General features: G+C 38.3%; 3 protein-coding genes across 6 annotated transcripts; all 3 read right to left on the reverse strand.

Annotated features, from left to right (window-relative positions):
* Nucleotides 1-24,271: 24,271 nt before the first annotated feature.
* Nucleotides 24,272-79,968, reverse strand: svild (supervillin d). Of its 2 annotated transcripts, XM_058793470.1 has the most exons (24): nt 78,997-79,968; nt 77,186-77,330; nt 75,274-75,704; nt 74,528-74,663; nt 63,104-63,251; nt 62,830-62,913; nt 62,629-62,709; nt 62,345-62,528; nt 56,878-57,050; nt 55,650-55,805; nt 55,424-55,560; nt 54,412-54,559; nt 54,016-54,161; nt 53,727-53,902; nt 52,849-52,984; nt 52,463-52,760; nt 40,836-41,093; nt 40,523-40,730; nt 40,302-40,435; nt 35,887-36,042; nt 34,085-34,228; nt 30,755-30,867; nt 29,204-29,359; nt 24,272-25,316 (listed from the first exon to the last, which is right to left on the reverse strand). In XM_058793470.1, the coding sequence occupies exons 3-24, from the start codon at nt 75,474-75,476 to the stop codon at nt 25,230-25,232; spliced, it is 3,462 nt and encodes a 1,153-aa protein (XP_058649453.1). In that variant the 5' UTR covers nt 75,477-75,704; nt 77,186-77,330; nt 78,997-79,968; the 3' UTR covers nt 24,272-25,229. The 2 variants fall into 2 exon arrangements, with proteins under 2 accessions (XP_058649453.1, XP_058649454.1); XM_058793471.1 differs by lacking the exons at nt 75,274-75,704; nt 77,186-77,330; nt 78,997-79,968 and adding an exon at nt 70,802-70,867 and having other exon boundaries at nt 74,528-74,641.
* Nucleotides 79,969-80,855: 887 nt separating this feature from the next.
* LOC131550944 (supervillin-like) lies at nt 80,856-168,348 on the reverse strand. Of its 2 annotated transcripts, XM_058793474.1 has the most exons (5): nt 167,552-168,039; nt 118,860-119,349; nt 93,864-93,898; nt 86,296-86,357; nt 80,856-81,331 (listed from the first exon to the last, which is right to left on the reverse strand). In XM_058793474.1, exons 2-5 carry the CDS (start codon nt 119,210-119,212, stop codon nt 81,215-81,217), a joined length of 567 nt encoding a protein of 188 aa, XP_058649457.1. In that variant the 5' UTR covers nt 119,213-119,349; nt 167,552-168,039; the 3' UTR covers nt 80,856-81,214. The 2 variants fall into 2 exon arrangements, with proteins under 2 accessions (XP_058649457.1, XP_058649458.1); XM_058793475.1 differs by lacking the exons at nt 80,856-81,331; nt 86,296-86,357 and adding an exon at nt 93,194-93,492 and having other exon boundaries at nt 167,552-168,348.
* Nucleotides 168,349-168,697: 349 nt separating this feature from the next.
* On the reverse strand, nt 168,698-218,397 carry nmt1b (N-myristoyltransferase 1b). Of its 2 annotated transcripts, XM_058793473.1 has the most exons (12): nt 218,271-218,397; nt 218,089-218,191; nt 217,857-218,001; nt 217,665-217,783; nt 183,058-183,149; nt 182,857-182,973; nt 182,608-182,778; nt 182,394-182,502; nt 169,662-169,832; nt 169,410-169,577; nt 169,101-169,238; nt 168,708-168,983 (listed from the first exon to the last, which is right to left on the reverse strand). In XM_058793473.1, exons 1-12 carry the CDS (start codon nt 218,288-218,290, stop codon nt 168,963-168,965), a joined length of 1,374 nt encoding a protein of 457 aa, XP_058649456.1. In that variant the 5' UTR covers nt 218,291-218,397; the 3' UTR covers nt 168,708-168,962. The 2 variants fall into 2 exon arrangements, with proteins under 2 accessions (XP_058649455.1, XP_058649456.1); XM_058793472.1 differs by having other exon boundaries at nt 168,698-169,238.
* Nucleotides 218,398-245,190: the final 26,793 nt, after the last annotated feature.

The raw sequence follows: 245,190 nt of genomic DNA on the forward strand, positions 1-245,190 counted from the left end.
TGTGAACGAATGGGACTTCAGTCAAAATAAAAAAATAAATTACACTTCTAATACAATATTCCGAAATATGGTTTTGGTCATTTAAGGTAGTTATCACGCTGATATATGTTCAATTGTTCGTTTTTGTGATATGTTTGATTTTAGCTAGTAATTTGATGCTATAAAAACGGGGCGTGTCGTTATGGTTGATTGGGTCTTCGGGAGTTTGGGTGGGAGTTGGATTCCGCGGCTCCACCTCACGACTCTACTGCGCAGACTCGGGCTCCAAATTACGTCATTTACTCAAGATGGCAGCGGCCATACTGAGATGTATTCGCTTCACTTTTCTATAGTGGAAGGAAGCGGAGACGCGTCGTCCATCTTTTTTACAGTCTATGGGTTAAACAGTCAAAATTCAGGTGAAATCAGTTCATTGTTGATTTAGTTCAGTTCAATAACTGTGTAAAGTCCATCAATTATGGAAAGAGTTTAATTCTTCTATAAAGCAGCTCTGGAGAAAACAGTAATGTCATCATCCAGATCAGCTCAGTTCAGTTCTCATCCAATAGTGTCTGTGTACATAATTAGCAACATAATTAGTAGCCATGGAAACCATGGCAATCATAAACCAAAGGCAATGGAAGGAGTGCAAACTAAAATTCTGAAAACTAAAACAGAACTGAAGCTTCAACTAATGCATCCTTGCTAAATGAAAGTACTAATTTCTTTAAAAAAATCATAATAAATAAATAAAAAGTATAATGTTTAAATGTAGTTTAATGTTTCCAACTAGTTTAATGTTTCCAACCAAATGTTTAAACTGTAGTTCATTTTTTTAAATGAAAAAAACAGCCATTCTAGTTTTAAAGGGCAGATTGTAATAGTTTTCTTTTCTTTTCTATTCACGTGTTTGAAAGGTCAGTTTTGTCCAAATTAATCCATATTAGGCTTCTCCTCTACCCAGACTTTAAACTGACGTTTTATTTAGTGAAATATGCCCCTAAGTAAAGAATCACCCACACACATATGGACCCACATACCCACAAACAGCAGCACACCCATACACATTAAGATGTACATACACACACACACATACACACACAATGCAGACTGGCATGTCTTCAGATGAGTGTATAAATGTATCATGATTAGCTTTTCAAACACGTACTGTACAGTACTTTTCACCCACATGGTTTGAGCAAAGCAGCTATTCTAACATACTTAACAAGTGGTTAGCTTATAGTTAATATAACAGCTAATGACTCAGTAAAATGAATCAGTTGACTTCCTCTGGAACACTACTTAATAACGGGGCAGGTTACAGGACATGCTGGGATGCTATAGCGCTCTAATGTCCTGAGACATGGATGAGACGTTAAACCGAGGTCCTGACTCTCTGTGGTCATTAAAAATCCCAGGATGCCAAATTTGCCCATTGGCTTCTGACCATCATGTACTCCTAATTATCCCCATACACTGATTGGCTTCATCACTCTGTCTCCTCTCCACCAATTAGCTGGTTTGTGATGTGCGTTCTGGCGCAATATGGCTGCCGTCGCATCATCCAGGTGGATGCTGCACATTGGTGGTGGTTGAGGAGATTCCCCCCTTCTATGTAAAGTCCTTTGAGTACCCAGAAAAGTGTTATATAAATGTAACAAATTATTATTATTATTATTATTACAATGATACAATACTGTGGAGTAAAAACAGTAGTCCAGCTTGATGGGATCAGTACACTGCTTGTCAGAATGAGTGGTCTATGCCTTTGTCTGTGGCTTGCTCCAACTCATGTACGTGTGTGAATATTTGGATTGAATACATCTATTTAATTAAATTAAAAGTTTGTAAGTTGTACACAACTGTATCTACATATAAAAGACATTACGGCAAGGTAATTTGCTCTTCAAGGGCACCTTTATAATGGTGGTCATTTGTCAAGTAGCAGAAAATTAATTTTTTAGTCACCAGTATCCCCCATAGTGCAATGCACCTGTTTAACCTGTGTGGTCCTGCTGAGCCCCTGAAACGTCAACCTCGATTTACAAATTAACCCGCTGAGTTGACCGGAGTAATACTGTGTTAGACAGAACAACATGCTTGTACTACTGATTGTCTGACTGTGTGCAGTTGTTTGTTTTGTCTGTGTCTAGGACTCTCAAACATGTGGCTCCGGAAGTCCCTCAATGCATATAACACTAATGAATATTTAAACACGCAGTCACTCACAGAGAATCACGGGATCAATAGAGCACAGTGCAAAAATTTTGGGGAAGCACAGCCCTTTACATTGCTATGGGTAGATTTCATGCTTTGAGGCATTTCTCTTTTTTTGTCTTTGTTTAATCCTCGTTGGAGCTCAAGGCTCACTCCTGATGTGCGAGTAATGCAATCTGACCTGTGCTTGATGAAAATTTAATTTGAGCATATGCTCAAAATGAACACCATAAAACATCTGTTCTTGTTTAAGCAAGAATCATTTGCACTACGCAGTGAATATTAAGGACTTGAAAGGTTCAGGGTTTTTTTTTTTTTTTTTAAGTTAATACAGAACACTCTAAAAAACACCATTTTGAAACCTTTTAAAACTATAGTTGTAACTGCTATGAAAAATTCACACAATTACTGTAGACTTAAAAGAACGGTTCAGTTGTAGGCCAAACTGAAAGGTTAACATGCCTTGGATTCCTTTGGAGAATTTATTTATTTTGTATTTATGAGTAAAATAAGATCTATCATTACATTTACTTGAAGAGACTTTCACGTTATTTTCAACAGCATAAATTACTCACAGTCAAATGTCAAACATGAATTCTGAAACCTTTATAGACCCCATAAAATTAAGGCTTTTAATCTCTGTGTTAAAGTAATCTATATGCTAGTGTACCTCTAGATGTTGACACAATTCACTTGTGGCAGACAAACACAAGGGTGTACAGGTGCTGGTCATATAATTAGAATATCATCAAAAAGTTGATTTATTTCACTAATTTCATTCAAAAAGTGAAACTTGTATATTATATTCATTCATTACACACAGGCTGATATATTTCAAATGTTTATTTCTTTTAATTTTGATCATTATAACTGACAACTAAGGAAAATGCCAAATTCAGTATCTCAGAAGATTAGAATATTGTGAAAAGGTTCAATATTGAAGACACCTGGTGCCACACTCTAATCAGCTAATTAACTCAAAACACCTGCAAAGGCCTTTAAATGGTCTCTCAGTTTAGTTCTGTAGGCTACACAATCATGGGGAAGACTGCTGACTTGACAGTTGTCCAAAAGACGACCATTGACACGTTGCACAAGGAGGGCAAGACACGAAAGGTCATTGCAAAAGAGGCTGGCTGTTCACAGAGCTCTGTGTCCAAGCACATTAATAGAGAGGCGAACGGAAGGAAAAGATGTGGTAGAAAAAAGTGTACAAGCAATAGGGATAACCGCACCCTGGAGAGGATTGTGAGACAAAACCCATTCAAAAATGTAGGGGAGATTCACAAAGAGTGGACTGCAGCTGGAGTCAGTGCTTCAAGAACCACTACGCACAGACGTATGCAAGACATGGGTTTCAGCTGTCGCATTCCTTGTGTCAAGCCACTCTTGAACAACAGACAGCGTTAGAAGCGTCTCGCCTGGGCTAAAGACAAAAAGGACTGGACTGCTGCTGAGTGGTCCAAAGTTATGTTCTCTGATGAAAGTAAATTTTGCATTTCCTTTGGAAATCAGGGTCCCAGAGTCTGGAGGAAGAGAGGAGAGGCACACAATCCACGTTGCTTGAGGTCCAGTGTAAAGTTTCCACAGTCAGTGATGGTTTGGGGTGCCATGTCATCTGCTGGTGTTGGTCCACTGTGTTTTCTGAGGTCCAAGGTCAATGCAGCCGTATACCAAGAAGTTTTAGAGCACTTCATGCGTCCTGCTGCTGACCAACTTTATGGAGATGCAGATATCATTTTCCAACAGGACTTGGCACCTGCACATAGTGCCAAAGCAACCAGTATCTGGTTTAAGGACCATGGTATCCCTGTTCTTATTTGGCCAGCAAACTCGTCTGACCTTAACACCATAGAAAATGACAGACTGATCGACTCCATGCCACGCCGCATTGCTGCAGTAATTTAGGCAAAAGGAGCCCCAAGTATTGAGTGCTGTACATGCTCATACTTTTCATGTTCATACTTTTCAGATTTCTAAAAATCCTTTCTTTGTATTGGTCTTAAGTAATATTCTAATTTTCTGAGATACTGAATTTGGGATTTTCCTTAGTTGTCAGTTATAATCATCAAAATGAAAAGAAATAAACATTTGAAATATATCAGTCTGTGTGTAATGAATGAATATAATACACAAGTTTCACTTTTTGAATGTAATTAGTGAAATAAATCAACTTTTTGATGATATTCTAATTATATGACCAGCACCTGTATATCTACTCAAAGATACAATTTATATATTTTAAATGTACTCAAAGCACATGATTCAGACTTTTTTTTTTTTTTAATTGTTTATTTTTCAAAATGCTAAATGTTAAAAATGCCATTTTCCAAAAACAAAAATATAAATAAATTATCCTCCTGGTTTTAGGACTAAAATTAAATAGCTCTATTAAAGATAATAACAGGAGTAAATAGCAACAGCCTCGTCTTTCCTACACCTATTACAAGCCCTCTTCTGTTCTATCATCCATCTGCTCTTTAGCTGTGGAGAGAGAGTGGGTGAGTGATGAGGGAGGAGAGGAGAGAAGAGACAGGTCAGAGGAGCTAGGTAAGGACCATAAACACTCACACTATCAGCAGGAGAGATGATCAACAACACTTTAGGAACCACTGAGAGCATTCTGGAAACTGTGTTCATTATTCCCATGGAGTAAACACAGCGACGTGCTCATGTGGTGCTTTTCACCCCACCTAACTAATTCTCCCCCTCCATCATTCATCTCTCTCTGTGATGGATCAAACTCATTGTGTTTTGGACACAGGTATTAAATTGCAGCCTCCACCTACGCATTGTACTTATTATTGAGCACTCACAACAGTCATCCACAGGCGTGTGCTACCAGCACCCGCAATGCTCCCGTCATCAGCCACAGGTTTCATTTACGTTTATGGATTCAGTGTAGGTCTGGAAGACAATGAGGTGTATGCCAACCACTAACTAATTATATTAAGCCCTGTTAAAAATAATTCAAGGTTTTTTATTTATTTATTTATTTGGAGGTTTTGAAGTTAATCATGATCAGATAACAGCTATTTTCTGTAGTATGAGAGCGATAAACAATGCCACCAAATTGTGTTTTTGTCTTAAGGGGAGGAAAATGGAACATTCCATTTAAATCATTTATATGTATGTGAGTGTCTGAATACACAGGAGAATTTATAATTAAGTGGACTGTTTGGCTGGTCCCGGAAGATTAGAGCAGTTGTTTAGCACTTCAGTGGGGAAACTCAATTAGCTATTATGTGCAAGACGTCTAAAACATGTATAACCACTGTGTAACCCATACAAGTTACAACACACACATTCAAAATGCTCAATGTTGTGCACTCTGTGACAAAACCTAGCGAGCTACATATGCAACTGCATTCTTAGGCAACACCAAAATGGCTTATATTGGTTTCTAATGGTTTCTACAATCTACTTAGGCTTATGATGCTTTTGGGAAATGCAGCCCTGGAATGCACTACATTGGTAGTAGTACATCAAGTGTCACTTTGTTCAGATTCAGCTGACAACAGATTTCAATATAGGTTGCTGTTAGCATGTTGCTATGCTAATGATCCTTCAGTGCATACCTGCACCACTTTATTACACCTCAGAATGTTGCGACTAAACAGTTAGATTCAAGTATTTTAGAGAGTTGTGTAATAAAATGTATTATCAACTGCCACCTTAGATTTTTACTAAGCTTACTCCCTGCTGAAAAAAACAATAGAACCCTGCCCAAAACACAATAGAAAATGTAATGGATTTAATGGTTATAACGGGAATTGTATTGGTTTTAATGGAAACTATAATGGTGTCTACTGGTATGTGATGGATTCTATTGGTGGGATGTTAAATCCTATTGGAAAATGCCCAAAACACACTACAAAAAGGAATTTTGTAATGGTTTTACTGGAAAAAGTTAGTGGTTCATAATGGTATTTTAATGAAAACCACTTGGATTTCTGTGATGGTGTCTATTGGGCTTCTGTTGTTGTTTTTTAGCAGGGATAGCAATGCATTCCAGGATTGTTCTCTCCCTTAAGGATACATGCCATGCTGCTTTAGAATGTAAACACAGTGATTTATCTTAGAAGGCAGCATATTTTAGGTGCCTGCCATTTGGAAAAACTAATGTCACTTTGAAATGAGCTATTGTGTGGAAATTTATCAGGAAACAAAAGGTTAAGATACTTGGCTACATACGTAGGCCTATGTCTTCAGTTGAAGCATTGATTAATAAATATTATCACCAGTTTCTTGTTCTCAGTCAGGGTGCAGAGAATTGATCAAATCTCTGGTTTGATCGGCTCAGCTCTGTTGAGTGTAAGTGGCTGTCAGTCAGGTCAATCTTTTAGTTACTGTATTTTCATCCTGTTGACAGTTTTTACTGTCACACTTCACCAGGCAGGCTTCTCAGCTCCCAGAGCGACCGTAACGACCACAGCCAATCTGACGCCTGAGCACCTTTTTATCTGAACACAATACCAGTGGAAACAACACAGTGGAACACACACACACATAAACTGAATCTATTACTGTAGCATTCAACTGATCTCCCAACAACACTTACATTTCTTTAATAGATGTGGGAGAAAGGGAAATATTTTCCAGCAGAGGGTGTGTATGTGCTGTAGAGTGGAGCAAAAATAAAGAATGAAGGAAATGGCTTTTATTCAGTTTATGAGTGTGAAGTATGAATTGTAAATATATTGGCCACAGTCCACAGAATGTTGAATTGGAACTTCAATTGAAATGACAGGGAGTGGAATTTACTAAATTATCATTATGAAAAAAGTAGGATATAGAAATTGTATTAGTCCAAAGCATAATGAAAATCAAAATTCAATTAAAAAAAATAAAAAATAAAATAAAATTTTTAACTTAATAAATTTTGTCTATGCCTACTTACTTCTGCATAGAATACATTTCTCAAATTGATTTATGTAAGTTTTGTAATGTAAGTATTGTGAAAATTATAAGCGCAAACATCAAAACATATTTTTTGTCACACTTTTAAATCCATGTAAGTTTGCTTTGAGGCCCCAACCCAGCTTTTTTGTGTCCTTCAGTCGGCCTTCTTTGAAGGCTGCATCAGTAGTTACTTTCGCCTCCTTCAAACACAATTAATCTTTTGCATACATTCAAATTCACAAAAAAATAATTAGCTGAAAAAGAAACGGCACTGAGATCGTCCAATTTCATGTAATGCAGGACAAAGACAAATAAAATAAAAAAGTTTTGTTGTAAATTAATCACATTATGTTAAACTGTTCATAGTGTAAACCATTAGGAGATCATAGATTATTATCATTATATACAGTGCTGGATTGATTACTTACAAATTATAGTCCGTTAGTTACAGATTTCTTGATGAAAATTGTAGTTAGTAACATAATCTAGGGTAATTAGGGTTTCCCTAACAGGGTTAATGTAAGAACTGCTTTGTAAGTTGATAAAAAGCTAATAATTAATTCAGTCATAAAGATGTAAAATAAACAAATTAATTATTTTAAAACAAAAACAATGAAAATAAAACACTTAAACACTAAAAATAGAAATACTTTAACCATTAACCAACATAGAACTGTGAACAAGCAAATGTCTTTTTAAATTATTGGAATATTAACTCAGGGGTATTTCAAGTAAATATTTTACAACCCGAATTCCGGAAATGTTGGGACGTTTTTTAAATTTGAATAAAATGAAAACCAAAAGACTTTCAAATCACATGAGCCAATATTTTATTCACAATAGAACATACACTGAACAAAATTATAAACGCAACACTTTTGTTTTTGCCCCCATTTTTCATGAGCTGAACTCAAAGATCTAAAACTTTTTCTATGTACAGTACACAAAAGGCCTAATTCTCTCAAATATTGTTCACAAATCTGTCTAAATCTGTGTTAGTGAGCACTTCTCCTTTGCCGAGATACTCCTTCCACCTCACAGGTGCTGATTAGACAGCATGATTATTGCACAGGTGTGCCTTAGGCTGGCCACAATAAAAGGCCACTCTAAAATGTGCAGTTTTACTGTATTGGGGGGGTCCGAAAACCAGTCAGTATCTGGTGTGACCACCATTTGCCTCATGCAGCGCAACACATCTCCTTCGCAAAGAGTTGATCAGGTTGTTGATTGTGGCCTGTGGAATGTTGGTCCACTCCTCTTCAATGGCTGTGCGAAGATGCTGGATATTGGCAGGAACTGGAACACGCTGTCGTATACACCGATCCAGAGCATCCCAAACATGCTCAATGGGTGACATGTCCGGTCAGTATGCTGGCCATGCAAGAACTGGGATGTTTTCAGCTTCCAGGAATTGTGTACAGATCCTTGCAACATGGGCCCGTGCATTATCATGCTGCAACATGAGGTGATGGTTGTGGATGAATGGCACAACAATGGGCCTCAGGATCTCGTCAAGGTATCTTTGTGCATACCATACCATAACCCCACCGCCACCATGGGCCACTCGATCCACAACGTTGACATCAGCAAACCGCTCACCCACATGACGCCATACACGCTGTCTGCCATCTTCCCCATACAGTGAAAAACGGAATTCATCCGTGAAGAGAACATCTCTCCAAAGTGCCAGATGCCATCGAATGTGAGCATTTGCCCACTCAAGTCGGTTACGATGACGAACTGCAGTCAGGTCGAGACCCCGATGAGGACGATGAGCATGCAGATGAGCTTCCCTAAGACGGTTTCTGACAGTTTGTGCAGAAATTCTTTGGTTATGCAAACCGATTGTTGCAGCAGCTGTCAAGGTGGCTGGTCTCAGACGATCTTGGAGGTGAAGATGCTGAATGTGGAGGTCCTGGGCTGGTGTGGTTACACGTGGTCTGTGTTTATGAGGCCGGTTGGATGTACTGCCAAATTCTCTGAAACGCCTTTGGAGACGGCTTATGGTAGAGAAATGAACATTCAATTCACGGGCAACAGCTCTGGTGGACATTCCTGCAGTCAGCATGCCAATTGCACGCTCCCTCAAAACTTGCAACATCTGTGGAATTGTGCTGTGTGATAAAACTGCACATTTTAGAGTGGCCTTTTATTGTGGCCAGCCTAAGGCTGTGCAATAATCATGCTGTCTAATCAGCATCTTGATATGCCACACCTGTGAGGTGGATGGATTATCTCGGCAAAGGAGAAGGGCTCACTAACACAGATTTAGACAGATTTGTGAACAATATTTGAGAGAAATAGGCCTTTTGTGTACATAGAAAAAATCTTAAAATCTTAGATCTTTGAGTTCAGCTCATGAAAAATGGGGGCAAAAACAAAAGTGTTGCTTTTATAATTTTGTTCAGTGTAGATAACATAACAAATGTTTAAACGGGGAAATGTTACTCTTTTATCCACTAAATGAGCTCATTTCAAATTTGATACCTACTACAGGTCTCAAAAAAGTTGGCATGGGGGCAACAAAGGGCTGAAAAAGCAAGAAAGTTTGAAAAGATTCAGCTGGAAGAACATTTAGCAAGTAATTAAGTTAACTGACATCAGGTCTGTAACATGATTAGCTATAAAAGGGATGTCTTAGAGAGGCAGAGTCTCTCAGAAGTAAAGATGGGCAGAGGCTCTCCAATCTGTGAAAGTGCGTAAAAAGATTGTGGAATACTTTAAAAACAACGTTCCTCAACGTCAAATTGCAACGGCTTTGCAAATCTCATCATCTACAATGCATAACATCATCAAAAGTTTCAGAGAAACTGGAGAAATCTCTGTGCGTAAGGGACAAGACCGAAGACCTTTGTTGGATGCCCGTGGTCTTCGAGCCCTCAGACGACACTGCATCACTCATCGGCATGATTCTTATATTGACATTACTAAATGGGCCCAGGAATACTTCCAGAAACCACTGTCGGTAAACAAAATCTGCCGTGCCATCTGCAGATGCCAACTAAAGCTCTATCATGCAAAAAGGAAACCATATGTGAACATGGTCCAGAAGCGCCGCCGTGCATACGGTATGGGCAGCTTGCATGTTTTGGAAGGCACTATGAATGCTGAAAGGTATATAAAGGTTTTAGAGCAATATATGCTCCCGTTCAAATGACGTCTATTTCAGGGAAGGCCTAACCCTAACAATGCAAACCACATACTGCAGCTATTACAACAGCATGGCTTCATAGTAGAAGAGTGCCTGCAGTCCAGATCTTTCACCTATAGAGAACATTTGGCGCATCATTAAACGGAAAATACATCAAAGACGACCACAAAGTCTTCAGCAGCTGGAAACCTATATCAGGCAAGAATGGGACCAAATTCCAACACCAAAACTCCAGTAACTCATAACCTCGATGCCCAGACGTCTTCAAACTGTTTTGAAAAGAAGAGGAGATGTTACACCATGGTAAACATGCCCCCATCCCAACTATTTTGAGACCTGTAGCAGGCATCAAATTTGAAATGACTCAGTTTAAACATTTGTTATGTTATCTATGTTCTATTGTGAATAAAAATATTAGCTCATGTGATTTTAAATTCTTTTAGTTTTCATTTTATTCAAATTTAAAAAAACGTCCCAACATTTTCGGAATTCGGGTTGTATGTCAAAGTGCTTTGGCTGACAAATATGTTTGGGAATCCCTGCATTACATGAACAAATACAATAAACATGAAAACAGCATTGACATTATTTTATTTATTACTATTTTTATTATTTAATTTTTGTCAAGACTTTCAGAACAAACAATTACTGAAGGTCACTAGTGCCATACACTAGATATATATATCTCAATAAATTAGAATGTCGTGAAAAAGTTCATTTTTTTCTTGTAAGTTATTTAAAAAAGTGAAACTTTCATATATTTTAGATTCATTGCATGTAAAGTAAAACATTTCAAAAGTTTTTTTTGTTTTAATTTTGATGATTAGAGCTTACAGCTCATGAAAGTCAAAAATCAGTATCTCAAAATATTACAATATTTACATTTGAGTTTCAATAAATGGCCATCCCTACAGTATAAATTCCGGGTATCTCTTGTTCTTTGAAACCACAATAATGGAGAAGACTGCTGACTTCGCAATGATCCAGAAGACGAACATTGACACCCTCCACAAAGACGGTAAGTCACAGAGGGTCATTACTGAAAGGTGTGGCTGTTTACAGAGTGCTGTATCAAAGCATATTAAATGCAAAGTTGACTGGAAGGAAGAATTTGGGTAGGAAAAGGTGCACAAGCAACAGGGATGACTGCAAGCTTGAGAATACTGTCAAGCAAAGCTGATTCAAACACTTGTGAGAGCTTCACAAGGAGTGAACTGAAGCTGGAGTCAGTGCATCGAGAGTCACCGCACTCAGACATCTTCAGGAAAAGGGCTACCAAGCCACTTCTGAAGCAGAGACAACATCAGAAGCATCTTACCTGGGCTGTGGAGAAAAAGAACTGGACTGTTGCTCAGTGGTCCAAAGTCCTCTTTTCAGATGAAAGTAAATTTTGCATTTCATTTGGAAATCAAGGTCCCAGAGTCTGGAGGAAGAGTGGAGAGGCACAGAATCGAATCCATGTTGCTTGAAGTCCAGTGTGAAGTTTCCACAGTTTGTGATGATTTGGGCTGCCATGTCATCTGCTGGTGTTGGTCCACTGTTTTCTGAAGTCCACAGTCAACGCAGCCATCTACCAGGAAATTTTAGAGTGCTGACATGCTTTATGGAGATGCTGAATTCATTTTCCAGCAGGACTTGGCACCTACCCACACTGCCAAAGGTACCAAAAGCTGGTTCAATGACCATGGTTGCTGGTGTGCTTGACTGGCCAGCAAACTCGCCCTGACCTGAACCCCACAGAGAATCTATGGGGTATTGCCAAGAGGAAGATGAGAGACACCAGACCCAACAATGCAGATGAGCTGAAGGCCGCTATCAAAGAAACCTGGGCTTCCATACCACCTCAGCAGTGCCACAAACTGATCACCTCCATGCCACGCCGAATTGAGGCAGTGATTAAAGCAAAATGAGCCCCTACTAAGTATTGAGTACATATACAGTAAATGAACATACTTTCCAGAAGGTCAACAATTCACTAAAAATGTTTTTTTTTTTTTATTGGTCTTATGAAGTATTCTAATTTGTTGAGATAGTGAATTGGTGGGTTTTTGTTAAATGTGAGCCTAAATCATCACAATTAAAAGAAACAAAGACTTAAACTACTTCAGTCTGTGTGCATCGAATTTATTTAATACACAAGTTTCACAATTTGAGTTAAATTACTGAAATAAATGAACTTTTCAACGACATTCTAATTAATTGAGATGCACCTGTATATCAACACAGTGAGCTGGAGCTGGTGATTTTAACATCTGATTTAAAAAGCAAGTGTTGTTGTTTTAGAATGTAATGCTAATATTTTAATCATTTTTGACATAATGTCTAGCCTGCACAAATACATTCACATTCATGTGTGTTTTCATAGTCTTCAGTTTGTACATTGTTTAGAAGACAACATTAGGCAGAATGTGGAATAACATTTTTTAAATAAATACAGAAAATAAAACTACTTTTAAAATGTATTTTATTAATCAAAGAAATAATCTACAGATTTTTTTTTCAGTTAACAAAATAATTAGTAGTTGCAGCCCTAGTTCAATTATTTGGTTTCAAAAGATCAGATGAGCAACAAAACCATTTAATTTTTACAGAATGCCATAAACAGGTTGCATCCAAAAGTGGAAGTAGCTTCAAATCTCATCCACCACAGCACCATAAACTGCAGTCAGTACCATTTCTAGGCATAGGCAAGCTAGGCGGTCGCCTAGAGTGCCACCAGCTGGAGGGGGCACCAATGAGCGCATGTACTGCCACTACATTTTAACAGGGTTGTGATCAAGAGTGGTACAGACACCCTGAAATATGATTGCCGCCCCCACTGGATCCCCCAACATCATTGGGCTAGAGTACTGTCATTCTGGTGATGCCTGTATGTCATTGGATCAGAGCGCTGTCAATTGCTGCTTCTGGTTGTTGCATCATGCAAAGTTTGCATTTGGATTTGGAGCGCTCAAAAATGCCATTAGATCAATGGGTTCTGTCAGTGTTTTGGCAAGGTAAGGCTTTTTTTTGCCGTGCAAGATCAAAGGCCAATTGAAAATATTGGTACATAAAAAGTGCACAAAATCAGTATTTTGTTTAGGCAGTATTTGTGGCAGTCGAGAAATCATGTTTCATGTGAAACTGGTCCAAAAGGTGTGCGTTTTTGCGCCAATGGATTGTTAAAGGTTCAGTGTGTCGTGTAATATTCCCAGTACCGCCATACGCAGAGTACGCAGTTTGCGTAGGGCACCAACTCCCAGGGGTCACCAGTTGCTCAAAAAAAAAAAATAAAACGTGACGCGCCATTCCCGCATCAGCGCCCGCGCCCGCTCGCACCTCATGTTTGCAGCTGAATGTATGATCATAATTGATAGACAACTATGTCCGTGAAAAGACATCAGCAATCGGCGCCAAGAAAAAATAAAAATAAAAAAGATGAAAACAAAGCCCGTGCGTCACTTCCAGGTAGGCTATTCATAATCCCGTGAAACTTTTTTGGGTGTTGAGGTTAATAACTTGTTTTAATGTCGGTAATAATTTCACCACCACCAACATGTCTAATATTCTCTCCGAGTTTCCATGTTCCCTTACGAAAATTGGATATGGTTTTAACACTAATAAAAAAAAAAAAATCATGGTTCTTGTAGCCATGGTAACCGCAAATTAACCATGGTTTTGTTACTTCAAATAATAATATACAAAGAGATAATATTTTTTTGTGGTTATAAAAACAAACCTAAGCCAACAACAGCCTTTAAAATGACTTAAAATGCATTATATAAAAACAATGAGGCAACGCTGCTGAAAAACATAGAACCATAACATAGAAAAATCCTAATACCATCACAAATGAATCACAAATAAATCACAAATACCATTACAAAAATTACAAACCGTCAACTTTTAACCATTAAAACGTGGTTAAAAATTAAAAAATGGTTTTCTGTAGTGTGTTTTGGGACATATTCCATTAGGATTTATTGGTTTTAACAAGCCAGCCACCAATAGAAGGTGACCAATTACCAGTAGAGACCCACAGGGTCCATTACAGTTTCCATTAAAACCAATACAAGTCCCATTATTACCAGTAAAACCAATACAAATTTTGTGATGGTGTCTATTGTTTTTTTTGTTTTGTTTTTTCAACATTACATGTTATTACAAATGCCTGCAAAGGGAGCCAAAGGCCTGGTAATTGCTGCTGTTACACTTACAGGATGATCATATCCTTGTTTAATAGGCTATTGACCAAACATTTAATTCAGATATCCACTTAATCTTTCATTTTTGGCCACCTTTTTGCTATAGATGACATAACCGCTATAATTTCAACAAAAAAAAACATGTGGACATCACAACCATTACAAAAATTTATCATGGTTTTCGTAGTAAAACTGCTTAATTTTCTTTTGCGTGATTTCTGAATGCTTGAGACTATAAATCAATCAGACAACTGCATTACTGCCATAGGTAACTGTCTAGAGCTACAATTGTAATTTGTAAATAATAGAATTTAATTACAATTTATTTATTTACTTTTATATTTTATTAAAGTTCTATTTTGACCCTATAGTACTTTTTTTTTTTTTTACTTCCATAATATTTGAGGGAGGAGGCACAACAATACAATCCTGCTTAGGGCACCCATTTGGCCAGCAGCGGCCCTGAATATTCCCATATAAAACTTTTTCAGCCAATTAAAAAATATTGGTGTAGTAAAATTCGCTAATTCACAAGATCAATACATACTTTATTAAACCGCTTTGTCAAATTTAATGCATCCTGACGGAAGTGTCGAAATGCTGAATCAAACTAATAATAATAATAATAATAATAATAAATTAATTCGCTTCCAACAGCGCTTAAAGGGAGCAGCATCATACTTATAGAGGGCAGAGCGTCACGTTATTTAAAGGGGAAGTTCACGCGTCAATGAGTAATAAAAGAACAAGTAGCCAATGGTATCACAGATAATAAACTGTGCAAAATGTTTTATCTTAGCAGTCAATTTACAAATAGGCCTAATGCGTTCAGATTTGTGGAACTGGCTCTGACTGCAGTACAAAGAGTATGTTAAACTTTGTATTGCTGCTGGAATCTTTGCAGTGCGAAAAGTCTTTTGCCCAGAAACAAATTGCTTTGCAAGCTTCATTTACCCATTGTGTGCTTTATGAAAAGACAACCAAACATTTAAGCCACTTAGTAGAAAGTACCATATAGTATCACAGTTAAGCCTAAAAACAGAGAGATATGATTTTTGGTGCAGCCATAGTTCATGGTTTGGTTCATAGCTTAGTTAGGGCTATGTGAACCATGAACCTATTTGGCAAATTCAAGGTGACTCTGCACTTTTAATCTCACAGACATAAATACACACCATTTCTAATCACAAACTATGTGAAATTATTGTCTGTGGTTGCCTTTGGATCATAATGACATTTTGGCTGGCAAGGCTGTTCAAAGAGACATAGATATCAAAAATGTAAATGTGATCTGTGATAGTCAGGTTTAACAATTCTCCTTATGCTTGCCGTATGTAATAAACTGAATGCAAACAACCTCATAAAAGACAGAGCCTCTGGCAGATGTCATCAAACTAATGAGGAGGTTCATTCATTAAACTGGGAACTCCTCTCGGTATGAGAGCTTCATGCCAACTGAGCTGTTTCTCTTTCTCCACCCTCTGTATGAGCAGGCTCTCTGTTGCTGAGTACTAGAGCCTGTTCACATACAAAAGCACATATATGATGCTCTACATCTGCTGCCAGTGTGAGAAAACAGCTCTGCACTTGAGGGACTTGAGGAGGCGCACAAGACATTTTTCCTGATTTGTAGGATGCTTAGTATTGTGAAAATATCTGCAGTTCAGGGGAAATAGGCAAGCACTAAAAAACTTTAAAAAAGAATGGCAGATTGTGGTTATGACTGGCAATCACCTAGGGTGTGGCAGAAAAGGCTAGGGTATGGCCACTGCCATATAGAAATGCCATCTCTGCGAGTACCACATACGGTATAACACACAATATTATGACAAGAGTGTAGTACAAAGCTTTGTTTAGAAAATAAACAATAGGTATAAGCAATTAAATGTTACATCACAACCACCTTGGAAACATTTGGATTCATGCCGAATGAGAGAGGTACACAAGCCCATAAATTTGTCAGCTTTGTATTCAGTTTTGCGATATTTTCCACAAATTTACCAAAATTCCATTAGTTATTCTGGACATGGAATCTCTTGTGTCTTTTCCCAAACCTTCACTCACATCTTCCCATTTTTGCAGATGATTATAAACGTTTCTTCCTTTTGTTCACTTTGAACAACTATGTTTGCATCCTTTACAGTGGTAAAGCAGAAAAATGCTGTAGGACCGATACCTTACTTGCACAACAAATTCTATTTAACATTTATTATCATTAAATGTTATCATTTAACATTCTATTTTTCTGCTTGTAAACTTGTTCAGCAAGTTTACTTGTATAGCACATTTAATTTTCTGTGGCAGTGAAATATATAGCCTTAATGGCGTATGCTGAATATAAAATTTGCTCTTGAGACCTTTTACGACAAGGGTCAGTTGATTTGGAACATCGGGAGAAGAAGACATTAAGATATTCAACAAAAGTCAAGTCAAGTCAAGTCACTTTTATTTATATAGCGCTTTTAACAATACAGATTGTGTCAAAGCACTTAACAGTATCAAATTGGAGGATAGAGTGTCAGTAATGTATAATGATAAGATTAAACACTCAATTTTCAGTTAAAGGCATTTCATTATTGAATTCAGAGATATCATTGTCTAGCTCAGTTTAGTTTAAATAGTATCTGTGCAATCAAATCAACAATAATTGCTAGAAATTAATTAAGTGTCCCCAACTGAGCAAGCCAGAGGCGACAGCGGAAAGGAACCAAAACTCCCTCTGTGACAGAATGGAGAAAAAAACCTTGGGAGAAACCAGGCTCAGTCGGAGGGCCAGTTCTTCTCTGGCCAGACGAAACCTGCAGTTCAATTCCAACCGCAGCCATGTCAGATTGTGTAAAGGGCTTAATAATTTATTATTTAAAAAATAATTTGATGAACAAAAGATGGTCTCCATCATGCTTGTGTGCCACAGCCCTCTGAAAGTGCAGAGCGGCAAATATAATATTCAATTAATAGTATGCAACTAGTTGATTAATGGCTTAAATGAATGACTAATAGTCCACTATAAAAAATGCAGTCAGGGGCAGAGCTAGCTGTATTAACATTTAAAAGTGTAATAAAACTTAGTTATCACAGGCATGCAGTGGTTCTAGGCATAGTCTGGGCCACAAAGGATAATCTGTTGCATCCTTCAGCAGAAATGAAAAAGCCTTCAACAGCTACAGTGGTGTTTTGTTTTTGAATGAATAAGTGTTATGCACAAAACAATCAAATGAACAATTCAGTGACTAAATCATAAACTCACTTCTCGCTACTTACTGTTGTAATGAAGTCGAAATGTTGAAAATCCAGATTAAGAGTCTAAGCATCTGAGCTTGACCAGAGCCTGGTCTACCTTGTAGAAAATACTCCCTTAAATTACAACACGAGAATATTCACTTTTTGAAGGTGCACTAGAAGCAGCAGTTTAAATTGCTTTACCCGGTGTGAGCACTACATGTCTAAATCCCATTTTATGTTCACCATCAAATACGGTCTGACAAAATGAAAATGAAAACTATAATAGAAAGACCAGTACATGCAATAGCAGCACACTGGCTAGGGCAGATTAACCCTCTCAGACCTCCTTGTGGTACAGTTAACTACTGTAACAAAAGCTTTTGTATCTTGCTCCGAGAGCCACCAATCCAATCAAGAATTTAACAGCTTGAGCAATGCATTAAAGTGCAGACTAAGAGCAGAAATGGACCCATTCACTACGACTTGGGTAATTTACTCCAAACAACACACAAGCAATATCAAACACTGAAGAGAGGAGAAGAGACTGCATCCTCAGCAACACTTGATGTGCCAGCAGGCTAATGAACCAGGCAGGAAAAACAACAGACGCATGCAAAAAATAGCACGGATGAAGGACAGCATATTCATCAGAATAAAATAAGGAACAACCTCTGATTTTTCATGATCAATGATCCATTATGCAGTATAAAAATAGCTTAATTTACATTCATTCAGTGCAGTTTGACTATACCAATACATTCAGTTAAAGCATAGGACAAAAATAAAAATAATAATCATAGGCATTATGGATCTAGAGTATATTTTAGTTCAGGGGTCACAAATAATGGTCCTTGATCCTTGATAGTTGATAGAATTTTAAAGTAAATCATCAGTAAATGGATGTTTTTTGTAGCAGAATTTTAAACATGTCTACAATAAAATTCAAGATGCATGACAGACAACTAACTAACTGACTAACTAAATAAATATTAATGAAACACCTAAAAAAAATCATAAAATAATTTACAAATTTGGGGGAAGATCAGCTGGGTTTAAATCAACATGAATCTGCTTCTGAAAGAAATGAGTTTGCAGTGTTTCCTCTTAAAGCTAATTCTTCTTGCACTATGTGATTATGAAACTTGGATAATGTCCTAATGACTGTCAAAGTAAATAGCTTTTCATCAGGCAGCACTTAAAGTACTGTTAATTGAGTTGTTTACAAAGCCATTTAGTGTGTTGCTAAATTGCCCAAAAGTGGAGAATATGGCTTAAAGATTCTCCAAAGAGGAAATGGCCTCTCCTTCAGCAAACCACCTGCTATATTAAACAAAGACGGCAGGAAATTCAGGGGTGCAGTCACAGCAGGTGTAAGACAGGTAAACACAACCAGACTGAGAGAGAAAAAGGACAAGAGAAAGGAGGGAAAATGTCCCCATCTGTGTGGCTTGTGAATCAATTCATCATTTGTTATTCCTGTCAAGATCAAGCCTAATGTCACCGTAAATGCAGCTGTTTTTCTTTTGCACCCTGACACCAGCTGAGCGAGTTTTTGAGAGCGTGAAAACACCTCCTTCTCACTTCTCATCTGCACATTATGTGCTTAATAGTCAAGATGAGGACTGAGTTTCAGGCTGTAGGTGGCTTTGACCTTCAACCCCATCTGAGGATTCTGAACTTTCTATATAAAAAATACTCTATTACTCTTCATATTAAAAAATATATATATAAAAATCTTCAGGTTTAGGTCTAACATTATCTTATGTTTGGTAGGAAAAAACATACACTGTCTACTCAGTACAAACTAATAATTTTAATAATTACATTTTAATAATTTATCTGTTAAGTGTAATGAAAATATTAAAAGCAGTTATTTAATTCAGCAAATTAAAAATGTCAATGGGTCTTTTTATACATGAAAGTATATAGCTGCCTTTAAATTTTAAGAAGGGGGTCTTTCGCAGGGGTGTAATCAAGTTCATTACCAGATTACGATTTTTGGTTCCCAGAACATTCTGGGTAGAAAATAAATAAACCTATATTGTTTAAAATTAAAAGCATTCAGAACCAATTTGTTGTTCAAGAGTTTTAATGATGGAGTTTGATCGCTTATGCATTAGACCATCCCAAAAGGGTTTAATTGAGTTTGTACAATGTCTGAGCTGCACATGGTCCTTGAAGAGCTCCAGTAGGCCTACTCATGGCTCATAATCAATAGTGGCTAAAAGTCTTGACTTTGGAGAAAATATTGATTAGTTGCTTGAAATGTTGAGCATTGTCTGACAAAGAATGTGGTTCATGACTTGTTTGGTATGGAACCTGAGATGTTTTCTCCCTGAGGTTTGTTTTGCTCTTGACATTACTTGCCAATAATTAGCACTTCAAGGACACAACTGCTTTCCCTTTCATGCTGTACAGAATATTTTCTTGTTTCTTTTACTGTTTGTCATATTCATTCACTCAAAGAAAGAAAGAATGGGAGATAAAATGTCTAGCCTTTTTGGAATTCAGAGAATCTGGCACAGATAGGCAAAGCAAGAGCTTTTGGTTTTGTTAGTGAAGCCTTGACACACATTATGAAGCCATAACATTGCTCTAACATTCAAGGAAATAAAACTGTACATCAGTTCGTCACAAAGACATGATCTGTGGCTCATGTCTTAAAGATCCTCTTGTAATTTTTATTGTAATGTGCTTCTATAACACTATGAATTACATAATAAAACTAAGACAGTAATCTTGCCTCATTGAGAGACAGACTGGGGCTTGACCATCTGTGTGGTCAGTTCACCTGTGTGTGTCATAATGTATGAAAGGCTGAGAAGCTAATCAAAGTGCTGTGGAGTGTAAAATCAGTGCTTTCACCTCACATGACACATATGGTGTGAGGCTGCATAGCAATGCTGTTCTCTCATTAGCTACTGCTATAGTTACATGATTTAATGATAATAAAATATTACATTCTCACTATGTTTGAATAGATCATTCATAATCATGTGGATTCTTACTGTCATATTATTTCAAATTAACATAAGCAGATGCATAGCAGAATGTTCAGCTTTGCCATCACAGGAATATATTACATTCTAAAATATATAAATAACATTTCACAATATAACTTTTTTATTATTATTATTTTTTTTTTACATCAAATAAATGCATCCGTGGTGAGCAGAATAGACTTGAGATTTGATTCTGTACTGTGTGTGTGTGTGTGTGTGTATATATAAGGTTACACTTTATTTTGATAGTCCACTTTAGACATTCTGCTAACTATAAGTAACTGTGCAACTACATGTCAACTAACTCTCATTAATTTGCAACTACATGTCTACTAACATTCAGAGTAGACTTTTAGGTTAGGTTTAGGGTCAGTAGAATAAATTGATAGTCAGTATGTTGTATGTTGTGGACCCATCAAAATAAAGTGTTAGACAGTCTACTAATGACTGCTAGTTGACATTTAGTTACAAAGTTACTTACTGTTAGTAGAATGCACACACAATCTGCACAAAAATTAAGGAAACATTTAAATCACACATTGTATCTTGATAGATTCAATATTTCTTATACTCATTGTGCAATTTGTTGAGAACAAAATTACGTGACAATGGTTAACAGAAACAAAAATCATCAACCAAGTGAGGGCTGATTTCAAAATCAAACCGAAAATCAAAGTAAAAAAATTTAAATTACAGGCTGAGGGAACTTTAATCAAAGCATACTGCAAGTCATTTGTATATACAGGTGCATCTCAATAAATCAGAATGTCGTGGAAAAGTTCATTTATTTCAGTAATTCAACTCAAATTGTGAAAGATTTATTTATTGTCAAGAGGAAAATGAGAAACAAGAGACCAAAAAATGCAGATGAGCTGAAGGCCACTGTCAAAGAAACCTGGGCTTCTATACCACCTCAGCAGTGCCACAAACTGATCACCTCCATGCACGCCGAATTGAGGCAGTAATGAAGCAAAAGGAGCCCCTACCAAGTATTGAGTACATATACAGTAAATGAACATACTTTCCAGAAGGCCAACAATTCACTAAAAATGTTTAAAAAAAATAAAATAATTTTATTGGTCTTATGAAGTATTCTAATTTGTTGAGATGGTGAATTGGTGGGTTTTTGTTAAATGTGAGCCAAAATCATCACAATTAAAAGAACCAAATACTTAAACTACTTCAGTCTGTGTGCATTGAATTTATTTAATACACGAGTTTCACAATTTGAGTTGAATTACTGAAATAAATGAACTTTTCCACGACATTCTAATTTATTGAGATGCACCTGTAATGACCCCCTACGTGCCTGTAGACAATGTGCACCTGATGAGATGGCGGATGGTGTCCTGGGGGTTCTCCTGCCAGAACCAGTGAGTTCCTGGACAGTCTGTGGTGTTATTTGGTGGCCTCAGATACTTTAATACATAACATTCAGAGGTTCTCAACTGGATTCAGGTCTGGGGAATATGAGGACCAGTCAATGGCATCAATTCTTTCATCCACACACTCTGTCTACACACTCTGGCCACATGCGGTTGTGCTTTGTTATGCACCAGGAGGAACCCAGGGCCCACTGCACCAACGTCAGGTCTGAAGTGGCTCTGAGGATTTCATCCCGGTATCTAACAGCAGTAAGGGTTCCACGTGTTAGCATGTAGACGTCTGTGAGACCCTCCAAAGATATTTTTCTCCAGACCCAACCCCAAAACGGTTATGCTGGATGATGTTTGCAGGCAGCATATCATTCCTTACATATGGCCAGTGTTAGTTACTCAAAGAATGTAATACATTACTCATTACTAGTTACTCCTTTCAAAAGTAATATTGTTACTTTACTTTTTACTTTCTAGCAACAGTAATTAGTCACACTACTAGTTACATTACTTTTTCTTCACGCCCCACAGAAGTTGTAACTGTGTATCTTCCAGATAAAATTCTTCTAGAATGTTACTAACAACATATTTCTGCCTCATCATTTGACCAAAATCCACATTGGATCGCAGTCAGAAGTTGTCAGAAGTCAGAAGTGTTGTATTCATCTCATTAATTGTCATATAGCTTGAAGTAATTTTTTACGTTACCCATATGCGATTAAATTTTGTTTAAATGCAATATTTCTATCTGCTGAATGTAAGCTTTTCCATATTCCAAGCTTGTCTGCTGCACTGGGGATATCACATGTGCGAGTCATGAAAATTATGAAAATAAATCTAGGAATTATTTGATAGATTTTAAATCAGCGGGGTTGAGGCATCAAAAGTAACTAAGTAACTAAGCTGTTTTGTGGAAAGTAACTGTAATATTATTACTGAAATCTTATTAGTAATTAGTTACACTACTAGTTACTGCAAAAAGTAATATTATTACAGTAACTAAATTACTAGTAACTAGTTACTGCCCAACACTGCATATGGCATCTCCGGACTCTTTTACACGTGCACAGTGTGAACCTGCTCTCATCCGTAAAGAGAACGGAACGCCAATGGTAGACCTGCCAATTCTGGAATTCTCTGGCAAATGCCAATCGAGCTGCATCGTGCTGGACTGTGAGCACAGGTCCCACTACAAGACATCTGGTCCTCATGCCACCCACATGGAGTCTGTTTCTGATAGTTTGGTCAGAAAAATGCACACCATTAGCCTGCTAGAGGTAATTTTGTAAGGTTCTGGCCCTGTCCAGCTCTCCTTGTGTAATGGCCCATCTCCCGGTATCTCCTCCATGCTTTTGAGACTGTACTGCGAGACACACCAGAACTACTTGCACACATAAATGTGCCATCCTGGAGGAGATGGACTATCTGCACAACCTGATGGGGTTACAGGTATTACCTCATGCCACAAATAGTGAGAAGGACCATAACAACACACAAAACTAGAGACAAATCAGTCAGGATAAGGAAAGAGCAATTGTCTGTGGCCACCACTTGCAAAACCATTCCTTTTTGGGAGTTGTCTTGCTGTTGCCTCTCCAGTGCACCTGTTGTCACTTTCAATTACACCAAAGGAGTCAAAACACATTGACAATCACTTATGTTTTCTAACCGGACAGATGTACTGTATATCCCTGAAGATTATTTGACTTGGTGTTACACTGTGATGATTAATTGTTCCCTTAATTATTATTATTATTATTATTATAATTTTTTGATCAGTGTATAGGGCACAGAAATGTCACAAAGAGAAAGATGCAAAGCATGGCTAGTCTTGCCCGGCACATCATCAGTCATCAGTTTGTTGTTACTTTTCACATTTTGTCTAAGTTCCAATGGTGATCAGGTATTCACACCACTGATGTGCTACTTTACTTGTTCCCCTTTCTCACTTCCTCCAACTCAACAAAGCTGTGTGTTTGTGTAAAAATAACACCCATATAACCTTATTTAAAGACACAGGGACACTTTTAAAGGGATTTTGCCAGTACAGATATTTAGGTTGTTTTAGAAATGTATATAAAATAAATAAATAATGAAGTATGTAAAATAAGAGCACTGCCTTTTGTATGATATCCTCAAGATGTATACAATATTGGAGTTACATATTGAAGTTAACTGGCAAATAGACTTTAATTTTATTATGAGAAAATGGACAAAAGAACATGACATCTAGTGGTATGACATTGAATAGCATTTATTATAAACCAAGAGCTGCTACAGTATGTTTTGGTGGCACATTTCTGGTACTGCACAATGACTACACACTCATACCTTAGAGCAGGGGTCACCAAGTTCGGTCCTGGAGGGCCGGTGTCCTGCAGAGTTTAGCTCCAACCCTAATCAAACACACCTGAAGCAGCTAATCAAGGTCTTACTAGGTATACTTGAAACTTCCAGGCAGGTGTGTTGAGGCAAGTTGGAGCTAAATTCTGCAGGACATCAGCCCTCCAGGAACAAGTTTGATGACCCCTGCCTTAGAGAATCCACATACACATATACACACACACATGTTAATTTGTTATCTGTAAAGTTGACTGTATCACCACATTAAAAAGATCAGTCACATAATGATGTATTTTAGTCATACTCATTACTGTGGCAGCAGTGCACTTATTTAAACAATATGGCTTAAAGAGCTACTCACTTTCCAATGTGAATCTTGCACAGAGCACAATGACTGAGTGAAAGGCCCTATTTGTTTTTGACTGATTACATGGATTGTCACCATTAGTGTTTAATGCATTTTAAGGTCACAGTTTGATAGCAACAAGGTTAAACAGGGTAAAATAAAATGATAAAATATGATACATTTTTCAAATTCAAGCTTGTGCATAGCGAAACAGATTTATATCCACATATTTCAAGCTATTCCTAAAACGTACACTTTTTGCATTAAATGTGTAGATGTGTTGATACTTAAATTGTGTAAAAAAGTCTTGTGACCAAAAGCTACTGATGTATGAAACTACTACAGCCATAGGTGGGTTCCTCTTTTTAAGATATTTAACTGTACATATTGGTAATGTACATTTAAAAAAAAAAAAAGCTTAAAAAGCACAAATAAAATCCACATAATTCCTTAGTAATTACGTAAATTGAGTATACAACAGATTGCAGCCACAAAGATTTCTTTAATTTAAAAGAAGCCTTTGCTCTTTTTCAGATTCAGCTGTTTCCAGTTCGGGAGGGCATTAAATTCATCCCGCGTCATCTCCAAAACACTCTGCAAAACAAATACAATCTGTCAACATCATCTTTTTAAAAATACTGACATAGACCCGTCCTAACATCATCAGTTTGCAGGAGGGGTGTAACGATTTACGTTTTCTCGATGCATCGATTGCAAAGCCTGACGATGTATATACCTCGATCTTGAAACATGGATTTTTGAATCGTTGATTTCGGCCAATAATCTATTTTAAACGCTAAGAATAGAATTTCTATGCTTTAAATGCTTCTTAAATGCTTTAAAATATATACACTTTAAATTTCTATAACCGCGAATCAATGGGAACCTTGAACAGCGTTGTTCGTGCCCTTACATCTCTTCCCGCGCTCCAGTATTTCCCGCCAGTCACAGGATTGCAAACAGACATCGGGCACGTTTTCTTTCAGAATCATCATTCGCTGACAGAAAGGAAAAGTTAAATGCTGTAGCCTTTAATTTTATGATAATATAAAGAAACTCACACCATGCAAAGGTGTGACATAATGTGTTACCCTATAGCCTACCCATATGAAAAAAATACTATATTACTTTATAGTAAATTATAGACTCAACCTTGCCAAGACAGAACTGCTTGTGGTTCCAGCAAACCCATTGTTTGATCACAATTTCACCATCCAGTTAGGCACATCAACCATATCTCCTTTAAAAACAGCCAGAAACCTTGGAGTTGTGATTGATGATCAGCTGACTTTCTCAGACCACATTGTTAAAACTGCCCAGTCCTGCAGATTTGCTTTATTCAACATCAAGAAGATCAGAAAGACCCTTTCTTTCGGAACATGCTTCACAGCTCCTTGTTCAAGCTCTTGTTCTGTCCAGGCTGGACTATTGCAATGCTTTCTTGGCAGGTCTTCCAGCCAGTTCCATCAAACCTCTACAATTAATCCAGAACGCGGTAGCAAGATTAATTTTTAATGAGCCGAAAAGAATGCACGTCAAACCTCTGTTTATCAGTTTGCACTGGTTACCAATAGCTGCTCGCATAAAATTCAAGGCATTGATATTTGCCTACAAAACCACCACTGGCTCTGCACCCCTTTACCTAAATTCATTACTTCAGACTTATGTGCCCTCTAGAAGCTTGCGTTCTGCAAGTGAATTTCGCTTTATTGTGCCATCCCAAAGAGGCACAAAATCACTTTCACTGACTTTTAAATTAAATGTTCCCTCCTGATGGAATGACCTGCCCAAGTCAATCCGAGCAGCTGAATCTTTAGCCATCTTCAAGAATCGGCCAAACACATCTCTCTCTTCCATCTTTATTTGACCCTCTAACTCAGGGGTGTCAAACTCTGCAGCCCTGCAGAGTTTTGTTCCAACCTTGCTCCAACACACAAACCATCTAGTTTTCAAATAAGCCTGAATGACTTAATTAGCTGGATCAGGTGTGTTTAATTAGGGTTGCATCTAAACTCTGCAGGGCTCCGGCCCTCCAGGTACTGAGTTTGACACCCCTGCTCTAACTCTAGCAATCTCTAATCTAATTCTATTCTTAAAAAAAATAAAAACTTGCCCCTTTTAGACTTGCACTCTATTCATTGACTAACTGCTTTCTTTTCTTAAAAAAAAAAAAAAAAATATTAACATTAGCTTCTCTAATGTAAATACTATAGTGTTTTGGAACCATACTATAGTAAAGTGTATTATACTGTATATATTATAGTATTTACAACACTTTGTTAATGAATGCTACAGCACACAGTAGTATTAACTATAGTGAACTGATAAACTGTAATAAATACTGTAATATACTTTAGTTTTTACTACAGTAAACTGTAGTGTATTGTAGTATAATATACCATATAGTTGAAGAAAACTTAGTACAGTATTGGGTGAAGTAATTTGTTTATATTACTATAATGTTGTTATATTGCCACTGCATCTATATAATTACCACAACAAATTAATTCAAGTACTTTACTAAAGTATGGTTCAAAAACACTATAGTATTTACTATAAATTACTATAGTATTTTTTTATGCTGCACACTGTGCACAGTAGTTAACACAAAATACTTTTAAAGCCTTTTTTTGGCTATACCCTAGTTAAAAAGAAATATGCTAAAATGTATTTGACAAATTTATTTCATGCTGAGTATACTGCAAACAATTTAATATTTATGTACTTTTTACATGTACAATTTAATATTTAAAATACCCTGCAATTGTACTTTTAGTAGCTTATACTAAACTGGTATAAAGTGTGCTAAATTGGAGGTAATGCTGAAGTCCAACTAAAGATGAACAGAAGTATATTTGATTATGCTGAAGTGGAACTATTGCACGTATACGGTGGTGGGCAAAATTATTAGAACACTAGTATTTTCACCAGCTCAAAAACGGTTTTAAGTCAGTTATTTCTATTGTTTGCTGTAGTGTGTCAGTAGGAAATATCCGTTTAAATTTCCAAACATTCATTTTGCCATTAATTGTAATAATCCAGTGAGATTTTTGTTTGCACAAGGAGTCTGACAACAGCCAGTGCTCCACACAGAGATCTGATCTCATCATCATCCAGTCTGTCTGGAATGACATGAAGAAACAGAACAAACTGAGACAGACTAAATCCAGAAGAACTGTGGCAGCGTTTCCAAGATGCTTCAAGAAACCTTGGTGTTGTCAGACTCCTTGTGCAAACAAAAATCTCACTGGATTATTACAATTAATGGCAAAATGAATGTTCGGAAATGTACTCAACTCAACTTTATTTATAGAGCACTTTCAACACCACAAGTGGAACCAAAGTGCTGAACAGAGGGTATAAAAGAGAAAATAAAAACAAAAAACATAAAAACAATGCAACATATGACATACACAACTTACAAAGCATTGTCAAATGCTAAAGAAAACAAATACGTTTTAAGAGCACTCTGAAAAACACCCAATGAATGACAAGTTTTTACTGACAAAGGAAGGTTATTCCAGAGCCTAGGAGCTGCAACAGAGAAAGCCCGATCACCTTTACATTTTAAGCGGGATCGCGGAACCATGAGATGCAATTGATCATTTGATCGCAGAGATCTACTGGAAACTGATATCTCCTAATGACACACTATAGCAAAAGATAGAAATAACAGACTTAAAACCACTTTTTAGCTGGTGAAAATACAAGTGTTCTAATAATTTTAGCCACCACTGTACTTCAGGTACACTTTAAATATCTTGCATTTAAAGACATTTATTATTCAAAGATCACACAATCCTCATCATTAGTGACATTAAAACACATTTTAAGCTTTATGCTTAAACACGCATTGTGCACAGGTAGTACTACAAATAAAGTTTAATTCGAATTTTTATATCAGTAAGACCTGATTGATGCAGTAAATATGGTAATAGATTAGTTCTACATTTGCCATATGTAAAATGCCATAGCATCATTAAACTAACATCTAACATCTAATGGATAAAAGTGTTTTTTGGTTTTTTTTGCCCTCACTCTCTTGACTCCATAAAGATTGCTGTGTAATTTGCCCTCTGACTAAGCATTTAAAGAATTTAGGGAAAGCATTTGAAAAATCCTGTGAATGCGAATCGTTAATTGAATTGCATTGAATTTAATTGTGAATCTTCTCGAATCGAATCGTTCTGATTTAGAAAAAATCGTTCTTGAATCGAATCGAAACCTTATGAATCGTGAACCGAATCGATTCGCTGTTTACCCAAAGATTCACAGCCCTAGTTTGCAGAAAATTATAGGTAAATTTGGCTGGCAGACAATAATAAGCCACACAGGAAAACTAATAAACCAAAGTGAGCATTTGTTGATCTTTATTGACGCTTTCCATGATGACCACTTTAGACTAAACTATTGATGCTTAGAGCAGGTTTTGGGATAGTTTTGCTTAGCATGTGTGAACATCTTTTAGGTGGGGTTGTTACCTGGAAATCTTTATCTGACAGGTAGTTCTCAATGTGCAGAGGGTCCACTCCCTCTGGCAGAGGTTTGGAGGTGAGTTCCTCAATGGTGTACTGCTGCCTGCTGAGTTTGGACAGAGCGTCTTTAACCAGGATCACTTTATTACGGGCTCCTTCAACCTGTGCAGATATTTAAACACACAGTTTTGTCATCCAAAGGCTTCCACATTAAAGATCTTTGGGCTGTACTGAAATCGACTACCATGTGAGAGAGTCCTTATATGAAAATGTGGAAGCTCTATCTGCAGTTTTAACAAAAGCCCTGAAGTTTTATTTATCAGCGTAAGTCCACTGGATGATGCAAAAATCATGTTGCATCATCTGACAAGACATTCGCTGACAGATAAATAGGGATAATCTGGGTGCCGGTAGCATGAAGTAGTACACATTGTTCATTTGCATAAATTATTGAAATTATTTGTAACTATATAAAGCTGGTTGAAAATATGCAAACCTATCCTTTAATAAACACTTTTAAAGGTTTAGTTTACCCCAAAATGAAAATTCTCTCTTTTATGTTGATACAATTCATTATTTACTCACCCTCATGTTGTTCCGAACCCGTAAGACCGTTGTTCATCTTCGGAACACAAATTATGATATTTTTGATGATATCTGAGAGCTCTCTGACCTTCCCATAGACAGCAACGCAACTGAAATGTTCCCAGGTCCAGAAACATAGTAAGGACATTGGTAAAACTGTCTACGTGACATCAGTGGCTCAACTTCACTTTTGCAAAGCTACAAAAATATATTTTTTGTGCGCAAAGAAAACAAAAATAACGACTTTCTTCAACAATTATTCTCCCACGAGTTACTGTCTTCCACCATTTTGGAGAGTATCACAACGCACACACGCATTTTCCTCTAAGCGTAAGCAACGCTGATTGCGCCGATTACGTTCATGAATCTTTCTTTGCGCACAAAAAGTATTCTCGTAGTTTCGCAAAAGTGAAGTTGAGCCACTGATGTCACATGGACTGTTTTACCGATGTCCTTACAACATTTCTTTACCTAGGAATATTTCCAGTGCATTGCTGTCTATGGGAGGGTCAAGGAGCTCTCAGATTTCATCAGAAATATCTTAATTTGTGTTCCAAAGATGAACGAAGGTCTTGTGGGTTTGGAACAACTTGAGGATGAGTAATTAATGACAGAATTTCCATTTTGGGATGAAACCCTTCAAAGGGTTAGCACTTTAAAGTTAATAATTTAAAAATGACAAGATACAAGAATTTGACTAAATCTCATATGTTGTAGAGCCTTGCAAAGTAAAGTCACTGAGTAATTCGAGATAACAGACTGTTTTACGAAAAAAGTACCTAGATTTCTGAAGTTGGCGTAAAACTTACTTTTAAATATATAGATACAATTTAAAGTAGACATTTTATAACAATTTGGCAAGATATTTTTTAACAGTACCCATATTTTAACATTATTATTATTTTAACACATTATTCCTCTGTACTCTTTACACCTACTGATATTCTGAAAGCTATGGATGAGGTACTGTACCTGCACTTTAATAGTTGGGTCTTTCTCCCAGTAAGGGAAGATGTTGGTAAAAGTGAGTGGTTCTGCACCAGCCAGGATCAGGTAGGCCTGAGGAGGCCGTCTAGAGTTCTTCTCTGAAAAACAAACATAAGAAGGTCATTATTACACAGAAAAGCAACTAAATATATAAGATTATGTCAGGCACAGTCGCCATTCACTTTCACTGCATCGTATGAAGCATGTGGGCACCTGAGGCTGAAGGGTGAATAAGTCAAACAATGAAGGTGAGTAAACAAGACAATTTTCTTTTTCAGGTGAACTATCCTATTAAGCTGGCAATATGTAAGGTCATTTAAAGGTAATTAAATGATTAAATTAAATACGTATACGTATTGTACGTTTATTTACGCTTTGATCTGAATGGAAACAGCGCATCCATGCGTTACTGATGACAGAGAATAGCGTACGCACTTTGCGTCCATCGGATGCTCTCCAAAATGACGCTACGCTGACACAGAGAGAAGACGAATTGTTGAATAAATTTTATTTTTATTTTCTTTGCGTATAAAAAGTGTTCTCGTCGCTTTATAAAATTCAGATTGAACCACTGATGGCAGATGGACTATTTTGACGATGTTTTTTTATACTTTTCTGTGCCTTGACCGTGTAATTTATTCGGCAGTCAATGGGACAGGGTAACACTTTAGAATAATGGTCCGTTGTTAACAAGTAACTATGCAGGAAGTAATAGGTAGTACTACATTAACACTCAACTTAATACTGTTAACTAATAGAGAAGCAAGATTAACTAAGCAGTAAGTAATAGCAAATTTAGGAGAAAGGTAGTTCCTTATTAGATATGTGATAATTATTAAATAAAAATCTCCTCATTGAGAACTACTTGTGAACTATGACCAATTAATAAAGAATAACCAATTAATTACTAATCACAACAGTAACATCTTAAAAGTGAACAATTGGATTCTTTGTGGAAATTAATTTATGAATATGATATCCCCCAAATAAGTCAGCTACAGTTTGAAATTGTGACTTCTACTCTTACCAAAGGATGGATGTTCTCTGTTTATTTCAATCAAAAACAGAGAATAATAATAAAACGATAATTCACTTAAAATGTTAATAATTAGGAAGTGATGCTGACAAGCTCATGATTGAATTAGTTCACAATTATGAATTCTGTTTTATGTCAGTTCAATATGTATCCCACTCCAAATGATCTACTGGTAGAATATCACTAGTGCCTCACACAAATGTATGACTGTATCATGTGTCATATATAAAACATTACATAACTTATTAATTTGTTTGTGAGTAATTACTGAGGGGTTAACATGTTTTTCACTTTAAAATAATGGTCCAGATCACTAGTAGTTCCTTAGTAGCACTTTAGCTTTGAAGTGAAAAATACATGAACCCCTCACTAATTACTCAAAGGTTAGCTTGTCAGCCTTCAGGAACTACTAGTGATCTGGACCATTATTTTAAAGTGAAAAACACCTTAACCACTCAGTAATTACTAAGTAATTTAATCCGTTATTTAACATATTTAGATCTGACAGATAGTGTACATTCATACCAGACACTGTAATCTGGAATATGCTGTTTTGTGCTTAACACAATATAAATGCAGTCGATGCCTTCATTAAGGATGTGAATTGCTTTTGTCAAGAGAACATCATTATTTATATTCAAGAAAAGTCCTCCCCAGCCTACTGTCACTAAAATACTGAACTGACACAAACTAGAGCTCATAATTGTTAACCAATTCAATCACATTTTTAAATTAATTATTTTTATTATTATTATTCTGTGTTTTTGATTGAAATAAGCAGAGAACATCCATCCTTTGGTAAGAGTAGAAGTCACGATTTCAAACTGTAGCTGACTTATTTGGGGGATATCATATTCATAAATTAGTTTCCACAAAGAACCCAATTGTTCACTTTTAAGACGTTACTGTTGTGATTAGTAATTAATTGGTTATTCTTTATTAATTGGTCATAGTTCACAAGTAGTTCTCAATGAGGAGATTTTTATTTAATAATTATCAAATATCTAATAAGGAACTACCTTTCTCCTAAATTTGCTATTACTTACTGCTTAGTTAATCTTGCTTCTCTATTAGTTAACAGTATTAAGTTGAGTGTTAATGTAGTACTACCTATTACTTCCTGCATAGTTACTTGTTAACAACGGACCATTATTCTAAAGTGTTACCTGGGACAGTCACAAGCCTCCCGGTTTTCATCCAAAATATCTTAAATTGTGCTCCGAGGACGAACGAAGCTTTTACGGGTTTGGAACGACATGGGGGTAAAGTGATTAATGACAAAATTTTCATTTTGGGGTGGAGTATCCCTTTAAATATATTTTACGTTTGTAATATTTTGCATCTAAGGGGTTCGGCTGACAAAAAGAACTCTTTGTTTGTAACATTAGTGTGAATTATGTGGCATTATTAAGTTAAGCATTACATGATTATATTTACTTCTAAAAAAGATAATGTTGCTGTTAGGGAACCTGCCAGCCAGAACATTAGATGAATTTTCATTTTTAAACCATTGGTAAGATAGATTAGGAAACACTGTTCACTATTAACTAGATGCTTATTAGGATGTATATTTCTAGGATACTGGCTGTTTATTAGTACTTATAAAACACATATTAATGCCTTATTCTGCATGACCATATTCTAAATCTTTTAACCCTACCCAATACCTAAACATAACTACTACACTAACTACCTTACTTACTAACAATAAGCAGCAAATTAGGAGTTTATTAACTATATGTGACCCTGGACCACAAAACCAGTCATAAGTATCACAGGTATATTTGTAGCAATAGCCAAAAATAAATTTTTTGGGGTCAAAATTATTGATTTTCTTTTATGCCAAAAATAATTAGGATATTAAGTAAAGATCATGTTCCATGAAGATATTTTGTAAATTTCCTACCGTGAATATATCAAAACTTAATTTTTGATTAGTAATATGCATTGCTAAAGACTTCATTTGGACAAATTTAAAGGTGATTTAGATTTAGATATTTAGATTTTTTGCACCCTCAGATTCCAGATATTCAAATAGTTGTATCTCCGCCATATATTGTCCTATTCTAACAAACTATACATCAATGGAAAGCTTATTTTATTCAGCTTTTAGATTATGTATAAATCTCAGTTTTAAAAAATTGACCCTTTTGACTGGTTTTCTGGCTCAGGGTCACATATAGTGAATGTGTTCCTATTTTAAAGTGTTACCAAACCATCCTAGAGGGCAGCACCGCATTTCCTGACTTCTGCCCTGAGTGAAGATCCTATCTCCTAACCTTGGCAGTACTGTAGTGTTGTCTCCATGGCACACTTCCTCTCATTGTCCCAGCGGATCTTAGCTGAGCCAGTGCATTCTGTATCTTCTGGCTGCTGTCCTTGCCACAGGTACACTTCCATCCTATTATCCACCAAGAACAGGGCTACAGAAAATAAGAAAGATAGACAAAGAATATAAACTATTGACACTGTACAATGTGCAACACACAGGGATGTAACGATTCACTCAACTCACGATTCGATTATTTATTTATTTTTTACAAAATGAGATTTAAGACAAATTATAACTTAAATGTGTCCTGTTATTATTGCTTGGACAAAATGCTGCACGTTTCTTTGTGAACACTATAATAATATACTAATATATCACTTGCATATCATTGCTCTTTTGTTGGTTTTGATTGCTTCTATTGTACTCATTTGTAAGTCGCTTTGGATAAAAGCGGCTGCTAAATAACAAAATTTAAATATAATGTAAATGTAAATAACAAAATTAAATTGAAATTTTAAAACAAGCCCCAAATCAAATAAATAAGTAACACAAATAAAATTAATCTCTTAAAGCATTTCCTTGGTTTCTTCTGTAAACAAAGCAGCGCTGCACTTATGAACTTTAATATTTACATTTAGTTATTTAGCAGATGCCAAAGCGACTTAGAAATGAGGACAATAGAATCAATCAAAACCAACACAAGAGCAACAATATGCAAGCGCTATGACAAGCCTCAGTTAGCCAAATGCAGTACACGTAGCAAGTTTTTTTTCTTTCTTTTTTTTTTTTTTTAAAGAAAACAAGTAGATAGAATAAAAAAAGAAAGCTAGTGTTGGAGGGTCCCTCTAATAAATAAAAAGAAGACTAATAAATACAAAGATGACAGATAAAACAGAATTAGAATAGAGAGTGCTAGAGTTAAAGATGGACGAGATGTGTTTTTAGCCGATTCTTGAAGATGGCTAAGGATTCAGCTGCTCGGATTGAGTTTGGCAGGTCATTCCACCAGGAGGGAACGGTTAATGAAAAAGTCAGTGAAAGTATTTTAGTGCATCTTTGGGATGGTACAATAATGCGTCTTTCACTTGCAGAACCCAAGCTTCTAGACTAGAGGGTAAATAGGTCTGAAGTAGTGAATTTAGGTAAAGGGGTGCAGAGGCAGTGGTGGTTTTGTAGGCAAACATTAATGCCTTGAATTTTATGCGAGCAGCTATTGGTAGCCAGTGCAAATTGATGAACAGAGGTGTGAAGTGCATTCTTTTCGGCTCATTAAAGACTAATCTTGCAGTGGCATTTTGGACTAATTGTAGAGGTTTGATGGAACTGGCTGGAAGACCTGCCAAGAGAGCATTGCAATAGTCCAGTCTGGACAGAACAAGAGCTTGAACAAGGAGTTGTGATGCATGTTCCGAAAGAAAGGACCTGATCTTCCTAATGTTGTATAAAGCAAATCTGCAGGATCTGCAGGGCAGTTTTAGCAATATGGTTTGAGAAATTCAGCTTATCATCAATTACAACTCCAAGGTTTCTGGCTTTTAATATGCATTATACAGAGGCAAGATGAAAAGAAAAAAATACCATCTAAACTTTTCTAAAGACAGTAAGTTTCCCTCAGACATACATTCATATAAACTCCTACACCTAATTGAATGTTTAGCATCTCAACCGATTTGAATCGTCACATATTTTAATCGATTTTTAACCAGCTCGCGGTTAATCGTTACACCCCTAGCAACACATAATACAATATCACTGTCAATTCACATTATAAGAATCCATGATTACAGTACATGTAATGACATTATATACCAGGCTGAGGGGCCGAATACAAGCTCTCCTGAAGGAATGGCATGGCCATTGCAGTTCCTATCACTTGGGCGGGCCCATACTGCTCCTCTGCCTGAAAAGTCCCACCGCTGGCACTCAGACGGAAAAGACGTGGTGTGAAATTATACTTACCTGGATCTGCAAGCACACAAAGACAATTATATTTGTAAATAGAGCTGAATCAGACCAAAATCATACAGTCTCATGGGCTCTGTTTCAAAACTTAGTGAGCCGCCAACACTGGCAGCATGTAATCTAACTAATTTGATCGTTCGCTTTTAAAATCGCGAGTGCAACACGCATGCAGCGCGTTAGCTTGTCACTCGCGGTTCCATTCGCATTTATATTCACGCCTACTATTGTTTTCTTTTCTTTTTTTTCCCCTCGCTCTTCGTTTTCATTTCTCTCTCGCTCCGTTTTTCACAAGTTCATCAAACAACAGTGGTAAGTGGTAAGTTAAGTTGGTATCATGCATCAATCACGGTGAGTAATGGCTTCTCCTGCAATTGCTGTTTGCACTGTTTGCCACATGTACAGTTCATCTGTCTCTGTCAGCAGCGAGGGATTCACGTGTGATAAATGCAGGGAAATAGTCAGGCTGACAGAGAAGGTTTTAGAACTAGAGGCACGCATCCAAACTTTAGTTGAGGATAGTAAGAATGTGAGGGCTGTAGATACTGCTTTGGATGCGACTAGCTCACGGAGTCCTGTACATTTTTCGGTTCCGGTTGAGCCCGTGCAGCAGGGCAACTGGGTGACTGTGAGGCGGCCTAGTCGCGGGTCAAAACACCAGATAAAGTCTTAATTGTTGGTGATTTTAATATCCATGTTGATAATGAAAAAGATTTGTTGGGATCAGCATTTATAGACATTCTAAACTCTATTGGTGTTAAACAACACGTGTCAGGACCTACTCATTGTCGAAATCATACACTAGATTTAATACTGTCACATGGAATTGATGTCAGTGGCATTGAAATTTTGCAGCAGAGCGATGATATCTCAGATCATTATCTAGTCTCCTGTATATTCCATATAGCTAAAGCTGTAAAGCCAACTCCTTGTTACAAATATGGTAGAACCATCACTTCTACCACAAAAAAAAACTGCTTTATAAATAATCTTCCTGACTTATCTCAGTTCCTCAGCATATCCAATAGCTCAGAACAACTTGATGATGTAACATAAACTATGGACTCTCTCTTCTATAGCACTTTAGATACGGTTGCTCCTTTATGCTTAAGGAAGATTAATACCGTGGTATAATGAGCACACTCGTGCCCTAAAGAGAGCAGCCCGGAAAATGAAGCGCAGCTGGAGGAAAACAAAACTAGAGGTATTGCGTATTGCTTGGCGGGAAAGTACCCTATCCTACAGAAAAGCATTAAAAACTGCTAGATCTGATTACTTTCCGTCTCTTCTAGAAGAAAACAAACAAAACCCCCTGTATTTATTCAATACAGTGACTAAATTAACGAAAAATAAAGCATCAACAAATGTTGGCATTTCCCAAGAGCACAGCAGTAATGACTTTATGAACTACTTTACTTCCAAGATCGATACCATCAGAGATAAAATTGTAACCATGCAGCCGTCAGCTACAGTATCACATCAGATAGTGCACTATAGATCTCCTGAGGAACAATTCCATTCATTCTCTACTGAAGGAGAGAAAGAATTGTATAAACTTGTAAAATCATCTAAACCAACAACATGTATGTTAGACCCTATTCCATCTAAACTACTAAAAGAGCTGCTTCCAGAAGTCATAGATCCTCTTTTGGCTATTATTAATTCATCATTGTCATTAGGATATGTCCCCAAAACCTTCAGATTGGCTGTTATTAAGCCTCTCATTAAAAAACCACAACTTGACCCCAAAGATCTAGTTAATTACAGACCGATCTCAAATCTCCCTTTTCTGTCAAAGATACTAGAAAAGGTAGTATCCTCACAATTATATTCCTTCTTAGAGAAAAATGGTATCTGTGAGGAATTCCAGTCAGGATTTAGATTGTATCATAGTACTGAGACTGCTCTCATTAGAGTTACAAATGACCTGCTTCTATCATCTGATCGTGGTTGTATCTCTTTATTAGTTCTACTGGATCTTAGCACTGCATTCAACACTACATTCACAACATTCTTTTGAACAGACTAGAAAACTTTGTTGGCATTAGTGGAAGTGCCTTATCATGGTTCAAATCGTACTTATCTGACCGCCATCAGTTCGTAGCAGTGAATGAAGAGGTATCATATCGATCACAAGTGTGGAGTGCCTCAAGGCTCAGTACTAGGGCCGTTACTTTTCACGCTTTACATGTTACCCTTGGGAGTTATTATCAGGAGACATGGTGTTAGCTTTCACTGTTATGCTGATGATACTCAGCTCTATATTTTTTCGCGGCCCGGTGAATCACACCAAATTGAGAAACTAACGGAATGCATAGTCGATATAAAAAACTGGAAGACGAGTAATTTCTTACTGCTAAACTCTAAAAAACAGAGGTGTTAATTATCGGACCTAAAAACCCCACATGTAATAACCTAGAACACTATCTAACACTTGACAGCTGCTCTGTCAATTCTTCTTCATCAGTTAGGAACCTAGGTGTGCTGTTTGATAGCAATCTTTCATTTGAAAGCCATGTTTCTAGCATCTGTAAAACTGTGTTTTTCCATCTCAAAAACATATCTAAATTGCGACCTATGCTTTCAACGTCAAATGCAGAAATGCTAATTCATGCGTTTATGACCTCAAGGTTAGACTACTGTAATGCTTTATTGGGTGGTTGTTCTGCACGCTTGATCCAATTTTGGATTGGTCCAAAATGCAACAGCTAGAGTCCTTACTAGAACCAGGAAGTATGACCATATTAGCCCGGTTCTGTCAACACTGCACTGGCTCCCTATCAAACATTGGATAGAATTTAAAATCTTGTTAATTACTTATAAAGCCCTGAATGGCTTAGCTCCTCAGTACTTGATAACTTGAGACTTGAGAAGTTCGCTGCGTTCTCAAAACTCTGGCCATTTGATAATACCTAGAATATCAAAATCGACTGCGGGCGGCAGATCCTTTTCCTATTTAGCAAACAAACTCTGGAACAATCTACCTAACACTATTCGGGAGGCAGACAAACTCTGGCAGTTTAAATCTAGATTAAAGACACATCTCTTTAACCTGGCTTACACATAACACACTAATACGCTTCTATTATTCAAATTCGTTAAAGGATTGTTAGGCTGCATTAATTAGATCAACCGGAACCGGGAACACTCCCCATAACACACAATGTACTCGTTACATCATAAGAAGAAGAAGGTGTCCCCGACTAAAGATTTTCATAGTCAAATCGGAATTTTCGAATCGACCGATAGTCGAATCATATGTTTGGGGGTGGGTCCAAAATACATTACTAAGAATCAAGTCAGACATTGTACAGTCATAATTATTGACGTTAACACACAGGGAAAATGTGTAACGGACACCTCACAGATAAAAAAAATAATGTTTTATGTTTTGATTAAAAGATAGTTAACATTAAACGTCAGCAAAACCCAAAGAATTCACAACATTTTTTACAATAGTGCTCTCATTATAACATTATGTACCTATATGACAGTAGTTATTAATGTTCTGTTAATGTTATCTGTCTATAAAAAAAATAAAATAAAATAAAAAATAAAATAAAATAAAATCAATCTTCATGTATTTTACAACACTTTAGCATGTTATTCTTATCACATTATAGCATTTCGCTGTCCGATGGTCATGGCTTAACTTTGCAAATTCTAGTATTGCATCACTATTTCATCCTTCTCATGGGCATTTAATCATTTTTGACATTTCAGTCTGAGGTTAATCCCTTTTTTGGCTTATTTTATCTGTAAAATAAAACCTGATTAATAATTATGCACATATAAGGAGTTTTTCACTTCCAGCCTTCATGGACAATTATATATCACTTATAAATGATTAAATACAAAATTAATAGTAGCTATTAAGATTAATGTGGTTTGGAATTGGTAAAATGTGCTTGGAAAAAAAATATGATCAGAATATCAACTTGCATAATAATTATGCACGCACTGTAAAAAGATGGCAGGCATTGTTGCACTCTATTGAAATCAGTGGTTAGTCAAGTATATCAATTAATATAAATTGTTAGGCACAAAGTTGCTGCCTAGATGGAGTGTTTAAAATCAGTCACTTAGATTTCATTTCAGATGCTGCCTTCCTCTGTTGGCAGTAGACAGCTCACTAGATTTGGAACAGAGCCATGGCATCATAAGGACATACAGTATTATGCATGTATATGTTATAATAAAATAATTTAACAACATAAAGAACAAAGAAACATAGGTTGTTTAGAAATAAACATTTTCTTTTGTACCTTGCAGCATGCAGTCATAGGATTTCCTGTCCTGCTTGCCAAGAGCATCCCAGAATTCCTTGGGCTCAGTTCCTTCCTCTATCTCATGCACTTTCAAACTGCTGTTGCTGTTCAAACCCAGCTCACAAGCACAACTGTAAAATGCATATATACACAAAAATCACCATATTGTTATCACATTTCTGTTCAGAAAGTGTGAATCAATGGATAAATCTGCTCACGTTTGAGTGAGGCGCTCCACGGTCCTCTTGCCCACTTTCCAGGCACCTGGATAAGACTTACAGCCATGCCACAAGTAGAGCTGTCCCTTCTGTACCCCCAGCAGAAGCAAACTAGCTCGAGAGCGCAGACTGGCACAACAGCACTCTACTTCAACCAGTGAGCCTTCCATCTCTGTCTCTCCACGCACACAGAATAAACGCCAGTCTCCTGACAGGAAAATTTTTTTTTATTAAAATCACACATACGATGCAATTACTGTATATTCTAAAAGAGGTCTGGTAAATATCGCTCATTGTTTTCTTTGTTTATTACCCGTGTTTTTGGAGCTATCGTCCCTGGAGCCCCGGTGGATGACTAGCCCTCCCTGGAAGAGTTGGAGGAAGCAGGGCGATTCTTTTCCCTGTGTGACAAGTACTTGCGCCCCCCTGTGGTTGCCCAGCTCTACCGTCATGAGGGCAGATGTGCCACGCCCACTGACACTAGAGTGACGTCCCTGCCAAAAGAAGCATGCTGTGCGTTCCCTGCCTGGGCCAGCTGCACTAATTTCACCAGGCTTTTGTCTCTTACCCACTGCGAACACATGCGATAAAATATTTAGCACCTTATTCAGCTTCTACTGAATTATGCAGTTTTCACAATTGATACAATTGCTTGAGTCCGAACTGAATGTGATGTTACCTTCTCCTTGCTGGTCTGTTTTCATCATAAACAATTAAAATTATATGCATATAGGAAAAAAAACAAAAAGTACTGCAAAAAATATGGAAACCATTTCAGAATTCTTTAATAAATAGAAAGATCAAAAGTACAGTATTTATTTGAATTAGTAACATTTTTAATGTCTTTAAGGTCACTTTTGATCAATTTAATGTGTCCCTGCTGAATAAAAATATAGATTTTTAATGATAATCTGTGGATACTCAGGCATGTGATCATCTAGAGACAAAAGAAAAGTACCTGCCAAAAGTTTGGAAACATTACAATTATTAATGATTCTGAAATAAATATCATCAAGGCTGAATTTATTTGATTAAAATAAAGTAAAAAAAGCACAAAAAAAAAGCAATATTGTGAAATATTATTACAAATTTAAAAAACAAAAAGTTTTCAATTTTAATATATTATAAAATGTAATGTTATTCCTGTGATGCAAAACAGGATTTTCTTCATCATTACTCCAGTTTTCAGTGTTGCATGATCTTTTAGAAATCATTACAATTTATTTGACTCTCAAGAAACATTTCTGATCATTATCAATGTTGAAAACAATTTTGCTGCTTCATATTTTGTGTGGAAATTGTAATAAACATTATTTTTCAGGATTTTTTGATAAACAAAGTTTAACAAACATCATTAATTTGCATTTATCAGATATATTAATGAAATTTGTTAATGCATTTATTAAATAGAAATCATTTTAAATGTCTTCATTCACTTTTTTATCACTTTCATGCATGATGAATAAAATTATTAATTTCTCTCTTTTTTTAAATCTTAAACAAGTGTTTAAGTGGTATCATTGTTTCCACAACAATATTAAGCAGCAAAACTGTTTTTAACATTGACAATAATGAGAAATGTTTCTTGAGCAGCAAATCAGCATTAGAATGATTTCTGAAGGATTATGTGACTCTGAAACTTCTCTTTGTAAACAACAACAGATTTATAAATGTTTCTAATGATGAATGTTGAGTTCCCAAATGCAAATTAAAGCAGCTCAAACCAAGCGCAGCGCAGCTAGTACTAACAGTGAATCGAAACTAAAACAGTACTGTAATAGAGTGGGGGAACTATGATGTCACTTTGTAGGCGAAAACCCGGAAGCGAGTTAGCAGTTTAGCACTTCCGGTTCCATCGTCCCAGAGTCAATGGGTTTTTTGTTTGGTTAAATCCCCTAAAATAAGGTCCGTGGTTCGCACAAGCTCAAGATACTTTCACGTTTTATTCTACGACATAAAACACACCAGTTACACCCCACTCGTGATTTTTTTAAGCAGTTACGTTGCTTAAAAAAGACCGTTGCTAACAAGTTGCTAAATGGGACTACAGGTGCTGTCGGAGACATTCAACGTCATCACTCTGAACAGTTTATCAATTTACAGTATTTTCCAGATGTAGCATAATTTGTAATACAATTAATTTTAGAATAACCAATGAGTTTCCCGCATTCTGTATTTTTGTTCGACAATGTTTTTTTTTGCTTTGCCCCGAAATGCGACAGGTCTTCGGATTTAAGAAGCTTGTTTTATCGCTTTTCTACTGATGCGGAGACTCTGGGTTCAGACCATAACGCAAACTCATATTACGATTATTACAGGTAAACACCACATTTACCGGATTTACTTGGTGAAAGTGAAACTTTAATGATGCATAGTGCTTAAAGCCACGTTAAAATTAAATGTTTACGGCAACATGAAGCTGTTAGAAAGCATATAGATTGAGGATTTCCTAGAAGCAAGGATAAAATAACATTTTGTGTATCCACCCTAACAAAATTATAGCTGAAATGTGGTACTTTGTTCACTACAATAAGTTTACATTTACATTTACATTTATGCATTTAGCAGACGCTTTTATCCAAAGCGACTTACATTGCATTCAAGTTACAGTTTTTACATTTTATCAGCTTAATCTTTTAAAAGTTTAATCTTACCATATCCAAAAACTCGCTCACTCTGCTGTTATTTAAAAGATGAAATACGCGGGGATACATTTTTAATTAAAATATTCATATTAATCAAGGATTTATTGACTTTTAATGCACCTTATTTTGAAATGTACAGAAATACGTGCTTTAAATGTCTTTAGTTAAGATTATTTGATTTATTCACTATACTTATTTATTACTAATGTCTCATTTCAGTTTTAGTTTGGCTCTAGTTTTCTATTTATTCCAGTTTATATGAAACGGTTCATGTAGTGTGGATTAAAATTCATATATAAATCCTTTTCACTGAACGTGTTAAAAATAAGTTTGAAACTGTTGTCAGGAGCGCGGTGGTGTTGACGCTGAAAGCGAGCGACCGTGGTGCTGTAGTTCGTTTATAGTAAGTTTAGCTTTTCAGTTCTGGCGCTTTTATTTAGGCTTCAAAATTTGTCAACGTTATATTATTTTGTGAAGATAATCTTGATGGACAAAACATGTATGTTTCATGAACTATGATTGAACACAGAGCTTATTTTTTGCGATAATCCAAAAGCCTATGGAAAAATCCCATTGGCTTTTTGTCGAGGGAACCAGTTTCATGCTAACAGCCAATCCGCCTACAAAATGACGTCATAGTTCCTCCACTCTATAGCAGACATGTAGCGCGTCAGACTACAGCCTATTATATAATTACATCACAACCATAGAGAATGGGAACCTACGTCACGCCGCGTTGGATTCCGCCATGTTTTAGGTCATGCTCAGGAGCACACAGCGTAAACAAATGCAAATCACCACAGAAAAAGCCGACCGTTTTATATTCATATTTTTTGAAAAACATATTACATATGCTTAGAATAAAACGGACTAATATGTAAATCTCTTTAAAAAAAAAAAAAAAAGTTTGTCTGAGAGGCTGCAAATATTCATTACTATTCAGTCTCCTTCACTACAGTGGTACTGAGGCTAACTGCTAAAACACTTACGACAATTAACCATGGTTTTACTATAGTAAACGTGTAGCGACCATAGACTGTAAAAAAAAATGGACGTAGTGTTTGTGACGTCACTCGTAGGTTTCTGAAGAGCATTTTTAAAGCCTAAAGTGGGCGGAGCTGACCGCTGCCATCTTGGCATAATCGAAAATGGGCAAAAAGGCGGGACGTGGGTGAAGCTTATGGAAGGCTGTTGGGGCCAAAACGTGTGGTACTAACGTGTTAACACGTATTTACACGTTAACATGCGATTTACGTGTTAACGCGGAAACTACGCATTAACACGTGATTACATGTTAACGCATACCTAAATTGTAGATGCGCCAGATGAGGTAGGCTCAACGTAATCATTAGGTAAGTGCTCATTCACAATCTTATGAATAATTAAAATAAAACGAAGATGCGCATCAGCACATTAATATTCATAAAAAGGATTACAAGCTGTTACGACAGGCAGTGTCAACGTGACATCACCCCTTCGTTTTATTTGAATTATACATGTTGTTGTGACCCAAGTACTACGCGGAGCATACGGTGAGTTTACTTAAAGCAACTATGACGTGCCAGGGACATCGACAGAAGGGCACATGGAAGAGCAAGGGGAAACACAACTGGAGGAGATCGCAGCAGAAGACAATGCGAAATAGGTTTGTTGGGAAAATGGCTTTGGGAATCATTCATTTTAACTGCGAACCACACTTTTAGACGAAACAACCAGGCTTGCCCAGATAGAGAAGATAACAAGGTAATATTTCTGGTACTATAAAAGGGATGTTTCAGTTGTAATTAATTTAAAAATATGAACGTTAATATAGCATAGTCTCATGTTCTGTATTTCAATATTAAAATATATTTAATTTCCTTGTTGATACTACCTTCAATCTATGATTTTACATTTTTGCTAATTATTATTATTATGTGTCAAATTATATTTCATCTGTCTGATTTCAGTTATTACTAATACAAGCCACTCTTGATTAATTTCTTTGCGTGTGTCCTTTGATTATTCACCATGTCTATGCACCATATAATGGAGGGCACATTCCTTGTCACATGTGGATCAAGGTAGGGGTTGGATGACTTGTTCAATTATTAAGTGAAGATACTTAATAGCTGTTAAATATCTCAGTTAGTTGGTAACAAAAACATAACCAAAATATTACTTTTCCTGGGGCACTGGGGTTTAGAAATTATTGATTTATTACATGAAATTAGTGTATCCAATGTTATCAAGTAATTTTAAGGTATTAGATATATCTTTTTAATGTATTTCAAATTCTACCCAGTGGTGTGTCAGGCACTATAACCCATCTGAGAAGGGGTGACAAAATATAGGACATGATAGCAACAAAAGACCTTATTTATATCTAAAACAGCAGCTCATTAACACAAGCTAATCTATGATATACATCTCTCATCTGTTTTCATTACAAGTTTGAACACTATGAGGTCTTGAAGTCAACAGCACTGCCTGCTCCATCTTCAGCAATGGTGAAAACAGCCCAAGGACAGCTTCTCGTAGCACCCCTAATTTCACCACCTGGATACATTTTACACAGACATTACAGCACCTGGAGGGAGTCTGTGGACCTTTACATTACATACTTGCATATCATTGCTCTTTTGTTGGTTTTGATCGCTTCTATTGTCCTCATTTGTAAGCCGCTTTGGATAAAAGCGTCTAGGATTTTCAAACTGTGGGTCGCCTCCACTTGTAGGTCGCAGAGTGGGACAAGGTGGGTTGCACAAAACAAAATTTGCGTTTCAATGACACACACACACACACACTCATACCAAGGCTTCATGATATACCAACATTAATTACGAATTGCAATATTCTTAGTGCGATTTTTAAACATGCGTTTGCGTGTTTTAAAGCGTGGGTGCGCACCGAGGGTCTCAGAGTGACGGTTCATTATTAAAAGGCTCGGTCTACATTATTAATTTTGTATATAATACACACACACCTTAGCAATTGAGAGCAGTTAGTCTCTGAAAAAAAAATTAATGTTATTTATTGTGATTAAATGTGAAAAAGGAGTCACATGTCTTGAGTGTGAATGCACTGAACTTTGAAAAGCACTGCAAAACAATGCACATAGCTGTTTCAGCTTCAAAACATTTAATGATGTTATGAAAAAGGCCCTTTAACAAATATTATGGATAGCGGTTGGATTATGAAAACAGAATATTGATATTTTGAAGTTTCAGTAAACAAATATTAATATTTAAATATGATACAGTATAAATGTACATACAAAAATACTGTTTGGAGAAATGTGTAATTAACCTTTTGTGTAATTAACCTATTGTAATTGTGAAATTGGTCATGATTTTCAGGGGCTGAAAAGTTATAATTTAAAAATACTTGAATACTAGTTGTGCTGTAATATTATATGCAGTTGTAGCCTACTTATGCCTGAAAAGACATTAAATTAAAATTAATTAAAAAACACCAGTAGATGGCGCTAAAGCTCAATGCCAGCACAAAATGATGCGTTAACACGCAACTACGTCCCACACGTTTTGGCCCCAATGGCCTTCCATAGAAGCTGAGCTGAAACCATGCCCGTCTATAGTGACAGCAGTGCTGCCGTGCAAAGACAAAACACCATAACTTAATTTTTGGTCGAAAATAAGTTATTGATCATTTTGGGGCATTCAAGACCTCCTTTATCATGTGTTTAAGTATCATGGAGAAAAGCTCCGGAGAAACCAAGGCAGAACACAGTATAACATCAGTTACAGCTCTTTGACTTTGTTTTTGAAAGCTCAAATTAAGTTACAGTGCTCTGCATTTGTTTGCATTCGTTCGTCAATACTGTGCCAGCCTGGAGTTATACGGTATTCTGCCTTTGTTTTACTGCCGCGTTTAAATTACGGTGTGACTTGTGTACTTTTATACATCTGTCGGCACTTCATTAGACGAACAAATTAGATTGCAATCTAACAAACTGTTCCATAAAACAAAGCACTGTACGCAAGCAACGACTAGATAACTTGGCAACAATAATTAATCGTAAATAATCTGTAAAGTTTTTATTTTTATTTTTATAATGCAGATTATTCACTCAGTGCCAGATGTCTGGGGCTTCACATTTCTGTACATGAGGACTCAAATGCCGTGATAGCGTATCACACATAAAATCAATAACTGTTCGCAATTAAATCCGTTTCCTTCCGTTTCTTGTAAATCGATAAAATCCATAGATGTATATAGCCTAGCCAATGATCACTAGATTTTATACAGATGTTATTCTGTAAATGGTGATCAGCACCCTATATAATGTGGAAGTTTCAGCCTTTTGCCTTGGCATGACATCTCACTGCAGACAGTGCAAAAGTTTCATTAAAATATCTAATTGCCAATCATTTTCATTAAAACATCTAATTGCCAGATTATCAGTGTCCTACCTATAAATATTTTTTTCTGTACAAATAAAAATCTTTAAAGCCATTTTTCTAATGGTGCGTTCACACCAGACGCGAATGAAGCGTTAAGCGCGAGTGATTTACATGTTAAGTCAATAGGCTTGTTTGAGATGAGCAAAATCTGCACAGAACCGATCACCGGTGATCGCCACGAGATGTATGCCGGTTAGAAAAGTGTCCGAGTTATGTCCGCCTTGCTCTGATGTCATGCTGACATGTGCCAAAAAACTCTTGCGACGGCGAGGCGGCTGTGTCGGATTGAGCAGTCACGCACAGTTGATCAAAAGAATGATGGGAAACGACTGACTGAAGGCATAGCTTAATGCTCATTGGTTCAGATAACCATGATGCTGTGTTCTCTTCTAAAATGTTTTATTTTTTAAATCTGATTTCATGCTATTATGTATTTAAATTGTGCATGAATATTCCCAAACACTATGACCTCTGTGTGAGATATGTGATTGTTGTCATATTTTCTATAAAAATCTAAAATATATGTTTGAATTAAAATAAAAATGGATTATAAATACGCCTTTCATATGGATTTAAATAGCAAGCACTTTGCATGTCTTGTTCATCATATTTATATTCATATAAAAGCAACAGAACTTTTTTTTCTAGGCTTGATTGTGTTTATGGGGTGCAGTCTAACGTGTTCATGCTTCATTTTTTTAAAAACGCATTATTTTTCATATAATTTACCTTTATTCCACACCACTCACTGTCACTTCTCTGACAAACGCCTCAATTATTTTCTGTTTTTATGAAGCCCCTCCCTCAGAAATACGTGATGGGCTCTGATTGGTTAGCTGGCTCAGTCTGTGATTCACTAAACCGGCGAGCGTGCGTCTAAATGTCCTGCCCCTCAGCGGCATGTGCTCCGGTTGTATTGTAAACAATGGCGTCGTCTATATTGCTTATCAATTTGAGCCCGATTGAGACGCAGAGGATATTAGTGAAGAGGATCGCGCAGAACCTGTGCAAGCACGGCTCTTAATGGTATGTTTGTTTGTTTGTTGTCTCATACTTTTAGATACGCTGTTATTATACTACTGCTTATGTTAGCTTTTAATATACTTTTTTTTAAAAGCTTTAATACAGTACGGCAACCGCACACGCGTCCATGTATAACGCTTCTCATTGCTATGTGAAAATGTATAATTGGAACAGTTTGTTGGAGAGATGTGAATGAGAGAGAGAGAGAGAGAGAGAGAGAGATGCAGAGCAGGGCGATGCGAGGAACAGTATTAAGAACCGCTGTTTTAGAACATTAATTTTGAAACGTGTGAATACATTAGAATCGTTAGAAGACAGAATCGCGATTCATATATGAATAGATTTTTATGTGCACCCCTAGTTTTCTCTTCCTCTTCTCTAAAGCAGCACAGCATGGCCTCGCCCCCTTCCTTACATGTTCCCGAGGGCGGGGTTTATCTGGGTCCGTGACGTATGAGATCCGGGAAGTAGTTCGTTGTAGTCCCTTACCAGCCGTTTTTGTAGGCATTAAACTTCCAGAATTTTAAAAGACGATATCTCTGTTTGCACTGAACTTTCAGCGCTGCAACTTTGCAGATATTGTTTATGCTCAAACAGCAACATTACACACTAACTAAAGTTAAAAAAGTGAAATTGCAATCAACCACCCCTTTAATGTTTATATGATTCAACTTAGATCGCGTTGGAATGATCAATTGCCATAGCCATCATCAATGTCTGCAGTTAAAACCTCTGCTTTTTCGGCATTCTAACGCGGAGAAAGCTTGTTTTTTTCACACCGGCCGTGCAAAGGGATATGGCAATTGATGATACAGTAAGCCTTAACCATTGCAACGCGATCTTAAGTAGAATAATATAAACAATAAATAATATAAAACGTCTACATTCACTACCACTCAGTCTCCGCTATAGCTCCCGTGACCTAAATTCCCAGAATGCATTTCCGCTATGACGACACATTCCCAGACTCTATAGACCAGTGTTTCCCAACCACTGTGCGCACACTAGTGTGCCGTGACAGGTTTTCGGGTGTGCTGTGGAAAATTATCTAAAACTTCCATATCTCTATTATATTTTGTTATTATTATTTTAAATCAGTGCTATTGGTCATCGTTATGTCTGTTTGTGGGGTTTACAAATATTTAACCAATGAAAAGCATTCAAAAGAGCTTGTGACTAAACCTCGTAACGCCATTGGATCCTCAAATTGTCAGTCAAACCTCATAACTCCACCCCACCTGAAGCACCGCGCCGCTTGAAGACAGACGTCTATTTCTTCACAATGCAAGGGTAAATAACTGATGTTTGAATAAGAGCAGCGTTTCCTTTACTCAAGAAACGCTGTCTATAAAGGCTAATATTTTTGTATGTTTAAAGAGAAGTCTGTCTTAGCATTTGCTGTCTAGTTGTAGCCAATACACTTTTGTACGTTTTAAATATCCTGTGCATAGCGGTTCGTCTTTTATATCGTGAGATTTTGGTCAAATGTACTTAACAAGAGAAACTGAGTGCCCATATAGCTAAAATAAACTGCAAACTATTGAAAACGGGATGCTCAGATGCGGCCGTTCTAATGATGGACAAAACACAGATATATATATATATATATATATATATATATATATATATATATATTACAGTGCTTAGTGGTGTGCCGTGGGATTTTTTACATATCAAAACTGTGCCGCTGCAGAAAAAAGGTTGGGAAACACTGCTACAGACTGTAAAAAAAAAAAAATGGACGATGCGTCTCCGCTTCCTTCCACTAGAAAAGTGAAGCGAATACATCTCAGTATGGCCGCTGCCATCTTGAGTAAATGACATAATTTGGAGCCCGAGTCTGTGCAGTAGAGTCGTGAGGTGGAGGCGCGGAATCAAACTCCCGCCCAAACTGCAGACCCAATCAACCATAACGACACGCCCCGTTTTTATAGCATCAAATTACTAGCTAAAATCAAAAGTATCACAAAAACAACTTTAAAGGTGATTTTCTCAATATTTAAATTTTTTTTTTGTGCCCTCAGATTCCAGATTTTCAAATAGTTGTATCTCAGCCAAATATTGTCCGATCCTAACAAACCATACATCAATGGAAAGCTTATTTATGCAGCGTTCGGAGGATGTATAAATCTCAATTTTGAAAAATGGACCCTTATGACTGGTTTTGTGGTCCAGGATCACATATATCAGCGTGATAACAACTACCTTAAATGACCAAAACCATATTTCGGAAAACTGTATTGGAAGTGTAATTTATTTTTTTATTTTGACTGAAGTCCCATTCGTTTACATGGAGAGGGCGGTGTTTATGACCTGTACTGCAGCCAGCCACCAGGGGGCGATCAAAGAGCCTGCAGCATCACTTTTAAGGACGAGTGAGACACACCCGATCACAACCATTGCGAATTTTATGACGGAACTAGCAATCCCAAATTCTCACTGCCATTCATAAAAAAAATTAGTAACACGTTTCAGCGCTGATTCTACTCGCATTTGACGCTTTGGATCATTTGAACACTTTTATCCACCTCTTTCTTCAACACGGAAGTAAGCCTATGGGTGAAACTTACAGTTCATTAGCCGCTATAGGTAAATAACGAGGAGAATAACAACTTGCAGTAAATGGTAAAACTGTTTGCACTACAAATCATAATTAAAGTTCCCCTGTAGTCAAATATTTTACTCCTTAAAACTTATCTTTGATCATCAAAATGACATATTTAAATGTTTTTTCTTGTGAAAATAATTTTCTCATGCTTTAAAATAGTTTGAATGTAACAACACCCTTGCCCCATTTACAATACGCTGATCTATGAATATGCAAATTAACCCCGCCTCCACTCAGTCACACCAGCCAGCGCCTCGATCCACTTAACTGTAGTAAACGCAAAACAATGGCATACACAGATAATGACTGATAAAACTGTGTTTTTACTAGCGGACAACTACAGTGAGTAATGTAACATTCGTTAAAGTTACTTGATGATGTGATCTCAAAATGCCTTGAAGACTCCAATGCAGCCGTTTGTGATTCTTGATTCGCGCCCGCGAGCATAAGTGTGTGACGTGCAGAAGCCGATGCGGGAGAGGTGGGTCTGACTCCGGGCTACTTTTACACTGTTGCCGCGGGTTATAATGCAAGTTAGCGATTCTAAATTTACATTAAACCACGGCTTCATGGGTTTTTGCTCTAACTTATGTTTGGTTTTGTGCTGGTATTGGTATATTTTGCATGCTAGTGATAGGAATCGGTCCCTTGACGTTGTGACGTAGCAACCCGAGGGCTGTTTCAAACCGCATTTCTGGGTCAGCCTTTGGGAAACTACAGTTTTAAGGAGAAAATACTCAGCAATGGTGTTGATTAATGGATTGGCACATGGTTTGTCTAAAAGCATATTAAAAACATCACATAGACAAATAAACAACATAAAAAACTTGATTTTCACTACAGGGGGACTTTAAGATAATACTTTAAAATAATATGATAAGACAACAATTTTCAATATCAAGCAGAAAAACAAACTGTTTTGTAAAGATAAAAATAGCTGGAGGCGATGAGACCGGAAGCTAGACCCATGGAATTTACAAATGGCCACACCCATTTTTAGGCAAGAAAAAGGTGGATATAACTGTCCTGCAGATGGCGCCGCGAGCTCATGCAGCGCTCTATGACCATTCCGTCCATGATGTTTTAGAAAACAATCTTTTCACAGTTTATTTTGGTAAAGGCCATTTGTGCGATTTCAATCATCATGCAAAAATCACATCCCTGATACTGAATCACTACATTTTTACTTGTATTTATCACGGTCATCTTACCAAGTGTAAAAGTAACATTACAGCTAAATTAAGTCCCATGTCTCACTCACCAACATTAGTGGCAGAGTATTTCCAGCGGATGACATAGGTCTCACCCTCGTGCAGCTGACCCACGCTCTCTGGCGGTATCTCAAAGTCATCAAACTCACGGATGTGCCATGCGTCCACAGCTAAGGTGGCCAGCTCAGCCTGCCGCCCATCCTCAGAAAGTACCAATCCATGACCTCTCTGCACATCCACACCCTCCAGCATCATCTTCACAGGGCCTGGCACTCCCGCCAGCATCTCTGTGACATCACATGGCTTCAGCTCAGAGTCACAGGTGGGAAGGTGCTGATAGACTGGACTCTGGAGAAAAAAAGACAAAATGCAGGTTGTCAGTGTCTTTTCAAACGAGAGAAGAAGTGTCTTTTTTCAGTGTCTCGATGTCTGTTACCTTCACCTCCTCCACCACTGGTTCATCCTTGGAGGGTTTCTCTGCCCAGTCTAAAAATTTCTCTCTGAACAGAGCAGTTTCATTGTGTTCTGACAGTCGACCAAACAGGGCCCAGCTCGGCCTGCCCTCACCTTGTCTGCACACAAACATAGACATAAGTATGAAAGAAAAGGAGTAGGATTTGGTTCCAATAACAGTTCTTAAATGACTGCATTTCTGAATTGAATGTAAAGAGAGAGAAAGACTGAACATGATGGAACAATACAAAGACAAACATACAACACATCTTTGTTGCATGGTCCTCTCTGGTTGCACACAAGTGTGCACGCAAAGCGACCAGTGTAGTACATTTTGTTAAAGAATGACTCTTATTTGACTGGCATTGACTAATTCAATCAAAAATAATTTGTCTCAATTTTATGAGACTGACTCACTGAATCATTTGGAGCAGATTAGAACTAGTAATTACAGACTTTACATGCACACTCAGTGTGTATTCGAAGATACAGAAAATTCAGAAAAAAAGGAAGTGCAACTAGAACCATCTGTCATGTAGTAAAGACATTTTAAAAAACAGAAACAAACAAACAAAAACAACACTTTAATTCAGCACTAATATGCTATAATCAAGTTAAACCACTTGGGGGCAGTATTGTTGTTGCTTATATCAGTCTGTTTGTGAGGTTACATGTGTCCTGGTTTTGATGGCAGTAATTCAGAGTTCAGCATTTTTTGAGAGATTAATCCAGAATTCTCTCAAAGCTCAAGACATTACCTACAAAATCATAATCTGCGAAGATGGGTCCAACAAGATTGTTTTTATCACCAACAGAGAACATGAGTTATGACCATGAATGGTCAGTAAAGAGTTCACTCACTTAGGGGTGTCTTTATTAGCTGAGGAGGGGTCAAGAGGGTTGACCCTGCAAGTGCTGTAGTCATACGCTCCACTCCAGATCTGTTTGCCCAACTGGACTGCCACCTTCCTGTCACTCAAAGGAACATCCTTTCCCGTCCAAACATACACCTCGCTACCGAAGTCAAACACCAGCGCCTACCACATATACTCTGAGTTAAGTTCAGTATAATGGGATTAAGCACAGTTCATCAAGAAACACAAACATGCACACACTAAACATCCACAACAATAGGCTATAAATGTCACACCTCCTTAGAGTTAAGAAGAGAGACACTGGGGATGGATGTGCAGGCCTCCTCATAAGGAACCAGCTTATCTTCCACCAGCCTGTAGACACAGTTTGACTCCACTACAGCACTTTCATATAGTTCATCTTCATCCGGCTCCCCTGCACCTAGTAAAAACACACACGGAAGCATGTTTAAAAAACAAAACAAAAAAAACAAACATCTACACAAAGGAAACTGGAACAGCTTGAAATTAACTTTATTATGAAGATAAACTGAAATCGATTATGTACCATGAGTGAATCGTCTGCTGGAGTAAATGGTCTGCTTATACACAATTAATAATCAGTCTGTTTACAGTGAGTGAAATATTGTCATTTAAACATTGGTGCTCCTTGTGCAGGGCCTGGCCTGTACCTCTGTAATCAGTCTTTCCTCCCAGCAGACTCCAGAATTCTTTGGCTGAACGGTTGTCTGTGTTGATTCCCTCCTCCAGCACAGTGACCTGGGGAGCTTTGCAGCCCAGATCTCTCTTCGTCTGGACATACTGAGCCATCTCTGAGCCCTGACAAACACACATAAGAAACAACATAGAATGTGAGCATAATTTGCAATTCAGCTTTATCTTTGACAACATCTTTACTGAGCTTTTTTATGTAGTTATGCTGTTATTGTTAATTAAAACAAGTAAAAATCATGATTGGTAAATGGAGTAAGACCAAATATAAATATTAGAGATAAAAAATTAATAAAAAAAAAAAAAAAAACCCTGCCCACACCACTTTTGCAGCGTTTTCCCAACACTGATGACTTCTAGATGCTTAACAGACAGTCAATCGTGTGCCTCGTATTCATGTGCGTTGGACAGTCACATAAACACTGTGTGTGGTATAAACAGCCATTTTGGCGTTTGAAGGGGAAATAGTCAAATGATGACACAAAATGTGTCAATTGGAATGAATAAGAGATTGTTTCATTCTTACCTTTATAGTCAGAAATGTCCATTCAGGAAATACTTGATAGTAGGCCTATAATCTGCAATATAGCCTATTGGGGATGTGCAATGCTAGAGCCATTATATAAACAGGCTGTGTGCTGCGCTCATCCAATCAATGATACTAACACCGCAAAATATGCAAAGAATGTTAACCGGAGTTTAGGAATGTACAGTCTGAAATGTCATTTTAAGAATACCCAGGATTAATTGATAAACCCCATGGTTTAGAACTATCCAGGGTTAACTACTGTATGCCAAGTGTAAAAAGACTTGCCCTGTAATAAATAAACTAAAGTACAAAAATTACTGAAACTAAAACTAATTCAAATGTATTTAAAAAAAGAATAAAAAATGACAAAAGCACATAGATTTATTAAAACAAACTAAAATCAACAGAAAATGGATATAAGTAGTAATAACAACCAGTAGTACCTTGGCTTTTTCAATTACATTGGCAAATTCTCCATTCCAGAAGAAGCAGTGTTTTGGAGTGATGAGCAGATAGCAGTCACCACTGTTCAGAGAGCGGGCTGTGGGTTCAACCAGACGCACCTGAACATGCCTGCGCCCTGTGTGAATTAATAAACAAGTGTTCAAAGCAGAACTTGCACATTTAAGAAGTAAAAACTATATTTTGCATGGCCCTTGACCACTTTACCTTTAATGTGGATGAGCATGAGCTTGTGGAAAGGCACAGCGCTGTTGTTGGTCACCACCTCTGTAGACTTTACACTCCGAAGATTGACTTTCTTAAAGTTTTCTTTGCTGGCCAGACCTGCCAGAGCAGTGTCTGCCAAATTTGAGTGCTTAGCCACTGAAGACACACAGAAGAGAGACATTTAAAATAAAATAACAGTGTTCATATTTGCTACATCACCATTATAACTGCTACTTCAATACAACGAGAGAAGACCGGAATGTGCAGCAAATTATCAGCATTAAGAAAGCATATGCTTTTAATCCCACCGGTCACAATAGTGAAAAAGGTTTTCATTTATAAAGCTCTAAAAACCTTACTCACTGATGTTTTAGTGCACTTCCTGCAAATATGGAAAAATAAAGGGTCTCAATTAAATATGTGCAGTTTCACATGATTAGTGCAAATTGCCACATGACCAGAGCAGTTTATTTCCTGTTTGCACCTTGAGAAGATTATAACTGCATCAAAGCTCCAAAACGAAAGGCTATTAAAGTATATTAACATAAAGATATGACAAAGATTTTTGGTACACATTATCTTTAAGGTGTCTAGTATTAATATATGAATTCACATATATTCAGTTTTGTTGAGTGTGGTCATAGAATGAGTAAACATCATGATGGTCACAATAGTGACTGGTGGGATAACAGTGAACTTAGGTATGCAATATAAATCCAATTGCAGTTGTTAGTGAAAATTACACTAAAATGTTGCAATGACAAAATATTGCACTAAATAAAAAATTTTAATGTTACAAAAAATTTAAAATATTGATGTTGTAATAGTGGTTGCACTAATATAAAATTTGATGTTATATTTAACAAAAAAGTAACAATTTTGAAATGCATTGATGGTTGAATTTCTTTGTCTTTTATCTCAGTGTTCCTATCAATGTTGTATAAGGTTTTTTATGCATAATAGTAACCCTAGAATGTGATCAAACAGTTTAAAATAGCTGGGCTAAGATATATAACAATTTCTATGACTGCAGAAATATGTTAATTCAGTACACACATCCCACCGGTCACAATTGTGACCGATCATAAAACAAAACACACTTTTCCAAAAAAAAAAAAAAAATTATATATATATTATTTAAAAGGGTTACTAATGACACATCATTTGGATATTTTCATGTCTGGGGGAAAAATAAAAATACACCACAAAATGTAAATAACAAACTTACTCCGCTCCATTTGTATCCTTTTGGTCTCCACGGAGGCCACGTTGAGTCTCTGCTCAGTGTAAGCCTGTCTGAGGTCATCTCGTGCTGCCAGGGCACGGAGAGGGTTTCTCGAGCTCTTGGTTCTCCTGCAGGGCCGCACTGAGCGCTTGTGTTCCTCAACTGCTGATGTTAGTCTGCAGTTAATCAACAACACATTCATGAGAGCAAGAACAAAGGCTGCGTTTACACGACAACGATGTAGTCAAAAACTGAAGTTTTTCCCTTGTGTTTTAAAAAAGTTTCACGTATAGACGACAACGTTTTCAAAACGATTCGAGTTTACACATATCTGCGAAAACAGCCAAAAACGCTGTATTACGTATGCAAGGCCAGTAGTTGGCACTGTCACCTTGTTGGTGAACAGTACCTTCTTCTTTTTCTTCTTCTGTGGAAGTAAATAGTACCTGTAGGGAAGTGACGATTATATGTTGTATATGATATGATATATGATATATGACTACGTCAGACTTCGTACTTCCGCTCAATTTCAGTTCGCTTCTGTACTCAGTCTGATATAGCAAACCAGCTCCCACATTATCTCCGGCTCCGCACCAGCCTTCCAACCAAGGAACAGAGGGCAGGCTGAGAGCCTTAATGTAGACACTAAGCACCAAATTTAAGATTGTAGTTTAGGTTAGGGAAATCTAAAACGACAGCGGACATGGAGACACGGGATGCTATTCGCTCTGTTGTGGAGAATATTCCCTGCATTTGCCAATTGAAGCCTGAACAAGAAGAGTGTTTGGTTCACATTTTGAATGGAGGTGATGTTGTGGCCCTACTCCCGACAGGTTTTGGGAAAAGTTTAATTTATCAACTGTTACCGATCGTCAGCGAGAAACTGGGGAGGCCAAAGTCCGGCAAGGCAATAATTGTGGATGTGTAGATTTACTTCACATCGTTCACAGCCATCTTCACTCTGGTATTTCGCTCGATGGTTTTGTTTTCGCCGCATACCTGTGTTTACAGCGGACGTTCGAGGCAGCTGAGCCGGCGCATAACATACATCATAACCAGGGGTGCAACTGTCGAGGGGTATACAACATCAGTGCCGACACCCCCCTGTATTCTAGTAGCCTCTAACACTAATTTGCGCAGAAAACTTTCTGCAAGTCAATGACCAAAAGCCCATTACTAGCTTGTGCATGGAAGGATACAGACTCATCAGGAGTGAAAAAAGTGATAAAGGTTTGAACCCCCTTCCCTCTTTTTTAATACCATAGGGAAAAAAGTAAAAAGTAAAAAAGAAAAAAAAAAAGAAAAGTGTGTCACATAACATCCCCTCAAACACATGTAATATTGCTTACTTGTTATATAATATTATTTATTTGCCTAAAAGTGATTCATATTCTTGCACATTTTTATATAGTAAAATTTATATTAAAGAACATCTGCATTTTTTTTTTCTTTCATTTTTACTTAAAGAGATAATTCATGGAAAATTTGCCATGCTACGTGCTAAGATTTCACCTGGTAGAAAAACAAATACTATTAAAATGAATGTTATGATTCCCACTATGGCCACTAAATGGCAGCAGAGGATCGTTTATTGTCTCCTTTACCATTTCCACTCTGTAATATAGTTCTTTTCACATATTTTGCTAATGGATTTATATTTAGACATTATAAAATCACTATTATAACATTTAAAAATATCTTTTTTGTCAAAGTTCAGCATTGTTTTGTATTGAAGTATGAAGTAGCAAGAGTTTTCAACTCATTGAATCTACTTGAATTACACAGATGGCCTATTTTAAATTTACAAAGGCAATTTTCAGTGAAAAGTGGCTAGTTTGTATCCTTGTTTACAATCTTCTCAGTTTCTCTCAAATGAATTAATTCTCTTTCATAGGGGTGGCCAGGAAGGGGGCAGCAACCAGTCTGGGGTGGCACATAAATCTTCATTATTTCAACATAGAAATGGATTTGACTATAAAGTACTGGACTGTTTTAGTGCCTAAAACACAACTGAATATAATTAATTTGTACTTATTTGTAACTGAGATAGTTGTGAATTACATTAAGTAATACTGAGTGAATGACAATTTTTGTATTACCTAAGCTCCAGGTATTTTAATAAAAGGGCTCATTATAGCTTTATTGCTCCGTAAGCTTGGTTCTGGGTCTTAACACCCCCAAAATCTTGTTCTCCATCATTGCATAGACCCACTCATGGATGAGACATGCAGATATAGTCAACCTTCACTGAATTTTACATAATCAATGAACTCTGAAAAATATATCAGTCATTCTATTCTAACATTCTATTAGTTGTCAAAATTAATTCATTGCAGCACTTTTGTCATACCTAAATCCAGCTCTGTACAAAGGAAAATAATGTAAGAATGTAAAATGAGTTATTTTATGCATTTTATGGTTTCATTTTCGTAATTTACAAGTTAACGAAAAATTAGTACATTTAACTGCACTGTGCTCACATTTGGCCTACTTGTGCATTAAATTTAACTAACTAACTAAATAAATAAATAAATAAATTTACATAGCGTGCGCACTATTGTGATTTCGAATCGCAGAATATTTCAGTAGGCTGCATGCATTTGAGAGACGTTCTTATATTGCAAAGCACATAAATGCATGCACAGCTTTATTCGCCATTTTGGTAATTTCGTGACTTAACTGACAATAGGCTTGCTTGAGATGAGCAAAATCTGCGCAGAACCGATCACCGGTGATTACCGCGAGATGCATGCCGGTTAGAAAAGTGTCCGAGTTACGTCCGCCTTGCTCTGATGTCATGCTGACGTGCACCAAAAAACTCTCGCGACGGCGAATGCTCATTGGTTCAGACAACCGTGATGCTGCCTTCTCTTCTAAAATGTTTGATTTTTTAATCTGATTTCATGCAATTATGTACTTAAATTGTGCATGAATATTCCCAAACACTATGACAGTGCGATCTCTGTGTGAGATATGTGATTGTTGTCATATTTTCTATACAAATCTAAAATACATGTTTGTATTGAAGTAAAAATGGATTATAAATACGCCTTTCGTATGGAATTAAATAGCAAGCACTTTGAGTGTCTTGTTCATCATATTTATATTCATATAAAAGCAACAGAACTGAAATTATATCATGTTTATCAGCAGCACAGCACATGAGTGAGAATAACGCGATATCCGCCTTTGATCTCGTAGGTATCTGTTCCACTTCGAGAGGGCAGAACTGTCCGTCTTGACTGCGCTTATTTCACTCCTCCCTTCGCTGCAGCCGCCTGCTCTCGTCTACATTTCAGGCGAGGCGCATCTCAAACAAGCCTTATGTATGCTGGTAGTTTGTAGAGCGGTTTTTTATGATGAAGTGATAGAGCGTGCGCCTCATATTCGCATACCGTTGAAGAGTGTGCGTCGTGAGCACAGTAAAACGGCTGACAGGACAGGAAAGATTGTTTTACTGACATATAACAATATCCCATCAGACGGCAGTTCCCTGTTGTCCTACTGAAGCTCATTTGGCACCTGTAGCCTACCTTTTCTGCGCTTGTTTGACTCGCGTGCCGAGGGCAAGCTGAAGTGTGCGTCTGAAAAGTCTTGTTTGTTGTGGTCACAAAGAGATACGGCCGTTCCGCGTCTTAATAAGTTTTTAATAAATGCATTTTTTAACTCATTAAAATGCTAAAAACTGTTGAATAAAAATGTTGCATTAATTATTTTTAATAACTAAGCTATATTTTTAATAACAGCTTTTGATTATTTATTACGTTTTATTACTATAGAATATTTTCACAGAATGATTTTGGCAAAAATCAGATACCTACGAGATCAAAGGCAAATATGGCGTTATTCTCACTCATATGCTGTGCTGCTGATGAACATGATATCATTTTCAGTTCTGTTGCTTTTATATGAATATGAACAAGACACAAAGTGCTTGCTATTTAATACCACAGGAAAGGCGTATTTATAATCCATTTTTACTTTAATACAAACATGTATTTTAGATTTTTATAGAAATAGAACAACAATCACATATCTCACACAGAGATCACACTGACATAGTGTTTGGGAATATATTCATGCGTAATTTAAATACCGGTACATAATCACATGAAATCAGATAAAACAAACAAACAAACAAAAAAACATTTTAGCAGAGAACGCAGCATCACGGTTGTCTGAAACAATGAGCATTAAGCTGTGTCGTCAGTCAGTCGTTTCCCATCATGCTTTTGATCAGAGCAGTCGGTGGAGAGCAACTGCGCGCGACTGCTCAATCCGACACAGCCGCCTCGCCGTCGCGAGAGTTTCTTGGCACAAGTCAGCATGACATCAGAGCAAGGCGGACGTAACTCGGACACTTTTCTAACCGGCATGCATCTCGCGGTTCTGCGCAGATTTTGCTCATCTCAAACAAGCCTTCTGTCTACGAAGCAAAGCGAAGTAGCAGAGTTTGGTATTACAGGCTAATGCGTCTCCGCTGTTGGTTGTAATATTGGTGAAGTAAATACACACTTTGCTGAAGAAGCGTTATCAAAAACAGTACCATGTACTCCGCCATTGTTGTGTATGTTTGTTCCCGCTTGCCTTTAAAATCGACACGTACTGCATGTCTACAATTTAGGCATACTACGCACGCGCATGACGTCACCGTTTTCAAAGATTCCCGCATTGGGTGTTTACAGGGAAACGACAACGGCGGCGTGTCTCCCGCACACGTGTATTATTTGGAACAAAGAAAATATATTGTCTGATAACAAATCACTTTTTTTCATTGAATGGGTGAATCGCAATTTTTTTTCAATGTACACACGCGGGGGCGGGGTTAATTTTGTAATTTTATTTCAAATTATTAAATGGATGCCAGCCCTCCCTTCACCTACCCGATATTTTATTTTCAACTTTTTGATTATTTCCTTCATTTTTATTAAAAAATAAATGCTTTTCTGATGTGATTTAAAATTTGAAAAGGGAGAAAAAAAGTTCGCCAAAAGGCAGATTCGAACCCCGGTCGATCGTGTCAAAATGAGTGTGGCAGACGCTTTACTATCTGCGCCACTGAATCTAATGACTGATGATCGTCTTTTGCAAATTTGACTATCCCAATCATACGTTTGTGGGTGGAGTTAGTGTAAATAGCCTTTGCCAACAACCGGGCTATTTGCACTTAAATAGACACTCCGATCTTTTTTTTTTACATTCCCAACAGTTAAACAGTTGCCCACAGAAAAAAACAGGGGGTGCTGCAGCACCCCCACTTCCGGGCCTCTGCTACTTTTGGACTGTTGAAAACAAACACCCGCTTACTCCCACTGAAATGCTTGGACAAGCAAGGAAATATTTTAATATAACTCCGACTGGTTCGTCTGAAAGACGAAAGTCATATACACCTAGGATGTTTTGAGGGTAAGTAAAACATGGTTTAATTTTAATTTTTGGGTGAACTATCCCTTTATGACCAGTATCTCACTTAGGTGTGTCAGACTGGATAATGCTGAAGTCTTCTTCCTCAGCCAGCAGGACACTGGAACTCAGAGCAGTGGGTGATAAGCAACTGTAGAACCGCCCAAACGTCTCCTCATCATCCAGTGTCATCACTTCCTTCTCTTTTTCCTCCATTACCTCGATGGTGGAGTTCTTTGCGCCTGCAACTCCTGCATGTTAAATGAAATAAGATAAACAGATTTCTGCATACAACTATATTATGCATTAAGCTGCAAGTTATCCACAGAGTAATTCAATTAATAGGCTAACCTTTATTGTGAAGTCTGTCCAAAAAGGACTCCAGTTTGTCCAGTCTTTTATCTCCTTCAGCATCAGGATGTGTGGAGATTTCTGTCAGAAGGACATTTTCCATGAGAGAAGGACACATTGTAGAGACAATAGCCCCAATAATACATCACTTTGGCATGTGAATATTCAAACAGGGCCACAGGTGATGTCATAAACTGATACCTTCTAATGGTTTGACTGGTGTGCTGTTGCTGGCCTTCTTGCTGAGGATGATGGGAACATCCTCTCTGTTAGGTGACACTAAGCCTGATGGGAAACAGATGTGTCAACATGAAAACATTCTTATCACTGCTTGAACCACAGGGTGCACACTACAGCCTGATTTGCTATTTGCATGGATCAAAGTTTTTCGCTTGGTGTGTGCATTGAAAAGGTTCAGCTCTCGGCACAAAACATAGTCTTTGGCTGGAAACCAGGCAAATAATTTCCTCCCCACCTCTCTTAGCCATTCGTCCCGCCACAGAGAACTGGGTAGAGTCATTAGAAGCTCCTTTGCCTTTAGCTTTCCAATGTTCCTCCTTCTCCTGCAAGATCTTCATCCGTTCAGCCAAAGACAGTTTTGGTTCTATGTCTGCAGAAGACTTCTAAAGACAGAAAAAGAAAAACAACATGAATCTGTTAAGCTGTTCCATTCTGATATCCCAATTGTGCTTAAGAACTCAAACAAACTCAGATTGTGATTTAAAAGTTTATGTCTTGCAAGAGAAACCACCTACTTATAAAGTTCATCTGACAAACACACTGAGATGCATTGGAATATACAAATATTCGGTAACACTTTAGAATAGGGAACACTTATTCACTATTAACTACGACTTTTCCCTCAATAAATTCCTAATTTGCTGCTTATTAATGGTTAGTAAGGTAGTTGTTAAGTTTAGGTATTGGGTAGGATTCGGGATGTAGAATTAGGTCATGTAGAATAAGGCATTAATATGTGCTTAATTACCACTAACAAATGGCTAATATTCTAGTATGCATGCTAATAAGCAACTAAGAGACCCTAAAATAAAGTGTTACCAAATATTCAGGTATCTGAATATGAACCACATGTTAATATCAGGTGTAAAGGAGGCCGTTAGCACCAAAACTTTGCTTAAAATCCTCTAGCTGAGCTCTCATCTGTGACAAATAAATATCCTAAAATGAAGTAATGTAACACACACTTATCAAAGACAAAAACCAAAAGCTCCACCTTTGATAGAGGCTTCAGAGGCTGCCAATGAAATACATTTCCATGGATTCCACGATTTAAAAATCTGTTCTTCAGTTCTAGCAGTAATAATTACTAATAACACTTTGTATGTTGTGTTTTACTGTGTTGGCTAAATGGCCTGTGGTCAACTGGCAAATGGAGAAAACTTTCCCTGCCTTCCTTATGGAGACCAAGTAAGTTCACTGTAAATTTTATGGTGCTGAAATGCTATAACAAATATATTCTCAAGGAATTTGCAGAGCTTGAAATGACTGGATCCATTAAACAGAAAAATAGCCCAAATGGTTTATTCAATTTAGCTGACATGATCTGGAGGGAATTTTAATTAGAGGGACCAGTTCCTGCATGTGGATAAATTACATAAGAGCACAGAGAGATTTTAAACGTAGGGTTGAAGCAACTAAAGTGCAATATGAAGCTGCTCATCAACTCAAATATATTTAACTTAAATTATATTTAACTGCTTTCAAATGTCATATTTACTTAATAAGAGGAAACTTAATTTAAAGCAAAGGACTTAGAGCATAACACAACAATTACAATTTGCTCTAAATCAGATCCTCCAGAAAAATAGCGCTACAAGGTGTCAGAATGAAATCATCCATCCATCATCACCCAACAGCCACTTTCATGAATCAGATACTTCATAAATGGGCCCCACGTGGAGAGTAATAATAACAGGTAAACTGATACTGGAGTCTGTCACTCAGACTGTGACTGAGAATGGGCCCTCAGGACTGAACGGGATGGGGACTGATTTAAAAAACTGAAGGCTTGAAGGCCCACACTGCTTACTGCCTCCCCACATCTGGAACATGTGGTCATCACAGGTGTCCCTTTCTATGCCTGAGTGTGGAAAAAAGCCCTTGTAAATTCCAGAATTTAATTTTAAAAGCCCTGTGGATAAAACATATCTGATGTGTCCCCAGTCCTTTAACAGGAATTTGAACATGCACACGTGTACACACTTGTGCACATGCATATGTGCCAAAAGCTGTAAAGCTTTTAAGAAAATCATTTAAGGGGAATTCCTGGTGTTGTAGGGGAGGAGGAGTTGGAATATTTCCCCTAAAGCCTCACAGGAAGACAACATTTTTCCATGAAACTCAGTAACCAGAGCAATGTTATATATAAAGACATATACTGACAGTTTATGAGAGCTGCCAATTTAGACTGGATCAATATTCTTTTAACAAAAGAAAAATGCTTAGGCATGAATTAAATAAACACAAAAGTCAACCTGAATTGGTGGGTTTTCATTTGAAAAGCATTTTCAGTCGCGGGACATTTTACAAGTCAAAGATAAGTGTAGGAATCTCACTAGCGCTGCACACGGGTGTTTTCCGTCTTTTTTTCTGACAGTTCGCGATGGTTGGATTGCGTTTACATTATACTGAGATCCGATCACAATGCATCCTTGACTACCTCTGGACCAGGAGACGCTGATCGGATAACATTCCGATCACAAGCGCGTTTACACTTGTCTTTTCAATGTGTATGTGGACAGCATCCGGATATAGGTCGCATGCTAATGCCAAGTGTTAAAGCAGCCCGAGTAGTTTGTCAGTACACTACAAAAAATATTCTTAAAAAAGACTTCGTATTTTTTTCCCCGTTAAAAATATATTTTTTTATCTGATTTAAACTAGGGATGCACAATATTATTGGATGTTATTGGAGTCGGCCAATAATGTCTTAAAATGTAAACACTGTCCCTATATGAAAAATTATGCAGATATGCCTTGCTGATAAGACAAGTAACTCAAAAAACGTGACACTGTATAGTTTTGAATTTCTTCTGAACAAAAGAGCCAATCGCTAATAGGTCAAATCAGTGCATCACTGCAGCTGCCGTTAGAAGTCCCGGTTGCTATAGAAATAGTCAGTGACTGCGTCCGAAATCGCATACTACTTGTGTAGGTACTACATTTGAATTCGAACGTACTACTCGACCGTTAAAAAAGTACGTTCTATATAGTATGAATGAGGGTAGTATGAATGGAATTCGGACGTACTACATCCGCCCTGTTGATGTTTTTCACGTGTCATGCGTCTTCACAACAGCGCGAAAATTTAAAGAGCCCACTTCACTGCGCGAACATCGTTAATGATTTAAATTCTTAACGCTTAAGGAACCATCTATTTAAAGAAAGCAGCGTAACAAGCTGATGTACTACAATGAGGTTAAGGTAACTCCATCTGATCGGTAATGATTAGAGATCTTTTTACACCTAATTCACACAATCGTTTCATCTGTTTGTTAAACCCTCAACAAGTCAGCCGTTTACTTGGATGATGTTAAACAAGTACAAGTTAACCACAATGAACATCAACAATGTTTTTCCCTGAGGTACTTTACACTTGAAGACAGCCACGTCGCGGCTTTCCGACATTTTTCGAATATGACGCGGCCTGTCCTGCGGCCTCATGGGATAGTAAAGTGTCCATCCTATGCCTACTACAGAATTCGGAAGGAAGTAGTAGGTCATCCGGGTACTTCTCGCCTACTATTTTTCGAATACTATGAATTCGGACATACTACTCGCCTCGCATACTGTTTTTCGCATACTATATAGTAGGGAAGTATGCGATTTCGGACGCACCCTGTGTTCTGAGACGTGCGCTTAGGACTGCGCATGCGCACTGGCTGGTCTAGCCTATTTGAGCATAAGAAACAACATTCATGGGACAGTTGTTGTCAGATTCCATTGGTGATTTTAAATATATAATTTAATTGTAAGCTTGGCGAACAGTTTTGAAGAATTTGATGTTTCCCCATTCAAAGAGATAGGAACTAAACTTGCATGCCCGGGAGGCATTTCAAAGATGGTGGCCAAGTGAAATGACTTGCCTTAAAGGGACTTTGGGGTGTGCTAGCGATAAGATTATCAGCAGTGTGGTCATTCTTGAAGCAAACTTTTGCCAGAATGGTGATTAGATTCATTGTTTTGGATCGCCAAATTGAATCTGAGAATGCAAGTACAGAATGGCAAGTTCGGTGTGTGAGAGAGTAAGGGGCCATTTACGTTACACTTAAAAACGTGTGTAAAATGGTAGGCGTGTCGCTTTCGCCTTCTTTCCGAAAGCGCTCGGGAGCTTGTGCTTTCGTGGTGTCTGCTGTTGCTAAGCAACCATGACCTGCACTCTCCATGATGATGCAGTGTTTCAGGAAGTTTCAGCAAAGAATAAATGGATTTCCAGCACTGAAAATCGCTTGCAGTAGTTCTGCTACTAGATTAATTTTAAAATGGGTATCCCTGTACAGCTATGATCAGCTGTTAATATATGGAAGCATATGGGTAGCAAAATTAATTTTGAAATGTAATATGCAAAATGACAATGCAATACAGTGAGTAAAATAAGTATTGAACACGTCACCAGTTTTCCTAGTAAATATATTTCTAAAGGTGCTGTTGACTTGAAATTTTCACCAGATGTCGGTAACAACCCAAGTAATCCATACATACAAAGAAAACAAAATATATAAGTTCAGAAATGGAGTAATGTGAAATAAAATGGAATGACACAGGGAAAAAGTATTGAACACATGAAGAAAGGTAGTTTCAAAAAGGCATGGAAAGCCAAGACACCAGCTGAAATCTATCAGTAATTAGAAAGCAATCCTGCCCCTAGTCAGTGGAAATTATTTAGCTGGTTATTAGCTGGTTCAGTCCCAACACCAAGATTACGAAGATGAAACAAGGGTGGACATTTCAGCAAGAGAATGATCCCAAACACAGCCAAGGAACTCTCAGTTGGTTTCAGAGAAAGAGAATAAAGCTGCTAGAATGGCCCAGCCAATCACACCTGAGCAATGTATGCGACTAGTTTCTCTATACAGGAGGCATCTTAAAGGGTTACTCCACCCCAAAATGAAAATTTTGTCATTAACCTTTTCAGTGGTGAGTTTAAAATATTCCAGCGGTCCCCCCAGAGTGAGTTTATTTTAGGCGACCATTATTTTAGAACGTTTCCCCTTAATGTTTCCATGGCGACACGTCATGCTTGTCACATGACACACCACTGCCACAATAACACTATGACAGATGGATCGCTTTTATTTTGTTTTTCCTTTTTTATTCAAAATATTCATAAACTTGCTTACCATATAATCAATTATCTGATATTCCGATTCACAAATATGTGCAAATGAGTGTGTTTTATCGTTTAAAAACAGTTCTAAATGATCTTGATCTGTAATGTGAGATGGGCGCCGCCATGTTTGTTCGCGCTGCAGTTCAGAGAGTCCTGTCAGTCGGATTTACATCACGTAAATTCATCAATTTCTCGCGAAATACATGTAAGTAAGTGGCGGGTGAAATGGGAGAGGAATAGAGTGAACTTTATAGTTACTTACACTATGTGTATTGATATTAATAAAACACGTCTGAAAATTCTATTTGAATGGATTGTTATTGCTGCTTCCATAAACATCTGAGTGTATTTTACGAACTCTAAATGTATTGTTTTACTAGTACTTATGTGTATTTAAATGTCTAAAGCATAAAATAAACATTATGTGGTTAAAAACACTGCATAGGTGCGATTATATGACAAGTGCAGCGGCATGTCAGCGTCAGACAAAGCGCGAAAATGCAGTTTTCACGGAACGCAGTGGCATGGAAATTAAAATCCCATATGTGGGACCGTACCGCTCAAAAGGTTAATCACTTACCCCAAAGTCGTTCCAAACCCGTAAAAGCTTCGTTCGTCTTCAGAACACAATTTAAGATATTTTGGATGAAAACCGGGAGGCTTGTAACTGTCCCATTGACTGCCAAGTAAATTACACTGTCAAGGCCCAGAAAAGGATGAAAGAGATCGTCAAAAACGATGTTACGTCAAAATTACGTCAGCGTAATTTTACGAAGCTATGCGAATACTTTTTGTACGCAAAGAAAACAAAAATAATGACTATATTCAACAATTCGTCTCCTCCGCTTCACGATAGTGCCATTTTGGAGAGTATCCACTGGATGCAAACTGTATATGCTGTTCTGTGTCAGCTGCACCACATGGATACGCTGTTTTCGTTCAAATCAAATGTGTAAATAACCGTTGAAATCGTATCCGTGTGGTGCGGCTGACACAGAACAGCATATGCTATTTGCGTCCAGTAGATACTCACACCCCCAACCTGTCAATCATTATATCAAGGCGGGGCTCGGCAATAAGACGCACAATAGGTTAATAGTCCCCATTAACCAAAAGCTTTTTACCTGCCTCAACATCTTTCACTGTTTTACACTCCAACTGATAAGGAAACAGACAGTGCAATTCTACACTTATTTACTTGCCACCAGAGGCATCATGCCCATTCAAAATAAGGGGGCACGTGCCCACTCAGATTTTTCAGCCAAATGGATTTTGAATGCAGCTTCCAAAAGACAAAAAATAGCCGATTAATATGTTCTATATTTAATTCAATCACACCGGTGTGATTAGAACGTTCAGTGCGGCACAGCATCAGCTGCTAAATTCAAATCTGCGTTTGCTGGCTGGAGCTGAGTTAGATACAGTGCGCATTATAACCAATCACACACGATGTTGTTGAGCTTATGAATGCAATAACCAATCAGAGGCGTGAGTGTTTTCTTCACTCGCTCGCTGACTGAATACCTCTTTCTGGTGAATTCTCTCGTTAGAAACAACAAAGTGCAAATGCGTGTTCGAATATGTAAGTAAGATATTCATTTCATAGTGTAAACAGCTTCAGTGATTTAAATGGGAGTTTTTGAGAGAGCTTGAACTCTAGACTGTCAGTAAAAAATGTTCTTTGATTATGTAGCTAAATGTTCTTTGCTCTTCTGTACAATGAAAGTGTTATGATTAGTAGCCTAACTTACAATGTTTTTATTCACATTAACTTTCAATGTTAAATTCACATTAAATATAAAGTCAGTCGTACTAAAATACTTTATGGCATGACACCCATATCTGTTAATTAAGTAAACAGATATGTTTTTATGCATAGTTAATATATTACGTTATTAGGTTACTTTGACCATCTTTAAAGATGAGAATCAAGATATTTCATGATATAGTTAATGCATTTGGGAATGTTTCGAATAAAAAAAAAAAAAAAGTCAGTTGTCGTGTCACATCACGCCACATCCAGTGTAGACAGCATCGCTGATTATAATGGGTTCAATACTGTCGTTTTTTTTGCATTGAAAAAATCATGTAAAAAAAAAAAAAAAAAGGAGCATGATGCTGTAATCCAAGCGATGATAGTAGATAAAAGATAAAAGAGTGGTTTCAGTTTAATATGTTGCAGGCTCATTTATTGATAATAAATAGTATTGATGATAATGAATCATCACAAAATATTGGGCTTGTTTTGGGCTTATTTTTGAAGCTTCAGTTGCTTATTTGTCTCGCGAGAGTTGACAACAGTGGTTCCCAGACCGCTATAGAAATACAACATCTTTGAAAGGGACTTTGCCTTCTGCCGTCAGTCTGAAGGTCTGGCTATATGAGACTGGTGTTTTCATCTTGCTGTGGCACAGACAGCATTGCGACTATGTCATTGTTTGCGCACGTTTGCTGTGCACCTACATTTGAAATGACAAACTTGACTGCAAAAGACATGGCATGAGAATGGCCCCTAAAACAGTCACAAGCACGTGCAGTAGTAGCAGCAGAGGCAGCCTCCCTCTGCTTTTTTTTTTAATCCCCATTTTAAAATCCCCTTTCTCAAATCAGGCTGTTCTGAGATTCCTGTCAGAATGACGTAGTCTTGTATTGTATTGTAGCAGAAAAAAAAGTCAGAAACAATCTGCGAGTGCCACAACACATGTTTTTTTTTTGAAGCAGGCATACATATAATTGAGACATAAAGATGCAACACAATATCCCTAATGCATCAGAAAATACCAAAAAACACTAGCACAGAACTTAATGTATAGCATTACTCACCTGGGAGTGGAGCATTACAAACTATGCTGAGGCAGATAGTGAAAGCAGAGGAGATAGAGCAGGTGCCTGAGGTGAAAAAGGAATGACACAGAGGGTAAAGACAGAGGTCAAAAGGTCTTTCTGAATACACTTGGGTGAATCTCACAAAAAAAGAAAAAAGTCTGTTCAAATAGAAAAATAATATTGTATATAAAAATATTACATAATATAATATATATCTCATATTTTTTCATAAAGTATTTTTTAATACCCAATATTCAATGTATACAAGCATATGACTGACCTAAATGCAACTATAATGGCTCCAGCATCTCCAATTCAAAGACATCTCAAACAACCTAACATAAAAATAACCTAAAGCCAAGAGCTCAACAGACAAACTATTCATCATGTGAGTCAATGACAGTCCAGAGCTCCAGAGGAGCGATTAGATGGTGTGACTGGATGTCAGACTCATGAATGAAGAGGTGCAAAGCTAGGAGCACCTCCAGGGGGCTGAACAGAGAAAGAGAGATTGAAAGAGTGTGAAAGAGGGAGGCTGGGCTGAGGTCATTGTTACAGTTCCTAAGCAGGTTTCCCATAAAATGTTTTCATTTGGCTCTGTTTTAGCTGAGCTCACATTTTTCAAACAGTTTCTAGTATGAGACAAAGCAAATAAAAGAAAGATGAAAAGACAAAGAGAGAAACTGACTCATTCTTGAGAGGATTAGAAACCCCTGGGGTTCTGGGAGATTTTCTCTGTATTTGATTTATATGTAAAGGGGCAACACATTAATCCTCATCTGCTGAGGAATCTATAACGAAACATCTAACAAAGCGAGCAAATGATTACTTTTATAGATCATGCCCAGCAATACTCAGTGGGAGACCGAAGATTTTGACACTGAGCTCTGTTTCATGTAAAATCAATTATTGGTTAAATCTGTAAGGCAGAAAAATTGAAGCTGAACCAAATGAAGATGTCTGCTTGGTACAACCCTGTCACAAGTTATATGGCATTATGGTCAGTGGCTTAGCTTGGCCTGGCTAAAAGGAAGCAGCTGTAAGCGGTTGCATGTATCAGCAATGTGCTCCCTTGACACTAGAACTGCATTCTTTTAATTTCTTTCTTTTTTTCAGGGCCAAAATGAATGACAACATCTGCTCATTTTTATTTTTTTCTTTGGCACAGATCTCATTATCTGCCCTTTCACAATCACAGATGTTCCTTTCTGTATTCAGGCCTGCTTCATGTCACATTACATGGTTTAATAACAATGTCTCATAGCGTCTTCTCGCGTCTTTCCAAATCTGTTTGTTACTGGATCTCACATCTATATTCTCTGGTCACATCACATTAGGGAGATTGTATTTACAGGCTTTTCATTTAGCTATGACTGTCACATTTATAGAGCCACCAAATGGCCCAATAGAAACGTCATAAGCGATAATGTACTGAACATCATCTCTAAAACCCTGACAGGCTAATAAAGACTTTGAGGGGACTTGAAGACTCCTTAAGGGATTCATTTTTATAATAATCACACATTGACGGCTCATTACCCATCTACTTGCCAAACAAGTATAACTGGTGATAAAATATTGATTTGAGTTGAAATTATGTGATAATGCGAGAAGAAAGAGAGAGCAATGAATGCTACATGAAATATGAACCAGCACAATGCATGGTCAACAAATATTAAAAATCAAACAGACACTAATAGTGATTTTCATCTATTTTCTAAAGCTGAACATGCAAATGAGTCAGGTTAGACCTAACCTCTCTGACAAAACTTACTGATCAGCTCTTTAGCCAGACAGATGGTGAGTTGCTCAGAGTCAGCTTGAGGCCCAGACAAAAGAAGATTATTCACTGAGATTTGGCATTTCCCCCCACCCAGATTAATGGAAGCAGTGTAAAATCGGAAAGACTGAATTTAAGATGTTCTTCTTGTTAAGTTGTTTTTACATAGGAACAGTGATGTTGCTAGGGACTAAAGGCACACTGTGTAAAAAATAAAATAAAAAGAAATAAAGAAATAAAATAAAAAGAATTCTCATTCTTTCATTAAAGGTGCAATAGGTGATTGTCTTCAGAAACATTTTTGTTATGCTGGTTGAAAGCCTCTTCACATGCCGATAGCAATCATTAAGTTAAGTGGTCTAAATGTATTTATACATTCTGTGGAAAGCGTAGGACAAAAGAAATGTTTGTCCAATCAAAACGCTCGGAACAAGCGTTTTTATTAACTTTCCTACCTACTTTTCAACATATGTATTTGCATACCTCGGCGCACCTTGTTCACACAGACAGGAAACGTCATTAGCGCGTTCACGTACGCTGTGCAGACAGAACGAGAATGGCAGGCAAACATCAACAACCTGATCTTCCTTCCTGGTATTGTAGTACTTTTACTAACTGTACTATAAATTTTTCTCATTGGTGAATGACACATGATGTATTGTAGTGTTGTCTCTGGTCGTCTGATCTGTTTGCATTCATGCGTTCAGGGGGTATGGCTTTGAACGGTGATTTGCAGGGAGGGTGGGACGTTCGCTTTCAGTGCTATCAGGCTAAAGTTAGCATTTTCCAAGATCTCCTACTGCACCTTTAACTACTCACTGTCATGTTGTTCCAAACCTATATGTGATATTATTTTCAGTGAAATGCAAAAATATGTTTTTACCTAAGAAGAACCTTTACGTAGCTCTTTCAATACAACAACAGTTAAAATAAGAATTCATACACCAAAAAAACATAAAAATAGTCAGACTCATGCACTACATTCCAACTCTTTTGAATCCTTGTGATAATACTGTGCAAGGAAAAGGATGAAATAAAATATAAGTCGAAGTTCACATCTAGGCCTGCATTCACTAGTATACTAGTGTTTTATACTCCAGTCCAGTAAATGGCAGAAATGCAACTTTTACATTGGCATGCCAAAAAAAAAAAAAGAAGCAGCAGGTTCTGGCAAACATTTCTGGCAAACATCACAAATGGCACCCCAAGCCCACTCGGCAGAAGTGTGCATCAAGGGAGCACAGAGGCTTCAAAGATCTAGTGCTTCATAGATGGCGGAAATGTGAGTTCTGACAACTAAAATGACAAATGGGATGGTCTTGTGTACTTAACCGACATGAGCATGCAGCAGCCATTTTAAGACTGAAAGTGTGCATTTTTGCTGATGTGTTAAAATCATGATATACTGCCATTTGATTGAATTCACCACACCAGATATTTACTAATTATCTTTTTTGAGTTCTTCAGAAGAAAGTAAGTCAACCACACCTTTAAAATCTTTAAAACACACTAATCCGTATTTTTGTGTGGGAATAAATGTTTGATCTGTGAATGCATGTAACTGGATATGCTGGTTAGATTTTAGGAATTGGTAAAGCTGAGTGGAAATCCTCCTCCTGTGCTCACACCCCCTTCTCAGCTGGACAGCTCAGCAGAGGAACTTGCTGATTCAGCACTGGAAACTAACTCTTCCTCCCCCGCCCTTCCCAGTGGATTTACCATCCCACTAGCAGATCCTCACATTGAGAGAGTTTCTTCTTCAGTATATTGTTTTATGCTGTCTCTACCCTACAGCCAACCAACACAGACACTGCATGAACCCCAAACTGCACACAACAGCAAAAGAGTTGAGTACTGTGAAAAGTTTCAATAGGTTAATTCAGCCCATTTTTCTCAGCTACCGACAGAGGAAGTGGAAGCTGTTTCAGAGAGTGTGTGGGTACCTTCTTCCTCCAGGCATTCTCACTTTCCTGCAGCTGAACGTAACGGTCAGCCAGGGGTGTCTGGACCACATTGGTGAGTTTATTCTTCTTCAGCTTGCCCTGCGAGTCATCTTCACCACTCTTCAACTCTGCCAGCCTGCCAAACAAAGATGCTATGTATTATAGACACATTACAGACATAGAGAGTGAACTTTCCAACTAAGCAGCTTCTGTGTTTAGACTGTGTCAATGATATAACAAACATCCAATTAATGGACTTCTGTGGGTTCATTCAAAGCTGGGTAATTTTAAGAAAATGAAGGTTAAAAACAGAAGCAGTGTCAGAGGTGTGGTTCAGAAGTTGGTGCAAATGCAGGAGATGTGGGTTCAAACCCAGTATAGATAGACTGATCATCTGTTTAACTGATGTTGGTCTGAATATATTTTAAGTAGAAAGTATGAATATCAGTAAATATTTACTGATATTCATACTTTCTACTTAAAATATCTTCAGACCAACATTCACACTTTTATTAAGCATAGCATTTTAAACAATACAAACAAACAAACAAACACGAAAATTAAGAAAAAAATAATTTTAACAAAGAATTGGCATCAGCCATAACATTTACATTAATACATTTGTCAGACACTTTCATCGAAAGCAACTTATATTGATTCTCAGGGAATGAATGAACCCACACAAAAATAGCTACCACAGCTGTCAATCAAAATAATGAACAATATAAAGACTACTCCCACCATACCTTTCTTTAAGGGAGGAGCTCATGCCCTCATCCAGGCTGCTGTCTAGCTCCTCCCCTTCTGTAGATTGGGAGCTGGAGGGGATTTTGTCCACAGAATCTGGGGAAGGAGTACGAGGAGTCTCACTTGAGCTGCTTTCCTCTCTCTGAAGTCTCCTCTTCTCTCTATCCTCATCATCATCTTTAACCTCTTCATCCTTGCCCATCTTTCCATCAACAACAGTAAGATCCTTGCAAGTTTTGATGACAGGAGATGTGATCTGCTCCAACTCAGTGGGTTCTGTGTCCAAACTTGTTGAGTGGCTCTTCTTCAGGATGCCTTTGATGCTGCGCTGACCTGAGTCCTGTCTCTGCAGAACTGGCGTGGTGGCTTTTGGCTCCTCTGTGCCCACAGAACACTGCCTCTTTCTCACTTTCTGCTCATTCTGTGTAACCTAGAATACACAATGCCAAAAAATACATTGAGAATGATTTGGAGAAGTAGTTTGAGATCTTGAATGGATACAGTTTCACACCAAGTTATATGAACCCCTTAAAGGGATAGTTCACCCAAAAATGAAAATTCTGTCATTAATTACTCACCCTCATGTTGTTCCAAACCCATAAGATCTCCGTTCATCTTCGGAACACAAATTAAGATATTTTTTATGATATCTGAGGGCTCTCAGACCCTCCATAGACAGCATGGGTCCTTACACGATCAAGGTCCAGAAACGTAGCAAGGAGATCGGTAAAATAATCCATGTGTCATCAGGGGTTCAACCGTAATTTTACGAAGCTACGAGAATACTTTTTGTGGGCAAAAGAAAAAAATAACGACTTTATTCAAATTTATCTCCACCCTAGCGCCATTTTGGAGAATATCCGCTGGATGGAAACTGCGTATGTGTTAGCCGCATACCGGATGCGCTGTTTTCATTCAAATTAAAGCGTAAATATACGTAGAAGACATATCCGCGCGGTGCAGCTGACACAGAAGAGTGTACGCAGTTTCCGTCCAGCGGATATTCTCCAAAATGGCGCTACGCTGATGTAGAGGAGACAAACTGTTGAATAAAGTTGTTATTTTTGTTTTCTTTGCATACAAAACGTATTCTCGTAGCTTCGTAAAATTACGGTTGAACCCCTAATGTCACATGGATTATTTTACCGATCTCCTTGCTACGTTTCTGGGCCTTGATCATGTAAGGACCCTTGCTGTCTATGGAGGGTCTGAGAGCTCTCGGATTCCATCAAAATATCTTAATTTGTGTTCCGAAGATGAACGAAGGTCTCACGGGTTTGAAACGACATGAGGGTGAGTAATTAATGACAGAATTTTAATTTTTGGGTGAACTTACCCTTTAAGTGCAAATTTTGTACAAATTTCTTAGATGCTTTGTTCAAGTTTCTTTGTTTGTAACGACTCATTCAATTTAAAGACTCATGACTTGTTACAATGGCATTAAAACAGAATTATTTTTCAAATTAAACAGCATTACTGCTTAAAAATAAACAGATTTTCTAAGAACTAATTTCCACATGGAATTTTATTTATTGAATTTTTTTTTACAAAAATGCATCGATTCGTTACAGGAGACCTTTGTAACGACTGGTCACAATGTGAGTGAAGGAATAAAAAACACGGTTGGTGGTCTGTCTAACACCAGCACAACCACACACACCCCTCAGTGAGGAAGGAACACTGAGACACAGTGACCCAGAGAGAGAGAGACGGGCAGGACAATGAAGACTCATGAGGGGTGTGAGAGGATGTATGGAGCCACTGCAGATCACATGAAGACATTACAAAAAGATGCTGATTAATGAGGAGCTGTCATAAAAGCACATAGCTGTCAAGAAAAATGAAAAAAAAAAAAAACAGTAAGAGTAATCTAGCCCATCTTCATTTAGGCTGTACAGTGTGACTGCTTACCGTTTTTTCTATTACATTCTCATCATCCTTGTTTCTCACATCCTTCTCTCCTGCAGTGACGGACTGAAAGCAGGATCTCTTTTCATCCTCTCTGAGACTCTTTCTTTCTTCAGAACTTTTCTCATCTTCATCTGATGAGGAATGACTGCATAGTGGAGATATGTTTTTGATAGGAATCACATTTTACAGTAAAATTTATCTTTCGATATATGATTTTATTTTATTTTATTTATTTCATTAAAAATGCTAAGTATGTATTATTAACAGTGTCAAATAAACAAGTGAAAACAGCCACTCTGATATGTAATGCTGTATGAGGAATCGGCCTACTTTCCATAAAGTTGTGAATATTGAATTAATTGTGAATATTTACACACATTAAGGTGAGTCATAGCAATGAACGCCGCCAAAGACTGAAAGCAAAAAAGAGCATTCGGTCCAAATTCCACAGATTCAACTCTCGACTCACACATACACAAACAGAACATATAATCTACAATATTACCTCACTCTAGCTAACAAAATACACCAATCATATTGACAACATGCAATTTTAGCACTTAATATATTTAAATAACTGACTGACCATGCATCAATAACCATGGCAATAACTGTTTATAGCTACAATTCATGTTTGTAAAAAGACATTCAGAACAGTGCCTGGCTAGTGTAATTTGAGTTTGAGACCCCGGTTTTACACCCTCACTTTAAAGTAATCTGTGTGAATCCAAAACAGGACTGTCAGGCTACACCCAGAAGATAAAAGCGAACAGTTAATATCTGAAAACTGCAGCTTGCAGCGAACTGTATGCCAGTGAACCAGAAACATCTACACACACACACACACACACACACACACACAAAGCCTATGCAGCCAAAAAAAAAAAAGTGCATAGGACCTGGATATTGTAGATCTACACCACACACACACACACACACACACACACACACACCATATACCAGACCCCTGCTGTGAGAATGGAGCCAGATGAGATGGGATCCAGAAGCCTTGAGTCTTAAGTTACAACAAGCCAAATTTATAGCAGATCTCTGTCTTTTGTAAAGTAACACAATATCAAATCCCTAAACCAAACTTTAGAACAGCAGCTTTACTTAAATTCTCCCTCATCCCATGGTCTGAAACTCCAAGAGACATTCACACAGTCCAGATGGGGATCAAGGAGGTCAATAATATGGAGTGCTTTGTCATGACGCAGATATCCAGTGATAGGTAGCAGAGGTCGGTTCTTTAGTGTAATAAGAAGCAGACCTCTGATCTTTAATATTTCAGCCTCACAACATTCTAGAAAGACGCAAGCGTGCCACCCACACATACATGCATAATAACCTCAGACACATGTCATGGTTGAGCTACTGGTTTACCTTTTGGAAAGCTTATCATTAAAGTATGAAGACAGACATTAATTCAAAATAAACACACACAGAGAGAGAGAGAGTCAGCAGGCTTCACAGAGATGCTTATCTATCAAACAGGCATTTTGCATTCATCTGCTATGACTCATTGCCATCCTGGCAGGAAACACATCAAAACTAAACCAACACAGAGGATTATAAAGTCCAAAAAACAAAGTTGTGTTAATCACCTCAGAAGGCACTACATGCAAATGAAAGAGATGTCATTCCAAACCTATCTGCATTTTGTTTTGTTCAGTGGAAGTCTATACACTAAAAGTCAAAGAGGAACAAAAACAACACTGGACCTCACTGACTTTTATTGTATGGACAAAAAACTGATTTTAATTTTTGGCTTAACTAACCCTTCAACTCTAAACAAACTAGCTGACTGTTACCTGGTGGAAACTGTCCTTTTCCCACTTATATGCTCTCCTTGTGGCTTTGAATTGCGACTAGTGTCTTCTGCTTGGTTCTTTACATTTGCTGAGCTGTCGGTCTTCTCCAACCCCTTGTGGCCAAAGGGGAAAAAACATGAATGCAGAGATGTTAAAGCTCAATTGAAGAACCACGGGTACTTTCCACATCAAACTAATCCTCCAGGGAAGGCCCATTCAAAATCTCACAATTATCCATTCAGAGACAGGCAGTTTTGTCAAGTAGTGTTTTTTTTTTTTTTTTTTTTTTTTTAAACAAAGCCTGGGCAGAACCAGAGGAGCTGCAGGGGTTTTGACATGCTCACACACACACACACACACACACACACTGCCTGGGAAAAGCTGTTGTCTTCAGACTGAATGAGACCAGTGGGATAAAAGGGAATTATGGGAGGCCATAGAGGTCAAAGTGGCTTTGACTGCTCTGAGAGTGGAGAGAGCTTGGGGAATTAAGGTGATACTCATTTACTCAATATTTAAGGAATGTTTTGGGTTTAAAATAAGTTAAGCTCAATCGATTAGCATTTACAGTAATACACTTAAAATGAAAGTCTGTAGGACAGGGTTTGCATTGAGATAAACGACAAAGTACAGAGGCGTACTGATTACCATTTTAGTATAGGTTAGTATAGCAAAACCATGGTTAATTTGTGGTTACCATTGTGTAGCTATATTAAGCACGTTTTTTTTTTTTTTTTGGTTTTATTTGTTGTTGAACCACTGTTATGGCACTGTTACGGCACTGTTACGTGCCCAGCAGGGATGGTGCGTTGTGTTGTTTTGCTTTCATTTTCTTACTCCTCCATCACCTCTTAGGATGACGCTATTGGCTGAGGTGGTTGTCTGTCATCGCTATCGTGAGGATGTGCGTTAAAGCCAGGTGGAAGATAACAGGTCAATGCCAACCAGAAGCAAAGGGAGGTTAGAAAGGAGAACGGAGTGGAGTCTTTGATTTGGTCACGCGTGGTTTATGTGATTTATGACTCCTTGGTTGCTCCTTCTTTTTTATTATAGTTTTTTGTGTGTGTGTTAATGTTGTTCTTGCTTTGACTAGTTTATTTTTGTGTTTTGTTAGGTCTACTTTGTGAATCCAAAACAGGACTGTCAGGCTACACCCAGAAGATAAAAGCGAACAGTTAATATCTGAAAACTGCAGCTTGCAGCGAACTGTATGCCAGTGAACCAGAAACATCTACCACACACACACACACACACACACACACACAAAGCCTATGCAGCCAAAAAAAAAAAAGTGCATAGGACCTGGATATTGTAGATCTACACCACACACACACACACACACACCATATACCAGACCCCTGCTGTGAGAATGGAGCCAGATGAGATGGGATCCAGAAGCCTTGAGTCTTAAGTTACAACAAGCCAAATTTATAGCAGATCTCTGTCTTTTGTAAAGTAACACAATATCAAATCCCTAAACCAAACTTTAGAACAGCAGCTTTACTTAAATTCTCCCTCATCCCATGGTCTGAAACTCCAAGAGACATTCACACAGTCCAGATGGGGATCAAGGAGGTCAATAATATGGAGTGCTTTGTCATGACGCAGATATCCAGTGATAGGTAGCAGAGGTCGGTTCTTTAGTGTAATAAGAAGCAGACCTCTGATCTTTAATATTTCAGCCTCACAACATTCTAGAAAGACGCAAGCGTGCCACCCACACATACATGCATAATAACCTCAGACACATGTCATGGTTGAGCTACTGGTTTACCTTTTTGGAAAGCTTATCATTAAAGTATGAAGATTAAAGTATTAAAGTATTTAATTCAAAATAAACACACACAGAGAGAGAGAGAGAGAGAGAGTCAGCAGGCTTCACAGAGATGCTTATCTATCAAACAGGCATTTTGCATTCATCTGCTATGACTCATTGCCATCCTGGCAGGAAACACATCAAAACTAAACCAACACAGAGGATTATAAAGTCCAAAAAACAAAGTTGTGTTAATCACCTCAGAAGGCACTACATGCAAATGAAAGAGATGTCATTCCAAACCTATCTGCATTTTGTTTTGTTCAGTGGAAGTCTATACACTAAAAGTCAAAGAGGAACAAAAACAACACTGGACCTCACTGACTTTTATTGTATGGACAAAAAACTGATTTTAATTTTTGGCTTAACTAACCCTTCAACTCTAAACAAACTAGCTGACTGTTACCTGGTGGAAACTGTCCTTTTCCCACTTATATGCTCTCCTTGTGGCTTTGAATTGCGACTAGTGTCTTCTGCTTGGTTCTTTACATTTGCTGAGCTGTCGGTCTTCTCCAACCCCTTGTGGCCAAAGGGGAAAAAACATGAATGCAGAGATGTTAAAGCTCAATTGAAGAACCACGGGTACTTTCCACATCAAACTAATCCTCCAGGGAAGGCCCATTCAAAATCTCACAATTATCCATTCAGAGACAGGCAGTTTTGTCAAGTAGTGTTTTTTTTATTTTATTTTATTTTTAAACAAAGCCTGGGCAGAACCAGAGGAGCTGCAGGGGTTTTGACATGCTCACACACACACACACACACACACACACACTGCCTGGGAAAAGCTGTTGTCTTCAGACTGAATGAGACCAGTGGGATAAAAGGGAATTATGGGAGGCCATAGAGGTCAAAGTGGCTTTGACTGCTCTGAGAGTGGAGAGAGCTTGGGGAATTAAGGTGATACTCCTTTACTCAATATTTAAGGAATGTTTTGGGTTTAAAATAAGTTAAGCTCAATCGATTAGCATTTACAGTAATACACTTAAAATGAAAGTCTGTAGGACAGGGTTTGCATTGAGATAAACGACAAAGTACAGAGGCGTACTGATTACCATTTTAGTATAGGTTAGTATAGCAAAACCATGGTTAATTTGTGGTTACCATTGTGTAGCTATATTAAGCACGTTTTTTTTTTTTTTTTGGTTTTATTTGTTGTTGAACCACTGTTATGGCACTGTTACGGCACTGTTACGTGCCCAGCAGGGATGGTGCGTTGTGTTGTTTTGCTTTCATTTTCTTACTCCTCCATCACCTCTTAGGATGACGCTATTGGCTGAGGTGGTTGTCTGTCATCGCTATCGTGAGGATGTGCGTTAAAGCCAGGTGGAAGATAACAGGTCAATGCCAACCAGAAGCAAAGGGAGGTTAGAAAGGAGAACGGAGTGGAGTCTTTGATTTGGTCACGCGTGGTTTATGTGATTTATGACTCCTTGGTTGCTCCTTCTTTTTTTTATTATAGTTTTTTTGTGTGTGTGTTAATGTTGTTCTTGCTTTGACTAGTTTATTTTTGTGTTTTGTTAGGTCTACTTTGGTACTTTGAGTAAATTATTCTGCGACTTTTATGATTTGTGATCACCGGCCAGGGAAACCATAGATACTGTATGTATAGGCAGATGCCAAATTTGACTGCTCCAGACACATCGATGCATCCACTACCGTGGAGCGGTCTATATGTCATCATTCACAATAAAAATCAATGAGTTTCAAGTTACATTTAACTGTAAAAATCGCTGAAAATTTAAATATCTGAAGAAACTGGATAAACATTCACAGGTAAGAATGTGTTGGTTTGTGTTTTTAATATGTATTAACTCAATATTACAGGTTTTTAAACTAAAGTACCTTTTAAACGCCTTGTTAGCTAATGACTTTGTCTTGTTGTATTGTGTTAATAAAAGAATCTTCTGAAGTCTACTGAAGATATAGATATTCATACATGCATATAACTACAGTTGCGGTCTATACACTGGCAACTTGCTCTCGAGTGTTCATGGACGTTCCAATGTGGCAGACGGCTTATGTATAGCGGCCCATAGAAACAGCCGCTAATTGTCACAATCTCTAGCTGGAGTGCCCACGAGCTCCGCTAGAGCAGTGGTTCTCAACCACATTCCTGGTGGACTCCCAACACTGGACATTTTGCATGTCTCCTTTGTCTGACACACCCATTTCAAGTCTGCGAGTCTCTACTAATGTGCAGGTGACCTGAATCAGGTGTGTTTGATTAAGGAGACATGCAAAATGTGCAGTGTTGGGGTCCTCCAGGAAAGTGGTTGAGAACCACTGCGCTAGAGGACACCCCATCCTGTACCCTTTACCACTCACCCCGGACTCGATTTCCCATAATCCTTTGCCTGGACACATCATCAATTGCAATCACCTGTCTCTCATCAGATCTCATCATCAGTTCACAGCTGTCTCACATTAGACGGACTTTAAAAGTAGCACACACTCTCTGACTTTGCTGGTGATTGAATGTTTTAACGTTTCTTAGTTTCCATGTTCCTAGTTTCCCTGTTTTCGCTTCTCTCGTGTTTTGATCCTTGGACTATTACCATGTTTTGATTGTTTGCTGCCTACCCTGACCTATGCCTGTTTGTGGATTACTCTTTTGCCTCAGCCTTGGATATTTCTGTTTGCTGTTACTGGACCCTGCCTGTATTGACCACGTTCTTTGAATAAAGCCTGCAAGTGGATCCCCACTCCGTTGTCACGCTCCCCTCTTTACACTAATAGGGCACCTAGCTATACATACAGTGAGGAAAATAAGTATTTGAACACCCTGCTATTTTGCAAATTCTCCCACTTAGAAATCATGGAGGGTCTGAAATTGTCATCGTGGGTGCATGTCCACTGTGAGAGACATAATCTAAAAAAAAATCCAGAAATCACAATGTATGATTTTTAACTATTTATTTGTATGATACAGCTGCAAATAAGTATTTGAACACCTGAGAAAATCAATGTTAATATTTGGTACAGTAGCCTTTGTTTGCAATTACAGAGGTCAAAGCGTTTCCTGTAGTTTTCACCAGGTTTGCACACACTGCAGGAGGGATTTTGGCCTCCTCCACACAGATCTTCTCTAGATCAGTCAGGTTTCTGGCCTGTCGCTGAGAAACACGGAGTTTGAGCTCCCTCAAAGATTCTCTATTGGGTTTAGGTCTGGAGACTGGCTAGGCCACGCCAGAACCTTGATATGCTTCTTACAGAGCCACTCCTTGGTTATCCTGGCTGTGTGCTTGGTCATTGTCATGTTGGAAGACCCAGCCTCGACCCATCTTCAATGCATCTTCAGTGCAGTCGCCCTGTCCCATGTGCAGAAAAACACCCCCAAAGCATGATGCTACCACCCCATGCTTCACAGTAGGGATGGTGTTCTTGGGATGGTACTCATCATTCTTCTTCCTCCAAACACGTTTAGTGGAATTATGACCAAAAGTTCTATTTTGGTCTCATCTGACCACATGACTTTCTCCCATGACTCCTCTGGATCATCCAAATGGTCATTGGCAAACTTAAGTCGGGCCTGGACATGTGCTGGTTTAAGCAGGGGAACCTTCCGTGCCATGCATGATTTCAAACCATGGCGTCTTAGTGTATTACCAACAGTAACCTTGGAAGCGGTGGTCCCAGCTCTTTTCAGGTCATTGACCAGCTCCTCCCGTGTAGTTCTGGGCTGATTTCTCACCTTTCTTAGGATCATTGAGACCCCACGGTGAGATCTTGCATGGAGCCCCAGTCCGAGGAGATTGACAGTCATGTTTAGCTTCTTCCATTTTCTAATGATTGCTCCAACAGTGGACCTTTTTCACCAAGCTGCTTGGCAATTTCCCGTAGCCCTTTCCAGCCTTGTGGAGGTGTACAATTTTGTCTCTAGTGTCTTTGGACAGCTCTTTGGTCTTAGCCATGTTAGTAGTTGGATTCTTACTGATTGTATGGGGTGGACAGGTGTCTTTATGCAGCTAACGACCTCAAACAGGTGCATCTAATTTAGGATAATAAATGGAGTGGAGGTGGACATTTTAAAGGCAGACTAACAGGTCTTTGAGGGTCAGAATTCTAGCTGATAGACAGGTGTTCAAATACTTATTTGCAGCTGTATCATACAAATAAATAGTTAAAAAATCATACATTGTGATTTCTGGATTTTTTTTTTTAGATTATGTCTCTCACAGTGGACATGCACCTCGATGACAATTTCAGACCCTCCATGATTTCTAAGTGGGAGAACTTGCAAAATAGCAGGGTGTTCAAATACTTATTTTCCTCACTGTATCTATGGGGGAAACAGTGACTAGGGAAGCATGTCACATGACTAGGTAATGCACTGCAAAAAAATGAATTTTTTGTCTTGTTTCCAGCCAAAATATCTAGAAATTCTTAAATCAAGAAGGATTTTCTAGACAAGTAAAATTATTGTCTTGTTTTCAGAAAAACAAGTCAAAATTATGAGTTTTGCTTGAAACAAGCAAAATAATCTGTTGGGTAAGAAAAATAATCTTGTTTTCTGTTTGAAAAAAGATTATTTTTCTTACCCCATTGGCAGATTATTTAGCTTGTTCTAAGCTAAAACTCAATTTTTACTTGTCTAGAAAATCCTTCTTGATTTAAGAATTTCTAGATATTTTGGCTGAAAACAAGACAAAAAATCTAACTAAGAAAAGCATTTTTTGCAGTGTGAGCAGATGCTGTTTTGTATGTTTTGTTTAACCAGTTACAATAAGTTTACGTAGGGTGTGTAGAACGCTGAAGTATTTATTTTTTGTATGTTTTTTTTTTTTTGGAATGTGAATGTAGTTTTTGAATGGGAATTTTTATGTCTGAACGGGAATTTTTATTTCTGAACAAGAATTTTTATTTCTGAACAGGAATTTAGTAGTGGGCATTGTTTTATTAATTTCTTTGATTTAGCTCCGCTCAAGTCCTGCACCGTAATTGAATACAATTTTGATGTTAATGTCCATGATTTTCCTCTGGTCTGAAAAATATAAATTTGTGTACAAATTCATGTACAGAGCATGTACATGTACAGAGCATTCCCTTAGACAGAGCCCAGAGCATTCCTTTTACTAAAGTTTTCCCTCATGTAAGCAGGGAAATGTGCTGTTTTCATTCAACTGTCCTTGAGGACACCTGGACGTTTTCAAGTACAGGTTTCAGGCATTCTTAACAATACACAGCTGATGGGTATTACAGAAAACTCAGCTGACAACAATACATTTAATTGACTGTTCAGTCATAATATGAATTTGGACACAAATCCAGAAGGCTAATTCACCAATGTGAATTTTAAAACCTGTAAAATATATTTTTTTTTTTTTAATGAGAAGGAAGAGCTGGAATTCCACTTGGTGCTGCTAGTTCTGAAATACAATGCACCTGTAAATCCTATAAAATATATTTTGTTTTATACCTGTGACAGTGAAATCAATCAGATCACATGTCCATTACAGTGGTTACAGATCAAGAGCACTTACTTTTAAAAGAGACATCTTGGCAGGCATACCAGTTTTGGCGTCATCATCTGCTTTCCCGTCGTCTGTCAACACACACAGAGGAATGTCTGAGCATGCACACTTGCACATATATGCACACCAATCAACTTGCCTGAAGTAAAATGTACTCATACTGGACAGAATATCAGACATACTGAGTGAAGTCATGCTCCCAGGAGTGTTGTTTCACAGTTTGTTTTGGTTTTGATACTTCATAGAAAAATAACCCTTCACACAAACAGACTAAAGCTCTTTTATAAACACTTATCAAGGACTTCTCTTGACATCAACCCACTGTACAGACCCCACAGAAATTACTATATGAAAACCACCTGTTCAGTTAGGGTGTGATAAGACCAGCTGGGAAAAGGGAACCTGTGAAAATGAGTTTGCATGATACAGTCCTTTATGAGCACCAGGGATTTGCGACATCCAGAATCAAGCTGAGAATGCTTTTTCAATTCCATTTCAATTAAAACAAGAGAAAACAGGATCAAGAAATGTAATTTAAAAGGAAATCATATTGCTGTAAGTGTGGTATCTACTTAAATTTAGCAAGTTTGTAATACTAAATTTCTTGAAACACGTATACTTTGGTGTATAATTAATAGATATACACTACTGTCCGAAAGTTTAGGATTGGTAAGATTTAGTTTTTAGCAAAGTCTTTCATGCTTACTAAGGCTTCATTTATTTGATATAGATACAGTAAAAACAGTGATATTGAAAAATATTACAATTTAAAAGAACAGTTTCCTAATATATTATAATATATTCCTATAATAAAGCTAAATTTTCAACAGCCATTACTCCAGTCTTCAGTGTCACATTGTCACGGGTCAGGGTGCCTTCCTGGCTCCCTCTGCTGTCTGTGTTGTCATGTCTTTTTCGGCAGCTCGTGACGGGTGCAATCGGCGCTGATCTGGCGGTGGGGCTGTGCATGTGCATGGTGAGCTGCTTCTATTCCACCTGTCGCTCATTACCCTTTCCTTTATATTTCTCTTCTGACTAGTCCTGACTAGTTGTGAGTAGATTGTTTTGTGTTCTGTGCACTGGTGTTACACTCACGTCTGTCTTTCTGTACCCCAGGACGCGTAGAGAGAAGGACTGCCGCTCTCTGCCTCGCTCCACTCTTAGGTGGTTGGTCTTGTTCGAGCGCTGGGTCTTGGGCAGTGATCAGCTCGTTGGGTCCGTATCTCACTGCCGACCGTAGCTGGATCACCCCAGAGACTTGCTCGCTGATTTTTGTTACAGTTTTATTTGTTTTGTTCAAGTTTGGAAAATAAACCTACTTTTTGTATCAAATCCTCTGCCTTTGAGTCCTCTGTTTGAATCCCGTCCCGTCACAGAATCTACTCACCAGATCATGGACACAGCAGAGGAGGATGAGATGCACCGAGCCCTTATGCAGCACGGTGTCCTTCTGGGTCGTCATCAGGAGGAGATTGCAGCTTCCCGCCGCGCTTACTCCGAGATCTCTCTCCAGCTCAACCAGCTGGTTGAACGGTTTGATCAGCTGCACTCCAGCTCCCCCCCGCGGCTCCTATGGCAACCCCTCCTCCTGATCCTGAGGGAACGAGTAACCGTCACGCTGAACCATGGCTCAATCCTTCTGCCCCTTACTCGGGTGAGCCTAACACATGTCGCTCCTTTTTATCCCAATGCTCTCTGATTTTCCAGCTGCAGCCGTCCTGTTTTCCCACGGAGTGGTCTAAGGTAGCTTTCACCATCACACTCTTGGTGGGGCAAGCGAGAGAGTGGGGAACGGCCATGTGGGATAACGAGCAGAACTGCTGTTCTTTCTTTGAGAGTTTCTTGGAGGAACTACGGAAGGTGTTTGATCACTCGGCTTAAGGAACTGAGGCGGCACGAGCCTTAGTGCTGCTACGGCAAAGAGAGGGTTCAGTTTCCAGTTACTCGATCGAGTTTAGCACGTTCGCAGCTTCCTGTGACTGGAACGACAAGGCTCTTTGGGATCACTTTCTCCATGTTCTGGCCGAGCATATCAAGGATGAGATCTATTCCCTTGAATTACCCTCGAGCCTGGATGGGCTCATCGACCTCGCCATCTGAGTGGAGAACCGGATTTCCCTCCGTTCTCGTTATCGGAGGAGCGTGTTTCCCCCTGAGCTCATCACTAGAGCAGTGTCAGGAGCGGCGAGTGACACGCCTCCCCAGCATCTCATTTTTTCCGAGGAGGAGCCGATGCAGGTCGGGAGAGCACGGTTGATTGTAAGAGAGCGGCATTATCACCTGGAAAACCAACTATGTCTCTACTGCGGGGAAGCAGGTCACGTGGCAGCGTCGTGCCAGGCAGCGAGACGGTGCTCACCTCTCAAGGGAGCATGTACAGTGAGCGTCACTAGTACTCAACTGCCCTATGGGGGTCGTTGTGAGTTCCAAGCCTTGTTACTGTTCAATGGGGCTGTTTATAAGGTTTTGGCTTTGATTTACTCGGGAGCGGAGGGCGATTTTATGGATTCTGGGCTGGCCACATGCTTGGGACTTCCATCTGTTGCCCTGGCTGAGCCTATATTGGCTTGAACACTTTGCGACACCCTTCTCACCAGGATTACTAATGCCACTAAGTTTGTCACACTCACACTTTCCGGCAATCATGTTGAGGAGATTCGTTTCCTCCTCATCCATTCACCCACCGCTCCTGTGGTTTTGGGACACACCTGGCTGGTTAAGCACAACCCCCACATTGACTGGGCTCTTAACTCCGTGTTGGCTTGGAGCCCTTTCTGTTTAGCTCAATGTTAGGGTGCTGCATTTTCACCTGTAATGTCTGGTTCTGTGTTGCAGGAGGAGCCGGTGAACCTGGCGGATGTACCGGAGGCTTACCATGACTCGAGAGCGGTTTTCAGTAAGTCCCAAGCTTCATCTCTGCCTCCGCACCGCCCGTACGACTGTGCGATAGACCTGTTGCCTGGCGCTTCTCCGCCCAATGGGGCGCCTTTACTCTCTGTCCAGGCCTGAGAGGGAGGCCATGGAGAAATATATTCACGATTCTCAGGTAGCAGGCATCATTTTACCCTCTTCCTCTCCGGCTGGGGCGGGGTTCTTCTTCGTGGGGAAGAAGGATGGGTCGCTGTGCCCCTGCATAGACTATTGGGGGTTGAATGACATCACGGTGAAGAATCGTTATCCTTTGCCGTTGATGTCATCTGCCTTCGAGCTCTTGCAGAGGGAAACCATCTTTACGAAGTTGGACCTCCGCAATGCTTATCACTTAGTTCAGATTAAGGAGGGGGATGAATGGAAGACCACCTTTAACACCCCCACGGGGCACTTTGAGTATTTGGTCATGCCGTTTGAGCTTTCTAACTCAGAGACATGGTCGACCGGTTTGTTTTTGTTTACCTCGACGATATCCTGATCTTCTCCCAGAACGAGCGCGATCATGTCCAGCACGTCAGGCGAGTGCTCCAGCGGCTACTTGAGAATCGTTTATTCACCAAGGTGGAGAAGTGCGAGTTTCACGCATGGTCAGTTCCGATTCTGGGATTTATCCTCTCTCCCTAGGGTATGCGTATGGATCCTGCCAAAGTGAAATCAGTTGCTGATTGGCCCACCCCAGATAGTCGTAGAGCAGTCCAGCAAATTCTGGGGTTTGCCAATTTTTACAGGCGGTTCATTCGGAACTTTAGTCAGGTCGCCCTTCCTCTGACTGATCTCACCTCCACTAGGACGCGTTACAGTTGGTCATCGCAGGCTCAGACTGCGTTCGAGAATCTTAAGAGTTGCTTCGTTTCGGCTCCCATTTTAACCACACCAGACCCGTCTAGTCAGTTCATTGTGGAGGTGGATGTGTCAGAGGTGGGGGTTGGGGCTATTTTATCCCAAAGATCACCCTCGGACGAGAGAATACATCCCTGTGCCTTTTTTTCTCATCGTTTAACCCCACCAGAACGGAATTACAACATCGGGAATAGGGAGTTACTTGCTGTCACGCTAGCACTGGAGGAGTGGCATCACTGGTTAGAGGGCACGGGGGTTCCTTTTATCGTTTGAACTGACCACAAGAACCTCGAATACATCCACACCGCTAAGAGACTAAATTCTCGGCAGGCTAGCTGGGCATTGTTTTTCGGGCGGTTTAGGTTTACCATCTCTTGCCGCCCGGGGTCCAAGAATGGTAAACCCGATGCATTGTCGCGGATCTTTGAGACTGAGGCTACTCCCACCCTTCCTGTGCCCATTCTGCCTCATGAACGAGTGGTGGTGGCGGTCACCTGGGGGGTGGAGTCCAGGGTCCGCACGGCGCTACGTGGCACTACTATTCCCGCGGGATGCCCAGAGGGTCTGTTGTTTGTGCCTGAGTCAGTCCGAACTAGCGTCCTACAGTGGGGCCACTCGTCCGAACTAGCTTGCCACCCAGGAGCGACTCGTACCTGCATGTTGATCAAGCAGCGGTTTTGGCAGCGGTTTTTCACCTGTCACTCATTACACTTTCCTTTATATTTCTCTTCTGACTAGTCCTTGTTGTGAGTAGATTGTTTTGTGTTCTGTGCGTTGGTGTTACACTCACATCTGTCTTTCTGTACCCCAGGACACGTAGAGAGAAGGACTGCCGCTCTCTGCCTCGCTCCACTCTTAGGTGGTTGGTCTTGTGCGAGCGCTGGGTCTTGGGCAGTGATCAGCTTGTTGGGTTCGCATCTCACTGCCGACCATAGCTGGATCACCCCAGAGACTTACTTGCTGATTTTTGTTACAGTTTTATTTGTTTTGTTCACGTTTGGAAAATAAACCTACTGTTTGCATCAAATCCTCTGCCTTTGAGTCCTCTGTTCTCCTCGTCCTGTCACACACTTGATATTTCAGAAATTTTTCTAACATGCTTATTTGGTGATCTTGAAACCTTTCTTATAATTATCAAAAATTAAAACACTTGTGCTGCTTAAAATATTTGTGGAAAGCATGATACTTTTTTTTTTTCAGGATTCCCCTAAGACCTTCTCTCTTGATGAGTGTACTCTAAATGTGTGTAACTCATTAGCATTCCTCATCCTCTGATAATTTCTATCAATGCAAAAAAAGAAAGAAAGGAAAAAATCCTCACTTCCTCAAGATTCGTAAAAGCTTAAAAAGAGGACAAAACTCCCATTGTCTCATGGAACAGAAAAATGAGTGATTGCACACTTCAGAATCTCAGTGGACAGTATACCTACTTATTTGGTATACTGCTTTTTCAATACTGTGCAATAGGAAAGTACACATATTCAGAAACAGGGTCACTTGGAAGAGACTGCATTTAATTATTTAGGATAAATAATCAGTGGGCAAATTATTAATTAATTGAGAGAAGCATTAATCATGATCACGATCACTGTCCTAGTTCAGTGATGTATTTTGTGTATCTTATTTTATAGTCCAGTTGTTACGAGTGTTGCTCTCAAGGAGTACGGGGAGATGAAGGAACAGTGAAATCAGGTTCTTTAATGGTAATAATGAGTTCAGTAACAAAGGACACAACACCAAAATAACTTCAGTATAACTTAGTATAACTTAAGACTCGACAAAGGTGGACTTCAAACTGAATGCTTAAAAAGCAAACTAAAACTAGGGAGGAAACGAGATAATGACAAAAACCCAGGTGAACTGACTTGACCTTAATTAACTAATAAAGAACTAATGAGGAAAACCGGAACAAAACCAAATTAGGGAAAACAAGAACATATAGAAGAAACAGAAAATGACAAAACTGAAGTCCCAACTCCTAACACCAGTATAACAGTATGGGCAGTCTGTGAGGTGCACAACACTGGGCATTACTGCTGTTGAAACCTTTGTAAGTTTGACTTTGCTGTTTTTGTCTAAATGGTAACCAGACTGCTATCACGGCGTAGGTTGATTTTACAGTAAAATGGCAGATGACTTCACAAAAATGTCCAACTCCTCCAGAGACGTCAATGACGGGACAAATCCTACAAATTTACACATTCAAATGAATGACCTCATCGCAAAGCATTTTAAAGGAGGTCAGAGAGAGAACACAGCAGATAAACTGTGACCAATCAAACCAACCCATACAGCAGGGTACTCAAATTACATAGCTTGGGGGCCACTTTCAGATCTGGCAAAAGTAATCATACTTCATGTGGCTTACAAATGTGGTTGTTGGTTACTGCACATTCATTATCTCATTCATTAAAGCAGACATAAGTCATAAGTGCAAACAATTGACAATCAATTAAACATAAAACAAAACAAACAAACAAAAAAAAAACATTAAAAATTGTAAACACACTACAAACAAAACATTGTTTTAAAAGCTACAGGTTAATTTAGGCATCAAAATATTATAACAAAAAATATGGAAAACTGATTTTCATTTTGTGCAAGAAATGATGCAAAGTATCATTGCATTACTAGTGTTAATGAAGATGAACGTAAAAGTAATATTAATGTAAAAATAAGCAGAAAAGAGCACTTAAAAATATCCAGTATCAGCCGATGCACACTACCATTCAAACATCCGGGGTCAGTCAAATTTTTATTTATTTTTTTTTTTTAAAGAAATTAATAATTTCATTCATCAAGAAGGACACATCATGGTTTCCACAAAAGTATTATATTATATTATAATACAATCTCAGGTATGAATATTAAAAATAAAAATGATTCTTGAGATTTAAATCAGAATATTAGAATGACTTCTGAGGAATCATGTGACACCAAAGTCTGGAGTAACAACTGCAGAAAATTAATTTGCCACAGAATTAATATTAAAATAGAACCTAATAGTTCAAGTTCAAGTTCATTTTATTTGTATAGCACATTTACCACAGCCGCTAGGCTGACCAAAGAGCTTTAGAGAAGAGCAAAATTATAAAAACATAAACAGAAAGCAAACCTGATAAAAAAATAAGAACAACCCCTTTAAAAAATACCGTATAACAGTAATCAATACACTAAGGAAAACGAATAGGTTTTTAGCAGGGACTTAAAAACAGACAGAGAAGGGGCCATTCTAATCTCTAAAGGCAGGGTATTCCAAAGTCGTGGCCCTGCCACTGCAAATATTTATCCTGAAAGACTCACTCATTTGAGCTTTTGGGGTTATTCATGGTCTGCTGATAGCAATTTGTTAATACTCCCATAATTTGCACAAAGCATCATGGGGTGTAGGAAGTAGGTGGATAGAGTAGCTCCTAAACTTGGCACTTGGCACACCTGCAAAAGTGATGTTGAGTGTGACAAAATTCAAAGCGTTCAAATGAAAATGAGTGGGAACAGTAAATGCTTAGCACTTAGCTGACAACCTCTGACTGAATCACTGAAAACACACTTTATACCCTGGAAAGGTTTCCAGGGTATAATTTATTGGTAGTCCAGACTTATTATTAGATTTTTTTTTTCTTCAGTCATTTTTAGTTGAAGTGTCCTGAACCAGAATCAGTGACATTTAAATTGCAGTAAACTAGTTTGGAAAAAAAGGTGGATTCATGTACTACTACTATGTAATGAGTCCAAAACCTTTTTAAAAGAAAGGAATTATGTGTTTCATAAAGTGGCTCATTGAAATCAATGAAAGGAAAACTTACCATGTGGATTCTGGGCTTCTTCTGCTTCCAGTAGACTGTGTGTGAGAGAAAGAGGAAGGCAATGACTAATAAGTTTATGGATTAATATGTGGGAACCACACACACACACAAAAAGACAACTTCATCTTAAAACCCTTTCTCTGCTTTGCTGGCCCTCACGGCACTTTTATTGTCCTGCTTAAGTTAGATAAGGATGGGTACTCAGTGACAGATAAAAACATCACTGTAAAAAAGTTGACCTAACTCAAAAAATAAAGCAACCTATCGCACTTAACTTAACTAAAACAATGATAATATTTTAATAATAATTAACATAAAATGTTTTCAAGCTGCAATGCATTCTAGGAACCTGTGCAATATTGTTCAATGTAAAATAGTTTGTTCAGATGACTCAATTTGAAAAGTTGGGAGAAAATTGTTGTGAACAAATACATGAGTATCTAAGTAAGTCAAACAAAACAGCTTTTGCTAGTGACATGTTTAGAGTATTTTTGTTCAGTTCACACAAAAAATTATACTGACTTCTCCTACTAAAAATTAATTATTAAGGCTACTTTATATTGGTTAGTAGAGCTTTTCGAAAGCTGGATTTTTTTACAGTGTGAGGAAGCTTAAACCACACGATAAATGTTGCCCATGACGAGAAAAAATAAATCAGCAAAAATATTGAATAGCCATACTGCATTACACAGATTTTTGTACAACCCATTGCTCTCTAGAATGAATGTCCTACCCACTGATAACACCAATAGCTAAACAGCAAGTCTAGAGGTGAGCGCCATTTTACTGTACGTGCAAGTGAAGTAGACTTCATAAGGTATTCCACCATTTTAAGTGAGATTCCATTCAGAAAGGCACTTCAGATGACATAGGGAATTAGGGAACATTTAAAATCACTTCACAGGAAGTGAAATTTACCCACCAGTCATTATGCATGACTTTAGCACTTAAAGTTTGAATACAAGGTGGTGAAAAGGAGTTGAGGCTTCTGCATTATTACTGGGTTTAATTATTCCCAGGTGTGGTTTTTGTATGCTGCTGTTCAAGGGTATAAAGTGCACAAGACGCGAGAGTTAAGGCCCATTCACACCAAGCACAATAACTATAAAGATCAGAGATGGGCATAAATATATGAAAATGTATTTAAAATAAAAATACAAAATACTGCCTGCAAAAATTTATTTAAATACAAATACAGTATTTTGTATTTTGAAAATACATAAAATACATTTGAAAACTGGCCATCCAGCGAAGTACTGTACCACTATTAAGGCTTGTTCGCACCAAGAATGATAATTATAAAGACAACTTTATTAGCGAATCCTAAGCATGTGCTTCTGCAGTTATGTGATCTGTCACTGTAAATGCTTGAGCTCTATAACACAGGACTGATTTTGATTGGCTGTCAATGTTTTTATCATTCATCAGTAGTATAAAATTGCTCTGAAAGTGATTTGGACAATATCATGTTTTTTGTGCCGTTATTGTTATAGTTGTGGTGTGGACTCTGCTATTTGTTTAGATTAAAAAAAGTTTTTAGAACTATATCTGGTTTAGTTTAGTTTAGTTTAGTTTATTTATTTATAAAGCACATTTAAAACAACAGGAGTTGCAACCAAAGTGCTGTACATCAAATATAAAACAAGGTAAAAACATACCCAATCAAGACAAACAAAGGGACAAATAAAATTGTACACCCTCAAACAGAATTAAAACATACAGAATAAAAATGGGTTTTCAAAGCAGATTTAAACAAAGAAAGAGAAGGTGTAGATCTAATGTGGAGGGGAAGACTGTTCCAAAGCCTAGGTGCTGCCACAGCAAAAGCCCGGTCGCCTTTCGTTTTAAAATGTGAACGAGGAACCGAAAGAAGAAATTGACTAGACGACCGAAGAGATCTAGAGGTGGAATGCGGAGTGAGGAGATTACAGATATACTGAGGAGCATAACCATGTAAAGCCTTAAAAACAAAAAGCAAAATCTTAAAATCAACACGAAACTGAACCGGGAGCCAGTGTAGAGAGGCGAGAACCGGGGTAATGTGCTCACGTTTTCTGGTGCCAGTCAATAATCTGGCTGCCGCATTTTGGACCAATTGCAGTCGGTTCAAAGATGATTTAGGCAGACCCAGATAAAGTGAGTTACAGTAATCTAACCTTGACGTTATAAACGCATGAATTACAGTTTGCAGGTCCTTCATAGAAAGCATTTTCTTGATTCTAGCAATTGATCTTAACTGAAAGAAACTGCTGGTCCTTTATATTAGGTGGTCTTAATTACTATGTACTTCAAAAAATAAGTACAGTTTACTTATTGTGTTCATATTGCATTGCAAAACACTTCTGCTGCTATTGAGGTGGGATACGGGTAAGGTTATGGACAGGTTTGGTGGTATGGGTAGGTTTAAGGTGGATTAAGGTGTAAAGCTGAATTTTGAGCAATTTTGCCGAGCAACTTTTTTGAGCAATGTTGCTTGGGCACTTTCCCATTGAGAATGGGTAACAAATTTCTATCTGGATAACTTTAGATCGGTCGTGGGCCCTGTGTCTCACCTGGTTGCCTGTTGATGGCAACATTGTTAAAAAGTTGCCCCGTGTATCATCAGCCTAAGGGATGGGTCAACAATGTAATAATAAATGTAATTACAGAAATAATTACAGATATTATTACATGCAGGTATTTTTTAAAAATATAAATACAATGTAAAAACATGTATGTACAAGTTCATTGTATCAAATGATTAATTTAAATGTAAGTACATAGTAGTTAAGGCCACTTAATGTAAAGTGGGACCCTGTATCTTTATCATTACTGTTATATATAGTTTGTCTCGGGGCGTGAACACAGAAAGCTGTCTTTCAGAATACGAGTAGGCCTACTGAATTCTTGAGTTCTCTTTCACAGCATACTGCACTTTTATTAACTCAGCTCTCGCTTTAATACTCATGTTTTTAATCTCCCTAATGGGTCAATAAGTCCTGTTCACTAAAACCTGCATTGATACATTGATTCTGCGTCATTCACACTTTATATATTCACCAACATATAGCTATATTGCCATGTCACCCAGCCATAGCAAGCAGTAATGTTTAAAGTTTAATAAATAAAACTGACTAGCTAGTTGATAAAACCAAAATTTGACCAAAATAAAACAAAAAAATGATCAAGCCTTACTGGCTAGCTCTAATGTCCAGTGTTAGTGATAATTATTAAAACTGTTATTTTCCCCTTCCTAGGAAATAGATCATTTTGACAAATGTATTTGACAGAAAATCCAGAATTGTCAAGCTGACAAAGTAAATAGCGCTGTGAATGTTTAAATGGTTGTCAACGAATGGGACATTTTACTCAAAATTAAATATCTTCAAAAGATTTAGGCTTTAAAGTCGGCATGAAATCAAAATTGACTTTATTTGCTTTACTAGCGCACATTGCTAGTCTTGATGTTAAGCAAGTTAAGCCGATGAAAAAAAATGTTTGTCTTGGTAATCTTTATTCAAAATCTGAACATTTACTTCCGCTCTGGAATGGCATTCCTTTTTTGATGACGTCAGTTTGACAGCTTGGGCAGAATATCCTTAAACACACCCCTCCAACTGTTAGTTTGCTATGAGTGAGAGACAGAGGAGGAGCGCTAAAATAAAACCCTGCCCTCTACTCAATATTTTGTTTCTGCTGGAAATACATCACTACACTGAAATAAAGTCGGCGGCTTCCGGTTCATGCGGACTTTAATAAAATTTCTGCAAGAAACATGGGGTCCTCCATGATTCTTTCCAACAGCAAAGCACTTGAATGTGACAAGCTCGTAATCACAACTTCAGAAGTGGGAAGTAGGAAATTTCCACACATGAAGGCAGCATTATTCCTTATTTCCTTTCCTTTATTTAAAGTTTGTCTAAAGTTAACAGACAGTGTTTAAAAAGTGCAATCTACATGTTTACATATGTTTATTACAGTGACTTTGAATTAATTACCTAAATACTGAGTGTAGTAAAGCAACAGATTTGTTTTTATATTTCTGCAATCTACTTTAGTTTGTGTGATTTGTTACTGACTTTCATAATAATGTTTACACCAGGCTTATTTGTCAGTGCTTTATGTTGTCATAATTATTACATGCTTACAAGGCTGGAAGTTCAACAAATCAGTCAATATACTACTGTGATTGTAGTTGTTAAATAATGTCATTCATATCAATTCATGCATCACCTAATTTCATCGTAACATACAGGCCTGGCCTACAGAAAATAACATTTATGTTTAATCTATCTAATATTGTGTTGGTCATACTATACAATGATTTAAAGAGCTTTAAAAAATAATTGCATATTAAATTGCAATATTGGTAAAATTCGCAATTAGATTATTTTCCAAAATCATTCAGCCCTAGTGGAGAGAGAAGCAGGTAATACTTCTCAGCTACTATAACTTAAGTCTTTGGGAAAAACAGTTTCTATACATCTGAAATGGATAACTAATGTCTGTATTGTCAAAAATGTACAGTAGTCAAAGGGATTTCAAATCAATTTATTAAATACAAAATAAAAAAACATTCAATTCAGGTTAATACAGCTACATATAGACAAAAATGTAAATAAACTAAAGTACAAAAAAAGAAAAGAAAAGAAAAAAGAAAAGAAAAGAAAGCAAACAAAGCAATGTAAGATTGTAGGATTTTGTCATGTGAAAGTTGGTGTGTGCAAAGGTCTTATCTGTAGTACATCAATGTCCAAACGCTGTCCATAGCTGAAGTTGGCTGATAGCAAATGAATAATCCAACCTCTTGCAATGAAAACACACCACAGCTCTCAAACACCAGACTCTTCCTAACCAGGAACAGTCAAAAATAGTCCAGACTATGGTCTCACGTCGAAAAGAACTTTTAAATCCATATTCAAACTGGACCATGATGTGGTGACCTCACCAATAAAGAGAACTTCTAAAATTCATACAAATACACTTTCTTAAACTCTTAACATCAATCCAAACATAGGCCATACATACATGTAACATCTCCGCAAAAAACATCAACTCCTTACTTTAGACTGGGCTTGAAATGACACATTTCCCAACCAGGACACAGCACAACGTGTTCAACAGGTGAGCTATGCTGGCTACTGCTGCTGCTTGCTATTGCTAACTCCCTCTACCACATGGCTTTACTTAAGGAAACCTAAAACGCCCTAGCACCCCTAGTGGTAAGGAAGAAAACTGTCCACAAAATTATTATTAACAGGCTCATGTCTGTTACACCTCAAATATGACTCATGAGACCCATTTTCCTGCAGAGTTTAGCTGCAAGTTTGATCAAACTCACCCACCTGTGATTTTCTAATGATCCTGAAGACATGCTCAGGTGTGTTTGATTAAGGTTAGAAGTTAGAACTAAACTCTGCAGGTCAGCGCCAATAGCCTCGTGGGCAGCGCGTCGACATGTAGTGCCGTTGCGCTTCGGGCGTCCTGTGTTCAAGTCACGGCTCGCGGACCTTTCCCGATCCCCCTCTCTCTCCAACTTCGTTTCCTATCTACCTACTGTCCTATCAAATAAAAGGCAAAAACGGCAAAAACAAATCTTTTAAAAAAAAGAACTAAACTCTGCAGGAAAGTGGATCTTGCGAGCCAGATTTGAGGATCCCTGGCCTATATGAAACAACAGGTTCTGAAAAGGTCTTTTGGTTTGAGCCATTCCAGTTCAATTGAGTGCCTAAAGAATGGCCAGTCAATGTTAGTATTCTCCTAGTTGCATTACAGGGCTGCCTTCACAAAACCTGCGTGGGCCCAAACGGGCTGGCCCACACTGGGCCATTATGGGATTAATGTGGGCTGCTCACAGAGAGCCTGCGGTTAGCCCAAAGCTGTGGGCCTCGCCTGGGAAAGCACGCACTGGGCCTGTTTTGGTTTGGTGTGGGCTGGCCCTAGACCACTGTGCCCGCAAAAAGCCAGCATGGGCCCCACAGGAGCATGTTTGCAGGGAATGTTCACATTGTAGGCTACTCTCATCCCAGGATCAGGAAACAGTCCTCTGTAAAATGCACTGCACACACTGGAATATTTGCGTTGAACTGCTCTGGAACAGTGTTGTAAATACAACTTAAGCTAAGCAAGCATTTGACATTTATAAGTTAATTAAATGTCAGTAATGAACTGCATAAATTATAGCGATCACGAAGAAGGTCCTCTGTCCCAAACGCGTACACTATAATGGATATACAGTATACAACTCCCCATCAATATTTCTATACTGCCACCCGTTGGTGCAGTTGTGTAACTTAGAGAACAACTTTTGTTATGTCGAAGTCACAAGAAAAATAAAGTTGTGATAACGAGAAAACGCTCTAGGTTACTCACGAGGGAGAGACGAGGGAATGAGACATTGCATTACTATACTTATGGGGAAACCCTTCCTCTAAATACTACTGAAGCCTTATTAAATCACGGCAGTGAAACTGGCCAATGGCGTTCAAGTGCGCAAAATATGAGGGGCTTCCCACTCTATATAAGGCAGTGCTTGTACGTCATCCATTCAGAATCTTGACTGAAGCAACTTGGCATTCTAAGATCCTGAGTTAGGTGAGTAAGTGCAATGTCTCGTTCCCTCATCTTAGGGAACCAAGGTTACGTGAGTAACCGAGAGCGTACCTTTTCGTTTCGTTCACTTCGACATTGCATTAGTATGCTTATGGGAATGTATAAAATCCCGCCGTGTTACAGCGATGGATCCTGGCTTGACTAAGTATGTCAAGTTTCACGTAAGGAACCGTAATAAGATCGGCAATGATATTGGCGCTCTTGGTAAACACAGTTCAGTCTAGAGGACCTAGTCAAAACCATGTAAAAGTCAAAGGGGGCGCAACGACTAGACGATGCCATGTCACACCAGGAGCGGAGTTAACGCTGGTGAAACAGAGAATATGAATCGCCATCACATATAGATCAGTTGAAGTTTGTTCATGTCAACAAAATTATGTGTTATGATGCAATGGCCAAACCGGTGCTCAAATAAGTAGAGTATGATGGTGATCAAGTCCTAAAAGACGTGATGAACTATATCATAACAATAGGTGATAAGCTGATAGGGACAACATTGGATTGGTTGTACGTCAATACAGGGGTGTATAAGACCTGGTCGAAACCACTTAGTTTCATAATTATTTGTTCCTCATTCTTTACTGATTTTTAGTTTTGTAAACCTATTTAAACTTTAAGTTATTCGTTATTGTATATTAGGCATAATAATATGGTGTATTTTTATTTGTTTTGTTAATAAAAGTTCTATGTTCTACGTTGTATTTTGTTGTTGCTTGAATTGAACTCAAGCAAAGTCGAATTGCCGCTCATTTAAAAGTGAAAGTAAAATGCGTACAGTGCTTTTTCAAACTAGCCTATTTAAAAGTGAAGGAAAGTGAGGGAAAGTGAGGGAAAGAGGGAAAACTCAAACAAACTAAAAACAAACAACTGCTTGACGCCGAATTGCCGCAAATTTAAAAGTGAAAGTAAAATGCGTACAGTGCTTTTTCAAACTAGCCTATTTAAAAGTGAAGGAAAGTGAGGGAAAGTGAGGGAAAGAGGGAAAACTCAAACGAACTAAAAGCAAACAACTGCTTGACGCCGAATTGCCGCTAATTTGAAAGTGAATGTAAAACGCGCACGGCGCTTACAGGCTATTTAAAACCGAAGGAAAGCGAGAAAAAGAGGGAAAAATCAAACGACCCCCCCATCACCACCACGGTGATACCGGTAGTACCGGTGTTGTCACACGTCGATTAACCGGTGGGAAAATTTCCTCACCGTCACAACCCTACCTTAGAGCTATAAGCCAAAGCAATTGCGTCGATGATCCAGTGTGACAGCCTTTGCATGGACTCCATGCGTTCTCCAAAGCATACAAATAGCTGCTCCGAGAGCCTGAACTGTCTTGAGCGCTCAATATAAATGCTCTCCGCATGTACAGGGTACAGCAAGAGTATATTAAGGCCAGCGCGAACAGGAGCGCTGTCTTGAGAGAGAGCGTGAGCAAGCTCGCTGATTGCATAGGCTCGAATAGGGGTCCCGTGAGAGTGTCAAGCACAAGTGACAAGTCCCAAGTGGGTAGGGTGGAAGGGCAAGGAGGGTTCAGCCTTCTTGCTCCTTTTAAAAATCGTATGATCAGGTTATTTCTGCTGATTGGGCGATTATCGACGTGTACGTGAAAGGCTGTTATAGCGGCCACATACACTTTGGATGGCATACGACCACTATCAAATCGCCTTTTCAAGGAAGGCAAGAATTATTGGTATTGGGCAGTTGGTCATCAAGCATGGTTTATTTCAGTTAACTGAGCATTACATTCGCGAGTCAAAAGCATAGTACAACAATTTACACTTAACTAAGAATAATGGTCAAATTTATAACTTAATATTCTAAAACAAGATCTTTATGACATATGCAGCCTACAAATGCAACCTCCGGAGGATGCAGCCTTCTGTTTGAGAAACGGCCATATTGTTCCTTATGCTTGAGAGAGGAGGTCTCTCCTCAGTGGGATAGTCCACCTGGGGGGTACCAGCATCTCCGCCAGTTTTGAGAACAACGGCTGGTTGGGCCATTTTGGTGCCACTAACAGAACAGTTAGTGGAGGAAAGTTGCGTATTTTTGGCCAGCTGTGAGCTAGTGCATCCACCCTCAGTGGAAAGTGTTAGTGAATAAAACAGCGGGCATTGAGTGCTCTCCGCTGATGCAAAGAGATCCACAAAAGGAGATGTTCTGGCTCGGTACCAGCATGCTCTTTTGCATATTTACAGCCCTAAGTTCTGAAGATGAGCGCTCTCTAAGACTAGCCAATCGTCAAGTTCAGGATGCACATTCCACTCTGCTTCAGAGGAGAGAGAGAGCAGCATCCATGCACTTCGTAAACGTACGAGGGGCCAGGAACAAACCGAAGGGTAGGACTGTGAATTGATACGCTATCCGCTCGAATGCAAATCTCAGGAAGCGCCTGTGGAGAGGGGCTACCTGAATGTGGAAAAGCATCCTTTAAATCCATGGAGATAAACCAATCTGATGTGTGAGAGGATTTGCGTCAGCGTAATCATTTTGAACGAGCGCTTCAAAAGCGCGCGATTCAGCGGTCTCAAATCCAAGATTGGGTGGAGTCCACAGTCTTTCTTTGGCACAAGAAAATAACTGTAGAAGGCACTCTTGCAATCTGCAAGGGGCACTGACTCTTCAGCATGTTTTGGGAGAAGATTGTGTATTTCCTCTCGCAGAACTGAGGCATTCTGCTGTACAGTGGACATTAACACACCGTTGAAACGGGGCACTCTGAGGAAAAACTGAAGTGTAGCCGTTCTTTATTGATCACTCTGATATTGAGGTGAGTTTTGTATTTTTTTACTTTATTGCACTGCATAGTGGAACAGTCAAAACACAAACATGGCAATCGTTCTTGCCCCTGCAACAGGCAGGGGGTCGTGGTGAACACACAGCGGAGCAAGCAGTGCTCTAGCTTCAGTGGCTCGTCTTCAGGCGCTGGGTGCAGCTTTTCTCCTCCGAGAGACAGTGTCAGGAACGCGGCTTTGATTCCGGTGCCGGTGGCCTACCGTCTCTGTCGGGGCGAGGCCTCTCGCTCTTCGAGCCCTGATGGCGCTTCGGCCATGGCTATCTTGGCCTCACTGCTGGTTCATGCTTGCGCCGAGCAGCAGCAGAAGAGGCGTGCTGTGCTGAGGAGGAGCGGGAAATTGCAGGAGGGTTCGCGCCGGCGTGTTTTGGCAGAAAGTGGCTTAAACTGTTTCTGCGCATCAACAAAGCACTCCGTGAGCGTCTCCACCGCCGCTCCAAAGAGTCCTGAAGGATTCACGGGTGCGTCCAAAAGGGCTGTCTTCTCTGAGTCTTTCAACTCAGTCAGGGTAAGCCACAGGTGACGATCTAGCACCACAAGATTCCCCATGTTGCAAGTAGGAGCTCAACATCACTATGATGGAGGTCCCTCACGTCGCTGCCGTGAGGCGCAGTGTAATCCAGTGGGCTGTTGGACCACTCCTCCCTTGCAGACACTACCACCGAAATGGCATCATCTTCATCCTCAGCATCCTCCATGGCACCAAAGGACACCACATCTTGCGCGCCGGGGGAGGGACGGAGATCAGTGGTCATGAAACGCACTGGGAGGGAACCTGCACCAGGGAATAAGGAGCGCATGGGGACTGAGCTGGCGCGAGCTCGTCACCTGATATTTTCACCTTCATATTTCGCTCGCCATTGGCCAGTTTAACTGGCGTGATTCAATAAGGCTTCAGTAGTATTTGGAGGAAGGGTTTCCCCATTAGCATAGTAATGCAATGTCGAAGTGAACGAATCGAAAGGGAACAACTTTCATGTCAAGATCACAACAAAAATAAAGTCATAATCACGAGAAAACAAGAAGGGAAAAAAAAATTATGCATGGTCTCTTAGAACTTCCATAAAGTAGTGTTGTCTATTTGGAAGATTCCTTTGGTACCGCAAATTACAAGTGTTTGATGTAAACACCTTAGGGGAGTTAAGAGGAAGAAAACACCTCTTTGGCAGAGGCAAAGATCACTCACTCTTTAACAACTCTAGTATTCCGTTTCACTTTTTTTCCCCTTCTCTTTTAGTCAGATGCAAGCAGTTGTAACATTTAGTTAGTTACTAGCTGCCATTGTGCAGCACAATGTAGCAGTAAGGGGAAAATATGAGGTTAAATTAAGCTCTGTATCAGCAGACACAAAGATGAATAACATGTTGTCAGATCAAGCTCAACACCAGCATATCTGATGCACACAATCTCACTGACCATCAAAAATGCCTCAGTAAATAGCTAAAGACTAGTGTCAACTCATGAATCATGTTGTCACCCACTTTGGCCCCTATCGATGATATTCACCATCCAGTCTAGTTTTATTTTCACTTTAAGACATAGCCTTTGTAGATAAGGCTCAGATAAGACACTGACCTTTACAGTGCAGACAATGAAAAACTAAACAGTGACATGCCGGGGCAGGGCTGGCTGGTTTGACGTGTAATGGCGGAGTCTAAGAATGGAAAAAGTCAACATGCCACTCCTGCTTACGCTAGCAATTTTAATATTTGGAAAGGTACTGTAATGATAAAATATGAGACTTTGTTGAAAAAAAATCAAGCGAGTACATCACAGAATTTAAATTAAATAAAAGTTAAACAGGTGGCCAGTATTAATTTCTTTCGAAGAGATTTGCCTTCTTACAGATGTCAGGCCTGCAATAAAGAGCATACATCAGTATAAATCAGAAGTTCATGAACTTTTTCAGGTGGTGAACGTGAACCACTTTGATAATAAAACAAAAATTGCTGAAAATTCATCTTTGATCACAGGAATAAATTACATTTTAAAATATATTCAAATAGAAAGCAGTTATTTTAAATAGTAAAAATATTTCACAATATTACTGCTTTTGCTTTATTTCGGATAAAATAAATGCAGGCTTGGTGAGCAGAAAAGAATTCTTTAAAAAAACATTCAAAATCTTACTGTTCAATAACTTTTGACTGGTAGTGTAGATAAGTACCATTGCATTGTTGTTTTGGATAATAAAAAACGTCAGGTCTGACAATATCGTGTTTTTTCGAATTTAAATCTAGATTTATTCATATTGGCCCATGGAAACCTCTATGGACACACTTGACATGACTTTTTATTAAAAAGTGACGAGCTAATGACGAGCGCACACAGGATAGATGCCTGACTCCGTTGCGTGTCCCTATCAAGCACTTTAATAATAATTAATAATAATTTAATAATAATAATTTTTATTTATATAGCGCCTTTCTAGCACTCAAGGTCACTTTACAAATCAGGCTTAAGGAACAGAGACAATAGACATCAATACACACAAAAAAAAATAAAATAAAAAAAAGTATACAGAAACCACTTACAAGATTAGATTACAAACAGAAAGAATGAAGAGAAACATCCATAACAGGGTACAGTTCACAGTCAATGACTTGAAGTTTTTAAAGGAGAGAAGGGAGGATGCCTGACGGATGGTTTGGGGAAGAGCATTCCACAATCTGGGAGCAACAACACTGAAGGCCCTAGCTCCCATTGTCACCAGACGAAATTTAGGGGTGACTAACAATCCCTCACTAGAAGATCTTAATGAACGGGAAGGAACATATGGCAGAAGTAAATCAGATAAATAAGAAGGAGCAATGTTATGGTGGGCTTTATAAGTGAGAATTAGTATCTTGAAGTTTATACAAGGAAACCGGAGCCAATGAAGATGATAAAGGATAGGGGTAATGTGATCGTTCTTTCTAGTGTGAGTAATCAAGCGAGCAGCAGAGTTTTGAACATACTGTAGTCGTTTGATATTATTAGCTGAGATGCCACAAAAAAGTGAATTACAATAATCTAACTGGGATGTAACAAAGGCATGTATAACAGTTTCAACATCCTGCTGACTGAGAGAGGACCGAATACGCGAGATATTACGTAGATGGAAAAAAGCTGTCTTTTACCACTTTACCAATATGATCGTTGAATGAAAGAGTAGAATCAATGAGAACACCAAGATTGCAAACTTTAGTGGAGGGCATAATCAGATCACCATCCAGATCCAGCAGTTGACTAGAATGCTTTGATACAACAGCTTTAGAGCCAATCAGAATTATCTCAGTTTTATCAGAGTTAAATCTAAGGTAATTTGCCTCTAGCCAAAGCTTGAGTTCCTTGATGCAATTTGTTAATGAAGGCGGAGGAAACACTGAAGTGGAAGGTGTACTAAAATAAATCTGAATGTCATCTGCGTAGCAGTGGAAGTTAAACCCATATTGCTTAATTATTTGTCCAATAGGTAGCATATAAATGGTGAAGAGGAGAGGGCCCAAAACAGAACCCTGAGGTACACCAGAGCTGATGAATTTGGTAGATGATCTGTGATTCTGGTATATAACAAATTGTTGCCTCCCAGTCAAATAGGAGGAAAACCAATCAAGGGCTGTGCCAGTAATTCCAATTTCTGAAAGTCGTGAAAGGAGTATCTCATGAGAAACAGTGTCAAAAGCTGAGCTGAGGTCTAATAGAAGGAGAGTGCTAAAAGCACCAGAATCAGAAGCTAAAAGAAGATCATTGATAACCTTAACCAGGGCTGTTTCCGTACTGTGTAATGGGCGAAAACCAGACTGGAAGGGCTCATAGAGGTTGTGTTCAGTTAAGTAGGTCTGTAACTGGGAGGCAACAACTTTTTCTAATATCTTAGAGAGAAAGGATAAGTTAGAAATAGGCCTATAGCTACTTAGGGAAGATGGTTCGAGACCATGCTTTTTAAGAACTGGAGTGACAGCAGCAATCTTAAGCTTGGAAGGTACAGTTCCGGATGACATTGACGTGTTAATGAAATGAGTGATGGGTATTGACAGGGCAGGCAAGCAATTCTTTAGTAAGAGGGTAGGTGCAGGATCAAGAAGACTAGTAGAGGAGTTAGACAGCCTGATCATCTCATCAACCACTAGGGAGACTATGAGCGTGGCTTGAAGAGAGAAGTTCAGTAGTGGGAGCAGAGGTAGGGTGTAGACAGGTATAAGATGTTTTACTCTGAAAAAAGTTCAGGAAAGCGTCACACATTTGATCAGAGCTTTCCAGAGACCGTGAAGGAGGCTGAATTAACTTTTTAATTGAAGTAAATAATGTTCTAGGCCTGTTTTTGGACTTATTAATAAAAGTGGAGAAATAAGATGAACGGGCTGCATTAAGAGCATTCCTGTACTACTTAATGTGTTCAGTATAAGCCAAGGAGTGAACAACAAGGCCAGTTTTCTTATAAAGCCTTTCTAGCCGGCGGCCTTTAGTTTTTATTGCCCTAAGCTCAGTATTGAACCAAGGGGAGCAGCGCGAGGAAGGGACCTGTCTAAATTTTAAGGGTGCAAATTGATTCAAAATAGTAGAAATACTTTCATCATAGAGATTAACAATGTCTTCAGCACTGGAAAGACTATAGCAACCAGAAAGGGGGGAATCACTAAGAGCAGCAGAGAATGACAGAGGATCAACCAACTTCCAAGCACGATAAACAATCAGAGATTTAGCAACAGATTTTGGAGTATACAAATCACAAGAAAATTCAATCAGTTTATGATCAGAGATACCTATGTCAGAGCCTTTAGAGGCAATAATGTCAATACCTGTAGAACAAACCAAATCCAGTGTGTGGCCATGTACATGAGTTGGAAAATCAATATGTTGCTGCAGATTAAAACAATCAAGGACAGACATGAATTCAATGGCATGAACAGTATGAGTATCAACATGAATATTGAAATCCCCTAGCAATAGCATAGCTGTAGATTGGGCAGAAGCAACTGTCAGCAATTCACACATATCTGATAGAAATTGTATGTTCGTTTTAGGAGGACGATACACCAGTATTATGAGCAGTGAAGTGTGACCAGTGATTTTAAATGCCAAATATTCAAACGATGTCACCTCGTGGAAAGGAGACAGCTCAATATGAAGACTCTGGTGATAGACTACCGCCAAGCCCCACCCTTCCTCCGATTCGGGCTTAGTCAAAGTACCGAAACCAGGAGGAGAGAGCAGATTAAGTTCAACAAAGTCATTAGATGCTTGCCAGGTTTCTGTGAGCATCAGCATATCACAGTTATTGTCAGAGATGAAGTGCCGAAGAAACGTTTCTTTCCCAGTTAGAGACCGAGTGTTGAGTAGGGCAAAATTACCACAATGCTGCACATTCTTGTTAAGCACAGTGACATCTCTGGTCCTTTCTAGTTGCCTTAGTGACGATAAAGAAACTCCGCGATGTATATACGTAGTGGACGACTTCCATGTACTTAATCTATGAGACCAGATAGAGGGGATTGAAGCAGGAGAAGAGAAGTTCATGTTCAGGAGCCGTTTAGGAGAACGATGGATATAGCGGGGCCGACGAATAATTCCATTAGTTTTACACAGTTTTGTACACTTTACCGATTCAACTGCTCTCCTCTCCTCTCCTCCTCCTGTCTGGCTCTTTACGTCGCATCACTCACCGCAGAGCAAGCCTGTTCTTGATAAAGCTGCTGTGAAAACGTGGGAAAAGCCGACGAGGAAGAAGTTGGGGTGAAGCATTCTTTATATAGGTGGAGCAAAACACTTCATGGCTCCGTCTATAGCGCATTATTGTTATTGGGCGGTTTACGCTGTCAATACAGGAGACAAACCAATGGGCCACTGGCTGCTCGTAGTCCCTGCGTGACGGTCCTTGGCAAAAAATAAATAAAAAATTCTGACTGCCAGTCCAGCCCTGGTTGGAGGCTAAGTATAAGTGTAGCACAGATATATTTTTACTCACCGAACACACTGACTGAGCGCTTCAGAGGCTGCGTTCCAGTCAGTTTTTTATTTTATTTTTTTATGCCCTTCACTCGCAAACTTCCCTCCGTCTCGTTTACTCGGATGCACATCATTGATTATGTTGCATGAGTGCCCACTTCTGGCGGAACCCTTAGAATGGGCTGAATTGGAATGTCCTAAGCCATTGATCACTTAGAATCCGCTATGGAGTTGGTTTATTGTTTACATTTTTTCCCTTACAAATTTGTTTGGTGCAGCATTCTATATGCATACAGCGGGTAAGTATTGAACACGTCACCATTTTCCCTAGTAAATATATTTCTAAAGGTGCTGTTGACTTGAAAATTTCACCAGATGTCGGTAACAACCCAAGTAATCCATACATTCAAAGAAAACAAAACATAAATTCAGAAATTAAGTTTTGTGTAATAAAATGGAATGACACGACACAGGGAAAAAGTATTGAACACATGAAGAAACGGAGGTTCGAAAAGGCATAGAAAGCTAAGACACCAGCTGAAATCTATCAGTAATTAGAAAGCAATCCTGCCCCTAGTCGGTGGAAATTATTCAGCTGGTTATTAGCTGGTTCAGTCCCAACACCTACCAGGATTATGAAGATGAAACAAGGCTGGACATTTCAGCAAGACAATGACTACGTTTACATGTAGCCCTACAACAATATTCCGATTTTAACACGATTAAGACAATACTCTGATTTAAAATCTACCATGTAAACAGAGATTTATGATTACCTTAATCCAGCTAAAGTCACACTCGAAGTAAACACAAATTTAATTAAGACATGTGGAGTATTCCTATTTTAGTCGCATTATTGAAGTGCAGTATAGACATGTACACACCTTAATCACATTATTACCGTCGTGTAGGACTTTTCGCCACATTTTGCCACAGGATACACACGGCAGTGGTCAACCATTTGACGGCAAACAAAAAAGCATGGCTTCAGCATTGTCGTCGTCTGCTTGCACGTATAGCATGGCAAATAATTAACTGCACTTGAAGCTTTCAGTTAATTAAAAATGAAACACTCAAAACTGTATATGGCATCATAACAAAGACGAACTATATGTTTATACGTGAAATTCTGGAGGGGACGTTGGATGGCGTCGTGTGGTGACATAATGACGTGTAGCATTAATTGATCTATGTACCATAGACTGTAAAAAAAAAAAACATGGACCGTGTCCGTGACATTACTCGTAGGTTTCTGAAGAGCATTTTTGAAGCCTAAAGTGGGCAGAGTCTCTTTTTTGCCGCCAGAGACATGAGCTGCCGGACCCCGTGGTCCGGACGAAACCGCACCCGTGTTACGGCCGTCGGGCCAGGATGCCGGGCCGACCAAGTCCCGCCGAACGCCATGGATCAAGAGGAAGAGCCGCCGCTATGATGAAGCCGCCGCCCCTCGCGCCCTGGACCCGAGTGGGAGCGCGTGCGGCCGCCGGACTCCTCCCCTTACCTGGACCCTCCCTTCCAGAACACTGCCCTCCTTCACAAACCCCGCAGCAAGACGAGGACACCAGACCCCCTTTTTATTTTGGACACTTTAATCCCCTTTGGACACTTTATTTTATTGTTTTTGTTTAATAAAAGCCTCTGGAGTTATACGGTATTCTGCCTTTGTTTTACTGCCCATTAAAGTCTGCCGCATTTAAATTACAGTGTGACTTGTGTACTTTCATACATCTGTCGGCATTTCATTTTTACAAACAAATTAGATCGCGATCTAACTGCAGCGACTAGATAACTTGGCAACAATAATTAATCATAAATAATCTTACACATTTTTTTTCTTTTTATAATGCAGATTATTCACTCAGTGCCAACTTTCAGTCTGGGGCTGCACACTTCTGCACGTGTGAGGACTCGAATGTCATGACAGCATAGCATGTATTACACAAAATCAGTAACAGTTCGCAATTAAATCCGTTTCCTTTTCTTGTATCTCGATGAGAGGTCTATGGGACTGACTCCCTTTTGGAGCCAGTCTCTAGCGGCCAGTCGATGAATTGCAATTTTAGTCACTTCCGTGTTGGTTTCAAGAGAGAGAGCGGGAGGTTGCCGCTTGACTATAACATGTAAAATGGGAACATGAAAGGAATATTCTAAAAGCAACTCATGTAAACACCTTAAATCATAATATTTTCTTATTCAGGATAAGGTAAATAATTAGATTACTGATGTCCATGTAAACATAGATAATGTCTGTTTACATGGTAAATTCTTAATCAGAGTATTGTCTTAATCGTGTTAAAATCTGATTATTGTTGTCCATGCAAACATACTCACTGATCCCAAACACAGCCAAGGAAACTCTCAATTGGTTTCAGAGAAAGAAAGCTGCTAGAATGGCCCAGCCAATCACCTGACTTGAATCCAAAAGAAAATAAGAACTAAAGATCAGTTCATAGAAGAGGCCCACAGAGCCTTCAAGATTTTAAGACTCTGTGGAAGAATGGGCCAAAATCACACCTGAGCAATGTATGCGATTAGTTTCTCCATATAGGAGTCGTCTTAAAGCTGTCATTACCAACAAGGGCTTTTGTATAAAATTTCAGTAGTACACTTTTTCCCTGTGTCATTCCATTTTATTACATTATTACATTATTATAACTTAATTTCTGAACTTATTTTTGTTTTTTATTTGTATGTATGGATTACTTAGATTGTTACCGACATCTGGTAGTCAATTTCAAGTCAACAGCACCTTTAGACATATATTTACTGGGAAAAATGGTGATGTGTTCAATACTTATTTTACCCGCTGTAGGTATGCTTGGGCTGTTATAAATGTAAAAAAAAAAAAATCATTTATGTATTATAGAGTTGTTTGGGGTGGGAATAAATTAAACGCGATCTGCGATGAAGTCACAGTCGTGTTGCATTGTGGTCTGTGGATTGGCCTTAAGTGTGCATATGAAGCAGACTCGCTCCCTCTGTCAAAATCGAGGGGTCGGGAGTCCATATAATATTCCCTCGTCCAATTCACGAAGTGGAACGCTCTTCAAAATGGCAGCGGGGATTCCCATAAGGGGAAGTGCTAAGGGAAGTTCGTGAGTGCATGTCTAAAAGTGGAGTGGAACGCAACCTAAGTTTCATTAGAGTCCAGTGTTGCCAGATTGGATGGAAGATTTCCAGCCCAAAAGCTCACAAAAACCGGCCCACTCCAACAAAAAAATGCCCAAAACTTTAACTGTCAAAATAATGTGATACAATATGTAAATCAAGGTTGATAAGGGCCATTTTTAACACCTTAAAACAAAATAACGTTACATAAATTTCCCAGATAAACGGATCAAATCGGGGCAAATAGCCTATATTAAAGAGAATTACCAAACATTAATAAAATATGCAAGCAGACTCTGTCAAAATGGCTAAAAACCCATCACTCATGAATCATCACGTCTGTCTGCTCTGCTGATCCCTCGTGATTGGCTATAAGTACGGCTGTCAACATCAGCACCAGCTGTCTTTGCAGTGTGACTGTGTGTTTAGTAACATGATGACTGATTGGATGCAGTACATGATGCAAACTTGGGGTTCTTTGTTAACCAATTAGCCTATACAATTTATATGTTTGAAAACCGCCAAATTGACCCCAAACCAGCCCAAATTGTCCACCCGCCCAAACCAGTTTTTACCCACACAATCAAATTCAAAACCGCCCAATCTAGCAACACTGCTAGTCTCTCCGTCAGAGAGAACAGACTGCGCCATTGACCAACTAAAACCTGGTCTAAAGTCAACAGCGCTAATCTTTATTATTTAATAAAGATTAAATAATCTTTTACACTGTAATCGGTAACACTTTATTTTGATGGTCCCTTTTGAACATTCTGTTGACACTTAGTAATGTTGCAACTACATGTCAACAAACTCTCATAAGAGAATTAGTAGACTGTCTGCTTCCTATCTACTAACTCCTTATTGTGTTGGTCTCCCAACAGATATTCTACTGACTATAAGTAACTTTGCAAGAACGTGTCAACTTAAATCAAACCCTAACCCTACCAGTCAACTAATACACTACTAACACTCTAATGATTGTTAGTAGACATGTAGGTGCATTATAGTCAATAGAATGTGTTAAAGGGACCATCAAAATAAAGTGAAACCCTGTAATCTTTTCATTTTTAATATTTGTCATGTTTGTGTGCAAATGTACCTGAGTGTGTAATAAGCAGAGTGTACGTGTATTGTGGACCCACCTAGGCGCATATTACTAATGTGCTTTTTAAATGACAAGGTAGGGCTGGGCAAAAAAAATAGATTTTTCGATTAATTGTTTTTTTTAATGACGTCGATTCGATATCGATTCTCAAAAGCCGCGAATCGATCTTTTCCGGTATTTATTTCAGCACACATTTAACACAAGATCTGATTAATGTGATTCTTATCATTAGTCTTCTCCACTAGATGTCACCCTTATTTACTTTGCGCAATGTTACAACAGGAAGCCTGTCATTCATTCAGTGCTTATCATGGCGGAGAAACTGTTGATGAGAACCAACAAAGCCATACGCGTGATTCGTAATGCTCAGGTGAAATGCTATAGTAATACTATAAATCTGTGGAAGCATTTAATATCACGCACAAGGCGCCATGATTTCAGCAATGAATGAATGAATGGCGGATGGCGCGTGTACTAAATTGAGGGCCAGTTTTGACTGTCCATACAATTATTTGTGTAATAGGTTTATTCGTTGTGTGATTATTAGTCTGGCAGTTAGTTAATGATCTATAGTTAGGACCCAGACCGCGCTGGCGCAGTTTAGAAAAGGTGTAAGCGCTGTTCCCAGATAGCACACGTATGTCTGCAAGATGTCTGTTAAAGATCTCTTGATCTGGAAAGCATCTGCTGTCTATAAACATCTGACAGACGTCTGTAAGATGTCAGTTTTACATACATTCTAAATCATAAACATCTTAAAGACATCTAATAGACGTCTATTTGACATCTAAAAGGAGACGTCCTATAGACGTATTGCAGATGAGCAAACACCCTAAAAAATACATCTTGCAGATGTAAATGCAGACATCAAATAGACGTCTCAGAGATGTATGTGTGCTATCAGGGTTATTATAATAAGCGCGAGATCGTTGGACCTAACGGTGATAATTAGGGTTGCAAAATTCCGGGAATTAACGGGAATATATGGGAATTAATGGGAATAAACTGGAAATTTGCTAAATTGTAGGAACTGGGAACTTAAATGTAGTTGAGAACAAAAACTTGCAGCATAATCTTGGTTAAAACAACCAGATTTAATGCAATTTCAGTTTAATTTCTACTCTACACATTGCTCAATCGCACACAGCACACTGCTTACTGCAGGGCTATCGAGGCCACGCCCCCTACATGCACTGTGCTTATCTACCATTACATGCACACATCATTTCTTAAATCCTGCACACAAAATATCGAAATGTCCATCTTGGTAAGTATTCATATAACTTACATGAATATTACAAAAAATGTTTAAAACTTCCTTGTGCTGTGTGTAATATACTGTGCAACTAAATTAGGCCATAGTAAAAACAAATACACTGACTGAACAAACATTTAGGTGAGATAATAATAAAACAAAAGTCTAAAAATGACCCTCCCCACACACAATCCTCTCTAGTCACCTAAGAGAGGGATTCCCCTCCATTTTCTCTGAAGCCGCACTTTCTGCATTTGAGCCCAAAGACTACATCTAAGTTTTGATATTCTAAATATATTTGATCTATGGGATTCACGTTTAACTAGTAAATACCAAAAAGTGTTTATACAGTAGCTAGACAGTTTATGAGGTAGGCTATGTGCTATATAGCTCAAGCTGTGATGCTCCTTCTGCTAGCAAGTTTTCTGTTATCATACAGAAGTGCAGTGCTGGTCAAAAGTTTGGACACATTACTATTTTTAATGTTTTTAAACATTGCAGATCTTTTGCTCATAAAGCCTTCATTTATTTGATCAAAAATACAGAAAAGAAAAAAAAACAGTGATATTGTGCAGTATTGCCGGTATTACAATTTAAAATAATGGTTTTCTGTTGTAATATACTTTAAAATATAATGTATTTCTGTGATCAAAGCTACAGTCTTCAGTGTCACATGATTCTTCAGACATCATTCTAATATGGTTATTTATTATCAATTTTGGAAACAGTTGTGCTGCTTAATATATATATATATATATATATATATATATATATATATATATATATATATATATATATATATATATATATTATTATTATTATTATTATCTGTGATTCTTTTTCAGGATTCTTTGATGAATAAAGAGTTAAAAACACATTTATTTAAAATATAAATCCTTTTTAACAATACACTACCATTCAAAAGTTTGGGGTCAGTATCTTTTCTCTTTTTGAAATAAATTAATACTTTTATTCAACAAGGATGTGTTAAATTAATTTTTAAAAAGTAGTAGCAAAGACTTATATTGTTAGAAAATATTTCTATTTTGAATAAACTGTTCATAAGTTTTTATTCATCAATAAATCCTGAAAAAAGCACCACGGATTCCCCCCCAACAATGTCACTTTTAAAATTTGTATTAGTTTGCATGCAAGTGAGCCTATGATCAAAACATATGCCCCTTTGCAACCCTAGTGATAATAACATAATTTAATCCGCGATGCTTTGAGTAATCGCATGTGTGCGTGCATCAACGAGTAAGTTAATTTCGTCATACTGTATATTTACGTTGCTATGGTTAATTTATGTTTAAGGACGTGCTTATCGCATATGCCGTAACACATGTCTCTGTAAGCTAATCGCAAGATAATCCTGTTACTCGACCACTGTATAAACATTTACCGTGTTTTATTGACATACTGATATTCTTTAATGTAAACTTGAACTTTATTATTGTTATTTCTATTTCTAGAACCGCACTCAAGTAAACTGTTCAATTTCTGAAACGAGTGGTATGTGAGTGGTGTGTGCTTCTAACTCCTCCAGCTGACATAACTTAATTGTTCTGACCGGACAATTTTTGGTGGTTGCCACCGCGTATTAATTAGCACCTAAGAGCTTCGCAATTCTTTACAGCGCGACTCACTGTTTTGTTTACTACACACATACTAAAGCGCGGACGACCCTCGTGGTGTTTTCATCTTCTGCCGTCTCACTATATGATGACATTAAAACACTGCTGCTCTGAGAGTCATTTCATTAGCATTTTACAGTTTAATTTGAGAAAACTACATGACTACCACATGATACACAGCAGCTGTAAGTTCCTTGCGGCAACCTGTCAAAATAAAAGTTTAGTTTAACGTTAAGAGCAGTCTTAAGACTCAATGCTACTACTACTAATAAATATTAATAAATCTTTATTTTTAAAGGAATCCCATTTGTTTTCTTTTTTTATTTTAACAGTAAACCTCTGTTGTGCAGCACTTTGTTTGCCAAAAAATAAAAGGGTTTCATTTTCATTTGATTAGGATAAATTAAATTAATGTTTTATGCCTTGATCTGATTACCAGAAAAAATTAAGAAGAAACTTTTATAGGGTCCTCTTATTGTTTAAGAAAGGACCCTATATAAAAAAAAATAATAGGTTTAAAATACAGGCCTGTGGTTCTTAATTTCTTTTTATTAATTCACCATTTGTAAACTGATGTTTACTGTTCATTTTTTAGAAATATCAATAGCTTTTGTATTAAAACTATATTCACTGAATGTAATAAAAAACAAATCGAGAATCGAATCGAATGGGGACATCTGAATCGATACCCAGCCCTATTCATAGGCTACATAAATATAAAAATGCCTACATGTCACAATGGACAGTCATTGCATGTATCAGATTTAGGCTACCTCACGCACGAGCAGCTCCGTTACCTCTGTGGAGACGTGTTCAGTCTTTGCTATTCACAACTGGCTCTTAAAGGGAATGGGAGATGAGACTCTGATTGGTTTATTGCACGTTATGCCCAAAACACACCCATTACTCATTAAGAGAATAGAGACAACCCTTTTAGACCATGCACCGGGCGTGCTGACCGTTTTTCCTGTCGTTAAACTAGCAAAAGTGGATTCGGACATGCCCTAAGTGCACCTGCGCCGTGCGCTTTAGACCATGCGCTTAGATCATTAAAATAGGGCCCAAGGTGTGTTCGACTTGAAGCGGCGCAGTGCAGATCAATCGGTGTTTGATATCTGCCAGAGCGATTCAAAAGCATACGGAGCAGTCTGCTCTCTAGCTCTCGCGGTACTATAATACACTGATCGGTCTGCACTGGTCGAACACACCTACTAGTTTACACACCCGATTACACACATGTAAGGCTGTAGTGTGAAAGTGTCCCAACCCCCATAGATGTAAGGCTACATTTACACTGGTGCGTTTTTGTTTTAAAATGAAAACGATCCTGGTCCATAGGTGTTTCCACTGCATTTCAGAAAAGATCTCTGTCCATATTACACGACCGAAAGCGTGTTACGTGACCATTCATGCACACTAGCATCATGCTACAGAAGACAATAAATAAGATTCATATTCTGCTTTTACTCAAAGCTCTGTTTAAACCAACAGCGAGTGTTTGTAATAACTTCCGATTGCCGTCTAATGTGTGTTTTGGCCATGTTATGTAATGTTGCTGAAATATGTTATTTGCTCTGAGTCAGAACAGCTATCATGGAAGAGAGAACACAGGCAGACAGCACGGGAAGCAGCTAATGCTCATCAGTAAATCAGTGGAAAATGAATAGGAATGATGATTCTGTCTGAGCAATGCATTTTAAAACAAACACGCACTAGTGTAAATGTAGCCTAACAGATGTGTAAACTGAAAACTATTTGAACTTTATTCAAACTATTTGCACTAATTTATTGTGTTGGCTATATTTTTTTCTTTGTACAGTGGCTCAGGAGATGAGTCTTTGAGTCTGTATAAACATCAACAAAATAAAAAATAAAGCCAAAGGTTTTTTAAAAAAATTTTTTTGAGATAATGTAATCTTGTTAAAAGTGATTTCATAAAATTTGTATCGAAAAATGTATAGTTCAGGAACCGGTATCGAAGTGAAGGTATCGGTATCAATATCGAAATGTTTTGAAGGATACCCAGCCCTATTATTACTACTACTACTTTATAAGTATTATTGTTAGTTTTTTCCCACTTTTTACAGAAACACTGAACAACCAAAAAAGCACCACCACCAATCCTAAATTCAGTCAAAACGACTAATATGCATTCATATATGGATACATACAAGTTTTAATTCTATTTACTAAAGTCATTAAATAATACGTGATTATGTATTGAATACGAATGTACTTTTAGATATTTAAAAAGCTGTTCCATTTTACAAACATTATAACACATTGCAGACTGATGCTGCCTAACCATCCTCTCTCTCATCTGAAACCCCCACACATTTGCTTATAATATCCATGTTTGTAATTGCCCAGAAATAATAAACACTCCATGTTGAATGTGTTTTGGTAAGTTAACACCAAAACAGCAGGATGTATCCTGGCGTGGACTTCTACACTGCTCAATCTCCCTGACTATGATTAAGTTCAGAGTGCCCTCAGTCTGAACTTATCGAGCAGTGAGAGATCTGTGTTACTCTTTAAATGGACAATATTTAGCATTGTAGGATATTACAATGAGACTCAAACTCACCTGTGATGTTGGCGTAAACATGTTACTTCGTTGTCCTCATCACTGTGGCTAACAAATATGTTAGAGAATGGTGTGGGATCTGTTTTTGCCTCAGAATTGCTTCTGTCGCTTTGCCTGCTCAGAGCAATGCTATCTTTATTGTACTGACTTGGTACAGAGGAAACATCTGTCTTCTGCTCAAATGTGTCTGTGGTTTCCCGATGTTTTTCCCTCTGTGTATTAAGGGACGAACTTTCCTCCAAGTTGGCATACCGTTCAGCCAGCTCCCGCCTTCTCTCTGCCTTGTAGCGGGCAATACGTTCAGCTTTAGTTTCCAGAGATGAGCCTTGCAAAGAGTCCATAGCATCCATCATATCTCACTCTCGTTACACGTCCTTTGGCTGGGATATAAGCTACAACACAGAAGAGTCCACTGCTCCAATGACTGATGGTGACAGTGGGCGGTCCTGCTCACTTCCTAGTGGACAAAGACTCTGGCGATACCATTCCACTGTTGAAAGAGACAAACAAAATGAGTTGCCTGTTCTTTTATGAGACTGTATGCAAAAACACTGGCACAATCACTAACACACCTACACTCTAATCCTTCCTATGGCAGTTTTTTGTTAGCCAGGATTTGTCAAATGAAAGCCTGTAAAGAAGGGAAGTGATCCTACTGAAAGAAAACATGCAGGACTCCTGCCCACTTTACTGTGATTCTCATATTACCTTGAACAGCCCCAGAGAAAGAGAAAGAGAGAGAGAAAAAGAGAGAGAAATTAGCACCAAAGTGTACTCTACACACACAAGTGCTCTTTTTCAACAGTTTTAGTAGCATTGTTGTCTGCTGCCTTCTAAGAGGTTGTTCACACAGAACAAATGTCTGTGTTCAAAAACAGCTAAACATAAACCTTGTCCAGACTGTCAAATCTTATTTTTGTTTACAAATCTATTTCAAGCTACATTGATAATGTGATTTTAAATTTTAAATCTGGAAATCTGTTCCAGTCTGACTGCTTTCTCACATCACGAAAAATGTAAACGGGTCAGATGTTGTTTGTAGAAAACATGCTGAATGTCTTTGCAGAAACAAGGCTGCGTTGCAAGTCAAGCGGAAATTGACATACTGCTGGTCTACACACCTCTGAGTTTTGAGGCTGACAGAGATGGCAGCACAGAATAAAGCAACGCATTCCAGCTTTTCTGCCGCTGGTTTATAAGATGTAAGAATCCAGCGCCAAGACATCCTTTCATGGCAATGTATTGCAAACTGTAATGCTGTTATTGTTGTGTTTTAGTAAAGGCATACCAACGCAACGTTGTTGCCATAAAAACCAGTACAGATATTCCATAAGGTGAAAGTGCACCACTGGACACATAAATTAGGGGTGCACCGATCTGATATTCAGTATAGGTATAGCTCCGATACTGGCATTTTGCCGGATCAGGGTATTGGTCAGAGGAGACCGATCCAAATCCGATATTGTGCGTATACTATTGTGTTATTTTTAAGCCCCACAAAAGCCACAAACGCGTTATAAAACACAGTGCACAATATTTCAAGTGTTCTGAAGCTGTTCCATAGTTTAATGTGAGGTATACAGATTAAAGTCAAATTGACATGAACTCTTCTCTCTGCCGTGGCTGTCTGTCATCCTCCATTCAGCATTCAAACTGTGTGTCGCGTACGGTTACGACAGTCAATTGACGATGAAAAACTCTGCAAGATTATTAAATGTCCCTAATATTATACTTGATCTGTAAATAAAGATAAATGGTTTGCATAAAAGGACTTTATCTTGCAGGACTTTATCTTCGTGTTGTTTTCAAAATCGTGTCGGTGTCTGTTATACTGCCGTCACGTGCTATCGGAAATTTCCTATTTCCCACTTATGAAGTCGCAGGGCTCTAGACTGCATTTGCAACAATTTTTTGAGAATGTGCAGTAAAAATTTGAAGTGGTCGCACGTGTGCGAGTGCATGGTCTGCACCAGACACAAATTCACGGACGGGCATTTCATTTTTTCAGGGGGGCACAAATGAGATCAACCTCATTGCAATGCATAATATCATTAATTATGAATTAAATGGACAAAAAAACGAGGAAAAATTGACGTACCACTCCACTGACGCAATACAACAAACAGAGGAGTCATAAAGATTGGACCTGAAGCAGTCTAAACATCGCAGGGCTCGACATCAACGCTTGTCCGCTTAACCGGGACATATGTAATGGTAAAGTGATTATATTTCGTTTCGTTTTTTATAAAGATAATATAAAAACGATTGGAGCACATTTTGTTCGTTAAATGTAAGGGGTTTTTTTAAGTAACGACCAAGCGGCCAGCGGCAGACAGTGAACTGATCATAGCCTATGTTTGATAAATTTAGCCTTCTCTAAGCACCACAACTTGCCTAAAATAAAATATACAGGTGCTGGTCATATAATTAGAATATCATCAAAAAGTTGATTTATTTCACTAATTCCATTCAAAAAGTGAAACTTGTATATTATATTCATTCATTACACACAGACTGATATATTTCAAATGTTTATTTATTTTAATTTTGATGATTAGAGCATACAGCTCATGAAAGTCAAAAATCAGTATCTCAAAATATTAGAATATTTACATTTGAGTTTGAATAAATGACCATCCCTACAGTATAAATTCTGGGTATCTCTTGTTCTTTGAAACCACAATAATGGGGAAGACTGTTGACTTGGCAATGATCCAGAAGACGAACATTGACACCCTCCACAAAGAGGGTAAGTCACAGAAGGTCATTACTGAAAGGTGTGGCTGTTTACAGAGTGCTGTATTAAAGCATATTAAATGCAAAATTGACTGGAAGGAAGAATTTGGGTAGGAAAAGGTGCACAAGCAACAGGGATGACCGCAAGCTTGAGAACACAGTCAAGCAAAGCCGATTCAAACACTTGGGAGAGCTTCACAAGGAGAGAACTGAAGCTGGAGTCAGTGCATCAAGAGTCACCACGCTCAGACGTCTTCAGGAAAAGGGCTACCAAGCCACTTCTGAACCAGAGACAACGTCAGAAGCATCTTAACTGGGCTGTGGAGAAAAAGAACTTGACTGTTGCTCAGTGGTCCAAAGTCCTCTTTTCAGATGAAAGTAAATTGCACATTTCATTTGGAAATCAAGGTCCCAGAGTCTGAAGGAAGAGTGGAGAGGCACAGAATCCATGTCGCTTGAAGTCCAGTGTGAAGTTTCCACAGTCAGTGATGATTTGGGCTGCCATGTCATCTGCTGGTGTTGGTCCACTGTGTTTTCTGAAGTCCACAGTCAACGCAGCCATCTACCAGGAAATTTTAGAGCACTTCATGCTTCCTTCTGTTGACAAGCTTTATGGAGATGCTGATTTCATTTTCCAGCAGGACTTGGCACCTGCCCACACTGCCAAAGGTACCAAAAGCTGGTTCAATTACCATAGTGTTACTGTGCTTGATTGGCCAGCAACCGCTTGACCTGAACCCCATAGAGAATCTATGGGGTATTGTCAAGAGGAAGATGAGAGACACCAGACCCAACAATGCAGATGAGCTGAAGGCCACTATCAGAGCAACCTGGGCTCTCATAACACCTGAGCAGTGCCACAGACTGATCGACTCCATGCCACGCCGCATTGCTGCAGTAATTCAGGCAAAGGAGCCCCAACTAAGTATTGAGTGCTGTACATGCTCATACTTTTCATTTTCATACTTTTCAGTTGGCCAAGATTTCTAAAAATCCTTTCTTTGTATTGGTCTTAAGTAATATTCTAATATTTTGAGATACTGATTTTTGACTTTCATGAGCTGTAAGCTCTAATCATCAAAATTAAAAGAAATAAACATTTGAAATATATCAGTCTGTGTGTAATGAATGAATATAATATACAAGTTTCACTTTTGAATGGAATTAGTGAAATAAATCAACTTTTGATGATATTCTAATTATATGACCAGCACCTGTATATAAACAGTTCAAGCATCACAATGTTAGTTTAAATGTTCGAACTATATAAATGTGCGCTAGGTGCATATCTAATCGTTTGTGTGAAGAGTGGAAGCTGAAGCGCACTTTGCAGGACATGGAGGCGCCAGAGCGGTCACTTGCATTTTTTCTTGATAGTGGAAACAACTTAAAATATGCCGTAATTTTTGCTTATAAAGGTAAGAGTAATACATCATTCGGAACTGTAAAGGGTCTACTTTTATTTGTGTGCATTCACAATATCAACAAAACGTTGTGCTTTTATTAAAATATATAGGAAAACCGAGGATGCGCTTGCCGTCTTGTCTTGAACAGGAGCGCTTCACAATGATGAACCGAAACTCAACGAATTGAGTCACAAATATAATAAATATATCTATAGAAAGCTTTAAATTACTACTTTAAAATGAAATAATTCAAATCGAAAACAAAAACTCTTTCATTATGTAATCCGTAAAGATGCATTTCTCTCTAAAGGCACGTCCAATGAGGAGATGGCGAGTCATTTTTCATCACCATCTAAAATATAAAAATAAGGAGAAGCCTAAAACAGGCACGATTATATATATATTTTTTTCTGATTTTTATGTACGATTTTCTGGAGCATAATTTTGTCTGATGTGTGAATTATTTATTAGCCTATTTTTTAATCCATGCAACAAAACAGCTTTTAAAATTACTTTATTGCATTCCAGATGATTTTAAAGAACTTTTCACTATAAATTTTACAGGTAGCTTGAATGTAAAACATTGTCATGAATTCGTTGTATTCCCATTTGTAAAATAGGCTACAAATTAATTGTTGTAGTCTAACCCGATCTCATGAAAGTGCGTGTAGCACGATTTTCTCTTTCTATTTGAAGCAATGTTTATAATCAGAAACTGACTTTGGCATGCAAAAGACTGATACATTCATTATTAATGGCATGGCTGGTTCAGTCGACAGAAATACGGGACACAAGGGCCTATAATTTACTGCTGAAATGTTTGCGGGGCAAATCTCAGGTCAGTCTGCGCGCTCATGGTACACACAGTGCGTACAGCCGTACACCTGCAGGCGCCACTGCAGTTAAGCAACATCACATGACCAAGAGTGCTGAATACCATCACGACTGAAAATGTGACGCTGGCCTCTTGCCATACCCTAGCCCAGTCAGGTGTGCCGTGAAAAATGATCCATACTTCATATCTCTATTATAATTCATCATTATTATTTTAAATCAGAGGGTTTTAAAAAGTTTAACCAATGGCAATCATTAAAAAGAGCTTGTCAGTAAAACTTCGTAACACTGTTGCCAGTAAGTTACTGTAATTAAGATTTACAGTAGCAAACAGCATTTGATGGTGTTGGTCCACTGTGTTTTCTGAAGTCCACAGTCAACGCAGCCATCTACCAGGAAATTTTAGAGCACTTCATGCTTCCTTCTGTTGACAAGCTTTATGGAGATGCTGATTTCATTTTCCAGCAGGACTTGGCACCTGCCCACACTGCCAAAGGTACCAAAAGCTGGTTCAATTACCATAGTGTTACTGTGCTTGATTGGCCAGCAACCGCTTGACCTGAACCCCATAGAGAATCTATGGGGTATTGTCAAGAGGAAGATGAGAGACACCAGACCCAACAATGCAGATGAGCTGAAGGCCACTATCAGAGCAACCTGGGCTCTCATAACACCTGAGCAGTGCCACAGACTGATCGACTCCATGCCACGCCGCATTGCTGCAGTAATTCAGGCAAAGGAGCCCCAACTAAGTATTGAGTGCTGTACATGCTCATACTTTTCATTTTCATACTTTTCAGTTGGCCAAGATTTCTAAAAATCCTTTCTTTGTATTGGTCTTAAGTAATATTCTAATATTTTGAGATACTGATTTTTGACTTTCATGAGCTGTAAGCTCTAATCATCAAAATTAAAAGAAATAAACATTTGAAATATATCAGTCTGTGTGTAATGAATGAATATAATATACAAGTTTCACTTTTGAATGGAATTAGTGAAATAAATCAACTTTTGATGATATTCTAATTATATGACCAGCACCTGTATATAAACAGTTCAAGCATCACAATGTTAGTTTAAATGTTCGAACTATATAAATGTGCGCTAGGTGCATATCTAATTGTTTGTGTGAAGAGTGGAAGCTGAAGCGCACTTTGCAGGACATGGAGGCGCCAGAGCGGTCACTTGCATTTTTTCTTGATAGTGGAAACAACTTAAAATATGCCGTAATTTTTGCTTATAAAAGGTAAGAGTAATACATCATTCGGAACTGTAAAGGGTCTACTTTTATTTGTGTGCATTCACAATATCAACAAAACGTTGTGCTTTTATTAAAATATATAGGAAAACCGAGGATGCGCTTGCCGTCTTGTCTTGAACAGGAGCGCTTCACAATGATGAACCGAAACTCAACGAATTGAGTCACAAATATAATAAATATATCTATAGAAAGCTTTAAATCACTACTTTAAAATGAAATAATTCAAATCGAAAACAAAAACTCTTTCATTATGTAATCCGTAAAGATGCATTTCTCTCTAAAGGCACGTCCAATGAGGAGATGGCGAGTCATTTTTCATCACCATCTAAAATATAAAAATAAGGAGAAGCCTAAAACAGGCACGATTATATATATATTTTTTTCTGATTTTTATGTACGATTTTCTGGAACGCAATTTTGTCTGATGTGTGAATTATTTATTAGCCTATTTTTTTAATCCATGCAACAAAACAGCTTTTAAAATTACTTTATTGCATTCCAGATGATTTTAAAGAACTTTTCACTATAAATTTTACAGGTAGCTTGAATGTAAAACATTGTCATGAATTCGTTGTATTCCCATTTGTAAAATAGGCTACAAATTAATTGTTGTAGTCTAACCCGATCTCATGAAAGTGCATGTAGCACGATTTTCTCTTTCTATTTGAAGCAATGTTTATAATCAGAAACTGACTTTGGCATGCAAAAGACTGATACATTCATTATTAATGGCATGGCTGGTTCAGTCGACAGAAATACGGGACACAAGGGCCTATAATTTACTGCTGAAATGTTTGCGGGGCAAATCTCAGGTCAGTCTGAGCGCTCATGGTACGCACAGTGCGTACAGCCGTACACCTGCAGGCGCCACTGCAGTTAAGCAACATCACATGACCAAGAGTGCTGAATACCATCACGACTGAAAATGTGACGCTGGCCTCTTGCCATACCCTAGCCCAGTCAGGTGTGCCGTGAAAAATGATCCATACTTCATATCTCTATTATAATTCATCATTATTATTTTAAATCAGAGGGTTTTAAAAAGTTTAACCAATGGCAATCATTAAAAAGAGCTTGTCAGTAAAACTTCGTAACACTGTTGCCAGTAAGTTACTGTAATTAAGATTTACAGTAGCAAACAGCATTTGATTTACAGTTGCAAACTGTACTGTTTTACAGTAAATTAGTGTAAAGAAATCCAATTCATCAGTATACTACTGTAATTCATTCATTTTAATATAGATTTTATTATTTTTATATAGAATTAATTTTATTATTACTCTACATAGGTAATACTGGCATTCAGTTAAAACGGACACAATAATTACAAAATATCAAATTCTTTATTTAAAACATTGCATGTATAACACTTAAAAATATAGTCTTCCAATGCTGGAACAGTGCATCTTCATTTCTCCTGTCTTAGGACGTTTTGCAGTGCATTATGTTGTGTCCTCTGGATTCATCCTCACAAAGAATCTTTAAGCAACAGAAACATAATGGGGAAAAAAGACAAACATCTGCAAAACCCAGGTGCTGCTCCAAAACGTGGCCACCATCTTTGCTCACCATCAACTTTGTTAGTGACAGAAATGTCTTCTCTGAAAAACAAGTAGTAGAAATAGCACACTTTAATAAGGCAAACTCCATATAGAATACACAAACCTCTCAAAACCATAGTTGGCCAACATTAACTACTAACACCTGAACAAAATTTCACATTAGTTAACCTAATGTTAATGTAAGATAAGCGTTGCTCGTTAAGAATAATTTTAATTCAGTAACTTAAGTCAATCAGCTAACAAAACTCATTTGAAACAACAGCCCGCGGTTTACCATAGTAAGTGTGTTACCGCCATGACCGGTAAATGTTACTAACGTTAGGTAAACTTTTGTGCAAAAATCTGACACAAACACACAGACAAACGTACATATATTTTTACCTTGCTTGCTGGTCTTATTATTTCGTAAGGTGCATGGACACACAGCGCAGATGTTTTCCGGAGCTCTCCCACTCTCGCGGGTTCATCCCCAGGCAAAACCCGTGGCGCTGCCCCGCTGGATCCATGTCTTCCTCGGACGCGAGCGGCACGGTGCGACTCGATAAAAAACACTATAGAACCCATTATATAGTAATATTATATACTATCTACAGTGGATGAGGACAGTAAAGTGATGCCCCGGTATATTTCTGATGTACAGATGCACTCCAAGCGCTCGCGCTGTTTCTGACATGAAGTACAAACGGATTTTCCAATCATTACAAGCCATATAACACATCCAGTGCAGTCAGTCCTAAGCTGTTGCGGCGTTGTAGACACGGTGTAGGGCGAATCGTGTCAATCCAAATTTAAGAAATGAGGAAAATAAGACAAAATCAATAAAATGGCGCCAAATGGCGCCGTTACAGCAAATACAGTAGTATACAGCAAATTTTTAAAATACAGTAAGTCTCTGTATGTGGGGTCTGACGTCACAGAAAATTCCCATGATGCAAAGGGTATTACAGTTATTCACTGTAAAGGGGATTTGCAGTATTATACTGGGTGATATACAGTAAATAACTGCAGAAATATCTAACAGTGTGGTTTATACTCGCTGCTTCAGCACGAGCGTGAAGGTGCGTGCCACGGATGGAGTGCAACGGAGGATTTGGTTTTCAAGCTGAAGTAAAAGGCTGCTTCTTAAACCAGAGAAGGTGAACATGTTGGTATTCTTGTAGAAAAAAAAAAAAAACATGCAAGTCCTGTCAGCGATAGCCAGTTTATTACTTTTCTTTTTGTTTTCGTTTTGAAAAGCTTGTTATCTTTGTTGTTTACCTCAGGTTACTCTATGGAGGCTTTCCTTAATGTTTTTTTATATTATTATTTATTTGATTCCTCAGTTTTTGCTAAACATTCTGTAATTTATTAGTCTGTATATAATACAGCATGTGATGTATCCTATGCATTACCGAGGGAAGTAGGGGTGCTGAGGGTGCTGCAGCCCACAAAAAATGTGGAGGTGCAGTGTTATAAATAAATGGATGAACATTGAAAAAAAGTAGCCTGAGCCTACAGTGACCTGAAGCAACGGTTAAACATGAGTTGAACCAAATTGACTGTGAACGTCGTTTCAACTTATTAAATTTATCAAACTGACTTAAAAAATCATTTGATGCAATGTTTTTTTTTATTAAACCCTATATTATTACCTGTAAAGTCTGTGCCATACCCAAATAATGCTTAACGATTATATAATAATAAGACTTAACGATTATTTCTACCAGTGGTGGACGAAGTACACAAATCAAGTACTTGAGTAAAAGTACAGATACGTATTATAAAATATTACTCCAGTAAAAGTAAAAGTACTGCGTTTTCAATTTTACTCGAGTGAAAGTACAAAAGTACTCATTGTTTAATGTACTTAAGTAAAAAAGTACTATTTGCGCATATTTTTATTATCCTACTGCTCAAAATACCTGGGATTTTCCCAAAATAACCACTATATGGAGTCAAGATATTTTGTTGTTGATATGGACTACGTTGACGAGAGTGATGTAGTAATGTTCACTGTGAAGCTTGTAATGTACCTGAGAGAAAACAGATTTGACCATCTAATAATTTTCACCAGTAAGAAAAAAAGTGTTTTAAAACGTTCTGTTTTGCGGAACGTCACAGTTATATATGACATGAGAATACGGCCTGAAGTTAGGAAGAACATTTTAAGGAAAATATATAGTTTCATGATGTTTTTTCTTCACAAACCTTGTCTGTGGCATAAAAACACCCCTGGCCAAATGCCCCCAGAGGGCATCACTTCCCACTTTTATCATTACTGTAGTTACTATGTTCTGAACACCACATCCTTTATTTTACCCTCAGATGTAATCTATATAGGTGGTTGAATAAAATATTTGGACTTTATATCTAAACATTTCCTAAACTTAGCACCAGCAAGCTTGTTAGCCAGACAGTTAGCATCAGCTAACAATATTTACTTATTTTCAGTATGGTTATGAACATTCATATCGGTCTACTTGGCTAGTTGATCTAAACAATATAACAATTTATACTGTTGATAAACAATATAAAAACAGACGTCACATAGGGCTAAATGCATAGCATTTTAATAAAACTACTAACCTTACAGCAGCGGGGAATATGAACATGCACAAGTTATTTTATTTTAATGTTTCATTTTTTGACCTAAAAGAGACACTGTTGATCCGTCTGCATGCATTCAAGCATTTCAGTGGGCTTAAATAGATCACCCTTTACAGCAGATTTAGTTCAAACAACTGACAGTTTTGACCTAAATATGATTTTCAGTTACAATAATTATCCTACAATTCGACATTAGTAACTACTCTTCTCAGCATCAGTCGCGCGCGTGCGCTCACAAGATCTCCCGGTTCTTACTTGTTGTGAGTTCAGTTCACTGGAGACTTGCTCTAAACGGATCATTTGAATCAGTGAGCGGTTGACTCGAGAACATCTGCAATCGGATCAAAAAGTGGTATCGAGCCAAGAGTTGCAATACACAGTGGCTACGTTTACATGCAACCAAATAATCCGTTTGTAATCGGATTGACGGCTCAATCGGACTGAAAAACCTTCATGTAAACACCTTGATCGATCGGATTGAGCTTGATCGGAATGAAATTTCGATCGGATTGAAGGGGGTGGTTTATTCCTTGACATACATATAAACACGCACATCAACCTTATCACTTTATTTAGCATTCATGTAAACAAGATTCATCAATTGGAATGAATTCAGAAATTATGCTTTTTGATCAATATTTCTGAGAATTTCATGAATTTCTCTCACTGTGTCTGCATACATTCTATCACTGAGCTTGTTGCAGAAGTTATCTTAGAAGGCAGCATAATCATGCTACCTACATTCTGAAACAGACCTTCATGTCGGGACTGCACCTATGCTGCATTAAAAATACTCCAAGTAGGCCAATGATCAGGTGTTGCAACAGTCATGGTCTGTGAAATCCATTCCCACAGAACAACCATGACCAAAGGTAGGCATCATACAAGAACAAACAAGTCCTTCACCACAGATTTGTTTTCATCTTAAATGCATTCAAATACCAATTCTACATGCCTATACATGTCAGCATAAAGCCATTAGAATCATATCTGTGTGTGCGTGTGTCTGTAAACACAACTGTGGGTGATGGAGGGTGTTGCTATTAAAGACGAAGAATTGAGGCCTTGTGTTTATGTTAGTGGGTGTTTGGGGGCACAACGGAAAGTTAGCATGGCCCTCGTGGATTCCTTCTGTGGGGTGCAAGGGTTAATGGGCCACATCTGGGACCTCACGTTTAATAGCTTCCAAACAGAGCAAGGCTGAGAAGGAGAAAGGCAGACAGAAACAAACTGGATGAATTAGGGTAATGATAACTGGAAGGAAAAGAATGTGTTTGTACACGAGAGAAAATGCAAACAATATTGATAAAGATGAAATCTTTAATACTAATGAATGAAATGATCATGGGGCAAAGGGAAAGGCAGATGGGAGGAGGGTGGTGAATGACAGGGGTAGAGGAACAAGGTAATAGCAGAATAACATCATCGTGAGAGGAGTTGTAGTTTCCCATGATTAGGGTGAGCGTCACAAATATGCCCCACTGTGTCCATTGCTTGACGGTTAGCACACTAGAGCTGAAAATCATTTTCTTTTTTAATGACCAAATATATATGATGCAACACTTATTGTGAGTGTTAAGAGTTTTGAGAATATATTTATTTTTATATCAAAAGCATTATTTTCATGCCATTGAGAGCTGCTGTTAATACAACGGTCAAAGATTATAACAAATAATATTTAAATTTGTACTAGTTAAACTTGTACTTCTTGGTTCTTTTGGTCAGAACCAAAAAAATAAAAACAAAAAAGCCCTGGTTTGCTTAGATTTCATTTCATTTTTAACATCAAGCCTAAATGTACAAAACAAAATGTAAAATGTGAGCTTACTAAATATTAAAAACAATGCTGCGTGCTGGACTAAATGTACCAGTTGTATGTGTGTACATATGGTGCTATTTTCACAGCTGATAACTTCCTGTGCTGCAAACAGGGACATCTGTTGCAAGTTGACGGCGGTTCCAATGCCTGTACTGAACTGTAATGGGCAATATACTGTAGCTCCTAAACCAGGCATTCTTGAGCATTCTGTCCTTTTATAGGGTCACATCCCGTTTTTAGTTTGTTTAGATATCATAGGTCCATGCTGCATTTATAATTTGGTTAAATTGTACCAGAGTTCATTGGATGCGGACAGAGAGCACCTTCTCAGAGCACCAAGTCCACTTGTTTGGTGTGCAACAAGGTTCAGATGGAAGAGTTCACAATTATTTAAATAAACCACACTAACAGAGCAATCACACTGGATTTAATTTTAATTTTACCAAACCTACCAAGTGTGAACACAGCCTTAAAGCGTATCCACAAAAAGGATCTTTTAGCATCAGCCAGTGTTTATTTATATGGACATGTCAAGGCCTACTAACAAAACATGAAGTAGATATCAATCATATCCTTGCATTTTAACCTATTGCAGAAGGTAAAAATTAAAATTTGAAAATGTGATCGTCTGAAGTAACATCATAAAATCATCATGTTGATGAACGAGCAAAAATGCCAAAAACAACTGAAATCGTAATGCACAATTTTCCTTCCAAGGGAGTAAACCCTATGAGAGGCAAAACAGCTTACACTGACTCTATGATTAGAACTGTACGTAATCACAAGTCATCTAGGGGTCCACTGTGTGCTCTTTGCTATTACCTATAAAGGAGTGCTAAAACTAAGCACTCGCTTGTTTGGAAAACATGCTTTTTTTTTCTTTTCTTTTTTTTTAGACAATCATGGGAAAAACATTTTCTGATATGAGGAATTTGCAAACACATCAGCAGAGCAGAAAATTAAAGATTCCACAATGAGAAGTCGCAACTGACATAAGAGCTCAATTTACTATGTAAACATACTGAAACATTCAGAAATCAAAACTTCCTTGTTCCTCCTTTGTTGTATTTATTGAAACTAAGCTGAAAATGTGTCTCATTCCATACCTTAGGTAATCATGCATACATTAATGAATGTGCAAGATGCTGATAAAGAATAAACAAATGACTAAATATTTCAAAGGCTGAAAACACACACTCTGGGTTCTTCAAAGAGTCACTATTTTCAATATATCAATAAGCCTTTGGACATTTAATAAAGTGTCACATCACATCTGATTTCTTGCCAAATCTCAAATAATATGCCCTAAAGAACTGTTTGGATGTTTGTGACCTTTGATGCCTGAAATCACAATGGAAGAGAGAGGGCGTATTGCCTGAAAAGCAGCTTCCCTTGTAATATCCTGAAATTGTGCAGCAACCCTGATGCCTGCCAAGTATAGCCATCAGACCAACATTTAACATAATATTTGGGAATATGTAACATCTATATCATTGAATAACCAGCTATTTGAAGTTTAACTAACAGTTAATCCTTGCTCATCATTTTATGGTGGATAAATTGGCAGGGAGCACTGGACCACTTTCAAAACCAGATTTCCCCTGGCACCAGGTCCACAGGCAACATTTTCCCTTCCGCTTCACAGCAGAGAACAACTTCCTCGGATATACTGGACCACCAGCATTGAAAAATACTCATCCTGTGCTGCAGGGTGAAATGAGAATGACATTAATTCCGTTCCAAACCTGTATGATGTTCTTTCTTCTGTAGAAGGCAAAACCAGACTATCTAAAAAATATTCTCTTCTATACAACAAAAGAGGATGGACATGCAGTTTACAAGCTCCAAAAAGGACAACAAACGCCAAGAAAATAGTCTTCAAGTTTCTAAAATTCTGAAAAAAAATTCTGAAGTCATGACATATTTGTGTGAGGAATAGATAATTTTAAGCTGTTGTTCACAGATAATTTTGTATTAACAGGTTTATTTGTCACTTACAGTGTAGTTGGAACTAGGGCCCTATGATTTCCGTGATGCAGAAAACGCAGACAGGATCGTAGAATCCAGTCATAAAAATGGAATTTACTGTGTAACATGGAATGTCATGGAATTTGCCAAATTCTGGATGAATAAATCAAAAGTAGGTCAGAACACATACATCATTTTACAGTTTCTTTTGAGAAAAACTTGTTCTTCAACATGGAAGTAAAGGTGCGTTCATGCCATATTGTAATTACAGTGATTACGAGATACCAACTTGTAAAAAGGATTCACGTCCTTGTAGAACTCGTAACTACAACTTGTGAACTGGGAGTTCTCTGAGAGCTACAGCTTGTACCACCTGACCACGTCAGATTCATTAGGCTCTATGTTTATGCATTGATAGTGCGATAGTTCCGAGTCAGAGTCCAAGGGTCCAACAGCTCAGATTAGAACGTCACGTGTTGTCATTCATTAGCTGCTATAGGGAAATAATGAGAAGAATGACAATTTGCAGTAAACAGTAAAACTCTTTGCACTACAAACCAGTATTTAATATATAAGATAATACATAAAAATACTATGGTAAAACACACCAATTTTCAATATCAAGCAGTAAAGCAAGCTATTTTGTACAGCTAAAAATAGCTGGACGTTGATGAGACTGGAAGCCAGACCCAAAAAAATTTACAAATGGCCACATCCACACTGGAAAAATAAGGTAGATACAAACAGAAACTAAAGGTCTTCACAGCAACCTGTCAAAATAAGGGTTTGGTTTAACTTGAAATAACCATGACAGAAATATATTACTTAATGTAAAGATATTACTACTGCTACTAATAAAGTTATTATTAAACATTATTTTTGAAGGAATATTTACCAGAATTTATTTACCAGAAAAATTAAAAATTCACAACACAGTATTTTTGGAAAAAAAGAGAGAAAAATCTTAATTTGAGGGGAAAAAATAAAACGTATTTTACAGGGCCTTAAAAATTATTTCAATTAATTAGATATTAGGGGTGTAATGGTACATAAACTTGATGGTTCGGTGTATACCTCGGTTTTGACATCACGGTTCGGTATGGTTTCAGTACAGCAGGAGGAAAAAATTAAACATTTTTTAATTAAACAATAGTTTATTGAACAAATTGCTTTTTCTTTAAATAAATTCAATTACAATTTTCTTAGGAATAAAAATCTACCTTAGCTCCTGCTCTAAACTATAGGGAGTCCTTTTACATTACTATAAGGTTACAATAAACAGAGCCCAAACTTAAATTCAATTACTATTTATTTTTAACTATAATAATCAACACTCAAATTAAAAATTTGTGTGCAAACATGTAAATTGCACATAATGAAGTTTTTAAATTAACTTCTAAATTACACAATTTCTATTTGTTGTTGAAATATAATCATTTACACACTGGCCGTCATAACTTGTTTCATAAAAGCAGGGCTCCAGACTGTGACCAAATGGTCGCATTTTGTGACCATTTTTTCTGCTGGTGCGACTAAATTTTGAGAGCTGTCGCACTGGCGTGACCACCGCGTTGCCAATCTCGTAAGCGCTGCCATTTCTGTTGCACATGAGAAACATCAAATGGCAAACGAAACAAAAGCATAACAAAATCCCACTATTGGTCACAAAGTGCCTTGAAAAACAAACTACTCTTCAATTTTGTGACTAAATCACACAATCGCTGCAAGTTGTTGGTCATTTCCATATAATACTACGTGCAGAAGAATAATGGTACATTTAATAAGAGTACAATATATACTTTTTCTACATGAAAATTAGATTTTGCGCATGTTACTGTTGTTAAAATAAATTTTGTAAGCTTCCCAACTCAACTCAACTATATATATAATAATTTATTTATTTTTTTATTTTTTTGGTCATATCCCTGAAATTAAAATAATACTGCACATTGTAATTTCTATGAGTTAAGTCTATTTATTATCAAGGCATTTGTCAGTAATCCAGTTAAAATGGGGAAAATATGTGAACAATTGCATTGGTGGATTCAAGGTGTGCCCCTAAATTTTGTGCTCCTAAAAATTTTCAGTCAGGGGCTACAGTGCTCCTAGTAAAAACAGTTAGTCATGGAGCCCTTATGTAAACATACATTAAATAATTAAGACATCACTAACAGGTAAAGTAAAATATAATGAAGTATGTAGTCTAATATTTCACAAAATGCTCTTCTCTAGACTTCATTTCTCTAGCAAATAACGAGCTGTGGACACTGATGACTTGCCTGAGGTAAATGAAATGCTTCATGACATTTTGTTTACAAGCTGTTTTAATGACGTGTCTTTCCACAGTTGAAACATTGATTGAGCGATTACATGAGATGTTCATTAATGTTTATTTCGCAATAAACTAGTAGTCAAGAGGAAGGGGCGATTGCGTTCACTCGCACTCTGTGCTGCCATTAGAACAGGGGCTTCTATACAGCAATCGGTCTCGCCACATCAAAGAGCGCCAAAACGGCATGTATTGTCTGAATTTTCTCTGAAGCGCTATGTCTGTATTGTTCCCTTAAACTGCATCCAGGAGATCTGAATTACAGTCTTGCACTACAGCGCCACATTGGTCAAACCGCAGTATTGCAGGCTCTTACATTAGGTCATATGAGATCAAACGATTACTCGACAACAAAAATATTTGTCGACAATTTTTTATTGTCGACGTTGTCGATAATGTCGACTAATCGTTGCAGCCCTAATACTCAGAGAATTACAGCTGGTAGTATAGGATGAGAGGGGTTTCTAAAGAACATGATATGACTGATAGTATTGGGTAAACAAGTAGGTTTTGAGTTGTGATTTAAATACAGAGAGAGAGGTTATTGTCCTTAGTGCCAGAGGTATAGAGTTCCATAGTTTAGGTGCAATGACGGAAAATGATCTGCCACCCATAGAGGATAGACAAAATCTAGGTACAGTAAGAAGTTCACATTCTAACAATCGAAGTGATCAAGGCAGAACGTAAGGAGACAGTAGATCAGAGAGATAAGGGGGAGCAAGGCCATTGAGTGATTTAAAAGCAGAAGAGTTTTGTAAGTAATGCGGGATCATACAGGGAGCCAATGGAGTTTAAATAAGATAGGGGTAATATGAGCAGATCGCTTCGTATCGGTTAATATTCTTGCAGCAGAATTTTTAATACATTGTAAACGAGAGATAGAGTGCAATGGTAATCCGGCAAAAAGAGCATTACAGTAGTTGAGGCGTGATGAGAAACATATGAACGAAGTTGGGCTAAACGACGAAGCTGAAAAAAATGCAGGTTTGGATAATTTACTAAATGTAAGCATCCAGAGTCAGTGCAGGATCAAGAGTAATGCCTAAATTTCTGACAGTAGCAGATGGAAAAACTGTTGTAGCATCAGCGTTGAAACTGGGAGCATTTACTATAGTTTTTGTTAGTGAAGGGGGGCCAGTAATTGAAATTTCTGTGTTGTTTAAACTCAAACTGAGAAAATTAGAACTGAGCCAGGCCTTTAGCTCATTAACACAGGTAGATAGTGATGTGGTCTGGTGAATGGAGTCTGGTCTGCAGGCAGTATAAATCTGAATATCATCAGCATAACAGTGATAATGAAAACCATGACTACGGATATGTCCAAGAGGCATGTTGTAAGTAATAAATAGTAATGGACCGAGAACAGAGCCCTGGGGAACACCCTGACTGAGTAAAGTAGTGGGAGATTTAGAATTATGCGTAGTTATGTAGTATTGTCTATCAGTGAGATAGGAAGAGAACCAGGATAACGCAGCACCTGAGACACCCATCTCAGAAAGACGGGAAAGTAATAACTTGTGACAGACAGTATCAAATGCTGAGCTGAGGTCAAGCAGCAGGAGAATGGAGAGATTACCTGAGTCACCAGAGAGCAACAAATCATTGACATCCTTAACTAAAGCAGTTTCAGTGCTATGATGAGAGCGAAAACCAGATTGAAATGCATCGAACTGATCACTAAGAGCTAGAAAAGACTGTAGCTGATTGGCAACAACTTTTTCTATAATTTGAGATAAATGATAAATTGGAGATTGGATGATAGTTGGTGAAATCTGCTGGGTCCAGGTTTGTTTTTTTAATAATAGGAGTAACAGCAGAAGTGTTCAGTGAAATTGGAACAGTGGCAGAGATAAAGGACATATTTACTAAGTGTGAGATAGGACCAGAAATGACACAAGTACAGTGTTTCAGAAGGAATGTGGGTGCAGGATCTAACTGACATGAAGAATTAGAGTTCTGTATTATCTCAGCAATTAAGGTTGGAGTTGTCAAGATAAAAATTTTTAACAGTTGAATAGATTGAGCTTGCTCACAAGTAGAAGTGGTTGGTGCAGTCCCAAGAGACCCACATAGAGCATCTAGTTTTCTTTGACAGTGGCGCAGGAAAGAGCCACACAAATCATCACATTCATATTGACTGGGACTATGGCTAGGTGGCTGGACTAATTTGTTAACCATGTTAAACAGTGTTTTTGAAAAAAGCCAAGTACCAGGACCTGGTCGACGAAGCTGTTGTAAAGGGGTGGCATGCAACCAGCTACCCTATTGAAGTCGGCTGCTGCGGGTTTCCAGCAAAATCGGTGCGCTACTTCCTCCAGAGGGTGGGCCTGGAGCCTAAACAGCTGAAGAAAGCCACCAGGGACATTGCTGCAGTAGCCGAGTCCAGCTCAAGATGCTATTTGACAAAGGGGTGTCAGAACTTAATTAACATACAGACTACAGCTGTTACAACAGGAGCAACTTCATTTACATGAAGGGTAATAAATGGAAAATGTATAAAAGGTTTGAACTTAGGATATTCTGGGTTCATTCGACTCCGCTGAACCCAATGTACTACATGTGCTTTGTTACTGCTATGCTGCAATAAACCTCTTCATCGAGATCTTCAACGTCCTCATCACTTTTTCTTACAATGCGCTCAAGACAGTTGGATATTGCGGTGGATCAGAGGTGAAAAATTATATAAATACTGTTCAGTTTCTTGCACAGACCGATTGTTTCGTGTCTTATGACCTCAATGTATCGTCACGAGCCGCAGGGTTTAATTTTGTTTTGTCTGTGTATGTTTTTTTTGTCTCTCAAAGCTGTGGGTCCCATTGACTGCCATTATATGACTGACAGACTGCAACGGTTTGAGTTAAAAATCTTTGTTTGTGTTCTACTGAAGAAACAAAGTCACCTACACCTTGATGCCCTGGGGGTAAGCAGATAAACATCACATTTTCATTTTTGGGTGAACTATCCCTGTAACATAGGCATAAAGGGACTGAAGATGATGTTGTGCTAGCATGAATAGCATTATCACACTATTGTTAAATGAGCGATTTTAGAATGACTACAAATGTAGCTACGCCAACCTGCAGCCCTAGAGAAATGGTGTGAGGCATGAATAGGCTAAATATCTGTGTTAATGTGGATCCTCTTAATTAGTTGAAATCAGACTATAGCACAGTTGAAATGAAGTTAGGCAGTGCAGCTCCTCTATCCTTCAACATGGAACCACCACTCCATCAAAGATTATCACAAGTCTCTGACTAAACATCGTCATTAAAATCGCCATTGAAAACTGACAATGACTGTCTCATAATGGTTCTAAACACATGAATCCCGAAATTGCATTTTCTCAGGCTGACCAGTCAATGCTTATGCCTGTCCTAAATGCACGTCTCATAGCAAATGGCTCATAACTTAGAAGGCAGGACTGACTGGGGAAGTCGTGGCCTAATGGTTAGAGAGTCGGACTCGTAACATAAAGGTTGTGAGTTTGAGTCTCAGGTCCAGCAGAGATTGTAGGTGGGGGTAGTGAATGTGCAGCTCTCTGGGGTTGGCTGTGTCGCCGGCGAGACCAACTCGTTTTTTTAAGATCAGTGCAAAAGACACTAAAAATACTCTGTTGATTTTGGTCACACAAATAAGTGTTATACATCCATCGAAACTGTTAAGTGTCTACTTTTATTTGTATACACTCACAATAACAACACAACTTTGTGCTTTTGGAAAAATAAGAAAACAAACAGGGTGCGCTCTCTGTCTTCTCCGTCTCTGTGAACTGTTTTTAGAAACGCATCACTAAAATTAACTGTATCTCAGCAAATACTCAACACAGAGACATGGGAGTTATATCTATAGAAAGCTTGAAGTGTAATATCGTCATATCGAAAACAAACATTCTGTGATTAAATAATCTGTATGAAACCAACACAATGTTCAGTCTGTTCCGTCTGACTCATTATCTCTAATGCGATCCCGCCCCCGCGCGGCTCGCACTGTTCATATGTAAATAGCCGCGTGGTACATGCGCTTGTGCAAAAGCCCAACACAAACAAAGAGAGGAGGTCCTCATCGCGGCTACTGTTTGCGCTGAGTAAAGACAGGATTTCCCTCGAAAGAAGAACACGATTTCATCCAGTAGAGGAGATCAATCTGATGAGTAAGTAATGTTTCTTTTTTGCATTAGTTACCGTTTTATTGTGACATAAACTTCAACAGATTTACTAACAGTTAGTTGGGTTTTCCCCAAACGACAACATGATGAATGCTACGTGTCTAAGAATGTTTAGACCATGTTTATTATTAATACTCTGTTCACAAATAGATTTTAATAGCGTGCTAAACAATAATAATTAGTTTCTCAGATATAAAATATCATTTTTTTATAGTACAAAGTACATCCTTTTATTGTACAAAGCTTGCTTGAGTCTGTGGCTACAGAATCATATCATAGGCTACTATAAAATCATACATACTAGACTATATGACTACAAAATCATAGTTGGGTTTTTCCCAAACTATAATTCCTGACTACAATGTTTGAAATCGTGTAAAACATTTTGAATATGATAGGCAATTCATTGTATTTAAATTTCTTACTGCGCGATGATGTTTTCATGCTCTATATAAAACAATAAAAGTAATATGAGTGTACACTGTAACATGATGAATGCTACAAGTCTAAGTATGTTTAGTACATGTTTATTATTAATAGCCTACTCTGTTCAGAAATAGATTTTAATAACGTGCTAAACAATAATAATTAGTTTCTCAGATATAAGATTTCTTTCTCTTTTTTTATAATAGTACAAAGCATGTGTGAGTCTATGGCTACAAAACCTATACATATACATATACAGATGTTCCTGATATTAACATGCTCACAAATGTTTTTTTTTTTTTTTTGGTTGTTTGTATTTTAATGAATCAGATACCAGCACCAGATGTATCCTGATGTCTCTTCAAACTGTTTTCCTCTGAGAGCGCTGTACCAACATCAGATGTTCAACTACACTGATATTCTATGTTAAAACAAGCTCCTTTTCTACTGATTATGTTTTTTTCTTCTTCAATCCATGGAAAGAAGTAGAAACACTTAAATAAAACACGTAAATATCAGGTATGATTTACTTGTTTCACTTGTTGAACAGAATCTGTTGCAGGAATGACTCAAAGTCTGTTCAGGTCTATGTTGTTAGATCAGTGTGCACAATAATGTGTCTTTGACCTTCATTATGTATGTTTTGATTATACTGTGTTGTAAATAAAATACAAATAATTAAAAACCTTTTTTTCAATCTCCTCACATTCTCTCTTACCTGCCTCAAAGTCACACTGATGGGCCACCAGGTGCCATTAGGAGAGGGCCCTTCGTCTCTCAGGTGAGACTCACTTAATATTCATGGCCATTGCCACTCCCTCGCATATAGACCCTCGATCACAAAACATGTCTTGAAAATTTTAAATCAATATATTGTTTTCTGTGAATGAGTAAGCAGAATGATTTTCACATAATTTTGAAGTAAATATTCTAGCCTTCATGACTGATTACTCAAAAGTCTTATTCAGAACTATTTAGTGTGCAGGTAATGAATACGCTAAAGGAATATAACGTCGTCTAGAGATATTTAGTGACTTGAACAGGCTTTAGCTACTTACTGAAAATAGCCAAAGTCCCTTTAAGGCAAGTCATGTCACTCAGTGCGGCCATCTTTGAAACACCTCTCGGGCATATGCCAGTGCAGCTCCTATCTCTTTGAATGGGGAAACATCAAATTCTCCAAAACTGATCACCAAGCCTACAAATAAATTGATATTTGAAATCCCCAATGAAATCTGACAACAACTGTATCATATATTGTTTATTTTGCTCAAATAACATTATAAGAGCGTATTATTCAGGCTAGACCGGCCAGTGCGCATGCACGGTCCTAGGTGGACGTCTCAGAACGCTGACTGATTCTATAGCAACTGGAACTTCTAAGGGCAACTGCAGTGATGCACTGACTTTACCGATAGTGATTGGCTCTTTTCCCCATTCAAAACTATACGAGTGACACCACGTATTGGGTATTTATAGTCTTTGAAAAGGCTAATTCACATGATTCCACACTACTTAGATTTCAAACTGTGCTTAAGCAAGGATACGTTTCCATAACACCAGAGAGTCTAACCAAAATGATAACCAAACGACTGCAACAGTATGTTTCCAATAATAAACGGAAGAATGGTGAATGGTGAAGAATCATCGGATGAATGGTGAATATCAACATCTGTTGAGGATGTTTGATCTTCTTAATGATGAACAATTCCTTCATGCAGGGAGGTCCGATCTCGACTGAATTGTTCTTGAGTTTGGATTCACTTCCGAATCAAGTCGCCTACACTGGTCGATGCAGCGAATCGTTCAAAACACAACTGGAATCTGATGAAGCGAAATCTGTAAGGTCAACATCCTTTCAATCCGTTTGAAAGCTGTCCTGAGTGAGTGTTTGTGACGAACTAGAAGACTTTTAAGCGAGTACCTGTGCAACGGATTAGCGTTTTGAAGCTGTCTTGAGCAAAAACAGAACTGACTCTACGTTTGTCTGTGCAACAGAACTGTTTGTGCAACTCAAGGCTGACTAAGCGCATGTCTACGCGACAGACTATGGCAAGTGTGAGTTCGGATGAATTTATATAATCTTATTAAGTGTAGTGGCAGCAGTTATGATAAGCTGAGCATCAGCTGATGCAGCAGGCACGCAGTGGTCTGCCTGAACTATATATATATATATATATATATATATATAGACAAAACCAAACCACTCCAATCTGGCTTTGTTGGTACCATGATACTGATCATCAACTTTCTTTGTCAATTCAGGCTTTGATCCTGAGTTTGTGGAGTGCATGCACATGAACGTGTGACATCAGTGGCGAACAGCCAAACACATGCCTTGCAACACAGAGCTAGTGTGATTCACTTCTAGTGAGAGACTCAGCGAGATTCAAAACTTAAGGTTAAGAGCTTGAAGAATATGAGAAATTTAAAAGCATATACACTGAAGAAAGAATAGAAATAATCTTGCTCTATCAGTGCAGTCACAAGTGAAACTTGTATATAGTACACTGTAAAAAACCCAACTTGAAAAAGGTTCAAATTACTGGTTTTGTTGTGTTGGCTCAGCAAAAATCTATGGAAAAGTCAGTATAACTATGTTTAATACATTTATTCAACCTAAACCAAGTTTCTTTCTATAAACTTAAAAGTTTCGTTTTGTGAACAAGGTTTTGCAAGTTCATCCAAAAACTTCTGCCAACTTATTTAACTAAGTTAGAAACTGCCCTCCCACCAGCAAATACTAATTTTGGAAAATAAATGCAACCAGTTGTTCATGGAACAGTGTAGAAAATGGTTTAGTTTTTTTTAAATAACTTAAATGAGCCTAATGTTTAACTGTAAAATAAAATAACATTATTGTAAAATAAAAATAGGGTTAATAATATAAATAAATATACATACATGCATATATATATATATATATATATATATATATATATATATATATATATACATATACATATACATATACATATATATATATATATATATATATATATATATACACACATACATACACATTACATACACACATATTTATACATACATGCATACATACATGTCATATTTTGTTGCGATGGATTTTGCTGCAAAGTAACATTTTTGAAGTCGTGCACACACACACACACACATATATGTATATATATTTATATATTTGTATGTATGTATGTATATGTGTATGTTATTGATCTTGAGTCTGAAATAAAGTTAAATTGAATTGAATAATAGTATTATTATCAATTAAATCATAGCCACTGTATAAATAATAATATATTGTACAGATAATGTACAATAATAATGTATTATTATTATTATTATTATTATTATTAGTAGTAGTAGTAGTAGTAGTAGTAGTAGTAGCAGCCTAGTAGTAGTAGTAGTAGTACAAATAGTAATAGTAGTAGGCCTAGTAGTAATATATTGTGCACAGCAGTATATTGTGAACCCTGGAAATGATGCTGCCTTCACGTGCTTTCTGATAAATACTGATATATTCTGATAAATATAGTTTCATTAAACAAAACAAAACAAAATGGAAATGAAATCACGATTTCAAAAGCGGGAGGAAATTTCAGATAGCACGTGAAGGCAGCATTAATTTGTTGGAGGTAGACTTTTACTGTGAAGTTCGTTAACAACAGGAGTGGGCGCCAATTCTCTCATCTCACTAGTTTGCGTCAAAACAGAACACAATTAGCCTAGGTAAGAGTTATTTTTTTATTGAATTGTTACATTTAAATAAAACATACATTTAAAAAGAATTAGCAGCATGTTTTCCGATAAACGTTATTATTTGTTTCTCGTGCTAAACCACGCCCCTCCGTACGTGACCTTTGCGCAACCTTGCTGTTAGTCAACGTTCATTTTTAATAATGCGGGAGAAACCATAGGAAAAACAACTTGAGAAGACGTGTTCACCAGGCGGCCGAAGAAAAATCTTATTGAAAGACAAGGCAGCACGTGGGCGATAATAATCCAGAGGAATATTTATGGTGAGTGCTTTTATTTAGTTTTTGTTGTACTTTACTTCTGAATTAGTTGATATTAGTTCATTAGGAAAAATAGAGACACCACTAACTTTACTTTGTAAGATATCAACATTACTGAATGTTTACATCTAGCTTTATTTTTAATCCTTTTAACGTTACGTGAAATATTTAAGTTATCATATTTTGTTGCGATGGATTTTGCTGCAAAGTAACATTTTTGAAGTCGTGCACACACACACACACATATATGTATATATATTTATATATTTGTATGTATGTATGTATATGTGTATGTTATTGATCTTGAGTCTGAAATAAAGTTAAATTGAATTGAATAATAGTATTATTATCAATTAAATCATAGCCACTGTATAAATAATAATATATTGTACAGATAATGTACAATAATAATGTATTATTATTATTATTATTATTATTATTAGTAGTAGTAGTAGTAGTAGTAGTAGTAGTAGCAGCCTAGTAGTAGTAGTAGTAGTACAAATAGTAATAGTAGTAGGCCTAGTAGTAATATATTGTGCACAGCAGTATATTGTGAACCCTGGAAATGATGCTGCCTTCACGTGCTTTCTGATAAATACTGATATATTCTGATAAATATAGTTTCATTAAACAAAACAAAACAAAATGGAAATGAAATCACGATTTCAAAAGCGGGAGGAAATTTCAGATAGCACGTGAAGGCAGCATTAATTTGTTGGAGGTAGACTTTACTGTGAAGTTCGTTAACAACAGGAGTGGGCGCCAATTCTCTCATCTCACTAGTTTGCGTCAAAACAGAACACAATTAGCCTAGGTAAGAGTTATTTTTTTATTGAATTGTTACATTTAAATAAAACATACATTTAAAAAGAATTAGCAGCATGTTTTCCGATAAACGTTATTATTTGTTTCTCGTGCTAAACCACGCCCCTCCGACGTGACCTTTGCGCAACCTTGCTGTTAGTCAACGTTCATTTTAATAATGCGGGAGAAACCATAGGAAAAACAACTTGAGAAGACGTGTTCACCAGGCGGTCAAGAAAAATCTTATTGAAAGACAAGGCAGCACGTGGGCGATAATAATCCAGAGGAATATTTATGGTGAGTGCTTTTATTTAGTTTTTGTTGTACTTTACTTCTGAATTAGTTGATATTAGTTCATTAGGAAAAATAGAGACACCACTAACTTTACTTTGTAAGATATCAACATTACTGAATGTTTACATCTAGCTTTATTTTTAATCCTTTTAACGTTACGTGAAATATTTAAGTTATCATATTTTGTTGCGATGGATTTTGCTGCAAAGTAACATTTTTGAAGTCGTGCACATTATGTTGCTAGGCAGATTACCTGGCTCTCTATCTGCTGCTAATACAGTACTGAAGGGCAACTGAGAATTCTGATTAATTGCTCCAACAGTAGTAGATTGATTGATGAAAAGTTCTGAGGAGATAATGATTTTTGACAATATCTGTTAAGCAGTTGTCATACACTAAAAAAATAAAAAGTATAGATATAAATTAGTCTATTTCATTGTTCATTCATTAATTTGCCTTTTATGAACCTGTTTTTTTCTTAAACAGATCTACCTTGAGAGCAAACTTCATGCAGTGTAGAAACTGTAAATACAATTATGCCAGTCAAAATCTGCTGCTGAGGCACTACAGGCTAAAGCACTGGCGCCCAGGCCGACGTGAACCATTGTTGTGCCTGTACCCTGAGTGTGTCTGCTCTTTCAATACACCAGGTGCGTTGAAAACTCATTTATATAGGGTCCACACAAATTCTGATAAAACAACGGTGCAAGCTACATTTAACTGTGACCTATGTGATTATCACAATGTTTGTACTGAAAAAAACTTTATCAGACATCTGGGTACACATTTGAAAAGGCATGAGACAGTGCAATGCCCATTTTTGCACTGTAATTTTAAAACTAATGTCTATGTAACATTTTATAGCCACAAGTCCAAACATCACCAAAAATGCAAATTAAGTGATTATAGGTCATCGGTTGTAACTGTCAATCGCACAGACTCTGATAATTGGTTGGATTCTGCTTCAGAATGCTTTGAGGATACATCAGATGACAAAGATATACATGTAGAAGCTGCTGATGTTGAAGATATTGACAAAATTCTTGAGAAGAAGTTAGCTTCTTTGTTCCTTTGTATGCAGACAGAACTACCTCTCTAGTCTCAGTGCATGCACTTAATCGCTCTGACGCGCGGTGACACTTTGATAGCACTTAGCTTAGCCCACTAAGCCCAGTTCATTCATTAGGTACCAAACCGAGATTAAGTTAGAAGCGACCAAACACCTCCACGTTTTCCCTATTTAAATACAGTTACACGAATAGTTGAACGACCAAGTAAGGTGACACAAAATAAGGGAAAGCGTGGAGGTGTTTGGTCGCTTCTAACTTAATCTCGGTTTGGTACCTAATGAATGAACTGGGCTTAGTGGGCTAAGCTATGCTATCAAAGTGTCACCGTCGTCAAGCGATTAATGCACGCACTGAGACGAGATATGTATCAACTCGTCTTAGTTAAGGGAATAACATAGTTTAATATGAAAACGGTGGAGTATCCCTTTAAGACTTGTACTGAGTTGAATTCTCTAAAAGCCAAATGCTTATTTGTTTACTTAATAGGCTATTTGTTGATTCATTTGATATTTAAATGATTCATGTTTAGGTGAGTCATTGCTTTGTAGATGGATGGTCTTTTAAATTTGGAAAGTTTGTGTTCCTCATATGTTCATTGGCAGTGGTTTGTAAAACTGTTTTACTGTGTTGCAGTATTTCAATTTGCAGTGTTGCAAATTACAATTACACTATATGCCTTCAACATTAATAAATGTTTTGCTAACATTGACTCACTGTTTTCAGTTTTTGACTTGGGCAATGTTATTGTAGTTTCCAGTTGTAACATATTATTACTTAGTACCAATTTCCAATACTATTTTTTTGTTCACTCAACTTCAGACATTGAGTTCTACAGACCAAAAATGTTGAATTGGCTCTACTTAAAAAGGTTTGTTAAAAAACAGTTGCACCTCTCCACAAAACTAACAATCTTAAGTTAACCCAATTAAATATTTTTGTATGACTGACAACTTAATTTCAGTCAGTATAACTGTTTTTACAAAAGTTGAGTAAACAAGAAAAAGCTTAGGGAAATTAGTACCAAGTTTTTTTTTGTTGTACTGGCTTAAAATTTTTTACAGTGTATAGTTGATAATATTTAACGATAGAGACTCAAACATGTAAGGTCACAGTCATTTTTAAAGTTTTTAAATGATCTGTATATATTAATATTCATTTAAAATAAATGCTTAATAATTGTCAAACTAAAATTGGTTGCGTGTAATGGATTATCATTATTATTATTAATAATAATAATAATAAAAGTCATAATTATTCTATGATTTATATAATTAATTATAAGTAATTATCATTAAAGCCAGACAATTGTTTTTTAAAATTATTATTACTATATGTGACCTTTAATTTGGAGGAAGAGAAACTGGGAGAGTGACTATTTTTTGCATCAGACATGTGTCACTTTGCTCACATCTGATTGGTCTGATTTCAGTTTGGGATCTCTTACCCAGAACATAACCTGCCCTGGAGCAGTTACTAGGGCAACACATACATATACATGCATATATTATATGTGTGTGTGTATATGTATTTTTTTTATTTTTTTATTAAGAGATGCAAAAGCCTTTAAGTACATCTGATGTTTTTCTTTAAAATTAGTAATTCTTTCTGGCTACTATGTAGGTTTCTATGCAAGTACTGGAACTTCTGAATTGAACATACTTGATGTACATATACTCCCTGCTAAAAAACCAAAACAATAGAAGCCCAATAGAAACCATCAAAGAAATTCCAATGGTTTCCATTAAAATACCATTATAAACCATTAGATTTTCCAGTAAAACCATTACAAAATTCCTTTTTGTAGGGTGTTTTGGGAATTTTTCCAATAGGATTTAACATCCCACCAATAGAATCCATCACGTGCTGTCCAAATTAGCGCGTTAACGCAGGCGTTTTTTTTTTTTCAGTTTAACGCTTAACGCAGGGGCGGAGCCTAGTTTTGGCCACCCCACTCAGGGCCGGATTATCCATAGACGGGATTGGGCGAGTGCCCTGGGGCACCAGCCAATAGGGTGGCACCAAGTGATTACGATAATGACAAGACCTTTAAAATATTTTTTCATGTTTTGTATATATTATTTTGCTGGAAGAGATACAGATGCATAGAAAATGAACAGTTAATGATACAATATACAGAGAGAATATCAAATATATGCACGCATATAAAGAATTGCGATTGGGTCAGGTCCCAGTGTATTTGCCCCCTCCCCCCAGTCAGAGTCGAGCATATTTATTCACAAATGGATAGGCAGCATCGACTTGGCGGTTGTGCTAAACGTAAATTTAAAAAAAGAAGAGAAAATATCATGACACATAGCCAGGGCTATACAGGGCGACTGAAAAGTAGCTACTGTGTGCGACTATCAAAACATATTTAGGAGCACCTGTGCGACTAACCCGATCAGCATAGGCTATTTGTGTTTGCGCTGAGAGGAGCTTCAAAGATTTCTACTTGCGTGTTTGTGCAGCGGTGAGTGGGCCTACTGTATCGCAGACATATGTTGATTCCTTGAATGCAATGTTAATCAGAATCCACTCACTGCTCAAAATACTTTTGTTCAGTGCAGTTATGCACGCTCACAAATGCTCTCGTTATAACAAACAAAGTGTAGATAGTGTAAATAAGAGATTCGTTGTGCAGTGTAGAGAGCTTCATTGATTATAATGGAGTTTTGTGAGATTGCTGAAGTGAGTAACAGCTTTTAAAGATTATTAAAGGTGTTTGTAAATGTGATATTAAATTAATACAACAGCTCAATAAACAATAAGTTATATAAAGTGATGTACATTGTATGACTTTTAACAATATTGCCTGATTTTGCTCTATTTAGTCAAGGAACATAGTTTCAAACAGTCACAGCCGAGCCGCGCATCTCCATTTAAACATAGCGGTGTTTCATTTATGAATGAACCTGCGTTTTTAAATGAGTCTAGTGAGTCAGTGATTCAATTACCCACTCATAAAGTGAGTCACTTGCTTCGTTCCTGAATGAATCAGCTGTTCAAACGAATCAGTGACTTACCGCCACCTGTTGGCAGTTTTATTTTATGTTTAAAGTGTCCTTTCAGTTATTTAAATCATTTCAATCAAACAATAGTTCTATATTCAAAATGTTATATTTAAAACATTAATCTCACAACATTGCTATGAATTTAAAACATCCATGCCACCTCTGAGCCTCTCTAAATGTCTGTAAATTTACCTACATGCCACTTTTGTGTTCTTCTGTGCCACCTTTGTAGTGGAAACTAATTTTGTTGAATGATTTCTTTTGATTAGTAACTTATTCTTCTTATTCTACCTGTTCTTATGGAATTTTTTTATTATTAAAAAACGGGGGCACTTCAAATGTGGTCACCCTAGGGCACTACACTGTGTTAATCCGGGCCTGACCCCACTCATAACTGCTACTTCTGTCTATTTTTTTCTTGACAAGAAGTGCATTTATTCAGTCGCAGAACGTCTTTACGAGCACATCAAAGGGTTTCAGACGCGCGCTCCACTTCACTTCAGCTGCAGGCGCGAGTCTAATTTATTTATTTATTTTCGCTAACATGTATCATAACACGCTGCTCACACGGCTCAGTGCAGTGTGTAAGAAAATGCACAATTTACTTCCTCTCAATGGACGTGACGCTGCATCTGACTTGTAACGTGACGTCTGCATCTTTTTTTGTTGTTGTTGCAATTTTTAGTGCGTCTGTTTTTTCCCCTGCTAACTTGTACAATATACATTAATCGTGTGCATATTAAATATAAATATATTAATATATAATAATAATTTAGACATTTATTTTTATTACACTATTTGTCAAAGTATAAAGGTAACAAAAGTATAAAAAGTCTATAACATATAAATAACATGTCTCCGAATGGTCTCCGACAAGGATACTCATGTCTTTTAGTTTTATGAAATCATTTTTTTTTTTTTTTTTTAATTTGGGGGCTATTGTGTTTTTATCTTTTACATTTTTAATGTAGCCCAACAGCACATCAGTGATGGCCAACCCTTTGATCGCAATCATCTGTTAGATCTGAGACTGTTGCTGTGAAATAATAATAAAATAATAGACATATACATAGAAAAATACATTATGCCTGATTAATGTTCAGTTTTTAAAGCGTCTCTCTTCTTTGCTTTATTTTACGTTTAAAACATACTATTAGGATACTTTGAAGAATAAAAGGACAGCACTTATTCATTTTCCTTTCGTTTTGAAAAAAAAGAGAAAAAAAAGCCTACTTTTATTCAGCAATAATGTAAAATTGATACAATTTCTATATTCTGAACAATAATCTGCCAGGATTCAATCAAAAAATCCTGTAAAAATATCACAGAAAAACTTTAAGCAGCACAATTGTTTTCGACGTTGACAGTACATTGAAGGATCATGTGACACTGAAGACTGGAGTAATGATGCTGAAAATGCAGCTTTACACCACAGAAATAAATATAAAGTATATTAAAATAGAAAATTATTTTAAATTGTAATGATATGTCACAATATTAACCAGACCCTGCCCCTTCAATAAATAAATAGCCTAAATAAATAAAATCTTATATAAATATGATTCAGCTATTTTTGTTGTGTCCTCGTTGTCGTTGAGAAAACCTATTTCTAAGATAAAAGCTTATTTTACGATGCCGTTGACAGCTGACTCTACAAGTTTTTGATATTCTTCGTGTTCTGCATGGTCAGTTCACAGCAGTGATAGAAATTAATATTTTCCATCAAAAAAGTTATTTTTACCCTTTATGGGCATTTTTACTTTTATAAAGCCTTTTTTCTAGAAGTGTGCATTATCTTTTGCGTCAAATTCTTATTATTCCAATTCAATTTATTGATTAAATATAAGACATTTGGGGCTGTTACGAAACCAATAAAATCATTATAAACAAAATTAAAATCCTTTAAATTTTAAGGTAGCCTATTCTGCGCAGAGCAACATAAAAATCAGAAAATATAAGCAGTAGGACAAAGTTTTACATATAGGCTATATTTTTGTGTTTTATTTTTTTAATTGTATACAATTAGCCTATCAAATAAAACGCAAATTTTAATGGGACCTGTTTTAGGCTTTTCCTTATTTTTATATCCTATTTTAGACTGATGAAAAATGACTCGCCATCTCCTCATTAGACAAGCCTTTAGAGAGAAATGCATCTTTAAGGATTACATAATGAAAGAGTTTTTACTTTCGATTACTTTTATTACAAAATTATAACATTTTTAAAGTAACTTTTGTGGTTTATTATTTTGAGCCGTGACACGGCCCTCTCACAATGTATGCAATCATGCTGCACGTATGAGAAGTTCTGCGCTCCGGCACGGTTAGCGCTCACACTACATGCGCGCTGCACCCGAACCCAACTGAACCGCGCTCTGGCCCTCCTCTTCCAAAGGCACGGAGCGGTCACACTAGTCAAACGAACCGGGCTTTGGGGGTTAAACACACTCGGGCACAGTTAAGATTGCCTAGTGTGAGTACACCTTAACGTACACCTACTTATTCTCCCGCATCCCGCACAAACGAGTCTCTACCCGTCTGCACCCGCACCCGCACTCTCCCATCAAGCGTTGTGATGGGTCCTGCGATAGTGCAGGTCTCTACTCGGAAGGTGCCTGTTATAATGTTATGATCGAGGCTCTGAACTCTGACCATAACTTGTTTTTCTATAACAAACTATAAAATATTTTCTATAAAAACCTTAATGCGCTGGCAGTGGCAAATAGCTTTGGTTTTATATTTAATTTGATTACATTAATGTTATAAGTTGAGATTTATAAGAAATATTTTAACTGCTACTATGTAAAAGGAATACTGCTGTAAAAAAGCACCTTATTTGTTTAAAGTGTTTGCAAACCAAATGTTATTGCAAGTTTGTTCATATAGCAATACTTTTAAAGGGGTCAATGGATGCAAAGTTGTTTGAACATAAATGTGTGTTGGAAGTGTGTACACATCCATCCAATAACGATAAAAATCCACCCAGTGTTTTTTTCTTTATATCCCTATTTTAAAATCCCCTCTCAAATCAGGCTGTTCTGAGATTCCTGTCAGAATGACTTAGTTCTATACAGTCCGTTCCCAGGATAGTTGATTGACAAGGCCGTCTTCCCTTAGACCCGCCCTGAGTGAGCTGAGAGCTGTCTGCCATTGTGTCAACTCCAGTGCAGGGGAAGAAAAGATGTTTCTGAATGAGCGATTGAGGGGTTTTGTTGTTGGATGTAATAATGAACATATCTGAGCCTCTGAAGACACAGAGGATTAACGTTACTTTCGTTTTGAAGGGAATGCACCGATCCCGATCTGCCTAAATGATTTTAACAGGGTAAAAAAGGTGTTTTTTACACTACCATTGAGAAATTTTAACCAAAGTATGTTATAGACTTTTCATTAAGACCCTAAAGAATCATATCAACTTGTGGAAGATGGCAACCTATGACCCCTTAAAAAAATAAAAATAAAAAGTGCACAATACACTACTTTTGAATTCATTATTGAATTTTGTGCATAATGCGATTAATCACGATTAAAAATTTGAATCATTGCCCAGCACTAGTATTGTATATATATGATATACAATTTGCCGCTGGCTCTGATGTGTATTGTTTAAACATGAGATATAATCTATTTTGGTTAAATCTAACAGGCAGTCTTTGGTCTCTTTAATCTATTATTTGTTCCAAAGCAAATAGATTTGTCTCACAGCTGACTGGTCCAGTTTGGGTTTGCGATCTCTAACCCAGAATAAAACCTGCTCTGGAGCAGGGTAGCTGTGTAGCATAACTTACCTTTGTGAAGAATACCGCTCAAAACCAACACAGCTTCTTGAGCCTGAAAACAAAAACTAAAAAAAAAAAAGTTTTGCTCAAACTAAAGAGTTTGCTTGGAACAGTGGACACCACAGTGAGAACTAGCGGGCATATACTGATTCATTGATATGCGTATGAAAGTATTCAGATTTCATGAACAATATTGAAGATCCACACAGATATTATTATTAACTATTAGTATATACTGCAAAGGCAAAGTAAGAGTGTCAGTTTTCATGCTGACATAATAATATTGTTCTCAAAGCTTAACACAATGGGTGCAATTGACCCTTCACAAAGAACTTGACTGACAGGCGATCTGACCAATCATAATGCCGAATCCGCCATCTTGTTCGACAAACAAATTAGACAGGAGAGTAGATTAACTTCGGTGGACTTAAACTTGAAAAATGGCGTGTACTGGCATCTTTCCATGGTTCAAATAAAATATGTTATGATGTTCATTTCAAGTAAATATGAAAAGACGATTGGTTCACATGTGCTGCTTGAACTGAGGTGCTACAGCAGTCTGTCATGACACATTAAAGAGCCACAAAACGGTATTTATTGTTTGAATTTCTTAAATGACCAAATCTGAAACCTGAGACCTTGTTTCATAACAGAAGTAACCTGCTCTGTCTTGTCTGTCGGTGCGTTGCCAGTTTCCTCTTTGCTCCACGATGTACTTTTCACTGCATGAGAACATGATGTGTAGTGTGAGAGTGGCATGGCTTGTCAGAGATAGTAACAGTAACTGATGAGGGTGGGTTTTTGCGAAGGGTGGACATTTCGGGCACCTGAGCAAAAACATTCTTTATACTAGGATTCCACAATTAGTTTTCGCTGAGGGCCGAATTCTGCCAACAATACCAAGCCAAGGGTCACTGACCTATATATATATATATATATATAATTCTTATTACAATTATTATATTATTGTTGCTTTTGTTAAAATAGTTGCAAGATGGTCACAAGATAAATATTCAGATTTTCCCCCAGTAAACTTTGCCTGTTGAATATTAAAAACAAATGAACAAACAAAAAATCTGGATCTCCATGTCTGCCATGCAAATAAACTGTTCCTGCTCATCTCCAGACTGGATGTCTTCTCTCCACTTTCCCTAATTGCAGATTCAATTATTAGATCTGTCAGCATTAATATTTTTATACTTAGATTTTTTGGGGGGGGGATCAAACTCTAACACCGTGTGTCCCAACAAGACAGTGACACGTGACAATAAGCGACATGGAATTCTATTTTAGAAATGGTTTTTATTTTGTGCGACGTCGTGGCAGGAACAACATACAAAATATGACAGTGATAATGTCAGGTAATGATTATGTGCTTTATTCAATGTTAAAAGTGTCTAATGTGAGTTTGAATATTATTTTACGTGAGGTTTAGTCATAGTGAAAGAACAATAGATTTTTTTACCCCAGATCTTGAAAATAAATTCAAGCAAACTTACGTTAAAACTGTGAACTGTGAAACATGTCTTTTAAACAGTGAGAGTGTGGCTGTGCAGTAAGTGTGGGTTCACTGTGGGTCAGGTGACTGGCACAGTGTGTATCGTCAAACTGTATTTCCAATAACATTATCCGACAACTGCATGTGCTTAGCTGTGACCAACACTCTACTAGGAAGCGTGTGCTAAATGAGAGTCATATGTGACCAGCACATACTATCTGTCAATAATGCACCATCCCTTTATTTGAAATCAAAAAGTATTTTACAAAACATGAACTTAATGAATTCTTCATGAATAAAAACTATTTTCTTTTGATTATTATTATCATCATTTTATTTTATTATTTTCTTCACACACACAAACACACACACACACACACACACACACACACATTCATACATATATGAATGCATGTATAAAACACTGATAGCTATAGCCTAGTAGTTGCTTTGGATAACACCATCTGCTACAGCTCCCACAGACAGAATGACAGAAAGTCCTCCCTTTCCTCCATTGTTTTTCCACAAAGCTAGATTTACTCATAGGGAAAGAACCAACTCATGCAGCGCAAACAGTGCTAACCTGACAGATTTCCTCACACAAGTCATACATAATGGCACCAATCCAGTCTGTTAAAGTCATGAATATAAAGAAACAATGTCTTAAACTGAACAGTGAACCTACACTTGCCTAAAAAGAGGTTTAACAAGACATTTTCCTCTCAAACTAAATATAAACCACATGAACATCCACCCAGAGAGGCTGCAATCACATACTACAAAGGAAGACACTGGCTGACCATCCTGTCCATGTAGGGTACTGTCCTGTTCGCTACAATCCCTGATAAATCAGGCATAGGGGAAAAAGAGGGGGAAAAAATAATTAAGTACAAACTCAAAGTGGCTTTTACCTCATTAGGGAATACTGCCTCTGTGTCCCTGCTTATTTCTCTGAGCTACTGCAAACATATCCCTGTCAGATTATTTTCTAGTGGATAAGCACACAGAGATGTCTAATGAATTGTGACAGCCTATAAGAGCAGGGAGAAAGATAACAGGCCTAGTTTTAATATAGTTCTCAGCCAATAATACACAGGGCTGTAGGGTACAGGCATTTCAGCTCAATCGTTTTATTGAGTTTCCCAGCTGACTCAGTAAAGCCTGAAAACTGGAGACTCTTAAGAAATAGTCCAAGGACAGAGAGAATAGGAAATTGTCCATGAAAAAGAAACAGTTGCTGTGAAGAAAGAAATGTAATGTTTTTTTTGTTTGTTTTTTCACGATCATGGGGTAGCCTATCCCAAGACCATCTGTAAGACAGGACAGGGTTAGAGATGGGCATTTTTGGCGATTTCTTATTTCGATCATCGATAGTTTTCAAAAACAATTAATCGAGTACTCGGGGGGCGAGGCGGGGCATGTGCAGGGGTGGGCTGGGGGGGTTTAATGGCATGGCTGCAATGGGGATAATGAAAATATCCGAAGACTGTTATGAAAATGAATGTTAAAAATAAAAATGACACGAAAACATGATCACATGATCAGAACATTGTTAGATTATGATTATGATGCAGCGATGTTATTAAAAAGAAGCATCTAAAAAGAAAAGCTGCCTGAGGTGAAGCTGACTTTATGCCAATAAACTGAAATCCGTGCTATGACACTTCCTATGATGTTAATTAGATAACTTAGATACATAACATAAACGTAACATTACAAATCGTATCTGCACAAAAGGATGCATATGCCAGTTAACTTTAAGTCATGCGCTATAGCGAGAGAGAGCTCCCGCCGTGATAAGCTTTCAACAGCGTGCTGAAACACGGGCAAGGACAGGATTTACTATAGATTTCACATTCTATAAAGTTCTCAATATAATGCTTGTCATTAATGTTTACGGCAGATTTGTGCTATATTTTCATCTACATTAAGTGATTTCTGAAATCACCTGCTTGTTTTCGAAGCCATACAAAGTAGCTACGAAAACAATTTTAATTGAAGTATGCCTACTGTTAAACAAATATGAGGAAAAAAAAATTCACTGCTGCATTATTATAGGATCAGTATTTAAAAAAAAGAAACATCTAAAAGCAATATGACTGTCTCAAATAACTCAGTCAATATCGGGTATTGCATTTGAGCATGAAACTAAACACTAATATGCAGGGCATTCAGCATGTTAATAAATGTTAATATTCCAACACATCCTATATTAGATTAATCAGATATGTATGTAGCTAACTCCGATATCACTGTGTGACTTTGAAGCCATGCTTCTCTCTCTTCTCACGTCTATATTTTGGACTGCATGCTGTTTCAAGCTAAACAATCAGAGCTCAGGGTGCCGCCCAAAGTGCTTCTATCCAGTCAGTTTTTTTTTTTTTCCAGGATCAACATTTTCATGATCGATCATCGCTGTCACGTCCGAGTACTCGATCGCTGTTTCACATCCCTAGACAGAGTAAGATGTAAAACTGATCTACTCCTGAAATGAGAATTCAATAAGTAAGCATAGCAGCTATGGTAGACTACTATGTAATTGTACTATGGAAATTGTGCACAAGTAAACATGCTCAGGCATTTAGTGGGTGGTATGCTACGTCTTTCCACATACTGCACAGCAACACAGTTGCAACTTCTGCAAATACATCCTTATCCTTAAATATGCCCAAACAAGTGTGAATTACACTGAACACAGCACCACTCAAAAAGAAAAGCACTGATGTGTCTGAAAACACTGGCAAAGAAACCATCAGGGCTGCAAGTTAAAACTCTCTTACCTACAAATAATTGAAACCTGTGTGACTTCTCACTTTTTTGCGTTATTTTTTAATGGTGGAAAAAAAAAAAACTGAGATAGAGAAGTGTATTTGTGTTGCAGAAAACTTCAACAAAAACATTACAGCATATCCTGCATTTCCTAATTGCAGTCTTATCAGCATGACCCTGATGTTCACTAAATTTGAATCTCTCAGGGTATGGTAATGCTCAGCAAGAACTGCAACTGCCTTTGACATTAGGGGTGGGCAGTATATGGCCAATTAGTCATCTAACAACTAGTTACTTAATATTAGTCTTTTAGACAAGATTATAGTATACTGACAGTGTGTTGTGCTTTAGCAATAAATCATCTCTGAGAATTATCATTTCAAATTTCAGCCTTCTATGCTGCACAACTGTTGTCTGACTAAAAACATAATTTGTAATGTTATTATGCATTGATCTATAGCACTCCAATGATAGGTTTGTAGATTTTGAGAATGAAGTTATGTTGTAAGATCTCATAATATACTGTTTACGAGAATAAAGACACAAAGTCACATCAAGAATAAGGATGTACTTTAACATTATAAAATGATACAGTTAGTAGTAACAGGACTTTTTTACTGTAGGATTTTTTGTACAGTGGTTTAGATTTTTACTCACCCTGCCCTGTCACAAAACTAACTAAATTAATGAATAAATGAAATCGGCATTGTTTTCATTGGTTTGACCCATATAACATTGTATTTTTATAAATAAGATTATTTTTGGTTAAAACGCCAACATTTTAGATAGTCAAATTTCATAATTGTCAACTCTATCACTGCAAAAACTACCAGATTAACTAATATTAAGTTCAAACATTATTAAAAGACAAGTAAGCAGACAGTAATAAAATAAGAACAAATAGACAAATTACATGCAGTAGTACAAATAAATACAGTAGAACAAAGATACAAAAGAAATAAACAGTACTTTTAATTTTTCATTAATGTCTAACAGTAAGTAAGAAATACTACAGAAATCAAACAACCAAATGTAAAATGATACTGCATAGTCTCCACTATATAAATTAAATATAGATTCATCTTTCAAGCTACAAAATTTATTCAGTCTTTTTTTATTTTGTTGTTTTATTAACATTAAGGAAACAGATAGCATCAAGTCAATTAGGCTGCTCTAACATTATGACCTAATGCGTGGATTTCATATACCAACATATATCAGAGTTCTTGTCCAACTATGTTCACTTAAGACATACCCAACTGTGTTTATAAAGATACTCACCAAGCCAGACAAATATTTTGACATAATTTTATGTATTTTTAAGTGCAATAACACACAAAAGAATACGATTCAGTATTTGTGCATTGTCTGAGAGGAGGCTTATCAGAATGAGCACGAGTACCAAGTTGAGATCTTTTTCTTGTCATCTTGTGCTTGAATCCTCTAATGTTTAAATCAGCAAGACTTAAAAAAAAAAAAAAAATGATAAATGATAAACCTTCATACACCTCAACAAGTCTGTCAACTGTCCCAAATGTCTCTCATACACAGGGCTTTTATATTTCAACCAAACTCCATTATGGATATGCAAAAAAACTGCATACTTTCAAAACTGACCTAGTTGAATAATTTTGAAAATGCATAGTTTTGCACATTTCTATTCACTCCACTGACATCCCATTATGAACAGTCAATGTGTTAATCAAGTATTAGCAGAATGGCTCTCCACAATTCACCTCAGGCTCTATACACAAGAGCTCCTGATACAAAACAGCGTCAACCCCCCTGCTTGAGCATGTGTAAATACTTCACTGTGGCGAACTTCCTAACTATCATTACTGTCACTGTTAGTTTTGTTAGTAAAAACATAATTACATATATAATTAAATAACAAAAAAGATATCTAAAAGTATTACTGTGTACCATTTTTTTAGCTTGAGCCTGATCTCTGTTTGCAACTTTCTTCTCTTCAGATCTACATACAGCGTTTAGTAAATGTTAAACAACACCAACTTTTGCATGAGGTGAGTCACAAAGATTTTCATTCATAAGGTCTAATTGTTATGTGAACAAGTCAAGGAGAGTATTTTTCATGTTTATTCATTTAGCTCAGTTTGTTTAAAGGTTATTGCCTGTTCTGATTCTGCTCGTCCCGACACTGTCCTGCCTGTTCCCTCTGACTGATAATTGTTAACGTCTATGTTTATCCGCTGCTAACTTCCGCTTGGATTTGGTTTTTCCTGCCTTACTGCCAGCTTGAGTCTCTCAAGGCTCGGTCAGGCCCTGTTCAAATGAAAGCAAGAGCACCCTCAGCTAAAGCTGTAGGATACTGGCGAAACAGTGTGTTTTTGTTTGTGCTCTAAGAAGCATTAAAGCTTTCTATTTACAAAGTGTTTTGTAGCATTGAGCAGTGTAGCCAATCACACACATCTGATTTCATAAAACGCAACGACCTCTTAAGGGTATTTAAGTCAGAATATGTATGAAAAATATATTATTAGTACTCAATATGTCAATACACATGCCATCACTTGCTGTATATTGACCGCCTTATCTGGGTATTTGAGGTTGGGGCTTCTTTCACGCTAGCAGATGACATCTGACCGCTCCCCAAAGGACGGCTATTTAACCAGCACCACAACAGATTTCACCAGCTTGCAACAAAGAAGCTTCTGTCAACCTCTGCTTTCACATGGATCAAAATAATCAAGCCCCGAGAGAAGAACTTTCAGATGCTCTGTTGGAACATGTACGCTGCGCTATTCCCCTCAGGCATTTAAGGCCATGATTTACAGGAACAGGTCTTCACCATGGTATGCAGGTGCATACTTGTGTTTTCATGTACGCTAATTTGTTTCTTCCTCTCTGTCTTACTGAGCTACATGTCCTAAGCTTTAGCTTTGTCAACTAGTCTAGTCTGGGCATGGAGTTGTGTGTGACCTGATTGGTTCTGGCTGCCCTCGAGTGACAAACAGAATGACAATCTGACTCAGGTTTTCATCTGGTTCATTCAGATGTTTTTGTCTATTTCAAGCATTCTTCAGGACTATATCACTTGAAAATCAAGCCTGAGCAGTCCTGAGCGTTCCTGTTTTTCATTGATGGACTCAAATCTCCCCTCAGGGATCAATTAAAGGGGTCATGACATGAGAAATCAAATTTTCCCTGATCTTTTGTGATTTAACAGGCCTTTACCGCACTTAAACATTCTGCAAATTTCATAGCTTAAAACACCCTCCATATTATCACAAAACTCTACAAAAATATCACTTTTGGATATTGTGCATTCTGTGACGTCACACAGAAAAAATATAAACAACATCTATGAAATTTTACTTTTTCTTATTGATGTCACATTGAAACTGTGTGATTGAGTACTGTACCCTTTAAGCTCACCTTACAATAATATGAAGTCTTTAAAAATTACAGCAGTGTAAAACCACAGACCAGCAATAAACTGTCAATTTATAATATTATGTATTTAAAAGTACAAGCCTGTAATGCCTGTTAAGTAATATGTGCGTAGCACACAATCTTATACAGCTAGTCCGCTAACTATGTTCTGTAGCATCTACACTATGTTGCTAAAACTATCTTTTGGATCTAACTGTAATTATTTCTCACATCCAAGTTCCAGTTTATAATACGCAAAAGTTTAAACATTAATATCTTAATTTTACAGTAAGTAGTGGAACTTACCCAAAATAAAGGCTTAAACATCTTAAAAAAAAAAAAAATGCACATTTAAGGGGCTCCTCTTTTAGTGAAAGTTTTCAGACAGCTTTCAAAATGGCCGCCAGACAGTGTGAACACATGGATACTCATATCTCAGTGTGCAATGATCTGATTTACTTGAAATTACAGGGGGATGTATAGTAACAAACACATCATGAAGGATAATACATTATTTTTTTCCTTTTATAATCTGAGCTCAGAAATGGTAGTGTGCTTAATGGGTACGTGAGCTTAATAGGTACGTTTACCCAATTTTCATATGACTAACTTTTAGGCATGACATTAACAAATAGTTTTAAATATTTGCATTATATACCCCACCAGTTCAGTTACTTAACCCTCTGGTTGTGTTCGGACTCCTGTCACATTTGTTTTGTTCCCGGTCAAAAATGACCGGACTCCAAACAATTGCTTATAAATCTGTCATTATGCTATATTATCACCAAATATTGGATTCATTCTTTTTGTCAACTTGTTTTCTTTCATTTAGGACTGGTTTTGTGTTTCTATTTGCATCTGATTAATCGTAGGCCTCATTTATCCGAAAGTAGGCACCTCATTTTTTGAGTGAAAAAAGTATTTTTTATGAATAATTTTCACAATATGAGAAAAAAAAATTATGAAAATTTGCACTGTTTCTCACACTAGTGTGCTTTAATGATTAATCAGGATGTTTGGTTTTAAATGCTTTTATTTTGTACAAAATTGCACAAAGTCACACAAAAATGGCCGGCCATTGAAAGTGAATGGGGAAGAATGAAAGAGAAACAACTAGTATTCAAGAGCATGTTGTGCTTGCAAACATAAAGGACTTGGACCATACTCACTCTATCACACACACACACGCACACACACATCTATGCATACAAACTATTGTGAGTATTACACCCATTTCATCCAACCCTGAACTCCATGCAATATGCTTTTATGAATCTGATATTATAACTCTCTCTCTCTCTCTCTCTCTCACACACACACACACACACACACATGCTCAAACTGCCTTGTCTTTGGCCTGCATTGACTTCAAAATAATCTTTTTTCCATCCTTCGACCAGAACATTACATCAACTTCAGCTGGGTCCTCAAAATCAGAAGATTGCTCCTCTTCAGTTGTTGCAAGGTTTTCAGCTTGTTCAGTGATGTTTTCCTCTTCCAATATATCTTGCAATGCATCTTCACTGTAAGATTCATCTTCAGTTGTCCCTTCCTAGGCATTTGTATGCTCTAGCATTTATTTGTTAACTTTTGTCTACTCTGTGAGAACACGAAAGCCTCAAAACCTATTGTCATAATGTTTTGTCTAGAATGTGGTGAAAAAAAAGATTATTTTGAAGTCAGTGCAGGCTAAAGACAAGGCAGTTTGAGCATGTGTGTGTGTGTGTGTGTGTGTGTGTGTGTGTGTGAGAGAGAGAGAGTTATAATATCAGATTCATAAAAGCATATTGCATGCAGTTCAGGGTAGGATGAAATAGGTGTAATACTCACAATAGTTTGTATGCATAGATGTGTGTGTGTGTGTGTGTGTGTGTGTGTGTGTGTGTGTGTGTGTGTGTGAGATAGCGTGAGTATACATGCATCCACACACGCACCGGTCCAAGGCCTTTATGTTTGCAAGCACAACATGCTCCTGAATACTAGTTGTTTCTCTTACTTTCATTCTTCCCCATTCACTTTCAATGGCCGGCCATTTTTGACAAGTGTGACTTTGTGCAATTTTGTACAAAATAAAAACATTTAAAAGCAAACTTCCTGATTAAACATTAAAGCACACTAGTGTGATAAACAGTGCAAATTTTCATAATTTTTTATCTTATATTGTGAATATTATTCATAAAAAATGCTTTTTTCACTCAGAAAATGAGGTACCTACTCTCAGATAAATGAGGCTTACGATTAATCAGATGCAAATAGAAACACAAAACCAGTCCTAAATGAAAGAAAACAAGTTGACAAAAAGAATGAATCCAATATTTGGTGATAATATAGCATAATTACAGATTTATAAGCAATTGTTTGGAGTCCGGTCATTTTTGACCGGGAACACTACAATAGAGCCCTGCACGGGCCTCAAATTTAGGCCCTAGCCTGGCCCTGGCCTGAGACACTCAGGCCCTAGCCCTGCCCGTGTCCGACCCGAGCCCGTCTTTTTCCCCATTTCTCCCGAAACAGCTTATACTACTGTTTTGGCTATTAAAATAGTTCAGTTTTGTATGTAATGGCAAAATGATTATATTTCGTTTTGTTTTTTCATTAAGTTAATTTAGAAAAACATTTGGAGCATTTTTGTTCGTTAAATATAAGTTTTTGTTTTTTAAAGTAACGGCCAGCGGCAGACAGTGAGCTGATCATAGCCTGTTTGATCAATTTAGCCTTCTCAAATCATCACGACTTGCATAAAATAAAATTTATATACTAAAACAGTTCAAGCATATAACAATGTTTAAACGTTAAACCTTGCGCTATAATAATAATGTGCGCTAGCCTATATCCAAGTTTGTGGAAGCTAAAGCGGGCTCTGCAGGACATGGAGGCACCAGCTCAAACACTTGCATTTTTTTTTTCAGTGGAAACAACTTAAAATAGCCTACGCTGTAATTTTTTTCTGATAAAAGTAAGAGTAATACATCATTCGGAACTGTAAAGGGTCTACTTTTATGTGTGTGCACTCACAATATCAACAAAACATTGTGTTTCTATAAAACAAAGAAAACAAACACGATGCACTTTCTGCCGTCTCGTCTTGAACAGGAGTGCTTCACAAAAATGAACCAAAGCTGAGCGAATACATGCCTCACAGACATGATAAATATATCTATAGAAAGCATTAAATTACCACTTAACGAAATAAAAAAATCGAAAACAAAAACTCTTTTATTATAATCATAATCCATAAAGATGCATTTCTCTCTAAAGGCGCGTCTAATGAGGAGATGGCGAGTCAGGATCAGCAACTTCATCCTTGTGACACGGATTTAGAAAACACTAGTTTATTAGTAGGCTAAATAATTCAAATATCTCCTTACTATTTCTCCCAGACACATTCATGGTAATTATGCTTGCTGGGGCTTTGCGGCAAGCTTTAGCCTATTGCGTGCATTTGAATGCAGAACTCTTCAGCTGCGCTGAAGTCACTTGCGCTCGCTGCTGCTGCAGGACAAACACCGTCAAGCTGCTCTCGACAGACGCAGCACGACAGTCTCCTGTTGTTTCCACCAGTGCGGCAATTTAGTTTTTTCATCACTAATTGATGGATATCTAAAATATAGAAATAAAGAGAAACCTAAAACAGGCCCGAGGTCCGGCCCGCGTCTGAACTATGACTTGAAAATTGGCCCGAAGCCCGGCCCTAGGGATGTAAAACAGTCGGGGCCCGTCGGGCCCGGGCCGAAATGCATGGCTCTACACTACAAGTGTGACTTTTTTTAATTTTGTACAAAATAAAAGCTTTTAAAATCAAACTTCCTGATTAATCATTAAAGCACACTAGTGTGATAAACAGTGCAAATTTTTATAATTTTTTGTTTAATTTTTCGAAAATTATTTATAAAAAAAAAAAAAAGAAAATCACTCAAAAAATTAGGTACCTACTCTCAGATAAATGAGGCTTGCGATTAATCAGATGCAAATAGAAACACAAAACCAGTCCTAAATGAAAGAAAACAAGTTGATAAAAATAATTAATCCAATATTTAGTGATAATATAGCATAATTACAGATTTATAAGCAGTTGTTTGGAGTCCAGTCATTTTTGACCGGGAACACGACAAGTGTTACTAGGTGAAATAAAACCCACAAAAAAAAAAAACGAAAATTCTAAAAAAAAAATGTATGAGAAGTACTTATACCCTATGTGAACAAAGTCAGTAAGTTTGAGTCCAATGTGATAACGTTAACTAGTATTTTCGGAAAAAAGAAAATCTTCTTCGGGTCAATTTGACCCGAACACAACCAGAGGGTTTTAACAGCTGAAACCTGTCTATACTAAATGCAAGCATCATTTCAAAAACAAACCCTAAATAAACAATTTCATAGTGCTTTGATTGTAAATGATGGTTTTCAAAACACTTATGTGCAGTAGTGAGGGGGCATAGATACTTTTTCTCATGCAATGAGGTTGGTCAATCATAACAGTAGCCATGTACTGACAAGTCTTACTGGAATAGTTCACCCAAACATGAATATTTCTTCACCCTCAGGCCATTCAAAATGTAGATGAGTTTGTTACTTCATCAAAACAGATTTAAAGAATTCTGGAGAAATAAATGTCTTAAGCAAAAAATATGCACAGATCAAGCACCGTTTACAAGCAAAAACAGTGCAAAACAGTTCTGTACAACAAACAACATTGGTGAATTTTGATGTGACAGAACAACGGGGATCGACTTTTTCCACTGGAGGATGTGCTATGTATTATGAACTAGTTTTTTGGCCAAAAGCAATGGTTTACAGTTAGCGGAAAGTGCCTTAAATGATAAATTTGTTTATAACAAACACACAGCTTTTCACTTCACACAACGTTAAAAGTGCACTAAGTCAATTTTGCCAAATGATGTTGATATTTGAAAGCACCGAAACAAACACGCCCATACCCCAACAGAACTTATCTCCGCCCCACACGTACGTACACAAATATGGCAATGACAATCACGGAATCAAGCTAATTTGACACACAAGCATATCCAAACAAAAGCTCCAAACTCCACCTCTGAGTCACTGTCATCGGAAGCCTGTGTGTTGCCAGATGTTGAGGGGGTCCTTTCGTGGAACAGATTTGATTCCGTCATGGACTACAACATAGTGCTTGTTGGCTAAAAGCAGGGCACCCTCCCGCATTTTTAACGCACTCTAAGGTATGCACAATCAATGAGTACAAGAAGCCCTATGATTACAACGACCATCGTTTGAAGTGTCACACAATTCTAAAATTATTGTACATTATGGGATTTTTTCATTACTGATCATACATTGTACATAGGTCAAAATTATCATACAAATACGATAATTATCGTATGTCTGGCAACACTGCTGTGCACTCAGATTGAGCACTCTCTTCTCTCTATCATTACTACACATGCCCTTACTGATGATTGGCTACAAGTGTGTTTTGGGACTCTGTCCGACACTGTGGTCAAAAGCGTTTTTCAAATATTGCTTAGTGCACCTTTAACTGATGAGCTAGAGCCGTGTGGATTACTAGTGGATTGTGATGTTTTTATCAGCTGTTTAGACTCCCATTCTGTCAGCACCCATTCCCTGCAGAGGATCCACTGGTGAGCAAGCAAATGTAATGCTAAATTTCTCCAAATCTGTTATGATGAACAAACTCATCTACATCTTGGATGGCCCGAGGGCGAGTACATTTAAAGGAAAAAATTTCATTTATGGATGAGCTGTTCTGTTGAGGGAGCCGCTCCTTAAAATCAGATCAAAATTTCAAACGGAAGGCCAGAATGAGGGTTGATCATTTTTCCACATATTTATTTTTTTGTGCAAAACTTTTTAACATTATCAGTGAAACGTGAGAAAAATATTAAAATATGCCTAATAAAAATGCCATGTCATGATCCCTTTAAGTAGGCTATATCTAGCCATCTTATTGCAATCCAGTTGAGTCGTGTCACGTTTTAACACAATAGCACTGTCAATTCTATGACTTTATGCAAAAGCAAATGGCAGGAAGTATTTGCCTATTTGGCTTTGTGAGAAGACAAAGCCTGTATTAGGCTCTAGAGTCTAGATGCTATATACTACACTTAAATATCAGTTATGCTATTGAACATTGTAAATCAGTAGCCTAGGTAAATTGCATTCTGGCTTATATAACATGCACTTTTCATGATCCAATCAACCACTGATGGATAAAGCCTGGACTCAAATTTTTGTTGTTTTACTCATACACTAAATATTCCAAAGACTTTTCTGCCAATCAAGCTCAGCTAAGTAAAGGCCACAAGGTAACAATCTAAGAATGGAGGTTACACACTCATGTATGGATTCAAAGTATTAAACATTAAATATCACCACTGAAATGGCCAAATTGAAATGTTATTTACTGTTTACCTAAGCTTAAAAATGATTTAATGTCAAACACAATAAATCAGGTCCACACAACTTACATCACACATCTTTAACACTGTTGGAGAATTGAAATCATTTCTAGATTGCCTCACTTGCAATGCTTTTGTTTTTGTAGGTGTTTAATTGAGCGCTTTCTCAAACAATTAATTGGGGGATTATTGTTTGTTAAGGCTTCTGAACTCTGAACTCAATGAGAACTGATAAACAGATCAGATGTAAAAAACAAAACAAAAAAGCCAAAGGCTCACACATTTCAGCCATAAAGAAATTACTAGGGAATATTTCAAAAGAGACCTTTGGTTTTCAGTTGCATTAAGCAACACACTCCGCCCATTAGCTCACTGTTTTCTCTCGTTTTCTCTCTCTCTCTCTCACACACACACACACACACACACACACACACACACATACACACAAGTTTTTAAAACAACATTAAATTAACAATATTGTTCAATTAAAAGCCTGTTCTGAATAACACAATTGCAAGTACACAACATAACTGGATATGCAATAACTTTCAGTAAACACATCAATGAGAAATGTAACACATTTTGGATGAGACACTCACCATTAGATGAATACAGCGAGCCATCACAAAACGGCATAGATAGGCCCGGAGTATTTTACAGATAAAAAATTACGTGAGAAATAAAAGCCAAATACATAACCATCTGAAATCGTACAGCAATCTTTAGGTCCTTGAATCAGCGATCCCTGCCGGGATTAAAGCACCGCATGTCCTTGTGGTGAAACACTAAAATATAACTTCACACTGCTCCTGGAGTAGTAACATAAAAACTCGAACTAACACACAGTAGAAAGATACTGAAAGGCAGCAAATTGCGCGAGCGCGTTAGCCTGTCGTGTTTAAAAGTTGAAATCCCACCCCTGTCCACGCCAGTAGTGGTTCGCATTTTGATTCATCCCAATGACTCGAATCTTTTGAATCGGTTCGTTCACTTGAAAGATTTGTTCAAAAACACCGATTCGGTAAAGAAAAGAAAAAAAAAACACATCCAATTCTTCTAGTCCTTTTTTTCCTGTTGCTATGTTTATAATTCTAATGCTATTATTTTTGCTACATAAAAAACGTTTCTAGCAAAATGACAGAATTAATTCCTTCAAGAAAGCCAAAAGTTTATCTAAAATAACTCGTATATAGCTTTATGTCTTGATTTCTATGTTTTCTTGTAGGGTGACAAATTGCGCCACCTGGTGTTGCCTTACTCATACTGAACAAAACACTACTGCACGTTCAGCTCTGTTCATGTGGGTATACAGTATAACAGTTGTTTGGCCTGTGAACTAATGTCAGCTCTCAGCATGAACAAATAAATAAATAAATAAATCGGTCTATTTGTCAGCCAGCACAACAATACAAGAAAAATGTGGGCCATAGTCTTCAACTGTCAAGAACATCTCATGTTAATATCCCATGTCATGTTAATATGAAAAAAGTTAACTTTTTGTTATGTAGAATGTCTGATTTATTATTAAATATTATTATATTATATATTATATTATTGAATAATATTAATAACAATATATGTTTTATTTAATATTTTAGATGGAACACGAGCAGCAGTCCCAATTTTTAAATTTTAATATATATAAATATTTAATTCAAAAAGATTCATGACTGTATACCCATACATTCATTATATTTTTGAATCTCAACTCACTGATGCAGAGATAATATGATAATTAGTTTCAATGAGCAGTACTGAGTAAAACTACAATACTGAAATCTGGTTTGTCTCTTGTTTCTTCAAGCTGCCAGAATCCGTTCATTAAACCTATCAAAAATATCTGTGCAACATATAAAAATGTAATGGACAAGTATCAATGTTAAAGAAAGAAATGCATACAAATTTCATAATGAGAAATGAGGTTTTATTTAATATTTATATGTAAGAAATGTGTGCTATGAGTCTCACATGCTTATGTATTTTCATTGTCCATTTGTGCACAAAATGCCTTTACTTCAGCACAACACCCAACTGAAATATGGAATACACAACATTAGTTTTTTTTTTTTATTAAATTGATCACTTTTCTTCAATAATAATAATAAATAGAAAAAGAAAAGAAAAAACTATCACAGACTGCTTGATCACCTTGTCTGAGGCTATCTCAGGGCATCTCCAATTGTAAAGGTAATACTGCTTGTGTACATCTCCCATTCTGAACTTAAGGGGTTCCAAAAAAGCTTTATTATCCATTACATCCAGAGCAGAGAACACATCAAATCTTCCCTGAACAGAAAAGCAGAGAGTACAAGGAGTGATTAGACAATACATTTAAAGGAATCATCGTGAATCTACAGGTCAGGGTAGTTTGGATGTGACAGATGGGCAGTAAATGTCTTCATATGAGACACAATCAATGCAGTCAGCGGAATGAGATTGATATATCCTTTGACTTACTGCTTTACAGATGATAAGGATGTCCTCCATTAGCTGCAGCAGTGGGGTAGCCTTGCTGATGCAATATAGAACACAGGCTGCCTTCAGGCCTTTATGCACAGGGTGGTTCAAAACCGTAGAGGGAAGAGTGTAGAAACTCACCATGTCAGTTATGGTACCGGCCATGCTCTGCATAAAAAGTGACATAAATACAGGACATGACAGCTAGATGTCTGAATAAAACAGTTTAAAGATCCATTTCATCATACAGACCTCTACGACATGTGTGTCAATCACACCATCTCGAGGCAGAAGCCAGTGCTCAACATCCTCCAGGGTCAGAGAAGGAGAGAGATGAAAAGCCTTTAGATGTTCTCTCAGAAGAGCCTGAACCACTGGCACATCCTGCGCAGTCATGGGCCGAAGGCCTGTGGTTTTTGTTGTCTGTTGTTATAGACAAAGATGAGAGAGATTATTAGTGTAGTTAGAGAATGTGCAATTATTTTTGGACTTTTGAAATCTTCTGCTCTCACCCTTCCAGTCAACTCTCCTTAATGAGAAATGGAAACAAACCAAATTTAGCTGAGACTGAACTACGTTTAGGGTGTGCTCAACAAAGCTGAAATTCTTAATATAGTCTTAATGACAATAACAGCACGTAATTAATAATTATACAAAACTATTAGTAAACTGTGAATTATGTTAAAAATGAGAACACAGAACAGTGTTGTTAGTCTTAAAATGTTAAATTTAACCCATTTTAACCCATCCAAGTGCACACATACAGCAGTGTGTAGTGAACACAACTGGATCAGTTTGGGGTTCTTGCTCAAAGTCGTGGTATTGAGGGTGGAAGAAGTGGTTATTCACTCCCCCCACCTAGGGCTGGGCGGTATATCGAGTTCGTACGATATATCGATATATTCTTCATAAGCGATATGGTATGAAGCAATACCGTTAATATTGATATAAGTAGTTTGATACGAGTGCATCTGAAAAAAAATATCTAGGGAGGACACAGACTGAACTGCTGCGGAGAAAGTGCATAATACAATTTGTTCTACATGTATCAGGCTTTATATGAAGGGCTTTAAAACAAATCGTATAGTAGCCTATAGTTTATAGTTTCAGTTTAAAGCGGCTCTGACAGAAAGGCTGCGTGTGCCGCTGTTTTCCTTAACGCATAACTTACATTTCACAGGTATATTCTCCATCTGTAAATGTTAGAAAGCCATGGAAATATTTCCATTTTGCAGTCAGAATTGCGTGAGTTTTTGCTTTTCGATTATCCGCTAAACTTCACAGACCATTTATAGAACGAGCGCCACCACGCGCCAAACAGACGGAGCACAATGAAATAGGAATAGCAATAACTCTGACTAAAATATACATTTTGCTGAAATATTTGTAATTGGAAAATAAATGTGACATATGTAGAATTTGAAACCGACAAGTAAGTGTATTTGTATGATAGCACTAACTGTAAAGTGTAATGGGGTAATCAAAATAGCCTTTTTACTCAATTAGTTTGTGCTTTTTTATTATTTTCAATTTTAGTTTAATAAATTTAACTTCTGCTTTAAAAGCATTATTTTTGTTTTTAGATTGCAATGTTAGAATGTAATGTCATTTTAACCCTTTTTGCACATAATATATGCCTTCATGCTTACATTCACTTTATTTGTTTAATCCAAATACAAAATATCGAGATATATACCGTATACCGCACATCAGCCAAAAAATACCGAGATATGAATTTTTGCTCATATCGCCCAGCCCTACCCCCACCTACTTGAACCCATGACCTTCAGGTTACAAGTCTGACTCCCTAACCATTAGGCCACAACTGCCACCCATCTCTGACATTAGAAACATTTAACATTTTATCAGTGAACAAAAACTTTGCTAATATCACCAATCAGCTCTTGAAGTACCTGTTGATAAAAATATACATTCTTTGAGCACACCCTAAATGACAAATTATCTGGATGGTATTTTGCATACATTAAGTTCTAGTGGAGAAAAAAAAATGAGGGGGTGAGAGGTTAACACCCCAATAAGGGCCACCCTATATATATATATATATATATATATATATATATACACACAATATTAATATATGCCATATTAATCTCTTCTAAACTATACAAAGTATGTATATATGTAAGAGATTAATATTCGTCTGTGTGTAAGCCCACAGTTTCCGAAGTGAGGAGGGAATATTACTGTATTTATTAGTTTTCTGTTTCAGGTATGATTCTGTATGTCTATATGTCCATCAGTTTACACTGTAATCACGCTTGCAAACACTCGCTGTGCCTTGAATCCGTCTGTTTTAAACTAAAAGACAGAAAACAGACGTTTTCTCATGCTAAGAGATAAGCAGATGTATGTGTGTGAGAAAATATCATATATGGTGTTAAAACAATAAATGACACAGCAGATGATAAGAGCTCCTATTGTCTGTTTTTATTTAAGCTCCATAAGATGAGGCATGTTACATCAGAACATTCTCTTGCCGTTTACTGTTGCTGTCAGGAACATTTTTTTAGCGGAAGGAGAGCATTTAACGAACTTGCTTCAAAAAAGTAATACATCAATACATACATGTTTGGTTTTAATATTTTTTTATTGTGTGGGTAACCGTTTTATAAAAGCATAATGAATAAATAAATGAATAAATCACGGTTGAAGGGGTTAACAATGCCCTCAGCCGTGATTTATTCTCAGCCTCTTGTACCTTACTGCTTACATATACATATATATACATATATATATATATATATATATATATATACATACATACACAGTGGGGGAAAAAATTATTTGATCCCCTGCTGATTTTGTACGTTTGCCCACTGACAAAGAAATGATCAGTCTATAATTTGGTAGGTTATGTAATGGTAGGTTTATTTGAACAGTGAGAGACAGAATATCAACAACAACAACAAAAAATCCAGAACAACGCATTTCAAAAAAGTTATAAATTGATTTGCATTTTAATGAGTCAAATAAGTATTTGACCCCTTCGCAAAACATGACTTAGTAATTGGTGGTAAAACCCTTGTTGGCAATCACAGAGGTCAGAAGTTTCTTGTAGTTGGCCACCAGGTTTGCACACATCTCAGGAGGGATTTTGTCCCACTCCTCTTTGCAGATCCTCTCCAAGTCATTACGGTTTCGAGGCTGACATTTGGCAACTCGAACCTTCAGCTCCCTCCACAGATTTTCTATGGGATTAAGGTCTGGAGACTGGCTAGGCCACTCCAGGACCTTAATGTGCTTCTTCTTGAGCCACTGCTTTGTTGCCTTGGCCGTGTGTTTTGGGTCATTGTCATGCTGGAATACCCATCCACGACCCATTTTCAATGCCTTGGCTGGCTTCAATGCCCTGGCCCTGATGGTACATGGCCCCGTCCATCGTCCCTTTGATGCGGTGCAGTTGTCCTGTCCCCCACCCCCAAAGCATAATGTTTCCACCTACAGTACATGTTTGACAGTGGGGATGGTGTTCTTGGGGGTCATAGGCAGCATTCCTCCTCCTCCAAACACGGCGAGTAGAGTTGATGCCAAAGAGCTTGATTTTGGTCTCATCTGACCACTTTCACCCAGTTCTCCTCTGAATCATTGACTTACAGGTTAGAAAATTAAAAATTCAGTATCTCAAAAAATGTTTGTGAAAATATTGAGAAAAATATTTTCTCAAAGATCAATCAAAAAAAAAAAAAATTACAAAACAGAAATGTTCAAGATCTCTGAAGTAGGTTTAAATTATGCACTCAAAACTTGTTTGGGGCTCCTTTTGCACAAAGTACTGCTTCAATGCGACGTGGCATGGAGGCGATCAGCCTGTGACACTGCTGAGGCATTATTGAAGCCCAGGTTGCTTTGATATCAGCCTTCAGCTCGTTTGTTTGGTCGGATGTTACTTATCTTCCTCTTGACAATATCCCATAGATTCCATGTGGGTTTCAGGTCAGGCATGTTGGCTGGCCAATCAAGCACAGTAATATCATGGTCAGCAAACCACTTGGAAAAGGAAATCAGCATCTCCTTAAAGCTTGTCAGCAGATGGAAGCATAAAGTGCTCCAAAATCTCCTGGTAGACGGCAGCACTGACTTTGGACTTGATAAAACACAATGGATCAACACCTGCAGACGTCACGGCACCCCAAATCATCACTGACTTCGGAAACTTCACACTGGACTTCAAGCAGCTTGGATTCTGTGCCTCTCCAGTCTTCCTCCAGACTCCAGACCTTGATTTCCAAATGAAATGCTAAATTTACTTTTATCTGAAAAGAAGACTTTGGACCACTGAGCAACAGTCCAGTTCTTTTTTCTCCTTAGCCCAGTTAAGATGCTTCTGACGTTGTTTCTGTTTCAGAAGTGGCTTGGTAGCCCTTTTCCTGAAGACATCTGAGCGTGGTGACTCTTGATGCACTGACTCCAGCTTCAGTCCACTCCTTGTGAAACACTACCAAGTATTTGAATCGGCTTTGCTTGACAGTATTCTCAAGCTTGCGGTCATCCCTGTTGCTTGTGCACCTTTTCCTACCCAATTTCTTCCTTCCAGTCAATTTTGCATTTAATATGCTTTAATACAACACTCTGTGAACAGCCACCCCTTTCAATAATGACCTTCTGTGACTTACCCTCTTTGTGGAGGGTGTCAATAGGGCCTTTCGCACTGCTCTTAGTTCCAGAAAAGTACAGTACTAAAGTACTGGGACGAATTGCACAAACTATTTCCCAGTACCATTTAAAGGGTTGCATTCGCACCGACAGTGGGTACTAAGAAGTGACGTAAGCCAGTCGATAGCGACGTCATTTGTACGCGGCATTCAACAATGTAAACAAAGAAGAACAACGTTAACAACAGGAGGATGGAGGATGCTGTAATTGGAGCTGTGTTTTTGTTGTGTCTTGCGGGTTTCACAATAATGGACATGGAATTTTGACGTATATGTCAAGCGATTGAAAGAATGGAAAGGAGAACTAAGAATCTCCAACGACAATTTGCAGTGTTACATTTCATTGAGGCTGATAGATGCACAAAACGCCGTAGACGAAGTCTCCTGGTAAATGCCGTTTATAAATGCTCTCAATATGATACAATGTTTACACAGTATATGTTTACACGGTGTTTTAAATCATGGTGGGTGAGGGCGTTTTTGTACGCGTTTAGCCAATCAGCGTATACTTACATCACGGATAGTTCCTAGAACTGTTTTAGATCCTACTAATCCTACTAGGAGCTAATTTAGTTCCTCCAAACGGAGTTCCTAGAACTAAAACCGTTCCTAGTTCCCGCAGTGTGAACACGCCAAAAAAGTGGGTAGTTCCACAATTAGTTTGGGTACTATGAAAAGGTTCCTGCGGTGCGAAAGGCCCTAATGATTGTCTTCTGGACCATTGCCAAGTCAGCAGTCTTCCCCATAATTGTGGTTTCAAAGAACAAGATACCCGAGATACCCGGGATGGTCATTTAATAAAACTCAAATATAAATATTCTAATATTTTGAGATATTGGATTTTTGATTTTCATGAGCTGTAAGATCTAATCTTCAAAATAAAAAAAAATTTAAAAAAACTTTTTAAATATTTTACTTTACATGTAATGAATCTAGGTTCTAGAATATATGAAAGTTTCACTTTTTGAAATAAGTTACAAAAAATAACTTTTTCATGACATTCAAATTTTTTGAGATGCACCTGTATATAAATAAATAAATATAATATTCAAAACTAATGCTGTACAGAAATTGCAAAGTTAAGACATGACCATTGGACAGCAAAATGCTCACTGGGACAGCAGGGTCAGAAAAAAAAAAAAAAAAACAGGTGGAGAAGAAAAGACATGTTAACTGCAAAAGTATTAAGAATTAATGTGAATAATTAGGTATAAAATCATAAAGAACCATTTAGTCTCCAGCGCCACCATTTTCCAGAACTCCAACCTTCCTGGAGTGTCCAGAATTACAAGGTGTCAGGTTCTCAGAGACTTTGCTTGAGTAAAAAATCCCAAAAAGTTACCCTCACTTAATAAGAATAACATGCTGAAATATTGTGAAATACATTAAGACTGATTTTTTATAGACAGATAAATTGAGAGTGACTCTTGAATGACCAGCACCACATCCTCTAATACCACTGTTTGAATAATTTATCTTCCAGAATCCAGAATCTGAATGAGCTACTAAAACCCCTAAATTTTTCACTTCCAGCCATCATGGACAATTATATTATCACTTATAAATGATTAAATACAAAAATAATAGTAGCTATTAAGATTGATGTAGATTGGAATTGGTAAAATGTGCTTGAAAAAAATATCATCAGAATATAAACGTGCCAAACAATTATGCATGCGGTGAATACCATCCATATAAGCCAAGAATGCTCTGTATACCCAAGCCAGAATGAGTTCTATGGAAACTCTTTTTTTTTTCCTCCACATTTTTTTTTTTTTTAAATAAATAAAAAGAAAGCCGAAATGATAGAAAAAGTATAGAGAGCACTAGTGTTAGAGAGTAATTTTTCTTAAATAAAAAGAAAATAAGTAGTTAGAATGAAAATACAATAAATAATAGAGAATAGAGAGTGCAAGTGTTAGAGGGTCAATGCAAGCTTCTGGAGGGCACATACATCTGATGTAGTGAATTTAGGTGAAGGAAAAATGAAAAATATGAATAATGTTATAAAATAGTGATGCCAAACTTAAGATATGAATTAAACTTATTTAACAAAATAATTTTTAACACATTTGTAAAATCTGATAATATTAATGTTTATATATATGTATATATTACTATATAGTTTATATTATTATTATTATTATTATTATTATACAATATAATATAATTTTATTGCTTGTGCAGCTTGCTCTTGTGTCGCTGAGCTTATGCAGTCTTTATTGCATGAAGCACTTTCAGCTAAGCACAATGGATTCACTTGTAGCTGATCTAGACCCTCGGTATTAATAAGACAGGATTTGATCCATATAGCGTCAGCTACTGACACAATATTGAGTGAACTTAACTCAAAAGATAATATGACACTGCATAAACTATGTTACATGGCTCAGATTATTTGCTCTGCTACACTCTGCTTCAGTCCAAAGATTCTGAGGGAATAGCGTTTAGCGATGTTTTATAGAGCAGAGGTGCCTGCCTCTATTTTGCAGCCAGGGTTTTATAGGGCTTCAGTATTCTCAGGAGTTTCCTTACATTTACATTTAGTCATTTAGCAGACGCTTTTATCCAAAGCAACTTACAAATGAGGACAATAGAAGCAATCAAAACCAACAAAAGAGCAACAACATGCAAGTGCTATGACAAGTCTCGGTTAGCCTAGACGTAGCAAAGTTAAAAAAAAAAAAAAAATAATATAATAGAAAAAAGAAAGCTAGTGTTAGTTCCTCTTCAGGAACTCGAGCTGCGTCCAAGAACGCTAGGGGAACGCCTCCAGCGTGACCGCGCTCTGATACAAATGTAATCTGTCCAAAGGATGGGCGAGACGTCACGGGCGGGTGACGTAACGGCCAGGAGGCATAAAAGCACGTGCGGTGGAACCGGCGTCAGCTTTTGTCATTCAGCAACCGCTACTCTGTGTGTGTCTGTCGATCTGTGTTGTGAGTCTTATTTAGTGTTGTTTGTCACTTGAAATAAGCTCCACAATGTCTAAAGTGCAGAGAAACTAGCACTTGGGCAAGAGCAGATCGCATTACAGGCTGTGTTTTTCACTAACAGTCAGTTTGTCGCTGCGTATGCTTACTCTCAGAGGGCTCTCTTTGAGGAGGGAGCTTTCACCTGCGTTCCTTGCGTTACCGGCCCGCTTTCGCCGAGGCGGAGCAGCGGCTGCGCTCGCGGGGATCGCAGATGGATCAGGTGGAGGGAATGAAGACGGGCGAGCCCTTATCTTCTTCCTTCCCATCAGATCCAGCGCCCGCTCTCTGGGTTCGGAAGCCCAGCGGGTTCTTCCCCCCCAGAGAGAGGGCTCGACGCTCTGCCTGTCTTTCTCCGAGGAGGTAGACGTGAAGGGTGTCGATGAGCTTTGTAAAATCGCAGTGTTTGCGCGAGCATTGTTTGCACGAGCATTGTTTGCACAAGCTTATTTTGAACGAGGTTGTCATTATAGCAGTGTCCTGCATAGGAACAGAGTTCGCGCCGTCAGCTCGAAAAAAAGAAAAAAAAAAGAAAAAGGGGCTGATCGTGCTTCTCTCCGCCGTATGATCTCGTGGTTCCGGTCCGCCGCTGTGAATGAGATCGCACATAGATCTGGCGGACGGGTTGGAGACGGGTTCGCCCTCTCTCCACCTGCAATCCCCAGATCTAGCGCTCTCGCTCGGGGCTGGAAGCCCGTGGTGCGGTTCTTCCCCCTTTGAGTGAGAGCTCACTGTTGCAGCGCGCGTTGCAGAGGCGACGCGTGCATTATGTCATTCTCGTTCGTTTCATGAATCCTTTTCATATCAGACCGTGTTTACTTGTCTGGTTGTTTTTTTCCATTTAATTTTGAGGAATTAAATGATCTATTTCATCTAACTAGGAGAAGTTAGATGTGTATGTGTAAAAGGAACCTAAGAAAACTTGGGATTTTCTCGAGTGAGAGCACAATGTTTTACTTCTCTTCCTCTGAGGAGGTTGATGTGGTCAGCAAGGGCTGCTGGGCGGAGCAGCCCCAACCGTGTTCCAGCTCCTCATATAGGGAGCGTCACTTCTCGTACTCCCCAGTATGTTGGAGTCAGAGTGGCGCTCCTGGGCCGAGGCCTTCTAGCAGGATCTGCGGACTGTCACTCTCGCTGGATAGTCTTTGGCTAAAACATCCTGCTGCCTATGGCCCAGGACTTCTGAGGGCCGGCCCCTCTGGGGAAGAGCGGCATACACGGTGCCCGTCTCTCCTCAGTGCCCTCAGGAGATCGGTCTGCCAACCCTGCCACGTATGGTGTTCCAGGGCACAGCGATCTCCAGCGAGCACACATCTCAGTTTCTTCCGCCCGGAAACGTAGCGGAGCTGAGATGCTCGCCACCCCCTTCAGGGGTCTCTAGAGCAGCTAGTTTGGCCGTCTCCTGCCGGCGTGCCGTTCCAGGACACCGAGCTAGCCACCCTGGTTATACTAGAGGCCAGTCTTGAGAGACTGGTTCCCTTAGTAGACTATTTGGCAGCATGAAAACTACTGCCAAATGTGTCTCCATGGGACCTGCATACTGTAGAGAGAGGCTACAGAATCCAGTTTGGTTCTCCTCCGCCTCGTTTCAACGGGGTGAATCCCACTCTGGTGGGCCCCGAGCAGGTTCTGGTAATGGAACGAGAAGTAGAGTACTCTCTTGAGGAAGGAGGCCATCGAGGTGGTCCCTCCTCTCGAAAGAGATTCCGGGTTCTACAGCCGGTACTTCATAGTTCCCAAGAAGGATGGAGGGTTGGCGTCCCATTTTAGATCTGCATCAGTTGAACCACTCAGTCAGCAGACTGAAGTTCAAGATGCTCAAACAGGTCGTGTCTCAGATCTGGTCCGAGGACGGGTTTGTCACGATTGATCTAAAAGACGCATACTTCCATATCTCCATCCTTCCCACTCACAGGGAGTTCCTGAGGTTTGCTTTCGAGGGCGAAGTTCACCAATATCGGGTTCTTCCCTTCGGCCTAGCACTCACCCCACACTTTTACAAAGTGTGTGGATGCCGCGTTAGCTCCGTTGTGGCTACAAGGCATCCGCATATCCACTTTGGTTGATTCTCGCTCAATCAGAGCAGATGGCGGCTCAACATCGAGATGTTGTTCTTGCTCGCATGAAAGTGTTGGGGTTAAGACTGAACGCCAAGAAGAGTGTGCTTTCTCCATTACAGAGAACCACTTATCTTGGTGTGGTGTGGGATTCGACCACGATGCAGGCACGTGTGTCCCCTGCTCGGATCAAGTCGATCCTCACGGCAGTCAGGAGAGTGAAAGAAGGCCAGTCACTCAACAGTGGTGGCTCAAGACCAAGGGGTTCTCCCCAAGGGGAAACCCACTTCACATGATCAAGGTCACGTGGTGGTGCCTACGTGCCTTAGACATGTGGAGACATCCTTGGTTCTTGTCTCAGGGCCCGGTGCTGGGAGCTCCGTGTCGCTGCGTACGCTAGCGACGGACGTGTCCCTCACCCTGCCCGCAGTCTGTGGAGTACTCGCCGTCTCATGTAGCACATCAACTGCCTGGAGATGCTGGCGGTGTTTCACAGAAACACTTTCTCCCAGACCTAAGAGATCGCCGGTGTTGGTGCGATAGCACCGAAAACACAGCGGTGGTCTCTTACATCAACCACCGAGGAGGTCTGCGTTCACGCCCCCTGTACAGGCTGGCGTACCAGATCCTTGGGTGGTCCCAGGACAAACTCCTTTCGCTGAGAGCAGTTCACATGCCTGGGCATCTCAGTGTGGGAGCAGACATCCCGTCGAGGCTGGGGCTGAGGAGAGTGTTTGGCCAGGCTCAGGTGGACCTCTTCGCTACTCAGGTAAGTACACAGCGCATGTCCCCTCTGGTACTCTCTAAATTCATCCAGCTCCACTGGGGCTGGATGCCATGGTACAGACGTGGCCGAGGCTTCGTCTGCACGTTTTTCCTCGATCGTTCTGCTCCCGGGAGTTCTGGCGAGAGTGCGCTGGGACGAGGTCAGTCTACTTCTGGTAGCACCGTTCTGGCCGGGCCGGGGATGGTTCTCGGACCTGATTTCTCTCCTCGACGGCTCTCCATGGGAGATTCCCGTCAGGAGGGATCTCCTCTCACAAGCGGGGGTCTGTCACCCCCGCCCGGAGCTTTGGAAGTTGTAGGTGTGGCCCCTGAGGGGGCACAGCCCATAGCTTCCGGTCTCCCAGCCGAGGTTGTTGAGACCTTCCTCCATCCAGAGCTCCCTCAACAAGGAAACTAAACGCCTTGAAGTGGAACTTTTCACTTCTTGGTGCGGAGACCGCCAGCTCGACCCAGTCAACTGCCCGATTGGTACAGTTCTGGAGTTCGTGCGGGCCTGTTCCTCCGCAGGGTTAACCCATTCCACCCTGAGGGTTTACATGGCGGCAATACCGGCCTACCGCGCCCTTCTCTGTGGCCTTTCAGTGGGTAGGCACCCCCTAGTTACATGTTTTCTCCACAACACAAGGGACTTGTACACCCTGAAGTGAAGTGTCACTTCATGCTGCAGAGGTTGCCAGCTTGACCCAGTCAACTGCCCGATTGGTACAGTTCTGGAGTTCGTGCGGGCCTGTTCCTCCGCAGGGTTAACCCATTCCACCCTGAGGGTTTACATGGCGGCAATACTGGCCTACCGCGCCCTTCTCTGTGGCCTTTCAGTGGGTAGGCACCCCCTAGTTACATGTTTTCTCCACAACACAAGGGACTTGTACACCCTGAAGTGAAGTGTCACTTCATGCTGCAGAGGTTGCCAGCTTGACCCAGTCAACTGCCCGATTGGTACAGTTCTGGAGTTTGTGCGGGCCTGTTCCTCAGCAGGGTTAACCCACTCCACTCTGAGCGTTTACGTGGTGGCTATACTGGCCTACCGCGCCCTTCTCTGTGGCCTTTCAGTGGGTAGACACCCCCTAGTACATGTTTCCTCCAGAGGCTGATACCTCCGGCCAGAGAGCATTTGCTATGTGGTGGATCAGGATGCTATTCCATAGCCTCGAGTCCTCTGCTCTCCCCTCTTGGGGATCAAGACTCACTCTTCAGAAGTTGGCCTTCGGGACGCAGCCACCTGTGGCCTTTTTTCTCTCGCCCTAGCTGTGATCCATCCACACTAGGCAGGGATTTGTCAGTCTGGCGGCGTGGGGATCTCGTTCCCCTAGCGTTCTTGGACGCAGCTCGAGTTCCTGAAGAGGAACGTCTTAGGTTATATGTATGTAACCCCAGTTCCTCGAGGGAACGAGACGCTGCGTCTCGAAGCCATACTTCCGGCATCCCTATGAGCGGTTGCTTCATTCTTGAAGCTGACGGCGGTTCCACCGCACGTGCTTTTATGCCTCCTGGCCGTTACGTCACCCACCCGTGACGTCTCACCCATCCTTTGGACAGATTACATTTGTATCAGAGCGCAGTCACGCTGGAGGTGTTCCCCTAGCGTTCTTGGACGCAGCGTCTCGTTCCCTCGAGGAACTGGGGTTACATAGTTTTTCAAGAAAAGCTAGCAGTTAGAGAATAAATATGCAATTGATATAGGGTCAAGTGTGTGTGTTTTTTTTTTTAAAGGTGCCATACAATGAAAAACTGTCTTTACCTTGGCATAGTTAAATAATAACAGTTCTGTACATGGAAATGACATACCATGAGCCTCAAACACCATAGTTTCCTCCTTCTTATGTAAATCTCGTGAATAAAAAAGACCACTGAAAAATAGGCAAATCAGAACATAACCCCGACTGTTACGGAACAAATGTAAAATACTGCATCAATGCATTCTATGGCACCTTTAAATAAAAAGAAGACAGAAAGATAAAATAGAATTAGAATAGAGAGTACTAGAGTTAGAGGGTCAAATAAAGATGGAAGAGATGTGTTTTTAGCCGTTTCTTGAAGATGGCTAAGGATTCAGCAGCTCTGATTGAGTTGGGCAGGTCATTCCACCAGGTGGGAACAGTTAAAGAAAAAGTCAGTGAAAGTGATTTTGGTGCCTCTTTGGAATGGCACAATAATGCGCCATTCACTTGCAGAACGCAAGCTTCTAGAGGGCACATAGGTCTGAAGTACTGAATTTAGGTAAAGATACATGTAAATGTAAAGATAAATCCTTAAAGCATTAGCTACTGGCGCAATGTCTTGTTGCCTCCAAAGTTATGTTTGGTAAGTGCATATGTTATCTTGCCCCACTTTCATTATTATATAATACAATATAAATAGCTGCTTAATGAAATTTATGAGATCAACTTCAAAACATTTGGGTCTGGGACCCCTAAACATAGAGAGAGTTAAATCAACAGAGCATGAGGGTTAAAAATGTGTCATGTTACATGATGGCCCTCAGGAGGGCAGTCTGACCTTAGGGAGCCGATTTAGCTTGACAGCACGCTGCAGGGTCATGTTACGAGTGAGAGAGGAGATATTCAGCTCAATCAGCTTGCGTGGGTTCAGCGACCTGTGCCAACACCTTTTAACAGCCATGGAGAGAAACAGAATTTAGTTTGAAACAATACCACAAACAAAACAGCAGTGGTGGTCTGGGAGAGAGATATCCTTATAATTTCCATCATACCTACAGCTTGCAATAGGTTTTGGTAGGACTGCACTGGTGCTGTATATTGCTTGACATATACCCTGCTGATGGACCCGTCTGGTGAGCTCCTTGATTAGGACTGGTGCCACTCTTTTTGAGCGAAGTTTTTTGTGTACACACAGGAAGTTCACCTCCACCATCTTTAGTTCTCTGTGGAATATTTTTGTCATTTACATCAAACAAAATTGTTTAAATAATTTTAACCGACTGAGAAAATTCTGTGCTTACGTGTCAAATACTTTAATAGTAACAGGAATGGCACTTATGAATCCCACAAGTTTTTGACTGGACTTAACTCGAACTCCACAATGCCAGTGCGTTTGCCATCCAGGGGGGCAGAGAGCCCTGCATTCCGTAAAATATAATGCTCATAAAACATGAAGACAAATAATAAGATTATAGTTACTTAGGTCAAGAAATAAAATGCACCAGAGCAAGAACTGTGGAGAGTAGTGCAGACGAAGTGTGTTGTCATCCTCCTCTGTGTAGTTTTCATTCAGCAAGTCACACAGTTCTCTCACCTAAAATTACATAGAAACAGATTAGCTATCCAGCATATTTAGTGTGCTCTTACAGAACATCAACATTCAGAACAATCAATCAAAACCATTCCAATTCCAACATCAATCAAGAACATTCCAATTAGTCCTATGACCAGGATGTGGAGGTGCCATTTTATGTTGTGATTTAATAACACATTACGATTTTAAATAATTTTTGAAAGGTTTATTGTATAATTCTTGATGTTTATTTATGTAAATGCTGCATGACTTTGACATGTTTAATAAATGTGCATTGAACACTGAAGTAGCATTTCAAACTGCTGCACAGAAACGGGGCAACAAAAACTAACAAACAGCTTTTATGACTTACAGATAAGTTTTTAAATCACAAAAATAGTACATCAAACATGACATGACACATTCCCTAACTTCTAATTGATATGTTTGTTGAATATTTACAGTAAATGGCAGTGTCTTTGAAAAAGTCAATCTTTTTAGTTACACTTACATAGCCAAGCATTTTTAGCATTTAGTACACCTGACTTTACTAGTAGTAATTTACTAGTATGCAAATTCCAAATATCTATTATGTGATGTTGGCATTGATTTTTGATAACTGGCATTAAGATATCTGCAATGTATTTATAACTAATATCTGACTAATATCATAATATCTGGTGGGGCCAAGTCAAACATGTTCAAGTCACAATTAAGTTTCAAGTCCCCACCATCAAGTCTCAAGTAAGTCTCAAGTCACAGTGCACTCAAACCAGTCAACTCAAGACGTGTTCTGCTAAAGGTCAAGTCAACTCAAGAAACAAGTGTAGTTTATTTTTATACTTGTTGTATACTACAACAGCTGAGACATAAATGTCATGTGACACACAGCAGCCACAACAGCACTTATGTTTTATTTATTTTTTCCTTTTTATTCAAAACATTCCCAAACACATTAACTAGATCATGAAATATTCTCACCTTTATATATTATGTTAGTTGATCTAGTGGGCGATGGTCAAAGTAGCCTAATAATGTAATCTATTAGATGTGGGTGTCATGCCATAACATATTTTAATATGACTGACTTTATATTTAATGTGAATTTAACATGGAAAGTTAATGTGAATAAAAACATTGTAAGTTAGGCTACTAATCATAACACTTTCAGTGTAAAGAAAGAGAGCAAATAACATTTACATTATCAAAGAACATTTTTACTGACAGTCTAGAGTTCAAGCACTCTCAAAAACACCCGTTAAAAATCACTGAAGCTGTTTACACTATGAAATTAATATCTTACATATTCGTACACACATTTGCACTTTGTTGTTTCTGATGAGAGAATTCGCCAGAAAGAGGTATTCAGTCAGCGAGCAAGTGAAGAAAACACCAGCATTTTAGCGAAGACTCTGAGAGATCTGAACGCCTCTGATTGGTCATTGCATTCATAAGCTCAACAGAATCGTGTGTGGTTGGCAGTGCTGTAAAAATGCATCTGTCTCTGGCTCAGCGCTAGCCAGCGAAGGCAGATTTGAATTTAGCAGCTGATGATATAACGCACTGAACGATCTAATCACGCCGGTGTGATTGTATTAAATATAGAAAATATTAATTGGATATTTTTTGTCTTTTGGAAGCTGCATTCAAAATCCACTTGGCTCAAAAATCTGAGGGGGCACATGCCCCCTCACTTTGAATGGGCATGACGCCTCTGCACCGTGTAATGATGTCACCAGTCAGAATTGGTCTCTTGTTGTCTGTCTACTAGCTTCTCTCTGTAGCTAGCCATATGTAAACACTTGTGTTACCAAGACAACATCTGACACATTTGTATTAGAAGGTCTGTTATCAGCCCTCAGTGGAAAATGAAATCATATACTTGCTGTACTGGATCAGCATCGAATGGAATGCTTAAGTAATGAGAACGGTTTGGCTTGGTGTTGGAAAAGCAGTTTATGAGTCAGTAAGGCTGCATTTACATTACATGGTTTAAGTGACACAATTACGATTTTTTTCCTCCCATGTAGCACATATTGTATATGACCCATGAACGTGTAAAGCAGGAAAAAAGCACATGGATCCAATATTTTGGATCCATGCGCTTTTTTCCAGATTGAGGCCTTATTCATAGGTGGAAACATTCATGCAAGCTGGATCAGCCTGTAATTTTAATTTTTTACTATTTAATCTGCCCCTTAATAGGTTGATGATTTTGGTTTCGATTAGCTATTTTAATTAATTACACAATGTATATAAGTAATATAATGTATATAAAATGTATATAAAAGATTTTCATCTTGAATATTTCGTTCATCAAGATACAATATGTGATTTAAGATTTAACTTTTTTTTTGAGCAGTGTACTGCCACCTAATGGCTATTCCTGGCTGCAGCCCTACTTTTAAATAGATGCCTGCCATTGATTTTCTTATTTGTCATCTCTAGAGATGAAAGGATAACAGTAACTGAAATGTGAAAAAGTACTCATATACACACTGAAATAATTTTCAGCTTTATGTTGAAAACCAACAAACAACAAATAAAATTAGCAACACTATCTATTTTTTGTTAACATAGACATTCAAGCAATGACATTATAAATTATGGTTGGATTTCAAACAAACAAAAACAATCAAACAAACAAAAATAATAAAAAAGGGTTGGGGAACTTACAGCATGTCATCTAAAATGTGCTATACATGTTCAAATAAGATTTTGACAAAACAAAAAAAGTATAAAATTATAAACCTCTCACTTCAGCCTTACAATCAATCAGTCACAATGATAAATTATAAGCATTTTATCTGCTCAAACAATTCTACATAGGCTACCTTATTGTCTAAAGTCTTTATATTGAGACTTTAACTCTGAATTTATGATTTTGTCCCCTTTATTAACGATAGTCCACTGAGGCGAGCGTAGTGATGATCCCAAGTGCAGCTTTAATTAAACAAAGTGAAATTCAAAATACAAACAAAGACTTGACTTGGCACAAACAGACTAGACTCGAACTGACTTGAACAGACCTGACTTGGCATGAGCAAACTAGACCCATCGACAGCAGGTTACAACATCCATACGCGACCAGAGACAAAGGCTACATGAGGGCTATTTATATCAAACAATACAAGTCACGTGACAAGAACCAACCAATGAGAGACAGGACACATGACTAAGACAACCAATGAGAACATGACACATGAACTAAAGAACCAATAGCAGGATAACATGAGGGCAAGGGAATTCAAATGAGTAAACAGGGACCATGACTAAATTCCAAAATAAAAGACATGAGAGCAATAAACAAGAAACACAAACAAAACCCAAACCCCACATTCCAGGTGCACACTTTGTAAAGTTGTTGAAATCTCTAAACTAAACTGTTGCGTAAACAAATGTGATAGATCCAGAGTCTCTATAGGAGAAAAAAAAAAAATCTAAGCAGTGTGTGATGTTGTTGAGATCTCTTCTAAACTTTGGAAGTGACAAATGTGAGAGATCCAGAGTCTCTAGTTAAGGAGAAATATCTGAGCACAGTGTGTGATGTTGTTGAAATCTTTGAAACTTTGGAGGAGACAAATATGAGACCACTAGAGTCTTTAGCTAAGGAGAAATACAACCCGAATTCCAGAAATGTTCGGACGTTTTTTAAATTTGAATAAAATGAAAACTAAAAGAATTTCAAATCACATGAGCCAACATTTTATTCACAATAGAGCATAGATAACATAAAAAATGTTTAAACTGAGAAATTTGACGTCTGGGCATCGAGGTTATAAGTTTCTGGAGTTTTGGTGTTGGAACTTGGTCCCATTCTTGCCTGATATAGGTTTCCAGCTGCTGAAGAGTTCGTGGTCATCTTTGAAGTATTTTTCGTTTAATGATGCGCCAAATGTTCTCTATAGGTGAAAGATCTGGACTGCAGGCAGGCCAATTCAGCACTTCTACTACGAAGCAATGCTGTTGTAATAGATGCAGTATGTGGTTTTGCATTGTCCTGCTGAAATACTCCTGGAGGGGAGCATATATTGCTCTAAAACCTTTATATACCTTTCAGTATTCATAGTGCCTTCCAAAACATGCAAGCTGCCCATACCGTATGCACTTATGTACCCCCATACCATCAGAGATGCTGGCTTTTCAACTGAATGCTGATAACACGCAAGAAGGTGTCCCTCCTCTTTAGCCCGGAGGACATGGCGTCCGTGATTTCCAAAAAGGACGTCAAATGTGGACTTGTCTGACCATAGAACACTTTTCCACTTTGAAACAGTCCATTTTAAATGAGACTTGGCCCACAGGACACGGCAGCGTTTCTGGACCATGTTCATATATGGCTAACTTTTTGCATGATAGAGCTTTAGCTGGCATCTGCAGATGGCACGGTGGATTGTGTTTACCGACAGTGGTTTATGGAAGTATTCCTGGGCCCATTTAGTAATGTCAATGACAGAATCATGCCGATTAGTGATGCAGTGTCGTCTGAGGGCCTGAAGACCACAGGCATCCAACAAAGGTCTTCGGCCTTGTCCCTTACGCACAGAGATTTCTCCAGTTTCTCTGAATCTTTTGATGATGTTATGCACTGTAGATGATGAGATTTGCAAAGCCTTTGCAATCTGACTTTGAGGAACGTTGTTTTTAAAGTATTCCACAATCTTTTTACGCACTCTTTCACAGATTGGAGAGCCTCTGCCCATCTTTACTTCTGAGAGACTCTGCCTCTCTAAGACATCCCTTTTATATCTAATCATCATGACTCTTTGACTCATTGTTTGTGCGTTCTGTTCCTGTGTTGCTTTGTTCCTTTTTTGGACTCTGAGAATAAAATTGCGAATGGATATTTTGTGTGAGCATTCCGTGACAGAATACTGACGCCAGTTCAAGATTCAGCAGTTTTTGTTTTTTTCCTTTTCCTTCTGGCACTATGGATCTTCGGATTACCCCGCCTGCCACAAGGAAGGAGAGAATGGCTCGACTCCAGACTCTCATGGATTTGCGGCAAAAGGGCATGGAGGTAGGGGCCTTTGCCCAATTCTTCTGGACCTACACGGTGGGGCTGGGGTACAATGATGGGGCGCTAAAGGATTTCTTTAATTTATCCTTGGATGATCCCCTGTCCGTTTGGGAGATGAAGGGACTTGAAAACCTGGACATTTGGGATTTCATCAGGTATCTTGTTCGGAGAGGTCAGGGCGTTAAACCGGGTCAACAAGAACCCTTTCACAGGGAATTTACCACCAGTCCTGGCCCTCCTACTCCAACTGAAAAGCGGAGGGCGAGAAGGAAGAAGTCAGTTAAGTCAACTCCGGTGGTCCTGGAGGACTCGACTTTGGTGCTCTCAAGTCCAGTGGTCTTGGAGGACTCCGCGTCGGTGGTCTCCGAGATTGCCACAGAGCCCATCCCTGTGCAGGAGCACTCAGAGTCCACTCCAGAACCCACTCCGGTCCAGGAGCGATCAGAGTCCGCTCCAGTCTGTGAGTCCTCAGAGTCCACTCCAGAGTCCACTCCGGTCCAGGAGCGATCAGAGTCCGCTCCAGTCTGTGAGTTTTCAGAGTTCACTTCAGTGCCCACTCCAATTGAGGAGTTCTCAGAATCCACTCCAAAGCCGTTCTGATCCAGGAGAGATCAGAGTCCACTCGAGTGTTCACTCCAGTCCAGGAGTCCTCAGAGTCCACTCCAGAGCCTGCTTCGGTCCAGGAGCACTTCGAGTTCACTCCTAAGTTTGCTCTAGTTCATGAGTCCTCAGAGTCCACTCCACATCCCTCTGCGCTCGTTCCAGTCCACAAGTTCACTCCCAAACATGCACCAGGCTATGAGTCCTCTCCAGAGTTCACTCAGATATATGAGGCCACTCCTGAACTTATTGTCTGCCCTGTTTTGGTCAAGGAGACCAATCCTGTTGCAGCCGTTTAGGCTATTATTAAACTCTTTGTGCTTTTCTTTGTAGTAATGATGGTGTCATTAGGAGGTCTATTGGTCCTGTTAGTCCCGTTGAGGTGGTTATCGGCCTCACCTTTGCTGCCGGCTCCGCCTTGGCCTCCTGCTCTGCCGGCCCCACCCTGGCCCACTGCTCTGTCGGCTCTGCCCTGGCCTATGGCTCTGCTGTCCCTGTCCTGGCACTCTGCTCTGCCACTATCTCTAATCTCTCTTCCATTACATGGACCTGGCCTGCCATCCCTCCCACTGATTCACCTCCGTTCCACCTCTCTCCTGAATGTTCTTGACTTTTTATGGAGCGCCTGGAAGCCACTCTTTAGAGGGAGGGTAATGTCACAGTCAGTTGTTGGAGTGCCGAGCTTAGCCACCAGAGGGCACTCTCTTTGAGTCATTGTTTGTGCATTCTGTTCCTGTGTTGCTTTCTTTGTGTCCTGTTTTTGCTCATGTGGATTGTTATTTTTTGGACTCTGAGAATAAAACTGTGAATGGATCTTTTGTGTGTCAGTTGCTAGATGTTCTCCCAGCTGAATCTTTTCAAAATTTCTTACTTTTTCAGCACTTTGTTGCCCCCGTGCCAACTTTTTTGAGACCTGTAACAGGCATCACATTTGAAATGAGTTCATTTAGTCGATGAAAGTATAAAATTTCTCTGTTTAAACATATGTTATGTTCTCTATGTTCTATTGTGAATAAAATATTGGCTCATGTTATTTGAAAGTCTTTTAGTTTTCATTTTATTTAAATTTAAAAAAACCTCCCACCATTTCTGGAATTCGGGTTGTATCTGAGCACAGTGTGTGATGTTGTTGAAATCTATTCTAAAGCTTTAAAAGAGACAAATGTGGGAGATCCAGAGTCTCTAGCTAAAGAGAAAAATCTGAGCACAATTTGTCATGTTGTCAAGATCTTGTTTGAAATATGAGACCCCCAGAGTCTTTAGCTAAGGAGAAATATCTAAGCACAGTGTGTGACGTTGTTGAGATCTATTATAAAGCTTTAAAAGAGACAAATGTGAGAGATCCAGAGTCTCTAGCTAAGGAGAAATATCTGAGCACAGTGTCTGATGTTGTTGAGACTTATTCTAAAGCTTTAAAAAAGACAAATTTGAGAGACCCAGTGTCTGTAGCTAAGGAGAAAAGCTTGAGCACAGTGTGTGATGTTGTTGAGATCTCTTCTATAAAACTTTAAAGGAGACAAATATGAGACCACCAGAGCCTTTAGACTAGGAGAAATGTCTGAGCAGAGTGTGTGATGTTTTTGAGATCTCTTTTAAAGCTTTAACCCTTTCAGTGGTGAGTTTAAAATATTCTAGCGGTCACCCCAGAGTGAGTTTTTTTAAGATGACCTTTATTTTAGAACGTTTGCCCTTACTGTTTCCATGGCGATGCGTCATGATTGTCACCGCTTAAAGCGCCGCTTAAAGTCGAACTGTATGACAGATGGATTGCTTTTATTTCGTTTTTCCTTTTTTATTTAATATATTCACAAACTTGCTTACCATGTCATGGACAATCTGATATTCCGATTCACAAATATGTGTGAATGAGTGTGTTTTGTTGTTTAAACACCTTTATAAATTATCTTGATCCTGATCTGTAACGTGAGATGGGCGCCGTCATGTTTGTTCGCACCGCAGTTCAGAGAGTCCTGTCAGTTGGATTTACAGCATGTAAATTCATCAATTTCTCCCGAAATACATGCAAGTAAGTGGCCGGTGAACTGGGTGAAGAATAGAGTGAACTTTATAGTTACTTATGTATCTGATATGAATAAAACAAATCGGCAAATTAAATTTGAATGGATTGTTATTGTTGCTTCCATAAACATCTGTGTGTATTTTACAAGCTCTAAAAGTATTGTTTTACTAGTACTTATGTGTATTTAAATGTCTGAAACATAAAATATGCATTATGCGGTTAAGAACACTGCATAGTTGTGATAAGACAATCTCAGTGCACGTCTTTCTCTGGCTCAGCGCCAGTCAACACGTGAAACCAGTTTGAATTTGGCAGTTATGCGACGTCACCGAACATTCTAAATCCAATATGTGGGACCGTACTCCCAGGGGCACGGAAATACAAATTTTTTACCGCTAAAAAGGTTAAAGGAGACCATTGTGAGAATGTTAGCAAAAATCTCCATTCAGTCTTAAAGTAACCTAATTTCTGTCTAGGATAAATATTTGAGATGTTAAAGTGATCTCACTTTTGATTTCTCTTTCCTATGGGTTATTTCAATTTGAAATGTACTCATTAAATTTTTTAGTTTTATTTTCTACCATTTTACACACATCAAATATAGTAAGAAAGCTCAAACATGCACACTTGACATTCTCCAAATATTGTTTAACTAAACATTTGTATGTTAAACTAATTGTAAATCATGTTTAGTGATGCTCTTACCAGGGAGTGGATAAATGGTATTATAGTGATATATTGAGTAACAATTCAGGTGGCCAATTAATTATTATTTTAATCTAAATAAGTACTAATGATTAATATTGATTAATAATGATTTGATCGTTAATTAATCTAATTAATCGCAAATAATAACATATCAATATTTGCAGAGAAAAAAAAAAAACTCTAAATGCCCCAAATAAGCAAATAAAAGATTAATTATCGTTGTGTAACGTCTGTGTAGGATCAGTGATGGCTGATTACACTTTGTTTAAAAAAAAAACCTTTTAGCCTTTTGACATTTGCATATAAATTACTGACCTGGCCTCAGCGTTTACATTTATATGGGTACTAAATTGCAGATGGTCTTTTTCACTATCAAAAGGATGCTAAACAGATCGACTCTAGGTGTCTTTATCAAGCTTCAAACACATCCCACAGAAGGGGGGATGACCCCCGTGCCAGGCACTAGACCAGTTGTCTGTCTCCACAATTTCCAATACATGTCACACACACACCTAAAGACATTTCCTTTATTTTAGGCCATAATTAAGCAGTTATAAATGTATCTGCTATATGCATGTGTTGTATGTATATTCCCCTTTTATATTAACTTAGTTAAAACCCTTTACTTGTATTAGTTAGACGTTAAATGTCTATATTCAAGTGTATGAGTGTATCTCTGCTTTAATATCGTCTGGAGGTCACTTTCTTGGTACCAAAATGATCTTCTCTTCATTTCTCACACAATGATGTACACTATGTGATCGTGAAATGCATCAAACAATTCTTACTACGTTTTGAATTAAAAGCTGCACTAGCACTCCAGATCAGCAATAAAATGCAAATGGTCCATAGACGGAGACAAAGGAAGTATCTCCCGCTCAAAATGCATGCCTCTGATTGGCCACTCCACCCACAAATGGGTGCGGTAATGAACTATCAAAAGTTCCGAACGCAGACTAATCAACGCTCAAAAACTCTTCTTCTTGAGACAAACATACTCCAAAACTCGCCTCTTGAGTTTAACCTTCTGGCAGTGTTTACCTTCAAGTAACTTTGTGGACTTGCTGTGGACTTCAACTCACTGCTAAAGAAATCATCGAGAACCTCGTCTACCGCATCAAGACTCTTATTCAGCAACAAACCAATGCAAGTAACCATTTACAACTGATTAGATGCGTGTTTAAGTTTGAACCCCTTTTAAGGTGAATTGTGTCTCTGATGATTTTCATTTAGGTTGTGGTTAATTGATGTGAAATACTGCCATTCTTTGCTCTTCTCTCGCTTTTCCTTACTTTTCTTCATTCTATATATATATATATATATATATATATATGTTTTGCTTAGTTTGTTTGTATGTTAGTTATAGTTTCATTGATTAAATCCCTTATATTCACAATTGATTGTCTCTGTGTTCCGCTCACAATTCAAAGTCACTGAATGTTGCTCCTCGCTACATGCTAAACTACTGCTAGCACTGTATAAGTAGGAAGGCTATTGTTCCTTGGCCAGGAAAATAATCTTCCTAGAATTGATAAACAATTATATTGTCTGCTCGGTGGACAGACAGATCAAATAATTGTATTGTCGATTCTGCTACAGTTAATTCTAAGATCTAATCTAAATATTTATTATTAATTATAACCAGTTATAATTAATTATAAATAATTCCCTTTTTAAGCTAATTTGCTACAGTTGCAAACAGAGGGGTTGAATTGAAATGGCTTTTTCAAAAAGGCAATATTGTATTATAATTCTTTAATTCTTTGTCACTCATCATTGATTCAAAGTTATTGTATTCTGCATGATGCATGTCTCTATCACATCTGGCTCATTAAAGGGATATTCAACCAAAAAAAATTATAAATAAATAAATGTTCTTATTATTTCCTCACCCTAATGCCATGCCAGATGCTTATAACTTTCTTTCTTCAGATTAACACAAAGGTTTAATGCAAGTGTATGAGACCACTTCAAAAAACACAAAAAGTGAACACAATGGTGAAGTTTAAAATATTAGTATTTTTCTTTAACATTTTCTATATATATATATATATATATATACAGTGGGGCAAAAAAGTATTTAGTCAGCCACCAATTGTGCAAGTTCTCCCACTTAAAAAGATGAGAGAGGCCTGTAATTATCATCATATGTATACCTCAACTATGAGAGACAAAATGAAGAAAAAAAATCCAGAAAATCACATTGTAGGATTTTTAAAGAATTCATTGGTAAATTCCTCGGTAAAATAAGTATTTGGTCACCTACAAACAAGCAAGATTTCTGGCTCTCACAGACCTGTAACTTCTTCTTTAAGAGGCTCCTCTGTCCTCCACTCGTTACCTGTATTAATGGCATCTGTTTGAACTTGTTATCAGTATAAAAGACACCTATCCACAACCTCAAATAGTCCAACTCCAAACTCCACCATGGCCAAGACCAAAGAGCCGTCAAAGGACACCAGAAACAAAATTGTAGACCTGCACCAGGCTGGGAAGACTGAATCTGCAATAGGTAAGTAGCTTGGTGTGAAGAAATCAACTGTGGGAGCAATTATTAGAAAATGGAAGACATACAAGACCACTGATAATCTCCCTCGATCTGGGGCTCCACGCAAGATCTCACCCCGTGGGGTCAAAATGATCACAAGAACTGTGAGCAAAAATCCCAGAACCACACGGGGGGACCTAGTGAATGACCTGCAGAGAGCTGGGACCAAAGTAACAAAGGCCTCAAATCCTGCAGTGCCAGACGTGTCCCCCTGCTTAAGCCAGTACATGTCCGGGCCCGTCTGAAGTTTGCTAGAGAGCATTTGGATGATCCAGAAGAGGATTGGGAGAATGTCATATGGTCAGATGAAACCAAAATATAACTTTTGGTAAAAACTCAACTTGTCGTGTTTGGAGGAGAAAGAATGCTGAGTTGCATCCAAAGAACACCATACCTACTGTGAAGCATGGGGGTGGAAACATCATGCTTTGGGGCTGTTTTTCTGCAAAGGGACCAGGAGGACTGATCCGTGTAAACGAAAGAATGAATGGGGTCATGTATCGTGAGATTTTGAGTGAAAACCTCCTTCCATCAGCAAGGGCATTGAAGATGAAACGTGGCTGGGTCTTTCAGCATGACAATGATCCCAAACACACCGCCCGGGCAACGAAGGAGTGGCTTCGTAAGAAGCATTTCAAGGTCCTGGAGTGGCCTAGCCAGTCTCCAGATCTCAACCCCATCGAAAATCTTTGGAGGGAGTTGAAAGTCTGTGTTGCCCAGCGACAGCCCCAAAACATTACTGCTCTAGAGGAGATCTGCATGGAGGAATGGGCCAAAATACCAGCAACAGTGTGAAGACTTACAGAAAACGTTTGACCTCTGTCATTGCCAACAAAGGGTATATAACAAAGTATTGAGATTAAATTTTATTATTGACCAAATACTTATTTTCCACCATAATTTGCAAATAAATTCTTTAAAAATCCTACAATGTGATTTTCTGGATTTTTTTTTTCTCATTTTGTCTCTCATAGTTGAGGTATACCTATGATGAAAATTACAGGCCTCTCTCATCTTTTTAAGTGGGAGAACTTGCACAATTGGTGGCTGACTAAATACTTTTTTGCCCCACTGTATATATATATAATTATTATTAGTGCTGTCAATCGATAAAAAAATTTAATCACATTAATTTAATAAACACATCATGATTAATCGCAAATTTAAAATACTAGGATTTACCTGTAAATGTGTTGAAAAAAAAATGCATGACAAACTAGTTGGCACACTTCTGCCAGGTATGAGACATAATCCTTATTATTCTTTTAACATTTTGTTTTTATTCAGCCTTTATACTGGCAATAAAACGTTTACCAAGCCACATCGCTTCAATCCCAGTATACATTTACCCAACTATTATCAAAAGTATTTCTAAATAAATACAAAACAAAACATTTCTTGCGACCGTACATGAAGTATTATGACAAAATGCATATACAGAAGAATTGGACCTGTTCTGCAGGAAAATCACATACAGACCATATCTATCGTAATCGTGTGTTTATTATCTTATATAATCTATAGTGGCTGTTGTCATGTTTATTTCTGCTGTGTAAAAGCATTAACATGTATGCTCTGCTGAAACTCAAGTTGTTTGTGATGTTAAAACCGCCTCTCCGTTCTTAAGTTGCCAGGTATACATTCCAAGTATTATACACATTAGTAAAAGGATCTATTTTAATTTTTATTTGTCTATATACACTTTGGGCGGCTGCGGTACATTATAAAAGTAGCCCAAAAAACCGCAACCCACGACTCTGTAATTTTTCCTGCGACTGTATTTTCAAAATAGCCCACTTGTGCCATTACCCTGGCAACACTGGCTCACTGTACCCTCATCACACAATGATAGATAACCTTCCGCGCTGCGATGACAGGAAGAAGTTGGGGTCAAACCTTTTCAAACGATTAATCTGCGTTAAAAAAATATTAACGCGTTAAATTTTTTTGATTAATCGCATGCGTTAACGCGTTAACGTTGACACCCCTAATATATATAAATACACACTGATACAGTATATATGTTAAACATATTTACATGTATTTACATGTCTATATTTATATTCATATAATTTATATTATAAATAAATTAGTGCTGTCAATCCATTAAAAAATGTAATTGCATTAATCACAGTCGTGGACTGTGATTAATCATGATTAATCGTAAATTTAAAATACTAGGATTTACCTGTAAATGTGTTTAATTAAAGAAATGCATAACAAACTAGTTTAAGGAAACAGAACCTTTCACACTTCCGCCAGGTATGAGACATAATCCTTATTATTCTTTTATCATTATACTTTTGTTTTTATTCAGCCATTATCAGTCTTTATACTGGCAATAAAACGTTTACCAAGCCACATCGCTTCAATCCCAGTATACATTTACCCAACTATTATCAAAAGTATTTCTAAATAAATATAACAAAACATTTCTTGCGACCTTACGTGAAGTATTATGACAAAATGCATTATGAAGAAGAATTGGACCTGTTCTGCAGCTGCATTAGAGCTAACATTAGCATCATGCTTCATAAGACAATTTATGAGATTAATAGTACACTTTTACTCAGAACTCACTTCAAACCAACATCGAGTGTTTATAATAACTTCCTTTTACGATCACATGTGGAATTTGGTCGTTTACTGTTGTTAAAATATGCTATTTATAGCCTTTTATATCGCTGCACAAAAAAAATCACATACAGACCATATCCTATCGTAATCGTGTGTTTATTATCTTATATAATATATAGTGGCCGTTGTCATGTTTATTTCTGCTTTATTATGAGGATATTTCTCAGAAGGAAGGATTAGTTTGCGCAAAGGGTGAACAGGCAGTTGAGAGTTCCAAGGCACCCCATATGCCCGTAGGGCCGATCTAATGCGCAAATACATAAAAAAGGAGGTGCCTGGCAGATTATATTGAGTTTTGAGATTCTGGAAGGATTTTAAACCACTATCATCATAGATATCTCCCATAGAGTGTTTACTTTATTATGAGTCCATTGCGGACAATGAAATGGAGTACTGCCTGACAAAAGATCATTATTGTGGAAAATAGGCAAATGCCTATGCCATATTGTAACTAGTTGTGAACGTCTTTCAACATGCCTCCATGTGGAAAGGAGGTGGGTTATAATGGGACCAAACCGAGATTTACACTGCCTAAGCGGAAACCCCAAAAAAAGATATTCAATTTATACGGATAAACAATAGATTCCTCAATTGCTCTCCAAAACACAGAAGCATCAGGATCAAACCAAACTGATAAAGGGCAGAGGGAAAAGGCTTGAGCATACAGTCTAAAATTGGGGAAAGAAAGACCTCCATGTAATCTACATTGTTGTAAGGTAGTCAGTTTAATACGAGGATGTTTCCCATCCCATATATACCGTGAAACACATGCATCAAGTTTGTTCCAGCAGCCAACCGGTGGAGCAAGAGGAATCATGGAAGAAAAGAAATGAATACGTGGCAGAACATTCATTTTAATCACCGATATACGAGCCTGAAAAGTAGGAAGACGAGACCAATTTTCCAAATCTAAGGATACTTTGGCTAGAATACTATTATAGTTTTTTAAGACAATTACCTGCAGGGAAGGAAAAACATCTATCCCTGAGTACTTAAAGTTTTGAACCAATGGAATAAATATAGAAAGGGACATGGAATCAATTTTAGAACTGAGGGCAAGTAGACATGACTTACTCCAATTAATTTTAAACCCAGAGAGAGATCCAAAATGGTCAAATAAATTCAACATGAGGAATAGAATGTGGTGGCTTCTCCAAAAACAATAAGATATCATCAGCAAACAAAGAAATATGATGATGAGTATTCCGTAAAATTATGGGAGAAATAGTTTCAGATTGTCGGATCGCTTGAGCTAAGGGTTCCAAGGATAGGGCAAATAACAGAGGAGAAAGCGGGGAACCCTGACGAGCACCTCAATGTTTAAAGAATGGGTTAGAGCACCTGTGAGAACAGTGGCTGCTGGATTGGCGTACAGAACTTTTACCATATTTATGAAACTTGATCCTAGACCCAGGTGCTGTAGAACCGCCCATAAATAGTTCCATTCTAGCTGGTTAAAAGCTTTCATCGCATCAAGATAATACTGCGCAAGGGTAGGACGGACTATTCGTTGAATTAATAATTTGATATAACCTGCGTAAGTTATCTGAAGCTGAGCGAGATTTAATAAATCCTGTTTGGTCATGATGAACCCTCGTATTAGATCTTGACAAGATGGCGCCGCAGATGGCAGCCATGGTTTGTCGCTGCTTGGTACTTGTTCTTTTTTTGTTTGTTTGTCCTGTCTTAAGCAACTTTTTCCCGATCAGCTTTACCAGAAACGAACTCCTGGACATCAGAAACGGCACACCAAATAACTCTCTGCCAACATTTGAGCATTCAGACCTTTTACTGGACATTTTAATCGGAGGAGCTGCGTTCCTATACAAGCGCTCCAGCCGACGCAGGCGAGGAAGCGCGGCGCTCGTGAAACTCCGACAGCGGGGTTTAGGACTCCGCTGCCGAGCATTCATCTGGCGAATCTCCGCTCCCTGGCAAATAAATCAGACGAACTACAACTCCTCACCCGCACAAACAAGGACTTTTTAAACTCCGCTGCGCTTTGCTTCACGGAAACCTGGCTGAACGGAGCCATCCCGGACAGCGCGCTTCATCTAACGGGCTTCCAGCTGTTCAGAGCAGACCGCGTCACCGAGTCCTCGGGAAAACGAGGCGGTGGATTATGTTTTATATCAACGAAGGCTGGTGTACAGACGTGACAGTTTTAAAGAAGATGTGCTGCCCAAATTTGGAAGCTCTCTTTATTAACTGCAAGCCTTTTTATTCACCGCGGGAGTTTTCCTCGTTTATTCTGGTGAGTGTGTACATTCCTCCTGACGCTAGAACTGCTGGCCGATCAAATCACACACACAGAGCAGCGTTATCCGGACTCTTTCATCATCATTCTCGGTGATTTTAATAAAGCTAATCAAATATAGACAGCACATCACATGCCCCACCAGAGACAGAAATATACTGGACCACTGCTACACTGTCTTAAAGGATGCATATCACTCTGTTCCCCGTGCAGCGCTGGGACTCTCTGATCACTGTTTGGTTCATCTCCTACCAGCCTACAGGCAGAAACTCAAATCTGCTAAGCCTGTAGTAAAAACTGTAAAGAGATGGACTTCTGAAGCAGAGCAGGTTTTACAGGCCTGCTTCGAACTTACTGATTGGAGTGTTTTTGAGGCTGCAGCTACTGATCTGGACGAGCTCACTGACACCGTGACGTCCTACATCAGTTTCTGTGAGGACATGTGTGTACCCACCAGGACTTATTTAACATTTAACAATGACAAACCTTGGTTCAGTGCAAAACTCAAACAGCTTCGCCAGGCCAAAGAGGACGCCTACAGGAGTGGGGACAAAGCCTTGTACAAACAGGCCAAATACACACTGAATAGGGAAATAAGAGTAGCAAAATTAAACTACTCTGGAAAGCTAAAAAAACAGCTTTCAAGCAATGACTCTACATCAGTGTGGAAAGGCCTGAAAGCCATCACCAGCTACAAGACCCCATCCCCCAGCACTGAGGCCAATCAACAACTGGCTGAAGACCTGAACGAGTTTTACTGCAGGTTTGAAAAGACTGGTCTGACACCTCACACCCGCTCCGACTGTCTCACAGCACAGCCATTCACACCCTCACCCTCCCTCCCCCCTACTGTTAATCAGCCTGTACTCAAGATCTGTGAAGATGATGTATGCAAAGTCTTCAGAAAGCAGAAGATAAGGAAAGCCAAAGGCCCAGACGGTGTCTCTCCAGCCTGCCTCAAAGCCTGTGCTGTCCAGCTATCATCCATCTTCACATTGATCTTCAACAGATCACTGGAGCTGTGTGAAGTCCCTCCTGCTTCAAATGTTCCACCATCATCCCTGTACCCAAGAAACCAAAAATCACAGGACTTAATGACTACAGACCTGTTGCCTTAACGTCTGTGGTCATGAAGTCATTTGAGAGACTGGTGTTGGCCCACATGAAGGACATTACTGGACCCTTGCTGGACCCCCTACAGTTTGCTTACCGAGCAAACAGATCTGTGGATGATGCAGTTAATATGGGACTGCACTACATCCTGCAACATCTGGACAAACCAGGGACTTATGCAAGGATCTTGTTTGTGGACTTCAGCTCCGCTTTCAACACCATCATCCCAGACACCCTTCAGAACAAGCTGACTCAGCTCTCTGTACCCACCTCCATCTGTCAGTGGATCACCAGCTTCCTGACAGACAGGCAGCAACTAGTGAGGCTGGGAAAACACACATCCAGCACCCGCACCATCAGCACTGGAGCTCCTCAGGGCTGCGTTCTCTCCACTACTCTTCTCCTCTACACAAATGACTGCACTTCAAAGGACCCCTCTGTCAAGCTTCTGAAGTTTGCAGACGACACCACAGTCATCGGCCTCATCCAGGAAGGCGACGAGTCTGCTTACAGACAAGAGGTTGAGCAGCTGGCTGTCTGGTGCAGTCACAACAACCTGGAGCTGAACACGCTCAAAACTGTGGAGATGATAGTGGACTTCAGGAGAAACCCCTCCTCTCCCCCACTCACCATCATGAACAGCACTGTGGCTGCAGTGGAGTCATTCAGGTTCCTGGGCACCACCATCTCTCAGGACCTGAAGTGGGACAATCACATTGACTCCATCGTGAAAAAGGCCCAGCAGAGGTTGTACTTCCTTCGTCAGCTGAAAAGTTCAACCTGCCACAGGAGCTGCTGAAACAGTTTTATTCAGCTGTTATTGAGTCGGTTCTGTGCTCCTCCATAACTGTCTGGTTTGGGTCAGCCAGCAAATCAGATTTAAGAAGACTTCAACGGACTGTTAGGACAGCAGAAAAGATCATTGGTGTGCACCTGCCCAGCCTTCAGGACTTGTACAACTCCAGAGTGAAGAAACGGGCAGGTAACATCATCAAAGACCCCTCTCACCCCGGACACAACCTGTTTGCACTTCTCCTTCAGGCAGACGCTACAGATCTCTGTGCACTAGAACATCTAGGCATAAAACAGTTTTTCCCCATGCCATCTCCAGCTTAAATAGCTAACACGTGGATCATTACCTGTGTTCTGTAATTCATTCTGGAATTCATTCTCCATCTTTAATTATTGCCTCCCTCTCAAGTATAATGTAAATACACATACATATGTTTATCTATACAGCTGTATATAGAGTAAATAATGCACAAATCTGTACATAAATCTACTGTTCCAGATTCATACTTATTATTATTATGATTATCATCCATTGTTAAGTCTTACTATTTAAATGTTTTTTCTGTTCTCATGTCAGATGTGTATTTATGTATGTATGTATGTATGTATGTATGTATGTATGTACCAGGAGCACCTTAAAACCACAACAAATTCCTCGTGTGTTTGCGCACACCTGGCGAATAAAGCTAATTCTGATTCTGATTCTGATTCTGATGAACTAGCCTATTCATACATTTCTCAAGACAGCGAGATAGTACTTTAGCATATGATTTAACATCAGTCCCTATCAAAGAAAGTGGCCGGTAACTAGAAAAGGAAGTCGGATCTTTATCTTTTTTTAACAAGAGAGAAATAACAGCTATATTAATAGATGGGTGAAATGAGTAACTGAAAAATGACATGAGGGGGCCTAAATCCGACCAAAAAGTAGTATACAATTCGACTGGAATACTATCTATGCCTGGGGATTTCCCCATGTTCATAGATCGGATTGCTGACTCCAGCTCCTGAAGAGTGATCGGTTCAGCCAGGTATTTCGAATCCAAATCTGACAGCCTAGGTAAATCAAGGTTGGACAGAAACGATGCAAAAGAGTCAGGGTCACCATCCACAGAAGAAGTATAGAGATTAGAGTAAAAAGAGTGGAAGGTGATATTAATGTCTTTTGGGTCTGTCATAATGAGCCAAGATTAGGATTTCACTGCTGAAATATTAGCAGACTGCTGTGATTCCAGTTCAACTATCTTTTTGTGTCGGTTTTTCTGAAGGAAAGAGGCATATGAATCAAGTTAGGCAAGTGTTCGCGGATCATCCACTGAAACTTGATTAATTTCAATAAACTCAGCAAATTTATTTCTGAATTGATTGCAAAAGTTTTCGTCCTGTAACAATTTAGGATTAAATCACCATCTAGTAGCATGATATGGCTGAGGAATCAAAGATAATCTACACAAATTTCCATCATGATCCGACATAGATAAGGAACAGATATCGGCATCACGAAACAGCTGAAGATAAAGAAGTAGAAATTAAAATATAATCAATTCGCGAATAGGATTTATGAGTAGTAGAAAAGAAAGTGAAAGACTTAGCAGAAGGATTTAATAAACACCAACTATCCACCAATGAGGATGAGGTTACACATTGCTGAAGTTTGTCAGAACAAAAAGTTTGAGTGTGATTCCTTTGGTCCAGATCTATCTAGGATATGCGACATTACAGAATTCGTATCTGCACCCAATACAATTTCAAAATCCGAAAATTTAAAGAGATAAGTTGGCAAAACTGAAAAAAATAGGGTCAGGAGTACAAGGGGCATAAACTGAAACAAATACAATATTCCTATTCTCCACTATTGTTTTTATATGTGTTATTCTACCATCTGTATCACAACCTTTATCTAAAATAGTAATATTTAAAGTCCTCCGCACCAATATTAGGACACCCTTGGTTTTAGTATCCGAAGATGAGTGAGATACCACTTCATAAAACTTATTATTACACCTGCGTATATCCTCCTCTTTCAAATGGGATTCTTGAACTAACACTATATCAATATCAATCTTTCTTCTTCGCAAAAAATCCAGAAAACCTGTACGTACAACTCAGAATATTAAGGTCAGTCATAGGTATCGGACAGAATTACTGCATAATAAGACAAAATACAATTATGAAAATAAAACCAGTTGAGTCTACCATTAAACCACCCCCCACCCTTCCCGTCACTATTCAAAAAAAACAAACACATTCCCATGAACTATGACAGATCAAACCAAAAACAAACCTTGATCTGCCAGCACCCCTTAATATGATCTGTGGCCTCAACAAAAACCTGCACATTACTGAAGCACCAACATTGGCCCCATAATCACATATTGACTAGGTAGTATCTCCATTTTTTTTAAAAAAGGAGAGAGACAGAATACAACTAAAACATAAATAAAATAACATCATAATCAGTAAGCGATACTGTATGCACAATGAAAGCTTCTAGTAACTATGAATTAAGAAGTGAACATTAAAGTGAACAGTCACCTAACCATTTAGAGCATCTCTTCTCCGATTAGACAGCAAATGTCCAGCTGAAGCTCACTGAGTTGGTGGATGAATGGGATCTGAGAAAAACTCTTGCTTCTTCTGGGGAGTATAGCATTTTAGTTGCACCTTGATTGAGAATGACCTTCAGCGTTGCAGGATAAAGAAGAAAATTCTGGATGCCGGCTTCTCTCATTTCCTTCCTAATTGGTGCAAATGCACTTCTTTTTGCGGTGATCGGAGAAAAATCTGGAAAGAAAGACAGCATTGCTCTGTCAGATGTTTTCACCGTGGCGTGAAGTCTGGCGGCCCGCAAAATGAGCTACCTGTCCGTGTACTGCAACAGATTAAAGATGAAAACCTGTGGTTTAGCGCGATCTGAGGAGAGCCTTGCGTACACATGATGCGTTCGCTCCACTTCAATCTCATTGCCTGCCAGAGACGGGAGCCACGTCGGTAGAGATCTTTTAAAAAGCCCATAGGTTTGTCCTTTTCAAAACCTTCAGGCAATCCAACCAGACGCAGATTGCTGTGCCTATTGCGATCCTGTAAGTCCACAACCTGTTGCTTGAGCGCGGCTACTCGCCTATCGTGATCTACAACAACTTTCTTTTGTTCTCTCATCTTCCCTGTAAGAAGATCCAATTTAGAGCATAGCGACTGAACAACTGACATGTGAGAAGCAAACTCGTTCCGCATCGCTGTCAACTCAGTTCTTAGATTGTCCTCAAAGTGTGTTACAGTGTTCACCATCTTGTCCACCATATTGCTCGTGGTCAGTGGCTTGGATTTCTTCTTAATCAGATAAGCCGACGGCGACAACTCCTGCTGTTTCCGATTGTATGCCATGAGGGAAAGTATTATTAATGAAAAAAACTTTAAATAAAATGAAAAAAAATCAGTAAAAAGGGGCCAAACGTACAGAGCTCTACTCAAGTGCGACAAGGTTCATGAGCACGTCACGTGACTCCCCAGCAACGATTAAAGTTTTTAATCATGATTAATCACATGATTTTCTGCGATTAATCGCAGAAAGGATATGCAGACTGACTGTGGAGGCGGCAAGAGCGCATAAGTGTTTTGCTTAATACAAGTTTTCTGTCTATTAGAGTAAATATCTGCTGGTTGTGAGGATTGATTTGTTTACTGCTTGTTTTATTTAAAACGTTTATGCTGACTGTGCATGTTGTTTGCCGTTGGCTGTAGAAATGACAAAAAGACTGTTTGCTACCTGTTAATTTGCACTTAAGTACTGGCAAACTAGACCGCACTTAGTTTCGATTTGCGCTCTATAGGCTTTGCTGTGATAATTAGAAAGGCGTGGACAGCTGTTTTCACTCAAGTGGATTAGCTGTGTAGAGTCAGTTCGCTGGGGCGGAAGCATCAGCGGAAGCGTTCAGCTTTCGTGTGAAGATCTACGAGTGTAAAGACCTGCGACTTTTTCCTGCGCGACTTTAACCGAGCAATGAAGGAGGTACTGGTCTTCTCATTTCTAACAATTGGAAATACTCAACCTACACTCCCCTATGCAATAATTACTCATTTGAATCTCATGCTATTACTGTAAATGCTCCGGTAAAACTCCATCTTGTAGTCATTTATCGCCTTCCTGGCCAATTGGGCACCTTCCTAGAAGAGCTGGATGGCCTGTTGTCCTCATTCCCTGAGGACGGCAGTCCACTTATAGTCTTTGGTGACTTCAATATTCATTTGGACAAGCCTTATGCTGCAGATTTCCATTCACTCCTAGCATCATTTGACTTCAAACGCCTTACCACCACAAGCACTCACAAATCTGGCAGCCAGCTGGACTTAATTTACACACGCAATTGTGTTGCAGACAACATTTTGGTAAAACCCCTACACACCTCTGACCACTACTTCATAACATTTAACCTACATCTTGCTACTTGGGAGCCACCAACACCTCTACCAATTACCTTTAGACAAAACCTTCGTTCCCTTTCACCCTCACATCTTTCCTCTGTATTGTCCTCCTCTCTTCCCTCACCTACCCATTTCTCATCTCTGGATGTGAACACTGCAACTGACACTTTGTGCTCCACTTTAACTTCTTGTCTAGACAATATATGTCCTCTCTTCTATAGGCCAGAACGTGCTGCCCCTTCAAACCCCTGTTTATCTGATGTTCTTTGTCCCCCTCCACCACCCCCCACCACCTCCTTAACAGCCGATGACTTTGCCACATTCTTCACAAACAAAACTAGGTCAATCAGCAGCCAGTTCTCAGCGCCACACACGCAGGAACACAAACCAACCACATCTACTGCTAAAACTCCCCTCTTTTCCTTCTGTCCCCTGAGGCCAGGAGCCATCCTACAACATGCCCTCTAGACCCAATCCCCTCACACCTTCTCAAAGCAATCTCTCCAACACTCTTACCAGCACTCATACACATCATCAACACATCTCTTCTTACAGGCACCTTCCCCACTGCATTCAAGCAGGCTCGGGTAACCCCACTGCTCAAAAAACCTACATTAAACACTTCACTTACAGATGCTTCACTTTCTTACATGCTACAGACCTGTCTCTCTCCTTCCATTCATAGCAAACACTTGAACGAGTTGTCTTCAACCAGTTATCCTCATTTCTTTCAAAGAATAACCTACTGGATGTTCTCGTTCTGTTGGATCAATCTGCTGCTTTTGACACTGTTAATCATCAGATCCTCCTATCCACCCTCTCATCACTGGGCATCACAGGGATTCCATTTTGCTGGTTTGAATCCTATCTCACTGGCAGGTCTTTCAAGGTGGCCTGGGGAGGGGAGGTATCCAGAGCACATCAGCTGGTCACTGGGGTTCCTCAGGGATCAGTTCTTGGACCCCTCCTCTTCTCCACATACACTACATCACTGGGTCCCATCATACAAGCATATGGTTTCTCCTACCATTGCTATGCTGATGACAAACAGCTCTATCTCTCATTTCGACCAGATGACCCAACGGTAGCTGCATGGATCTCAGACTGCCTGGCGGACATCTCAGCATGGATGAAAGAATATCACCTACAGCTCAACCTTGCAAAGACTGAGCTTCTTGTCTTCCCTGCCACTCCAACTCCACAGCATGATTTTACCATCCATTTAGGTTCATCAACAATTACCCCATCAAGTTCGGTCAGAAATCTTGGTGTAATATTTGATGACCGGCTGACTTTCAAAGACCACATTGCAAAAACCACTCGATCTTGCAGGTTTGCATTGCACAACAGCAGAATGATCAGGCCCTTCCTTACATAGCACGCTGCATAACTTCTTGTCCAGGCTATTGTCATTTCTAGACTGGACTACTGCAATGCTCTTCTAGATGGACTTCCATCATGCACAATCAAACCTTTACAGATGATTCAGAATGCAGTGGCACGACTGGTCTTCAGCGAACCCAAAAGGGCCCATGTCACACCTCTCTTTATCTCCCTGCACTGGCTCCTGGTTGCAGCTCGCATCAAGTTCAAGAGACTGATGCTGGCATATAGAACAGCCACAGGCTCAGCACCCTCCTACTTCCACTCACTTATGAGAATCTACATCCCCTCCAGAAGTCTGAGATCTGCGAGTGAGCGACGCCTAGTGGTGCCATCACAAAGAGACACAAAATCAATTTCCAGAACGTTTTCATTCACCATTCCTGGCTGGTGGAATGAACTTCCCACCCCTACCCAGAATTCTGAATCCCTGACAATTTTTAAGCGACACCTGAAAACTCATCTCATCAGTCATCACTTGACTTCATCTTAAAAAAAAAAAAAAAAAAAAAACAACAACCTTTGCTCTCTTTCCTTAACCTCTCCCTGTTTAGCTAGTATTTACTCTGAACAATGCTCGAAACTTTGTATTACAAACACTTACTGTGTCTGTTTGCCTCTTTATAATGAATCACTTATTGTATTCCTCAATTGTAAGTCGCTTTGGATAAAAGTGTCTGCTAAATTAATATATGTAATGTAAATGTAATCGCTATTAATCGCATTGTTATGCACAAAATTCAATAATGAATTCAAAAGTAGTGTATTGTGCACTTTTTCATTTCATTTTCATTTTTAATTTCATTTGTTTAAACATGCAATAACATTTGGTTTGCAAACACTTTAAACAAATAAGGTGCTTTTTTACAGCAGTATTCCTTTTACATAGTAGCAGATAAAATATTTCTTGTAAATCTCAACTTATAACATTAATGTAATCAAATTAAATATAAAACCAAACCTATTTGCCACTGCAAGGGCATTAACGTTTTTATAGAAAATATTTTATAGTTTGTTATAGAAAAACAAGTTATGCTCAGAGTCCAGAGCCTCGATCATAACATTATAACAGGCATCTTCCGAGTAGAGACCTGCACCAGGACCCAACGCAACAGAGTTCGGCATGGAACAACACTTGATGGGCGAGTGCGGGTTCAGGTGGGTAAGGCTTGGTGATATATCGAACTCGATGAACGCATTTGATATTGGTCTATAGTTGTTCAACATTGTGTTATCAAAATTGCGCTTTTTCAGAAGGGGCTTAACAACTGCAGTTTTCAGGGAGTTTGGAAAAGTCCCAGAAAGAAGTGAGGCATTCACCACTTCTAAGAGATCTGCTTCTAAACAGTTAAGCACACTTCTGAAAAAAGATGTGGGAAGTGTGTCAAGATAGCATGTTGACGATATAAAGTGCTGCACTATTTCTTTCAAAATTTTGCTATCAATTGCTTCAAAAACAGACATAGTCACTTCTTTTTGAAATTGCGGTCGAATCTGTGTGACCTCTGCAAAACCAGATATGCCAATCTCCTTTCTGATATTATTGATCTTCTCAGAAAAGAAGGAAGCAAACTCATTGCATTTGCTGTCGGAGAGCATTTCACTGGGAATTTGACTTGGGGGGGGTTTGTCAGTCTCTCCACAGTAGCAAAAAGAGTGCGAGTTGTTTAAGTTACTGTTTATAAGGTTTGAGAAGAAGGTCTATCTAGCTGTGGCTAGTTCCACATTGAAAGCATGAAGGCTGTCTTTATAGATGCTATAGTGAATTTCAAGTTTTGTCTTCCGCCACATCCGCTCAGCTTTTCTGCATTGTCTTTTCATACTCTGAACTGCTGTTGATTTTCTCCATGGTGATTATTGTCTGCCATTCTTCTTGCAGACCCTTGCTGGAGCAATATCATCAATAACATTCTTAACTTTTGAGTTAAATGAATCCAGGAGAAGATCAATAGAGTCTGCAGAAATGCTTGGTGTTAAAGATATAGCCTCCATAAATAGCGCACTAGTGTTCTCGTTAATGCATCTCTTTCTGACAGAGACAGATCTAGATTCAGTGGTAACAGAGATCAATATATCAAAGAAAATACAGAAGTGATCAGATAGTGCTACATCCTTAATAACAATGGATGAAATGTTTAGACCTCTACTGATGAGTAAATCTAGAGTGTGTCCACGATTGTGTGTGGGTCCATGCACATGCTGGATCAGGTCAAAAGTGTTTAAAACAGTTCAAATTTATTTTGCAGTTTTGATTTCTGCATTATCTATGTGAATATTAAAATCCCCTGCAATAGTAAAACAGTCAAACTCTGAGGAAATCATTGATAACAATTCTGTGAACTCTTCAACAAAGGCTGGAGAGTATTTTGGAGGCCTGTAAATAATGATAAACAGAATGCGTGGAGCACCTTTCAACACAATACCTAGGTATTCAAAAGACAAATACTGACCAAATGACACTTGCTTGCATTGATAAACATCTTTAAATAGAGCAGCTACACCTCCACCTCTCCTGACAGTCCTGCAGACACTTGTAAAATTAAAGTTAGGAGGGGCTGTTTCGTTGAGGACTGTTGCACTGTAGCTGTCTTCTAGCCATGTTTCATTTAGAAACATAAGGTCAAGCAAGTAACTTTGTTTCAAGAACCGCAATCCTTTGTAGAAGTCTGTGGCAGTTCATGCAGCAAGTAGATTCCACAAGGGGCATTTTCTTTACTGTCTGTTTGAATGTAGACAGCTGTGTTTTCCCGTCTCCAGAATGTAAACTGCCGGCAGTGGGAGGCAAAGAGTCTTCTTTTTCTAAAAACTGTGTTGTTTGAACACTGTGCTGATATGCTGAAGTTAAAATCTTAGAAAAATCTGACAAAAGTACATAAATAGGGAGCGAAGCGCAGAGCAATAAGCAGGAGCATCCGAACAGTAGCGAAGCCGGAAGCTGTAGTGTGAGGGCTAACCGTGAAAGAGCGCGGAACTTCTCATACGTGCAGCATGATTGCGTATATACATTGTGAGAGGGCCGTGAGTCACCGCGTCCCAAACAACTCAAAGTAATAAACCACAAAAGTTAACAAAACAATGCACACTCCACTGTGCTGAGCGAGAGCGCCTCTCTGCTGCCTTGACATGCTATCAGAAATTTTCTGTTTCCCACTTATGAAGTCGTGATTACAATTAACAGTGAACAGTGGTTTGTGAATGTTGATACTTAGCCTAAATAATTTTATCGGGAGTGTTCATGTGAGGCCCACCCCAAATGTTCTCATTGGTTGAGACGCGTGATGACACCCATCCCAAGCCAGTACTGTTCAACTTCCCACCCCTCCTGTGATTCATGGTTTGTCTGTATGTGAATTCAGAGGCAGTGAGCAACGGGCTTTCCTAATAATAATAAAAAAACTGGGTTAACATGTGATAAAATTATTGTCGGCGTTAATTAATTAATGTGTTAACGTGATAATAATGTGTTAACTTGCGTGTTAATTGTAGTGTTCATTTTTTATGAAGATTAATTTTAATTTTTGGTTATTAACATTATTAATATATTTTTGATTGTTCACAGGTGTGTCTTCTTGTTATATTGTTACCCCCCATGTGTATTTAAAGAGGCGGAGGCGTGCATAGTAGAATAATAATAATTAATTATTGATTACCAATTTGAATGACTTCTTTAGAATGAAAACAATACCTTAAAATGAAAAGAAGCAGGTTTTTTTTTTTTTTTTTTTTGCAAATCACATTATTTTAAACCGGTAAACTCCTGGAACGTCCAAGGATTCCATAAGCAAATTCAAACAGTAAGTTCAAAACTTAGAGGTATTTCGTTTAGCTTGGCGGGAAAGTACCCTATCCTACAGAAAAGCATTAAAAACTGCTAGATCTGATTACTTTTCTTCTCTTCTAGAAGAAAACAAATATAACCCCTGTTATTTATTCAATACAGTGACTAAATTAACGAAAAATAAAGCATCAACAGGTGTTGGCATTTCCCAACAGCAAAGCAGTAATGACTTAATGAACTACTTTACTTCCAAGATCGTTACTATTAGAGATAAAATTGTAACCATGCAGCCGTCAGCTACAGTATCGCATCAGATAGTGCACTATAGATCCCCTGAGGAACAATTCCACTCATCCTCTACTATAGGAGAGGAAGAATTGTATTAACTTGTTAAATCATCTAAACCAACACATATATGTTAGACCCTATTCCATCTAAACTACTAAAAGAGGTGCTTCCAGAAGTCATAGATCCTCTTTTGGCTATTATTAATTCGTCATTGTCATTGGGATATGTCCCCAAAACCTTAAAATTGGCTGTTATTAAGCCTCTCATTAAAAAAAAACATAATTTGACTCCAAAGATCTAGTTAATTACAGACTGATCTCGAATCTCCCTTTTCTATCAAAGATACTAGAAAAGGTAGTATCCTCACAATTATATTCCTACTTAGAGAAAAATGGTATCTTTGAGGATTTCCAGTCAGGATTTAGACCGTTTCATAGTACTGAGACTGCTCTCATTAGAGTTTCAAATTACCTGCTCTTATCATCTGATCCTGGTTGTATCTATTACACATACCCTCAATGTGAGTAAGACAAAGGAGGTTGTGATGGACTTCAGAAGAAACTCCGGTGATCACCCCCCACTGACCATCGACAGCTCGCCTGTGGAGAGAGTCAGCAGCACTAAATTCCTGGGGGTGCACATCACAGAGCATCAGAGCCCGCTCTTCCAGACTGCTCAACAGCTTTTTGCCCCAGGCTGTGAGAGCCCTGAACTCAAATCACCCCGGCCCTCTCTGAAACCCCGTACAAACCCCCTACCTCCTGAAACATGGACCATCTGAAACGTATGGAACTTTTTTTGTGCAATCGAAGTGTGCTACACACAGGTGAGTGGGCCTGTACAAACCACCTGTAATAGCACACTCTCCTCCTCTATGCGCACTAGTCACTTTTCACACACACTGCTGTGTGTATACAAATCCCACAAAAAGACTCAGTAATATATGTATGTTTAGATGCTAATGCACTACAAATCATCCTGCACTGTTCCCCAGCCAGCTGCTGACTCACAATGTTTCTCTTCGCACATGTACAGTATTTATCTGAAGCACTCGTATAGTTTGTATAGTTTGTATCTTTTAGTTTATGTATAGGTAAAAAAAATGATATATAGTATATTTATAATCAAAATCTATCAGTAGGATAGTTGTGTATAGGTTTATATTGTTTTACTTCATTGCTGTATGCCTGTATTTATGTAGCACCGTGGTCCTGTGAGGCACGACATTTCGTTCCACTGTATGCCCCCGCATGTAGCGGAATGACAATAAAGCTCAACTTGACAACTTGACTTGACTATTAGTGCTACTGGATCTTAGCGCTGCGTTCGACACTATCGACCACAACATTCTTTTGAATAGACTGGAAGACTTTGTTGGCATTTTGTGGAAGTACATTAGCATGGTTCAAATCGTACTTATCTGACTGCCCATCAATTCGTAGCAGTGAATGAAGAGGTATCATATCGATTACAACTGTGGTATGGAGTACCTCAAGGCTCAGTACTAGGGCCGTTACTTTTTACGCTTTACATGTTACCCTTAGGAAATATCATCAGGAAACACAGTGTTAGCTTTCACTGTAATGCTGATGATACTCAGCTCTATATTTCTTTGCGGCCCGGCGAAACACACCAAATTAAGAAATTAACGGAAAGCATAGTCGATATAAAAAACTGGATGACGAGTAATTTCTTATTGCTAAATTCTGAAAAAACAGGTGTTAATTATCGGACCCAAAACCCACACATGTAATAACTTAGAAAACTGTCTTACACTTGATGGCTGCTCTGTAAATTCTTCGTCATCAGTTAGAAACCTAGGTGTGCTATTTGATAGCAATCTTTCCTTTGACAGCCACGTTTCTAGCATTTGTAAAACTGCATTTTTTTCATCTTAAAAATATATCTAAATTGAGACCTATGCTCTCAAAGTCAAATGCAGAAATGTTATTTCATGCATTTATGACCTCAAGGTTAGATTATTGTAATGCTTTATTGGGTGGTTGTTTTGCACGCTTAATAAACAAACTCCAGATGGTCCAAAATACAGCAGCTAGAGTTCTTACTAGAACCAGGAAGTATGACCAAATTACCCCGGTTCTGTCAACACTGCACTGGCTCCCTGTTAAATATCATATAGATTTTAAAATCTTGTTAATTACTTATAAAGCCCTGAATGGTTTAGCACCTCAGTACTTGAGCGAGCTCTTATCGCATTATAGTCCTCCACGTCCACTGCGTTCTCAAAACTCTGGCAATTTAATAATACCTAGAATATCAAAATCAACTGCGGGTGGCGAATCCTTTTCCTATATAGCGCCAAAACTCTGGAACAATCTACCTAACACTGTTCGGGAGGCAGACACACTTTGTCAGTTTAAATCTAGATTAAAGACCCATCCCTTTAACCTGGTGTACACACAACACACTAATACACTTCTAATATTCAAATCTGTTAAAGGATTGTTAGGCTGCATTAATTAGGTCAACCAGAACCGGGAACACTTCCCATAACACCCGATGTACTTGTTACATCGTAAGTAGAATGGCATCTATGCTATTCTGAGATCACCGTATCCAGTCCGTATCCAGATCAGATGGTTACTGCAGTCACTCAAATCCAGTCCGTATTCAGATCAAATGGTGGATCAGCACCTAGAGATGACCTCTTCAGCCCTGAACGTCAGTGGAGGTCGGGACACCTAGATGAGCCCCAGAGACAGATCCCCAGTGAAGACCTTGTCACCTAGACGGCCATCAGGACAAGAGCTCGGGAACCAGATGAGTCCTTTACACAATCTGACTTTGCTGCAGTTGGAATTGAACTGCTAGTTCGTCTGGCCAGAGAAGAACTGGCCCCCCGACTGAGCCTGGTTTCTCCCAAGGTTTTTTTCTCCATTCTGTCACCGATGGAGTTTTGGTTCCTTGCCGCTGTCGCCTCTGGCTTGCTTAGTTGGGGACACTTAATTTCCAGCGATATCGTTGACTTGATTGCACAGATACTATTTAAACTGAACTGAGCTGGACGATGACATCATTAAATTCAATAATGAAATGCCTTTAACTGAAAATTGAGTGTTTAATCTTGCCATTTTACATTATTGACACCATTTTCCTATTCTGATATTGGAAAGTTGCTTTGACACAATCTGTATTGTAAAAAGCGCTATATAAATAAAGGTGACTTGACTTGACCTGAATATGAAAATAGGTATCTTTCAGGTCGACAGTGACAAACCAGTCTCTCGCTAGAATCTGTGACAAAATAGTCTTGAGCATCAACATTTTGAACTTCCCTCTGTAGAGGGAGAAGTTCAGTCGGCGAAGGTCTAGAGTAGGGCATAGGCCACTGTCCTTCTTTGGAACCAGAAAGTAACGAATGAAAATTCTATTTCCAAAGGAGGAACATTTTCTATCACCCCTTTGAGGAGGAGGGGGGATAGAGCTCCTGCTGTAGCACAGAAGCCTCTGAGGCATTGTTCACTACAGTCAAGTGCACCCTGTTGAAGAAGGGGGGGTTGCAGACGAATTGAAGAGTGTAACTGAACTCAACTGTGCGGAGAACCCAAGGCAATACCCTTGATAGACGCTTCCATTCGTGAAAGAATTGTGATAGAAGAAGCAGAGTGTTGCAGTCTAGAGGACATATCTGTGTTGGGGTGTCGAAATGGTCCAGAGGGGGTAACATCATCCACCACAAAGGAGAGCCTTTGGCATCCTGATATGGGTGAGGAATCCCACAGCAGGTGACAAAGGAACAGGAGGCGAGGGGAGAAAGCCTGGTCCCGTCCCCCATGTTGAAAGAGAGTGAAGCTGAACAATTGCTGGGGAAGGTGGGGGAAGCTCTCCTCTTACTGACATGAGAGGTCACCGGTGGGGCAATGGGCAGTTGCAGGCTCCCCAGACCATGGGTGGTGGGGGACGAACCAGGTCGCAGTCTCCTTCCTGGGCAGGGATGTTCTCTGGGCAAGGAGGAGGAGGGTTAGAGTTTGATTCCCACGTCCCTCCTGGGCATAAACTGCCTGAGAGCAGCTGACTGAGACTTGGCAGCTCAAAATTTCTCAACCACAGAATGAACTGCCTCCCAAAACAGCCTAGACTGAGAGATGGGGGCATCAAGGAGAAAAACTTCCTCCTTCTCACGGACCTCTGTGAGATTAAGCCACAGGTGGCGCTCTGCAGCCACAGAGCCCACATAGAGCGCCCTAAAATGCATGCGGTATGCTTGGTGGCTCTCAGGGCTAAGCCTGTGGCTCTACGGAGCTCTTTGACTGCTTCTGGAGTCAGACTACCACCCTCGTCCATCTCCTAAGGACATCCGCTTGGTAGGCTTGGAGAATGGCCATAGTATGAAGGGCCATGCCTGCCTCACCAGCTGCCACGTAGGACTTCCTGATAAGGGCGGAAGTGGTCCTACATGGTTTAGTCGGAAGGAGGGGGCAGGACTTCCAGGGAGGAGCTGAAGATGGCGAGAGATGCGTGGCCAGCGTATCTTCGATTGCCAGAATGGCGATATAGCCCTGCTCCACCGAACCCACTAGGTTGGTGAAGTCAGTGGCTGCCGAATTAGTAAGGCGGACAGAGAATGGCTGCTTCCATGATCTGGAGATCTTGTGATGCAGATCATTGAAAAAGGGCAGCTTTCTCTGCACAGGCCTTGAATTTGGGCCGCTGAGAAACCGCTAATCGAGTTTAGACGATTGGGATTCACGGAGCTCGTTGGGCCAATTGATAGAGAGCTTCTCTGTGTTGCACGGTAGCACGTCCACGAGTTCTGGGTAGGCTACGGAAGGCTGCGCTTCCTGGCCACTAGGTGGGAGAGCGTCGGCTGAAGCAGGCCCGAAATCCTCTGATTCTGACGCCGCTGTAAACAAAATGTCCTCTAGCCCGAAGGAAATCGTGTTGCGTGCCCTCGGGCTAGGATATAAATAATCATGTATGAATTCATCCAGTGAATCTTCGTGTGTGGGCTCAGGTGAGAGAGGGAGAGAAAGGGCGAGGCCCATCTGCTTACTCTCCATTGCCTCGAGCTCAACATCCATTTTAATGTCAACTAATAGCATTTACTATATATTTAAACTATAATACATTTTCATTTTCCTGTACCATTTTCAAGTGCAAATAACAGGCAAAAAGTACTTAATCATAATATAATAATACTTAATCAAGACATCTGTACTTCAGCAAAAGTAGTATTTGTGTACATTCACTGAATAAAAAAGAAGGTACATTTACATAATTTTTATTTTGCAAGTTTTTGCATGCATATATTTTAAGTAAAATTTAAATACGGAATTAAGTAAAATCTACTTAACTAAGTTATGTAAAATTAGCAAAGGAAATAAGTAAATTTAACGTGGCCAGGTAAAGTTTAATGAGTAATTTCTACTTAATTATTTTAAGTTTACCCTGCAATACTCAAGTACATTTCACTCAGTCATTGTTTGTAAACTTTGTTCAAACAAAATAGCACTGAAAAAAAAAAAAACCCTATAAAGCATGTGGTTAAATTACAATCACGTATGTAAGCAAGTAGACATTTCGTTATTCTAAGGTAAATAAAGGTGAAAGGTAATATGTTGACTCAATATAGTTATTAACTAGGGGTGTCACGGTACATGTATTCGTACCGAACCGTCACGGTACGGACATCTTGGTTCGGTGCATGAAGCCTTACGACGAATACAGGCAATTCACCCCTAATCCAGAAGGGGGCGCCTGCAGTAATGCGACGCTGTTTGATAACCGTCAGCGCCAGCAGAAGAACAGCGAATGCCTTGAGTTGCGCACTTGAAAACAAAGCCCACTAGACAGTGACCATGTGCTGATTCTGAATGCATCTCTCACACTGGAGTATGCTTTAAAGGCTTGCGCACTCAACTGTTTGCGAAAAGGAGCTTTGTGCTTGTGTATCCTACCGCTCTCATTCGGCACAAATCCAAATACTCCATAATATTTAAATGACATATAAATATGTGACACAGAGGCGCAAGCGCTGATGTTTGGTTCACTGTATTTTATTTTGATAAAGTACCAACTGCGCTGTCAAGTTAGCAATGCTGGAACTGGTGTGTGTGTGTGTGTGTGTGTGTGTGTGTGCGCGCGTGTGTGCGCGCGCTATCACTTCAACTGTTTCCTTATACCAGCAGAATCAACTTTAAACACTTATTTTCTTATTAATAATCACTGTATAAAAGGTCTGCTTTTATTTGTGTACACTCACAATGAAAACAAAACAAAACAGATTTTATATAACATGTAAAATTTTTTAATTTGCACTACTGTCTGTTCAAAATAAATGAAAAGAAACTGAGCATAGTAAATTTCTTTTTTCATTTTTTCCTGTTGTACCGAAATCATATCGAACCGTGACATCTGTGTACCGTGCCACCCCTATTATTAACTGAATGAATGCAGAGACCTGAATATTGGCACATGATACACAATGACGGTGACAATCAGTGAATAGTGTTTGAGTATGAATGGGTCATTTTGAGTAGAAAATAGACTCCAGATGTCACAAAACAGCAAATTTCTTAACCTAACAACAAAAGCAACCATAAAACAGTGTAAATACATCTCGAAAACAGCAAAACAATTTTTACCTTATTAATTATTCATGCCCAAGTGCATGATGGGAACAACGGGATCATGACGTTGATATTTACTTAAACAATCTTTGTAAAAATAACAAATAATTCCAAGTAAAATATACTTATAAGTTCAAACTTTAAATTCTACAAGCATAAATTGAGCACTAATATTGAATTTACTCTTTTTTTTTATTTTATTCTTGCCTGAACTAAATTATTTAATGTAGAAATTATATTTGTTTTTCTGTAGTATTTACTTCACCACAAAATCATTTTTATCAGTGTTGTCCATCACTAGATTTCAAGGATATTTTTATTCACTCTTGTACAATAAATCATTTTGTGACTGTGTTGGTTCACAAAGAATTCTCACTCACCTGCTCTTGGTTGTCCAGGTTGAGTGTGTCCCAAATGAATTCCTGTGGCAGTAAGAATGGCTCCTCTCCAACACTGGGCCTCTCTGACTCAACTGGTCCGTGTGATGTCACTTTCTCATCTAAAAGAATGAATGCTGTTTGTAGACATGCACACAGTTTATGCTGTTTCTACCTGTGCAACGTGCATTATACCTATCTTAGGGACTGGCTGAGTATCCCAGAAGCGGTATGTGTGTCTTCGAGCCTCTTGTAGGTTCTTTGGAGGCCCATGACCAAAAGAAAACAGGTGTAGGGCTTTCTGAATCTCTTGTTGCTTCTCCTCAGAAAGAGAGTCCAGCTGTGAACAAATTCAACTAATATAAAAAACAGGTAAATATACTCACACTTCTCAAAAGAAAGATCATACACATAGATTATCAGTTACCATTTCAAAAGGGTCTCGCGGCCCCTCTTTAGTCCATGTTTGGCCCTTGTGCTTCTTTGTCTTCTTGCCTTCAGCTCCCCTGTCTTCCTCCAAGCTCTTTTCACTGTATAAAAACAGTACAATGTAAAATAAAATAGAAATAAAAAGAGACAAAAATTAGAATGAATAGATAGATCACTTACAGATATTTCTGTTCAGCCATGAATGTGTTTTCAGGTATTAGAGCAGCAACGATGTGGTCATTCAGCTCTGTAATTGTGGGTGTTTGTGGTGTAGGAGCTTATCTTAATGTGCAGTGAGGGGAAGAAGGAGACACCCAGCCTCCATCATGACCATCCACCAATCCGTTGCCTTCCACACCCTCATGCAGTGATCACTTATCTTTGTGCAGCATTTTAGGCAAGAAGTTTTCGTAGGCTTACTTGGGGAAATATTGGTTCCCCTAATCATTACTTTACATTTCAAGATATTTTTATATCTAAAACATATTTAAAACATGCTGTAATATGCTATAATATGCCAAATACAAGCCCCTATTACAAATTAGCATGATTATGCAATCCAAGTGGCTGCAATGTCAGGATCCTGTTTATATATATATGATATTTTTTTAACAATAACTGTTTAATGCTGTATTTGTATTATTGATATTCAGAAATTATTTACTTTAAATTATTTACATTTAATTGAGATAAGCTATTCTCCTAAACAACCCCTAAACATAACCATTGGTAACCCTTTTTTTTCTTTTTTCAATATATGAGCAACTATATTCTAGGTTTAAATGAAATTTTCTTGGAAAGAAACCACTATAGTTGAACAAACTATAGTTTAAAACTAGAGAACAGTTTCAGAGAAGATTCAGAACCAAACAAATCCAACTTGGTTGAGATCAGGGGCCTCATTTATAAAATGTTGAGCAGAAACCAACCTAAATTTGATCTTATGATCATTTTTCAAATATGCGTAAGTTTGATTCATAGAAGGACAGTACGAACAGAAAACGCACACGCATCTTTCAGATGTGAAATCTATGAATCGCAAATGATCTTCAACTTGCGCGCAATTGAATGCTTTCAGCTCCCTGCCTTGTAAACGACTCCTAACTAATATCATTAACATATAAAATATTACCAATCATCATAATTTAGAACAGCGAGCTGCAAGAACAGCTTACATTTTAAAAAAACCTGCAATACTCCGACAATAAAAAGTGCGTACGTCTGCTCAGACCCTGACGTGATGCTAAGCACTTTTCCACGTCAAAGACCATCTTTATAAATATGAGCACTGGCGTGGATTTAAGCGTACGCACACTCTAAGATCAAATCTGAGTATACGCACGCTTTATAAATGAGGCCCAAGGTTCAACAGGGTCATAGCACTCTCGAAGCATTCTCTGTTAACATAAGGTTTGATCCAGAGTTTACGGGCCTGTCCACTTGGCCACTTGACACTTGCGCAAAACTGCTCCAGGTCAGAAAAGTGACAAAACTTAATGCCCACAACACACAGTAAGCCCACACTGCTTTGGAGCAGTATTTGAGGCTAAGTTTGGCTCATAAGCATATGTAGAAGAGGCAACAACCAAAACACATGAATGTAAACCATTGTGCAACAAGAACAAGCAACAGGGAACTGAATACATATAAATGCATGGCTAAATGAGGAACTAAAGACATAGGTGAAACCAATCCTTAACCACAGAAATAATATCAGGACATCTACAGAAGGAAACAGGAACTAAACACAGGAAAAGAGAAACCAGGAACAAAAATGAAGTGTACAATTCGCACGCTACCCTATCCCAGAATCGTTTGCGCGCAGATTACAACGGAATTCATATTCAAAGAACATGGCGGATGAGAGTTCTGTGGGGGAATTCACATTTAATGTAAGTATTGTGTTTCCATTTACTCAAATACCCAGTCAAACAAGTGTAAAAAGCCAGGTTTTTTATTTTATTTATTTATGTATTTTTATACAAAGCCCACAAACAATAAGACAACCAGTATATAAGGCAATAGTCTTTCACTTTGCTGTGTTTTTGTAGTGCGGTCATGCAAGATATGTCTACAAATGTTTTAACCAAACTTCAGCACATCAGTATTTTTTATGCATGTCCTGCTGTGTCATATTTTCTAATGTTAAGATTGCACCCCTGTCTTAATGTTCCAGTCCGTTTTTTTTATGCCCTTCACTCGCAAACGTCCCTCCGTCTCGTTTACTCGGATGTACATCATTGATTACGTTGCATGAATCTCCACTTCTGGCGGAACCCTTGGAATGGGCTGAACTGGAATGTCCTTAGCTCTCGATCACTTAGAATCAGCTATATGCCGTAACCACCACCACAGCCAGTGGCGTGCACAGACCTCCGGAGGGGCAGGGGGGGGTATGGGTTTTGTCCCCCTCGGCTAGGGGTGGGCGATTTGGCAAAAATATCACAATTTTTTTTTGAAATATCACGATTTACAATAGTATCACAATTCTTTGTCATGTTGGATTTTCTATTTTGCAAGTTGTTTGAGCATTACAGCCAAACTAATTTCCCTACTATAAAGACAAAGCCTTTCAAGGTAACAAAATATAAAAAAGTATGCCGGATATTTAGGCCAAAGTGGGTGAAGATAAAAATCGTTGTCATTATTTTATCTTTGTTATTAAAAAATGAGAGCAAAGATACACATTACAAATACACATAATATATAAATAAAATAAACCGTGTTTTATTTTCAGGTAGTCAATAGGTGTATTTAGCAGGAGCATTCAAGAAATTGAATGAACAAATATAAAAATAAAACACTATATAGATTGATTCCTATTAAAGCAACTGTATTAAAGTTTTTCAGTCAACAGTAGTGAGTGATTTTTCTCTTTGTGTTTGGTGTTTTATTAACATTAAATGAATAATTCACCCCAAAATTAAAATAGGCTAGTGTTTTACTTTTATACCTTCATTTACTCACTCAAAAGTTGTTTTAAACCTGAACGAGTTTCTTCTGCTGAAAATAAATGCTGTTTCGAAGAATGTGTATAACAGTTGCTGGTCTACAGTGACTTCCATACTATTTTTTTCCCTACTGTTAAAGTCAATGTGGACCAGCAACTGTTTGGTTAGCCACATTCTTCAAAAGATCTTCTTTTGTGTTCAGCACAAGAAAGAAATTAATACAGGTTTGGGAAAACATGTGAGTAAATAATGACAGAAATTAAATTTTAGGGTGAACTATCCCTTTAATTACAGTCGGCAGCATGTTTAGTACTGTCCCTTTATGACCTGCACGCATCTAATATACAGGCACGCATGCGTTTCTCTCAGCTGTTTACCTTCATTTTAGACATAACCAACTGAGTCTATACATAAAAATTGTGTGTTTTGACAGTATTAGCACAAAACATAACTTAGTTCAGTAATCAGGCGCTGTTTGACGGGCTTTTTAGAGCACGCGCTTTGGGTGTATGTGCTCAGAAAAGGCGCTCATCAGAACAGCACACGAATGAAACATTTAACCAGTAAGTCTTTGAAGCAGATGCAAATAATATACTTTTGGTGACTGTGAATAAGTGCAGTGTCCCGTGAGAGTAACTCTACCACTGAGTTAACACTGATGTGAATGTGGTGTTGTACAGTAGAGACGGCGGCGCCAGAACTGCAGCTGATAGAATGTGTGCTGAAGTAAGATACTACGATATTTCTTCAAAAAAGCAGATCGTGGAGACATTTTTATAGTCCACCATCAAAAATCGTCATATCGAACACTCCTACCTTCGGCAGAAATCGCACACCGGGAGCACCGGACCGCAAGGGCACTTTACCGTCAGACCTCAAATGGGCAGGGGCTCGAGCCCTGTACAGCACTCAATACTTAGTTGGGGCTCCTTTTGCCTGAATTACTGCAGCAATGCGGCGTGGCATGGATTTGATCAGTCTGTGGCACTGCTCAGGTGTTATGAGAGCCCAGGTTGCTCTGATAGTGGCCTTCAGCTCATCTGCATTGTTTGGTCTGGTGTCTCTCATCTTCCTCTTGACAATACCCCATAGATTCTCTATGGGGTTCAGGTCAGGCGAGTTTGCTGGCCAATCAAGCACAGTAACACCATGGTCATTGAACCAGCTTTTGGTACCTTTGGCAGTGTGGGCAGGTGCCAAGTCCTGCTGGAAAATGAAATCAGCATCTCCATAAAGCTTGTCAACAGAAGGAAGCATGAAGTGCTCTAAAATTTCCTGGTAGATGGCTGCGTTGACTGTGGACATCAGAAAACACAGTGGACCAACACCAGCAGATGACATGGCAGCCCAAATCATCACTGACTGGAAACTTCACACTGGACTTCAAGCAACATGGATTCTGTGCCTCTCCACTCTTCCTTCAGACTCTGGGACCTTGATTTCCAAATGAAATGTAAAATTTACTTTCATTTGAAAAGAGGACTTTGGACCACTGAGCAACAGTCCAGTTCTTTTTCTCCACAGCCCAGTTAAGATGCTTCTGACGTTGTCTCTGGTTCAGAAGTGGCTTGGTAGCCCTTTTCTTGAAGACATCTGAGCGTGGTGACTCTTGATGAATTGACTCCAGCTTCAGTTCTCTCTTTGTGAAGCTCTCCCAAGTGTTTGAATCAGCTTTGCTTGACTGTATTCTCAAGCCTGCGGTCATCCCTGTTGCTTGTGCACCTTTTCCTACCCAAATTCTTCCTTCCAGTCAACTTTGCACTTAATATGCTTTGATACAGCACTCTGTAAACAGCCACACCTTTCAGTAATGACCTTCTGTGACTTACCGTCTTTGTGGAGGGTGTCAATGTTCGTCTTCTGGATCATTTCCAAGTCAGAAGTCTTCCCCATTATTGTGGTTGCAAAGAACAAGAGATACCCAGAATTTATACGTCATTTATTCAAACTCAAATGTAAATATTCTAATATTTTGAGATACTGATTTTTGACTTTCATGAGCTGTAAGCTCTAATCATCAAAATTAAAAGAAATACACATTTGAAATATATCAGTCTGTGTGTAATGAATGAATATAATATACAAGTTTCACTTTTTGAATGGAATTAGTGAAATAAATCAACTTTTTGATGATATTCTAATTATATGACCAGCACCTGTAAAATAATTTCTGCTGCTCGACAGAATACGATACGTCGAAAAACTGAGCCGTATTGGGTCGGACTGTCCGTACGGTATCTGTGACTGGACAAACGACCCAACGAAATGGCCAGAGGTGTCGTTTCCCAAACAAACCTAAGGTCTCCGTACATTAATTAGAATGGTTTGTTTTCCCCCACGGCATAAACGGATATGACTTTTTGTGGGCGTTCCCAGCAATGCCGATCAAGTCAATTGACAATAGGCTTGTTTGAGATGAACAAAATCTGCGCAGAACCGATCACCGGTGATCACCGCGAGATGCATGCCGGTTAGAAAAGTGTCCGAGTTACGTCCGCCTTGCTCTGATGTCATGCTGACCTCTGCCAAAAAACTCTCGCGACGGCGAGGCGGCTGTGTCGGATTAGGTATCTGTTCCACTTCGAGAGGGCAGAACTGTCCGTCTTGACTGTGCTTATTTCACTGCAGCCGCCTACTCTAGCCTACATTTCAGGCGAGGCGCATCTCAAACAAACCTAAAGTTACGCATTGACGGAAGTATGCACGGATGTCTTTTTGGCGGGGGCTGTTGCCATGTTGAATTGTAATTTCGGTGCTCCGCTGATCATGACTTTTCATAGTCGTGACTGCAAGGGAGGGAGCCGGCAAGATGGCGGCGAGGTAGGCGGTTGTGTGTTTGCGCTACAGGGAAATAAAGGTGAAGTGGTGATGTAACCAACTGCTTAAACTGGTGATAACATGGACATAAGTGAAAAAGTCATATAGTTCCCTTTTGACATCTTTATGCATGGGAAAAAGAGGAAAGAAGAAAGTTAAACAAGCTTGGCTTGACAACATGGCTTCCAATGCGTCTGATACGGTTGATCAGTTTGAGGATTCAGCATCGGCCTCTGGTAGCACTGAACTGAAGTTTCAGCGAGATACGGAATCACAATGGTTTGACACATGTCCAGACTTTGATAATGAGGTTGTTGTCGCTGTTCTTTTGGATACTCCTCCGAAGCCAGCAGCGAAAAAATCGAAACACGCAGAATCTAACGCAAGTGGAAACAGTAACGGGGATGTTTTGGCCGCAATACGCGAGCTGGCTTTAAAGCACGACAAGACTTTTCAAAAGATCTCAGCGAATGAAACTACCACCGAAGCAACCTCGAAACAAATCAAGAGTCTAGACGGTGCAACAGCTTATTGTGGATGTCAGCGTTCATAAAGAGGCTCTTAATGGAATCAGAGGTCCACGCTTTGAGAAAGGAAATCAAATCATTGAAAGCAAGTGTACAGGAATGTAGCCATTACAGTTGGACATGGTGTCTAAAGTTGCACGGCATTGCGGAAAAAGATGGAGAGGATGTATGAAGCGTGGTTCTTAAAATACTAGAGAAGATCGCTCCTGGAATCGGAGACAGGCTCCAGGACAGTGTCGATGTCGCTCATCTTCTGGGACCGAAACGAGCGGATGGTAAGGCCAGATCGATCATAATCCTCTTCTCACTGCGTCGCATCCGTGACATGATTTGGGGTGCTGCCAGAGGATGCAAATTTCTAAATGAAAACAGACTGCCCCATCCAGAAGTCACATAGATTGAAATATATTTTTAATAAATATATTTTGATATATTTAAATATCTTACATTCAAATAGAAGAAAATATATTTTATACAATATATTGATAAAACTTTTTATATTGATTTTGACCGCTTTTTAATATTTTTCCACATATATTAAATATATGTAAATATATTTTATCGGAAATATTTACATATATATATTTCCTTTATATGTAAATACATTTAGATATCAGACTATGTAAATATATTAATTTGCAATATATGTCCATATATTAATTTCTAATATTTGTTAACATTACATTTCTATATATTAAAAATATATTTAAATATTTAATTTTGGCTGCTTTTTATATTTTTCACATATATGAAATATATGTAAATATATTTTATCGGAAATATTTATATATATTTACTTCCTTTATATGTAAATACATTTGTACATTTGTTAACATTACATTTCTGTACAAGAAAATACATTTTATACAATAAATGCAAATATATTTTAAAATATTAAAATATTCAATTAAATAAACAAACATGTTTCATAGAATATATTCCCGTTTACTCAAACTTTATGTAAATAAATTAAATCTCCACACATTTAATTATCGAGATTATAATTTGCCCCTTCATAATAAATAGAACTCAAACAACATTTGGACACTGGAAAACTCTCCAGACAATGTAACTTAAAAACAGTGACAATATAAATTGACTTATTAATATAAAGAGTACATTTATCAACACCAGTTCAGCATGAACCTACAAAATTATGAATGCTTATGATGTTTCTGGCACATAAATGAAAGATTGGTAACACTTTATTTTGATGGTCCCTTTTGAACATTCTGTTGACACTAAGTAATGTTGCAACTACATGTCAACAAACACTCATTAGATTATTAGTAGACTGTCGGCTTCATATCTACTGACTCTTTATTGTGATGGTCTCTCAACAGACACTCTACTGACTGTAAGTAACTTTGCAACTACATGCCAACTTATTCCAACCCTAACCCTACCAGTCAACTAATACACTGCTAACAATCTAATGAGAGTTGGTAGAAATGCAGGTGCAATGTTACTTATAGTCAACAGAACATGTTAAAGGGACCATCAAAATAAAGTGAAACCGAAAGATTATCCTTCTGTAAGCATCCAGGGTCAAAACATTATGCACAAATATGCAAGTCTTAGTAGGCATTCAACACACTGTGTTTAAATATTTAAGATCCATCATTAACTATGCACAATTTCTCAACTACTCACATGCTCCCTTATTGAACCTGAATCAAGCATTGTAATGCATCAGCTAATCAGGCCCTTAACCAACCCACTTCCAATAATTAATTGGAAATTTTTTTCAAAAAACAAAAACATTGCATGTTACATTGTTATGCCAGTAGGTGGGTGCAAGAGACTGTCTTAATGAGTTAGTTAACCAATGAAAGAATACTATGAAAATGATATCACTTTATGGATATACAGGAAATGTGGGGGGAACACAAGGTGCACTTCTGAATGGATGTATTATAGCAAACCAAGTTTAATGAATGTCACACTTAACATACAGCATTATGGTCATTTCACACTGCCACAAATTTAGTTTTGTTTGGTCAGTGCGTTCACCCTGCTGGAGTATGGCAAGTGTAAAATGGCTTTTAGGTGTTTTGGAAAAAAAAAAAAAATATATATATATATATATATATATATATATATGAAGAGTTCATTTGCAAAAACCGATAAACGCCACTTTCAAAAAAAACTTTCAAGGCATCGCAAGTTCACGTTTTACTGCAGAAGCCGACAAGGCCCTTGTTGTTTTTGAACAGAAGCCGACAAGTTGATTTTAGCGAATCAGCGCGCTGTATTCAGGTCAGGTGAAAAGGCTACTTTCACTTTGAAAAGACGTGCTAGCTGAGAAGAGTTTCGTCAAAGCTGACTAAAAGTGATCGAGGATGGATAATTTCAATGAACTTGATGAACCTGTGATATCTTCTTCAGGGCGTAAAAGGAAAATACAAGCTTAAACATTTTTATGGAACCTTGCAAAAGCAGCGCGTTACAACGGTGAGGGTGCTTGTGAGATTTTTTTTTCAATATTCAATTAAATTCAATATTGATTTATTGGCATGACTGTAAAAAATACAATATTGCCAAAGCTTGAAATATATGATTTTTTATAAGATTTTTTTTTCTTTAACTACAGAGCAATGCGCAGCTCGGATGCTAGCACTCCAGACCGGTTTGAAAGGAGAAATGCATACAACAAACTACATAATTTCCATAGACTGTAAAAAAAAAAAAAAATGGACGTAGTGTCCTTGACGTCACTCGTAGATTTCTGAAGAGCATTTTTGAAGCCTAAAGTGGGTGGAGCCGGCCGCCGCCATCTTGGAAGCGTGTCACCGTGCGTCACTCCCGGATAATCGAAAATGCACAAAAATACTGAAGCTGAAACCACGCCCGTCTATAGTGATATCACAGCAGTGCTGCCGTGCAAAGACAAAACACCATAACTTTGTTTTTGGTCGAAAATTAGTTATTGATCATTTTGGGACATTAATGACCTCCTTTATCATGTGTTTAAGTATCATGGAGAAAAGCCCCAGAGAAACCAAGGCAGAACACAGTATATCATCAGTTACCGCTCTATGATTTTGTTTTGGAAAGCTCAAAATAGTTACGGTGCTCTGCATTTGTTTGCATTCGTTCGCCAATACTTTGCCAGCCTGGAGTTATACGGTATTCTGTCTTTGTTTTACTGTCCATTAAAATCTACCACGTTTAAATTACGGTATGACTTGTGTACTTCTATATCTGTTGGCACTTCATTAGACAAACAAATTAGAGAGATCGCGATCTAACAAACTGCTCCATCTCAGCAGGCACACAACGTCATAAGACGTTAATATTTGATTAGATTTAGGGTGCGTCGTCAGGTGACCAAAATTCAATGTCAAGCCAATGTCTAATGACAACGTTACTGTGACGTCCAATACCGACGTCAGCTGATGTTGATATTTTGCTGTTTTTAGGTTGTGTTGTAAAGTAACCAAAATCCAGCGTCGAAACAACGTCTCAAGCCAACGTCACATTGTCGTCAAATACTGATATTTAGTCGTCAGGTATGGCAGCCAAAACCCAACGTCTCTTAGACATCATAATGGTAACGTCCACACAACGTCAAATTCTAACATCATTAGACGTTGATCTTTAGTTAGTTTTAGGTTGTGGAATTAACTAACCAAAATCTAACGTCGAGCCAACGTCTTAAACGTCATATTGATGTCATGTACTGACATTTAGTCGTAATTCAAGCATAGACTCGTAAACATGTTGAATTGCATACATAAACATCACAATCGATTACATTACACAACAAACGTTCAAGTATTTCTTGAATTACAATCAACATACCTCGCTACGCTCACCAAGGAATGCAAATCAAATATGATAATCCTTTCGTCATCATCAGACATGCGTCGAATTCATTTCAAAGTGATACAAAGTATAAAATCCACATTAAAACAATATAGGCTCAAACGATCAGCATCTCACATCCACCCGCCATCTTATTAACCCTATTAGTCCACCTGATCACTACGGTGTCCAAGAAGGATGATTTCATGACAAATATTCATGATTTCCGTTTTCAATACGTAAACACACACAAGGTGCAAAAAACATTCAAAATACATAAAATCTGTCAAATCACAAATTAAATTACACAAACATCTTCAGTATTTCATAACACAACTCCTCCATACTTCGTATACTAGGAACATAATTACAATATTTCAAATGGTCCCTTACACTCCCACCAATCATAACATGATAAATACAACCCCAATAAATCATACATGATTTCAAATCTTAAGGGCCATTTAATAATTCACCTTATGCAAAAGAGCATGGAGTTATGTTAACATAATTAGATTAAACATGAATACCCAAATGTGTACGTTTTAATCTTCTACTGCACTGCGTCTTTCACTTTCAAGCAAAAGCACTAACTTTTGAAGTGGTCTTTCTATAATTGAGGGTTTAGATGGAAAATAATGCTTTCCTAATGATCTCTGTCCACTAACTCGCACTTTCACTCTTCGCACTAATCCATCACTGTCCACAGTTGTTTCCACTAATCGTCCCAGCTGCCATTGATTTCTTGGAGAGAGGTCTTCCTTTATCATGACTACATCATTCACCTTGAGATTACACCGTACCACATGCCACTTCTGCCGCATGGAGATGTTCAGAAGATACTCTCTCTTCCACCGACTCCAAAAATGCTCAATCAGATACTGAATACGACGCCAACGTTTGTTACCATACACGTCTTCCCTCACAAATTCCCCTGGAGGAGGAAGAGCAACCTTTGACTTCATTTGAATCAGATGATTAGGTGTTCAAGGCTCAAGGGAACTAGGATCATTTATTCTGTCTACTGTTAAAGGACGACTATTAACAATGGACATGGCCTCATAAAAGAGTGTTCTCTGAGAGAAGCATCATCAAGTCTTCCCAAGCTTTGAGCCAAGGTAACGTTCAATACATTTCGAATGGTACGTATCTGACGCTCCCAAACACCACCAGCATGACTTGCTGATGGAGAATTGAAGACAAACTCACACTGTTCCTCAGCCAAAAACTTCTGCAAAGCCTGGTTATTACATTGTTCAAGTGCTTCCTTTAGTTCATTTCTGGCTCCGATGAAATTCCTGCCTTGATCACAATAGAGTTGGCACACAGCTCCTCTTAGACTAATAAAACACCGCAGGGCATTAATAAAAGAGTCTGTGGAAAGATCTTCCAACATTTCCAAATGGACAGCTCGAGAATAAAAACAGGTGAATATCAGACCATACCTTTTGTATTCTTTACGATTCCTTTTGACAATGAAAGGTCCAAAACAATCCATTTCGCAATATGTAAATGGAGCGGATGCTTCAACTCGCTCTTTAGGGAGCTCAGCCATACGCTGTTCTTCAACTGGCCGCCTCACTTTCCTGCATTGCACACAACTATTTATCAACTTAGCCACCAACTTGTTGCAGCCAAGAATCCAAAAGCCATTTGCTCTGAGCTCCATCTGAGTTTGGCTTCTACCTTGATAGCATATTTGAGAATGGTAATGTAACAAAATAAGCTGAGTAATATGACTATCCTTTGGCAGAATATATGGGTGCCTAAATGCTTCGCTGAGAGACGAATGCTGAAGTCTTCCACCAACGCAAAGTATACCCTCCCTCAAAATTGGATCAAGGTTAAAAAGAGGAAGACTTCCTTCAGTTTCAAGCACCTTTATCTCTTGACTGAATGTCTGCTGTTGGACAAGCTTTATTACGGCTTTAGCAGCACTCTCACGCTCTTTGGAGGTCACAAAGCCAGGACTCTTGCTTTTAGACAGCAATCTCTTAATTCTTGCGACTACCTTAAGAAGTGTTGTCCAAGATGAAAACCTTGACAGATGATCAAGAGTTACTACACAGTCATTACTTCTTGTAACAAAAACCTTAACTGCTTTAACTTCTGGATCACCGACCAGTAAGTCAATTTTTAAATGGATTCTTCATAGATTTCTTCTTTCCACAAGAATTCGGGACCTGACAACCAATTTGTTGACAAGATATCAGATGCACGAAGTCCCCTAGAGGCATAGTCGGCCGGGTTTTCTGACGTATCAACATAGTGCCACTGGTTTAGATTGGTGTTCTCTCTTATCAACTGGACTCGGTTTGCCACGAACACATGGAACCTTCGTGCTTCATTGTTGATATATGAAAGTACAACTTGAGAATCGGTCCAAAAGAACTCTTCATCAATCTCAATATGGAGCTCTGATTTCAGGAGAACACTCAATCTAACAGTTGTCACAGCAGCTGAAAGTTCCAAACGAGGAATACTTGTGACCTTTGATGGAGCAACTCTAGCCTTAGCCATGATTAGACTGCAATGGACTCTATTTTCGTCGTTCTTATATCTCGGGTAAGAACATGCACCATATCCTATACTACTGGTGTCTGAAAAGTAATGCAATTCTATTCTGATAATCTTGCCAAAATCCCGTGGATAGTAACACCTTGGAACTGAGACTTCCTTGAGAAACTGATGGAACATCCTTTCAATATCACATATGATGGCCACTGGTTCCTTTCTGAAACGACAGAGAACTCCCACCAAGGAATTAATCAAATCAGGTCCTTTCAGTAAAGTCCTTGTCAGGTTTCTTTTGATGGTAAACCCCATGGTGAGGAATATACCATACAATATCTCCCACAGATGCTTCTGGGGCCAACTCTGCATCACCATTTCTGATCACCTCTCCATAAAGGTCTTATAATGATCATAAAACTGTTGATTTGCTCTTAATTTTCTCTGTAGATGCTGCATGCGAATGATGGCCAACTTCTTATTGTTTGGTAAGGTGGGAGGACTACAGCCTTTGAATGGGAGCGGCATTTCAAGATGACCATTCTCCTTCTGATGAATACCCTCTCTAAGAAGCTGTATAAAGCGCACATCCTCTTGGGAAACATATTTACCTTCAGAATTCCTTTCACTGAAGTCTGACTCCAGAACTCTCAAAATATCTGTAGCTGATGGAACTGGCATTTCTCTCACTAAAACTCTGTGCACAAATCTTTGACCTCCTTGCCTATCCAGATGAGGATTGACTGCTCCTATTATACTCCATCCCAACTCAGTCTTCTGTGCAAATGGTTCATTTTCTCCTCCTATGACAATTTCAAGAGGAGCCAAAGCCAAAGGACAATCATATCCAATTAATAGTCCCACATCACAATCTTGAAGTGATGGCAGTTTATTTGCAAGATGTTGAAGATGAGGCCATAGCAAAGCTGTGGCTCTAGTTGGTATACAAGACGTATCAATGGGAATAAAATCATGTGTATATGTTTGCTGCAACGATATATGTTTTTCAGAATGAAAACCTCGAATTCGCAGTCCATGCACACCTTGACTAGCTATTACAGTATCTATGGCAGTCAATGTGCTTAGCTTCAGTTGCAATGATTGAGTATTTACATTCAACTCTCGAATGAGATCTTCCAAAACAAAGCTTGAATCGCTTTGCGTATCAAGAAGAGCATATGTAAGAATTTCTTTCTGAGGTTTATTTACAGATGACAAGAAAACAGGGACAATGCTAGAGGTAGCAGAAGCATTACGAACTAGCGCACAAGACACAACTCTGTGGACATCCTGACCAGTTTCTCCTTCTAGGGGAGTAGAAACTCCATTCACCACTTCCCTAATCCTCCATTCCCTTCTTCATGCAAACAGGTTGGATGGCGTCGGCCACATATTCCACAGATATGTCGTGTTCTACAATCTTTAGTAACATGTCCTTTCCGTAAACAACCAAAACACAAATGATTTTGATGTATAAATGATCTTTTATCTCCCATTGACTTTAAAGCAAAAGCCGGGCACTTCACAATTCCATGAAGCTCTTCTTTACAAGCAAGACATGGCAGCTTTGGCTTAAAAATCGATGGCCTTTCCCAAGTCTTCAATTTGTGATCTTTCATTTGGGCACTCGTACTAAAAGTCTTTGCTTTTTTGGACAGCTTGTCATCTACTGATCTACAGCTCAGCGAAAGGGAAGAAGTGATGGGATTACAAGCGATACAAGCTTCCTTCTGTACAAACTCAGCAAAGCATTTGTTGGATATTCTCCAGATGCATCAAGTTCTTCTACAACAATTCTACTCCATTTACGTACAGACCAATCTGGTAATTTCTTCAACAGTTTATGATTCTCCTCACTATCATTTAAAATGGCCAATCCTTTAACATGGGGCATAGCCTCTGCACACCCCTTTAAAGAATTTGCAAAATCTCTCAGTGCCAAAGAATCATTTGGACCAATCTTAGGCCACTTCATAAGCTTGTCTCGATAGGCTTTCTGCACAACAAATGGATTTCCATACCTGTCCTTTAAAACTGACCAGGCACCCTCATATGCATCCTCAGAGCTCCGATAGAAGAATCCCTCTACGGCTTTGCGTGCTTCTCCTGTAAGATAGCTTTTCAAATACAGCATCTTTTCACTAACAGGGATAGGTTTTCTATCAATCAAAGCTGTGAATGACATCTTAAAATCTACAAACTTCAGTGGATCACCAGCGAAAATAGTTGGTTCAGGAACAGGCAGACGATTCAAGCTTAATGAGCTTACAATTGCTTCTGCTAAATTAGCTGATAAATTCTGAGATGTAGCATGCGATTGAGGTAATACCGCTGTTGTATGTCCATTTAAATTTGCATCCAAAGTTGTTCCAGCAGTGAAAATAGTTGTATTAGGTTCTCTCGTAACATTATCTTCAATTTGATTATATGTTGGAACCCGGGCTGCAGCAACCTTAACATCCATATCCACTTGCATCATTTTTAACTTTGTTCTCTCCTCTTCTAACTTCAGCTAATTTTCAGATTGCTTTCGTTTAATTTCTGCCATCATCTGTGACTCATGAAGTTTCTGTTCACTTTCAAGCTTACTGAGTTTAACTGTCTGAGCTTGTATCTCTTGCATGGACTTTGCTTGTTCCAATTTAGCTGCAAGATCTGCTTCTGCATCTACTCCATTGCTAGAGGCTTTAGAACTAATGACTGACGGATTGTCTAATTTCTCTGACATGACGCTTTCTGTGTTTGTATTGCCAAAAATAGATTTATATTCATCTTTATTTAAAATCATTCGCACTCTTTCCTTTTCAACTTCTTCTTTAAAAGTCCCCTGATCTAGGCCAACTTCAAATCGTTTAGAGACAAGATCACATATCTCTGTAGTTAGTGTATTACAAGCATCCATTTTTTGCACAACGTCTAAGGTATTAAGAGAATTGCGTTGAAGAACTTCATAAGTTTGATTTACACAATCATATCCACCTTGAACAGTTTTATTTATATCATCGAGGTCATCTTTCACACAAAATCCCTTAAGTCTTATCCTAGCTACTCTCGCTACCTTCTTCCAGGATTCATAAGCTCTCAAAAATGCCTTTAAATGTTTTTTCACTTTCTGTTCATGCATCTGTTTACCTTTCTCTGTAAGCGGTCGTTCACAAGAACTAGAGCAAACTTTCTGCTTGACAATGAGCTTCTCATCTACTTTTCCTATTAAAGGTTCTTCTACAGGACTTAAGGTTTCCCCACAAACAAGATTTCCCTTTTCCTCCAACAATGACATTATGTTTTTCAAGCAGGATTAGCAACTTCAACTTCAATCATTAAATACTTCAACTTCTATAGATAAAAAAAATGATGCTTAACACCTTTTAAATTACCTATTCAAGGAAACTTCAACAAGGTTATGAACAATTTCAAATTTAAGGATGAAAATCATTTAACATTTCCCAAATAACCATCACATTTAACAACACTTCATTCTTAAACATTTGAGCCTATAATTCAATTCAATCAGGATATCACAATAACAATTAAATCCGACATCCGACGATTTACTTAATATTCATTAAAGGTCTCTCACCGCATCTGCAGTCACTGCTTGCTTAGAGTATCAATTTACAGTCTTGCCTGAATACGTGGAGCAACCAATACCGAATCCCCAATGGTTCGAAGACAAGTTTGTAGCATAGCAGACGACCCAGATGAAGTGTCGAGTTTTCACTGTAGCAGTCCCTTGGATCCGAGAGCCTCAACTGATGCGTGGGGTTTCCTTAAATTCACCACGACGACAACGCAATGTATTCAAACAGCATCTTTATTCCGTACACCTTGAAGCGACTCACAACACCCCACAGCACCGTGAAAACTCTTTTAACACATACAAATAACAAGATTCATAATTCAAGCATAGACTCGTAAACATGTTGAATTGCATAAATAAACATCACAATCGATTACATTACACAACATACGTTCAAGTATTTCTTTAATTACAATCAACATACCTCGCTACGCTCACCAAGGAATGCAAATCAAATATGATAATCCTTTCGTTATCATCAGACGTGCGTCGAATTCATTTCAAAGTGATACGAAGTGTAAAATCCACATTAAAACAATATAGGCTCAAATGATCAGCGTCTTACATCCACCCGCCATCTTATTAACTCTATTAGTCCACCTGATCACTACGGTGTCCAAGAAGGACAATTTCAAGACAAATATTCATGATTTCCGGTTTCAATACGTAAACACACACAAGGTGCAAAAAACATTCAAAATACATAAAATCTGTCAAATCACAAATTAAATTACACAAACATCTTCAATATTTCATAACACAACTCCTCCATACTTCGTATACTAGGAACATAATTACAATATTTCAAATGGTCCCTTACAGACATTGATCTTTTGTTAGTTTTAGGTTGTTGAATTAACTAACCGAAATCAAACGTCGAGTCGACGTCTTAAGCTAACGTCATATTGATGTCAAATACTGATATTTAGTCGTCAGGAATGGCAACCAAAACCCAACGTCTCGTAGACGTTATATTGGTAATGTCCACACAACGTCAAACTCTAACATCATTAGACGTTGATCTTTTGTTAGTTTCATGTTGTGGCATTAACTAAACCAATTCTAACATTGAGCCAACGTCTTAAGCCAACATCATACTGATGTCAAATTCTGACATTTAGTCATGAGGTACACTGTAATGTAACTGTACATATTTACAGTATTTTTCTGTTATTTTAAATTATAAGTACAATTCTGTAAAACAACATAAAGAACCTGAGAAAGAACCTGAGCACGCAAAAGAGGCAACATGTGAACTGCTCTGCTATCACAAGACATAATGCACGGATCCAATAGCCTATACAAATGCGTTTTCTTTCTCAACTGTTCACATTTATTTAACAAAAAAACCTGGATACTCGCCAGGACAGCCATTTTTGAGTAATTTTGTGTGTATTTGGCCAACTCAACAAACTACGAAAAATAGCTCAATATGATACTCGCTAGGCGACTTTGGATGTGACTGTGAGCCCTCAGCCTTGAAACAGCCTCTGGAGCACGCCAGTACCAATTAGCTTAAAAAGACGTGCAAATTAGGCCTATACATTTTTGTGACGATGCAAAAATGACCCGATTAAGCTAGTGACAATTGTGTCGACTGTCCTGAAATGCGAGCGAAAGTCTTGCATCAGCCTCAGCGTGCAGCATCTTGTTGTTTTGCAGACGAGATGCGCTGATGTGAATAGCGCTTTGAGAGAGTGAAAGAGAGAAGAGCAGTCCAGCTGAATCACTCAGCTGTTTTCAAATGACTGATTTAATCTGCTAGTTTGTGTGGATTTATTTACCCATACAGGGCTCTAGACTCATTCTTCCCACTAGTCGCACTTTTGCGACTAGTCTAACTTTCTCAGTTGGTCGCAGGAGCACATAATTTGGCCGCAATTTGTTTTGTTTTTTTTGCTACAACATTTGATTAATCAATGCATGCTGATGACCTTTTATCATAGTTTATATTATAGTTATATGGTAACGAAAGTCTTCAACATTCAACCCATTCTTTTTCATCAGTATTATTTGTGATTTAAATTTTGTGAACAGGAATTATTTTTTCGTGCGCTTTAACTTTCAATTTCAAATTCGAGATCTTGGCGTCCTGTTTTACAAGAAAAGATAATTGTCTGTTTTGATTATATCTATACACCTTTCACTTTTTAAGACTAAAACAAAAGATGGATTCATTGTTATTCTTAATTAAAAAGCACAACAACAATAAAAGAGTAGGTTACAATGACAAACTAGCTTACATATAATTTATTAACAAAAACTAATAAGACGAGGCATAGGACACATCACATGCTGTATTATATAGCGACTAATATATTACAGAATGTTTAGCAAACACTGAGTAATCAAATAAATAATAATATAAAAAAAATAAGGAAAGCCTCCATAGCATAATGTGAGATAAACAGCAAAGATGCAAGCTTTTCAAAACAAAAAAACAAAAAGAAAAGTATAACTAAACTGCATGTTTTTTTTCTACAAGAATGCCAACATGTTCACCTTCTCTGGTTTAAGAAGCAGTCTTTTACTTTAGTTTGAAAACCAAATCCTCAGTTCCTTCGCGCTCGTGCTGATGCAGCGAGTATAAACCAGGCTCTACACCTGAAGCGCTCGCTGTTACGTGGCTGACGAGACGTGAGATGTGCGGATCCATATGCAAGCTTTTATTGATCAGAGACGTGGTCATAACAGGCAGGGTCAAATAATGGCAGACAGGTATATATAGGCAATGCAAAGAGTTATCTGAAACAGGGGTGAGTCAGGCGACAGCGAACAGTATCAAGAGGGCTAGACAAGAGAGGTAAACCAAAAACGTGAGCGATAGTCCAGGCAGGGGAAAACACAATCTGACAAAGGCAAGGCAAGACTAGGGAAACTAACGGGGCTCCGTAGGGCAGAGATAATGCATACAATACTCGGCAGTGGCGGAAGGAAAGTCCAGGGTTGAAATAGAGTGTATGATTAGTGAGAGCTGTGTGTGCAATCAGTGCAATTGTAATATGTGACAGCTGTGTGATCTGTGCGATGGATGATGGTGAGTGAGTGACCTCTGGTGGTGAGTGAATGGAAGTACAGACCAGATTCGTGACACTCGCGCTGAAAGCGCCTCTCTTCACGTGATCAGTGAAATCTGACTCCTACAATGTGCTGCGGCTCTGCAGCTCGCGCTGTATGAAGCAGACCCTTTGGAGCAGCGCAGACCATGCACTCGCACAAGTGCGACCATGTCAAATTTTAACTAGCACAGTCTAGAGCCCTGCCATATAACTTACTTGCTATATTGAATAAATGTTTGCAGGAATTTCCCTCATTATAAACTTAAAGCTGCGGGGATGAGTAAAACTGTGATATACACACAATCCCCCACAAAATTCTAGACAGGATTAATTATAACTCTATTACAGAGATTTGTGAAATAAAATTCCATTATTTTTTAGTAGTATTAGTAGTATTTAGTAGTATGTTTTAGTTTTTAGATGAGGCAGTGTGTAATGACGATGTTGTGGCCATGATTTAAAGTGACTATACTTGTGTTTTTAAATATTTTTTTTATATCGCGGAATGTAAATATCCGCGTAACATGTCGTTTTAATAGAGAAACATGCATGAATGACAGAATAAATAGCGGGACATGTATGATGTTAATATGGGTTAAGTACAGAAGGCCGCCATTTGCTGATCTTATTTTTAATAACAGAATGAAATAGTAAAAATAACTAACGTTATATTGTTATTTTATTGTCAAATAAAATGTCTCACTGTGGAACATGAAAAACTGGCATATACACTTGTTCAACAGAGAGAACATGAAACCACCATTCTTGGACTCTGAAGAATACTATGCAAACCATGCTTTTGGATCTACTGTTAAGTTTTTGTAATAAAGCTGGTGAGTAGGCTAAATTTCTGTAAGCCCATGTCTCTGTCAGTAAGTGAACAATATTGTTTTATTAAACCTGTTAATATTCATTTGTGTGTGTGTCTGTGTTTTCCCTCTCATGGTCCAGAGGTTTTGGGATTGAAAATCTTCTGCCACATGATCTTCCGTAAAAGTGAGTATTCATGTCATACTAACATTAATTCTTTAAATGATCATGAGCCATTATATGTGCTGAAATGTGAACACAGCAAAGCAGGCAAACTCTGCACCAAGGCACCACTCTGATTCAAAGTTCATTCTTGAGTTTAGCTCACTCAAAATGAAAACTCCCTCATCATTTTCTCACCCTCATGTCTTTTTTGATCTTCTTTTGTGTTCCACAGAAAAAAGTCAGTTATGCAGATTGGAAAAGACATGGGTGAGTAAATGATGACATATCCACCTTACTCTTCACATAAAAATGGGCCATTTGTAGATTTTATGGGTCTTGCTCCCGGTCTCTTTTGCTTCCAAATATTTTTAGCTGTACAGAACCGCTCGTTTTGCTGCTTGATATTGCAAATTGGTGTATCTTACCATGTTATTTTAGTGTATTAGTTTAATTATGAACACACTGGTTTGTAATGCAAACAGTTTTACGGTTTACTGCATGTTGTTATTCTTGTCGTTGTTTCCCTAGCGGCTAATGAACTGGAAGTCTCGCCCATAGTCTTACTTCCGTGTTTAGGAATTAAGGTGGATAAGTATGATATCTTGAGTAATTGAATGATCTCCTCAGGTACATTTGTTAGACATTTCACCCCCTTGTGATAGAAAAACAGTGTAAACCGATTAATAATTATATTAGTTATACATATACAGGTGCTGGTCATATAATTAGAATATCATCAAAAAGTTGATTTATTTCACTAATTCCATTCAAAAGGTGAAACTTGTATATTATATTCATTCATTACACACAGACTGATATATTTCAAATGTTTATTTCTTTTAATTTTGATGATTAGAGCTTACAGCTCATGAAAGTCAAAAATCAGTATCTTAAAATATTAGAATATTTACATTTGAGTTTGAATAAATGACCATCCCTACAGAATAAATTCCGGGTATCTCTTGTTCTTTGAAACCACAATACTGGAGAAGACTTCTGACTTGGCAATGATCCAGAAGACGAACATTGACACCCTCCACAAAGAGGGTAAGTCACAGAAGGTCATTACTGAAAGGTGTGGCTGTTTACAGAGTGCTGTATCAAAGCATATTAAATGCAAAGTTGACTGGAAGGAAGAATTTGGGTAGGAAAAGGTGCAAAAGCAACAGGGATGACCGCAAGCTTGAGAATACAGTCAAGCAAAGCCGATTCAAACACTTGGGAGAGCTTCACAAGGAGAGAACTGAAGCTGGAGTCAGTGCATCAAGAGTCACCACGCTCAGACGTCTTCAGGAAAAGGGCTACAAAGTCACTTCTGAACCAGAGACAATGTCAGAAGCATCTTACCTGGGCTGTGGAGAAAAAGAACTGGACTGTTGCTCAGTGGTCCAAAGTCCTCTTTTCAGATGAAAGTAAATTTTACATTTCATTTGGAAATCAAGGTCCCAGAGTCTGAAGGAAGAGTGGAGAGGCACAGAATCCATGTTGCTTGAAGTCCAGTGTTAAGTTTCCACAGTCTGTGATGATTTGGGCTGCCATGTCATCTGCTGGTGTTGGTCCACTGTGTTTTCTGATGTCCACAGTCAACGCAGCCATCTACCAGGAAATTTTAGAGCACTTCATGCTTCCTTCTGTTGACAAGCTTTATGGAGAGGCTGATTTCATTTTCCAGCAGGACTTGGCACCTGCCCACACTGCCAAAGGTACCAAAAGCTGGTTCAATGTTACTGTGCTTGATTGGCCAGCAAACTCGCCTGACCTGAACCCCATAGAGAATCTATGGGGTATTGTCAAGAGGAAGATGAGAGACACCAGACCCAACAATGCAGATGAGCTGAAGGCCACTATCAGAGCAACCTGGGCTCTCATAACACCTGAGCAGTGCCACAGACTGATCGACTCCATGCCACGCCGCATTGCTGCAGTAATTCAGGCAAAAGGAGCCCCAACTAAGTATTGAGTGCTGTACATGCTCATACTTTTCATTTTCATACTTTTCATTTGAGCAAGATTTCTAAAAATCCTTTCTTTGTATTGGTCTTAAGTAATATTCTAATATTTTGAGATACTGATTTTTGACTTTCATGAGCTGTACGCTCTAATCATCAAAATTAAAAGAAATAAACATTTGAAATATATCAGTCTCTGTGTAATGAATGAATATAATATACAAGTTTCACTTTTTGAATGGAATTAGTGAAATAAATCAACTTTTTGATGATATTCTAATTATATGACCAGCACCTGTACAGGTATTAGCATATTAGCAATTGGCACCTCAGGCCCCGTTTACACTAGTGCGTTTTTGAAAAGAGCACTGCTCATTCACTCATCTACATTTCCTGCAAGGATTGAGACTCAAACCCATGACCTTCAGGTTCCAAGTCTGACTCTCTAACCATTAGGTCACAACTAGATCATTAAATTAGCCAGAATGTCTCATAATGTCAAATGCTGTTTATAGAAAAGGTACACAAATGAAGTCCTTTTCAATAAATCTCTTTTTTAATTTTTTTTATTTAACCCCCAGATGCAGCAAGGATCCAGCTGATTACTTCAGATTTGGAGGACTGCTCTTTATCTGCTGTGACTGTCACTTTTGGTGCAGAATCATGGACCTTTATTTGTTTGTTTTGATTTTACTTATTATTACACTTGTGTAGCTAGTATTCAGGATTAAAATACAATGTAATTTTTGTCCACATATATTATAAGAGCTATATGGAATCCAATAGGGTCAGTCAAATATTGAGAAAAAACACTATAAACCCGATTGGGAAAATACAAGCTAAAATACAGTTCCCTCCACAATCTTTTTCAAAGAAAAAATCATGATACTATAACCCTAACTTGTAAGATAAAAATGTAATTTTTAGTTTTTCAATTGCTCCTCGAGAATTCCTCCTCAGGAATTTGTTTACATAAATTTACATCTAAATAATGAAACAGTTTTAAGCATGGAATACACTACACGACTTCTGAACAGATTTTTAAAACAGATTTTTGACTTACCGACTTTGTAAATAATGACAAAGGAAAGCTGGGCATCATATACTTAAGCCTGGAATACACTACGCTATTTTTGCCCTGATTTCCCGCCAATTTACAGTCAGGAAATTTGACGCTAGTTGCCGAAAGTCAGAGCTAGTCTGCAGATTTGAGATGACAGATTCCATAGAAAATTGCATAGTGTATGATAGTCACAGACTCCGGTTTTTTAAACTTCAGACTCTGATTCTATCCAGTCGGAGGATATCAAACATTTGATATTTTCAGCCGATTTTAGAATGCATATTGTTTTCAATTGTCATGCGTCTCCTAGCAACAAGGCTCATGTTTCTGAGTGAGTTTGTTGTGATCGGAACAGCTTTAAAGTCTGGTAGTGTATGATCCTCGGTCATATAGTGTGTGATGCCCAGTTTTCCTTTGTCGCTATTTACAAAGTCAGTATATATATGATGCCTTGTGTTTTAAAATTCTGTTCAGATTTTAAAAGTCATGTAGTGTATTCCAGCCTTTAGAATTAACAGTCATTTGAATCAGTGGCAATCTTGTAGATGTTTTGTATTTCTTCTTTTGAGAATATTTAATTCAACTTCTGATCAAACTGTTTTGTTAATTGGTACAGTATTGTAAATGTTGAAATGTATTTCCTTTCAAATATGTACTTTTCTTCTTCAAAAACTGAATGATTACATTTTCAGTTTTGTACAGTATATGTACAGACTTTGTATTTTGTCTTTCAAAATAAAACTTTTAATTTACAATCTTGAGCATGCTTTAACACTTTCATTTTTTTTTTTTTTTTAATAACCTGTAAAATAACAAGTGTTTCTCTGCAGAACTTTTGGGCTAGTGCTTTCAGCACTTTATTGAATGCATTTGATCATAATAATCTAGGAAAAATCTGTAAAATCTGTTCCTCTGTACAGTGTTTAGTGATGTCACTTTATTGAATTTGTCAGTAATAATCTAAGACAAATCCATAAAATAACAGTTTTGCACTGTAAAAAAAAAAGAAACAGTCCAATGACTGGCAGTAGCGGCTGCCAAACAAAAACCATAAAACTGAAGTAAATTTTTAAAAAATGAGACAAATCACGCTCATATTGATTTAATGTGGAATACCATTCATAGGCCTTAAATAAGGGACGATTCTATGTTAATGTCAAGCCCTGTTTGCAAATATGTGCTAATATTGCCAACTTCTTGGAAAATTATGGCAGACTGCTGATATTACTGAACTCATAGTGTGAAATATCCCAAAACATTGCTTTTGGTATCATATAATAGTCATAAATTGCTCAGTCAGTTGTTGTTTGTTCTCTCTTTTGTGTACATACAACCAGGGCCGCTGCTGGCCAAATGGATGCCCTAAGCAGAATTGTATTGTTGTGCCCCCTCCATCAAATATTATGGAAGTAATAATAATAATAATAATAATAATAATAAACACATATAGGGGTTAAAATAGAACTTTAATAAAATATAAAAGTTAATAAATAAATAAATAAATAGTAATTAAATTATATTATTTACAAATTACAAATACAACTGTAGCTCTAGACAGTTACCTATGGCTGGCTACGATTTTATTAATAAAGTTGTTTGATTGATTTTATAGTCTCAAGCATTCAGAAATCACGCAAAAGAAAATTAAGCAGTTTTACTACGATAAAACCATAGTAAATTGTTTTAAGGGTTGTGATATCCACATGTTTTTGTTGAAGAAATTCTAGAGGCTGTAGCATTTCTATCACAAAAAGGTGGCCAAAAATGAAAGATTAAGTGGATATTTGAATTAGCCTAAATGTTTGGTCATTATTAAACAAGGATTTGATCGTCTTGTAACTGTAACAGCAGCAATTACCAGGCCTTTGGCGCCCTTTCCAGGCCTTTGTAATATAATGTACATAAATGGTTTATTTTGTATTACATTATGAACAACAGTGTTATTCAATGAAATCATATAATTATTAATTAACCAATTGCCTCATTGTTTTTATATAATGCATTTTTAAGTAATTTTAAAGGCTGTTGTTGGCTTAGGTCTGTTTTTATAACCACAAAAAAAAAAATATTATCCTAATTGTAAACTATTATTTGAAGTAACAAAACCATGGTTAATTTGTGGTTACCATGCCTACAAGAACCATGATTTTTGGTTTTATTAGTAGTAAAACCATGGCTATTTTTTGTAAGGGAACATTACAATAGAGAATATTAGATGCGTTGTTTGTGGTTAAATTATTGCCAACATTAAAAAACGTTATTAACGTCAACAGCCAAAAAAAGTTTCACAAGATTAAAAAAGTACCTGAAAGTAATGCACGGGCTTCATATTTTGTTATTTTTCTTTTCTTGACGCTAAATTGCTGATGTCTTTTCCGGGTATAGTTGTCCATTAATTATGATCATTTGCAGTCAGCCGCAAACATAAGGGGCGATCGGTCGCGAGCGCGGATGCGGGAATGATGCGTCACGTGCGCTTAACCTGCTGCCTACTGTGCTCACCGTAAAATGTATTTTTTTTATAATGATATACACATAAATAAAAACAGTGGGGCAAAAAAGTATTTAGTCAGCCACCAATTGTGCAAGTTCTCCAACTTAAAAAGATGAGAGAGGCCTGTATTTTTCATCATAGGTATACCTCAACTATGAGAGACAAAATGAGAAAGAAAAAAAAATCCAGAAAATCACATTGTAGGATTTTTAAAGAATTTATTTGCAAATTATGGTGGAAAATAAGTATTTGGTCAATAACAAAATTTCATCTCAATACTTTGTTATATACCCTTTGTTGGCAATGACAGAGGTCAAACGTTTTCTGTAAGTCTTCACAAGGTTTTCACACACTGTTGCTGGTATTTTGGCCCATTCCTCCATGCAGATCTCCTCTAGAGCAGTAATGTTTTGGGGCTGTCGCTGGGCAACACGGACTTTCAACTCCCTCCAAAGATTTTCGATGGGGTTGAGATCTGGAGACTGGCTAGGCCACTCCAGGACCTTGAAATGCTTCTTACGAAGCCACTCCTTCGTTGCCCGGGCGGTGTGTTTGGGATCATTGTCATGCTGAAAGACCCAGCCACGTTTCATCTTCAATGCCCTTGCTGATGGAAGGAGGTTTTCACTCAAAATCTCACGATACATGGCCCCATTCATTCTTTTGTTTACACAGATCAGTCGTCCTGGTCCCTTTGCAGAAAAACAGCCCCAAAGCATGATGTTTCCACCCCCATGCTTCACAGTAGGTATGCTGTTCTTTGGATGCAACTCAGCATTCTTTCTCCTCCAAACACGACAAGTTGAGTTTTTACCAAAAAGTTCTATTTTGGTTTCATCTGACCATATGTCATTCTCCCAATCCTCTTCTGGATCATCCAAATGCTCTCTAGCAAACTTCAGACGGGCCCGGACATGTACTGGCTTAAGCAGGGGGACACGTCTGGCACTGCAGGATTTGAGTCCCTGGCGGCGCAGTGTGTTACTGATGGTAGCCTTTGTTACTTTGGTCCCAGCTCTCTGCAGGTCATTCACTAGGTCCCCCCGTGTGGTTCTGGGATTTTTGCTCACAGTTCTTGTGATCATTTTGACCCTACAGGGTGAGATCTTGCGTGGAGCCCCAGATCGAGGGAGATTATCAGTGGTCTTGTATGTCTTCCATTTTCTAATAATTGCTCCCACAGTTGATTTCTTCACACCAAGCTGCTTACCTATTGACAGCTCTTTGGTCTTGGCCATGGTGGAGTTTGGAGTTGGACTGTTTGAGGTTGTGGACAGGTGTCTTTTATACTGATAACGAGTTCAAACAGATGCCATTAATACAGGTAACGAGTGGAGGACAGAAGAGCCTCTTAAAGAAGTTGTTAC

This window comes from Onychostoma macrolepis, chromosome 12 (genome assembly GCF_012432095.1).
Source record: "Onychostoma macrolepis isolate SWU-2019 chromosome 12, ASM1243209v1, whole genome shotgun sequence".
In the NCBI taxonomy this organism is placed as follows: domain Eukaryota; kingdom Metazoa; phylum Chordata; class Actinopteri; order Cypriniformes; family Cyprinidae; genus Onychostoma; species Onychostoma macrolepis.

Excerpts from the sequence above, each read along its gene's own strand:
- LOC131550944 (XM_058793474.1), bottom strand. The coding sequence starts at position 119,212 with ATGATGGATGCTATGGACTCTTTGCAAGGCTCATCTCTGGAAACTAAA. Across the intron at positions 86,358-93,863 it reads AGAAGCCCAGAATCCACATG|ACGACGGGAAAGCAGATGAT; the intron begins GTAAGTTTTCCT and ends GTGTGTTGACAG. Across the intron at positions 81,332-86,295 it reads CCAAGATGTCTCTTTTAAAA|GGGTTGGAGAAGACCGACAG; the intron begins GTAAGTGCTCTT and ends TTTGGCCACAAG.
- svild (XM_058793470.1), bottom strand. The coding sequence starts at position 75,476 with ATGGGCAAGGATGAAGAGGTTAAAGATGATGATGAGGATAGAGAGAAG. Across the intron at positions 54,560-55,423 it reads ATGTAATTGAAAAAGCCAAG|GGCTCAGAGATGGCTCAGTA; the intron begins GTACTACTGGTT and ends TGTGTTTGTCAG. Across the intron at positions 54,162-54,411 it reads AGGAAAGACTGATTACAGAG|GTGCAGGGGAGCCGGATGAA; the intron begins GTACAGGCCAGG and ends TGTTTTTACTAG.
- nmt1b (XM_058793472.1), bottom strand. The coding sequence starts at position 218,290 with ATGGCTGAACAGAAATATCT. Across the intron at positions 218,002-218,088 it reads CGCGAGACCCTTTTGAAATG|CTGGACTCTCTTTCTGAGGA; the intron begins GTAACTGATAAT and ends ATTTGTTCACAG. Across the intron at positions 217,784-217,856 it reads TCAGCCAGTCCCTAAGATAG|ATGAGAAAGTGACATCACAC; the intron begins GTATAATGCACG and ends TCATTCTTTTAG.